The sequence below is a fragment of the Dipteris shenzhenensis genome, chromosome 18, assembly GCF_047967505.1.
Source record: "Dipteris shenzhenensis isolate YYH24624 ecotype China chromosome 18, Dip_SZ_1.0, whole genome shotgun sequence".
Lineage (NCBI taxonomy): Eukaryota > Viridiplantae > Streptophyta > Polypodiopsida > Gleicheniales > Dipteridaceae > Dipteris > Dipteris shenzhenensis.
Genome location: NC_141613.1, coordinates 27,715,857 through 28,004,214, shown reverse-complemented (window position 1 = coordinate 28,004,214; position 288,358 = coordinate 27,715,857). Strand labels below are relative to the sequence as shown.

The following is a 288,358-nucleotide window of genomic DNA, read 5'->3' as shown; positions in this document are numbered from 1 at the left end:
AGCATAATGGAGCAATAGAGTTAGTTGTAGATGTTTCAGGCATGTGTTGGTCATCCTTAGAGGGATAGTCCTTAAGGAAGTGAGGCCTCAGGCACTAATAATGAGCTATGGGTTGATTGGCAGCCACCTTGTAAGGACACTCACTCACTTGATGTGGACCTTGGAAAGTGTAGCATTGGATAGCCAATCTACAATTCATGGTGTTCATATCCCCAACTTGTTGCATAGTGGGAGTAGTCTGATACACCGAAATATATTGTTCATCTTTCATGATGTAATGGCAGATTTGACATGTCTGAGACATAGGACTTTCATAAGACGAGGGATCAGGTGCCGTTCTGGCATAGTCGGGGTCCTCCCACTCATTCGGTGGCTCTTCAATAATAAACTTGATTTATAGGTGTAATTTGTTGTGGCAAGGATTGTGGTCATAAATAGGTGGGGGAAATGGCAAGTTTTAAGCCCTAAGTGGCCCCTAGTTGGCCAAGGGGGCTCCTTGTATGGCTAACTAGCCCTAATTATACTGATTTGGTGCAGTGGGCAAGGACAATAGTTGCCTCTATTGGTACATGGGTGGGGGCATGGGCTTGGGGTACTGACATTGAGCTATCTTACACAGTGAGCACAATAGAGCGTGGGCCTAGCCCAAAGGTGAGGGCACTCATTTGTAGGGTGATTGCCCATGGATATCCCACACCACACATTGTCTTGTCTTGGAAATAAGTGCATATCTGCCTAACCCCCCCTTGAGTTGTTGAGCCACTCGATTCTATAAATCTATGGCTACCTCTTCTATATTTATGCCCTTAGCTAGTGGAGTTTCCTCCTTGTCCTCTCCTGTGCTAATTGTCTTGCCAATGTGAGACACCTTAGAAGGAGCTATAGGTGACTTTTTTGGTTGTGCTTTATCCTTCATAGTATCCAAGACCACACCAGTCTTGTTGCACAACTTGAACAATGTGGGATTTAGGGTGAACAAATGATCATGGAATTTGGCATCCCTTAATGCAATGAGGAAGCGTGGTAATAGCCATTCGTTGCTCATCCTCTCATGAGGCTCACATTGGGGATTTATATGTTTATCCTCGCAATGTATTCCCATAGGGTTTTGTGCTCTTTTTTCTTGACATCATGCAATTGGTTAAGCGCACTCATTTCGAGCCAGTGGGAGAAAATCCCACTATGAAGGCCTTCCTTAGCATCTCCAAGTTGATTTTGTCTTTTGCTCCTAAGGCCCTATACCATTGGCCTACTTTTCCATCTAGGCGTTCACTTTGTCTAAGTCACCGATATCTCTGAATGTCTCACAAATTTGCTCAAACCTTTCAACATGAGATGCGGATCTTCTGCTCTCCTAAGGACTTAGTTATGAGCTTGAAGATGTGATCGAGTGACTCCGTGAAGCATTAGTATCTCTCCCCCTAACTGCTTGCGATGTGGCCCCCCTTCCTAGTGCTTGCACTAGGATCCTCATAGCCTAATCGGTAAGCATTGTCGGCGGTGCAGGCATAGGCGCTAGAAGGGCTAGCATGGTACCATAGTTGGGTGGTCCTTAGGGTGGATTATAGAATTTTATTAACCAAATAGGGATTGTGTTCGCTAGTCCTATGCCTCATAAGAAATGGAGCCGGCACATATGGTGGGCTTGGGCTTAGTGGCCTCACTTGTATGGGCCTTGGCATAGGTATGTTTATGTTAGGCACTGGCCTATGAGGTGTGGCCATGGGGAGGGGAAGGGAGTACCTTCTAGAGCTCCTCCCGAGGTTTTGAATAGATTAGGATGAGGGTCCATTGGGTGTGGTAAAGTGTTCTCCCCAAATTCCATTTGATCATTCCCCTGCCCTTTGAGACTTGGTGGCTAGAACCTAGGTACCTAGGGCTTAGAAATTCTTATGAAGGATGGTTCATCCTCATAAAACTGAACACGAGGCCCTGTAGGCTCTTCAACTAAGATGAGCAAGGGATTTCTTTGAGAATTATGTGATGCAAAAGTTGGTGGAGGATCTTGCTGCACTTCAATCACTCTAGTTTGCCTGGAAAAGGGATTGATTAAACAAGCAGAACCGTCCCATAAAATTGAAGAACGACTCCCTCATATGAGAGGCTGTAGTGGAAGGTGTGGGGGATTGGGGCTTTATAGAGTTGGAATTACGAGCCATGGTGGCCCCAAGATTTGGGTTCTCCCCCATTTCAGTGTTGAATCTCATGGCATCCTCCAAACTTGAGGACTCCATGTGTGTGGGACCGTGTATCAAATAGAGCTTAAGGTCGAGATCCGAGATGAGATAGGAGGTTGCATTTGCATTCCTTCAAGATTCCCATGACAGGTGGGACTACACACTAAGGAGGTAGTCCTCTATAGTCCCTTCGAACATCGATTATGGCCTCTCTGTCTGCTCCTCCTTTCAACTCAAAGATCCTGTTGGTACTACTCACAGCAGCCTATCCAGTCCATAGTGGATTATTAATTATTATTATAGAGATAATGGGAATAAAAAAGAGAGATTCTAAATCTACATTAGTGCACATCAAAAAGGGGCTCGCAAGAGTCCCTTTTTTAGACCAATTGGAATGGAGGGGAACGCAAATTGTTCCCATAGGGCCTTGAACATAGGGGTTACACGACTCTAAAGGGTCCCATTTGGAGATCATTTCAACCCACAAGGAACCTGCATTGTTCTCACTTGGTCCCCAAACATAGGGGCTATAGGGATCGAACCGAGTGGGAAAAGGGGCTCTGCGCATCAAAAAGGGGCTCCCACAAGTCCCATTTTGAGGCTAATTCAAGTCAACGGGACCCCATTTTGAGGCAAATTTGAGCCCTAAATGCAAGGGCTATAGCTCGGCTATAGGGATCAAAAGGGGGATCTCTAAAAGAGAATTTTGGATATGCTCTAGCACCCATCAAAGAGGGGTTTCCAAGAGTCCCATTTTGAGGCCAAAGGGAACCTCATTTTGAGGCCACTTTGAGCCCTAAACATAGGGGCTATAGGGATTAAAGGGGTTGGAAAAAGAAAGCTCTCCAAGGCTTGTTTTAGATGTGTGGGTTTTCCCATGAGTCCTATTTTGAGGCCAGTTTGACCTGTTTAGGACCTCGAATCATTCCCGCTTCGGCCTCAAACACAAGGGCCATAGAGATCAAATGGCATGGAAAATGAGGGGTCTCAAAAGCCTGCTTTTGATATGTGCTAGAGCACATAAAAAAGGGACTCCCACCAAGAGTCCCATTTTGAAGCCAATTTGAGCCAAGAGAACCCCATTTTGTGGCCAATTTGAGCCCCCTTTGAGCCCCACATAGGGGCTAAAGGATCAAAGGGGTCAAAAAGGAGCTCTCTGAAGCCCATTTTTTATGTGCACATCGAAAATGGCTTGTACAAGTCCCATTTTAAGGCTAATGTGAGCCTAGGGAACCCCACTTTGAGGCCACTTTGAGCCCCGAACATACAAACTACAAGGATTGTAGGGGGTGGAAAAAGGGGGCTTTCCCAAGCTCATTTTGTATGTGCACTAGCGCACATCAAAAAGGGGCTTCCATGAGTCCCATTTCAACATCAGATACCGCTTGGGACCCACAATTGTTCTCACTTGAGCCTTGAACACAAGGGCTACATGGATCTGTTTTGATGCATGCTAATGCACATCAAAAAGGGGCTCCCAAGAGTCACATTTTGAGGCCAATTTGAGCCAAGCAAACCCCGTTTTGAGGCCACTTCAAACCCCAAACATAGAGGCTATATGGATCAAAGGGGTCGGAAAAGGAGGCTTTTCAAAGCCCATTGGGAATGTGCACTAGAACACATAAATAAAGTGCTCCCATGAGTCCCATTTGTGAGGCCAATTCTAGCCAATTGGCACCTTGTATTTCTCCCACTTGGGCCTTGAGCATAGGGCCTATAGGGATCAAAGGTGTGGAAAAAAGGGGGTCTCCGAAGCCCTAAGTTTGGAAGCCCCTTTTTGGCATCTGCTAGTGCACATCAAAAATGGCTCCCACGAGTTTTGTTTTGAGGCCAATTTGAACCCTATTTTACGTCCACTTTGAGCCCCAAACCTAGGGGCTACATGAATGAAAGGGGATGGATAAGGGGGCTCTTTGTTGAAACCTATTTTGAATGTGCACTAGCATATGTCAAAAAGGGGCTTCCACGAGTCCTGTTTAGAGGCCACTTTGACCCATTTGGGGCCCTCAACTATTCTCGCTTATTCCTCAAACATAGGGACTATAGGGATCAAAGGGGTGGAAAAAGGGGCCTCTCGAAGGCTCATTTTGGAGCTCCCAAGAGTCTTATTTTGAAGCCAATTCAAGTTGAGGGACGGTCCCCATTTTGAGGCCACGTCAAGTGCCAAATGTAGAAGCTATAGGGATCAAAGGGTGTGGAAAAGGGGCTCTCTTAACATCAAAAAGGGGCTCTCATGTGTCCCGTTTCAAGGTCAATTTGACCTACTAGGGACCCCAAAATGTTCCCACTAAGGCCTCAAACACAAGGGCTATAGGGATCAAAGGCGCTAAAAAAATGGGACTCTCAAAAGACCATTTTGAATGTGCACTATTGCATATAAAAAGGGGCTCCCAAGAGTCCTATTTTGAGTTTAATTCAAGTTGAGAAACTCCATTTTAAGGCCACTTCGATCCCAAACACAAGGGCTACAAGGATCAAAGGGGTCGAAAAAGGGCACTCTCAGAATCCCATTTTGAATGTTCGCTAGTGCACATCAAAAAGGGCTTCCACAAGTCTTGCTTTGAGGCCATTTTGACCCACTTGGGACCTCAAATCCTTCCCACTCAAGCCTCAAACATAGGCTCTATAGAGATCAAAGGGGGTGGGGTCTCTCGCGAAAGCCTGTTTTGGATGGCACTAGTGCACATCAAAAAGGGACTCCTAAGAATTCCCATTTTGAGGCCAACTTGAGCCTAGAGGATCCCATTTTGAGGTCACTTTGAGCCCCAAATATAGGGGCTATAGGGATTTACAAAGGGGCTCTCAAAAGCCCGTTTTGGATGTGCTCTAATGAACATCAAAAAGACTCTCCCAAGAGTGCCATTTTGAGGCCAATTTGAGCCTAGGGAACCCCGTTTTGAGGCCACTTTGAACCCCAAACATCGGGGCTACAAGGATCATAGGGCGTGGGAAAAGGGGACTCTCCAAAGAGCATTTGGATTTGTGCTAGTGCACATCAAAAAGGGGCTTCCAAGAGTCTCATTTTGAGGCCAATTTGAGCCCTAAGAATGGGCTACAGGGAGCCTCATTTTGAGGCCACTTTGAGCCTCGAAGCCAGTTTGACCTGGTCCCATGAGTCATGTTCTGGATGTGTACTAGTGCCATGAATACAAGGGATCAAAGGACCATAGTCAACGTAGTGCTACAAACTAAAATGGCATTTGGAAACCAAGAACACACTGGATACAATGCTAGCAAACTGAAATGAAATTTGATAGGCCAATAATACACTAGATGCACCACTACCAATTGAAATGACACTAGTGGATGCACTGTTGTAGCTCTGGCAACTGGACGACATAGTAGATGTAGTGTTGCTATACTAAAATGACTCATTGGAAGGATTTTAGTGCTAGGGTAATAAGGGAGAGGAGAAGTCTAGACTCAAAGAGCTCTCTACTAATTTAAGTTGTAGGGAAGAACCCATTCTCGAATCTAGAAATTCCTTTTGCTTGTTGAAAAGGCTCAAGTTCACACATGCAAAGATGTATAATATCCCAATGCTTGTTTTTGTGATTTTGTGCTTGTGGCATCACCCTTGAGAGATGTATTCAAACAAGGGTGGTGCACGAGGCACAGAAGCCAAAGAACAAGTGATAGGCTATTATAGGAAAATGGAGAGGAAAATGTAGGATGCATCTACAATTGGGATGCATCTGCATTCTAGATCAGTATTTAGTCATGTAGAGTAACTTTCCATCTCTCACAACCCAAGTCAGGTGTAGTCATGCCGACAAGGTCAAGGGTGTTGTTCCTAAGATTGCATGAAACTAGTCCCACCTTAGTGCCATTGGCATTTGCATTAGCCCAAGAGGAATCGTTGTTGTTGAGCCATCTAGCATGGTGGGAAACACTCAAATGGGGAAAATCTTAACGATAGCCTTCCACTTTGTGTCCAATGTGATGACATTGCCTTGGGCCTCATTTTCTCTTACTTGCTTTGCGGGGTTGCCCAATAAACAGGTACCCGTTTTGTCTCCCTGAGCATCTAAGGCACCCCGTGGAATTAGTTGGCTCACTTCATGTGTTTGTGTCTCCACATGTTCTTGAGAACAGAATGCTCATTGGCATGCCTATGTTCATTTACCTTGTGCTATGTCTCTACATTGTCAATACATTGGGTCATCGAAGTGTCCACCTCTATGTTATGCTCCCTCGGGTGATTTTGATCTGAGGGATCAAATGGACATGGGAGTCATCTGTACATCCCTTTTCATTTGTACTTTGCCTATTGCAAGATGTGCTAGCTAGCTTCTTTGTCCATAAACAAACAGAGCCCCCCCTAATACTGTCGTGTAGACTTCTCTTGAATGAAGTGATTCGCATGGCTTCAAGTGGGATTTTTGCACTAAGGGAGAGCTTCAAAGCAAGGCGATATATCTCTTCCAATGCACCTTTTTTTGTATCCATGCATATGCCAAGAAGCGATGTAGCCTTACTAGTTCCCCCCCTAGATTTGGTTGATTGGAGGCTCACATCGGTTGGTGTAAATGACCACTTTGAGAATGAGCTAGTGGGAGAGTGGCAATACTTGAAGGACCTCAAGCTCCTCATGTGGGGGCCTCAAGTTTCTCGTGTGGGATGGCAATCATAGCTTGAAATCTTAGCGTGTTCATATTTAGGAATTTAAGGTCTTTATGCGATTTGTCCCCTTTTTATATCCTAAGATTAGTATGGATCTTTTATAGCCTACAAGCATTATCTATCTCAACATGCTCACATGCAATATCAATTTAAATGTCAATTTATTGTCATTGAAAAAGGGAGAAAGTGAGAACTCCTACTAGCCTTGAAGTTCACAAATGTGTAAGTCTTTTCTTGTTCATGAATATCATTATGTTACACTAAAGTTATTGATGTTTCTTCATTCATTTTAGTGAATAGAGTGGTCAGAGCACGTCACATCAACACTCTCACAAGAGATCTTTCTATTTCAAAAGTTTGGGATGGCTGAAAAGTCCTTGTTAATGGATTTCTTGACCAAGAAGGACAAGGTATGGGTGGAGATTGAGATGTTGATTGAGGAAGATAGTTTCCTCAACTTGGTACATGGCTCCAACATCTGTCTTGTCTCAATTAGTGTGGAAGGTATGTCATTGCTCGTCAAATGATCATTGATTCACAATATTTATGCAAGAGGAATTCTCAAAAGCCGTGAAGAAAGCAATGGGAACCCTAGCAAAATCCAATCTCTCTAACATAGAGTACTCTAAAAAGTACAACAAAGCACTTAGAGGCATGGAAACCACCTTCTAGCATAGAGCTTTCAAGATGTTGCACTTTATAAATTCTTGCAATGGAGACGGATTCTTCTAGAAGCTATACAACTTTGGCTAGAATCGAACGGGACTTGTTCCCATAACAAAGGAAAATTTATACACATTGTATCAGTCATCGATTGGGGCAAAGAGGTATGTAGGGAATGTATGTATGAATTTGATTTATGGTTTTCCGCATTGAGATTGATTACTAATGGACATAGTTGTAACACTTTGAAGGAAGAAGGGAATATTACACTTGATGTTAAAGGCCAAGGTTAAAGACTCATCTAGTCTCATCTTCAGGGACAACAAGAAGGTGCATACATTTGTTAAAAAGGAGACTTTCTGGGAGCACATGTTCCATTGGAGGACAAGATCTAGTGGAGGAGTTACAGGGCAAAGGGTTAGGGCTTCATGGTGGGTTCAATGTTATTTGGTAAGAGCAAAGATCCTTGCATCTGGATTTGGCCTTCCATGAGCTTTGGACTAGCATGAAGAGTTCAGCAAAACCATAGAAATAGCCAAAGATTGATTTCTACTCCAAGGGACTGGTTTGTAAGTGTCCATCTTTTATGACCATGAATTTATGTATGCAATTTTTTCTAGAAGTATAGCCTAACAACAATGATGGTCCTTCATAGATGAATTGAACTGCTAGTTCATTAAAACATCTTCCCAATGAGTTCCCAACCACCCCAGCCAATGTTGTGCCATGGACAAGTGGAGGGGAGCAGAGTATGAATTCAAATGCTAGTTCAATCAAATGTCTTCCCAGCCACCCTAGCCAATGTTGTGCCATGGGCAAGTGAAGGGGAGTAAAGTATGTACCCCCCTGTTGGAGAGAGAAACCTATCTCTCAATGGTAGGAGTGTAACATGTGTCCATGGTGGTTGGACTACCCATAATGAGTTCGAGCAAGCATGCCCTATGGACAGGTATGTGTAAGTGGCTCACGGAACATAATATCCAAATCCGTTGATGTCTCATAGAGCTTGGAAAATTTAAATTGTGTTTTGTAGTTTTTGAGCAAAACTTATAGAAATTTGAGTGCAGTAAACAATAGGAATCTGAGAGCAATTATGATGAACCCTTGTAATCACCTCTCATGAATGTATCTCTACATTCACAAATTGTGCCACCGCAAAACTATTGTGCAAGTACAAGAATGAATCTTCCAACCCATGTCATGAAATCAAGACTAAAAAGGGAGCTTGACTTCCACCACAATAAACAATTCCAAACATCTCCCACAAGGACCATGAATGGTATCTTCTTCTCTCTCACCACTCAATCAATATAGCTCTATAATATTACATGTGCATTTCTGAAACCATAAATCCGTACAATAGGTATGAATGTGGAAATCATGCTAGAGGATGTGCAACCTACTGTCGATAAGACAAATTTGTAAGTTAGTCAAAGTCAAATGTGGGCAAGGGTGGGAGGGGCCAAATATTTGGATTGGCTTTTGTTGCTTTTTTGATTGCATGTTGATAGGATAACGTCCTTCTTGAGGAAAGTTAATGCATTGGGCCTCTCACATGATAATGTCCCATATTGGCTTGCCAGTTGAACTTATTCCATAAAGAAGCACTCCCGGTAGGCATGTCTTCTCCAAAGAGTTGTCATACACAATTACAAATTACAAAAGTTACCATACACAATTACAAATGTTGCCTTCAACTTCACTATGGATGAGGATCGTACATCACTCTAGGCTTGCCAGACCAAATGCAAACCATTGGCCTTCATGCAAAAAAGGCAGGGTTTATCGTGCATAGAACGTACACACGTCTTCTTGTAGAGGCTTGTTACCTCTACGTTGATAGTGGTGAGAAGGTAAGTAGTTATAATGTTTAGCCCAAGGATTCTCTCTGGCACAAAATGTGCTAGTCTTGCATTTTGCAGGTCCAGATCCTATTCATGGGTTTCTTTTGGCGAAAATCTATGGGTGAGGCACTGATTATGGGCAGAGAGAACATAGAAGCTAGGTCCCCTCTCTTATTCAAAGCAAGTAATACACGCTTGTCATGGGAGTGTCACGGGCTTGCCTTTGAACGTAAGAGGTTGGTAATGCACTTGTTTGCAGGGGTGCATAGTGATCATGATATCTTTACAAGTTAGGTGATAACTTTAAACATTGCTATTACTATGATTTGGGACAAATTCATCATCAATCTACCTATTGCCCAGATGGTTGCTACGAATTTCACAAACCTTGGGGATGCATTCATTGACATATTTTATAGTACTCATGAATATCTTGGCATCGAGAAGGACAAGAAGTCAAGACCCATCTTACAGGATTTATTGACTATGGACTAGGATTTGTAACCGATTTACAAGATCTACCCATCTGATTTGCTCAGTAATGTCCCATCCATCTGGCTGCATTACCCATGAAGTGTGGGTCCCCCTTGATTGAGCATCTAAAATTCTTGGATGCTTTTAGTAAATGGAATTGCTGATAGAATTTACATGCTTTCGTTACAAACCTTGATTTTTTGGATTATAAAAATTCAGTTGTGGTTAAATCTTTCAATTTCAAAAAATGGTCTTGTATCAAATCCCTAACCGTTTGTGCCAACACATGGCAGGCATGAAAGTTTGATCTTTTTGACAAGGCCCAATGTTTCCCATAGTGCATAGTGCTCATGTGCTATTAATAGTCACTGACTAAGTTCTAAATACATAGTAGTCATTGGAGTGAGTTTGATCAGAGTAGCCTTCACCCTCATCTTAATAGATTGCCTTTTCACCGCCCTTGCTACTCCCAACCCACTGATCCCACATACATCACCTCTCACCTAATGTCCCACACCAAGTAAGAGCAAGTTGATCCCACCCAGCTCATCACTCACATAGTCGCTCATCACACCAATGAAGAGTTGGCTATGCTGTTGTAGGAACTCCATTGCAAGTTCTTTAACATCTATGGGGTAAGGACATAGACCCTTGTGATCTCCTTGGGGCATATCTTACTCCTTGCCTCAGAGGAGAGATTGACAGTGATATAGAGGACGAAGGCAAGACTAAGAGAGAGGCATTGGAGGATGCAATTGGGGATACAAAGTGCATGATAAGACGAAGGGGTCACACACCATTGCAGCTACCAAAGGCCAAAGCAATTGTTGGCTGAGCCACACCAAGGGAGATACAGGCCCGCTGAAGCAAAGGGTAGCGTAAGAAAGAGCAACATTCCAAAGGCAGAAGCAGAGTGTAGCTGGGCAAAGTAGGCCTAATGTGCAGACTTTGTTATTGCATGGATAGTTTCTGACTTTGTTATTGCATGGATAGTTTCTATATCTATGGTCTCTTTTGGGGCTGACCTCCCGTTTAATAAAACAATATTTGATAATTTTTCCATTTGTGCATTGCCATCTTTTATGTCATACGAGCAATCCTATAGGTTTCTAACATTTATACTTGTCCTATCCAATTTAGCATTTGAAACCGCATGAATGCAAAGTCATTAGTATGAATTACTATACTTACACATAGAAACAATGTTTCAATATTTTGTTATAGAAAAAGATCAATACACAACAATATTTACAATTAATGACTTTACATGAAGTTACATCATTGAATGTGGTGTACCACATGAATTTCTCAAGTGTTTCCATTTTACTTGATCATTGAAAGTGTAAGATAAATGTATTGCAACCATATGACCATACTGATACCAACTTATAAATCATCCTTGCTATAGATTTCTAACATTTATACTTCCTCAATCAAGTTTAGCATTTGCTACAATGTGATATAAAATTCATTAGTATCATACTATGCCTGTGTGTATTCAGCATCTCTAATGGCTCTCAGTAATTTGATCCACGGTTCTTTGGAGTCACAATTATGCCTCTCGAAATTTGCCAATGCCTATTTCATCTTGGCATTTTCTTCAATAACTACTTTTTGCTCCTCCTCTAGCACAACAAGTCTCTAGCCTTGAATTATCCCTTCCTGATCCATTGTCTGGAACTGTAACTTTGTCTCTCGATAGAGACGCTCAAAATTGTGTGCTCAAACCACCGTCGTTTTCAATTTCTCTTATGATGAGCATGATCTCTTGACATCGTGAAAACATGACTAGTGGCCTTTTATATAAGCTTCACAGCCTTCTGCGTTGCTTTCTATTGGCTAAGGTACCCTCGTAAGCTCCCCTCGAATGCCTTCACCTCGAAATATATGAAAATAGAACACAACAAAGATTTCATCCCAATGGACTTCAACTTGCCATTCCCGATTGAATGAGGTTTTGTGCAACACTTAGCTGCCATTAGTGCATGGACTTCAATCCTATGTCGACAATTCTCCACAATAAACATAGCTTGTACTACCTTTGAGCTCATGTACGGTGATGGAAACCATCCCAAAACTCTGTGGCTAATAAAAGCAATTAGCTCTCTTTGAAATGGATTTGTAATAGTGAGCTTGTTGAGCTTCCAACCTCCTTGTTGTTAGACCATTCTGCCATGAGCACCGATGCTTAGACTGGTTGCATATAGTCAATAAGAAACTCATCCGACACCTTGAATGTAGCCTTGTCAAAAACATTCAATGGTACCCGTTCACATGCTAGAAAAGTACATTGAATCCTTTAAAAGGAATGTTCAATGGTACCCATTCACATGCTAGAAGCAATCATAACAAGGGGTATGTTGAATCATGCTAAAAACAATCATGATAGGGGGTACGTTGAATCCTTCAAAAGGATTTCCTTTATGGTGTCATCCTAAGAAGGGCCATTTTCTTGATGTGATACTTTTATTTCAGGAGCATGTCGATATTTGATCAAGATTTGATCCCAGTAGAATACCATCAACCTACTCGATCCTCGCTCGACCAATCTAGTAAAGGCTTTGTTAGGTAGATCCTTGGAGACAATTTGGGCCATGATGCCATGCTATTGTGAAATGCAAAAAGGAGAAATGAGGAGGGATGGCAAGCTTCCATCAAAATGCTAGTATCAAGTGAATGATGGATGTAGTGTGGATTAAGCTTATCAATGTGTGGAATGTTAATCATCACGATTAGAGTAAGTCGAGCATACATGATGAAACCATCACCACTCTCCACTCACTCTTGTAAACACATCATACATGAGCATACTCCCTCATGAGCCTAACTCATGAATGCAATTCTTTTGGTACTATAACCCAAATTAAAGCGCATTTTGCAGGCCTTTTTGTTATGTGTACTAGAGCATATCAAAAATGGGCTTTGGAAAGTGGGCCCTCCTAAGTTCAAATTAACATAGCTCTAGATCCTAAGAAATTCTGCAATGTTGTGAATAACCAAAATGCTCAACAATCATACTCTATGAAGTGGTCTAATTGATGAGGAAGTGTGGTCAAATCAATGAGGAAGTGGAAATTAACATTAATGTCAGCAACAAAACAAACCACCTTTGAGCTTTTGTATGAGGTACTATGGCCAAATCAATTAAGGGGAACAATATTTTAGAGAGGATTTAAGGTTGTTCCTAAAAACTTTGGTGAGTTTTTAGGGCTCTCGCTAAAAATTTTGGTGATCTTTTAGGGCTAACATCGCACCAAAATTTTTGTTGAACCCTGAAAGCTCACCAAAATTTTTGTTGAATCCCGAAAGCTCACCATAGAAATCTCACAAAAAAATCACCCTCACAGTAGTACACAAAATTAAGGATCTTATTCTACACTTTATTTCATTTATAGGACCTTGAAAATATGAGAAGGAAAGAAGTCAACAAATTGTAATAGATGTGTCCTTGTAAGCAATATAGATGATTCTTACAAATTATAGAACTGTCCTTACAAGCAACATTACTATATCAACTACATTCAAAAAATAGACTCCCTTAAAAAACCCAACTACATGAATTTACAAAAAGTGGATTAGGTGGACTTGTAAAGGGAGGGAAGCGGTCCCCTCTAACCTCCAGAGAATCATAAGTATGGATGGAAATTGTTAGCATGAAAATTTCTTACTGCAGTGTGGATAGGTGTTCCCATTTCCATCAAGAATCCACACAAGAGACCTTGGAAGAGCCTTAGAATTTCCATGAATATGGAAGAATTTGACATGGTGCACAAGAAGGAAAAGTTGTTTTATATTATTTCCTATGCCCCAAATTGTATTTTTCACTACTACATAAAATGAGCCATCCCAATAATGTTGGATCCATGGCTCAATATGTACCATAGTGGGAAGGTGTAATTTTTGGCTCTGATATCATGTTAAGAACATGGGTGTGAGAGAGAAGCATGCGCACACCACAAGAACTATTCAAATGAAGAAAAGAGAAATATGCAGATTTTATAGAATAAGGGTTGCTCCCTTCCATCCACATGTCATGGTATGATTGCATCTTCTATTGCAATTTTCATATGCTCTAATAGATAGCTTGGCACATGAGTATCAAAGATGGAGAACTACAAGATTTGATGTCTTCAAAGAGGATTGGTGTAGGAGACTAGTCCATATGGATACTTGATTGTTATATTGTTATTATGACATGGCATGCATGTTACAATGGATACACACCTACCCTTGCACAAAAAGGGCACATCACATATATGTTCAAGTTATAATGCTCTGTATAAAGAACTTGCACCCTTCATGTTTTTCTCATGAACATCATTATCTCCTCATGGTGCTAAAGACTCTTGATGCCTGCTGGATGCAAAGTGCCCCTAAAGATGGATGAGTGTGTTGGATATAGGCATGTGAACCATAGGGCATTCATCATAGGATAATCGATGGAATGGAGGAGCTCATAGTGAGCTTTGATTTTCAAGAATTAAGGATTATGTTACAATGCTGAGGGTTGTACTGAAGGTAGATTTCAAAGATTAAGAAGCCTGGATATTATTTGATATCAATATCTATATGTGGAGACGTGCCCCTAAGAAGTAGGATTTCATAGCCATTGGTCATTGCGATTTGATACTAAAAAATTCCACCTTCCTCTATTGTGGTAGGCCCACAACTTGCTTGACTAGTTCCACCTACTTAACAGTCACTCACTGTCTAAGGTGAACTCGTGGGTTTCTTTTTGGACTAGCTTATAGGCAAGCCTCATTTATTAGCTTGTTTATGTCTCATTCAATATGTGACTTTGACCCTTCACGCTTTGTTGTAGAAACATAACCGTCTCCTCATGGTGTTAAAGTCTCTTGATGCAAAGTTCCCCTGTAAAGCAAGCTTGAAAGAAGCATTATATTATAGTTTTCATGCAAACATACTAGATGTAGCAAATAGGTCACTGTTCCTAAGAAAGATTGGAGGGGCTTATAACAAGATTGAGTTTAAAGAAACAAGGATTTTGTTCCAATGGAAAGGGTCATGACTCACATAAAGGTAGATCTCAAAGATTGAGGAGGCTGGATATCATTGTCTAGCTTAAGGAAGGAGGCAGCTTTTCATGTATGTGGAGACACTAGGCCTAATAAGTAGGACCTTATAGTGACTTGGTTGTGGATGAGATGATTCTAGAATAGCCACCTTCCTTGTTAGATGGATTAAGTAGGCTATTGGTTTGGCCTATTCCAATTTCCACCTTTTTTACTATTGATTTGACTGGGTCAACCTCTTCTAGAGTGATTTGTTGAGGAATTGTTGAAACTAGAGTAATATATTTAGTGAGACTTCACGTCACCATCATGAGTCCAAGTTCAACTTATGCTTTTCTTTTGGGGCCTAGCTTGTAGGCAAGCCTCATTGATATGTCTCAATCAATATATGACTTTGATTGACCCTTTTCCAATGAGCCCTCTCTCTCTCTCTCTCTCTCTCTCTCTCTCTCTCTCTCTCTCTCTCTCTCTCTCTTTTCCACACTTCCTTGGTGCATGTGCAGCACACATGATAGGTGTACCTCCCCTTGTCTCCTTTCCAATGCTCCTCTTATGACTCTCAATTTCACAATACAAGCATTTAAGCATCAACATGTGTCAATGTCTTACTTATTGGACTCCATGCATAAGTTGTAGGGTAGATGGGTTAGTACTCTTTTTAGGAGTTGTAGGTTGTGATCTACCAAATTGATTTTGGGAGTTGTAGGTTGTGATCTACCAAATTGAGAGGTTTCAAATAACGTGTGGGATCGTGATATCCAAGAGACATTGAATCCCAAAGGACATAGCAAGATAATTTGAGGAGATTCTCCAACTTGAAAGTGCTAGTGACATTGACGCAGTGGGGAAGAATAAGAACAAAGGATCTTAGGCCTCTTCTCAAAGAATGTGATGCAGTCACCTCTTCAGTGATCACTGATGACAAGGTTACTCGCACTTGAAGATCATAAAATGGGGGGGAGGCGTGAATTATGTGTATTGGGACCACCTTGCTAAGTGGCCTGACGACCCTAAACATCAAAGAGGGATTGGAACTTTCTTTTTCCCCCACTCACATCCAACTACCAAGGGGCATATTTGCCCCTGGCTTACAAGAGGGGCAGCCAGCTCGTTGGCAAATGCCCAAACCACCTAAGCTGTGGCTGCTCCACGGGATTGGAACTTTGTGGGTATTGGAAGTGTGAATTATAGATTTACATTTGTGTTTGAGGTGAAATTATAATAGGATGTGCATCATTCAATCGATGCAGAGTTTGCACGTGAAGGAAATGAATGCTAAAGTTTGTAGTTTGGAGGTGAAGCAAGATAAATGCAGAGTTCGCATACGAAGAAGATGAATGCTAAAGTTTGCAGCTGAATTTGCATGTGAAGAAGATGAATGCCAAAGTTTGCAGTTTGCATGTGAAATAAGACGAATGCGGAGTTGAGGCGGAGTTTGCATGCGAAGAAGATGTCTGATGAATGCTAAAGTTTGCAGCTGAATTTGCGGGGAAGGAGTAATGATTCAATAGCTAGGGGAGGACGCCAAGCGCCTACACTCCTCCAGTCAGATTGTACTGAGCGCCCAATCACATGGGCTCCTTGCAAAAACGTTGCGGATCCTCGAAGAATTGTAGTGATGGATGCTTGAATAACTTCAGGTGTACTGGCGACTGAAATGGATGGTTTGCAAAGCGCAAACGTGCGACGTGATGCTCGGAAGAATGGGAATCGATCGATGCCCACGGACTCATGGAGGGTATACCACTGACGAGTCTAGTGGGCGGGTGGAAGATCACATCAGGATTTGGCGCTTTGGAGCGTATCTTTTGATGGATCATGGATGGTTGAAATACATCGGCGGGGCAGTTGAAGAATCAAATCAATCTTTGATGAATTCGGTGGCTTGAGACGTTGGGCTGGCTTGCTTTATAACGGCAGCGTATCGAAAACGTATGAGTGAATGTCTCGGAAGTAGGTTGCCAAAATGACTCTGCACAGTGCAAAGTGCATCGCCCCGCTCTGTGTCATGGCTGTGCCAATACTTCCAAGATTCACGCTATCGCAAAATCAAGGATGAATTGACATCAGTCGCTCGGAACGTGGACTCTGATGACGAGAGCACGAGTCGGGACAAACAATTATGTCCACCACACAGATCCCTGCAAACTGAAAATGCTACGCTGGAGGTAATGTTGTCGGTGAAGCGAATGCAGAATGGGGTTGTCCGAAAGCAAGGGTGGTCACTGGGACTCATTACTCGTACCGCAGCTTTTTTGCGATTGTAGCGAACCGAGAAAAGGACCGAGCTGGTCACATTTGCATGACGGGCTGTGCAACTATGTAGGGTAAGTCCCGCGTGACGTGCATGAATGATGAAGAGGGGAGGACGCATCGTGCAACGCACGGGGATCTCAACAAGATACTCGACACTGGCGACCACTTTTTCGGGGGGAAAAAAGATACAACATACACCGACCAGTGACCACTATCTGAGAGCTATGAGCATGATGAAGTATAGGGAGGAAGCGGTGAGGCAGGGCAATGAGCGTTGGGCATGCAGTCGAAAACCGTGGATTGTTCTCGGAGACTGGGCAGTGGGAGCTCTCTCTCTGCGAGGCAGACGAGGCTCTCGAGACTTGAGGGTAAAACATATGGATAGTGACTCGTGATCACTGAGCTGCAGGTATTGGATGGTGACAAATCGAGATGGATGTCAAGGTCAGGGATGGATGTCAAGTCACAGGTGAGAGGCTGAGAGCTCTGGGTCACTCCAGAGCGGGACTCTGGGAAAAGGTGATGGATGATGGAGGTGGGGATTCATCTCCTACGAGCATTGCAACGTGCACGCTACTGAAAGTCCTGATGCAGCAGATATTCTGACTCGGAGACTGCATTGGAGACCGTGGGGGGCTATCTAATCCGTAGGCAAAAGCTATATAGAAGAGCTCGGTCGATCTGAGTCATCTGACTAAGCGATCCTGACACGGAGATCTTGTTGGCGATGAGTAGTAGTAGGGGGGGGGGGGGGGGAGGTGGAAGCAATATTCTACGAGGAGGGCGAGATGGTGGAGACTGCAAAGATGGTGTGATACGACATGTGGAATGATGCAAGGATGAGCTTAGGCAAGCGTGAGGAAGGAGATCAAGGGATGCTGCAGGCGCAGCCATAGCTAATTGACTGAGAGTAGCTGCCCGAGTACTGATGATCACAAGAGAGTGAGCGACTCTCATATGTTGAGAGGATCGGGTGGCCAAATCCGATCACCACCTTCATACGGCAGATGATCTAGCGCACCCATCAACTTAGCCAGCTTCTCCTCCTCCTCCTCGTCATCTTTTGCCACGCTCAGCTCATCTCCTCCTGATTAGTGATCACCCACTAATTCCTTCATCACCATGTCCGCATGCCGCGATGGCGACCCTCGCGCTCGACGCATCGCTTCAGCCATTCGTGTCGTCCCAGATTTTCCCAAGCCAGGTGCCTCCCTCTTCCCTGCCTCAAGGTGAGAGAGATAACACAGCAATAGCAGCGGCGGTCAAACTTGTACAAAGCAGACTCAGGGGAACTTAGCCTTGTTACGTAATTTTTTTGTGATTCAACTGCTTTGATGCATTCGAGCTTTGCCGCATAAACCTTCGTCCAACCCGTTACTTGTTTCCATGCCCGTTCTTCGCATGCCGCTCTGTGCGGTTACATACCATTGCTTAGCCTCACCTCTCGACGTATATGGAGCTTGTCGCTCGCTTGTACACACGACGAGGAAGATTTATTCACCTCATCTCTGTAGAGTTCTAGGTTCATATATGCCTTCTTAATTTTCAAATTAAAAGAATTATGAACTAGTTTTGCAATTGTTCCCACTTTTGGAGCATGAGAGCAAGTCTCTGGTCTGCCTAAATTTTTTGTTTGATAATGAGAGCAAGTCTCTGGTCTGCCAAAATTTTTTGCTTGATAAACCTGATGTCTTGTACAGGAATCATGTTTCAGGACATAACAACGTTACTGCTGGATCACAAGGCCTTTCAGGACTGCATTGACATTTTTGTAGAGAGATTCAAAGACAAAAATATAAGTGTAGTGGCAGGTAACATGACTTACGACCTTTTATGTATACAAATAGTAGAAGTTTACAATCGAGTGTTGGAACAAGCTGATGTAACATTACCTAAAAATGTCACGCAATCATTTGACCCGGAGTTGTGTCTGTGTAAGCTATAAGTTGAAGTGATATTTACATATTCACGAGTCTGTACCACAAGAGAAATGTTGAATGTCAAAAGTTCAGATTGTAGACCTCCATTTGGCTCTAGGCTTGTATCGCGTTGGACCTTTATAAGGTAGGCATACACATTCATAATCTGTGTGCATCAGAGTTTTTGCAGGCCTTTCCTGAGAACATGAAAAGCGTCAGTGTGGACCCTTCTCAAAAGGAATAAAGACCTTTTTGGGCTCGTAAAAAATAATAAAAATTAAACAAACGCTGGTTTTTTTGCATGTTCTAGAATGTAATGGCTTGCCAGGGTCAGCATTTTGCAGGTTCTTCTCCTTACATTCAGGATAGGTGCAACGCCTCAAAGATATGAAATTACAACGTGGTTTTCTTACATGCATGAAATATGCAGCTTAAAGTTGTGAAACTGCAGCATGGATCAATTGCAGAGAAATTAGAGATAGGACGTGTATGAACTTCAGAAAATCATGGGTTTTCTGGAAGCATAGTTCCAACCTTTTGTAAGATACGAGTACGGTAAGGATCAAACTTCTAGGCCAGAAAAAAGAAGAAATAGTGATGTTTCTTCTCTTTATCATTTTGCATGTTCTGTGCAGACCTCGCTGCAGTGTGCTATTTGACCTTTTTGAGCAACCCACCTGCAATAGGAAACAATGTTTGCGAACCCAACATCACTACATCGCTACCCACATTTGTCCACACGAATTCTTCATGAATGTAGATTCTAGAAAGCAGTTTTCACTTTTAAACCATCAATCTGAAATTTGTTGTTTGAGTTTCTTCTAAGTGTTTCTGTTTCCTAAGGAGGGCTACCAGGGGTTAGGATCCGGTGAAATACGTTTTGCGGTATGTTATTTTGTCCAGTAAAATAAAATATTGAACGATGTTATTTTGTCCAGTAAAATATTAAACGTTTTTTAGCGTATTATACTTCAAACGTTTGGTTGGAACTACGCTTGGAAGCCATAAATATGGAGGATGAACTTTGCCAATGCTGGTAGTTGATGCCATTCTGCTTTTTGTGTGAGTTTTTATAATAGCTTAGGTTTTTGTAGGAGCATTCAAAGCCAAGTATACATGCACAAGTAGTTACTATGAAAATTCCATCATTAGCTTAACTAAAGGAATGGAATCTACAACAAAGCTGTTTTCTATCTCTTACTACTGTTCCCTATGTGTAGGTTTTTAGTTAGGTTTAGTTAGTACATTAGATTTAAATAATTTAGTCTTGCAAAGCATATATGATGGGCACCATACTTTGCACGCTCCTTAAGATAGGTAAGATTGATGCATGTGCAAAGTATGGTGCCCATTGGATACTCGCACATTTCCAGGAGTCAAAACACTGTCAACTCACGTTGTGGATCCCTCATGCTAGCATGGTGTCTCTTACAAAGATTCATTTGTATACAAGTCATTCGGCTGGTCCAATCCTTCTACTTCTCGGTTAGCCACTCGATGTTGACTAAGTGATCTCAATTGACTGCTTGATGTGTCTCTTTGTGGTCAACCGAAGTAGATCGACTGTCAGCTTTGCTCGGGATATCAACTTTGATAGTTTCCTCCACCTATGCGTGCTACTTTTTCCCTCAAAGCTCTTTGCGGGGGGGAGGAATGTGAAACAGTCCTTTTGGATGGATGGTTTAGGTCAATGGACCACCTTTTTTTCATTTACATGAGTTCATTGAGAGTAGTGGGATCAGCCCGTTGCGAATTGGTGGAGAAACCTACTTGGCTAGGTCACCTTGTGAGATGTGTTCAAGGCAGCTTTTGCCTCCATCATTCTAATAAGCTCCACAAATTAGATCTGGTGTCTTTTTAATTCCATTAAGTTTTCCTGGGGAGTTCACTAAGCAAAATGTAAGATAGCACATGAGTTCATAAGGGCTGCTTAAACTTTCTGTTGAATGCACGTGATGTAGGGGGGGTTTTACATAGTGAATGCCTTGGAATTATGCTGCTTTGACCTTCTGATGATGTGCAATTTCTAGTTCGGCAAAAATTACCAATAGAACAAGAATTTTGAGAATTTTGAAAATCTTCAACACAGTTATACTCAAGGAAATGAGAACTTTTGCATACAATGATAGGCTCATGTTTCGACAGTGAGCTTTTCTTTGAGCACCTTCAATTTGGAACATGGAAAAGGATTTCCTTAAGAAAGCATTCACGAGTGATAGATAACCCTTGGTCATGGTGACGGAAGTGAATGTTCATCTTGTCAATGTAGTGGGGTTAGAAAGTACAAATACTATTTGACAATGGCTTTATTAACAATTCTGTGAATTGGTACGAAATTCCGACTTCTAATAGCAACAGGTGATTATAAGTATGTGGTTAAGTTGTCAACAGGAGTAGATACAAAGATTTGGGATAGGAATGTTCCCAATCGGTAGTTTCAAATCCAATATTCTTTGGAAAAATAATTCTCCATGTTATTAACGTAGATCTAGTAGATACCATTTTTTATCTGTATTAACTCAGATCCAACATATATCATCCTTAAGCTATCCTAGATTCAAGAAAAGGTTGAGGCTTTACTATTACAAACACCATTTATGTTTTGTACATGATCATTAGCCCATCATTCTAAGGTTGACAAGGAAACCTTGACGTCTATTTGTGTAGGACTTGACTCGGAGATTTATATGATACGCAGACATCTCGAGCACAGTGTACTGTTGAGTTTTATGACCTTTTCAAGTGATTCGAGTCGTGTTTTAATTCAATGCTCAAAATTATATAATTTTAATTTTGACGAGTCATAAGAAATCTTAAATTTTTTTTTGCAAAAAGAGACTTCTATTAAGTATTAAAGAAAACCTTTAGAGCAAGCTCCATACGGGATACATCATGCAATGCATGACAAGCTCAAGAGCCAAAAAGAAAGGATTGAGGCTGATAGTGCCATCTCAATCCGGTAGAAACCTCAGAAAAAGGGAGAACCCCTCCAAACTCGAAGAAATATAGTCCTTCTAGAAGAGGCTGCCCATGAAGGGCCCTGCATGCTAGCCCATATGGCTATCAAAGTGTGAACCGTGTCAGTCTAAATACCCGTGAACACCTGTGATGGGTGTATCTGGGTGGCATCCAAGGCCTCTGTACATCTCGCTCTCCAAATGTGCCAAGAGGAAATGCTAGCCAAAATCTCCCAAGAGGTGTCCACTGAAGCATGAGAAGCTCTGAAGGGAGTAAGTGGTACATCCTAAAGAGAGCAGGGCTCTATCACCTGCCGGCGGACCGAGAGTGCCCAAGAAGAAGGCTCACCCTCATAAAACACCTGGGGCCCAGTAAGGGATAACCATGTGACCGAGCCCCAAGTCATGAAGAAAGGGGAAGTATGAAAGATGCTGAGTATCCGAGCAACCCCTTTCCAAACAGTCCTCGCCTGACTGCAGTCCCAAAGGCAATGTCGCACTGACTCCTCTACAGAATGACAACGAGGACAAGTGGGATCAGCCCCAAATCGTGATCTCCACAGGTTCACTGCAATCCCTCCATGAATAGAAAGCCAAAAGAAAAGAGTGATCTTTCTATTTCTGAGGGATTTCCAGATCCTCCTCCAGAAATTTCTACGCAAATCTGCGGTGATGAAGAAGCTTTCCCAATTGGGGGGTCTGGAGGGAATCCAACCCCTACTGTTCAGCTGAAATCTCCTAGCATTACCAACCGTGAAACGAAAGAAGGGAATCCCCCTCTCTCGGTGCCCATGATCTATCCACTCCCACTCTCCTGGGTCCCACTGCAAGCACCTGATAGGTGCACCTCCATATAACCACAACCTCCAGGATCCCAAGGCCAAAAGCAGAGGGTCGGGGTCTAAGTACCACTACAAGCCCGCTCCATGGTCCACAAAACCAACAATCCTGACAGGCTGAAAGACAACCTCTAGAAGAATATCATCCTTGGAAGAAATCTTAATTTTGATAGTGAATCCCAATAACAAGAGATGTTGATGTGTTTTCCTTTAGCATTGCATCATGATTGTTCTCTTGAGAGAGGACAATAGCTTACAAGATTAAGTTACTCACAACGAGTGGTTCCTTGTCTTTTATCGGTTTAATCACAAAGTGGAAGAGGAGACAATTCCTTTGGTTTTGTTATTTGACTATTGATCAATGTGGAGGCTAGATTTTTCATTTTTACCTTGTGACACTAGGCAACAATTGATACGCTTATGTGTGGAGACCCTAAAGCTCTAGCTTGAGGGTGACTTCACTTAATTTGGGTGATATGCTTCATGCCTAGTCTCTTATTGGCATCTAACGGTGTGTGATTTCTTAGCAAGGTCTTTGTTTTATGAAAGGTAGCCAAAACAATGGGGACTAAGCATTAATATCCAAGCCAAATGCCTTATTACGATGGTTGGTTCACTAAATTGAAAAACTTTCAAGGGTAACTCTTGATAAGTCTACCAAATATCTTGCCTCACTCCGACCTAATATAAGATATGAGGCAGAAGTCAATGGCCCTAGTACCCTGCATGGAATCAACGAGATGGCAGGGATAAGTTAAAGAAAGCTGGATTGATTATTTGAACGAAGCATCCATTTCCAGTGGAAGCAAAAGATTTCAAAGACTGGTCAGGTCATGCCCATAAAAGCTGGACTGATTATTTGAACGAAGCATCCATTTCCAGTGGAAGCAAAGGATTTCAAAGACTACTCAGGTCATGCCCATAAAATCAATCGACCATGAGATCACACGTGAGATCTACATCCTACTCAATATGTGCACACACGATATGGTTGGCCAACTCAGTCTGTAGACCGACCAACTAATGGGGCCTACAAAGCTCCCTCCTAGAATCACCATTTGTGCCCACACCCAACAGCAGATCCTTGTGCCCTCTGTACCGATTATAGAGCTCTCAATAATATAACCATTAAAACCATTATCCAATACCTAAAGGTGGCTCGAGGACTCAGGACACAACCTTGCCATTACATATTCCTAGAATTCTGCTATGCTGTAAATCTTCAAGTGCGACAATTGTGGTCCTAAATCCCTTTGATTGCAAAAAATAGAACAAAAGAGTGGCAATTATGACAGATAAATGCAGTTAGTCTAGAATTGTGGATTGGGTGAAGTGGGGAACAATCGGCTGTACATAAGTACAAGAATAGAATCTGAAATAAGGCATAATCACTCACAGGTACTGCAAGTACATAAATTTCCAGATCCTGAAACTACAACTCAAACCATGCTCTCACCTGCAATCATAATTCTAGGTCATGCGTGTCACATGAGCAAAAATCATCAGCAAGCTTCTAAACTTGTATTTGCTCAAGAGCAGCTTTTCAGATCTAAGCCAACAATCAAGATCTTTAAAAAATCCCTGATTGTGTTGATAGGACCTATGGTTCTGTGAATCTAGTTGGCACCGAAGAAAACCAAGAGACAAAAAAGTAAAGTCTATCTTGTGTCTGCCTCCAACAATATGTCCTTCAAATGAGAGAAACATCTCTCTCTTTTCCCATTCTAGAATAAGCACTCCAAATGCATCTTCTATCAAAAACAAAACTCTGTTTCAAAGGCAATTTCTTCTTCAAGGAATGAGATATAGCACAAGTTGGGATAATTTGTCATGAACTAACATGGTAGGTGTGACGTATTGGCTTCAATAAGCATAGGTGTTTGGATAGACTCAGTTGGAGAGTTTGGAATGGATCTATAGAAGGTGGAGGTGCAGGCTAAAGAGGTAATTGCGGTGGACTAGGTGGAGACTCCAGAGGAAATGGAGACCTGTTGACCTTCATTATCATTATTTCCACCTACCTCATTAAGTGATGCCATTGCTTGAAAAGAAATGCTAAAATAAAACAAGGAGTTTCCTATTTCAGCAAATTTGAAATGTTTAGTAGGTGAGAGGTGCTTTCTGTTTCTCCCATTCGATGAAGATTCCCCTCCAATAGTAGGGCAGCAAACGTTGACTTGTGCTGCCCTCAAATTGCCTCAATGGGGTATGTTATCTTCACGAGGAAGGAGCAGCAATGGCTGCCCCTGCTGAAGCTGAACCATTTCTTGAATCTGTACCTTTAACTGTACTTGAATCAGTGCGAGAATCTAGGGGTTCTTGGGAAACCTTCTTTTATGTGTTGTAAACCAGGCCTTTAATTTGGACTTTGGAAATAGGTTTTTGTGGGTTTGAAGGTTTACAGTAGATACATATGTTGTCAAACGCCTCCTTATTTATTTCATTAAAGATCATTTTTCTATAACGGCGAATGAGCTTGATAAGTTTTTCTTCTTTTTTTTCCTTGAAAAAGACTTCTATTAAGTATGAAAAATACCTAAGTGAGCAAGCTCATAGTGGAAATACACCATGCTGTACATGAGGAAACCCCCCTAAAATAGGGAACAAAAAACTCAAAATGAGCTGGAAAGAAACCGAGGTTGAGGCTGAAAGTGCCACCTCAACCCTGTTGTAGTCTCTAAGAAAAAGGGGGAACCCCTCCATTCCCTAAGGAATATATAATTTGAGATCCGTCTAAGGCCTCTGTGCACCTGGCCCTTCAAATTTGCCAAGCAGTGATACTAGCCAGTATCTCCCAAGTGGTATCACCATCAGCTTGTACTAGTCTATAGCGGGAGATAGGCACATCCTCCAAAGAGCAAGTTTCGACTAGGTGACGTTGAATCGAAATGGCCCAAGAAGCATCCTGCTACTCAAAGAAGATCTGAGGCCCTGACAAGGGGAGCCAAGCCACTGATCCCCACATCATGAAGAAACGAGAAGGAGCAAAAGTAGTGAGGACCCTGGCAATTCCCATCCAAATGGCTCTTGCATGCCTGCAGTCCCATAGACAATGATGAATCGACTCAGTAGCAGACGAGCACCTAGGACAAGTGGGGTCTGGCCCCAAATTAGACCTCCATCTGTTCACTGCAATCCCAACATGAATAGAAAACCAAAAAAATAGAGTGACCTTTCTATTTCTTCGGGATCTCCAAAGCCTCTGCCAGAAGACCCTTTGCAAATCAGCGGAAACCTGATAAGTCTCCCAATTGGGGCCTTGGAAGGTCTCCAACCTCTACAGCTGATCTGAAACTTCCTAACATTACTGACCGTGTAGCCAAAAAAAGGAAGGCTCTTCTCTTGGTTCCCTACAACAATCCATTCCCACTGTCCAAGGTCCCACTGAAGAAACTTTATGGGGACTCCTCCAAAGAGCCACAACCTCCAAGAACCCGAAAGAGAGACGAGGGCTCGGATCAATATGCCATGCAAAGTCCTTGCCCTGATCCAAAAAGCCTATGATCTTGATAGGCTGAAAAGGCATGCCCAAAAAATATCTTCTGAAGAAATAACCAGCCTACCACTTGCTTGTGCATCAAAAACCAAGGCATCCTCGTGTGCTCCCAAAAAAACTATACCTAGAGAGGAATGCCCATCCTCAAATAGGCCCCCATCCACACAGAATAAACAACGGGCCTATCATCTGTATCCACCCAATCAAGGGAAAGGGCTGCATCAATCTGAAGTATCCTCCCTGCACATCCTCTGACGTGACTAACCATTTGTTGCTAACGAACTTCTGGAAGTCTCTTGAAGTCTTTCCAAGAACCTACATAGGCGGCAGGGGTGACCTAAGGCTGAGAGACTGACTTACGTAGCTTGGCCTGACTATCCCTGGACAAGGGCTCGCAAAGGGGTCACGGCATACGACAAAAACTCCTATTAGGGAACTGTTACGCACTTGTTGATGTAGCTAGTATGTCACTTTGCACCCAAGTGCAGGGGTGCATGTGACAACCACTATGCTTGTAACATATGTATCCCTCAAATCTACACCATCTATGCAATCCAATGTGCATGACCAGCCCATACGTGCTAAATATATCTAATAAATGTATGTGATCATCATCGCACACGTGTTCACCTTAGAGCTTTTTTGTGGTAGCATGAAATTGCAGTTGTAAAATGTCTCGTTGCTACCCTTCCTCTTGTAGCTTTGGCAAATCAGAGGCATTTGGAGGGAAATAGCAGGCTGCAATGTAAACATCCATGGTCTAAGGTCTCTTGAGGCAGATCCACCCTCTCCCTATTATCGTAATGTTCTATCAGTAGTGCTTATAAAAAGGCATGATTTCCAATGAGTTAATTAATTAAATACGCAAGTTTAAATAATCTTTCAAACTGGAATATAATTCGCCACATAGATCATCTAGAATTTCCACAAGGGATAGGTTTAGAGAAAAGCAAAAGAAGAGAGAGAACGGGGCCTAATGGGGTGCAAATGAGGTCCACCCCCTACCAAGGGTAAGTCTTTATATCCCTCTTTATTAAAGATGATGCTTCACTTGATTTCAGATGGGATGAAGAAGAGCTAGAAGTCCTATCACATAACGTGATGAAGAACAATTATTTATTTTGAAAAAGGAGCTCAATAGCTATAGAATAATGAAACATGCCTTTGCCACAACTCTAGTGGTGACCAGAAAGATCAATTACTACAAAATTCTGATCTCAAATTAGAAACTCAACAATATCTTGTTTGAGATGAAGAATCCTCAAAAAGTAGGTATGAATCTATCTCATAAGCTCCAAAAATTCTGCTTGTTCTATTAACATTTTAATTTGTAAGATTGGATATATTCTAGTCTTGAAGGTATATCATAAGCTCTGAAACATTAATTCATCATTACTAACAACAAATCGAACAATTTGAGAATAGAATCACCTAGAGAACATAGCTAAATAATCAAATACAAATTAGAAATCATAGACTTTAGAATAGAATCTAAATGGATTAGAGTCAAAATGCTAACAAGAAGTGAAGGCCAAGCTTGGAACCTAGCAGCAAGGTGAAGATTTGGAGCAAATTTCAAACCTATTCCAGAACAACAATGATGATTGGAAAAGTAGGCATTTACTGAATTTTCTTGGCATTACTTACTGCGAAGTAAAGATGCTTTGCATGGTTGGCTACTACAAGCTACTCTTCCTCACCTAGATCCCACAGAACAAACTTTATTGGGATGCTCCCACAAGCCAAAGCCTCCAAGTACTATGAGAATATCCTTCTCGATGAGGGCCTACATATCAGCCAAAAGAAAAATAACACAACTCAACAAAACCCACAACTTTGACTGCCTCTAGGCACACATAAAAAAGCACGTTTGAATCAAGGACCTAATCAACCTACCAACTGAAGACATAGTGTTTCCTACACTATCCCACGAGACACGTATGACTTGAAGCGGGACTTAAAGCACACATCCACCTAATAAGTCTATTTTGTCTCCCATCTATAGAGACCTACTCCAATGGGATAGTTGCATCTATCTGAGAAATCCTCCCACCATTCCCGCTGAGGTGGCTAATCAATTGTGGTCTATGTTCTTCAAGAAGATCCTTGAAAACCTTCGAAGTTCCCAAAGAAGAAGCAGGGACTCTCTCCCTCCTAGACCACTGCATACATCTTGAGGCACCAAAGAGGTCTATCACCCTCATCCAACATAATCATTCCACATAATTCAATTTCATCCTACAAAAGGGGGAAAACCCTCGGTAATGTGTCTGAGAATCTCCGCCAAGCTCTAACAATAGCAGCCATAACGGAAGGAGGCCCTTGATGTTTATAGAAGATAAAAGTATTGTCCATCCAATCATCACTTGAAGAGGGAGTAACAGACCCCATGCACCCTCTTGGGTCAAAAAATTCAAGTTCTTCCAAGTCACTTCAGCTCTCACTTTAGACATTAAATCAAACCTGCTCCAAACAAAGCTCTTGATATGCCTCTTAAGCTAGAATGGCACCAACATGAACAAACAAACCAAGCATTAACCAGCAAAACCTAGCTAGCAACTACCACTCTAAAGGTGAGACCCAGCTTGGCTGAACTCCAAAAGAGGAGTTTCCTCTTGATTCTCTCCACTATTGAGATGAAGAAACGTCTATGCCAACTTGACAACCCAAATATCTAACTTAAAGACTTCTCTTTGGATCCAGATGAACCAAAATCCAGCCCTCATCACTGATCCAAAAGTGATTGGATTTATGCCCATTAACATGTGCCCCTATTCATGGCAAAACAAATCTGGAGCTGTCCTGAAAGTTATAAGGCTCTGAGGATAGGCATCCAAGTAAACTGCTGAAACATAGCTTCTATTAATGGCTATTAACAGTGACTAGTTTTAAGGAACCTTTGAGACTGTTTAGTAGTAGCAGAAAATGAAGTAGAGGGGAAACGTTATATCACTTCTACTCAAAGAGGGCACCAATCTCACGTGTGAGAATATCTCGTCTCCTGGTACAAGCAACTGAGAGGTCGAAGTCGCTAATACCAGAAAGGGCAGCAACTACATGCGATGGAAATGGCTGCCCACCTTGGACATGAGAAACCCATATCTGCAGGGCTGCCTTTGTAAGGTCTTCCTTTGTGTACAAGGCATCTAGAATCCTGATGCTGGTAGACCGGCCTCTCAAGTGAGGCTCTGAGATAGCCAGCATAACAGGAAAGTGGTCTAAAGTGGAAACCCCAACGGCAATGCATATCGATCCACCTCTGTCTAGTGCCCAATCATCTACATAGAATCTGTCAATGCGTGCATGAATAGGCATCTACTGGCTCCTGTTCGACCAAGAGAACAGGAGGGACTATGGCTGAATAAGAAAGGCATTGTCCAACCAAGTATCTATGCCACAGTAGTGAAAAAGGAAGGCATCCCAAGCTGCTCTGTCCAAAGAGTGAAGTCCTCCTCCTCTACCCCCTTTTTGTCTGACAGTAACTCAACCATGTTAAAGTCACCTCCAATCACCCATGAATCCGCAATGGGGGCCCAGGAGAGCAAATCCTTCCACATAATGACATGTTCCCCTCTAATGTTGAAGGCATACAGGTTAAGGAAACCAACCTTATGCCCTCCAATCAAGAGAATAATCCACTAAGCCCTAGAGGGAATAATGACTCCGTGTCCAATAACTAAGGGGAGAACCAACTGCGAAACTGAAATAGAAGTGCCTCCATTGGTGCCCAAGGTAGGCGACCAAAAAGTATGGCCAGAAAGCAACTTGCCTAACTTGGCACATTCTCTAGAATCCAGTTTGTGCTCCTGAATAAATAAGATATCAATGGAATCCCCAGTAACACCTGGATGAAGCTGGATCCCAGATCAGCTGTCTACGGCGGCGATGTGGGACGCCACCTAAGCCTTGTATGTTCCAACTAATAATCTTCATCGATGGGAGGATGTAGAGTGGAACACCTTACTCAACCTAGTGGCGGAAACAAACCCCTCAACAGGGGAAGACCTCCTACTCGAGGAGCAAGGAATGGAACCAAGTGGCGGAAAATCAACAGGGGAAAGAAGCCTGCTACAAGCCCTGTCAATAGGAAACCCAATCACTAGCTCACCAAAAGTAGAGGGCACAAACTCCTCCTCTGGGAAATCTGAAGCATCTGCCAGGGCTGAAAATGAGTTCCTGTGAATCAAGCCAGACACCGGATGTTGGGGTAAAGGGCAGTGTGCCCGCCCACTTGTACAGTGCCCGTGTATACTCATATATATATGATAGAGGAATAAGCTAGAGTAGCTTTTGCTCCACCACTTCTAGTGTCTCTTTATCCCTTTGTGAGTGCTCCCTCTTCTCCCACAACTGGTATCAAAGCCCACGGCGTTCGATCTGCGAGGAGCTCGGTGAGAGGAGCATGAGCACTGCTTCGAGAGATCTACCGAGAGCTTTGGAGAGCTCGATTCTCTCATTCACGGGGAGATTTTGGATAGACATCATCCAGATCTGTTTGCTCTACAACGCAGCTGCAAGAATCACATTGGGTTGTCTTCCAGCGCTCCAGTGCTCCAGCAACCTGCAAAACCCATCCACGGGCATTGCTGGCTGGATGATAAAGCTTCGGAGCTCAGAGGAAACTTGGCTCGCGAGCACTATCTTTGTTGGTGTGCTGCTACTGCGCAGGAGCTCGAAGATGCGGTCGTTGGTCGCTAAGTAGTTTTTGTTGTAAGCTGTTGCCTTTGCTGTAGAGAGGAGGCCTTGCAAGGTTTGTGGCCTTGCTATGCTCTGGAGTCATCAGTTGGCCAGAGAGGTGGCTATGGAGCTATTTGTGAAGGCATAGGCTGGCGTAGCAGACTGTTGTTGTGTGAAGGCTGGAGCATGCATTGTCATAGAGCTGTATGATGACGTCGAGACGGACGTGGAAACTGGCCGGCTGAACGTGAGAAGCTTGCAGTTGTAGGGGGAGCGGTAGAGAAGGTTCATCAGCTGGCTAGATATGTTGAAGCTGCCTGAAATAGAGACGCTTGGGAGGTTTGTCGGCTTTACATGCCTTATCGAAGCGGTGGCTTAGCCTCGAGGTAGTACTAGGAGCCTGTGAAGCTTCTGGTTGATGCAGTTGGATGCCTAGGGGATTGCCAGTGATTGCATTTGTACTCTTGGAGCTGAGGATAGGCTGATCTTGAGGCGTTTGCAGGATATTTTACGTGTTTTTACGGGTTTTGCACAGTGGAGTTTTGGCATTTTTGTGCTTGTGCACTGAGCAGTTGGTTGCAACTACTACTGAGCTGTGTGTGCCATTTATTCAATGCATTTGGGTCTTTGTACAGACATACTCTGGTGCATCTTAGTCCTTGTGGACATTCCATTACAGCTGGTCTAATTTTGACAGTTTGGCTTGGCTTGGGGGTACGGTTAGGCACCCTAAGCGATAGTAGGCTGACATTGAGACTCACGGTTTAGGAGTTCTCTTGTCAGAGGCCATTGCAGATACTTTTGTTGACTGTGGACACATGCTTTGAGGTCATTTTGACAGTGATTCAATGGACATTTTGACGGTTTTACACCTACATGTATGGTGGTGTTTATGTCAGTTCATTGATCAGCTGAGGAGGATGTATTGTCAGTGATTTGCCGTTGTTTGAAGCACATTTCGGGGCTGTTTTGCCAGTGCTTTTGGGCTATTTTATCGCTGATCTGTGAGCATTCTCGGGGCTGATTTGGTTGGGCATTGTACTTGCCATTTTGCTGGTGTTGCAGTTGACATACGAGGTGATCTGCTGGATGTATTTTGACCATTTTTGGGGCTGTTTTGCCGGAGCAGATGAGTGTTGTAAAGGGAAGCAAGCATACAAGGAAGCTGCTGTTGCTGTTTTTATGACTAAACAGTCATTTTCAGAACTGAATAACTCTTTTCTGGTGCAGAATTGCACTTTGTGCTGAGCTGGAAAGTTGTAGCTCGCAGAACAGACTACAACTTTGCTTTTGAAAGCAAGTTGATCCGGTATACGCTGCAGGAGTTACAGCCTCTGCAAAACTGCAAAACCACAAAAAGTTACAGTCTACTGTCTATTTGTGACCAATGTGCAGGAAGCTATTTTCAGGTGAAAATATCTGAGAATCCACAAGGATTTGGCTCTTGAGGTCAACTGACAAGTTGTAGATCTTTCTACAAGCTACAACTTTGTTGTTTACAGCTTTGGCATCCAGTCTTTTGGTGAAAAGATATCGCTGTTCAAAGACAGGGACAGCGTGTTATCTTGCCCAAAGTGGATGTGAGGTATTGTTGTAGGAATCTCTCTTGCACAACAGTGATTGGGAACTCATAGTAAATTACAGAAAGTGATTGGGATCTCACTTTAGTCCAACGGCATTATTGGCATTTGGCAAGTCACTTTGGCACATTTGGCAAGTGGTGAATGCTTGATTTTGATGCCAAAGGGTTGCACACTTGAGGTGATGCATTTGTGATGTAGTAAATGCCATTTTGATGCATTATGGATTTGCATTGGTGGATGCCGCACTGATGTTTATGGATAGTTGAGCTGGGCTCCTACTGCCATTGGTTGAGCAAGCATTGCTCATTTGGTTCAGTGCGTTGCTTACTTGGATTGCCAAGCATTGGCAGGTTACTGGGCTGCATATATTCCTGTTTATGCCTCTTTATGGCTAAGTGCTTTTGAGCATTGGATCAACCAGTTTATTTAGAGACCTGATTGGTCTGGACAACACTATATTTTTTTGGTCATTTGGGTTGCCTATTGCACTATACTGCTCTTTGGTTGTGAGCTATTGTGCCATAGATATGGCATCTACAGCTGGTAGTGCCCTCTTTGATATTGAGAGGTTGGATGGATCAAACTTTCAATATTGGAAAGAGCAGATTTATGATGTGTTAGTGCAGAAGAGGCAGCATAATCCCATTCAATGCAAAGGTGTCAAGCCTAATAGCATTAAACAGAGTGATTGGGATGACATGGATGAGCAAGCATGCTCTATCATTCAATCATCACTCTTGAAGTCAATCTACTTGCAGGTACAAGATGGTGTACAGGGTATAGACTGCCATGCATATGAGTTCTATACTCATATATGCCGGATGTATGACCATGATAGTGTTATGTTACAGCATGATGGGTTGAAATGCCCTGATGGGCTGAAATAAAGCCCTGAGATGCACTTCAGAGGTAGATCAATTGGTAGAAACAGGTCATGTTCAAGGGGAATTCCAAGAGCAAGTCTAGCTCTTGGACTTGTGTTAGATGTTTCTATTGTGGAAAGTATGGCCACATGAAAAAGTATTGCTAGAAATGGCTAAGAAAATGCAAGAAGAAGAGCAAGGTTAAGAATGACAGGAAGAAGGAGAAGAAGCATGTTGAGCTTTAAGGCGTGGATGCCAGGGTTTCCATTGAAAGTAGCAGTGATGAATGCACCTTTAACACCTCCTTCTTGGTTACTGATGTACCCATTCTCGGTGATTGGATGTTAGATCCATGTGCTTCCCCTCATAGGTCACGGTTCAGTGCATATCAAGAATGCATTGTGGGGGACAGTTTAATGGGCAGTGATCATTCTATGGATGTCTATGGTTACGGGGATATCCACCTTGTTATGCCTAGTGGCTCTATTCTTGTTCTGCAGAGGGTTAGACATATACCAAGGCTTGCTATGGGCAAGATCAGTATTGGACAGTTGGTTGAGGCAGGTTATCATGTCTCTCTGGGTGATCATGCATGGAAGATTGCTAGAGGCGATTTGGTTATGGCTAGGGGATCACGGGTTGGATTCTCTTATGCATTGCATGTATCAAGTGTCCAGGATCATATGCTTATGATTCGTAAGCAACCATCAGTTAGTTTATGGTATGCCAGACTTGGACATATGTCTGCTGCAGGTATGGAAGCCCTTACAACATTGAGATACATTCCTATTATGGATGTCTCTCAGATTTTATGTCATGATTGTCACGATGGTCAGCAGTCAGGATCCTCTTTTGTGAGGAAGACAGTTAGTGAGAGGTATGTTGAGCCATTGCAGTTGGTTCATAGTGCAGTTTGTGGGCCTATGCCTACTGTTTCACTGGGTGGCACCTCTTACTTTGTGACATTTATTGATGCTGCTACAAAGTATATATGGGTATATCTGATTCATAAAAAGCATGATGTATATGATACATTTTAGCGCTTCTTGGGTAATGCTGAAAATTAGTCAGGAAAGAAGCTATTGAGCTTGATGATTGATGGTGATGCAGAGTTTACCTCTCTTAGATTTCAGCATCTATGTGGTACACTTGGTATCAGGAGGGTGTTGATCACTCCTCATCTTTCTGCTCATGATGCCTTGGCAGAAGGCATAAATCGGATTCTATTGGAGAGGATTGGTAGCATGCTACGATATGCAAGTCTTACCGAATGCTATTGGGCTGAGGCATGTAAGATAACTGCATACTTGCTTAACAGGTCACCCAGGAGATCTCTGGATGGTAGAGTGCCATTTGACTTCTTGAAAGGCAGGGCACCATGTTATGAGCATTTACGTGTGTTTGGCTATGAGGCTTATGCCCATGGTTCCCGATCGAGGAGGTGTATCTTCCTTGGATATAGTTAGTCCAGTAGCGACTACAGGTTATGGGATTCTTCAGTTAGAGAGCTAATATGCAGCCATAATGTCTATTTCAGAGAGAATGCTATGTTTAGAAAGCCCAGGACTGTGGATAGTAGGAGAGTGGTGTTCCAGGAGGGTGTAAGTGCACTGATACCTCCGAATTCTTTGCAGGGGCAGCCCATATCCCTTGGAGTGGGAGGTTTTTCCCACGGTGAGCAGGTTATAAAGTTGGAACAGCCACGATTACTTCCTGATTTTGGTCAGAGACGCTCAGATGTCTCGAGTATTCCACATGTTTATACTCCTATGGAGATTGTTGATGCATCTTCTATGGACAGTTACAGTTTGCTCCCATGGGCAGGAATCATTGATATGTTTGCTTTGTAAGTGCCTCCATGGCCAGAAGCAATCCCCTCGAGCTTGGCTTCATAGGTTTGATATGCTTTGCAGTGGGAGCTTCATGGCCTTGATGATGTTTGTCTTCAAATAGTTGGTTGTTATAGTATGGAGACGGGGAAGTTACTGAGTACTCCATTGCCTGTATTGGCTCCATACTTGAAACGCAGCAGGTTTGACGATCACAAATCAGTTGAGCAGCAAGTTATGGTTGATATGGAAGCCATCCATGACTGGGTTGAGACTTGGTTCTCACATGTTTGCCATTGGGGTTACACTCCCGGTTCTTGCTTCCATTGCAGTGGAAGTTGGTAGCATGATTATGGCAAATTTTGGCAGTAGGAAAGCGGTTGTGGACATTATGTCCTTATGCTTCCAGGAGCAGTATGTAGGTGATGCAGGTTGGGTAGACCAGCAGAGGTCTATTGTAGGGCATGTGCTTATGGTCACAGGTGGTACAAAGACATTTTCTTTGCACAGTGACAGTTCGGGTGCTATGGACTTAGCATAGAAGCACGTGGTGGTGAGAGTTCACTCTCCCAATGAGATCTGGCATGAGATCTTGGTTGATAGGCATCTACAGCTTGTCATTTTCTATCCTACAGACTTGATGTCTACAAGCAGCTTATCCTCTATGCACTTTGCACATTGTAAAGTGCCGATGGGCATAGGATGACGGTCTGGTCATCTTAATTTTCAGCTGATGGCTGATTGTATTATGTGTGTACTATACTCCCTTAAAGGCACACTACCTTTAAGTGGGAGGTTGTTGGGGTAAAGGGCAGTGTGCCCGCCCACTTGTACAATGCCCGTGTATACTCATATATATATGATAGAGGTATAAGTTGGAGTAGCTTTTGCTCCACCACTTCTGGTGTCTCTTTATCCCTTTGTGAGCGCTCCCTCTTCTCCCACACCGGAGTGTGAAGGATCCCTTCTGAGGGAAGAGGATCAATAGTGTAAACCATCCCTTTCCCCCTATCCAAGGGAGGGAATGAGGACTCCTCTCGATCCTGTGTCTGCCCAGCCGCGGAGACCTCTACTGCCTCAAGGAGAGTGTCTAGCACCGCTGGTTCTAGGGGAGAAGCTGCAACCGGGGAGGAGGTCGAAGCTGAAGCGTCTCGGACTGTGCGAGGTGAGACTGGAGGGACAACACGAGGTGAAGCAGAGTCCACTAGTGTATCCTCATGAACTGAAGGAGGGATCTGCACACGAACCGGAACCCACTAGTATGTGTTGGGTGCCCTTGAGGTAGAAGGTCGTGAGGCACCTGAGGTAGAAGGTGGTGGTATTAAAGGAGCGCTCAATGGAGGAGCACTTTGGCGAGTAGGAGCTATACCACCATCCTGAGGAGGGCCGCCATGTGGAGGTCGAGGAGCAGGTGCTGGACCTATATCACCCCCTTGTCGAGGCCGAGGAATAGGTGCTGGATGTGTACCACCACCATCCTGAGGAGGACCGCCATGTGGAGGTCGATGAGTAGGTGCTGAACCTGTACCACCCCCTTGTAGAGGCCGTGGGGCGGTAGCTGTACCAGAGGGCTTCTTGGGCATTTTCTCCTTCCTGGGGCAATCCCTAGCAAAGTGTCTAATGGTCCTACATATCCTGCACTGGTCCTGTCTGCCTGTAATCTCTACTCTCTAGCGAAAAAAGGAACCATGCGAGCACTTAATCATAACATGGTCCATCGTGAGGTTAGGATCCTTACAGAGGACCCTAACTCTAGGTACCCCATCAGCCTTGGTTGCCTCTGCTGTAGTCAATGGCAACCCAGGGAGGGGTTGGATCTTAGCAACAGCGCCGAAATGCTCCCCAATAATAGAAAGAAGTCGATGGTAAACCTGGGGAAGCTCGAGAAATCTGATGAAGAGCGAAAAGATTTCCTTATCTGCCTCCACTGGGTCGAAACCAATATCAAAGGCATCAAAGAATATCTTCCTGTGTCCCAGGTGTAAAAACTCAACTTTGAGCACAGTGCTCGCAGCCTCTGGAGTGTCAAAAACAACCTAGAAAAAACCTCGTCCCAAAAGACAAACATCTAACAATCGTGGAGTGAGGTCTGGGGGGAGAGCCGCAAGCATCCAATCTCTGGCTTGGGATCTGGAAGGGTGAGACCCGAAGATGCGTGTGAGCAACGTGGTAGAGCATTCAATCTCTACGTCCTTCTTGAGCTGCTGCAACTCGTCTTTAGAAAAAGTAATAGTTTTTGCGGCCGGTGGAAGTGGAGTAGGATTGGCTGACGGAATATCCATCGCCAATCGAGGTGAGGAGGCCGACCCGGACATTTTTGGGGCTCCTTCCGCTCCAAAAAACGCTGCAGGAGAAGGAAGAGGGGGGAGATAGGAAGAAAGAAGAAAAATACCGAGGGTGGGGAGCGGGGTAGAAGGAGGGCTGAGGCAGAAGCGGGGGGAGGGAGCAGGGTAGAGTGAGTGGGGGAGCGAGGATGGGAAAGCGGGCTGAGAGGGGAGGGGGCAGCTAAGCCGGAGAGGGTAGAAGGAGGAAGAGAAGAGGGAAGTAGAGGCGGGGGGGTAGAGGCGGGGGTAGGGAGTAGGTAGAGGGGAGGGGTGTAGAGGCGGGGGGAAGGGTAGAGGCGGGAGAAGGGTAGGGGGAGGGTAGAGGCGGGGGGAAGGGGTAGAGGCAGAAGAAGGGTAGGGGGAGGGAAGAGGTGGGGGAGAGGGGAGCGGGGTAGAGGGAGCGGGGGAGAGGTAGAGGCAAGGGCAAGGGTAGAGGTGAGGGTGAGGGGAGTGTGGGAGTAGGGAAGAGGAAGCGGGGGAGCAGGGTAGAGGGAGCGGGGGAGCAGGGCAGGGAGGAGCGGGCTGAGAGGGGAGGGGGCGGGCTGAGAGGGAGAGGAGGGGAGGGGGCAGCGGGCTGAGAGGTGAGGGGGCGGGCTGAGAGGGAGAGAAGTGGGAGGAAGGGAAGGGAGAGGCTGAGGACAGGGGAGGGGGAGCAGCTGAGGCAGAGGGAGGGGGTTGAGGGAGGGGCTGAAGGAGAGGGGGCAGCAAGGGAGGGGGGAGGAGCAGCAGCTCTACTTAGGATTTTTGAAAAGCGGGGAGGAACAGCAGCTCTACTCAGGGACAAGCTAGTTTTTTTTTTGCAGAAAAGAGACTTCTATTAAGTAAGAAAGAAACTCTCTAGAGCAAGCTCTATGCAGAAATACAACATGCTAAGCATGTAATAAAAACACCTCGAGGAATGAGGTAGAAAGAAACCAAGGCTGAGGCTGAAAATGCCAACTCAACCCTGTAGAAGTCTCAGCAAAGAAGGGAGAGTCTCTCCAATCTCTGAGAAAAGTAACTCTCCTAGAGGAGGCTGCTCGAGATGATCCCTGCATGGTCGCCCAAATGGCCATAAGAGTATGTACTGTATTGTCCAAGTACAGGCCAAGATCTAAGAAGGGTGAACCTGAGAACCCTCCAAAGCCTCAGTGCATCTGGCTCTCCAAATGTGCCATGCTGCAATGCTAGCTAAGACCTCCCATGGAGAGTCAACCGAGGAATGAGCAGCCTTGAAGAGAGTGGCTGGAAGATCCTCTAGAGAGCAAGACTCCACAAGGTGTCATCGGATGTGAAGAGCCCAAGAGGAGTCAAGTCTCTCAAAGAAGACTTGGGGCCCTGAAAGAGTGAGCCAAGCAACTGATCCATCGTATAGAAAGGTAGGCGAATAAAAGTGCTGAGAAGTCTTGCCATTCCCTTCTATATGATTCTCGCCTGTCTGCAATTCCAAAGGCAGTGCTGTATTGTCTCCAAATTAGAAAGGCAACAAGCTAGTTTGTATGCGGGCAGCTCCGAAATTTCAAAAAACATCGAAATCGGACCTCAAAAGGTCAAAAAACAGCCGCTGGACTGTTGGAGCTACCTCAAGCAAAAGCTGGAGAGCTCTATGCTCGCTAGAATCTCCCAAGAAGTATCCACAGAGGCATGTACAGTTGTAAAAGGAAGGTGTGGTACCACATCCGACGAACAGGATTCAGTCCGATGACGTCGAACCGAATAGGCCCGAGAGGAGAAAACTCTCTCATAGAAAACCTGAGGTCCTGTAAGAGAAAGCCAAGCCACTGAGCCCCATGTCATAAAAAATGGGGAGTGGGCAAAGTGACTGAAAATCCTGGCTACCCCCATCCAAATCATCCTCGCCTGTCTGCAATCCCATAAGCAATGCTGAATAGTCTCCGAAGCAGAAAGGCATCGAAGGCTCCGAACCTGGACCTCCAAAGGTTCACTGCAATCCCACCATGGATAGAAAGCAAAAAGAAGATAGTGATCTTTCTATTCCTGTGGGATTTCCAGAGATTCCTCCAGAAGCACCTCTGCAGATCCGCAGTGATATCAAAAGTCTCCCAATGAGGAACTCTGAAAGGTCTCCAACCTCTACTACTGAGCTGATATCTCATGGCATTACTGACTGTGTAACAAAAGAAGGGGATGCTCTTCTCTCGATGCCCTGCGTCAATCCACTCCCACTCTCCGAGGTCCCACTGCAAATACCTGATGGGAACTCCCCCATAGAGCCAGAGCCTCCAAGACCCGGTGGAGAGTAGCCGGGGGTCTGCGTCTAGGAACCACTCTAAATCTGATCCCTACACCAACAGACCTACAACCCTGATAGGCTGAAAAGCAGACTCAAGCAAGATGTCCTCTATGGACCTGAGCAATCTGCCACCATCCTGGACACTAAAAACCAAAGCATCCTCCTGTGCACCTCGAAAGGCCAAAACCTGAAGTGGAACACCGCCTCTTAAAAAAGTACCTGCCCAAGTGGAGCAAGTGAGTGGCATATCATCTGTGTCTAACCAAACCTCTGGAAGGGCTGCCTCAATCTGCAAGATCCTCCCTGCACTCCCTCTGAGATGTCCTGTCAACCTTGATTTGGTCTCCTCTGGAAGCTTGCGGAAAGCTTTCCAAGACCCCATAGAAGATGCAGGTCCCCTCTCCCACTTGGATCACTGCATGTAGAGTGAGGCACCCAGTGGTCTGTCATGATCATCTAAAATACTATCATTCCACATAATGGGTTGCCTATCAATCTCTTCCCGAGAGGAAGGATGAATCCTCCGAAGAGTGCTTCTGAAACTGGCCCAAGCTTTCAGAATGGCAACCATGAGAGGGGACGAAGGTGATTAGAGGTGTGCTATGGTGAAGATCCACCTAACACTGCTCATCCAGTCTCCTCCTGAAGGTGTGCACCTCTGTATGCTACTGATAAGAAAGTCCTTCCACGGTTCCTACCCTGGCATAAGTCCCTGCACCACCATCTTGCAAAGTAAAGCTCTGCACTGTAAATCTGGATCAATAATATTGAGACCCCCTTCCTGTGTAGGGAGGATGAGGGTCTCCCAAGCCACCCTGGCTAAGGCATTTGCTGTGCCATCAAGCCCACTCCAGAGAAAGTTTCTGATCGGTCTTCTGAGCTGAATGATGCAGTCCCTAGAATGGCACCAGCATGAACAAACAAACCAGGCTGTGGCCAAGAGGACCTGGTTGACCACCACAACTCTTGAGGCAAGATCCAGCTTGGCTGAACTCCAAAAAAGAAGCTTCCTTCTGATGCTCTCCAAAACGGGAGCAAACTGTTGCATGGTAGAAATATCCAAGCCAACCTGGGAGCCCAAATACCTGATAGGCTCACCCCTCTGAACCCAAGTGAATCCTATGTCAAGCCCCCAACCTGGAGTGTCCTCATCACTGATCCAAAAGCCATTGGATTTATGCCAATTTATCTGCGTCCCTGCCGCCAAGCAAAATAAATCCAATGCTATCCTGAAAGAAGTGAGCATCTGTGGAGTGGCATCCAAGTAAACTTCTGTGTCATCTGCCAACTCACTGTCAAGAAGCTCCTCTTCCCTTCTGATGGGAAGTCTCAGCCCAAAGATGTCAGCTTGAGATCTAACATAGATACTCATAGCTTTGGTTACGAACAAAAAAAGGAAAGGAGCAAGGGGGTTCCCTGACGGATTGATCTCGAAATCTGAAATCTCTCACCCCTTACCCCACCAATAAGTACCTGGCTATGGGCTGATCTGTACAAAGACGAAACACCTCTCATCCAAACATCAGTAAAACCAAAGCGTAGAAGGGTGCCCTCCAAAAAACCCCAATCTACTCTGTCATAAGCTTTCTCAAAATCCAAAAGTAGAATGGCAAGATTTTGGCCACTCTGCATGGCCCACTCTGAAGCTTCCCAGAAAGAAAAAATGTTATCAAAAATGCTTCTGCCATGCACAAATCCCGTCTGAGTGTCATGAATAAGATCAGGGAGAAGTGGCTGCAATCGGAGGCTGATAGCCTTGGCCAGAATCTTGTAGCAAGTCCCCAGAAATGTGATAGGCCTCCACTGGGACACTAAATTTCTGCAACCTCCTTTTGGGATAAGGTGGATGAGACCCTCTGTAAGCGACCGAGGCATCTCGCCAGAGTCCCAAATGGCCTGCAGGGCTGAAGTAATATAGTCTCCAATCATATCCCAAAATGCAAGGAAAAAAGATGGGGTGAGGCCATCCGAACCTGGGCACTTGCCCTTGTGAAGGGCTGAAAGTGCAGTCCTGAACTCTGTGTTGGTGAAAGGTGCATCGAGTAGAACATGCATACCCGGATTCACCAACACAGGGATGCTCTGCCAAATAGCCTGTCTAGCATCCTCTCTATCATGTGTCTCAGAATCAGCAGTAAGAAGAGTGGCATAGAAATTTGAAGCTATGCGTAAGACATCATCAGGCTCTGTCTGTAAAACCCCATGTGAGTCAATAACCTGGGATACACTCTCTCTACTATGTCAAGGGCCAAGAGTAGAGAAAAAGTGTTTATTGACTCTACCACCCATTTGAATCCAGAAGGACTCCTGTGCATGAAAGGCATACTCTCCTCTCTCATCAAGCAATAACTGCTGATGAGCCCTTGCTGCAGCAAGGCGCTCCTAAATCCAAGCATCTGAAGGCCGTTTCTGCTCTTCCCTCTGCAAAGCTGCCAACTGCTGGCGAACACCAATCTCACGTCTGAGAATATCTCGTCTCCTGGTACAAGCAACTGAGCGGTAGAAGTCACTAATACCAGAAAGGGCAGCGGCTACATGTGATGGATATGGCTGCCCACCCTGGACATGAGAAACCCATATCTGCAGGGCTGCCTCTGTAAGGTCCTCCTCTGTGTAAAAGGCATCTGGAATCCTGATGCTGGCAGACCGGCCTCTCAGTGAGGCTCTGAGATAGCCAGCACAACAGGAAAGTGGTCTGAAGTGGAAACCCCAGCAGCAATGCATACCGATCCACCTCTGTCTAGTGCCCAGTCATCTACATAGAATTTGTCAATGCGTGCATGAATAGGCATCTGCTACCTCCTGTTCGACCAAGAGAACAGGAGGGACTGTGGCTGAATAAGAAAGGCATCATCACACCAAGTATCTCTGCCACAGAAGTGAAAAAGGAAGGCATCCCAAGCTGCTCTCTCCAAAGAGTGAAGTCCGCCTTCTCTACCCCCTTTTTTGTCTGACGGTAACTCGATCATGTTAAAGTCACCTACAATCACCCATGAATCCACAATGGGGGCCCAGGAGAGCAAAGTCTTCCACGTAAGGACACGTTCCCCTCTAACATTGGAGGCATACAGGTTAAGGAAACCAACCTTACGCCCTCCAATCAAAAGAATAATCCACTGAGCTCTGGAGGGAACAATGACTCCGTGTCCAACAACTAAGGGGAGAACCGCCTGCGAAATTGAAATAGAAGTGCCCCCCCTGGTGCCCAAGGCAGGTGACCAAAAAGTATGGCCAAAAAGCAACTTGCCTGACTTGGCACAATCTCTAGAATCCAACTTATGCTCTTGAATAAATAAGATATCAATGGAACCCCCAGTAACACCTGGATGAAGCTGATCTCGAATCTGCTGTCTACGGTAGCGATGTGGGACGCCACCTAGGCCCTGTATGTTCCAACTAATAATCCTCATCGACGGGAGGATGTAGAGTGGAACACCTTACCCGACCTAGTGGCGGAAACAAACCCCTCAACAGGGGAAGACCTCCTGCTCGAGGAGGGAGGGATGGAACCAAGTGGCAGAAAATCAACGGGGGAAAGAACCCTGGCACCTGAAGAAGAAGCCCTGTCAATAGGAAACCCAATCACTGGCTCCCAAAAGTAGCGGGCACAAACTCCTCCTCTGGGAAATCTGAACCATCTGCCAGGGCTGAAAACGAGTTCCTGTGAAGCAAGCCAGACACCGGAGTGCGAAGGATTCCTTCTGAGGGAAGAGGATCAATAGTGTAAACCATCCCCTTCCCCCTATCCAAGGGAGGAAGTGAGGACTGCTCTCTATCCTATGTCTGCCCAGCCGCGGAGACCTCTACTGCCTCAAGAAGAGTGTCTGGCACCGCTGGATGTAGGGAAGAAGCTGCAACCGTGGAGGAGGTCGAAGCTTCAGTGTCTCGGACTGTGCAAGGTGAGACTGGAGAGACAGCTCGAAGTGAAGCAGAGTCCACTAATGTACCCTCGTGAACTGAAGGAGGGATCTGCACACGTGTCGGAACCCACTGGAGAGCGTCGCCTGTCCCTGAGGTAGGTGGGGGTCGAGGAGCAGGTGATGGACCTATACCACCACCCTGTCGAGGCCGAGGAGCAGGTGTTGGACCTGTACCACCACCATCCTGAGGAGGACCACCATGCGAAGGTCGAGGAGCAGGTGTTGGACCTGTACCACCCCTCTGCCGAGGCCCAGGAGCAAGTGCTGGACCTATACCACCCCCTGTCCCCCCTATCGAGGCCATGGGGCGGTAGCTGTACCAGAGGGCTTCTTGGGCCTTTTCTTCTTCCGGGGGCAATCCCTGGCAAAGTGTCCAATGGTCCTGCATATCCTACACTGATCCTGTCTGCCTGTAATCTCTACTCTCTGGCGAAAAAAGGAACCATCCGGGCGCTGGATCATAACATGATCCATCTTGAGGTTAGGATCCTTACAGAGGACCCTAACTCTAGGTACCCCATCAGCCTTGGTTGCCTCTGCTGCAGTCAATGGTAACCCAGGGAGGGGTGGGATCTCAACAACTGCGCTAAAATGCTCCCCAATAACAGAAAGAAGTCGATGGTAAACCTGGGGAAGCCCGGGGAATCTGATGAAGAGCGAAAAGATTTCCTTATCTGTCTCCACTGGGTCGAAACTAATATGAAAGGCTTCAAAGAAGATCTTCCTGTGTCCCAGGTGTAAAAACTCAGCCTTGAGCACAGTGCTTGCAGCCTCTGGAGTGTCAAAAACAACCTGGAAAAAACCTCGTCCCAGAAGACGAACATCTAACAATCGTGGAGTGAGGTCTGGGGGGAGAGCCGCAAGCATCCAATCTCTGGCTTGGGATTTGGAGGGGTGAGACCCGAAGATGCGTGCTAGCAACGTGGTAGAGCATTCAATCTCTGCATCCTTCTTGAGCTGCTGTAGCTCGTCTTTAGAAAAGGTAATAGTTTTCGAGGCCAGTGGAGATGGAGTAGGATTGGCTGACGGAGTATCCATCGCCAATGGAGGTGAGGAGGCCGACACTAACAATTTGGAGGCTCCTTCCGCTCCAAAAAAAGTTGCGGGAGAAAGGGGGGTAGAAAATAGGGAAAGGAGGTGAGGAGGGAGCGGGGGGAAGGGGCGAGGAGGGGAGGGGTAAAGGGGAGAGGCTGAGAGGCTGAAGGGGAGAGGGGCAGGCTGAGAGGGAGGGAGGGGGCAGGCTAGGAAGAGGAAAGGGAGAGGAAGGAAAGGCAGGAAGGGGGCAGGCTGAGGGGCAGGGAGGGGGCGGCGGGCTAGGAAGAGGAAAGGGAGAGGAAGGAAAGGCAGGAAGGGGGCAGGCTAGGAAGAGGAAAGGGAGAGGAAGGAAAGGCAGGAAGGGGGCGGGCTGAGGGGCAGGGAGGGGGTACCTAGGGAATGGGAGTGGATAGATGAAGGGCACCGAGAGAAAGGCATCCCCTTCTTTTGTTACACGGTCAGTAATGCCAGGAAATTCTAGCTCAGCTGTAGGGGTTGGAGGCCCACCAGAGCTCCTAATTGGGAGAATTATCAGATTTCTGCAGACTTGCAGAGGTAGAGGCTCTAGAAATCCCACCGGAATAGAAAAATCACTCTCTTCTTTTGGCTTTCTATTCATGGTGGGATAGCAGTGAATCATTGGAGATCTAGGTTTGGGGATGACCCTACTTGCCCTCGTTGCCTTTTTGCTTCGGAGACAGTACAGCACTGCCTTTGGGATTGCAGACAGCAAGTGAGAATCATATGGAAGGGGATTGCAAGACTTTTCAGCACTTTTGTTCGCCTCCCCTTCTATATGACCTAGGGATCAGTGGCTTGGCTCACTTTTTCAGGGCCCTAGGTTTTCTTCGAGAGACATGACTCGTCTTGGGCTCTACACGTCAGACGACACCTTGTGGAGTCGTGCTCTTTAGAGGATGTTCCGGCCACTCTCTTTAGGGCTGCTTATTCCTCGGTTGACTATCCATGGGAGGTTTTAGCTAGCATTGCAGCATGGCACATTTGGAGAGCCAGATGCACTGAGGCTATGGAGGGTTCTCAGGTTCACCCTTATCAGATCTTGGCCAATACTTGGACAGATACGGTACACACTTTGATGGCCATATGGGCGACCATGCGGGGATCCTCTCGAGTAGCCTCCTTCAGGAGAGTTACTTTTCTCAGGGATTGGAGAGACTCTCCCTTCCTTGTTGAGACTTCTACAGGGTTGAGTTGGCATTTTCAGCCTCAGCCTTGGTTTCTTTCTAGCTCATTTTTTTGAGGTGTTTTTATTTCATGCTTAGCATGATGTATTTCCGCTAAGAGCTTGCTCTAGCGAGTTTCTTTCTTACTTAATAGAAGTCTCTTTTTTGAAAAAAAAAGATCACCCTCAACTATCATCATGCAGTGTGAGACTTAGATGCTTTGCAAAACCACAAGGGTTTACTATGTCCTCGGGACTCATTCAGTTACGATTTGGCATCGTGGGTGCGATTTGGTGTGTTAGCTTCACCTAGCATGAGGCTGATGTAACCTTTTGGATCGAACAAACCTTCGAGTGTACCTCAATTGAATGAGTAGCGCCCTGATCACTCACATGCACGATAGATAGAGCACATCAAGCCTTCATCGTTGGTTTTGGTTTGGGTTAAATCTGAGTGATCTAGCAACTTGTGGGCCTAGCATGCTTAGGATAACCCTTTTTTCGAGAACAAATAATTAATTAACTAATATGATTTTACCCTGATATAGGTTATAATAGTTGTTTATTTCTATTTACTCATAGGATAAAAGCCAGCTTTCTTGCTTTGTTTAGCGTTTTACCTTTTTCATATTTGTGTTTCCTTGCAATTAATTTATTCTCTCTCTCCCCCCCCTTCCCCCCCGCCCCCGCAATTTAGCTAGCCAGGCTGACTTGTAATTTCCTCCTTACTTGCATTCTTCTCACACCTACCTACTACCACCTTCCAACCATACACTACTCCGCGTCCAATTGTCAGCACTTGCCATGGATGCCCGAATGCCCATTCCAAGCTTTGGGATGCAGACAAGTCAGATGGCACCAACTACACCCTTTGGAAGATGAAGATCCAAAGTCAGTTGGAAAAAATGATATGGGAGATAACAATAGGAGTGGAGCTGGAGCTTGAAGATTGAAAGGACGCTTCACGAAAGGTCATGATGCTTGTGAATCCCAATGCAATTAGGGATTGGGGGCTTTGAGATGTGGAGGCCCTCACCATTATTATTGGTACAAACTATCTTGCCACATATTCAGCTTGCCTATATAGGATCAACAAAGATGCGAGAATCATTGATCTCAAATAGAGTTGTTCGATATGAAGATGAAGCGAGGGGATTCATATCATGACTACATCCTAGGGAATAGCTTTCAATGGTTGGTCTCGTCTTGGATCGTTAGGCTTGTGCTTAGCATGCTTTCCCATAGCTGTAAGGGGTTAATCACAACCATTACTGTAGGACAATGCACGAAGCTTGTAACTTCTAAGGATTTGGAGATAAGGCCTCGCTTGATAAAAGGAGAGGCAAGGGCAACCTGTAAAAGTGTAGTCCTAGGGCGATGAGGATTGAAAAGGGGCAAGTCGGCAGATGTAGATAAGAAAAGAAATGCCTGTATTGAGACAAGTAGAGACACTTTGCAAAGGACGGCTAAAAGCAAAAGGTGGGAAAAAAAAGAACGATGAAAGTCAATTGAAAGAAAAATCCAAGTCAAAGGCAGCCAACGTTACTACATATCAGCTCTTCACGGTCATGGTCACGGAGAGGTGCTTAGCACATGCTGTGATAGATGGAGGAGGTGATTGGTATACTGACAATGGAGCCTCAAAACACATGTCAAGGACAAAAGAATGATTCAAGAACATGGCACGTGTAAGTTTCAGACCATCTAGCACAGTCAATGATAGTCACATCCTGTGATAAGATGGAGGAGATGATTGATACATTGACAGTGTAGCCTCAAAACACAAGTCAAGGACGAAAGAATGGTTCAAGAACATGGCAAGTGTCAGTTTCGTACCATTCGACACAACCAATGATAGCCGCATGCTATGATGGATGGAGGAGATGATTGGTACATTGAAAGTGGAGCCTCAAAGGACAAAAGATTAGTTCAAAAACATGGCCAAGGCAAGTTTTTGGGTCATCCAGCATGGTCAATGATGGCCACAAGTTCAATGAAAGGGTGTTGGCACCACATCATTCCAACCAACATGATTGAGGACAAGGTATTGGCACCATACCATTCACTACAAACAATTGTCTCGTTCCTTTGCTCCACTATTCCATTTTGATGGTAGGTCTGTGCTATTGTCAATTGATGTTCGATCTCATTTTCGCAATATGCATCAAATTCTTTTGGAGTAAACTCTTTTTTTCAATTTGTTTTAAAAGTCTCTCATTTTTTTCCTAATTCATTTTTAGCTTTTGCCTTCCATTTTCTAAACTTGTCAAAAGCTTGAGGCTTCTTTAAATTCAATAAATCCAAGTCATTTAGTTGAAATCATATATGAAGGTAAGGAAGAACCCTGACCCAAATAGTGATCTTTGCAGCCACAGGCCCATAGATGTATGAGTGAACCGACTCTAGTAGCTTTGTCACGCCTCCTTTAAGAATGAATCTTAGTGGTGCATGCCCTTCATGCAAGCTTGTGCACTTCTTGCATCCTTGATAGATGTCCATACCTACCAGAGTAGCTTGCTTGACATCATGCGGATTCTTGTGGCTCAAATGGATCTTGGAACACATCTATATTTTTAGAGACGATGCAGTGGGAATCTATTGTAACAAGGATAGTTGCACTGCCATCGCCAAGAATCCAATATTTCATGCTCAAATGAAGCACATTAAGGATCAATATCATTCAGCAAGGAGCTCATACAAGATCAATATTTATTATGCTGATTTATTGCCCCAACAAAGGAGAATGCCTTTTATTATTTTTAAATTTTTTCAATGAGAATACTTCTATGAAGTATGAAAAATACTCCAACACCAAATGGTCATGGCAGAAATATATCGTGCATAGCATGGAAAACAAAATCATTAACCTATTAACCATGGACAAAGGGGGGGAAAAGCTAGGACACATGGCAACTTGGAGTAGAAGAGCCTACCATGTGTTACGAAGAAGGAGCTCTTGGATGCAGGCTTGGAGAGAGGAAGGAGGTGGAAAGAAAGGAGGCTGTGGGGAGGAGGTGGAAAGACAAGAGGCAGCTTTGGGAGGAAGGAGGAGATGGAAGGTCAATGGAATGGAGGAGATGGTAGTTCAACTTTGGGAGGAAGGGGGAGATGGAAGCTCAATGGAATGAAAGGAGGACATAAAGCCATGGGTTAAGACTTAGCCAAAATTTTAAAACCCAATCCAAGTATGCAAGATTCATTGATTAGCAATTTAAGAACTGATCAATCGATGTGCCAAAAGGAGCCTCTCTCTCTCTCTCTCTCTCTCTCTCTCTCTCTCTCTCTCTCTATCTCTCTATCTATCTATCTATATATATACCGCAGCAACGCGTGGGTTGCATACTAGTACCTTGAATGGGCAAACAATGTGCTTATCAAAAAGAGCTACAAAAGCACCAAGGTTGTGGTTGAAAGTGTCATCTCAACCCTGACTCCAAGAAAAAAGGGAAGCCACTCCACTCCTTGAGGAAAATATCCTCCTAGCAACCACACCCTAGAAGACCCCTACATGCTCACCCAAATGGCCATCAAAGTGTATATACTTTTATCCAAAAACTAGCCAATGTGCGTGAAGGATCAATCTAGGAGTCATCCAAAGCTTCTATGCATCTGGATCTCCAAATATGCCATGCTGAAATATTTGCTAGAGTCTCCCAAAACGTGTACATCGAGGCATTGTAGCTCTATAAGGAAAGTGTGAAACATCATCCAGAGAGCATGACTAAACTAAATGTCATCACCGAAAGAGCTCAAGAAGATTCATGCCTCTCATAAAAGACCCGAGGCCCGAAAGAGAGAGCCAAGCCCCAGGTCATAAAGGAGGGGGACTCAAATGAGTAGCAATTCCCTTCCAGAGCTGTAACTACGAGTGACGAACTGGAGATAGGACCTGCTTCTACTAATGACCTGATCCTGCTACACGACCTCTACCTGACCTGCTATACGATCTGAGATTCTTCTTGCCCTGCGTGATCTGGATCTTTGTTGGTGGCAGCGCAACCTGTAAACAGTGTCAAGGTGTCTTTTGCTGGTAGGCGACGACCTGGTTTCCTTGATTGGAACTGGTTGTTTTCCCTTGGTAGTGACATAATTCTTCTACAACCACTTTTGAGCTAAGCAAACTAGGCAGGAAGGGTTGAGGGGGGGGGAGAGAGAGAGAGAGAGAGAGAGAGAGAGAGAGAGAGAGAAAGGCCGTCTAGTACCATGTGAGCACCAACGTCTCCCATCCCCATCAATTGTGAGCTATGTAGATGATGAGAGGGCTTTCATGGTGGTCGCTTCCTACCCTTCCCTATCATATGGTTTAAAATGTTTTTGGTGCATTGGAGAGAGAGAGATGATATGATTGTATTAACATCCTCGTGAGACCCTTCAGGATCTATGGGACAGTGATCACTATCAAAAAGTAGTGATTGTTTACATCCATTGAAGTATTGATTGTTACTATTTTTAGTACCTGGTAGGAATCAAGCACATGGATTTATTGCCTTTGTGATTGGTGTTAAATTGGCACCCATGGATGACCATCTTGATAATATTTTTTCCAGAGGAGGGGAGGGGGGGGGATCGGGGAGGGTTTGGAGAGAGAGAGAGAGAGTGTGTGTGTGTGCTGTTTGTTAATGTTTTTGGTGCTTTTTAGGAATCGAAGCACGTGGCTTTATTTTTGGACCACCTATTGCCTTGGCGATTGGTGCTAAATTTGTACCCATGAGAAAGCCTAAGAAGCTACCGGGTATGTTATAATTTATTTATTTTGAGCGCTTGTTGTTGCTTTCTACAAGTTTGTGCACAGCCTAATTATAAGCTTACATAATTTTTCTTTAACAAGAATTAATTACTTTACATTTTTTGCTAGTCTTAGCTTTATGACGTTATCTTTTATTATGTTATACATATCTAGTGTCTTGTTCTTTCATTTGCTCTCATAAACGGACTAGTTTTTAAATGAGATTGTAGGTCTTGGCTTCTTCATTCTAACACGAGGTCAATGATATAGGGGAAGTAATCTTTGAAGAGTACATTCTTGAGTATGGAAGAGACCGTATCGAGATGCACATAGGTGCTGTAGAATCAGGTGATCGGGCTCTTGTAGTTGATGACCTTATTGCGACAGGTGGTACCATGTGTGCTGCCATTAAATTGCTTGGTAAGTGCATGCATTTTGGTTGTTAATATCTGCAAAGTTGAAAAGAATAAACCTAAGTGAAGACTATATGGAAGATGCCTGCCTTTTACCTTCATAGAAATGGAACCAAACAATCCAAACATGTAATTGATAACTTTGCATCTATGAATTTGGGGCTAGAGGGTGTAGTTATAACGTATATTCCATCATATTATCATGCACCTATCCCTTCACATGTGCTTGCACACTTGCTTGCATGGATGCACGTGCACACACATTGGACACATGCTCACTTGTGCTAGATGCTTGTTCATTTGGATCTTGGTTTGTACAGGCACATGCACAAGTGGGGTATGAAATGGGTCCAAGACTCAAAGCACCACTCACAACTTTAGTATTGTAGATCTAATGGACTTAACAATGCAAAGATAGTAAATGAGGCATTATGGCCTAAAAGCTAAGACATGTAGTTTTTTGTGGATGATCAGGATCATAATGTTGAAAAAATGTAATGTATTGAATCTCCACATAAAGTGGAGAACCCGACAAGTTCACTCGGAATAGAACGCTGTTTCATCTCCCTGCCGATCTCTTGAATCCCTAGATTCGAGTAACATTTCATCACAAAAGTCCAATATTACGTGAATGAAAGCAATTCTTAATGTTGTTGTTTGTAGCCAAGTAAGCCTTTGCTTGTCATGGAATTTCCGCAGAAAGGTGAATATGCATGTGAGTGAAAAATATGAAAAGATTACATTCATCCTAGCCACCATTCATGCATGCTGACATGGCTACTTAGTAGGATTATGTTTTTATAATGATACGCAGTTTGAAGTCAACCTTGCTTCACTTGCTGTTTCATATTTTGTACATATCTCAATTATACACTTGTCAAAGGTTGATGGTGTTGCGCATGTCCTATGTTCTTACAAAATCATCTTAGAATTAAAAGAAACCAATTTTCCACACGTACATAAAAGGAAATACCTTGACCTTACATCAAATAAACTGGAACCATAATGAGTAGGGTTGAGAAGGATAGAAAGTGCCCAATGGGGTGTGAGAAAGGTCGCACGTCCCCCACTAGGGATGAATCCTTGGTGTAGCTCATGGTTTACAATATATCAGATTTATAAAGGGATTCCTAGGTTGAATCAACATACAATATGTAGAAACTCCAAAGCCGAATGTAGATTTAGTGCTTGAATGGCACCTGTCTTTGCTGTGACTTTTTTGAAATAGACTTTAGAAAAGCTAAAACGATTTGATTATCCAACGTTAGAACTCTTCAACATCTTCTATATAACCCATGTCTAGGCATCAATTTCCAAGATTGGTAAGAAAAATGCGACTCAATATATCTTGACAGCTCAAACTAACAAAGAATCTATAGAAAGCATCTCTAGGAGAGGCTTGGGCTGATGGAATAGGTGAAGGGAGGATGCATGGAGCTTAGAAGATGGCAAGATGTCAATTGAATATGCACTCCACCAAAAATCGCTACTTCTAGAAAGAGGGACAGGCTGGCTGGAATTTTGCAGATGTGCAGCAGGGGCAGCATTGAAGATAGGTGATGATTTTAGAAACAGACCCAAAATTAACAATGATTTGCATATGGTATAGTCGAGCTTTGGTGAGGGAGATGTGAGAAAAAAAGTACAGCAGGGTTAGGCTGTCTTGAACACGCTAGGGAGAACATGGAGCATGCATGTTACATCCCTAGCTAACACAAGTTGGCCAGTGACTCGCCTGATCCTAAATAGAGAGTTATATTTGGATGGAGATCTGGAAGGGATGGAGCCTATTTGCTTATTATTGCAGTAAACTGTGACTATATATTGGCACATGAGGCTTATTGATAGGATATTGATCAAACTGGATAGCTAAGGCCATTGTAGTGGGTGGTGAGCTAGAATGATACATCCCTAGTGGATGGGGCTTTTGTGGTATATATAGGTCACAAGTCAAGCCATATGTCTTTCCCTATGACCTTGAATGCTCGAGGGTGAGCTAATAGCGCTTTAGTTAGGTGGTGAGTTTTAGATAGCACACTTATTGGTGAAGAGATCTTGGAAGTTGACTTGAAGGAGTAGTCTTGTCAATGATATCAAAGTAGGTCTTCACTTGAGAATTGTGGTGGGATGCTAACACCTTCAACTCGTGCATAGTTGTGTCTTCTTGACAATAATGCTAGCTTATTGCTTGCTTATGTCCATAGCATAAATTTAATGGACTGATGTACGCGCTTTGGAAAAATGAAATTTCTATCTTATTTGTGGTTTTTCTTCCAAATTCAGCTAAAGGTAGGAAAGTATTTCGAATTGTGAGGTCAATAAGATGTAGAAGAAAAGAGTGAGCTTTGGAGAAGAAGTGAAAAGCTAGGAGAGCTTTCTAAGCCATGAGGCTTGGAAAGCAATGGAAAGTGAGGTATTTTTGTGGGGACAAAAGAGCTCTACTGTTGGAGAAGAAGTGAAAAGCTAGGAGAGCTTTCTAAGCCATGAGGCTTGGAAAGCAATGGAAAGTGAGGTATTTTTGGGGGGACAAAAGAGCTCTACTTTTTTTAAATCTTCAAGATCCTTTGAAGAGGTGATTGTACGATTGGATGTCGCGAACAAGCATAAGTCATCAAATTGTGTGGTAAGTGAATCCTGAGGCAATGCAGATAGAAGTACTATGTGACAGTGCAAACAAACGTGAGAAGTAGTTGCTCTAGAGCTATGATGGCGCAGATAGAAGATGGAATGGGAGCCAGGCATCTTGGATGCACGGTGCACGGATTGTGCTACTGTGTGATGTTAACAGAGGTAGCATATGTATAAGGTGGCTATGGGGATGTACGTCCCTCAAAGTTCTTGCAGACTACACTACTATAGCATAGATAGAGACAATGCAGGCAAAAGGCAACTGTGGAGGCACGTGACATTCAGTTTCTTAACTCTAGACCTTGAGAGCTTTTAACACAGCTCTAATTCACTTATGCATGGACTGCATGCGGCAAGGGGCAGAGAGACATAATCTCAAACTTGATGAATATGTCAAACAAATAGGAACCTTCTCCTAACAATTTAGAGATGGAAGACAAAGAGGAAGGAGATATTGTAGTGCGCTCAAGGAGGAAACCCAACAATTGTAGGATATGATTAATCTTGCAAATGTAATTGTCAATGCCAAGAAGTTCTTAAGAATCTCTCTTTTTTCCGAGATGTTTGTTAGGAAAAGAGAAGCATGCTGATCAGACTACCATGCAAGGTTATCTAAAAGAATAGGTGTCACATGGTAGCATGATTTGAAGACAAGCCTCTCACGTCGGATTGATCCTTTGCAAGGGATTCATATAAGAAGATTAGTTTGACCACTTATACTAAATTACTTGCGAATGAATTTTGAGGGATAGATATTTACATCCAACAGTTTTATGATTTGAGTGCTAAGGTTTTAAACTCAGATTCTCTTATGATTCGTAATATGTTTGTAAGAGGAATTCAATGGGATTATCAGAATGGAGTTCATAGAAACAAAATCTCATCTTTGTAAGATGTAATATGGTTTGCTAATATCTATAATGATCCTATTGTAGCCATTGGTTTCAAGAAGAGAATAAATTTTTTATCTAATTTAAACCCAACATAGCGAGTGACTTCCTTAGTCGGTCATTTTGTGATTGAGGTCTTCTCAATCTTCTTGCCCCAAATAAGAGAGGGGATTGTGTCCTTTTATGAAAAGAGCTTCTCTCGGGTTGCAAACTTATGGACCATTGGAGGTGACTTCAACATAGTGGAGTTCCTCCAATTAAAAAGGGTGGAAAAGGAGGCATTCATTCATGAGCTTGGGATGCCTTCATTTTTTAGTTTAGTGGTAGAGATGCTTGGAGAAAAGACGTCTTTCCCACATTCACTCTTGTTCTCATGGTCAAAAGATTGTATACTGATGATTGGGCGCTGGGCCAAGGAGGCTCGTTATGCATTGCACCACGAGTTTTCACCTCAGACCATTTTCCCCTGGTCATGGGGATTTCAGAGCCTCAGTTGAGACACTGCATTGCTAGTATCAGGATTTCAGATGCCTTGTATGTAGAGGAGGGGCTCACGAAGGATGTTTTACAAATTTAGGTGTCTCATAAGCAAGGAGAGATAGCCATCTCCTTCACATGTGGTACTAGTCTTCTCTGGTATTTGTGATTTTTACCATACTGTCACTAGTACTAGAAGGAGCTGAGATTATCATATGGGAATTGGCCTTAGGCAGCAGTTAGCGCCTTGCAAGGATGGGAAGGGCAAAAATGGCCTATTTATGCTTGGATTCTTGAGTGCCTTGGATTCTTGAGTGCCTTGTTGCATCAAGGGATTAGGAGCAGGTTTTGCTAGATCGGAGCGCAGAGTAATCCTTTCATGCAAACGTATCCTTTTGGATACAGATGGGAGAAAGCATCAATAAGTATTTTTTCTCTATGCATGGATTGAGGCATGGTAAATAAAGTGCTTCTCATCTTATCAACTCAAATGGGGTTCTTCAATCAAATTTTGATGCCGTCTTTTACACATAGCTATAGAATTTATGCATCCCTTCTTTTGGCAGATCTTGACACACCTGCCAAAGAGGATGCTACATGTCGAGTTTTGCAGGATATTCCAGCTTTTGTGAATTCTAATACGAGAGCTTCACTTGATGCACCCTTCATCAATCTGGAATATAGGACTGCACTTCTTGCCCTCCCCAAAGGCAAATGCTGGGGCTAAGATGGGTTGACACCCACTTTTTTTGGGCTGTTTGGAATTTGATTGGGGACCACATTACCTCAGCCTTGCAAGGCATTTGGGAATTCTGCTATTATGGCTGATTCATTTATGGAGGGTCTCATTCACCTTATCTTAGAGGAGAGTTGCATAAAGTTAATTTCAAAATGGAGGCTAATTTCTCTCTTAGCCATCAGTCTACGCTTGCAACCCATCGTTCCAAACCTAATTCATGATCTGCAGGCCGGCTTCATTCATGGCCAAAGCATCTTTGATAATATATTCTTATTTTGGGAAGCTTCACATTGGGCTATTGGAGCTTTATTATGCAAGATTGTGGTCAAAGGGCTCTTGCCAAGATAGGAACCTTGGAAGGATTTTTTCATTACATGCATAAAATCCTAGTCTAAGAGGATAGTACCAAGAGGATATTTACCCCAGCCTATCTCAGGGCTTCCTCCTCCCCTATTATGGTTGTAATCCTAAAAGCTTAGGTAAACGTCAGGAGTACTCTTCAGAGAGTTCCCTCTTCCTCTCTAAAAGAGATCAATAGATAACTGTAGTGTGGTCTCAGCGGTGACTCACATGTTGTGGGGTAGTTGAAGATATGCCGACGGAGCTTTCACTCCCGGCTACTCCTTGTGGGAGCAATGCATAGCACGAGCTGTCTGCAAGGAACCTTGGAAGGATTTTTTCATTACATGCATAAAATCCTAGTCTAAGAGGATAGTACCAAGAGGATACTTACCCCAGCCTATCTCAGGGCTTCCTCCTCCCCTATTATGGTTGTAATCCTAAAAGCTTAGGTAAACTTCAGGAGTACTCTTCAGAGAGTTCCCTCTTCCTCTCTAAAAGAGATCAATAGATAACTGTAGTGTGGTCTCAGCGGTGACTCACATGTTGTGGGGTAGTTGAAGATATGCCGACGGAGCTTTCACTCCCGGCTACTCCTTGTGGGAGCAATGCATAGCACGAGCTGTCCGCAAGTGTCACTCAAGCGGCCTCTAGATTGTTGCAATGTGGTTTCATGCGAGGAAGAGGGAAGACGAAGAGGGAGAAGGATTCAAACACTGAAAAAGCTTCGTCCGTGAAACTGTTGCCCAGGACGCCTTGAACACGGACGCAAGAAGAAGGAGAACAGGAGAGGGAAGGAGGAGAGAAGCCAGGGGGGGAGAAGTTAGGAAGGGAGGGGGCGGGGAGGGAGAGGGAGGGCGGGGGAGAAGAAGGGAAAGGAGGGGGCGGGAAAGGAAGGGAGGGAGGGGGCTGGCGGGGAAGGGGAAGGAGGGCGGGGTAGAGGAAGGAAGGGGGCTGGTTAGGAAGGGTGGGGTGAAGGAGGGGGCGGGGGGGGGGGGACGAGGGGGGCGGGGAGAGTAGGGGCAGCAAGCGGGGGGGGGGGAGAGGGGAGCGGGTGAGGGGAAAGGAGGGGGCGGGGGAGGGGGAGGGCAGGGGCGGGGAGGGCAGGGGCAGCAGGAGGGGGGGGAGAGGGGAGCGGGTGAGGGGAAAGGAGGGGGCGAGGGAGGGGGAGGGAGGGGGTGGGAGGGGAGGAGAGGGGCGGGGAGGGCAGGGGCGCGGGTAAAGAAGGGGGCGGGGGAGAGGGAGGGAGGGGGGCGGGGGAGAAGGAGAGGGCGGGGAAGGCAGGGGCAGCAGGCGGGGGAGGGAGAGGGCAGTGAGGCGATGGGGCAGGGAGGGCAGCGAGGGGAGGGGGCAGCGAGGGGAGGGAAGGGAGAGGGCAGCAAGGGAGAGGAGGAGGGTGAGGGAGGGGCTGACGGAGGGGGCAGGAGGCTTCACGGGGAGGAGCAGCAGCTCCTGTTGATTGGGGCGAGGGGGAGGGGGAGGGCAGCGGCAGCAGGCCGGGGGGGAGAGGGGAGCGGGTGAGGGGAAAGGAGGGGGCGGGGGAGGGGGAGGGAGGGGGCGGGAGGGGAGGAGAGGGGCGGTGAGGGCAGGGGCGCGGGTAAAGAAGGGGGCGGGGGAGAGGGAGGGAGGGGGGCGGGGGAGAAGGAGAGGGCGGGGAAGGCAGGGGCAGCAGGCGGGGGAGGGAGAGGGCAGCAACGGGGGGGAGGGAGAGGGCAGTGAGGCGATGGGGCAGGGAGGGCAGCGAGGGGAGGGGGCAGCGAGAGGGAGGGGAGAGGGCAGCAAGGGAGAGGAGGAGGGTGAGGGAGGGGCTGACGGAGGGGGCAGGAGGCTTCACGGGGAGGAGCAGCGGCTCCTGTTGATTGGGGCGAGGATGATTTTTTTTTTGCAAAAAAGAGACTTCTATTAAGTAAGAAAGAAACTCGCTAGAGCAAGCTCTGAGCGGAAATACAACAGCATGAAATCATGAGGATAAATAAAACCCCCTCAAAGTGAGGTGGAAAACAACCAAGGCTGAGGCTGAAAGTGCCACCTCAACCCTGTAGGAGTCTCAGAGAAAAAAGGAGAATCCTTCCATCCCCTGAAGAAAGAAGCCCTCCTAGCTGAGGCTGCACGGGAGTCTCCCTGTATACTCATCCATACGGACATCAAAGTATGTACGATGTTTGTCCAGACACTAGCCAAAGTGTGCGAGGGATGAACCTGAGTACCCTTCATAGCCTCTGTGCATCTGGCTCTCCAGATATGCCAGGATGCTATGCTCGCTAAAATCTCCCAAGAAGTATCCACAGAGGCATGTACATCTGTAAAAGGAAGGTGTGATACCACATCCAACGAACAGGACTCAATTTGATGACGTCGAACCAAAATGGCCCGAGAGGAGTCAAGTCTCTCATAGAATACATGAGGCCCTGTAAGAGAAAGCCAAGCCACTGAGCCCCATGTCATAAAGAATGGGGAGTGGGCAAAGTGACTGAAAATCCTGGCTACCCCCATCCAAATCATCCTCGCCTGTCTGCAATCTCATAAACAATGCTGAATAGTCTCCGAAGCAGAGAGGCAACGAGGGCAATGTTGTACTCAAAGTTTATGGCGACCCACCAAGAGTCACACTTGGGTCACGTCATGGTCACCTCAGCAACATGCCAAGTTGTTAGACCTTGGTCAGACCTTGGTCATACCTAGTCGCAGCGTGTTCACATGTGTTCACATCTTGGACTTGACATGGACATGACTTGGACATGACATGACTTGACATGGACATGACTTGGACATGACATGGACTTGACATGGACATGACGGAAGCAATACATGACTAAAGGGTGCCAAACCTCAACCTCGACTCACCATGGTCAAAGTCAATCATAGGGAAGTATTGGCGCAATGGTACGCGGGATACACCTGTTGGTGCACATGGGAAGCAGTCCATCAGTTAAGAGGCATAGGTGGTGCACCAACCCTCTCAACCAACTAGTGTCAGGAGCGCAGGAGAACACATGGAGCACGGGATTCACTGACCCAGGACAGGCTGGAGTGTTGCGGAAGCCATCAAGGACAGAGCGGCCCACAAACGGTGGAATGGCTAAGGATGGCTAAGGGTGCAAGAAGGCAACCAATAGGAAGAAGGTGTGGAGATTGGTAGCGCGGGGGTGGAGCAGAGGAAGAGAAGGTGAAGAGGGGGAAAGGAAAGAGGGGAGGGACATTCTCGCGGGGACGAGAGGCGGGAGTGAAGGAGTGAGAGGCTAGAGTCAAGAGCTCGCCTCGTGTGTATCTTCGGGGAGTGTATCAGTCATCTTGCTCTCTAATGAGTTATGCTACTTCCCATCTCTGCTCGCTACTCTAAAATCTCTTTTCGTTGTGTTCTCCTCCCCTCCTCTCCCTTCACCTGGTACAACGGACCTGTGTCATGTGGTTGAAGTTCCTTGCTGTTCATGTCGAGGGATGGCTTTCATGATGTTGTTCCGCTTTGGGTCTTCTTCTTGCTCACATCACTTCAGCACTTGTACCGCTTGTACATAGTTGACACCATCTACCGCTTGCACATAGTTGACACCATCGACAAGCACTCACCTACGTTCCATCAGTGACACTTATGGCACGTCTTACTCGCTTCTCGCACGAGTGGCCCTAGGCCTCCGGTAATACTTCCGGAAGTAAGTGTTAAGAAACCCCCCCCCTCAGACAGTTTATGGCGATCACGGTGGGACACTGCTGGTGTTGAGTAGCACGAGTGAAGTGGTGATCTAGGGTCCTAGAGAGAGGTCTTATGCCGAGTAGTTCTGAAACATTTGAAGGAGCTAGTGAGAGAACTAGGAGGTACTTGAGGAGAGTGGAGAAAAGACTTCCGGCAGACCAAACTAGGTACAAGAAGCATTACGTGCGACGAAAGTTTGCGAAGTCCTCAACTCGAGCACAAAGTGAGCCCATTGGAGCAGTAGCCAGAGCAAGTAACTTCATCGACACTCTCATTGACTTGGACCAACAAGAACCCTGGTGGTCAGATCCGGACTCCGGAGAAGAAGAAGTGCAAAGCGGAGAACAGGTGAAAGAAGAGGGTACTAAGGACGAGGACTCCTCAGGGACTCATCAAGGTCAAGGCAGCCCCTCTCCTCCTCCTGCAACGATGTCTTCATCAACCACCTCTTCTACCGGAGTGGTGACTCCATCTGCTCCCGCCTCAACCTCTTGTGGACAAGCTGCTACCTCATCTGTTACGCATAGCTCCGGGCTCCTAGCTAATCCCTCTTCTATATCTATTCCATTGGGGGGTACTTTTGCTCCGGCCATGCCTTTACCTGCCATGATGGTTTCATCTCCCTTTCCATCCACACCGGTGTTGCCTTTTCCACCACCTTCTTCCTTCCCTTCTGCTTACTCATCCATGACTTCAAGTCCGTCCCTCTCTTTCCCAAATGCTCTCCCATCCTCTTTCACCCCCACATCTTCCATGTTCTCACCCTTTCCCTCTGCAACACCGAGACCCCCCACTTACGCCCTACCATCTGGGTACACTTCCTCTATGACTACATCAGTAGTGACTTCTCCATTGTGGTCCTCCACAGGAGGGGTTGTCGGGGTGGTCTCCTCTTCGGGAGCACCAACACTCATTACAGCCCCATCGGGACTCCCTCCAACTCTTGCATCCTCTCCAACCTCTCGGGTGGGGATGGCCCCCTCTCCAACCTCTCGGGTGGGGACGGCCGTTCTCAGTCCTCCAGACAGAGCGAGACTTCTCGAGCTACTCAACAAGGTCCACGTGAAGACTCAAAAGTTCAAAGGCCACCTCCATGAAGATGCGGAAGCTCATGTGAGGAAGTTCCTCACAGCATGTAGAGCTAAAGGTGTGGAGAATGAGCATGCGTTCCTTCACATCTTTCCCTCGTCATTAGAGGATGCTGCGGATGTATGGTACAATCAATTTCCTCCGGACCACTTCCAGACGTGGACAGACCTAAGGGAGGAATTCTTACGCACTTTCAAGTTGGAAAAATTCGAACACATGATTGTCCAAGAGTTATCCACTGACACCATGAAGCCTGGAGAGAGCATCTCTGAGATGTACACAAGGATGAGGGTCTTGGCGGCAAAGATGTCGGTGCCACCCAATGACGCCGTCATGAAGGGGTGGTTTTTGAAGGCTTTACCCTCCACCATTGCTATAAGGCTGGTTGACAAACTTCCTGAACATGCCTCGCTACAAGAATTTCTGAGGGAAGCGGTGAAGATGGAACGGTCCCAGTTAAGTTTCGCCTCAACACCCGCTCAGACCGCCCAACTTCCGAGAGAAGAGGGCTCACAGGCATGGCAGCAACTCAAGAAGGAATTAGAAGAAATCAAAGAAGGTCTGAAAGACAGAACAAAAGTGGATGGACCGTCACCCTTTGAAGCTCAGATAAGAAGTGGTCTCTGGTGCACGGACTGCAAGGGTTCTGGCCATGGCTACTGGGAATGTCCATCGAAGCGTAAGGTACCTACCCCAACCTCCTTTTGCACATTTTGTGAAATTCATGGACATGATGCCTCTGAGTGTAGGTATCTTAAGGGGTTGAGGAAGCTTCTGCCGGAGTATCCAATTGGGGAGCCACTGGTGGCTACAATCAACAAAGCTGCACCGACCACTTCAGGGCCAGTACCCCTAGCTTCAGCCCCTGTGAAGGCACCTGAACCACCCACCCACCCTATCATTCCACCTCCACTACTTCCTAATCCTCCTAATCCTCCTTTGCTCCAAGCTCCTACTCCTAGTGAATTTGGGGCTCCATACTTCTACCCTCCGCCCTACTATGCACAGTATCAACCACCTATGTCAGGGGGTGGATATGGACCCCCTTATGTTCGCGGTCGACGGGGTGGGTTCCGAGGTGGACGTGGAGGCAGAGGTACCAACTTTCGCAGGCCCATCATGTGCTATAGATGTGGCGAGTATGGCCACTACCAAGATGATTGTACACAACCATTTGGGGGACCCTCTTGTACACAGTGCAACACAAATGACCACTACACCAGAGATTGTCCCAATGGCAGAAGGGAATTAACATCGCAAGTCAACATGGTTGATGTAGTAGTGGCGGGGGAGGGTGACAAACCCCATTTGATTGGTGCAGTGTTGGGAGCTGTGACTAGGTCACAAATGAAGGGTGACAGTAGTAAGGATGATTCAACATCAATATCGGAGGCCTCATCACCAACTAACACCAGCTCAGTCACTAGAAGAGCATCCCCACCTCCTTCCCCCAAGGTGGACAGTGGGCACAAGACTACATCGCCCTTGTCCTCTCCTGTAACTGGATTAGAAAGGACCCGAGGGGCCCCACAGCCATCAAGACCTATCAATAGCTCTAAAACTACCTCAGCTCCAAGTGAGCAATCTATGCCTTCAAGGTATCAGGAGGTGATCAGGAGTGTCACCAAAGATCTTCAATCTAGTTCTGAAGATGAAGGAGTCACACCTCAGTTTCCTTCCCGCAAGTCCAAAATAGTGAGGTTTGCAACAGAAGTGACAACTTCAGGGCAAAAACGTGAAGAGTCGCAGGCAGGCCCATCCACCTTCCACTCAGGAAGCACAATGAAGCAAGAGAAGGAAAAAGGGGTGAAGCCTAGTAGTGCCAAAGAAAAGGGGAAATGGGTGATGGGAGAGTCACCACAGGAAATATTGACTGAGAATCCAGAGGCACCTCCTCTCCCTCGCGTAAGCTTCGACCCTCGGCCAGAAGCTCGGCGGATGAAGGCACAAAAGATTGCTGCTACTGTCCAGCCCTATTCTTTGATGGATGACTTGATGGATTTTAGGCCCAATATCACCTTACGACAACTCTGTCAATTGTCTCCACATATCAAGCATCAGACTATTGCATTTGTGAATCGCATGCCAGGAGGGCGCCAAAGGGGATCTGTTCAGGGCGGACCCACGCCAGAGACAGTAACAGTTCAAGATGGAGTAACACTAGACAATTGCTCAGCCTATGCTGCCCTCACATGTGAACAAAGTCCCAAGCTCGCAGTGGAGATCAATGGGGTGGAGCTGAAAGATGTTTTCTTGGATGGTGGGGCAGCAGTAAACATCATGCCGAGAGGTACTCTTCAACAACTGGGTTTGAAATTGACAACTGACGTACATTTCCAAGTACGCATGGCGGATCAACGCAAGGTGAAGCCTATGGGGGCTGTAAAAGGTGTTCACATGAAGATTGGGGGAGTTACATTCCTGTCCAATTTTGTTGTACTTAATATGACAGAGGGTGAGCAGACTTATCCTCTACTTCTTGGTAGACCATGGTTACGCTCAGCAAAGGCCATTCAAGATTGGTCAAGTGATGAAGTTCGACTACCTTTGGGATCCACATCCTTAGAAATAGACATGGTTACTGGAAGGGCTCGCCACCGACCTGTGGAACTTGGGGAAGAGGATTTTGAAGAAGAAGAAGGGGTGGAAGAGGAGCGATGGGCACTTGGGGATTGGCCCCTACAGGAAGAAGAGTTGGGCTATGTGGAGGACTCACCCTTCAAAGGTGAAACCGATGTAACAGCGGCACGAGACGTTGGTGAGAGCTTGACGTACTTGTTGGAACATGCTAGACCAGATGAGGAAGAAGCTGTCATCTTGGATTGGATGGGGGCCCTGGGATCCTTAGCCATCAACATGGTGGAGTTGTGTCCAGAAGAGGATCCTGAAGCCCATTTTGGTACTTCACGGAATGCGCAAGAGGTGAGCCAGGAAGCCTCTTCCCCACCTGGGTTGGCTGATCTCATGTATGAACGGATGCCTTTTGGCCTTCTTAATAATCCCCACATGTATCAGCGAATGATGTCCGCAAGTACCAGACCAAGTGGTGGGGAGGCCACCAGGGTGACTCAAAGACAAGACCATGAAGCAGCAATGGAAGCAATGGATGCACACGACATGGATGCCTCACACCAAGAAAATGACCATGGGGTCACAACAGAGGAGGAAGAGGATCCTATGCAAGAAGATGATGAGCGAGCGGAGCATAATGATGGACCTGAAGAGAACACTTATGAATCTATGGAAGAAGAAGATGACCACATAGATCATAGGCTGGCTGAGCACAATGATGGTATTGGAGAATACACTCATGGATCTGCAGAAGAAGAGGATGATCCCCTACTTACTGATGTCACTCAAAGGCAGGAGGTACCGGAAATGACTCTTGGAAGGGTTATTGAATCCATTATGCAATCTGACCAACCTAGGAGGGGTCAAGAGGCCAGTCAATTTGAAGGAGCCGTCCACATTCACACTGGAGTCTGGAACTTCAGACCTTCAAGGCAAGCCCACAGCATACAGGGAGAAGAAGATGTCGCGGACCTTGTTCTACTCGACTTATATATGTCAGAAGCTGACTCCCCAACGACACAGGAGGTTCATGACACTACATACGAGGTGGTTGGACTACCATATAGAGGAATGCTCAAGCAAGCACAAAAAGGAAAGAAGAGAATGGGCCCAACTGTTGCCTCTACATTTCAACCATTTCCAGAACACACCCAACCGTCCTATCCGAGCTCTTGGATGGAAGAAGTAGTGGGGAATTTTTCTCTAGATGATTCTCCTGCGCACCCAGCAGTGGGAGTAGAAGAACCGAACAACTCCGCATCAGGAAGCATACCTCAGGTTGACCATGCCAGGGATTGGAGGTATCTGAACATAGGGACAGAAGACCAACCGCGACATCTTAAGGTAGCCAGTTGGGTCTGGGAACATGACTATCTCCTTGCTGCATTGTCTGATTTTTTTCAAGAGTATGTTGATGTCTTTGCCTGGTCATATAAGGATTTAAAGGGAGTACCCACTGAGTTTATGGAACATCGCATCGATCTATATCCGGAAGCCGAGCCGGTGATCAGGGGACCATATCGCATGAATCCTAACTATGGCAAGGCTGTCCATGCTGATATTCAAAAGATGGAGCAAGCAGGGTTGATCTACCCTGTTGACTACTCCGAATGGCTTAGTGGCATCGTAGTGGTACCCAAAAGAGAGACTGGAAAACTCCGAGTTTGTGTCGACTATAGGAGTTTGAATACCGCCACACGTCGGGATAGGTTTCCTCTCCCCTTCACTGACAGGGTGCTTGAAACCGTAGCTGGTCATGCTCTTTTCTCCTTCATGGATGGATACAGTGGGTATAACCAGGTTCGGGTGCGAGAGCAAGATCAGTTAAAGACTACCTTCGTCACCCAATGGGGAACTTATGCTTACCGGATGATGCCTTTTGGTCTATGCAATGCACCGGCCACGTTTCAACGTCTTGTCACCAAACTTTTCCAAGAGAACATCGGAAAGTTCCTTGAGGTATTCTTGGATGACTTCTCTGTGTTCAATGGTAAGAATGCTTCTCACCTCGAACCTGCTATTCAGACTGATCATATGAGTAAGTTGAGGTGGGTTTTTGATAAGTGCAGAGAAGCTAGGTTGTGCTTGAATCCGGACAAATGCTTCTTCCTCGCCTTGCGAGGGGTCCTCCTTGGCCACATCGTCTCAACTAAGGGAATGACCACGGACCCAGCAAAGGTGGAAGTGATATTGACCTTGCCTATTCCTCGCACACCCAGAGAAGTCAAGTCTTTTTTGGGACATGTGGGTTATTATAGAAGATTCATCAGGTCCTATGCCGACATAGCGGTGGCGTTGACGGAACTCCTTCGGCAGGAGCAGTCCTTCAACTGGTCGGCACCTCAACAACTGGCGTTTGACAACCTCAAGGATCGTCTAGTAAAGGCACCCATCTTGCGGCAACCTCAATGGGATATCATTTTTCATGTGCATGTAGATGCAAGTGGGCTGGCCATTGGGGCGATATTGGCCCAACCAGATGAAGAGCACAAACTCGACCTGCCTGTGTACTTTGCAAGCAGACAACTCAATGGAGCAGAAAGAAACTATAGCACCACTGAACGCGAAGGCTTGGGCATGGTCTATGCCATGACAAAGTATCGGCACTATCTCTTGGGCAGTAAGTTTATCATCATTACTGATCATCAAGCTCTCAAGTATTTACTGAACAAACCAACGCTTGGGGGGAGAGTGAGTAGGTGGATTCTTCTATTTCAAGAGTTTGACTTTGACATCCTAGTGAGAGCAGGCCGATTACATCAACCAGCAGACCACTTGTCAAGGATCTCTTCAGGTGAAGCAGCCATAGGAGTTGATGATGACCTTCCAGATGCGGGCCTCTTCCGTGTCGATGCCACAGTACCAAAAGATGACTGCCTGTTTGCGGTGGATAGCTGTCCCCCATGGTATGCAAACATTGTACAATTGTTGTCTACAGGGGAGTTCTCCAAAGGGTTAACTCCAGCACAAAAGCGGAGGCAGATTCTTCAGGCTACTCCTTTCAAACTGATCGCGGGTCAGCTGTACAAGTTGGGGAAGGACCACATATTGAGGAGGTGTGTGCTTCCTCATGAAACACAAGACATCCTTCAGGAGGCTCACTCAGGCATGGGGGGAGGTCATATGGCACCAGAGGCCACTGCTAGAAAGATAATGCGCTCTGGGTTGTGGTGGCCAAAGCTATTCCAAGACTGCTATGCTTATGTGCGCCGCTGTGACTCATGTCAAAGAGGGGGGCCGAAGCCTACCCGACGGGAGTACCTTCCCCTTCAGCCATCCAGCCCTGTACCCCCCTTCTATAGATGGGGATTGGATTTTGTTGGACCCATCTCTCCTGCAACTCGAAGAGGGAACAAGTATGCTCTGATTGCTACTGATTATGGCACTAAATGGGTGGAGGCTAGGGCCGCGAAGACCTGCACTGCTCAAGTTGTGGCCTCATTCTTGTATGATCAAATCATTTCTAGGTTTGGATGTCCTGTGGAATTGATGAGTGACAGAGGTACCCACTTTCTCAATGATGTCATCGCTGACCTCATCACCCAACTGCAAATTGTTCACAAGACCTCTAGTTCATACTACCCTCGAGCCAATGGTTTGGCCGAGAGCTCCAATCGGACCATGTCTCATATTGTGGCTCGGTTATGCCTTCATTCCTTGGCAGATTGGGATATTCTACTACCAGCTGCTCTTTTTGCTTACAGAACCGCATACAAGGCTAGCACTGGATATTCACCTTTCCAGCTAGTTTACGGCTTGGAGGCGGTTATGCCCTATGAGTTCCACATGAAGACCACTAGGGTCATGGCAGAGATGGATGATGACTTGGAGGCATGCACACTTGAGAGATTATGGGATCTTGAAGCCTTGGATGAACATCGTCGTGAAGCGATCCTGGCTCAGGAAGTCTGGCAAAGAAGGCAGAAGGCATGGCATGACAGAAATCTCAGGAAGAGGGAATTCCAAGTTGGCAGCTTAGTCTTGTTATATTCCAGTAAGTTCCTGAAGCATAAACCCAAATTTGTCAGTGGTTGGACAGGGCCCTTCTTTATCACAAGGATTATTCCCAGTGGAGGGGTTTATTTGGCCACCTTGGAGGGCAAGAAGTTACCAGCACCTGTAAATGGCTCACGGGTAAAGAAGTATCATCCACATTGACTCTCTCTTTGGATAAGGATTTCCATTCCTATTAGTTGAATTTCTATTTATTCAAACCACAACAATGTATTCCCTTTCCTAACCCTGTCAAGCTTCTACTCTCAACCCCGTTGCACTCTTTGGTGAGAGACCAAAAAAAAAACTGAGTTTTCCTTCTCTGGCAAGGCGGAGATAGCCCTTGCCTTCCCTGACACACCCTCCTCCTTAATCCTTCTTCACCTCTCTGTCACTCAGGTTCACCTCTCTGTCACCCAGGTTCACCTCCAGGTCACCCCTGTTCACTCCTATGTCAATTCCCCATGTTCACCTCTCTGTCACCCATGTTCACCCCTAGGTCACCCCTGTTCACCTCTAGGTCACCCCTGTTCACTCCTATGTCAATTCCCCATGTTCACCTCTCTGTCACCCATGTTCACCCCTAGGTCACCCCTGTTCACCTCTAGGTCACCCCTGTTCACTCCTATGTCAATTCCCCATGTTCACCTCTCTGTCACCCATGTTCACTCCTAGGTCACCCATGTTCACCTCCAGGTCACCCCTGTTCACTCCTATGTCAATTCCCCATGTTCACCTCTCTGTCACCCATGTTCACTCCTAGGTCACCCCTGTTCACCTCCAGGTCACCCCTGTTCACTCCTATGTCAATTCCCCATGTTCACCTCTCTGTCACCCATGTTCACCTCTAGGTCACCCCTGTTCACCTCTAGGTCACCCCTTGTTCATCCTTGGTTCACCCTTGGTTCATCCCTCCTTCAGCTTCATTCAGCCTCATTCACCTCTATAACACCCTGATCCAATATCCTATACAAGAGAGAGAGTAAAATTCAAACTCCAATTTTCCCACGTTTATTCAAATATTTCCTCTTGCCCACACCGCTTTTTCTCTCACCTACCCCCTCCCACCAAGGCTATATTTAGCCACCAAATTCAGCGTCTGTCCTTTATCTCCTAATTCCAACCACTGCTATATTTAGCATCTGGCTAAAACTCTCCTAATTCCAACCACTGCTATATTTAGCATCAGGCTAAACTCAGCGTGGATCCTTGGGATCAGCTCATCCACCTCCCCCACCGCATCTTGCAGCCCACACATGCTAATTTTAGCTTACTTTTCTAAAGATGGATCTCTTCGTTATATATTTATGGCTGTTTCTCCCCCCTCCAGACAACGAAATCATACGCAGCCTCCCCTCCCTCCTCCTCCTGCAGCCTACGAAATCATACGCAGCCTCCTCTCCCTCCTTCTCCTGCCGCCTCCCTCCTTCTCCTGCAGCCTCCCTCCTTCTCCCTCCAGCGCAGTCTCTGCAGCCTCCCTCCAACGCTTCTCCTGCAGCCCCCTCCTTCCCCCTCCATCGCACATCTCCTACAGCCACCCTCTGCTGCAGCTCCTCCTTCTCTGCAGCCTCCCTCCAACGCTTCTCCTGCAGCCCCCTCCTTCCCCCTCCATCGCACATCTCCTACAGCATCGACCCTCTGCTGCAGCTCCTCCTTCTCTGCAGCCTCCCTCCAGCGCAGTCTCTGCAGCCTCCCTCCTTCTCCCTCCAACGCTTCTCCTACAGCCCCCCCTCCTTCCCCCTCCATCGCACATCTCCTACAGCATCGACCCTCTGCTGCAGCTCCTCCTTCTCTGCAGCCTCCCTCCAGCGCAGTCTCTGCAGCCTCCCTCCTTCTCCCTCCAACGCTTCTCCTGCAGCCCCCCTCCTTCTCCCTCCATCGCACATCTCCTACAGCATCGACCCTCTGCTGCAGCTCCTCCTTCTCTGCAGCCTCCCTCCAGCGCAGTCTCTGCAGCCTCCCTCCTTCTCCCTCCAACGCTTCTCCTGCAGCCCCCCTCCTTCTCCCTCCATCGCACATCTCCTACAGCATCGACCCTCTGCTGCAGCTCCTCCTTCTCTGCAGCCTCCCTCCAGCGCAGTCTCTGCAGCCTCCCTCCTTCTCCCTCCAACGCTTCTCCTGCAGCCCCCCTCCTTCCCCCTCCATCGCACATCTCCTACAGCATCGACCCTCTGCTGCAGCTCCTCCTTCTCTGCAGCCACCCTCTGCTGCAGCTCCTCCTTCTCTGCAGCCTCCCTCCAACGCTTCTCCTGCAGCCTCCCTCCTTCCCCCTCCATCGCATATCTCCTACAGCATCGTCCCTCCTGCTGCAGCCTCCCTCCTTCTCCTGCAAGCCTCCCTCCAACGCTTTCTCCTGCAGCCTCCCTCCTTCTCCCTCCATCGCATATTTCCTGCAGTCTCCTGCAGCCTCCCTCCTTCTCCCTCCCTCGCATATTTCCTGCAGACTATCATCCTCCCTCCTTCTCCCTTCAGCGCAGTCTCCTGCAGCCTCCCCTCCATCACCTTCTCCTGCACCCCTCCTTCTCCTGCAGGTTCTCCCTCCATCGCCACCCTACAACTCTTCCTCCATCGCCACCCTACAACTCTCCCTCCATCGCCACCTTACAGCTCTCCCTCCCTCGCCATCTTGCAAAACCCTGCAGCCTTCCCTCCAACACCTTCTCTGCAGCCCTACCTTCATCGCAATTCTCCTTCCCCCTTCTTGTTATCACCTGGCCAGCTCCCCTCTCATTAGCACCTCGCAAGCTTCCTCTCTAGACCTCCTCATCGACTCCCCTTCTCGATTATCAACTGGCCAGCTTCCTTCTTGCCTCGTCATTCACGCCCCTTCCTTTCCTGCTTCCTTTCTAACTTTCGTGCTTCTCCATCAGCTTCCCTTCTTATCACCATCAGCTCCCCTTCTTGTCACCACCTACCCCACTCTCTCGTTCTATCTCTGTGGGCTTGCCAAAGCCCTCGACAGCAGCTCCCCTACCTCGTCACCAGCTCCCCTTCCCTTCCTGCTTCAAGCCCTCGACAGCAGCTCCCCTACCTCGTCACCAGCTCCCCTTCCCTTCCTGCTTCAAGCCCTTGACAGCAGCTCCCCTACCTCGCCACCAGCTCCCCTTCCCTTCCGGCTTCCTTTCTTGCCTTGTCATCACTCACCTTCCTGCTTCGTCATCAGCTTCGTCTCCTGCTTCGTCATTAGCTTACACTTTACCTCTTGTTCTTCTTCATGCTCGAGAAGAAGTCTAAGTATAAGCCGAGGTTGCCCAGAGATAAGCTCTTCATTCCTTTCTATACCCCCATGACGTCTCAGGCAGCCTCTGCAGTGCACATGACCTCACCCCTGCCTACAGCCTCAGCAGGGCTGTCTCAAGCAGCCTCTGCAGTGCACATGACCTCACCCCTGCCTACAGCCTCCGCAGGGCTGACTACATCAGCTAGGCCGACTTCATCAGCAGAGCCACTTCCATCAGCAAGGCCAACTTCATCGGTAGGGCCGACTTCATTAGCAGGACCGACTTCATCAGCGATACATTCCCATCTTGGTCCGGAGATCACTATCATCTCGGATGGTGAGCCACCGCAATCAAGACAGCAGCGGGGGGTTCTTTTCCACTCCCAGAGCTCCAGTGCCTCCTCTTCTGACCATGGGGGCTCAGATTACACCCCCTCTGCACGGAGACCACATTCAGAAGGGTCGGGTGGGCCAACGGAGATACAGAGCCCTTCGGTAACCACCCCTCCCCTCTCCCACGTTCGGGTTATGTTTAAACCTCTTCTGGATCCGAACCTCAAACTATCCTCCGTATTGTCATCTTCCGAGATCCAGACCCTCAGTCTAACTGAGTTCGACAAGGTCATCTTCCCTCCGGTGGATGTGGAACTGTGTACAGGATTCATCAGATCTTACGACTATGTCACAGACACTTTTGAGTTCATGGGCTCCAGGCAGCTTCTCACACCCAATTTGGTCTCACAGTACATGGGGCTCCCTGCTCTCCCTATTCAGCCTCCTTCCGACGATTCACCACATCTCCTGTCATTCCTTTCACAGTGCAAACCCAACAGGAGGGGATATGATTGCAAAAAGGTTTTGGAAGGTGGAAGCAGAGAAGCAGTGATCACACGCTACTTCTTCACTCGCTTCTATTCAGCACCCGGGCATTACTACATCACGAAAGGTATCCGTCCTGCTCTTAATGCTCTCTTCACCATCACTCAGTATGATTTTGCATCTCTCTTTTATTCAACATTCCGGGCCACTGTTCGAAATCGCACACGCCGAGGCACACACACATGTACTTGTGGACCTCACCTCACCTACCTCTTGCACCAGTGGCGGGCTGCAACGCCTGCACTTTTTCCTCCACCTTCACATACTTCATCCTCTCCTCACCGCCCACCCTCCGCTCCTATGATCCCCCTCTTGAGATCATCTCCACTGGCCCTTCGTGCGGCCCCAGCATCCTCGGCCTCTGCTGCACCAGTCTTTGTCCTCTCTTCCTCTCCAGTCCCCGTTGCCACTCTTGCTCCCCCCACATCTGCATCTCCAGTCTCCATTCCCACTCTTGCTTCACCCACATCTGTAGCACAGGTTTCTGAGCCATTCCCTCTTGGGCCAGCCTCTGGAGCTTTGCCATCAGTTGCTCATGCAGGAGTCGCCTCTCCATCCATCCCCTTCGAGGCAGATTGTGATTTCCCTGATGATGTTCTTCCGGTCACTCCCCTGCCCTCCTCAGGTCTCACCCACCATGGCAGAACATTACCACTTACCTCACCCGCAGTCATGACCATTTCCCCTCCGATCATCTCATCAGGGTCAGTAGGGTGCAAAGATATGCACCTTAATCCCCCGACTCAGGGGGATACCTCCACAGAAGGTACGGCAGGAGGCACCGTTACAGCAGCTGGCACCTCTGCCCTGGAATCTCTTGATGGAGAGGCATCAGAACGCCACAGGTTACTGAACTTGAATCTTACTTTGGGAGCCACTGGTGATGCGAAGACCCCACCCCGGGTGTCTCGACGACTGACCCCTGAACCAAGTATGGAGGCTGCTGAACAGGACTTACTGGAAACTCGACCTGGCGAGGTTATTTTTGCTGGGGGTAAGATACCTTTTCCAGCGGATTGTCCTCCACTTCCTCAAAATGATATGTTGGATACCTACTTCGCAACCTCCTCGGGAGATCTATTCACCCATGAGGCCCAGATAGAGGAACAGAGCCAGGAACACAAACGGTTGCTGTATGCATTAAAGCGGAAGCGGTCTCCTGTTTGCATGGAGGAGGAGGACTTGGACCAAATTTTCACACTTCCCTTGCAAGAGACAATCGCTTCCAACAAGAAGGTATCCCAAGCTCCAAGCTGTTACCTAGACATCGACACACTGGCTCCAGTGGCAGCTCTAGAGGACCTAGAGCAAGAGGGGATGAAAGCGGCCTTCGAGGAATATGGCGAACTTATTGACATGGCTGACCGAATGACCTATCGGGACAGGTATGCATGGGTTAAAAGGTCCCTTCATATGGCTCAACGCATTATAGATGACAGCTTCATTCAGATGGGTGCCTCCCTCTTTAATACTACGGGTCAGGTTTGCAAGCTTCTGTCACAGAAGCAACACCTCCGCTTGGAACATGAGAAGCAGGTAGCCAGCATGCATAAAGAATGGGATACAACATTGCAAATGAAAACAGCGGAGTGGGGAGCAATTCTACAGGCAAGGGAAGCTGGCTGGAAAACTCAGCAAGACGAGTTTCAGCAAAGTCTTGTAGCAAAGGAGGCAGAGTGGACAGCCACCACGAAAGTTTTGGAGGACCACCATTCAGCCCAACAGGCTCAAAGCCAGCGGGAGCTTGCCGCCCTACAGGACAGATACACCTCACTGGCTGCGGATAAGCTTACTGTGGATCAACAAATGGAGGAGGTGCGGAGTCAAATGAAGCAGATTCGCGAGGCGGAAGACCATCTCCAAGTTTCACATTCCAAGTTGCAGGACAACTTCCATGGGCTGCAAGATGAAAATGCTGCTCTCAAATCTCGATGTGAACAGTACAGGTCTGGCTACCACAGGTATAAATCCAAATACGAGGACATCCGCAACCTCATGGACACAGTCGAGGAAGAGGCACGGACCAGCCCCGGAACCTCAGCACACCCACCACACCCACCCCCTCCCCCTCCCTGACTTTCATCCAGCAAGCAGTAGCTCCTGGATCTTTTAGTTCGGCATATCTTTTTGGAACTTTGTACATTTGGATTCTCATGTAAATAAGGAGTTTGGAGTTGTATGGCCATGAGCCAGTTTCTTTTTTCAGTTTTACAGTTGTATGGCCATGAGCCAGTTTCTTTTTCAGTTTTACAGTTGTATGGCCATGAGCCCTTTCTTTTCAGTTTTGGGATGTCAACCCCAAGGTCACTTTCTTATTTGTACTTAACACTTAACTTTCTCTCACAAGATCCTGGGTCATTCACCGGGACGGTGAATGATAGTGGCGGGGGACCTGTTGTACTCAAAGTTTATGGCGACCCACCAAGAGTCACACTTGGGTCATGTCATGGTCACCTCAGCAACATGCCAAGTTGTTAGACCTTGGTCAGACCTTGGTCATACCTAGTCGCAGCGTGTTCACATGTGTTCACATCTTGGACTTGACATGGACATGACTTGGACATGACATGACTTGACATGGACATGACTTGGACATGACATGGACTTGACATGGACATGACGGAAGCAATACATGACTGAAGGGTGCCAAACCTCAACCTCGACTCACCATGGTCAAAGTCAATCATAGGGAAGTATTGGCGCAATGGTACGCGGGATACACCTGTTGGTGCACATGGGAAGCAGTCCATCAGTTAAGAGGCATAGGTGGTGCACCAACCCTCTCAACCAACTAGTGTCAGGAGCGCAGGAGAACACATGGAGCACGGGATTCACTGACCCAGGACAGGCTGGAGTGTTGCGGAAGCCATCAAGGACAGAGCGGCCCACAAACGGTGGAATGGCTAAGGATGGCTAAGGGTGCAAGAAGGCAACCAATAGGAAGAAGGTGTGGAGATTGGTAGCGCGGGGGTGGAGCAGAGGAAGAGAAGGTGAAGAGGGGGAAAGGAAAGAGGGGAGGGACATTCTCGCGGGGACGAGAGGCGGGAGTGAAGGAGTGAGAGGCTAGAGTCAAGAGCTCGCCTCGTGTGTATCTTCGGGGAGTGTATCAGTCATCTTGCTCTCTAATGAGTTATGCTACTTCCCATCTCTGCTCGCTACTCTAAAATCTCTTTTCGTTGTGTTCTCCTCCCCTCCTCTCCCTTCACCTGGTACAACGGACCTGTGTCATGTGGTTGAAGTTCCTTGCTGTTCATGTCGAGGGATGGCTTTCATGATGTTGTTCCGCTTTGGGTCTTCTTCTTGCTCACATCACTTCAGCACTTGTACCGCTTGTACATAGTTGACACCATCTACCGCTTGCACATAGTTGACACCATCGACAAGCACTCACCTACGTTCCATCAGTGACACTTATGGCACGTCTTACTCGCTTCTCGCACCAGTGGCCCTAGGCCTCCGGTAATACTTCCGGAAGTAAGTGTTAAGAAACCCCCCCCCTCAGACAGGCAAGTAGGGTCGGCTCTGAACCTGGATCTCCAAAGGTTCACTGCAATGCCACCATGGATAGAAAGCCAAAAGAAGAGAGTGATCTTTCTATTCCTGTGGGATTTCCAGAGTCTCCTCCAGAAGCACCTCTGCAGATCTGCAGTGATATCAAATGTCTCCCAGTGAGGAACTCTGGAAGGTCTCCAACCTCTACTACTGAGCTGAAATCTCATGGCATTACTGACCGTGTAACGAAAGAAGGGGATGCTCTTCTCTCGATGCCCTGCATCAATCCACTCCCACTCTCCAGGGTCTCACTGCAAATACCTAATGGAAACTCCCCCGTAGAGCCAAAGCCTCCAAGACCCGGTGGAGAGTAGCCGGGGGTCTGGGTCGAGGAACCACTCTGAATCTGATCCCTGCACCAAAAGACCTACAACCCTGATAGGCTGAAAAGAAGACTCAAGCAAGATGTCCTCTGTGGATCTGAGCAATCTACCACCATCCTGCACAGTAAAAACTAAAGCATCCTCCTTTGAGATGTCCTGTCAACCTTGATTTGGTCTCCTCTGGAAGCTTGCGGAAAGCTTTCCAAGACCCCATAGAAGATGCAGGTCCCCTCTCCCACCTGGATCACTGCATGTAGAGTGAGGCACCAAGTGGTCTGCCATGATCATCTAAAATACTGTCATTCCACATGATGGATTGCCTATCAATCTCTTCCTGAGAGGAAGGAGGAATCCTCCAAAGAGTGCTTCTGAAACTGGCCCAAGATTTCAGAATGGCAACCGTGAGAGGGAACGAAGGTGATCTGAGGTGTGCTGTGGTGAAGATCCACCTAACACTGCTCATCCAGTCTCCTCTTGAAGAAGGTGTGCACCTCTGTATGCAGCTGATAAGAAAGTCCTTCCACGGTTCCTGCCCTGGCATAAGTTCCCCAACCACCATCTTGCAAAATAAAGCTCTGCACTGTAAATCTGGATCAATAATATTGAGACCCCCTTCCTGTGTAGGGAGGATGAGGGTCTCCCAAGCCACCCTGGCTAAGGCATTTGCTGTGCCATCAAGCCCACTCCAGAGAAAGTTTTTGATCGGTCTTCTGAGCTGAATGATGGAGTCCCTAGAATGGCACCAGCATGAACAAACAAACCAGGCCGTGGCCAAGAGGACCTGGTTGACCACCACAACTCTTGAGGCAAGATCCAGCTTGGCTGAACTCCAAAAAAGAAGCTTCCTTCTGATGCTCTCCAAAACGGGAGCAAACTGCTGCATGGTAGAAATATCCAAGCCCACCTGGCAGCCCAAATACCTGATAGACTCACCCCTCTGAACCCAAGTGAATCCTATGTCAAGCCCCCAACCTGGAGTGTCCTCATCACTGATCCAAAAGCCATTGGATTTATGCCAATTTATCTGCGCCCCTGCCGCCGAGCAAAATAAATCCAATGCTGTCCTGAAAGAAGTGAGCGTCTGTGGAGTGGCATCCAAGTAAACTGCTGTGTCATCTGCCAACTCACTGTCAAGTAGCTCCTCTTCCCTTCTGATGGGAAGTCTCAGCCCAAAGATGTCAGCTTGAGATCTAACATAGATACTCATAGCTTCGGCCACGAACAAAAAAAGGAAAGGAGCAAGGGGGTATCCCTGACAGACTGATCTCGAAATCTGAAATCTCTCACCCCTTACCCCACCAATAAGTACCTGGCTGTGGGCTGATCTGTACAAGGAGGAAACACCTCTGATCCAAGCATTAGTAAAGCCAAAACGTAGAAGGGCGCCCTCCAAAAAACCCCAATCTACTCTGTCAAGCTTTCTCAAAATCCAAAAGTAGAATGGCTAGATTCTGGCCGCTCTGCATGGCCCACTCTGAGGCTTCGTAGAAAAAGAAAATGTTATCAAAAATGCTTCTGCCATGCACAAATCCCATCTGAGTGTCATGAATAAGATCTGGGAGAAGGGGCTGCAATCAGAGGCTGATTGCCTTGGCCAGAATTTTGTAAGAAGTCCCTAGAAGTGTGATAGGCCTCCACTGGGACACTAGATTTCTAGGTGGATGAGACCTTCTGTAAGTGACCCGGGCATCTCACCAGAGTCCCAAATACCCTGCAGGGCTGAAGTAATGTAATCTCCAATCATGTCCTAGAATGCAATGAAAAAAGAGGGGGTAAGGCCATCCGAACCTGGGACTTGCCCTTGTGAAGGGCTGAAAGTACAGTCGTGAACTCTATGTTGGTGAAAGGTGCATCAAGCAAAACATGCATATCCGGTTTCACCAACAAAGGGATGCTCTGCCAAATAACCTGTCTAGCATCCTCTCTATCCCGTGTCTTAGGATCAGCAGTAAGAAGGGCGGCATAAAAATCTGAAGCTATGCGCAAGACATCATCAGGATCTATCTATAAAAGCCCATGTGAGTCAATAAGTTGGGATACACTCTCTCTACTATGTCTAGACACTCTCTCTACTATGTCTAGGGCCAAGAGTAGAGAAAAAGTGTTTATTGACTCTGCCAGCCATCTGAATCCAGAAGAACTCCCGTGCATCAAAGGCATACTCTGCTCTCTGATCAAGCAATACCTGTTGATGAGCCCTTGCCGCAGCAAGGCGCTCCTGAATCCAAGCATCTGAAGGCCGTTTTTGCTCTTCCTCTGCAAAGCTGCCAATTGCTGGCGAACACCAATCTCACGTCTGAGAATATCTCGTCTGGTACGAGCAACTGAGAGGTAGAAGTCGCTAATACCAGAAAGGGCAGCAGCTACCTGTGATGGCAATGGCTGCCCACCCTGGACATGAGAAACCCATATCTGCAGGGCTGCCTCTGTAAGGTCCTCCTCTGTGTACAAGGCATCTAGAATCCTGATGCTGGCAGATGGGCCTCTCAAGTGAGGCTCTGAGATAGCCAGCACAACAGGAAAGTGGTCTGAAGTGGAAATCCCAGCAGCAATGCATACCGATCCACCTCTGTCAAGTGCCCAATCATGTACATAGAATCTGTCAATGCGTGCATGAATAGGCATCTGCTGCCTCCTGTTCGACCAAGAGAACAGGAGGGACTGTGGCTGAATAAGAAAGGCATCGTCCAACCAAGTATCTTTGCCACAGTAGTGAAAAAGGAAGGCATCCCAAGCTGCTCTCTCCAAAGAGTGAAGTCTTCCTTCTCTACCCCCTTTTTTTTCTGACGGTAACTCAACCATGTTAAAGTCACCTCCAATCACCCATGAATCCGCCCGCAATGGGGGCCCAGGAGAGCAGATCCTTCCTCATAAAGACCCGTTCCCCTCTAATGTTGGAGGCATACAGGTTAAGGAAACCAACCTTACACCCTCCAATCAAGAGAATAATCCACTTAGCTCTAGAGGGAATAATGACTCTGCGTCCAACAATCAAGGGGAGAACCGACTGCGAAACTAAAATAGAAGTGCCCCCCCTGGTGCCCAAGGCAGGCGACCAAAAAGTATGACCAGACAACAGTTTGCCAGACTTAGAGCAATCACTAGCATCCAACTTGTGTTCCTGGATAAAAAGGATATCAATAGCACCTCCAGTGACACCTGGATGAAGCTGATTTTGGATCAGCTGCCTACGACGACGGTGTGGAACTCCGCCTAGGCCCTATATGGCGAGGATGATTTGGATGGGGGTAGCCAGGATTTTCAGTCACTTTGCCCACTCCCCATTCTTTATGACATGGGGCTCAGTGGCTTGGCTTTCTTTTACAGGGCCTTAGGTATTCTATGAGAGACTTGACTCCTCTCGGGCCATTTCGGTTCGACATCATCAGATTGAGTCCTGTTCATTGGATGTGATACCACACCTTCCTTTTACCGCTGTACATGCCTCTGTGGATACTTCTTGGGAGATTCTCGCGAACATAGCATCCTGGCATATCTAGAGAGCCAAATGCACAGAGGCTTTGGAGGGTACTCAAGTTCATCCCTCGCACACATTGGCTAGTATCTGGACAGACACCGTACATACTTTGATGGCCGTATGGATGAGTATGCAGGGAGACTCCCGTGCAACCTCAGCTAGGAGGGCTTCTTTCTTCAGGGAATGGAAGGATTCTCCTTTCTTCTCTGAGACTCCTACAGGGTTGAGGTGGCACTTTCAGCCTCAGCCTTGGTTGTTTTCCACCTTACTTTGAGGGGGTTTTGTTTATCCTCATGATTTCATGATGTATTCCGCTTTGAGTCTGCTCTCGCGGGTTTTTTCCCTTACTTAGTAGAAGTCTCTTTCTTGAAAAAAAAAGAAGAAGAAAGGATATAAGTGCTATGATTTCACCACGAGGCAGGTGTATGTGAGTCGAGATGTGTGGTTCAGCGAGCATGAATTATGGTGTAAGCGTAAGCAAGTGACAGTGGTTGGTTGGTTCAGTACTTTATTGTGAGACCGCTATTGAACAGAGTGTCGTGAATTACGAGTGAGCTGCTGAGCTCCCCGTCCTGCTGCTCCCTACTACCCTCCGTCCTGCACCCCTCTTCCCTCCCTCCCAGCCCTTCCCTTCCCCTCCCTCCTCTCCTTGCCAGGCCCTCCTCCCGGGCTGCTTCCCCCTCACCCGTTGCCTCTCCCGCTCCCTCCCCTCCCTCTCCCGCTGCCGTCCCCCCCGCTGCCTCTCCCGCTCCCCTCCCTCCCTCTCCTGCTGCCTACCTCTCCCTCCCTACCCCCGCTACCTCTCCCTCCCTATCCCACTACCTCTCCCTCCCTACCCCCGCTGCTTTCCCTGCCTCTCCCTACCCCCCCGCTGCCCCTACCTCTTTACCCCTTGCTCCCCCTACCCCACTCCTCCTATCCGCCCCTCCCTCCCTACCCCGCTGCCCTCTCCCCTCCTCTCCCTACCCCCCCACTGCCCCTCCTTCCTATCCCCCTACTCCTCCTACCCCCCGCTCCCCCTACCCTGCCTCCCTTCCCCTCCCCCGCCCCTACCTTCTGCCCTCCCTCCCTCCCTTTGCCCCTTTCTCAGCCTTTGCCTCACCACCTCTTTCGTTCCCTCCCCCTCCCCTCCTTCCCTCCCCCTCTCCTCCTTCCCTACACTGCCCCCCCTTGCCTGCCCCCCCCCCCCCCCCTCTTCAACCCTTCTAGGAACAAGAGAGAGATTTGCTCTCTCTGGCAGCAGGTTGTTGGACGGACAGAGCATCTTCGTGTTCGTGTCGGCCATTCCACCTTGATTGATGAATGGGTTCCCATTCAGCCAATCCTCGACCGATTCGACCGGTCGTAAAAACAGTTACCTTTTCCAAAGACGAGCTTCAATAGCTCAAGACAGATTCAGAGCATGAGTATGCCACCTCACTCTTTGCTCACATCCACGGTTCCCACCCCTTTAGGCTACAGACACAGTACGATCAATATCCCGTTGGATGCCTGTGAGGGTTGCTGACACTCCGCCACCTCTACGAGGCACCTCGGACCATTCTCAGTTACAAGCATGTGATATTCCTGTAGGTGTAGATGTGGTTGCCCCAATCCCCCACCTGCTCATCAGGAGGGGCAACCCATTTCTTTAGGTCCTGTCACTGATGTTCCTGATCAATCCCCTCCCTCTGTTAGTCACACTTCACCTTTTGATAGAGGTGAGGGAGTTTTTTCTCCTTCTCCCTCGAGTGCAAGGATTCTTCGCACTCGTATGCCAATTCCCTCCTACAAGAACTCTTTTGTAGTACTTGCAGATTTGGCAGAGATTGAGACAGCGGAGGAGTTTGTACCCTCTACCCTAGGGGAGTCGATTATTGGGATTCCGTTGGACAGGGTTTCCCCCTGTGCTGGAGTGGGTTTTCTTTCACTAGTTGATTTCCCTCCGCTTGACAGGAGGACTCTTTCACAGGAGAGGATTTTCTCCACCACCAAGTCGGGTAGGGCCTTTCACCCGGCCTCCTCCCATTGATGAGGATCGTTAGTTGGAACATTCAGGGCCTCGGTGGTATACCTCATCGCCGCCATAGGTAGCTCATTCGTAACCAACTCCATCCAGATGTTTCAGGTGGCCCCATTGTGCCAAGTCAAGTTAGCTTCTTTCTAGCCATACTTTTTGGTCACCTGCCTTGGGCACCAGGGGAGGCATTTGCATTTCTCTCTCTTCTTCGATACCCCCCTTGGTCATTGGACATGGAGTCATAGTCCCCTCTAGAGCACAGTGGGTTATTTTGATGATTGGTGGGTGTAAGGTTGGCTTTCTTAATTTTTATTCACCCAACTTGAGAGGGGATCGTGTCCTCCTTTGGAAGGAGTTGCTCTTGAGGTGGGACAGTATGCATCAGCGCTGGGGTGTCCACTTCAGATCATTTTTTGGTTGTTTTGGTGGTTTCAAAGCCTCGGGGGAGAGGTCGCTTTGCTAGCATCAGGATTCCATATGCCTTCTATGCAGAGGAGGGTTTCTCACATGCAAGGTGGGCAGTCGTCCCCATCAAATGTGGCTGCAGCCCTCACTGACATTAGCGACTTTTATCATTCTGTTGCTAGTATCAGGAGAGACGAGAGCAAGGTGTTTGGGACTCAGGTGAGATACCGGACTCACTCTCTGAGGGTCTCATTCATCTTATCCCAAAAGGAGGTTGCAGAAATTTAGTGTCTCAGTGGAGACCGATCACCTTACTGGGCACTTTGTATAAGATCTTGGCAAAAGCCATGAGCCTGCAATTGCAGCCCATCCTGCCAGATCTTATACATGACACACAGACAGGCTTTGTCCATGGCAGAAGCATTTTTTATAACATATTCTCATTTTGGGAGGCTTCTGAGTGGGCTATGCATGAGGGCCATAGATTGGCAATTCTACTCCTGGATTTTGAAAAAGCATATGACAGGGTAGATTGGGGTTTTCTAGAGGGAACCCTTCTTCGCTTTGGATTTTCAGATTTGTGGATTAGAGGGGTTTTCGCTCTTTACAGGTCAGCCCATAGCCAAGTATTCATTGGTGGAGTCAGCGGAGACAGGTTTCAGATATCCAGATCAGTCCGACAGGGGTGCCCTCTAGCCCCCTTTCTATTCTTATTTGTGACTGAAGCTATGAGCCTCTATATTAGAGCTCAACCTGATATTTTTGGGACGGAGACTTCCGTTGAGACAGGAAGCGGAATTGTTGGACAGTGAGCTGGGAGATGACATGGCTATTTTTTTGGATGCAACTCCACAGACACTCACCTCTTTCAAGACAGCCTTGGATTTATTTTGCATTGCACCAGGGGCTCACATTAGATGGATTAAATCCAATGGTTTCTGGATTAGTGATGAGGACAGTCCAAATTGAGGTGCTAATATTGGCTTTACTTGGATTCAAAGGAGTGTCTCCATCAAGTATCTTGGATGCCAGGTTGGGGTGGGCATTTCTCCAGCACAGCAGTTCGCTCCCGTGTTGGAGAGCATCAGGAGGAAACTCCTATTTTGGAGCTCGACCAAACTTGACATTGCATCGAGAATGGTGGTTGAAAACCAAGTACTGGTGGCTATAGCCTGGTTTGTTTGCTCTTGTTGGTACCGATCTAGAAGCAGTATCACTCAGCTCAAGAGACCTATCAGGAACTCTTTGTGGAGTGGATTAGACAGCACTTCAAATGTGATAGTTAGGGTAGCTTGGGAGACTCTTATTCTACCCACTGAGGAAGGGGGCCTCAATATTATCGATCCAGACTTGCAGTGTAGAGCTGCAAGATGGTGGTCAGAGGTTTGATGCTTGGTCAGGAACCATGGAAGGATTTTTTCTTACGCAGTATACAGACATGCACACCTTCTCAGGGAGGAGATTGGATGGACAGCCTTAGATGGATCTTTACGTCAGCCCATCTCAGATCTCCTACCTCCCCTCTCATGGCTGCCACTCTGAAAGCTTGGGATAGCTTCAAAAGTACTCTTCGGAGAGTTCCACCCTCCTCTCTTGAAGAAATTGACAGGAAGCCCGTCATGTGGAATGATTGCATACCAGATGAGCATGGCAGATCACTGTGCATGTCACATTATATGCAGTGGTCTAGATGGGAGTTGGGACTTGCATCCACGGTGGGTGCTTGGAAAGCGTTTAGGATGCTTCAAGAGGATGAGAGAGCTCGTTCAGTTAGTCACCTCAGAGGAAGTGCAGCCAAGATGCAACAGATAGATGCAGCCATACCAGTGGAGTGAATGGATACAGACCATTTCCCGATTTCGGAGTCCACCTGGTTGGGGGCTTTTTCGAGGACAGGTATCCCTCTGCAGGTTATAGCCTTGCGGGATGCACATTAGGATACCCTTGTCTTTCAAGTTCATGCAGAAGGCAGACTCCACAGATCTTCAGAGGACATTCTTTTGGAGGCTCCTTTTCAGCTTGTCAGGATTGCAGGATACATGGAGATGGGTAGAGACTCACAGTTGTATCTTTATCGAGACCCCGTTCTCCTGGCTATTGGATCTTGGAGGCTTTGGTTGTATGGAGGTTCCCCTATTAGATCCTTGAAGCGGGATCCAGGGGAATGGGAGTGGATAGATGCATGGCACCGAGAGAAGAGCATCCCCTTCTTTCGTTACATGGTCAGAAATGCCAGGAGATTCCAGCTCAATTGTAGAGGCTGGAGGCCCTCTACAGCTTCTCATTGTGATACTTTCAAGATTTATGCAGAGATGCAGAAAGACTTTTGGAGGAGACTTTGGAAATCCCTGAGGAATAGGAAAATCACGTTATTCATCTGGCTTACTATTCATGGAGGGGTTGCAGTGAACCTGTGGAGATCTAGGTTCGGGGCTAATCCTACATATCCTCGATGCCACTCAGCAGTTGAGTCAGTGCAGCATTGCCTTTGGGAGTGCACTCAGGCGAGGACGATTTGGAAGGGTGTTGCTAGGATACTTTGCATTTTTCATAGAGAACCCTTCTTCATGACCTAGGGATCAGTTGCTTGGTTGTCACTCACTAGTCCACAGGATTTCTTCGAGGGACATGACACGAACACAGCTTTTTTTGTTCGACGATACCTTGTGGAGTCATGCTCCCTCCGGGATGTTCCGTTTACTCCCCATTCAGAGCTCCCCACGCTTCTATAGACTCATCTTGGGAGATTCTAGCTAGTATTACAGCATGGCATATTTGGAGAGCCAGATGTACAAAGGCCTTGGAGGACTCCCAGGTTCACCCTTCTTAGACTAAGGCCAGTATCTGGGCAGATACTATACACACTTTGATGGCCATTTGGGCGAACATACAGGGAACCTCTAGGACTGCTACTACTAGGAGGGTTGCTTTTCTCAGAGTCTGGAAGGATTGTCCTTTCTTCTCCGACTCTCCTTCAGGGATGAGGTGGCATTTTCAGCCGCCACCTGGGATTTTTGTTTGCTCATTCTGAGCTGTTTTTTCTCATGCTTGACATGATGTACTCCCGCACTTGAGCTTGCTCTCCAGTTTTTATTCATACTTAATGAAGTACTTTTCTTGGGGGGAAAAAAAAGTGACAGTGGTTGATGTATATGAGGAGTAGCATGATGCACGAATTGATGCACAACATGCAGGATTATCGAGCATGACTACTAGAGAGTGAAAAAAGCACACAGGCAGTGTTGGAGTGGTAGGCTTATGGATAGTAGGCATGTGGATAAGGGCAAAAAAAAGATTGATGTGGAAGAAATCTCAGGAGAGGAAACCATGTGGGATGACAATGTGCAAGCCCATAGGCACATGGCTTTATCAGAATGTGAAGATGTTGGATGATTGCAAATACATACAGGATGTCATGATGTATCGGAAAATGGTTGGGAGTCTCATATAGCTAACCATTACATACCCAGACTTGAGCTATGCAGTTGGAAAGATCAGCCGGTTTATGCAACGACCATGTAAGAGTCACGGTCAGATGAATTCTACGCTATTCTACGTCATCTATGGCATGTTTTATGTAAAAGGTGGAGACTTATGCTTGTATGGATACACGGACTAGGCTGGTGGCATCATGGGCAGGAGTTCTACTAGTGGATATGCTTTCTCATTGGGTAGTGCTATGTCAACTAGAGTAGTAAGAAGCAGCCACCATATCCTCGATACTCTTCAGGTTGTGCATAATTGTGTGTTCCAATCCTACATTAGAAGGGCTCCTTTGCTTCAGTAAGCTTCCACAAGTTCCATGATATTAGTTTACATCTTGCCCTCCCCTTCCACAACCAATAGTTTTCTCTGTTCACTTCCCACCCAGGGAAAATTCCCACCTTCCTTCTGCATAGACCTCTTCCACAACCTTGGGCTAATATGACAGCAAAATGCTATCTGAGAAAAAAATAACCTGTATGCACACTGATGTTTAATATGAACCAGTATCAAATGCTGCTCAAAGCCACACCAAACAAGGGCTTCACAACCTCCACTAAAATTTCGTGAAGAAAATTGCCCCATTGTGGCCGCAATTTGTGTCCAAAGAGGAAGGGACCTACAGTTTGTCAAATGAGCTCTCTTGACTGATTTTGAGTAAACGTAGCAATGTTTTGATGGATGGTAGAAATGTGTGCCAGGGCAAGCATTTTGAGTAACCATCTATACTGTCGACCTTTGTTATGGAAGATTGTGCCTTTTAGCATAACACCAATAAGTCTCTTTAGTGTTCACGGCTGCCAGGTGGTGCACAATAAATCGATGAAATGATTTTGATTAGTTTCACATTCCAAAAGATTGAGGATCCATGCACTCCCTCTGCGATTAAGAACCATCTGGGCCTGTTGGTCTGCAGGAAGCTTCCTGAAGGCTTTCCATGCTCCCACTGTAGATGCAGGGCCCCTCTCCCATCTTGGCCACTGCATGTAAGGAGAAGCTCCAAGTGGTCTGCCAAGCTCATCCAAAATCCTATCATTCCACATGATAGGCTGCCTTTCAATCTCTTCACGGGTGGATGGGGGAATCCTGCGAAGAGTACTTCTGAAGCTGGCCCATGCTTTAAGGATAGCAACCATAAGAGGGGAAGAGGGAGACTTAAGGTGGGCTGTGGTGAAAACCCATCTAGTACTGTGTGTCCAATCCTCTCCTGAAGTGGGCGTGCGAGACTGTATGCATCTGATTATAAAATCCTTCCAAGGCTCTTGCCCTGGCATAAGCCCTCTCACAACGAACTTGCAGAGTAAAGCTCTGCACTGTAGATCTGGGTCGATGATATTCAAACCCCCTTCTCTTGTAGGAAGAATCAAGGTCTCCCAAGCCACCCTGGCTGTAACATCAGTTGTGCCATCTAGACCACTCCATAAAAAGTTTCGTACAGGCCTCTTAAGCTGAGTGATACAATCCCTAGAGTGGCACCAACAAGAGCATACAAACCATGCTGTGGCTAGAAGAACCTGGTTAACCACCACCACCCTGGAGGCCAAGTCAAGTTTGGCTGAGCTCCAAAAAAGGAGCTTTCTTCTTATGCTTTCCAACACCGGAGCAAACTGATGTGAGGGAGAGATGCCCACCCCAACCTTGCAGCCCAAATATCTGACGGAGACGCCCCTCTGTACCCAAGTGAAGCCAAAATCATTACCCCAATCCGGGGTGTCATTCTCGCAAATCCAAAAACCACTGGATTTATGCCAATTAATGTGTGCACCAACAGCCGTGCAAAACAAATCCACGGCTGTCCAGAAGGAAGTGAGTGTCTTGGGGGAGGCATCCAAAAAAACAGCTGTGTCATCTGCCAACTCACTATCCAGGAGCTCTTCTTCCCGGCGGATAGGAAGCCTCAGCCCATAAATATCAGCTTGAGATCTAATGTAGATACTCATAGCTTCCGCCACAAACAGAAAAAGAAACGGGGCAAGAGGACATCCCTGGCGGATGTATCTGGAAATCTGAAACCTATCCCCTCTTACCCCCCCCAATGAGCAATTGGCTATGGGCTGATCTGTAGAGAGAGGATACTCCTCTAATCCATGCATCTAAAAAACAAAAGCGAGATAAAGTACCCTCTAAAAAATCCCAGTCTACTCTGTCGTAAGCTTTCTCAAAGTCCAAGAGTAGAATGGCCAATCTCTGGCGGCTCTGCATGGCCCATTCTGAGGCCTCCCAAATTGAGAAAATATTATCAAAAATACTTTTGCCATGCACAAACCCTGTCTGCATGTCATGAATTAAATCTGGAAGAAAAATCTATAGCCGCAGACTGATGGCTTTCGCCAGAATCTTGTAAAAAGTGCCCAATAGAGTGATGGGTCTCCATTGAGACACAAGATTCCTATTACCCCCCTTTGGGATGAGATGAATGAGACCATCTGTAAGTGAGTCCGGCATCTCACCAGAGTCCCACACGCCCTGCAAGGCTGATGTAATGTGATCACCAATCTGCTCCCAAAAAGTAATAAAAAAGGAGGGGTTAAGTCCATCTGAACCTGGGCACTTGCCGTTGTGAAGGGCAAGTAATGCAGTCTTGAATTCTGCATTGGTGAAAGGTGCATCTAGAGAAACATACATCTCATCCTTCACCAATACAGGGATACACTGCCAAATAACCTCTCTAGCATCATCAATGGCTTGTGTGCCTGGATCTGCAGTAAGAAGGGATGCAAAAAAATCTGAAGCTACACGCATGACAGCATCAGGATTTTACTAGAACACCCCGTCTGAGTCAACAAGGTGCGAAACACTATCTCTACTATGTTTGGGCCCATGAGTAGAGAAAAAGTGTTTGTTGACCCTACCACCCGACTAAATCCAAAAGGATTCCCGTGCATGAAAGGCATATTCTGCTCTTTGATCCAACAATGTCTGCAAAGGAGCCCTTGCTGCAACAAGGCGCTCCGGAATCCAAGCATCTGTGGGCCTCTTCTGCTCTTCCCTCTGAAGGGACGCTAAGGGCTGGCGTATACCAATCTCACATCTGAGAATCTCACATCTCCTAGAATCAGCGATTGTATGATAATAGTCACTAATTTCGGATAAGGCTGCAGCTACCTGAGATGGGTGGACAGCTCCACCTTGTATGTGAGAAACCCAAATCTGTAAAATATCCTCTGTGAGGCTCTCCTCTACATAAAAAGCATCCGGAATCCTGACACTGGCAGAGCGTCCTCTCCGATGAGGCTCAATAATCAGCAACACCACTGGAAAATGATCTGAGGTGGAAACCCCAATAGAAATGCATACAGATCCTCCTCTGTCAAGTGCCCAATCATCTACATAAAATCTGTCAATCCGTGCATGAATTGGCATGTGTATTCTCCTGTTCGACCAAGAGTATAGGAGTGACTGTGGCATAATATGAAAGGCATCATCCAACCAAGTGTCCGTGCCACTGAACTGAAAGAGGAAGACATCCCAGGCTGCCCTCTCCAAAGAATGAATTCAACCGTATCTGCCTCCCTTTTTGTCTGAAGGCAACTCGACCATGTTGAAGTCGCCACCAATGATCCAAGAATCTGCAATGGGGGCCCAAGAGAGTAACTCCTTCCAAAAGGAGATCCACTCCCCTCTGTTGTTGGGAGCATAAAGATTGAGAAGACCAATCTTACGCCCTCCAATCAAAATAATGATCCATTGAGCTCTAGAAGGGGAGATAATACCATGACCAGCAACCAAGGGGAGAATAGAAAGAGAGACCGAAATGCAAGTACCTCCCCTTGTATAGCAGGCGACTAGAAGGTATGTCCTGAAAGCAGTTTGCCAGACTTAGAGCAATCATTGGCATCCAGCTTGTGTTCCTAGATAAAAAGGATATCAATAGCATCCCCAGTGATGCCTGAATGAAGCTGGTTCCAGATCAGCTGCCTACGGCGACGGTGTGGAACTCCACCTAGGCCCTGTATGTTCCAGTTGACTATCCTCATCGACAGGAGGATGCTGGATGGAAAGGCTTACCTGACCTAGTAGAGGAGACCAGCTTCCCCTGGGCCGAAACACTCCTGCTGAGGGCAGGAAACTCAACAGGTGAAAGGATCCCTACACTTGCTGAAAGGGAGGCTCTGTCAGAAGGAATCCCAATGACCGGGACCCCTAAGGTGGAGGGCACAAACTCCTCATCATCCATGAAAGTCGCCGAATCTGCCAGTGCCAAAAAAGAATTCTTGATAAGCAAGTCTGGCCGAGGAGTGCGAAGAAGACCTGCACTCATGGAAGATGGAGGAGAAGGACCTGCCAGGCCTCTATCAGTAGAATTGGAGCTGGGGGTTGAGGAGGCCTGTGGCTGGGGTGAAGAGGAATCAAGAGCCCTCATCTGCGCCTGCACTTTCTCGGTTGTCCTGACTGTGGCAAGAATAGTCTGCGGGGAAGAAGTACATGTAGCCTCCTCGTGGTCAAAAACCAAGGGGTCAGAAACCAAAGTGACTGGGGCTGGTGGATCTAAAGGCCCCTCCTGATGTGGAACTGTAGTGTCTGGTGCTGCAGCAACATCCACCTCTGGAGTCTGGAAGGCGTCTGTCTGAACATGTTCAAAAGTCTCCTCCTTAGGTAAGGGAGCCACTCTGATAGCTCTCCATCGTGGTACTGAGTGTGCTGTGGACATTGGGCGCCCTGCTATCCCTGGTGGTCTTGGGGTGCACGAAGCAGGGCGCCCTGTTGCTCTTGGTGTCCTGGAGTGCGTGGTACAGGGTGCTGGGGAGGTGCAGTCATGGTAGTACGTGAAGGAGCCGCACCAGAAGACCTCTTGGGTTTTTTTCTCTTCCTGGGGCAGTCTCGAGCAAAGTGCCCAAGGGTCCTGCAAATCCTGCTCTAGTTCTGTCTACCTGAAATCTTGACTCTCTGTCAAAAGAGAGAGCCGTCTGGACGCCGAAGCATAATGTGGTCATCTGAGATGTTAGGGTCAGAGACAATGACCCTAACACAAGGCACTCCGTCTGCACTGAGTGCCTCTGCCGAGGAAGAAGGCACGCCAAGAAGGGAGGGAATCTCAATGACCACTCCGAATGTAGCTCTGATAGTGGCAAGCAGTCGATGGTAGACCTGAGGAAGACCAGGAAATCTAATGATTAGTGATGTGACCTGCCTGTCCTCCTCGACCGGTGTGTGGATAAAAATGCAAAATGTTTTTTACTTGTTGCATGTTGATGGGTGAGTGCATAGCTATGTATATAGCTAGTTGGTTGTGGAAATGAGCTATGGCGAATTGCAAATGGGGAACTTGGTGAGGAGGATGGAAAGGAGGCCGCGCACATGAGAAGGCTAGGGAGTCCGCACAAGCTGCTCAAGAGATGGAGGAGACTAAGCAATATGGTCAGTAGGAAGCTGAGGAGACGACAGGAGACTACCAATAGTGCTCTGGAAAGGGCCGCTGAAGCAACTTGGGTTGCTAGGAGAAGGATAGAGAGACAACAGAGGCTGCAGCTCTACTGACGGGGAGATCAGCTTGATCGAAAATGGTGTCTTTACTAGGTGGTCAATGAGTTTGTGGGAGCTCCTTGATATGGTTGTTGGCTTGAAAGCCGGTGCCTTGGATTAGGAGGTGCGTCGGTTAGTTGGATATGATCACATGAAGGAGAAAGGCATCGTGGATGCTCTGTGAGCAGCTACTATCGTGAAGGAGAGGCCATGGCGGATGCAACTGTTCGGTGAACTCGCAAAGGAACTGAAAGTTGGAGACATGAATTGAAAGCACCAAAAAGCAGTTGTGCATGAGCTCGAGAATGAGCAGGCACGTAGAGATCATCACGTGAAGGAGAAATTAACGTTGCATGCTTACTGAAAGAGGGAGTTTTGTTGATGATGAAGGGCAGATTGAACTGAGAAGTGAGGAGGAGATCGATATCTTGGTGGCTGGCTAGACGTCCATAGTTGATTATAGAAGAGGCCTTGCTTGTGATGACGAGGCTATGGGCAGCATGTAAATGATGGAAACAGAGCTTCATTGAGTCCAAGGTGCTATTACAAAGCATGCTAGTCTAGCTCACAATGTAGGTTCCCTTACAGGGTCTTGTTTGAGCATAGGCTACTTGAAGTCAAAGAGGTCCGGGGTTGTTCTTCATGGATTTTGTCAAGTGCTTATGAGCATGGTAGTGTGAGTTGTCTCAGAAGGTCTGTAAAGAGACGAGGATGTTGAATGGACGCCTTTTGCCTTGTGATTGTGTTGTTTGGGTGTTTTAAACGTGGATGAGGGTGGCTGTGAAGGCAGATTGGGCTCTACTGCTTTTGTCCATCTACGTTTTGGTGCCTCCACGGAGGAAGTTCACTTCAGTTTACAAGATTGGAGGAGCAGGTGTTCTGAGACGTGTTGCAAGCCATGGGGAGAAATCCACACATGAGAGTGATACAGTGTGAGTGGTGTTGAGAATGTGGTCACAGGAAGGACAGATGTATTGAAGTCCAGCTACGTGTGATCCGACTCCGAGCCAGAGTGCAGAGAGCTTTGAAAGTGCTTGCCCGCAGGAAAAAGAATGCACTTCGGATGCAGAGTGAGCTTCTTCAGTAGTGTGTTTGTTTTGTTGCCTTCGAGTTTTGTTGTGGTTGAGAAAGCCAGGGTGTGTGACAGTTGAAAGATTGTGAGGATGGCAGAAGACTTTCCAGAGTTTTGGGGGATGCCATATGAGAATGCAGTGAGATTCTTGGAAAAGATGGAATTTACAGCACTGATGAAGGATAGGGCAACCCCTGAGATTTTGTTTCAGATCATGAATTATTGTTTGCAGGGAGATGCAAAAGCATGGTTGCAGACTCAAGTGGCTGCCTTCAGGACTGCTCATCCTCAGCAGCAAAATCCGGAGTATACAGTGGTGAGAGCAGCTTTTCTTGCACGGTTTGCACAATCCAGGAGCCCTAATGAAGTATGGAAGGAGTTGTGCAAAATTCAGCAAAAGGATAATCAGGATGTGGATCAGTATTTGATAGAGTTTGATAGACTATGGAGTCTATGGTGTGAGGCTTTGATTCCTGAAGTACCCCCGCAAATGATAAAGAGAGACCGGTTTGTGGCTGGTCTGGAGCCTACCCTCCATCTGAAGGTGGAGCTGAAGAATATTGAAAGTTTTGAGGATGCAGTCAGAGTGGCCAGGGAGAAGGAATGGAAAGTCAAGAGACTGAGGCAGCTTGGCATGCAAGAGGAGTCTAAAACGCTGGTCAGCAGGCCAGAAATGATCAAGGCATATGTAGAGAGAGAGCCGGTGTCTGTTCCTGTGCAGGATGATTCCCTGAGAAAGGATTTGCATGAAGTTGTGGAGCTGATGAAAACATTCAGCCTAAATTGGATGGAGACTGCAGGAAGAAGCAGAGGTCAAAATAACAGGAGAGAGGCTATGGATGGAGGAGAAGGGAGTTCAGTTGGTGCAAGGAGAGTACCAGATTATGTGATGAGCTGTAGGCTGGAATTGGAAGAGGAACCTGAGGAGACAGTCACAGATGAAGAGATAGATTTTTTGAGTGAGACAGAGGAAGAGAGCATCTCATCAGAGGAAGAGAGTCAGTTGTCTTCACTATTGAAGAAGCCAGATGTTGATGATGTAAAGGAGCTGGAAATCATTACACTTATGAAAGGAGGCTTGTCAGTTGCTATGGAGGAGGGTGTTGCTCAGCTAGATCTGTGTGAGGTGGCAGAAGAGAGCCCGAGAGAAGGGGTTGCTGCCATAGATGGCAGAAAGGTTGAGAGCTCATTAAAGGCAGCTAAGGATAAGTCTGTGTGTGTAGATGATGATCATGCTCCAGTGTTGAGTGGTGATGATGTGCCTATGATGGCTGAATGCAATCAGTTTGTGGTTGACACTGTGATTGTGCATGCCAAAAAGGCTGAGATTTTAAGTTCAACAAATGAGGAAGAGAGGTGTGAAATTAGTAGTGAAGATGGGAGCTCAATCATGTCTGAGAGAGATGAAGCTGATGTGGCTATTACTGATAAAGTAAAAGACTTGCAGTTAAAACACTTAGTTTGGGTGGGACCAGCAAGTGTTGATTGTGTGCATGCAAACTTTGATGTGGATGATGAGGTTAAGATTCAGTGTTTACAGGATGATGATGATTCAGAGGATGAGCTGGATTGCTTTCTTGATGATGCACTGGATGATATGTTAGCATTGATCTCTGCGAAAGAGAATGAAAACACCAGTATGCATGTTGAGCAGGATGGTAGTGATAGTGTGGTTGATGATCAACTGGATGCTTTACTTGATGATACCCTTGTGGATTTTGCATGTGTGGTTGGCAATGACAAGAAAGAGTGTGCTGATATGTTTGAGCATTCTTCAGGTGGGAAGGATGTTTGTTTGCTCCTGGGTGATCTTGATAATTCATGTGATGGGTTAAGACTTGCAGCTTTCAAGGTTAAGCCAATCGGGTATGCTGAGAAGTCCCTAATCACAGATTATGAGCTGGTTGTGCCCGTGAGATCTGTGTGTGAAGTAGTGACCTCAAAAGATGTAGCTCATGTGAAGATGAGCAAGACTCATGATATAAGTATGATGGCTAATAGCCAGTGGAGTGGTGTAATGTCTTGGCAGGATAAGTTATGGGATCTTGGAGGCTTAGTGAGGATGTGGGTACATGAAAAGAGCTGGTGGCTACATCAAATTGGTGTATTGTTGATTCCATTTGATCCAGGAGGATGGTGGATTATGCATATCTGGCAATGGAGAATTCAAAGTTATCCTTTTGATCCGGGAGGAGAAAAGCAGAGGCATAGAGTATAAGGTTGCTTTGTTTTTGATCCAGGTGGTTTGCTGATGTTTTTCTTTAGCTGCTGGACATGAATGTCACAGCAGAAGAGTAGGGGTTGCTAGAGATGTGTGGATAAAAATGAAAAAATGTTTTTTACTTGTTGCATGTTGATGGGTGAGTGCATAGCTATGTATATAGCTAGTTGGTTGTAGAAATGAGCTATGGATACTCTCATAAAAGACTCCACATTGATGATATACTTTCTTGAGATGGCAGATGCTTCTCCAGGGACTTCTGGGAGATAATGAAGTGCAGTGTGGGTGCATCAGACACTCCAGAGCAATTGGTGTGGAATGACATGCTTTTCATTTCCGTCCTGTGTCCTATGTTTGTCTTACCATGATTGCTCCTGATTTCTAAGTCATGTGAGCAATTATATCATGGGTTGTGAGCTTCATGGACACGCGGTTATATGTGGCAATCAAGCAATAAAATGTGCTAGAAGATTATGTGCAAATGTGTTGTGCCTAAGGTTGGAATATAGGCACCTTGGTCTAAGGTTGAAAGAGTGGGAGAGTGGTAAAAAGCATGGGATGACGTGGCTGATTTTTGGAGAAGAGAAGCATGCATGCACGTGGCTACGTGATAGGAAGGGAAGCTTCTGGTCGTGAGCTGGGGATACGCGAGGATGGTAACTATGAAGGTGGCACAGGGATCCTGGATGGAGGGGGATCTGGTTTAGAAGCTTCACATGAAGGAGAGGCTCGGAAGGATGAAGGCGACGGCTAGAAGGAGCGAAGGGAGAGCTACATGAGGGGGGAGGTGCTTGGAGCTTCCGAGAGTGCGTCGCTAATATACGAGTTGGAGAACACGAAACTGGGGGACACTATTGTGCAATCGGGAGCGCCTTGGAGATGGAGGGCGTGCTCCATGAGCAAGGGAGAAGCTGCGGTACTGGCTATGATCACTTGACGGACGACGGGGCTGTTGCTTTGCTGGGAGCTGCAGGATCTGGTTGGGCATGGTTACTGTGCAGAAGGCAGGATCTCAGATGACAGGAGAGTGAGCTCCAGGATCAGGAGTAGCTGTGAAGCTGCTATGCTTACATGAAGGAAAAAGGCAACGGGGGAGCTTCGTGAGCACTGTGAAGGCAGCAAAAAGGGAGCTGCTGTGAAGAAGACGACAAAGGTGGGAGCTCCGTGGTAACGAGCTCTGTGGTACAGTCAGCGCTTACTGAAGTCTTGTGAAGACTTGGCTGTAGTAGATGATGCGGGCTGGGGAAGAGATTTTGGGCGACGGATAATCGCAAAGCACGGTGGGTTCTCAGCTCTGTGAGGAAGGGAGGACCAAGAAGAGAATGGCGAATAGCAAATGGGGAACTTGGTGAGGACGACGGGAAGGAGGCCGCGCACATGAGAAGGCTAGGGAGTCCGCACAAGCTGCTAGGGAGATGGAGGAGACTAAGCAATATGGTCAACAGGAAGCTGAGGAGACGATAGGAGACTGCCAATAGTGCTCTGGAAAGGGCCTCTGAAGCAACTTGGGTTGCTGAGGAGAAGGATAGAGAGACAACAGAGGCTGCAGCTCTACTGACGGGGAGATCAGCTTGATCGAAAATGGTGTCTTCACTAGGTGGTCAATGAGTTTGTGGGAGCTCCTTGATATGGTTGTTGGCTTGAAAGCCGGTGCCTTGGATTAGGAGGTGCGTCGGTTAGTTGGATATGATCACATGAAGGAGAAAGGCATCGTGGATGCTCTGTGAGCAGCTACTATCGTGAAGGAGAGGCCATGGCGGATGCAACTGTTCGGCGAACTCGCAAAGGAACCGAAAGTTGGAGACATGAATTGAAAGCACCAAAAAGCAGCTGTGCATGAGCTCGAGGATGAGCAGGCACGTAGAGATCATCACGTGAAGGAGAAATTAACGTTGCATGCTTACTGAAAGAGGGAGTTTTGCTGATGATGAAGGGCAGACTGAACTGAGAAGCGAGGAGGAGATCGATATCTTGGTGGCTGGCTAGACGTCCATAGTTGATTATAGAAGAGGCCTTGCTTGTGATGACGAGGCTATGGGCAGCATGTAAATGATGGAAACAGAGCTTCATTGAGTCCAAGGTGCTATTACAAAGCATGCTAGTCTAGCTCACAATGTAGGTTCCCTTACAGGGTCTTGTTTGAGCATAGGCTACTTGAAGTCAAAGAGGTCCGGGGTTGTTCTTCATGGATTTTGTCAAGTGCTTATGAGCATGGTAGTGTGAGTTGTCTCAGAAGGTCTGTAAAGAGACGAGGATGTTGAATGGATGCCTTTTGCCTTGTGATTGTGTTGTTTGGGTGTTTTAAACGTGGATGAGGGTGGCTGTGAAGGCGGATTGGGCTCTACTGCTTTTGTCCATCCACCGGATCGAAGCCCAAGGTGTAGGGTAAAAGAAAGATCCTCCTCGAACCCAAAGCCAGGGGATTAGCTCTGAGAACAAGGGCTGTGGACTCGTGGGAGTCGAAAACCACTTGGAAGAATCCACGTCCCAAAAGTCGAATATCCCTGAGATGTGGGGCGAGGTCTCCTGGTAACGCCGCCAGCATCCAGAGTCTCTAGCCTATTACTTGCTCCACCTGGATGGGGGCATTTTCCAGATTGGGAGTTCCTTTACAGGTGATTGCTTTTCTTGACCCACATGAGGATGCCTTAGTATTTGATGTTTCTTTGGGGGGCAGGCTGTCCAGATCCACAGACAATATCTTGTTGGAGGTACCGTTTCAGCCAGTCGGGATAGTGGGCTTCATGGAGCATGGCTCTCTTTCACTGTGAGCGGTGCACATGGAGTAGTTACAATGCACCGGCTCAGCACAAGCTGGCCATTGCAAAAGACATGAAGAGACTCAATGCGGCGGGATTGCTAAGGATGAGGGGACAGCCAATAGGAGAGAGTGAGGGGATTTCCCACCCGGAAGGCGAGGGTGAAGAGAGGGGAAGAGGGGGGATGGGGATTCATTCAGCATTGTACGGGGATTGAGAGTGAGAAGGAGAGAGGCTAGAGCTATGAGCTTGCCTGTTGCATTGTTATGGTGTATTGCTACTGTGGATGAGTGGTCTTTGATCACTACTACAAAGAGACTAGTGTATGAGGATCCCTTCATTCTATGGGGATGGGGATTCATTCAGCATTGTACGGGGATTGAGAGTGAGAAGGAGAGAGGCTAGATCTACGAGCTCACCTGTTGCATTGTTATGGTGTATTGCTACCGTGGATGAGTGGTCTTTGATCACTACTCCAAAGAGACTAGTGTATGAGGATTGTCTACTGCTTTCTCCGTTATCTGTCATTTCTGGGTTTGTCCTTCCTGTTCCAGTACTGAGCACTCAGCACTCAACACTCTTCTTGTTCTAGCACTCAACACTCCGTAGCATCTTCAGCACTCAGCACTCTTCCTGTTCTAGCACTCAGCACTCCATAGCATCTTCGACTAGTGTTGTGTCATAGGTTCACGCATCACGCACTGTAGTGCAGACGAGGTAGAGTTGTGTCATAGGTCTACGCATCACCCACTTCACGCTTCTCACGTCAGTGGCCTTAGGCCTCCGGTAACACCTCCGGAAGTGAACAGACCTCCCCCTCAAACAATACCTATGATTATTTGCTGTACATATGAATGAAAATCCTCCTGTGATTAAAATTAGGCTTGAATGACAGTTTTGTATATATCAAAACTTTTTTTACTCCTTAAAAGGCTGCAAATTGTATCAACCTCAGTCAAGATAGTATTAAAGTATCATGCCTTTCTCTTGTTCAAGGGTTTGGTTGAACATTTTAAGAAGTTTCCCGAGCAAACCATTAAGGATGTGAGGTTATCATTTTTTATTTTTCTGTCCACACATGAGACTGTTCAAAGTTGTGATAGCTCGAACTGCAACATTGTGATTATATATATCATATACCATTCTTGTGATAGCTCGAACTGCAACATTGTGATTATATATGTCATATATCATTCTCTCTCCCTATCCAATACTAACTCCCTAGATTTATCTGCAATAAACCGAGCAAGGTATTGTTTACTGATGTAAGCAAGAAAAACAATCTTAGTTCAGTTTCTGGAATTGCATTTTCAAGAAAAATGAAGGGTTTTATTAAGCGTTTAGTGTTAGTGGGGATGCTGGCTCTGTTCTGGGCTGTAGGGTTGAGATGAACGCACTTTTTGTGTATAAAGTGGCCCCTTCCCAAAGTGTTTCTCTGGACACCCTCTTGTCATCCTACGTGCATGTCTGATCGTTTTAGACAAATTTCAAATAAAATACTCTTCCAAGTTGTAAAGCATTCTTACCCTGCACCGTGTCATATTTAGATAATTGTCTGGTTGCAAGTTAGTTACAGTATGTGATCAATTTGATTTTACAGTGCTCAGTTGTCTACGTCACTACACTGTCTTACTGAGTATGATCATCTGCACGGCTAAGTCTACTTGATCATCTGCACGGCTAAGTCAACCCAATTCCAACATACAATCTTCAATGTAAATGGTTGTTTTATTCAAGCATCTCTTTGCAACAAAAAGCAGCATGAAATTGTAGTTTTGTGATGGAGAATAGGATGATGAAATGAAACGTGTAGACATTTGTTGAGAGGTATGTCTTTTCTTCAGAAGAGTTAGTATTTTATTGTCAAGGTCCAATATCGAATGTAACTATATTACACTTTTTTTTTTGCAGAGAGGGTTGGAGCTGCAGTCGTGGAGTGCGCATGCATCATTGAAATACCTGAACTCAAGGTAACTTACAAAGAAATCAATAGTTTCCAGAAATAGAATTTTTAAGGAGTTTTGGACTCTAGTTTTATTGGCAAAACGAGAGTTCCCATGCAAACTGATCATAAAACTCTTGCAGGGACGGGAGAAGCTAGGAGACAAACCTCTTTACATTTTGGTCGAAGCAAAATGAAGAAAGTTATTGTAACTTAGATAATCTTGGGTAAAGCGTAAAGTTCCAACGGAAATTGTCAACTCACAAAAGCGATTCGATTCTACAAATAACTACTTAAAATCACTAGAGCAAAAACTGGAGGTAAATATTCTGAAAGGAATCGCACTAGCTGCTTGTTTTCAGCACATAAATTTCGAGATGTAAGAAGGGTGAGGGGGTGGGTCACTCTCCCCCATGAAATACATATTCTAGGAGAGAAAAAGTATTATGGAGCTTGTACACATACATGCTATGACGTGCATCAAAACCAGTAGGGCTTATAAGAGAATTCTGCACACTCATGGTCACTTTGCATGAGCATACGAGAGAGAGAGAGAGAGAAAGAGAGAGAGAGAGAGAGAGAGAGAGAGAGAGAGTAGTAGACATTTGGATATAATGAGCCTCCAAATAAGTACAAATTATAATAGACTTAATGTTGCACCTTGTATGTGAACTTTTCTTATAGAGGATGTACGCAATGTGGTATTGTCCATGAATTTCTTTCGTTAAGCTTTTTTTTTTTTGGGGTGGCGGGGGGGGGGGGGGGGGGGGGTTGTTCTTGTTGTCTTTGGATGGAATGTGCCAATCGTAAATACCAGACTTGACATATCATAAGAGATTCTATTTGGTAAATAGCATGCAGATTGATTAAGAAGAAAGTGTATATTTGCAACAAGTTATGTGTTGAATAACTTGGGTCTCAATAGAACCTTTGTCTTATTAAATCAAAGTTGTCGTATCAAATCAAAGAAGGAAAAAGCTAAACATTTCAAAGGTGCCATTTGTTAATTATACCATCTTTAAGTAAAGAATAACGCCCTCGAAAGAATACAAAGCTAGTTTTGGTTAAAGAACTATAACATAATGTCTTGAATATGCTTTTAGTGTTGTGCCTTAAGAGTCTTTATTCCTTTATTACCTACATAAAGGGTTTTGTGTAATAGGATATGGTGGTTTCATCCTCACAATGGCATTTGTTGTATCAGTGGTTGTGCACTTATTTTCCCCTCTCAAGTTGCTTGGATAGGACTAATATAGAGCATCTTTGCATATGCAAGAATCTCTTACTTACAAGGCCCTTTCTTAGGATCACTTTTGCTTTGTGAAGTATTGGTGAATAAAAACAAATATTGCCAGTCAACATAGTAAACTTTGATGTTACCTAAATCCAAATTTGTAATCCTGATACTTCAAAAAATTCATCCATGAAGTACTACCAAGCTACGGAAGGCATTATGCACATAAATTATTGTGAAGAGATGGAAAGGTAGGCTCTACATTCTCTAGAATCTCTAAGAACAAATCCATTCTTTAATGTCCAAGGATGCTTAGGTTGTTTGGTGATGCAGAGAAGAGAGGTCAAAATGTGGATTTTGCTACAAATGTTGGCTCTACATCCTCTAGTCCTCCTAATTTCATCGAACAAGGAAGGGGAGAGTTAGGCACATCATGTTCTCCTTGAAATCTATCGTCTTTTTCAAACAAAATGGAGTTATTTAAATATTCCATTATAAGCTATGTCTAAGACTATACAACCATTCGCGACCAAGTACATCTGTTCGATCTAGATGCATAATTTGGAAATCCAAGGCATCCTAATAACCTTGAATATCCACCTCTACACCATGAATCAAGATGTCCCAAACCTTTTCATCACTGCACTTTGCTATAGAGGCCCCTTTGCTAATGAGTAGTTTAAGAAATTGTATATTACGCTATCGTCAACCACAACTTTTGCACCTTAATTTTTTCATGCATCCTCATTAAATAATGAGGACTGGAGCAGGTTGGCACATTGCCGATGATAGACAACATATGTGAGTGCTATCCTCATGATAAACCTCTACCTCCACATACTTTTCAGTACCAAAGTAGCAACACTTGCACCATGTGTACTTGTTTTTGTGGAGGCTTATTTGGGGCTTTAGCTCCCGATTGTTTGTTTCTAGGGCAGTTCCAGGCAGCATGATCTTTGCCCAAACATCTGAAGCAAAGATTTTCTTGCTTGGCCTTTTCATAATTCTCCTTTTCAGGAGAGAATATCTTTGTGTTTGATGTTTCTTAGGTGGTGCCTGAGAAGCCTCCATCTTAAAGTGTCCCTTTCTTTTTAAGATTTGAAATTTGTTGAACGTAGGAGCAAAACCAATTTGTTCCGAAGTTTTATCTTTAGATTTCCCCGTCATGGTTATATTTAATTGCTTCTTCAAGGTCTTTCTTCTCACCTCAACCTTATAGGTGTTTTTCAGGCCTCTCACAAAACCCCTCAAGAAGGGGTGAAATAGGATCTTAAAGCTTTGGAAAGAGAGGCGGGACTTAATACTTTAGAGCGAGATGAAAAAGACAAAGGTGACCTGGCCTTTCCCCAAGCTCTAAAGACCTTAGATGATTTGTCTATCTTCTTTCTCTGTGTTCTGTGAGTAGGTCGAATCATTGGTGGTGTCGTCGTGAGCCTCCATTCCTTCACATGTGGTTGAGGCAGTTTGTTGGGTGACAACGCCGCTCTCTCCATGCTTTTGTAACTCTACAGTTTGCCCTCTATGTGCAGATTAATGTCACAGGAGGTCCTCAGTGCTTTGTGTATTCCTCGATTTTAGCCTCTATTCGGCCCGAACCCGTTGACCTTTTCAATCCTTAGCCTCCTCAATGGAGCTTGGCTATGGCAAAGCCTATGACATATTAATTCAAGCCACTATGTGGGTGCCTCAAACTTGGTCTAACGTGACTTCTTTTCACAAACTAATCTACTCCATGCACAGTGTTGTGAGTCCCTCCTCCTTTTCAATGTGCTGCTCCTCTCCAAACTCTGTGATATGAATGAGTCACTCTTACATAGCCCTTGTGTGCACGGCCATCCGAGATTCTACAAGCACCTTTGTCTTCTACAGGTCTCAACTATTGGTAGCAAATCTATGCAATAGCAAACAAAGACTAAATTCTATCACTGAACAAGTCTATGTCATTTTCTCTCTCGAATCCTCCTGTCTTGCCCAATGCCCACCATGTCGAGTCTTCTCTAGTGTGACATTCATCTAGAAGTGGCGTTACTTTAAACCACTGCAATTGCACCTTCTAATAAACGCCTAGGCTTATGAACTCTCGTAGACCATAATCCTTTACTCCACGTATGCAGGCATTGTCTAGGGCAAAGGGGCTAGTAAAAAGGCGGGTGCCTTGAAAATGTCAACATCCCCCCTTTTTGCTCCATGCAAAGACCCAATAAAGAGGCATGAAAAAGGGAAAATATGCTTAGGTGTCAAGCTCTTACGAAAAGTTAAGTTAGTCTACATGTGGCATAGTACTGGCCCACCAATGCCTTTAGTATTGGCTATTTAAGTTTTCCACCAAGCTCAAAAAAATTTCATATTTTTTTTGGAAAAATTATATCCTCCCTCTATTGCGATTCATGGATGCCCTTACATTTTGGAAAAGATTAAAAAATCCATAGGCGCAACCCCTTATATTATAAAAAGCATAGGGGTGCACAAGACTGGCCCTTTACCCTAGCCCTCTTGTTTTCCCGCCTCATATCACAACCTTGGTATTATAGTTGACATTACACCCTTGAAATAATGAGGCTAGAACATCTTTCACTTGGGTCCCTACAAGCATTGGTTCCAAGCCACCTCAATAGCGACACTTGTAAGCAAAATTCCAACACTACCCCTAACAACACTTGTAACCAGAATGAAAACACTACCCCTACGACAAGACCAACCTAAATTTCAAACAAAAACCAATCTTAAATGAAAAAAACTGCGCACAAATTTTTTTCTTTTTTGGGGGGGGGCACAAGTGAGTAGTGGGAGGGATTGGGGGGAGTATAGGAAAGTGAGAGATGTGTCAATGGAGAGAAGAAACCTTGCTAGAGCCTCAAGAAGATCCATTCATGTGAAAGATGAACATCCTTGGTTGCAAAGCCATACTTTAAACAACATCACTATTTTGGATTGGTGTTTGTGTCGAAAGTTCCATTACGATGATTTAGAAAGTTTGTAGAGATAAAATGTTTTTTGATTGAGATTTGTAACTTCTCACCATCTGCCCCATCCATCCACTCTCACTCTTTCTGCCCCTTTCCATCGCCTCCTCATTGTGCCACCCCCCGCTTTCCTCTCCTCTCTTTCGTGTAGCCACCCCCCTTTTATTCTCTCCTCTAATGACTTCTAGATTTTTGTGATTACCCAGCTCTTCCTAGAGCTGCGAGGCATTTGGCCGCTTTCCTCTAGCCTACCCTTCTAGTTGCAGGCCTTTAGCAAGGGTCTTTTACCTTGCTATTTGCTAAGGTGTCATGCTATTAGCCCTAAGCTCTTAGCCTTTCCCTTTTCTTGTTTTCTGCCATCTTTTTGACAACTCGGGCAACCTTCAAAAGAAGAAGGTGCTATTCCAAGAAGTGAATAGCAAAAAAGACGGACAAGTTAGTGATGATCTTGAGGTGAAGATGGGAATAGAGTGACTTAGAAAAGGGTGAAGTATGGTGCCACAAGTGTAAGTGGATGGCCATACAATGAATGAGTGTAGTATTGCAACATTTGTGATAAATCAGGCCACACAACTGAGTGTATGTTCAATAAGAACAAAAGGGTTGCTGGTGTGCACCAACTGAAAGAGAACACAAAGGCCCTACCGAGGAGATAGGTCAAAAAGCACAAACACAACATGCTACTTTCTACAATAAAGAATGCCAGTAAAGAGCGAATATTGTTTGTGGAAGTAACAACTCAACATGCTACAAAAAGCATGCGAGCAAGATGATTGTGCACTAATGATAGGAGTAGTGTTATGGTGGAGATACATATAAAAACTCTTCACAAGATCACAAGGGTTAGCCCAGCCAAGTCCCAAGAAGCCGAACGAGCTTTGTATTTGCTAAAAGGAAGAGAAAAATGCCATGGTAATCAACCATAACCTCAAAAAAGAACACCTCATCACGACAGTCGTTAAGTCTTAAAGGGTTGGTTACACAAAACCTTAGCTCTCTAGTGCTAGTTGGCTAGTTTTCTAAGATAAGGCTATCCTTGAGGATATAGAATATGCACTGATCTCTTAGCTCCTTCTGCTCCATGTATTATAGAGTGTGGGGTTGGGAGTCAGAGATAGAGGGAGAACCAAAGCTAGATGGGACCTTGGAGTTGGTTGATGGCAGCAGATTAGCCTAGTGGGTCATTTGGGCAACGACTTGACCGTTGACCTAGCACTAGTCACTTTTGGGATAGTGTATGTTGCATTAGTAGCTTTGGTTGTGGGAGGTCCACCCCCTTCCACAGGTGTAGTGGGATCCAGGCGAGTGTTCTTGCCCTTCTAGAATAGGACACTCAAAGAGAATTATGTAGGTGCCCTGATTTTTTAATACAGAATGCATTATTTATCTTCAATCTGGGGTGGTAGTTTGGAGTCCTTTGAGAGAGTGGCAATGGAGGATCAAGCCATAGGTGTCCCAAGAGGTTGCAATTGTGGACGAACCTTCGACCACAAAAGATTAAATATTTTGGATAGTGGCCCATAAGGGATCACCCGTCATCTTGGTAGATGTGTGTTCATGGGAGTTACCACTGATGTTTAAATAGTGACCTCGAGATGATTTCACATTGTTTGTGGAGTGTAAGGGATTTGAAGGTTGCAAAGAAATATTAAGGGAGCTATTTGAGTTCATAGGTCAAGTCTTGGCTATTGGAATTACTAGGTATTATTACATGTATTGGAAGCTGTATGGAGGTCACATTACCTCCATCAAAGGTCTATGTCAATGGGGTAGACTACGTATTAAATATTTTGGATGGTAGCCCTTAAGGGATCACCCATCATCTTCATAGATGTGTGTTGATAGGAGATACCACTGATGTGCAAATAGTGACCTCGAGATGATTTCACATTGTTTGTGGAGTGTAAGGGATTTGAAGGTTGCAAAGAAATATTAAGGGAGTTGTTTGAGTTCATAGGTAAAGTCTTGGCTATTGGAATTACTAGGTATTAATACATGTATTGAAAGTTGTATGGAGGTCCTATGGAGGTCTATGTCAATGGGGTAGACTATGTTGCTAAGAGGTTTCTCAACATAGCTCTCAAGAACAAAATGTATGGAGAGATCTAGCATCATGCAAAGTTTGTAAATTGGAGATAAGGCTTGAATAGCCTCAAGCTAGAGTGCAAAAATGCTTGAAGCTAGATAAAATAGACAGTTGTGTTTACCTTCATCTTCCAATGCCACTGGCTATATCTTTAGTAAAGAGTGAGGGAAGGGTCTATTCAGTGGGGCAGACTACATTGCTGAGACATTTCTCAACATAGCTCTCAAGAAGGAAATGTATGAGCGAAGATCGAGCATCATGCAAACTTTGTAAATTGGAAATAAGGATTTAATAGCCTCAAGCTAGAGTGCAACAATACTTGAAGCTAGATACAACAGAAAAATGTGTTTGCCTTCATCTTCAATGCCACTGGTGAGGACTTCAGTAAAGAGTGAGGGATTTCACTTGGGTTAATCATGAGCTTTCCTTTAGTGCCACCTTAGGCTTGCCACTTGATTTCAAGGGCTTGAGAAGATTTGCAACTGGAAGATAGCTACATTGTGATTGATGTCTTCACAACAACCAAGGAAGTTTATGTGGTGAAAAGGTTAAGGGTATGTTGGAATGATATGAATGGTGAAGATGAACAATTTGGGCCATCGCCTTTCTTTTTCTTCTCTTGTTTTTAGTGTTGTCTTTTACACTTGTACCAATAGCTATACTGGCTATGAAAAATTTAACAATGTATTTTAATGCTTTTGTTGATGCTTTTTTTTAGTTTACCTTATTCTAATGCCTATACATATAATTTTTTGGGGAAAATGCTCAATTTGTTCCTATTGTTGACACCAATGTGGTTTTGAATGGTTTAAGGATTAGAAAGGTATGTTGGAGTTAAGTTTCTCTTGAAATCATTTACATGTCAAAATCTTCCTTAGAGTTAAGTTCCTACCAAACTGTCATTTAAATGTCAACATCATCCGTGGGTTTTGAAAGGTCAACCACCATTGCGATCAAGAGAATATTATCTCAAAATAGGAATACCATATCATGCATGCATCACAAGGGCCAAGCCAAGCAACAATGCATTATGAGGATAGATTGTATTTAGAAGAATGGTATATTTGAGCCACTTCCAAAATTTCAAAGCCTTAAAGTTCAGTGCAAGAGTGCCAACTTGGATTACATTCCCTCATATGCATTGATTATGAATTTCAATTGTATATTTTGGGATGAAGAAAGGGCCACTAGTGATAGGGTAGGGCTAATTATAAAGAGTAACATTGTACAATCATCCTCATGATTCTTTAATGCCTCTTAGCTATATATGAGCAATTGATAGAGGACTGAACTGATAAAAAAGGGTGTGCACGAGATGAGAAGGGCATGCATTAACATGAAAAGAGTGATTTTAATTAGCATGATCATGATTGGGCAACCGATGACTCAATATATGCATCCTATGAAGGATGGGGAAGCCTTTGAAAAATGCCCCAACAAACACCATGAGATGCGTGTAGAGTTCCGCAAAGAGAAAAAGGACATATATGATGAAAGGCTTATATTTAAAGAGTTAATGACCATGATAGATGAGGAGAGACTTAGAGAAGAGAAAATTCCATGTATTATGAAGGGTCCCAAACATCCACCTAGTGTTTATCCTCTTGATCTTAAATTTTTAAGTAAGTGAAAATTTTCAAACATGAGTTTGATCTTTGTTTATATTGATGTCATGGATAGGAGTGTGATGTCCCTATTTAGTGGGAGATGCTACACATTCTTGTGCATTTTATTGTTTTGTTGTGGAGCTATTCTACATAGAAACCAACAACCCACCCCCTCCTTGAATGCTAGATTTCTTTGCAAAATGTTTTAGATGACAATGTCAAAATGAACAACAAACTCTACATAGAAACCCCCCCAAAAAAAACCTCTACATAGAAACAACAAATCCTCCCATGCTAGACTATTTTACAAGATAACAATGACTAAATGAAGAAAATAAAAGTTGGCCTTCTCTCCTTAGGAATGTACAACTCAATTCATGTTTGTCCAAATGATTGTATCCTCCATATAAGAGTACAAGCATGAAATGCTTTTTCCTAACTGTGAGGAGTTGTCATATAGGTGAGACAAATAAGATAAGAAAATACCAAGGAAGGTATTATGATTCATTCTCACTATACCTAGGATAAAACACATGTTTTTTTCTTGTCTCTTGTTGGCCCAACCTATGAATTTGTATGCTTAGAAGTGCTTACTAAATGAAACATTTGGAATTCCCATGTGGAGGCATGTAGACAGATGCTAGCAATGTTTTAAAAAAGAGTCGTGATATTTGCATCTCGGGTTGAAAATGAATAGTGTGACTCCCTTTTTGGTTGATAGCTTCGGCCCATGGCCAACATGGCTAGTGGTTGTAGTGAACTATATCACTGACCATGGCGCACCCCATTAAAAACACATCATGTTGAAATGAAAGTATCAAGTAAGAATAACTGATCCTATCACAATGGTAGAGGAGATGGAACTATTGTGGGCTAACCAATGTGTTTATGCCATTTTTATTCCCATTGGGCAAAGAGTGTTCAATATGAAGGACATTTTAGTGTGGATCATGCATGAATGTCCAATCTTAGATGACTTCAAAGGTTCTATTTGCTTTGCATATGCATGAAGTGAGTGAGCTCAATTGATATATTTGTCTCTCTAAGGATTGCTTGTTTTTTATTGTTGATTGATGTATTTACCTTTTTTGCAACTCGTGGTTTTGTAACATGACACTTGCACCACATGTAGCCCCATATTAAAGTCTTAGTGATTAACGGACCTCATCAAAACTATGTAAAGAGACCTCAAAGTCTTAGTGATTAAAGGACCTCAAAAAAAATGTGTAGAGAGACCATTGAAAACACCTTCGTGTCTATCACCCCTAAGGAACCAATTTGAAAGCTTTAGCAAACGTGAGATGAGAGACATGCCTTTAATGGTGAGACCACTTGATTAGTTTTAGACATAAAATGATTTTGATATGCCCATGTCCTAGCTAGGCAAGGAAAGGCTTTCCACCTTGATTAAGCTCCCTTATTGGAAGCATTTAAAGTGGCCTTGTCTATTGTATCTAATATACATGCTAGAGAATGCCGATAAGAGAATTTTGAAGTATCTCATTAGTGCAAAGAGAGCAATGTGTTAAAAATTGTCTTGAAGTTGAAGGGAGTAAAAAGCAACATGTGGCCAAGGACAAAGTAGGTACAAGGAAGTTATTAGTAAGACCACCATGGGTATAGACAAAGATTGGGGAAAATATTCATGAAGACCTCAATGGGACATATGAATTCTTTGTAGGATGATTTTACGAATGAAGGAAACAAAGTAGGCTAAAATCTCATGATTAGCACAACACATTGCAAGTAAAATTTGCCCTTTTTCCACTTTACAAGGAAAATATCATTTGAGAAAATCAATTTATGGATGTGTATGTTTTGCATTCAAGATTCATGCTATGTTTTGTATTCAAGAGTACATGCTATTGAGCCTTATGGAGATCCTTGATGGAAGAGGTCGGGGAGGCAAGTAACAAGTTGTGCTCTTTTGCAAAATACATTCCTTTTTAACCTTACGCTAAACTAGTTTTAAATTTTGCAAAAATCATTGTGCTTCCATTTTTTGTATCTATTTTAGGTGCATATTATCGAACGAGATTTGAAAACCATTATGTTGATGAGAATCCATGCCATTGAGTTCTTTATTCTAGATTGAGAAAGCCTTTATGATAGTACTATAGACATCCAATTGCATTTTGTGATCCATCTAGTAAATTAAAGTAAAGCTAGCAAGGGGGGTTGGACTAGTTAAGGGTGTTTTGTCTAGAATGTTTCAAAAATGTATTGGGATTAAACTAGTCAAGGGTTGTTTTTTCTAGGACATTTCATAAAGATATAGAAAGGATTTGTAAAGAAAATGGTGCACCCATAGGAAGCATGGCCAAGGGAGTGCAAGTGTCAATCTTATGTGCATTAGAGCAAGTGCATTATAGCTAATGGGTAGGTGCCTCATTTTCAACATGATATCGTAGCATTGATCTATATATGGCTATGTGAATCCACTTAGATTTGGGAGTGATAGTTCAAGCATTGAGTGAGTTGAGATATCTATCAGCTCGCCTCCCCCCACTTCAATTTTAGCAATTGTCAACTTCAACAAAAGTGTGATTGTTTTGTTAGAACGTTTCATAAAGGTGTAGAAAGAATTTGTAAGCAAAATAGATCACTCATAGGGATGCATGGCCAAGGGGGTGCAAGGGTCAATATTATGCATAATAGAGCAAGTGTACAGTTTATAAAGTTGATGGGTGGTTGTCTCATTTCAATACGGTACCATGTCTAGGGCTAAGTGAATGAACTTAGATTTGGGACTAATAGTTAGCATTGAGTGCGCTAGGATATCTATGACTCCCTTCTTCCTCTTAATTTATTGAAACTGTCAGCTTCAGTATAATTGTTTTGTTAGATTTTTCTAGTTTCCCTCTTATTTGCATTATGTGTCGGTCCTTATGTGGATTCTCTCCTCTATGGGATTCTTTCGATTCCTCCCTTCTTAAATTTTGAGAGAGCTTAAAATCTCACGAGGACAAGTATAAAATTGGGATTCTGTGTCTAGTTCTTTAAATGTTAGAGGAGAGACCATGGTGGTTTCATAAAAGCTTTCTTCTATAGTGAGAAGTGAGACCTTGGAGATCTTCTAAGGCCTTGAAGAAGGATGAAAATTGTAGCCCCTCCCTTTCTTACTATCTTTAATTTAAATGCCCAAGGTATTGTTGGCAGCAATTAGCTTGCAAGGCTAGTGAGAGTCAACAATGAGGCAATTAAGGGGACCTTGCATATAAGTCAAGCAAATCCCTATCAATGCTCAATGATGACAACAATTTCTTAAAAGCAACATTAAGCCTCATTAGAGGTTCAATACAACAAGAGTGTACATATTGGCTTGATGAGTAGAGGCTAGCAAGGCATTGAGGAGAGTTCTTAGAGTGCCACAATATCATCACTTTGTTAAGCTCCAAGGCCTATTGACACCTAAGCAAAGAATTAGCATAAGCAACAATGCTATGAATAGGGACTTGTAGTGTATATGAAGCCGAATCTTGTAGCAAGCATGCTTACGTGCATGTAGCACAAACACATGTAGCAACATACAAGTCTACTGTAGGCCTATGAGGGCCATCATCGGATCTATAAGAATGAGTTGAGCATGAGCTCAAAAAAACATAAGTGCCAACATTAACCTAGCAGGCACAAAGGGGAAGGCAAATACTTGCTTACTAAGGCAAAGCTCACAAGCGTAAGTATGAGCACTAAATCACTTTAATGCAATTGAAGATCAAGCAAGCCCCAATGTGATCCTTAAAGCGACACAAACTGACATATCACAACAAAAGAATTTGTAGACAAATCTTTAGCACAATATTGTTATGCCCGAATGTTAGTCAACAACAACTAATTCATTTGTTCATCTGGAGCTGCTATTGTGTTTGCATTTGTTCTAGGTATGTAGGGCAAATTATTGTTTCCAGAGACCAAGCGAAGAGTGAGTTACTTGGAATGAGTGCTATGCATATTGCAAGGAATGAATGAAGCATTAGATACAAGGCTAGTGAACAAAGCATCAAAAACAAAGCCAGTGAAGGGCAAGTTTATTTGAATGAGTGCTATGCATACCTCTAGGAATGAATGAAGCATCAGACACAAAGCTAGTGAAAAAGTTGCTTGGAAATGAGAAGGCAAGAATGAAAGTACTCAAGGAGAATGAAAGAAATATCTTTGTATTACCATGGCACCTTGGCAATGAGAGTATAATCGGGATAGAGCTCTACTCACCCACTACTTACATTAGCAACAAGAACAACCCTAACTATCTCATGCCACTCCCTTATATGAGCATTTATATTTGTACATGAGAAGGGTAGGCACCATCAATCCTAGTGCCAAAATGCTATAAAAAGTTCTAACATAGGTAGCAAATCCTTCTAATACAAGAATCCCCCCTACCACTCGACTCGACATGCTCCAGTAATAGTCATCTTGGGTTAGTAATACAATGTTGACTTGGGTAAATGGATCAATCCCTACTTCTTTGGCTGATCCTTGTATTCATTCTTGTCCTTGTTGTTGCTAGTGGGGCCTTTGTTTCTTGGACTTGGTTCTTTGTTTGACCTCATCCTTTGTTGAAACCCTGTCTCCTCTATTAGGAGGCTCAACATTACCCCCAACTAAAGCTATAGCCATGTCCTAACAATTTGAATCTCTCACTCCTATGCCATGTATCATTGCTTTGTGTTGGCATTCCATTTGGGCATCAAGGCTTCTCCACAATCACAAAGCAAGTCATAAATATGTGGTGCTCTGACCTCCAAGATGCAATGTGTCTTGTAATATTTATCCTTTGAAATCTTTAAATAGAACATGACATTGTGTTGGGTCTCGAGACTTGGTATTTCTCAATGGTGTCTAGTAGTGTGTTTTGGTGGCTTGATACCACCTTCTGAATCTTTTGGCTTTTGCAATTTGCAACGAAATGGCCCACTCTTAAGCTTTCTTCATATTCATAGGTATATTGAGGGAGATTGGTGAGACCAACTTCCCATCTACACTTTGCCATGTCCTAGTAGATGGGCTATGAGAGTAACATTTGCTATTGGGTCCTTGATGCAATAGGAAATTCTTTGAGCTCGACCTTGGTGAAGTCAACTACCCATCTCTACTCGTACTCCATTAGTTCCTTGATTCTTTACTCCTCCAATAGTATATTTTGCTCCTGCTCAGTCTCATTCATCAGCTCTTTTTCTCCACCTTGGTTATGCTAAGTGCTTGTGGATGTATTATTGGTGGGGGTGGCCTTAAATGTAGATATCACTGAGTCTCATTGTGAGGGACACCCCCTCCTATCTCTAATTTGAGATCATTATCTTTTCAATCCTTTAGTCTAGGAGATCCATTAGCTTTGTTAGAAGTTGAAGAATTTCTCCAATCTCTCCCTATAATTCATCTTTGTCGACTAATCCCCACAAAGATCAATGACCTTTCACTACTGGATTTTTCCTTGACCTTTGTGAACTTTGCTTTGGATAAGTCTGGGACTATCTATGCTTCCAAAATCTAGACGTGACCCTAAAGTTTGACAGTCTCTTCCTTGATGGAGTCCAAGTTAGCCATTGCAGATTTTGCCCTGTGCTTCCTATGCTTGTTGATGCGCAGTTTCTTGTGCTCTTCTTTTAGTGCCTTTACTCAAGAACCTCTTCTTTGCTTTTTGGCCACTTCTAGGGGATTCTAGGTCTCGATCCCCTTTGGCTTATTGGAATTTTGTATATGCCCTTTCTTTTTTGTGGGTTTCTCACCATTCCTTCCACTTGTTCAAGTTTCTAGGAGACGTTTATGGGGCAAGGAGTGTTATGGAAGCAAGAGAGATTTTAGGCCTTAAGAGTGCTTGAATGATAAAATTGAACCCAAATCAGGTTTCCTTATCACCTTCTTTTCAATCAAATTTCCCTTGTGAAGCCATTTGTTATACATCTTCATCAACGAGGCTATCTCCATGTTGTTGAGCTCTATGCTATCGGTGAGACTATTCAACAACTAGGATTGCAATGCCATTTCATTTTGTGCATTGTTTATTTGATTGGTCAACACCCTTATTCACACTACAAAGTCATACACTAATTTATCTAGCTTCTATTTGATTCTATTGAGCCTCAACATGATGTCCTCTTTGCTAAACTCATGTTGAACCAAATTATTCAACTACTACCGCCTTTTATTTTTAGGAGGATCTTGTGGTCTTATTCTCAAAAATAAATATGATGATGTGGCAATGTGTGCTCAAATGATGCTTACAAAGTGTGTGTACTCAGATGGTACTAGATTTGATTGCCATTGGCTATTGCCATGTGGCTCAGTTAACCTTGCTATTGACTCACTCATAACTGGAACAACCTCCCACATGGCCATATCCATCCATCTTAAAGGTCTACAGATGCTAGGCATTTGGAGCTAACAATTTGCCTTGTAGGTATATTGAAGGTGAATTTTTTGTTCCGTTCTTTCTCTTGCATAAATTTTGTGTAGATTGTTGTCATTGTTGTTTGTGTTTGATATTTGTGTGTTTTGTTACTTTTGCTATTTGTGTTTGTTGTTTTCGTTGCCTTGCCTTTCTTTTATTAGTGTTATTGTAGGTATCCGGACTATCTATCACGTCTGTCTACTTTGCATATGTAGCTTGCCTTCCATAAAGTCTACTTGCTTGCTAGTTTAGTTGGTGCTTGTGTCTAATGTTGTGCATCACCCATCATCAACTCTATTGAAAGCATTTGGTCATGTGTGGTTGCTATTGCATCTTGTCATGTAGGATTATTGCTTGTGTGTTTACAATCTGACTATTGCATAGTCAACTCTTGTTTGGAAGTCTTTCCTTGCATAGTCAAATCTTTCTTGGAAGTCTTGGGGTACTTGTTGCTTAGCCCAGTGTCTCTCTTGAAGGAGCCCATGCCATTGCTTCCTATTGAAGGCACATCCTATACAAATGTGAGAGAAAAAGGACACCCCCTCTATGCACTCTGAGTGGCCTCCTCTAGAAGAAAAAAACCACTATCTTAAATCCCTCTGGACCTCACAAAGGGAAGGCCATTGCAAAGCTAAATGCACCACCAAGGTGCATCTTGGACCAAAATGAATGATGGGTTGATGGGCCACTCCTTGCCCAACTAGCCACTACTCAAATCACTTCTCCCACTGAAGCAAATCCAAGCTCCCATCCATCTCTAGGTCTTGCTTATACACTAGTTAAAGGAACCCTCCGAGTACCACTCTAAGAGATAGGAGTGTTCCTTGTGCCTAAACAAAATTCTCAAAGGTAGCCCTATCCTAGAGAAGTGACCCGCACACTAATTGTCTACTAGTATATGGAGTCCTACCTACCATGACTCAGTAATGGCTATGTCAATCTCCCTCATCCATGAGCTTCCCCCTTAGAGATGAGAGATAGCCCCAAGCTACATCTTTGCCTTCATGAGGAGCCTACTCCAACTCCCAAAAGTGTTGGCTTGGCCATTGTCCCACTGTGCCTAGCCTATGTGAGTCTGTTGTCCTAGAATGAGACCATCCTAATCCCAAACCTCCGGGTGCCAAATAAGAGGCTGATGTTCAAATTTCTCCCTATAGCAAGGGCAAGCTCATATGAGCCCTCTTGCTAGCCACTACCAGACCCCATGAAGACTCCTCATCAATGGGGAGCCCTTCCATATAATGGGGGCCTTAGAGAAGATCCATCAATGGGACTACTACCACAAGCCACCAATGCGTAGGGTGTTCTTGAGAAGACAATGCTAAATTAAGAGCTTCTACGGCTCTACATTTGGTGTAAGACCTTAGAAAACTAACATGTCCAAAAGGGCTCTGCTTGCATATATGGATCTATGATGCCCAAATCTCTTAGTGGCTAGGGCATGATCCCTATCTACCATGAAACTTTGACTCTAGTGTTCCTCATGCTGTCTAATCCTTCCCATGAAAAGTTGCACACCAAGTACTTGAGCTACCCCATGTATGCCATGTCAAAGGACCAACAAGAGCCTACGTACTTGGCCATTATGAGGAGGACCTAGTTGGCATGCAAGGCCCACCTACTAGGGAGAAAGGGAGAGTTTGGCTGAGCTCCAATAGAGAAGCTTGTACCACACACACTATAGTACTAAGGTAATCTCCTCCTCTATTGATATGTCTATGCCCATAGACACAGACTCCTTTGATCCATCTGTTTAGTAAGCCTAATCCTTGCATGGTCCCATCCAAGAAGGACCTCACCACTCTCTTGTAAGCCTTCACAAAGTCCAAGAGAAGGATCACAAGAGGTTGGGTCTCCTCCCTGGTCCAATTTGGTACCTCCCAAAAGGTGAAGCTGTTGTTTAGGATGCTATGTTCTTGAACAAAATGTGTATGCATGTTGTGAGTGATATTTACTAGATGGGGCTAAAATTGCAAGCTTAAGAGCTTGGCCAAGATCATGTATGCAGTGTCTAATAGAGTAATCAGTCTCCCACTAATGAAGATGAGACCTATCCCCCCCTTTGAGATCAAACAAATCCAACCATGACTTAGAGATTATAGAAGAGAAACTAACTCAAAAATCTCCTAAAAGGCAAAAAAAGGGAGGATGTGGATGTGCTCCCATAAGCACCTAAAAAGGACATTGTTATCCCATATTTCCTAGGGCACTTCTATGGAGGGAGGGCCTTGACGGCCTCCCAGAACTCTTGATCAATGAAAGGCTCCTCCACTTGCATGCTCATACTTGGAGAGATGACTGTCAAGATATGGGTCCAAACTCCTGCCAAGCTGCATGAACCTAGGGAGGTTCCTCCTTGAACTAGAGCAATGATAGAAGGTTGTGGTCATCTTTAGGATCTCCTGGGGGTTAGAGTGTATCTTTTTGCTCTCATTTCTCAATCTCTATAGTTGCATCCCCAATTACTAGGGTCTAATAGTTTGGGAAAATTGTATGTTCATCTTGTCATGCATTGTACCCATCGTGCTTGGGAAGAGTGATAAGAGAACTTGGTAGATCTTTGTTTCTTACAAAACTAGTTATGTTTCTTACAAAACCCATGTTTTGTCCTTCAAGATTAGAAATGGATGTAGAGGTTAAGCCATGTGCATTGATACCGATTTGCAAGCTAGTGAGAACTTGAGTCTTACTCCCTGAGATGCAAAATCCAAGTCCCATCTCAATGCTTTCTTGCAATCCTATAGGAGGTGCCATCGGTGAAGCACCTAAGACTGAAGATCCTTCTCATTTGAATTGTGTCCATTACGCACAAGGCCCAACCTCCCTTACATAGAGTCTCGAGCTATTGCAAAATCTCTATAATAGCTTGATGTACCTCCTCTTCTTGGAATAAGGCATATGGAATGCATATCCCTTTGTGGGGGAGTTCATGACAAGGATGATCTAAGTGTTGCAAGATTGAGGAATGATTAGACATTGTGGTACTTGCCAAATTGGGTGGCTCCCCCACTATGCATCACCCAATCACCTACATAGAACCTATCCAGCCTCTCTAAAAGTCCATCATGCGGCCCTTGCCCAAGGAGAAGCAGAGGTTATCGGGAAGCCTAGAGAGCTTTGCCTCCTGCTAAGGGTCCATACCATAGAACACAAAGATTAACCTCCCGCGTGCTTCGCTTGGTTGCAGGCATCTCTGAAAAAGAGGCTCTTTGTCCTACTTGTCCTCGTCAAACTCTAGATTGTTGAAGTCACCTCCAATAATCCAAGTTTCCACATTACGAATTCTCTTGGTTGGCCTCCTTCAAATGTGAGGTCTTCAACCATAAACACATTCATAGTACCCTCCTTATGAGAGGATTACTTTGATCATATACATCTGCAACCAGTGCACGTGAGACAGAGATGCAAAACCCCTCCACTCCTACCTACTATGGGGGGCCACACCTCCAGGCCCTTATCTAAGGGGAGATGACACTTGTGTCTAACATCTAGTGCTAAAAACATATGCTGTTAGATTTAAAAAAAGTCTATTGCCCATCCTACCACATTCGTCTTTAACTTTTAGGAAGGTATCAGATGTTTTGTTGCCGCATACAATCGTGAAGCTCGTGCCTGTTACCACTCACCAAGGTTCTCTACATCCATGAAATGGCATTCAAGAGGCATAACAGGCTCTATGCCTACTTCAAGGCCCATTGCATCATGATCAAGACCTCTATCCCAAGTTTGGTAGTGCATTATTGGAGCTTTTATTTTGTAGCTTGCTTGAGCTTCTCCTCTAGCCTAAATTGAATCACACAATGGAAAATGCTTGCCCAAGATGAAATTGAGCTTGAAGGAAGCTGGATCACCATGGGTGATTCAAATATCCCTCCCCTGGGGACCACTCCTCCATCACGTGAAACAACTATTGTAACATCATAAAGTGGAACAATCTAGCGATCTGCCACTCTTCTCACATGTCGTGCAAAGTGGAAGCCCAACTGTAGGAAACAACCACTTCAATGGATCCCCATTTTTGGGGCTGTGAAATCAACACCATCATCTCTAAAGTCCGAGGATACTCATCCAATATATCTAGCTAGTTTCATGCTAAAAAGCCTCTAGAATTCCCTTGACAAGGGGGGCTTTGGGCTTGGAAGTTGTGTGAACATACCACCTGACCCTAGTTGCTCTAAGAAGGATGCATCCTCCAAATGGGGGGGATAGGTGTGACTAAGAGGAGGAAGCCATATCATGGCAAGGAGACTCAACCTCACCTGTGCCCAAGGGCTAGGAGTCTAGATGAGGTTGAGGGGGCGGGTGGGAGAGAAAAGAAGCAGTTGGAGCTTCTACAAAGGAATGAGGAGAGGAGGGGAGTGGAGAAGTGGAGCGTAGGGGGTATGTAGTGAGAGTGATTTGCGGCAAGGCGAGCAGGCTATTGGGGGGGGAGTAGAAGAAGGCAAGGGGGAGGAAGGGGGGTGGGTGCGGAGGAGGGGAAGGGTAGGCTAAAGGGGCAATAGAAGCTGAAGTGGCGGGAACTCTGTGTCCTGTTGCTACTCTGCAAAAGCTTGGGTCTATCAAAAAATCATAAAAGGGGCTCATCCTTTGAAGTCTGGGGATGGCCTACTAGGACACACTTCGACTCTTCGCCTTAGATTAAGAAGCTATCTCGTGCTTTGCCCTCTCACACTCTTGAAGTTTGGCATGCTACCTATGGTTCTTCAAGTTTTTCTTGCTAGGTTTCTTACAATACACCTTGGTCCAAGCCCCCTCAAATGTCTTTACCTAGGGTGCTTGGGACTTGGTTGTTGTTTGGCTAGGTGTTGTGCTCTATCCAACAAGCACACTGCCCTAATGCCCCATTTTTCTACACCAAACACACTCACCTAGTAGTCCCAATTGCTTGACTTGCTGTCTAAACTCTCCTCGATAATTCTCTAGAAGAATCACTTCTTGTATCTTCGAGTACTCACTTATCACCCTTACATGAGGAGCTCCATCATTTGCTACCACTATTGTTGTTGACTGAGGCAGAGACCCAAGAATTATACCAAAGCATCTCCCAATGGAGTGAAGGATAGGATGGTCCTCTCTCATGAGGAGCCCTAGAAAGTGGAGCATCACCAAGAAATGAGGCACATGATGGGTCATGTCCATGCTGTCTATGTAAACCCACTAAGGAAAGAGGTAGACCAAGTGCCAGGCCGGGGAAGATAGGGCTCTTCTCCATAAAGGCTAGGGTGGTGTGTCCACCAAGGAGCTCTACCCAAGTAAAGAAGATAATGCCAAACCAAAAAACGAGGTCACATCGAGATGACTCTATATGGGGCAAGTTGCAAGGCGAATGTACTTTGTAGGGTGGCGCACGATGAGGATGCACTTTAATATTTGAATATTTGTTGGGTAGGTGGTGAAAAAAATTGAATGTGCATTAGGATAGCAAAATTTTTAGCCGTCATGGTTTCCCCCCTCTGGTGATACACGTTAGAAAAATTGGATATAACGGTTGCCCTCAAGCAAGTGCAAAGTGGGCCAAATCGCTTCCAAATACAAATAGGCCAAAGGGCATGATATCAGGTTTAATGCTACACATTATGAAATGCAATGACCTTTGACATGCTTATGAGCCATATAGCAAGTAAGTGCATGGAAAAAGAACCTAATAGTGTTGGATTTATTAAAATATCTTTGCAGATAAAAAAATTGTGCATTATCAAATTGTTCCATTCTAGGGTGAATCTAGATATCAACATCACCAACTGTTAATGTTTTAAGACCATCATGTAGCAGTCCCACTAGTTTAGATTCTAAATTTTCAAGCTATGTTGGTTTCAACAAATCAAGAAAAAGTTATGGAGCGTGCCCTCGAATGGGTGTGGAAAAACTCAGCACAACATTGGAGGGCCCTTAAACTATACCTAAGGTTTCGAATTAGGTGTGTCCTTGGGTTGAGAAAAACCCCCTTTTGAGATTTAAAGTGGAAAAAAATCCAATATGAAAATATGTTTTCTGGAGAAAAAATTTTTAAAAATTCAAACTCTAGAAAGTTTTTTTTAAAACCCTATTTTTTTGCTATTATCTTGGGAAAAAATTCAAAATGGTATATTTCTTGAAAACTCTCATTTTTTGGTATCGATTTGATTAGAAATTAGAAATGTGAAAAAAATATTAGAATGAGAGAGGAGGGGAGGGCAAAGGGCTCAAAGAGGGATAGGGTCTAGGGTTTAGGGCACATGACACATGTGGGTATAATAAGGGGAAGGGATGGGAGTGAGGGGGGAGTAGGGAGAGGGAGAGGGGGAGTAATAAGGTTTAGGGTTTAGGGGACACAACACATTTGGGTATAATAAGGGGAAGAGGGAGGGAGTAAGTGGGCAGTAGGGAGAGGGAGAGAGGGAGTAATAAGGAGCAAGAGTGGGAGAGGGGGGAGCAGAGAGGAGGGGAGAGGGAGGGGGGAGTAGGGAGAGGGAGAGGGAGAGCAAGAGTGCCCCCCCAACACACACACAACATGTGGTGCACGCCACATGTTCAAGGAGCGGGGGGAGGGGAGGGCTTGAAGTGGCGTGCGCCACATATGCCCCCCCTAACAAAAAAACATGTGGCATACATGTCCCCTCCCCCCCCCCACCCCACATGTGGTGTGCACCACATGTGAAGTGGTTGTTGCGGGGAGAAGAGTAGGGAGAGGGAGAGGGAGGGAGTGAGGGGGAGAGGGAGAGGAGCGGAGGGGGACTAGGGAAAGAGAGAAGGGGGGGTGGAGAGGGAAGGTGTAGGAACGGAAGTAGGCAAGGAGGGGAAGCTGAGCAGGGGGCTTGGAATTTTGCGAGTAAGTTTTTACGAGTTTTGTGAGTTTTTATTGAAATTTTTCTATAGCTCATGGCATGCCATTAAAGATCGTATGGTGTAGAAGTCTTACAACCACCTTGATCTCGAGCTATAAGGATTGATTTGACTCAACCATAATGCTTTTTTTAAATGGGAAAATTTAAGCAAAACTATGCATTTAGCATTGGGAGAAATTTAAAATAATGTTATATGCAAACTTGTATTCGTCCATGTAGAGGACCCAATACAAATAGACACATCTTCCATAAAACTAGAAATTACTGATGTTCAAATATTTGACCTATGGATGACCATCATTACTCTACTCCATTGGTACAAATTCCTTGGAACAAAACAAAACTTAAACTATGTTGCCAGAGGGGTATAAATTCCTTGGAACAAAACAAAAATTTTGATACATGCACAATTTGACCTCTTTGACACCAGAAAATGAGCTTAGAAGGCCCAAAAACCTTAAAAACGGCAGTAAACATGGGTACCTTTAGATGAAACCCCAAAATGCCATTTGGGAAAAGAGTTTTTTGCACTCAGTCTTTATAGCTCGCCGATGAGCTATTGTTTCAAGATATTTATGCTTGGCTCAACGAATGCACAAATGCAACGATGCTTGGCTAATGCTTGCTTGCTTGCCTTTGTAGCTTAACAATGAGCTATTGATTCAAGGTATTTATGATGAGATCTTGTCCTCTAATCAAACTAGCTCCATGGTTTCCATTGAGTGTTTCCTATGTTTAAGAAATATATTGCCTAGTTTTATTATGATTTATACTTGCATGGTGATATGTAAGAATTATGACTAGCCACTAGCTATAAAATTCACACATAAAAGTACTTGGAAAACTTGCAAACTCACAATAAAATTTACTCGCAAAATGTCAAAACCCACTAAGCAGAGAGGAGGGGAGGGTGAGGGTGACTTGAGAGGGGTGGGGAGGGATGACATGAGAGAGCGGAGGGCGACTTGAGAGAAGGAAGGGGAGACGTAACGTGAGAGAGGGGAAGGGCAATGTGAGAAACGGGAGGGAAGGGAAGATATAGCTTTCAAAAATATATATATAACATTTCCCATCATCCATCTCTCCCCTCTCCATCACTCCCCTTCCCTCTCTCCTCTGTCCCCCCTCCCCTCCTCTCTCTCACATTGCCCTTCCCCTCTACCCCTCCCTCCTCTCCTCCCCTCCTCTCTCTGATGTCGCTCACCTCTCCCCTCCTCTCTCTCACGTCACTCACCTCTCCCCTCCTCTCTCTCCCTCTCTCTCTCTCTCTCTCTCTCTCTCTCTCTCTCTCTCTCTCTCTCTCATGTCACCTCTCCGCTTCGCTATCTCTCTCATTGCCTCTCATCTCCCCTCGCTCTCTCTCTCTTTCTCTCTCTCACACACACACACACACAGACCCCTCCTCTCTCTCACGTCGCTCATCTCTCCCCTCCCCTGCTTTCCCTTTCCCTCCTCCTCCTCCTCTCACCACATGTGGTCTGGGTGAGAGGGAGAGGGAGGGAGTGAGGGCAGAGTAGGGGGAGGGGGAGGGAGAGTGGGGAGTGGAGAGGAGAGGAGAGGGAAGGTGAGGGAGGGGGGAGTTGGGAGAGGGAGAGGGAGAGGGAGAGGGAGAGAGAGAGAGAGAGAGAGAGAGAGAGAGAGAGAGAGAGAGAGAGTGTGTGTGTGTGTGTGTGTCTCTCTCTCTCTCTCTCTCTCTCTCTCTCTCTCTCTCTCTCTACTCCCCCCTCACTCCCCCATCCCCCCCTCTCTCCGCTCTCTCCCTCCCTCTCCCCCTCACCCACACCACATGTCCCTACTCCCCCCCTCCCTCTCCCCACATGTGGCATGCACCACGTGGGGGTCTCCCTGCACATGTGGTGCATGCCACATGTGGGTGTTTTCTTTTGGGTAAATTGTTTAATTTTCAAAACTTTTGTTGATTTTTCAAACAAACATTTTTAAAAAAATATAGTTTTTTTGGGGATTTTTTTTATTTTAAAATTCAAAATTTAGGAGAGTTTTTAAAAAAAGTAAAATTTAGGAATTTTTATTTAAATTTTCAAAATTTAGGAGAGTTTTTTTTTGGGCTGTATCCTGGGAAATTTTATAATATATATGAAATTGAAGCTCTTTTTTGGACAAATTTTTTAACTTGCAAAACTTATGTTGGTTTTTAAAAAAACATTTTGGGTTGTTTTTGGGAAATTTCTAGAATACATATCAAAATACATAATATTTATATATAATAAAAACTTATCTCCTCTATGTGCATCTGTCGCTTCCCCTTGGATCCCCTCGATGACAGTAGTAGGAGGCAAGCCCCCCCTTCATCATAAAGTTGGTTGAAGTAAGCGAGCATCCAATTGCAAGTGAAAAAGGTCTACACTTAAACGGAGTATTTTTACACCAAGAATGTGTATATGTACAAAATTTGTCCAAGAGAACAAGTCATCTTGATATTCTAAGGACTTTAGTTCAAAACTATGTGGTGTGGACCAATGTGTAATTATTTGGTTAATCATAGAAGGTATTTTTTAAAGCTTATCTAGTATTTGGTTATTTCACTAAATTTTGGTTTTCAAAGTTTGCTTTAAAACTTGCATTATGACAATATTCATCATTTTTGGACTTTTTAAAGTCTAGTTTTGAAATTGGACTTTACTAAAGTCCAAATTTTTTGAATGTGCATTTCCATTCTTACAAAATAGCTTTAACTTTTTTTTCTAAAGTGTTTCACACAATATTCTTAGGGTGGCATGGTTGACCCAAGCAAGGATATAGGTGAGGGAGGGGATGAGACTAGAGGCAGGGGAGGAGTCGAGGGAGAAGGAGATGATGAAGGAGACAAAGGAGGAAAAGCATGCACTTGCGCACGTGCGTGCGCACACACACACACACACATGCACACAACACTCAATAGACCAAAATCAAGCAACACAATAAAGTTGGATACTCAGCAATATTCAAGTTGTATTCTCACTTGCAATGGGAAGGAAGGAGAAGCTTTAACACCATCTCACTGTGCAAGTGTCTCTTGCTTCAATGTTCACCTTTACAATGTTGGAGTATGAATGAATTGCATGAATGAGTGAGGATTTTGAAGAAGAAGAGGGATCCTACCCATCTCTTAAAATTGATTTGTTGCTACATGAATTACTTGCACATTTTTTGATATTTAGTACACTCGTTGTACTTTTATAATAGGTATTGTCATATATCACATGCCTCTGACTTTATAACAACATCCATATGCTTCTATATGAGCAATGGATGCTTCTTGCATCCAATTCTCATAGTTTAAAAGATCCCAATCTATTATAAGTTAAGAGAATTCATTTAGATTACCTTTCATTTTTTACATTATTTAGGCAATTAAGTCTAGCTAGTTCTTATAAATTGGTTTGTTCTTTCCTTTCTCGATGCTTTCTTACAAGAGAATTACTCTTTTCTTCTCATCTTCACAATGTCTACTTATCTGAGATATTAAGCTAGCTAGTTCTTATAAATTGGTTTATTCTTTCCTTTTTCGATGCTTTCCCATAAGAAAATTACTCTTTTCTTCTCATCTTCACAATGTCTACTTGTTTGAGATATGACCTTCTTTATCTCCAAGCGCATAGGATGCTTTTCCTACAAGACAATAACTCTTTTCCTCTCATCTTCATAGCTCTTTTATTCTCATCTTGGATGTTTATCATTGAGCATATACTCTAGATTTGTGTTATCTACTAGATTTATTTTTTCCATAGTAGTCATAGAAGTCTACAAGATTAAGTATTGGGCTAATATTCTAGCTTCTTGGTAACTTTACAGTGTATGGATTTGGGCCAATCTTCTTCATAACACTACAAGGTCCAATCTTCATCTTCACCTTATCATGCTTCCCTTTAGGATGCTTGATTGGCTTATGTATATTCATACAAGGTCATCCTCTTCAACTTTCTTTTAGCTCTTCTTCCTTTGTCCACATGGTTCATGTAACTAAGATTTTACACCTCAAGCTTTTGTTGCACTTCTTCAAGTTTTCTTGCATTCCTTCAACAATCAATTTTGCTAGTATACTTTGCTTTTCTTCACCAAACTCTTTTTTCAATACATATATTCGATATCTCGAGTTTGTTCCATGCATAATGTATAAAGCGGATAACCTTGCAGTGGAGTGATTATGGCTATTTATGTAGGCAGATTGTATTTGTGCCTACTAAGTATCTCAAAACTTGGGACTTTTTCTTGCAATGTAACTTTGCATAATTTCTTGTAATACATCTTTTAGCATACTGACAAGACTTCTATTCACCACTCATATTTTTTCTTTTTCCTATGGATTTCAACTTGCGCTAGAAAGATGTTTAGTGCCAGTCTTCTTTCACAATGTTTTCTATAAATAAGCTAGTTTTGCTATCTAAGGCAATACCCAATGGTAATACATAAGATGCCACCACTCCTTTGAAAATATAGGTCAACATCATTTGTAGCAATCGATGTCACATTACAACAAGAAAAATGTGGCATCATTGCCCTTTGTTATTATCAGCAATACCTCTTTGGCATTGGTAGGGGGTTGGAATAGTCTTGCATTGGACTTCTTTCCTTTTCCTTATTGGCATTGAGCACATACCTCCACAAATTTGTTGATTTGGGAAAAAGTATTTGCTTTTAATAAGCTACAAAATCTTAACCCTTCTTTCCATTCCACTTGAGTAATCATCCACTCATATGTGATCCTCTTGGAATGCTAATTGCTTTTTATTAAGCAAAAATCCATCTTAAACCAAGTAATATCAGTATGGTTACACATCTTGCATGCTTGGTTCACACAAGCTCAGTAAGCTTCACCAAATTTTCATCTTGAGCATACAATTCCTACATCTATATGGAGCTTGCTGGCTCATTCTTCATTGTAGTTAGCAATGCTCTTCTTCTACCCAAAGCATTAGCCACTTTGTTTGTGACTCATAGTTTATGGTTAATAATAGATGAATATTGTACCCATTTGTCATGCATTGGTTGTAGATTCTGTTGGCTTTGCAATTGCTTTTGCGTTTGGTAGTCCATATGCATGGTAAACTCTTTAGGAGCAAGTAGTGTCTCCATTACTTCAATGCTTGCATAAGAGCACACAACCTTTGATTCATAAGTGCAACTTTGATTCCTTCATTGATGTTCTTGTTGAAATATGCCATTCCTTCTTGAATAAATACTCTAAGTATTTGGCAATTTTGATGCAAAAACCATGGTATACAAGCTTTTGGTTAAAAAACTTACTTTTTTCAAAGGGATCATCCAAGTAAACAATGAAAAAATTACCCACGGTCTCAACACATGATTGATTAGCCAATTGATAATAGTAGGTGCATTGGAGTGACCAATCGTCCTATTATCCATTCGTACATACCATCCTTTGTCATGAAAGAATGACTTACATGATTCTTCATCTCTTATCCTTATTTGCTAGTAACTTCATCTCATATCCACCTTTGAGAAGGATCTTACACCTTGCAATTATCAATTATGCCTTCCATCCAACATAATGGAAATGCAAACCTCATTGTGATGCTTAGAACTTTGCTATCCACACATTCCTTACATTTCTCCTTCCTCATAGTACATAACATGGGACATGAACAATTCTCTTATTAACCCGTTTTCTTGTAACTCTTGACTTGCCTTCTTATCTCAACATGCTTGAACAAAGATGTTCTACCGGCTACTTCTTTGGCAAAGTACTTGTGGGGATGAGATTAATCTCATGCTCAATCTCCCACTACGAATTGATGTTGTTCTCTCTCTATACACGTTACCTTCACAAAGCTCCCAAAAATGAGGTTAAAAAAAAAGAAGAAGCAACTTAAGAAGTGGCGCTAAGGGCTTGCCACGTGGTACAACCTTGCCCAACCATCCCCTGCCCACCACTCCATTTTTGAATCCTGGAGAAGCTTTTGATAAATTTTGGAAAAGAACGTGTACTGCACACGGGTTTGTTGCTGCTTCTAGGAACTAGGTAGAATCATATTGTGCCGTAGAAATGCGCGGGTCCCCTAATTGTCTCCCATAGAAACCTTGCAAACTATATACAATGAACCTAGAACATTTTCATTTTTCATTAGTAAAAAATATTTTATCAATTTCGTAAAACCTGCAAAACGTTAGGAGATTTAATTATATTGTAGCTGAAAAATTTGCAAATTCTAAGGAAACTGCTCAAAGATTTGAAACCTGAAGTTTTGAGAAAATTGATGTTCTGTGAACACTCTTAAAAAAAAAAAACACACCAATTTGAGGGTATCTAGATGGAATGAATAGAAATAATAGTAATATCCCGCTATAATCTTATGCTCCAATCTTGGGTTGTGGGGATTGTTTGAAACACCCTTCTAGGATTACAGAGAATGGGAATGGAAGATATCCTCATTCCGAGTAGCGAAGCGCTTGTAGTCCCGTGGGAATCGAAAACAAGGGCCGCCGCGGTAGGTAGGTAGGTAGGCCTACCACGGGCGGGCCGTGGCTGCTTCAGTTCTAGTTCTGTGAAGACTCTTTTAAAAGGGGGGAAAAATACAAGTGGAAAATCACCTGTAATTTTTTTTTTCTTTTAACACCCACCTTTTTGAAAAACCCCGAGAAAAACCACAAGGGCTCGGGAGACAGAAGAGCAGCTCGAAAAGAACGACAACAATGTCTACCGATTTCATTCCAGGAATACCCAACATCAGTTTGGACGCTCTCATGGAGCCTGACCCCGACCATGGCGGCCTACGGGAGTTGTATCGTCGATATCGGTAACCTTCTTTTACTCGCAGATTCGATGCCCGTACTTTATCTCTCCTGGATGAGGGATTTCTGCATCATCACTTGGAATTACAAGCATGACAAGATCATACCTTTAGTGTCATTCATACTGATTAAGCCAATGCAGACTAGATCATGACATTTGCTTGTGAATGTGCTTGCTACCTCTGAAACAGTCCTCTGCAGTGTTTGGGAGGTGACAACCTTTTGCTCTTCCGTGTTAGATCATTAAAAATATATACACGTGTTTGATTCAATTTCATAATGTATAAAATGTCTCCATGTCTTCAAAGCATGGATTTAACCAGCTCTTGCAGGCTAGTTATACTTGCATTCAACCACACATACCGAGCAACTTAACTAGATGAGGTTGCTGTCTTCTTTATTGTTCCAAGATGCAATCCCCTAAGGCGCATCTTTGTGAAAAGATGCATCATCTTAGTCTCTTAGCTCCGGTATCCCATTGTTATGCTGACTGCTGCAGTTCCTGGATCTCAAATCTGTCCCAGAGTTACAAAGTAACCCTAGTATGCGACTACATGCTCTAGGCTAAGGCCTTTTTTATCTTTCAAGAGATACATAGGGCCATAATGCCTACAATACATGCACAAGCAGAGATTTGCGCTTTTCCTAAGAATGTCCATGTGACACTCATCGTCAGCTCAAAGATAACAAAGTAGTATACATTGCTGCCTGTTGGATGTTTCTTTTGCCTTTTCAGTGCTATGCTCAAACAAGAAGAGAGAGTCATAGTCTTGCTTTGACCTTTGAAGCATCAAGTACGTGAGTTGTTTGGAGAAGGCAGCCACTCTTGCAAAATTAACACGTAGCCCAAGTCCATGCCTTTGGCTACCTCAGTATAGCTGAAGAAATAATTAGTTGGTTACGAACTTTGCGATATAATTTCCAATGTCTTCTTTTGAGCACCATGGCTTTTTGAGCATGGAGCATGATCTCCATTTAGGATTTGAGAGGTGATCTAGTACCTTGGGAGCAAGACCCTTGGTCCATTCATAGCAACCATTCCTTTTGTCATTCTTGGAAAAGTGAGCAAGTGCAGTTAGTTTGACAATAGATTCAACGGCATGGAGTGGTTTACAAGGACATACTCCAAGGAGCTTGACAAGTGGTGGTATTGTTGAAAGAACTTGGGCTGAAGGGAAGGCTTAGGAGTCTCCTAAGAGTTTGAGGAACATGAGGCTGACCAATAGAGAACAATGCCTTTTCTTCCCATTCACAAGACAACTCCACAAAAGCAGAACATTGCAGACTCAATTTTGGATATGACAACACAAGACTAGATGTTACAAAGGTGCTCTTGTAGACCTTTTCCAAACAAGGTCCAACTTAAGCTCATAGGGGATACAGAACACAAAAAGGGCATCGGGTAGTTCAAGTTCAACCAGTTGATTGTTGCTAGACTGCCAACAAAAAGGAGCATTCAGCATCAATCAAGCCCTTAAAATGAGCCTCTGTTAGAGCAAGGAAAGGAAGAGACCATTAGCAGCATTGCTATTGGAAACTTCTTAGATTTAGTTGTGGCTAGTCCCCCAGCCTGCCCGAAGGGGACATAAGGGCCAAATATATTGGCCCTGCCAAGATATCCTTGGCTAGCTTTGTTGGCTTGGTTGGTTAGGCTGCAAATGAGGGCTATTGGTGAGGCCTTCTATAAGTTGGCAAAGGTAGGCAGGGTTTTAGGCAGTCACGACTGTTCCCCTCATTGTAAAAGACGGGCCATGCGGCCCCCATTTCACACACAATTCCCGTCCTTAGTCCCTACAACCATACTTGACCTTCGTAAAGAAACTGATTGGATGTGATGCCACATTCTTGTTCATCCCTATTTTGTCACTGTGCTACCATCGCAAAGCTCTTAGAACCGTGTTCACCTAGGCTACCTTATCACTATTTTTCTTGTAGTTGTGCTTTCAATCTCACTCTTTCTCTCCCTCACAATCACTCTCATTATCTTCTTTTGATGGGAAAGTATGCCCTCATGATTAGAAATTTCATCATCGTCTAAGCATCACCAATGATCTATAAACACTGTTTACCATAAAGGGTTTGCCTCCACATTCCTTGGGGCCTTTATAGGAGGCCTAAAGAATTGGTTCATAATTGAGAAGACTTTGATCACAAGGCTTATACACTTTGACCTATAAAGTGTTCTTACTTCATGCCCTTTGTGGGCTTCATATGAGGCCTGAAGAATTGGTTGAGAGATGAGCATCCTCCGAAAGGAACACAAAAGGTTTTTTGCACAAATTCTAACTAGTATTGAGAAGATCCATGAATTTTAGGAGTCCTTCCTATCTTGCAAGGATAGTGCAAGTCCTCGGCTATTTTTCAGCCGGTTGCTAGTTCTTTAGGTCATGTTTCGAGAGTTGTATTAGTTGAGCACTTTAATGCAAAGCTATTCCACGCATGGAAAATTCATGTGGGTTACTACATGCAAGTCTTGCTTGAGTTGCCACTTATGGGTGAGGGCCACATCCTTGATTTTTAGAGTAAATCATGGACTTGAGAGTTTAATGTCCTTTGAAACAAGGTTTACCTAGATTATCTCATCAAATGGTGGGGCATACGAGAAGATGAGAAATCATAGCTACATTTGTGTAGAGCACCCTACCTATTGGTAGATTGATGGGTGGCTTATGTGTCCAAAGACTCTCCTTATGGGACATATAATTTTGAGGGCCAATTCCTATGGAAGGATGGTTTTATGGAGGAGAAACATAAGCTAAGTTCATGGGGTTGGCACTGTCTCTCATTGTAGGCAAGACATAATTTGACAAATCATTGGCTTCTAATCTACTGGAATGCTTGGCACTCCCCTTGTAGCATCTACTTGTCCTCCCCATGCCTCTATCTTCCTTCCCCTCGACATGGCCCATGGGATACAGAGATCATGGAGACCATGCCCCTCGCCACAGAGAGAGATGACCCGATAGACACAGATACGAGACATTTTCGCGAGAGCCACCATGGTGCCTAGCTATGTCTTTTGATTCTGAGATTGAGTACTAGTTTTGTCTCTTGAGCTTTGAGTTTAGTTTAGCATAGTACTCAGCAAAGTGCCGCCTAAGCGAGCCCTCTGCTTCAGCCCACAGTGGCTTGTATGAGTTATTTTGTGATTGTACTTTGTCTCATAGGCCCGCAAGGCCTACCGAAGACAGTAATGCATCTTTCTTCTACATAGAAGAATGCAAGTTGCCAAGGAAAAGAAAATGGATTTAGGTATGGTTGTCACAGATTCAGCTCTTCATGCACATGATGGTGGTGATGCTTCAGCTAACTTAGTGGAAGAAGTGTATGTCTTTTTGACTTGCAGTCTTGATTTTCAAGTGGTTGCTCCAGATATTACAGCCACATTTGAGGATGACTCTTATGCTTTTCTGACTTGCAGTTATGATCCTTCTAAGGATTCATCAATGAGACATTGAATAATTGGTACTTTGATAGTGGTGTCACCAAACATATCACTTTCAGGAAGTGTTTGTTTGATTCTCTGCATCCATCACCCGTTGGAAAAAGGGTGTCTTGTGCAAATGATTCTTCTTATTCCGTTCGTGGTATTTGTGAGATTGTACTTACAGCCACAAATGGCACAAATTTCAGAATTCATGATGTTCTTTATGTACCCGGAATCAAGAAGAATTTGCTTTTTGTGTCCTCTCTCAGTAAAAGAGGATTTCAGGTTGTCTTTGAAGATGACAAGTGTGCGGTCTGAGTCAAGGAAGATGATTATGCCTTGAGACTATCTGGCACTCTGTTTCGTGGTCTTTTTCAGCTTGATGTTTTTGAGAAAAGATTAGATGATGCACTTGCAGTTTCTACTCCCACTATTGCTATGCAAAATGCCGGAGGTATGGCATGCTAGATATGGGCATATGAGTTATGGCAGCTTGATGACCCTTCAAAAACATTCTCCTCATGCCTGTGAAGGGTGCATACTTGGGAAGATGCACAGGTTTCCCTTCAAGAAGGATGGTGCAGTACGAGCTATTCGGAAATTACAGCTCATTCATAGTGATGTTTGTGGTCCCATGAGGACTCTTGCATTGGGTGGTTATCTCTATTGTGTCACATTTATTGATGACTACTCTAATTACACTTGGGTCTATGGTTTAAAGAAAAATCCAGATGTGTTTAAGCATTTTTGACACTTTGTGGCAAAGGTTGAGAATGAAACAGGCCTCACGGTTCAGTTTCTACGCACAAATACAAGCTGAATTTAATGTGCCCGCTTCTTCTACATCAGATGATGTTGTTGAGGGATTAATACCCATTGCTTTGGGTTCATCCTTGCTGAAAATCAGAATTTACAGCAACCTCCTCATGTTCCACATGCCCCAATTCAGCCACCGGCTGATTTAGTTCCTCCACAGGCAGTGGAAGATGCTGTCAGGCAAGAGATTACAGAAATACACGCAGCCAAATCGGTTCCCAATTTGGTGCTCCAAACTTTGAGGGAGAGTAAGCTTGATGCTCCTTTGCCTGGCAGAACTCGTAGTGCAGCAAGGCACGAAAGGGGGGCTCTTTCTGTTGAATCAGCTTATGCAGGTACTCTTCTTGATGAGGAAGAGCCTGATACTTTTGAAGAGGCCAAGGACAATGTGCCTTGGATGAATGCCATGCAAGATGAGTTGCAGTCGATTGAGAAAAATCAGACTTGGAATCTTGTGGATTTGCCACCAGGAAGGAATGCCATAGGTACCAAATGGGTTTTCAAAGTAAAAAGAAAGCCAGATGGATCCATTGATAGGTACAAGGCACGGCTGTTGGCTATGGCAAGCAATGGAAGCTCAAAAATGGAGGTGAGAAGGAGAAAAACGAGCTGCTGTAATAGATTGCTTGAAAACTGAGAGTGGAGGCTCAAGAGGGAGCCAACCTAACAAAACCCTAGGGCAAACTGTCCTAATTGGACTAAGTGTCCTAATTGACCTAGGTGGTACATGTACTAACTGTATCAATAGTCCTAACTGACTATAACTAGGCCTACAAGGCACATACCAAGGAATAAGTGGCACTTATGGATAGCCCATAGAATGGCCTACAAACCCCCCTCCATGGTATGGGCTGAAGTATCTTGGACATGGCTCAGGATACTTGAATATCTAATGTCATGGTTGCACATGTTCATCGTGTAGGGATATTACAATCTATGACTGTATAGAGTACAATAGATCAAGTTACAAAAGGTACTAAGTTTAAAGCTTGCCGAAAAGCCTCAAACTTAGGTCGAGGTAGAGCCTTCGTAAATAGATATGCCAAGTTGTCTTTAGTGGGAACATAGGACAACTGAATATCACCTACTGATAATCGCTCTTTGACATAGTGATAGTGAACCTCAATATGCTTTGTGCAAGCATGGAAAACAGGATTCCGTGCAACAGCCAAAGCACTCTGACTATCAGTGAAGATGAACGGTAGGAGCAGTACAGACGCCCTCCTTTCCTTTGTTCTTTTGCTTGTTCTATAAAAATTTTAATTTGTAAGATTGGATATATTCTAGTCTCATGAAGGTATATATATCTTTTCTATGACCAAATGGTATGGAGGTTGCACAGTCAGGGCCATGGAGTGCAGATAGTGGCTTCTCATGCTGAGAGCTTCATCACCTTACTATCCCAGATATTTACTAGACCCCTTTTAGTTCCATACTGCATACTGATTTCTAGAGCTTATGCTGATTAATTTATTGCCCCTCAGGGATCTCTAAACAATTAATTCATGTTTGTCCTAGCATCCTGCCTTTAAATATTGTGGCTTTAATCAATGTTTCTTTCTAGTTAGTCACTAACTGATGACGACATAAGTGTTGCTTTGCTTGCTAAGTATGTCTTCCTTTTGTTTTTCATAAAAGTTTTTGTTTACCTCTTTTTTCTTCTCTTTTATTTTCTGTGTAGATTTTGGTCTTTAGAACAACAAAAAATCTAAACTTGTATGATTGGACATATTCTAGTCTTACAAAGGTATATTTCATTGCAGTCATTCTGGGCTTGATTGTTTTTTTAGGGTTTCGCTCTAGGAAAATAGGATCCTTCTTTATTGATACAAGGGAAAAAGTTTAAATGTACCTTGGCTGCATAATTTACAATGACAGCCCAAGGGCTCATGTGTGCCTAAATCTTAGATTATTTTAAAAACATCTAAGAAGTCGTCTGGTATGAATGATATCTTCACTCGTGTGGATAAGTGGCTAGTATAGTTTAAAGATGGGGACTAGTCCCAGCACACCAGGAAAGTTTCCCCTTTCTTTGTCTTATTGTCTCTGTATTACTGGCTCGTTCAAAATTTTTATGTGAGGTTTCTCGCCAATTGAAGCACCAAGTCATGTTTTCAATTTTGAAGTCTTCAACATTGCATGTGCATATGTATTCAGAGACGATGATACATATTGCAGAAAATAGCTTGACTTTGAACTTTGAAACCTACTATGCATGCTAAATGTCCTAATGCATCTTTAAAACCTGACAAGTTGCAGGAAAAGGAGGTCATCTGCTGGGGTATTCCCCCCTGAAGATATGGGCAGCCCTGATGTGCTCGACAATGAGTATTCTGAGCAAGCAGATGTTGTCAAAGAAGAATTGAGCCTTGATGATGAATTTAAGCGCATCAGAGGTTCAAGAGATAGTCCTAAATGGAGCAGGAAACCTCCAAGTAAAATGGTTTTGCCAAGTAGTCAGATCCCAGTGAAGAGTCTTTATGAAGGTCAAGAATTCACGCCATTAGCACCAATGCCACCTCTTAAAGTTGTTAAACAGGTTAAGTGTTGGACTGAAAACCTACTTTACTGAGTCCATGACTATATTTATACTAAACATTGTCTCAGAATTAGATCCATCTTGTATCAAAATTAGTCCCAGAATTAGATGCCATTACGAGTTTTCTATTTCCTATTTGTTGTTGATTGTGCTTATTGTTGTGAATTATAGGAACCAGAGGAGGTCTCTGACAGTGGAGAATCTTCTTTCTCTCGCTTTGCCGCTGTGCTACAGTCTGCTTTACAAGGTAGTTTTTGGCTTGTATAGAATTTGTTGCACGAGTTTTTGTTTGTAGTTCTCCTTGATCAAGACGAGGGTTTTTGCCATACTGCAAAATTGTCTCGAATGTATTCATATTGACTTCCCTCATTTCAAACTTCATCTAGAAGTTCTTTATATTGAAATTCGTTGCTCTTGATGGGTTAGAGTCCTCCCCTAGTGTTTGATTGTTCAATTGGTTGTGGTATGTGATTTACTGACATCAAGAGTTTACTCAAGAAAAGTATTTGTCCTCATATCACCATTGTGTTCAGTTGAGGCATACTCTTCACCTCTATAACCTTTGTGGTATTGATTGCTAAACACTTCCTATACTGCAAAATGTCCCGGATGTATCCATATTCGCCTCCCTCATTTCATGGTTTATCTAGGGGTCCTTATATTACATTCATTGCTTCTGATGGGTTCAAGTACTCCCATAACATTCGATTGTTCAATGAGTGGTCGTATGTCATTTGCTGGTATCAAAAGTTTGGTTAAGAATAGTGTTCGTCCTCACATCACCCTTATCCTTCAGCTGAGACGTATTCTATCAATAATCTTCACACCTTTTGATTAAATCGCGAAACTTTTGATTGAGGAAGTTGGATGAATACTAAATAAGATGGTGCTGAATTCTAAACAAGAAAGCTTTGAATCTGGTCATGTGTTTCTTTAGTTCCTAGCTAGCTTTTGGTTTGGGAGTCTGTCAATTTTTTGAAACTCGATCCTAGTGTGATGTATATTAGTACTAAGAAACAATTGATACCAAGCTTGCTATCTCCTTCACTTTCTTTCTTTCTCCTGCCATGAATTTGTCTTCTTTGTGAAGTTTTTGTCCAAGTTGCGGCCTGCTGGTATTGCGATAATTCTTTCTATCTTAAATGGTGCGTTGCCCTATCAGCTAGATTTAGATGCTCGTTTGGGAGAGACTAAAATGAAATTGTTTAGACTTCACAAGCAGTTGTAGCTTGAATGAAGAGATATTGGACTACTTTTTGATTAGCCTTCTCCTTTAGTGCTAGCCTTCGTCATGGCTGAGTCTGCCCTTCACCTCCGGAGTGCCGACAGAAACTCAGTACGAAGACTTTGTATAAATGGATGCTCAAGTATGTGTGTGTGTGGATTTGTATGTGTGAGAGAATATTTTTATACGATGGTCTACACACACTGTTGGGCGCTGATGATGTCAGTGGGGATGTCATAGTAGCTAGTCCCTGCTATGCATGATGGAGTTTATGGTTTTCAATCTTATGAGTGACTATCGTGAGATTGAAACTGCACTATGTTGTGTTTTTAGAGGATGAGTTTGGGAATGTTCCTGGATTCATCTAGGTATATGAATCTGTCTTTGGCTTTGTCCTCATTAAGACATTCATGTATTTCACTATAATGTTCACTTTTCTATATCTTATTGTTCCATATACTTCTGTGTGCATCCATATGTGGGACCTCTGTCAAGATGTGCTTCTTTGGTATTCAATCTTGTTGCTAGAATGGATCTGTCACACATGCATTCCCTAAAGAATATTGTGTGCGTATTTTCTCCTGCATTTTGCATTGTCATAAAAGAAAGTATACTTCCTTTGCAGGGCTGTTACCGTTTCCTGACTTAATACTGCAATTTGAGGCCTGCTGTGGAGACCTTGCTGAACATGTCAGGTAGATGTAATCCAGTCTCTGCATTCTTCACGAAAAGGTTCTGTGTTTTCTGTGGCAGGTTCCATAAATGCATTTATACTGAATAGCTTATTATACAGAACATCCAAGCTGAGGTGGAATTCTGCTCTAAAGTGTTCAGTGCTCTGTAACATTCATTATGGTGACAATTTTTTGGCAAGGAAGGAAACCATACATGTATATAGTGGAGTGAGAAAGGGCTTGTCTTGCAGCTGATGCAGTACAGCTGTCCAACCAGGTATATAAAAGGAAGAGAGTCCTTAAGGCAGGTCTAGTCAAATTTTATACACTCAAACACTAAGAGTTGGAGGGTAGAATGCGCTAGGACTTGGAGGGTAGAATCACTGAGCAAGGAGGTAAGCAAGGACCGCCTTTGCATAAATCGCCAGAGAATGAATTGATGAGGAGCTTTACTTTGTGATCTTCTTAGCTAGTTGCATCAGTAAAAGAGGTAGACCTGAAAACACAAACCCTATCAGTTTCTCAAATTCTAAATTGTTTCCAGCTCCACACTTTTTTGGTTGAAAACATAAGGCCAAGGTCCTCAATTTTGAGAATTAAAAGATGACATCATGATATGGATATCAAATGAAAATTTCCGATTACTCTTGATCCAAAGCATTGCTTTTGTATAGCAAGCATGCGATCTGTGATGCTATGCAGTACAAGTTGCAGAGATGCAACCGAACTTCAACTGAAACCAAGCACATAGGTTTCAAGATTCTAGACAGGCTGCAAAGACATAGCATGTTGCGTGTAACACACATTGTGTCCAACTGGCCCCCTCCCCGTAGTGAATTCTTGGGAAACAGATGTACAATACTGTGTGGTAGAGGTGCCCTGGTTGCTATAAAATTGCTGCCTTGCTGGTGCTAGGTGCTAGTTGTAGGTGCTGTGAGAAGTGCAGTGGAAACTGAACAGGAAAGGAGAGAGAGAGAGAGAGAGAGAGAGAGAGAGAGAGAGAGAGAGAAAACCACACACAAACTGAACTGAAAGGAGAGAAGAGACAAGAGACACTGCAAGGGATCTCAGGCAAAACCCCCTGAACTGCTGGGGAAAACCTCTACAAAATGAGATGCTCAAATAAGTGAGGGAGGGGGCCTATAAATAGGCACTCTACCCCCCCGCCCAGTCAGCTGGTCAAACAGGCCGACCAGCAGGCCTATGTGGGCCGACCCACTTGCAGCATATGGGGGGCTGCCATGCAGCCCTATAAGGGGCTGGCCCCTGCCTCTAGGGCCGACTGAGCAGCTCCATGGGGCCGAACCCCTCCTGCCCTAATATGGGCTGCCATGCAGCCATATAGCGGCTGATCCCCTGCCTCAACTGGGCCGACCAGCAGCCTAGGTTGCTGACCAACAGATTGGCCCACCTCTGCTCATATATAGCCTGCTAGGAGTGGGGCTGCAGCATTAAAGGGTGGCCAGACAGGCCCCCATACTTAACCTGACCAAGGCCCCTCAAGAGGGGCTGCCACATGGCAGCAAGCAGGCCACAAAGGGCCCTAAACCAGTGCCGCAGCAGACCGGTACCCTCTTGGGAACACCTCGCAGACAGCGTGCCATCATGGCAGCCTGCCCACTTGTGCATTGCACCCTGAGCCATTCTGTGATCTGGCCCATAGGGGTATGGACCCCTACTAGCATAGGCACCTCCCCAATCCTACACTAGACAGCCTCATAGGGGGCGGGCACACCCACTTCAAAGGCCCTCACTCATGACCTAACTTAACTATGGTACATTAAGAGATGCTGGGTGCCTCTTAGCTCCTGGATGTAACATGATCTCGATGGAGCTGGGTGCTCGTACAACAATACAACTGATATTGCCATCGGTGCAAGTTCTGCTTCCCGGCAAGGGCACTTGCATCACTGGGCTATATAGCCCCCTTTGAAGCCCCTTTGAAGCCCCCTCTGGTATGCTACGCCCAGATCAATGACCTTTGTGCTCCCGAAACAAAGGGCATCCCACTGCTCACAAGGATCAATTTGCGGTGTTTGGATTCCCGCACTGGCAATCATTAGACCCATCCAAATCTCTGGTAGCTCATCAGAGAGTAGCTGCATAAGAACAAAAGGAAACCCCCTCTGGATCAGCCAGGTCAATACGTCCAAACAAATACACATTGGTAAACAGTTGACCACCTGAGTTAGGGGCAAGAACAACTCCTCGTGGCTCGAAATCTTGCTTGAAAGCCTGCCTCGATCAAAGTCTCCTTTACCATTGCACTTGTTCGGCAGGCCCGCTGCCACAAATAAGCAAGCAATCCTCCATTTGGAACGAGAAGGCATGTGGTAGTGCATCTTGCCTCATGCTATTAGAAGGCCAGACCAATCGATGTGAGGGACGCAGAACCTTCTTCTCACTAGTCCCCTCACGGATCCTTTCAAGACATTGTCGCTAATAGTGACCTTTTTGGCCACAACGGTTACATGTACGTGAAGCCTTTAATGCTTACCTTTTCTCAGCTGTCATCTTCTTCCTCCCCTTTTGCTCAGCTGACAAAGCCTCTGAGTGAATGTCATAAGAAGGATTTAGAAATCTTTCCTCTTGGTTGAGCACCATCAGTACCAATTCCTTCTAGGTCAACCTATTCATCCTTCCACTGGTTATCAAGGAAAAATAGAATGCAGAGTACTGAGAAGATAGGTGGGACAACAAGGTTATGGCCATGCCATTGGATGATATTTGCTTCCCTACCTAGAGCATCTCTTGCTGAACTTCATGGTCTGAATTAGATTCACCCATTAGGGCATATCTTTTTTCCTTGTGGTGTAACAAGCCATCCTTTGGGCCACACATGGGTCTGTTAGAATTATAGATATAATTCAGCAGTGACCAATGTAATTTAATAAGCTAGTTAGGGGCACTTTTCCCTCTTTAAGAGGTTTTTCCCCCTAACCGCAGTTAGTTCACTAACTATGATTAGTGACTACTAAGGTTTTGTCACTAGGACAAAACCTTATCTCTCACTCTTTGAGTTGTACTCTTTACACTCTTCTATTGCAACTCAGCTCTCAAGCTTTCAGCTCTCAAGCTCTCACTCTTTTGCTCTCTCTCTCTCTTCCCAATCTCTCACATTTGGTATTAGAGCAATTGATCCTGCTCCCTGCTCTTTCCCCGTTCAGCTCCAGCCTACAGCCCACGCTCCTGCTGCTACCTTCCGTACCGTACCTAATGTGTCCGTACCTTCAGTACCTGGGTGGTCGTCGTACAGCTCGTCGTCCGTACAAGTGAAGCGTCGTACAGTCTGCATTTTTATTTCGTACAGCAAATCTTCAGCCGTACAGTTCGTCGCCAGACTGTACGGTTCGACGTACAGTTCCGTACGGTTCGTTGCCACCATTCGCACTTGCGCGTACCTGCTTCTGTACTTGCAGTATGGTTCGCCGTACAGTTCTGTACGGTTCGCTGTCACCATGCGCACTTGCGCGTACCTGCTTTCGTACTTGCCGTACAGTTCCGTACGGTTCGCTGTCACCATTCGCATATGTCATGTACCTGCTTTAGTACAGCTCCTGCATCGTACATGCTTCCGTACCACACGTGTGGCACCAACCTGCTTCGACCGCACAGTACGGCCATCCGTACCTCTGTCGTACAGTCATCGTACAGGCTGTACAGTTGCTTTTGGCCTTTTGAGCAGGTTTCATCCCTGCAGGCATTCTTGCAGTTGGTCGTCTGGCAGACATTTCTTTGTAGGAAGCCATTGTTTGGCAGAGCAGTTTTTTGAGCAGATTTGAGCATATTATTTGAATTGGGCATTTTGCAAAATTTGGGACTTTGCAAATAATTTCAAGCTCGAAATTTGGGGCTTTCAATTCTGCAGTACAATTTCTTGAAGAAATTTGGGGATTTTGTAATTACACTGCAATTTCGCAGTGAAATTTGGGGCTTTTGCAGACAGAGCGCAATTCTTGCAACATTTGGGGCTTTTGATCAATTTGCCCCTTTTCGGTTGCAATTTCGGGCCTATTTTGGGGCTTTTGTGTTGGGAGAGCAATTTCTGGAGATTTCAATTCATACTGCCTTTCTTGAAGTGTTTTGCAACACTTTTGGCAGATTCTGGAGAGTTTTTGATGCTTGGACAGATTTTTGACAGTGCAAGTGCAGAAATATGAGTTGCATTTACAGCTAGTGCTTGGCTGTGTTTTTTGGGAGTTGTGCATTTCATTTCTAGTAAGGGAATTCAGTTTTGTATCTGCTTAAATCTCTTTCTCAGATATGGCCCAACAAAATCAGAATGACTTCCAGTTCGGTGGTCTTTCACAGGAAGACAAGTTGGATGGTACCAACTACTCCCTCTGGAGTTTTATGGTACGCAATATTCTGATTTCTCGCAATTTATGGGATTATGTGAATGGGGGTGAGATCCGACCAACAGGTATGGCACCTAATACCCCTCCTCAGCAAGGAGATGGAAGAGGTCGTGCACAGGGTGCAGCTGCAGAACAAGTTGTTGGTGCAGCTATAGCCACTACTCCAGAGCAGAAGAGATGGGATTCACGGGATGCCTTAGCTTTGTCATGCATCTCTCTTTCAGTGAAAGGATTTATCATTCCGCATATCCGGTCGTGTAAGACCTTGAAGGCAGCGTGGGATATTGTAGAAAGCATGTATGCAGCCCGGAATGATGCAAGGGTATCTTTCTTGAAAAGAGAGTTAAGTAATACACATATGGAAGAGGGTGACTCCATGTCAGTCCACCTCACAAAGCTACAGGATCTTAGAGAGCAATTATTGAACATAGATGAGATTATTCATGATTCAGAGATGATTACTACCACTCTGAATTCTCTTCCTGAGTCTTATCTCAGCTTTCATACCTCGCTGAACTTATCATTGAGGGGGGGTGCAAATCCTCTCACTTTTCATGAGTTGATAGGACTTCTGCTTCAGGAAGAGCAGACCAGGAAAAACTTGGCTTCACGTGCAGGTGAACAAGCTATGCTCTCAAAGTTTAAGTCAAAAACAAAAGGACAGGCAAAGTCATCAGTAAATCAGCCTTCCAGTGGGTCAGGACAGCCTTCACAAAAGGCTAAAAATGATGCAAGTAAACCCAAGAAGAAGGGTTTTTGTCATTACTGCAAAAAGCCAGGTCATCACATTGCAGAATGCAGGAAAAGGCTTGCAAAAGAGAAGAAAAACAGCTCCGGTATGGCTGTTTCAGATTCAGCTCCTCATGCATCTGACAGTGGGGATGCTGCAGCCAACCTTGTTGGACAGGATTATGCCTTTTTATCTTGCATTTCAGATTCTAGGCTAGCTGCTTAAGATGCTCGGGATAGTACAACCACTTGTAATGATGATACATATGCATTTTTGACTTGCAGTTATGACTCTTCTACGGATGCATCTGCTTTCAGTGTCAATGAAACACTGAACACTTGGTATTTTGACAGCGGTGCATCCAAGCATATCACTTCTAGGAAGTGTCTTTTTACTTCCTTGCATCCACCTCCCGTTGGTAAGAAAGTCACTTGTGCCAATAACTCATCATATTCAGTACGTGGCACAGGAGATGTTGAGCTTACTGCCATTGATGGCTCAGTTTTCAGAGTTTCAGATGTCTTATATGTGCCTGGTATCACCAAAAATCTTCTTTCAGTGTCCACTCTTAACAGAGCTGGATTTCAGGTCATCTTTGAGGATGACAAATGTGCTGTCCGAGACAGGGAAGATGATTATGCCTTAAGATTATCTGGTACTCTGCTGCGTGGGCTTTTTCAGCTTGATCTTTTTGAGAAAAGAGCAGCCCATGCTCTTGCAGTTTCTACCCCTACTGCTGCCATGCAGAATGCAGAATTATGGCATGCCCGATATGGCCACATGCATTACAACAGCTTGATGACACTTCAGAAGCACTCTATGGTTGATGCATTGCCACCTCTTGAGATACCTCCTCCACATGCCTGTGAAGGGTGCATTTTAGGCAAGATGCATAGATTCCCCTTCAAAAAGGATGGTTCAGTTAAAGCTGTCCGCAAATTACAGCTTATACACGGTGATGTCTGTGGTCCCATGAGGACTCCATTGGGTGGTCATCTCTACTTTGTTACGTTTATTGATGATTACTCCAATTTCACTTGGGTCTTTGGGCTGAAGCGCAAATCAGAAGTGTTCATGGTGTTTAAACACTTTTCTTCAGCCATGGTTGAAAATGAAACCGGACTCAAGATACAGACATTGCGCACAGATAGAGGTGGGGAATACTTGTCTGCAGATTTTGATGCTTTTCTGAAAGGCAAGGGTATTGTGCATCAGCTCACAGTGAGGTTGACCCCTCAGCAAAATGGCAAAGCTGAGAGGAAAAGTAGAACTCTCATGGAGATGGACAGATGTATGCTGAAAAGCAAACACATGCCTCACAAATTCTGGCTTGAAGGTCTGATGTGTGCCAATTACATTTTAAATCGGGCTCCCACTAAGGCTTTAAAAACAAAAACTCCCTATGAGGTCTGGAATGGGAGAAAGCCTTCAGTGGATCATTTCCGAGTCTTTGGATGCCTTGCTTATGCTCATGTGCCAGTTGAATTTAGGCACAAGTTGTCAGATAAGGCCATTAAGTGCATATTTGTTGGGTACAGTGCAGAAAGCAAGGGGTACCGTCTCTACAATCCTGCTACACGCAAGATCATTGTCAGTAGAGATGTGATATTTGCAGAAAATTCAGCTCACACTCACGCTGAATTTCAAATGCCTTCTTCTTCACCTTGGGTTCCCCTGCTGATATTTCTGATGCAAATCAGAATTTACAGCCACCTCCCGATGCTTTAGTTCCGCCACAGGATGTCTTGCCACCTCCACAGGCAGTGAAACAGGTGGTGCAGCAAGAAATTGCAGACATACATGCAGCAAAAATAGTCCCAAACTGGCTGTTACAGACTCTCAGGGAGAGTAAAATTGATGCTCCGTTACTTGGCAGGACTCGCAGTGCAGCAAGGCACATGGAAGGTGCTAATTCAGTGGAATCAAAATATGCAGGTACTCTTCTTGATGAGGACGAGCCTGCCACATTCGAAGAGGCAAAGGACAATGTGCATTGGATGAATGCCATGCACGATGAGTTGCAGTCCATTGAAAAAAATCAGACTTGGGATGTTGTAAACTTGCCACCAGGTAAACATGCCATTGGCACACGATGGGTTTTCAAGGTCAAACGGAAGCCAGATGGCTCCATTGACAGATACAAGGCAAGGCTGGTTGCTAAAGGCTATGCTCAGAAAAAGGTCACAGGGTCCAATGAAGACAAAATTGCAGATTTCAAAGCTGATTTGCAGACCAACTTTGACATGTCAGATTTGGGGCTGCTTCACTTTAATTTGGGGATCCAGTTCTCTCATGAAAGACGTGGCACTGTTATGTCTCAGTCCAAGTATGTGCAGAAACTCTTGGACAGATTTAACATGCATGATTGTAAGCCCATAGCCACTCCCATGGAGCCGGGGCTGAAACTCACAATGCATGATGCAGGAGAATTAGTTGATGCCACACTTTACAGTCAGGCTGTTGGATGCCTCATATATCTCTGCAACACTAGACCTGATATTCAGTTTGCAGTATCTCAGGTGAGCAGGTACATGCACAGCCCAAAAACTATGCATTGGCAGGCAGTTAAGCGCATCTTCCGTTATTTGCAGGGCATGAAGTCTTTTGGCTTGCTATTTCCCAGGGGGGGTGACTTGCAGATGCATGCCTACAGTAATTCAGATTGGGCTGGTGATTATGACACTAGGCAGTCCACTAGTGGCAATTGTTTCTTTTTGCGTAAATCTTGCATTTCCTGGCTGAGCAAGAAACAATCTACAGTGGCTACCTCATCATGTGAAGCTGAGTATAAGGCATCTTCCACAGCAACAGTTGAATGTGTCTGGCTGCGACGGATCTTCGTCTGTGTTACGCTCTAGCCGAGGTAGCATGACCTCGGAAGAATCAGTCGACATTTCCCTTATAGGATCTATCTTTGTAATATATGTGTTTGCGCTTTATGTAAATGATCGGGAGGGATCAATGTCAAGGTCCTAGGTGAGGGCTGATAGCACCGGACTAGATAGATCTGAGACCAGGGGCCTAGTGCAAAGAATGTGCCTAGGGGCAAGGAATTAAATGCATCCCAAGAGAGGGGTGAAATGTTGCATTAGAAAGGCCCTATATGGATGACATGTGGCATCTAGATCTATCTAGGGAATTGGGGTCTGTCAAGGCTTATGAGAGAATGAAGAATTGTGGAATTACGTGATTTCGTAACGGTTCTCTCTCTTGCTTTGAGTTTTGGCAGTTTGGCTGGGTGGACAAGAGAGGTGCTACTCCCGTGATCTGCAGTAGCGACTGGGAAGAGAAATCGTGTTACACTTGGTATCAGAGCTGTAGGGAAGGAAAGATTTGTCAAGGATCGTTGGCTGCCCGTGAAGCGACGGCTTACACCGCATGGGGACAGGTGTGGAGCGTAAGACCGTGGACAGGCTAGGCGATACGTAATAGGTGAGATGTAGCGCAGGAACGTGCGGACCTGACGGAGCTTCTTTGGAAAGGAAGCGACGAAGGATAAGCAGATGGTCGACGTGCAGCGACGGTTAATGGCGTTGACCGTTGCGTGAGCAGGTATCCACCCGAAGAGTCCGTGATGGACCTGGGATGCACAGTCTCAAAGTCGTGCTGGGCCACGGGTGGTGTCTAAGGAGGTTACATAAATCGTTCGACGAAGTTAGTGGTAGGTGGCGCAGAACGACGGAGCGCAGGAGTGTGGTGGTTTTCGGTCAGACTTGTGGAAGGGCGACGCGCAGGCTGGAGGACGGGGGATCTGAGCACCTGTGATGATTGAATTTGGCTGACAGCACGCTGCCAGCACGCTGCCATCCGTTCCACCGTAGCCTTGGCCCTCCAAGCTCACGTAGACAGTTCGTAGTTGGGATTTTCTTTTGGCCACCAGTTCCGCGTATATGCTGTAGCTAGCTGATTGCAAATTGCTCGGGCTGCAAGCTGTGGGATTCGAAGTCCAGGGAGCACTCTATCTATTTTCCTTTTGGGTTTTCGTTATTCCTGTTTTGTTGGAAGCAATTAGATTTTCTTGGTCATCAGAGGTCGCAGTTGATGATGCTATGGCAAGAATAAATTATGCTTGAACAGATTATGCCTGTGTGTTTCAGTCGGAGTCAGAATGCAGGAATTTCCCTAGTATAGGGAAAAGCGCCATCTGTGAGATATGCTTGTATTAAATGCTTGATCAGTGTGCATGTGGGATTGCAGGAATTCCCTAGTATAGGGAATTGTGTTCAGAGTGTCAGTACCCTGAATTGTGTGAGCTTGTGATTACAGTGTTCTAGGGGAGTTTTTAAAAAAAAAAAAAAAGCCCCAAAACAAAACACCTACTGAACTAAATGGAAGCAGAAGAAGGAGCTTCCAGGAGGGACCCTGGTGAATCAGGAGTCCGGCCGACCCAGCAGGGATCGCGCCCAGTAGCTCATACGTTATCTGGCAGGATTGCATTGCTGGAAGATGCCTTGCAACAGTTGTTAGCACAGCAGTTACAAGCCAATGCAGGGCAGTCCGAACTTAGGAGAGCACTCCAGAGTATGTCTGCCAGACCTTCTCGAGAGGAGAAGGGAAAGGCTCCGATGGAACCGGAGTCTAGTGTCCATACGGTCGAGCCTAGGAAGGCTAAAGTGCCAATTATTGCTAATTACAGGCCGGAAAAGTATTCTGGTCGGATGAACGACCGTAGCTCCGATGTCATTGAGACCTGGCTACACAAATGGGACGAGGCGTTCGCCATTTGTGAGATCAGAAATGACATCAAAAAGATCCGCGAAGCCACCCATATGTTTAGTGAGGCAGCGGATCGGTGGTGGATTAAGCAACAAAAAGATGGCATAGCATCCACTACCTGGGAGGGGTTTAAAAGAGAGTTCAGGAAACACTTCTTACCTCCTGACGAGGCATCCCGAGCTTGGGATCAATATAGGAACCTGCGTCAGAGAAATTTATCAGTGGCAGAATACACTGATAAGTTTCGAGAGAGTGTAATGAAGGTTGACGAACCCCTGCCTCAATCAATCCAAGTGAAAGATTTCATATTGGATTGAATGACCGAATAAAAATGGAAGTTCGGGCTAAGTACGCGAACACGCTAGATGATGCAATAGCTATAGCCCTGAACTACGAAGATGCCAAGGGCAGCAAGCCAAGTGGGTTTGCACAGGTCGGAACCCAGTATGGGTATCCGAAGAAATCTGGGTTTAAGAAGAAGTGGACTAGTAAAGGGAGTGGTTCACAGCCGAGTGGTCAAGCCAAGCAGGCGAGACCGGCTGAAACTCCTAAACCAAGTACCACCATTGGAGTGAAGAGAAAAGTAACTCCAATGGCAGCCCGGGCTTGGTCTAAGTCTCCCTTGAACCCGGAACAAAGGGAAAAAGCGAGGAGAGAAGGCTTATGCTTTGGTTGCCTTCAACCTCATCAGTGGAGAGATTGTCCACGTAATAAAGATCGTCGGATGGCTGAGATGGTGATCTCAGAGTGCGACGTGGAGATGCAGGGAAGTCCCAGAGCAGAAGAGATGCAGATTCAGCTAGCGGGATCTTCTCAGAGGTTAGTACCTTGTTTGTTCTGTGTGTCTGTTACACTTGGTATAGATGGCCAAGCTGGCTAATCTTATAACAGAGGAGTTCTCTGAATGCTTTAGGGATGAACTACCTTATGGGTTACCTCCAGAGCGGAAAGTTCAGCATAAGATTGAACTCATCCCGGGGGCAGAGCCTGTAAATAGACCTCCCTATAGAATGAGTTTTACTGAAGAAGCGGAGGTGCGTAGGCAATTGGAAGAATACCTCAAGTTGGGGCAGATTCAACCAAGTTTCTCACCTTTTGCTTCACCAGTGATATTAAAGAGGAAAAAGGATGATACGTTTCGCCTCTGTATAGATTACAGAGCATTGAATAATATCACTGTTAAGCACAGGTATCCGATGGCTCGGATTGATGATTTGCTAGATGCATTACATGGAGCCGTGGTTTTCAGCAAGATAGATCTTAAGTGCGGCTATCATCAAATCCGGATTAGAGCCGAGGATGTGCATAAAACCGCTTTTAGAAGCAGGTTTGGTCATTATGAGTTTTTGGTAATGCCCTTCGGACTTACCAATGCTCCAGCGACCTTCGTCATGCTTATGAACGACTTACTACGACCGTATATCGGAAAGTTCGTAGTACATTTTATTGACGACATTTTGATATTCAGTAAAAGTCTTACTGAACATCATGAACACTTAAGAATAGTGTTCAGTACTTTGAGGAAAGCCAGTCTTTACGTGAATAAAAAGAAAACTATACTGTGTATGGTTAGGCTTGAGTACTTAGGATTCATAATTACTCCACAGGGGGTAGAAATGGATCCGAAGAAAGTGGCTGCGATACTGACTTGGCCAATCCCTCAGAGTCTGACCGCGTTGCGATCATTCTTGGGATTTGTCCAGTTTTATAGAAGGCATATCAAAGGATATTCCGGAATAGTATCGCCATTGACTGATCTGACCTCAGATAGAGTACCTTTTATTTGGGGACAGAATCAACAAGAAAGTTTTAACACCATAAAACAAGCTGTGGTCTCAGGACCGGTGTTAAAAATAGTTGATCCCCAGAAACCGTTGTTCCTAGAAACCGATGCAAGTAGCATTGCGGTAGGAGCAGTCCTCCTTCAAGAGGGAAGGCCAGTAGCCTTTGAAAGCAAGAAGCTTTCTCCCTCTCAAAGGAATTGGCCAACTCATGAATTGGAGCTGTATGCTGTTATCCATGCTTTGAAAACATGGAGGCATTATTTGTATGGTTCAGAGTTTTATGTGGATGTAGATCATGATACTCTGAAACATTTTTGTAAACAACCTGACTTGAGGGGCCGCCAAGCTAGGTGGGCAGAGCTCATGCAGGAGTTTAATTTAACGATTCGGTACCGAAGAGGAAAAGACAATAAGGTTGCTGATGCGTTGTCTCGCATTATGCACAATCTGAGTTTCACGGTATTAGAGAGTGCTCTAATGGCCGAGATTAGAGAAACTCAGAAGGTGGACGAGTTTGTCCAGAGCTTATGGTCTAAAGCTCATGTATTAAAACCCGGGGAAAGTGAAAAGGATGACCTGGCATCCAGAAAAGGCCAAACTTATGCAAGATATACCATAAGGGATGGTATGCTAGTTAGAAATGGCAAGGTTGTAGTACCTGGTCAGAATGATCTCAGGCAGAGAGTCATTCGACAATGCCATGATAGCCCGTGTGCGGGACATCCAGGAGTCGAGAAGACATATGATCTCGTGAAGCGAGATTTCTTTTGGCCAAAGATGAAAAAGCATATTCATGAATATGTGACACGGTGTTTCTCGTGTCAAGTAAGTAAGGCCGAGCGGGTGAAGCCACCCGGACTTTTACAGCCCTTGGAAATACCACTAAGCAAGTGGGAGAGCATTTCCATGGACTTTATTGTAGGGTTACCTGCAACACAAGGAGGATATAATTCTATCCTTGTGGTGGTTGATCGTCTAACCAAGATGGCTCACTTCATTCCGACTAGAGAGTCTGTTAGTGCCCCGCAAGTAGCGGAATTGTTTATTAAACATATATTTCGTCTGCATGGATTGCCTAGATCCATAGTGTCAGACAGAGATGTCAGGTTTACCGGTCACTTTTGGACAGCAGTATTTGAGACACTAAGGACTGAGTTGGGAATGAGTAGTGGGGATCATCCTGAGACGGATGGTCAGACGGAGAGAGTCAACCAGACTTTAGAGGATATGCTGAGGGCATATGTGTCATTGAGGCAACATACATGGGACAAGTGGTTGCCATTGTTGGAGTTTGCCTACAATGATAGGAAACATTCATCTACTGGGTTCAGTCCGTTTGAGCTGAACTATGGTTATAGGCCAGCCAATCGAACTATAGTTGGAGTACCTCAGAAAGTGCCTAGTGCCGCGAACTTTGTAGTTCAGATGCGGGAGATGCTAGCACTTGCGAGAGCTAATATCCGTCAGGCTATGGATAGAGCCAAGGTGTATGCGGATGAAAATCGGTCTATAAGAGTATTTGAAGAAGGAGAAAAAGTTTTTCTCAGAATTCCTTCGCACTCGAAGTCATTGACTTCAGGAGAGTGTGCTAAGTTATCACCTCGATACTGTGGGCCGTGGTTAATTCTAAAGAGAATAGGCAGTGTAGCCTATAAATTAGAATTGCCACAGGGGTGTAAGGTGCACCCGGTTTTTCATGTTTCACGTTTAAAGAAATTTTTACATACTGGTGACTCACTAATCGAAGGTGTGGTTTTGTTTCAGGAGATAGAGGATATTGCAAGGCGCAAACCAACAAGAATCCTGGACCGAGGAACAATGCAAATACGAAATCGGAAGATACCCACGGTGTTGGTTGCATGGCATGGTCAGCCTCTATCTGAAGCTACCTGGGAGTCCGTATATCAGTTGCGGAGAGTGTTCCCAGACTTTATCATCGAGGACGCTGATGTCTGAAGAGGGAAGGAATGTTACGCTCTAGCCGAGGTAGCATGACCTCGGAAGAATCAGTCGACATTTCCCTTATAGGATCTATCTTTGTAATATATGTGTTTGCGCTTTATGTAAATGATCGGGAGGGATCAATGTCAAGGTCCTAGGTGAGGGCTGATAGCACCGGACTAGATAGATCTGAGACCAGGGGCCTAGTGCAAAGAATGTGCCTAGGGGCAAGGAATTAAATGCATCCCAAGAGAGGGGTGAAATGTTGCATTAGAAAGGCCCTATATGGATGACATGTGGCATCTAGATCTATCTAGGGAATTGGGGTCTGTCAAGGCTTATGAGAGAATGAAGAATTGTGGAATTACGTGATTTCGTAACGGTTCTCTCTCTTGCTTTGAGTTTTGGCAGTTTGGCTGGGTGGACAAGAGAGGTGCTACTCCCGTGATCTGCAGTAGCGACTGGGAAGAGAAATCGTGTTACAGTCTGTCTTTGGAGGGTCCTTCTCCAATTCTCACTGATAGTCAGAGTGCCATTGCAGTGGCAAAGAATCCAGTGTTTCATGCTCGCACGAAGCACATTGAGGTTCACTATCACTACGTCAGAGAGAAGTTGCATGCAGGAGAGATCAGTATGATCTTTGTGTCCACACATGACAACGTTGCATATATTTTCACCAAAGCACTACCACGTGAAGTTTGAGGCATTTCGCAGTGCCCTGAACTTATATCCGTTTGGTGATTGATCAGCCTTGTACAAGACATTGGCACTGCAGGGGGGTGTTAGAATTATAGATATAATTCAGCAGTGACCAATGTAATTTAATAAGCTAGTTAGGGGCACTTTTTCCTCTTTAAGAGGTTTTTTCCCCTAACCGCAGTTAGTTCACTAACTATGGTTAGTGACTACTTAGGTTTTGTCACTAGAACAAAACCTTATCTCTCACTCTTTGAGTTGTACTCTTTACACTCTTCTATTGCAACTCAGCTCTCAAGGTTTCAGCTCTCAAGCTCTCACTCTCTTGCTCTCTCTCTCTCCCTAATCTCTCAGGGGGTCTTGGTATTGGGGTGGAGAGCAGCCATGCACTCTAGTTCGTTCGAAATACTTTTTTTGGTTGTGTCTGAGATGACGGCATAAAGCCTTACACTCATCATTATACCAACTATAGTAGGGTACGGTCCCAGGTGGTGGTGGGCGGGTGGAGCGAGTGGTGTGAGGGAAAGCGTGAAGGCAGCTTCGTGTAGTGAGCGGGTGATCGGGGCAGCTTGGTCCTCTAAAAGGCGTATGAAGTCAATATAAGCGAGGAGTATGTATAGACGGCCTGAGTAAATAGGTGAGTGGTCGCGGTCGAAGCATATATAATGATAGGTGGAGTAAGAACTCGGTGGGGTGGAGGGAACGATGCGACGGGGGGTGAAAATGCTAAAGAATAGGTAGGTATGATCAACCCCTGGAGGAAGTGGTGCTACAGTGAAATCAGTGATGCGAGATGTGAAGGTAGGGAATCCCATGATGTAATCAACAACGCTAGAACCTCCCCCATGTGGAAAGCATGTGAGACCACCTGAGGCGGGCCCTTTGTCAAGACCATTATAAATAATGAGATCATGCATCCTACCGAGGTCCAATAGGGCTTGCCCATAAGATGTGACCGGACCTCGTCTGTCAACCGAAACCCGTAGTATACCTGCATCCTCAAGGTCAATATCTAGCAATAGAATGGAATCATCTCTGAAGTCGAGAAGTGATACCTAGTGGGCCCCTGTCCTCGCATTGAAGTCCCCAACTAGGAGGTCTTCTCCGCGGCTTGAGAAGTCAACAATGGACTGATAAAGGGCTGCAAATGGGGATGTCTCAGCCTCATCTCGAATATCTCTAGCAAAGTGGGATGTCTTGGAAGGGAAGTAGCAGACTGTGACAAACAGACCCTGGTTCTCCCCATGTCGGATCTGGGTCCAAAGGACCGTGGAGTGCGTATCCCTCTGCTCTACTGAAATGGTTCCGAGAAGGGTGGATCTGTAAAGAACTGCTATTCCTCCTGATCCTCGTAGCCCCCTGTGTCTCTAGTCTCATCTCTATAAGCAGACTCCCAAGTGTACCCGCTGACAACTGGTAGTGGACGCTCTGGACTCTGATGTGTCTCTGTGTAAAAGACTATGTCTCGACCTGTGTAGGATTTCGAGAAGTTCCCTGGCTCTGACCATAAGGTACCATTACAGTTCCAAATGGTGCAAGATAGGGTCTCGAAGATCTAAGTCTCATAGACCCCGCCTCCCTATGTGGGAGGGGAGGTGGGTGCCTGACGGGGGCTTGTAAGGAGTCGTCCATCTCTTACTACTATCCACTTCTCCTCCTTGCGGGCCCGATCCCACTGTTGCAACATGAAGCGCCTCTCCTCAACCTGTAGTGGAGTGAGGTCCTCATCCATGGAGATCGCTGGGTTGGTCTTGTAGGGCTGACCTGCGCTGTAAAGCCGAATGTCGTGGAACTGTATGATCAGGGGCTGCTCTCGGTTGGGGTCTCTCCCCACCCGCCATGTTCTCTCAATCATGTGCTCAGTCACCCCCAGAGTAGTGGCCACGAAGGCCGTCGCAGCTCCAAGAGGGTAGCCGAAACGGTTACCCTTGTAAGTTCCCGTTTGGCTACGTCGACCCATCTGGCCATCTCCTCAATTGCAGATTGCATGCTCGCAATCTATGCCTCCACAACTGTAGTGCTCCTTGGGACTGTGCGTATAGCGGTGACGACTCGGAGTTGTGAGATGTCCTGTCTGAGTCCCTGAATGAGATCAGCCTGGTCTTGAATAGCACAAGCCTGCTCTTGTATGAGACGCGCCTGCTCTTGGGTGAAGTGGGCCTGCTCCTGTGCGAAGCGTGACAGCTCCATCTCGCGCTCTCGAATACTATGTACCTCCATCAATAAGTTCTCCCAAGCCTTCGATGGGTCAGCTCGTCCGTGTCCTAGTGGAAACTGGAAGGACTGTGGCATTATAGTGAGGGTGAGACTGGAGGCTGGGTGACGACTTCATCAACAAGTTCTCTAGCGGAAATTGGAAGGACTGTGGCATGAAAGTGTGAGGGTGAGGCTGGAGGCTGGGTGATGACTGGGCAAGCTGGGTACGATATGGAGATGATAGTGTCTTGGATAAAGTGATCCCAGTAGGGTGTGGGAACGTAGGCTGACTGAGTAGAGGGGAGAAAAAGATCGAGGTGTAATGCGGAGCAGTGTATGACCCCTCCGAAGTAGGTGTCATAATCGATGAGGAACCTAGATCCTATAATCTAGGGGAGGAATCACACCTACCACATGAGTTGGCACAAGTGGCCTCAAGACTCTTCACACTCACACAACTATAGGACACTCCTAGGACTCTAGGACCACGCACACGAGGACCACACACACTAGGACTCCGATTCCAACAAACCCCCCTTCGGAGCTAGGGTGAGAAACTATGACATCATCCAGACTGTGCATCCCAGGCAATCTCAGAGGCTAACAGCTGAGCATAATTCAGAGGTTGAACCAAGCACTCTCATGGCTTAGGTGTCAACGTGATCAGAGACTCAAATCTGAGCATGGATGCATGACCAACTCATAGGTCTAGGGAGTACACCAACATCCTGAAACTCGGCCAGGCTTGATAAAGGAAAGACATAACAACCCCCCTGTCTCCTAACTGGGTACATGGAAATAAGTGGAGTCTTTTATAGGACAAGGCACACAAAAATGACAAATTATTACATCATTTTAGGGGGACTACCCAAGGTAGAGTACCTAACACACATGACTCTAGAAAGCCCACTCTTCATCTATCACCTCATGGAGGGATAGACCAGAAATAGCAGCAGTGCAGGCTTGTTCCTCAGGTCCAGAAGGTGTAGCTTCATCGTCTTCGTCCTCGCTCTGCTCCGCAACCAGATTGGCATGTTCTTTGGCTTGTACCTTTGCCATTTTCTTGAAGCAACGATCCTCTGGATGGCCAAGTTTCTGACAGTAATTACATTTAAGAGGTTTTCCGTTCTTCTTGGGCTTATTCTTGAGAAAGAATGCTTTGCCAGATTCGAAGGAAGATTCCGCTTTCTCTGTAAGCCTACGGTCCTCATCAATGAGATGAGCTACCATATCCTTAAAGCTCATATTGCGGCTGACTCTTAGGACAGCAAGGATCTCATTGTACTTGGAAATGTCTTCAATACTGGAGAGAAGTACAGCAACTTGATCATCATCTTCAACAATGGCTTGGATGGCAGATAATTGTTGGAGAATTGACCCAAGATTGCTCAAGTGTTCATTGAGGGTTTCAGTTTCCTTCATCTTGAGCTTGAAGAGTTTTTGTTTGAGAAATACTTTGAAATTATTGATCTTATTTCCAAACAAATTCTCTAACTTTTCCCTAATGTCGTTTGCTGTCTTATCAAAATCCACATGGTGGATAAGGTTGTCAGCTAAAGCTAGGCCAATGATAGCCATTGCTTTATCATTTTGGTTCTCCCACCAACTGATTCTAGCATCATCACCTTGGGGTTTTGGCTCCTTGCCATTGGTGATATTCCATATGCTTTCTTGCATAAGAAGTGTTGGGGTAAAGGCACATTGCCAACCCTTCATTAAAAGATAGGACACCTATGACTGTCTTAAGACAGTCATAGGGTAAACCTAATCCTAATAAAACACAAGTGAGTTTGTGGTGTGGCTCATCATTTTTTTCACACCCGCACTTGAATGTCTCTCTCTCTCACTCTCACTCTCTTGCTCTTCTTCCCCCTTCACTCCCTTTCAACTGGTATCAGAGCCATTCCCCTCCACTCCCTATCAAAGCCATTCCCTTCACTCCCTAGCCTACCGACCCCCTTCCGTACGGACGTACGGACAGCACCGTACGACCGTACGTCATCCGTACAGTCGTACGGACGGACTTCGAGCGGGCGCGGGCTGTGGCGTGGGCACGGGAGCAGCGCGGACGCGAGCGCGGGTACGGCGGCGCAGCAGATCTTGGCGCAGGGCGGCGGTGCATTTCGCACGCAGGGCGGCGGCGCATTTCCAAGCTAGGGCGCGAGCATCGTTTTGGCGCGGGCCCTTGCCTTGTCCAGCAGCTACTAGCTGCTCTTCTGTGCAAGAGCAGCCTGTGCACAGCATCAGGCTGCGCGAAACCAGAGCGTGCAGCGCGCGCTCAGGTACGGTTATCCGTACCTGTTGTACGGATTCCGTACAGAAGTCGTACTGCCGTACGGATCTCCACAGCGCAGGTACAGGGAGCTGTTTTTCGATTTTTGTGCAGCAGGGAGGTACATTATTTCGGTTTTTCGGGATCTGTGTCCGAAGAATTTTTTTTTGGGATCTGGCTGTTGTACAAGTACAGCAAGTACGAAAGTACAAAAGGCATTTTTTTGTTTGGGGAAGAAAGAGAGTTGAAACAGCATTCTGCTCTTCATTCCTCTTGATTCAGGGTCATTTTTCAATTCACAAAACTGTCTTATTTTGAAAGTACAGCACGTACTTTCATTCATCTCGTGCTTGAGGTGAAGGAACCACAGTGTGTGGTTGATTGCACAGTTATTCTGTTCTGGGAATGTAATGCCTTGATTTTGCAAGAGGACATATGCTTTTACTGGGTTTGAATCTCAGTTTACAGGTGAGCAGATCATAGGGCTTTTGCCCGGAAGGTGATGCATTGTATGCCTTGAGGCAGTGTGGTGCCAAAGAGCACACATTTGTCTTGATTTCCGCAGTGTCGAGGTGACATTTTCTTGCAGGTCACATTTCTTGTGCCACACTCAGAGAACCTCAATTGAGCCACGCTTGGCCAGGGCGCATCGAGTTTACTCGGTCCCTAACTGTCCATCGTTGACAGTGCTCAAAAGGTTCCTCATTGAGTGTTTGTACGTTGGGATCTGTGTATGTCATTTCTACACAGGGCAGTATATGCATTACATTGGTGGATGATTTTGTCAGAGAGATTTTCATATTGCTTGCTACCTCAGTGTTGAGGTGTTCTCCACTTGATTCAGGTGTCAGATCAAGGGGCTTTTGCCCAGACTTTGTTTGACAGCACTTGGGTTACCGACAGAGATCTTCAGATGCATTTTCTCCCCTTGGTATAAGGGTGATTGCTTGGGATTTATCCCATTTACTGTTGCAGGTTATGTGACAGGCTGAAGTGTCATTTTTTTTTGGGTGATTGCCAAGTGGTTTATGCATATTAACTCAGTGCAATACCTCATCTGAGGTGGGAGAAGTGATCAGTACAGACAGTACAGCAGATTTTTCAGACAGTACAGCAGGGTTTACGGCAGTGTTTGTGCTTTGTCAGATGATTATGCACTGTTAAGCACTTGTTGAGCAGCTGCAGCAGTCTGAAATTACTGTTTTTATGCCTCTTTTTGAGCACGGTACAGTGTGTCAGAAGGTACAGTATTTGCAGTGTCATTTACTGTTTTGCTGCAGATTTTCCTGACAGTAAAAAACAGCACCATTGAGAGTGCTTCTGGCTCTTGAATAGAGCAGGTTTTTCTGAGAAATCAGAATTTTTATTCAGTTCTTGTTTACTTCCAGGGAGTCAGGTACTTTCCTCATCTGATATGGCATCAGGGGGAAGTGATTCTTCAATTCTGAACATAAAGAAACTGGAAGGAGCACACAACTATGCATTATGGGCAGAACAGTGCTTGAATGTACTTCTGTTAAAGAAGATTGCTAAGCCCATAAGGGTGAAGGGTGTCAAGCCATCTGACATGGCAGCTGATGACTGGGAAGAGCTTGATTTGTCTGCGAGGGCAGCTATCATGCTCACTATTTCAGACACTCTTGTGTTCAATGTACAGGCTGAAAAGACCTCTTATGGTCTATGGCAAAGACTAGAAGAATTGTATGCCCAAAAGAGCTCAGCCAGTAAGGTTTATTGGCTGAAGAAGCTGGTCGATCTTCGCATGAAGGAAGGTACAGCTATGACCTCACACTTGAGTGAGTTCAATGCCATCTTTACACAGCTGATTGCACAGGGGTTGAACCTTGATGAGGAGTTCAAGGCTACTTTCTTGCTGTGTACCCTCCCCGAGAGTTGGGACACTTTCAAGACCACCCTGTCAAACTCGAATGTCACTCTTATTTATGCTGATGTAGAGAGCTCTCTCCTTATGGAGGAGATGAGCAGGAAGAATAATGTGGGCAGCAAGTCTTCAAATGCTTTGCAGGTACAGGATAGAGGCAGGACTCAGCAGAAGGGGAGATCTGCTAGTAAGTCCAAATCCCGCAGTCAGTCCCGTGGCAAAAAGGACATTGAATGCTTTTATTGTGGCAAGAAGGGACATGTGAAGTCTAAGTGCTTCAAGTTCATACGGGATCAAAAAGCCAAGAAGGCTGAATCAAAGGATGCAGGAAATGCAAGCAAAGGCAAAGGCAAAGGCAAGGCCAAGGCAGATGACTTGGATGCAGTGAATGTTGCAGCAGAGGACAGTGACAGTGACATACATGATGTTTTATGCTCTTCTGCTGTAATAGCACATGCTTTGGTTATTGATGGCCATGACATGCACACCTGGCTCTTGGATTCAGGTGCTTCTTTTCATGTTACTCCTCATAGGGAGTGGTTTACTTCCTACACAGGTACTCATGGAGTTGTTCATCTTGGGAACAACTATGCATGTCAGATTGCAGGGATTGGCAGTATACAGATAGTATTTCCTGATGGACGGTCATTTATGCTTGATGGTGTTCGCCATGTGCCGCAAATCAAGAAAAATCTGATTAGCACTGGCTTATTGGATGACAGTGGTTACCACACCACATTTGGGGATTCCAAATGGGTGATTACTGATGGCCAGACTGTATTGGCTGAGGGTTTTAAGAGTGATACCTTGTACCCTCTTTATGTTTCCAGTGTGGGTAATCATGTTGCTGCCATAACCGAGCTGCCAAAGGTTTCATTGTGGCATAGCCGGTTGACACATGTCTGTTAAAGGAATGCAAGAACTGTCACGTTTGGGTTATCTGCCACCTCTTTCTTTTTCAGATTTGCCTACTTGTGATCATTGTATATTTGGCAAGCATTCTGTGACTCCTCATAAGAGGAGAACTCCCCAGAATAGAGCACCGCTTGATCTAGTGCACACTGATCTGTGTGAGATGCCAGAGTTATCACTAGGGGGTGCAAAATATTTTATTACTTTCATTGATGATGCCACACGCAAAGTGTGGGTCTATTTCTTGAAGCATAAGGGAGATGCCTTAGATGCTTTCAAGAAGTTTGTCGCTCAGGTAGAGAATCGGACAGGTTGTAGGCTGAAATGCCTAAGATCCGATAATGGGGGTGAGTATGTGTCACATGCTTTTGTGCAGTTTTGCCAAGCTAAGGGCATCAAACAGGAACTCACAGCCCCTCATAATGCATCTCAAAATGGTGCAAGTGAGCGGATGAATCGAACTATTCAGGAAAAGGTTCGATGTATGTTGTCTTATGCTGCATTACCCCATGGCTTTTGGGCAGAAGCCGTGGAAACAGCAGTTCACATTATTAACAGGTCGCCAAACAAGGCTTTGGAGTTGAAAGTGCCAGAGGAGGTGTGGTCTGGCAAGCCACCCTCATATAAGCACTTACGTGTATTTGGCTGCGAGTGCTTTGCTCATGTACGCAAAGAACTACGCACCAAACTGGATCCAAAGTCTATCAGATGCATCTTTATGGGTTATGGTGACGAAGGTGAAATGGGGTACAGGTTATGGGATCCCGTTAAACGGAAGATTATACGCAGCAATGATGTCATCTTTAAAGAGGATAGTGTACACAAGGAACCCGTGCAACCTGTGGAATACAGGAGGGTTATTTATGATGATGTTGGACAGCAAAGAATGCCCATTTATATGCAGCAGCAGCCTGCTGCAGATAACCCTGTTCAAGACGGTATACAGGCTGAAAATCAGCCAGATAATTTTGCCAATGATGCACCACTGGATATGCCAGCAGATGGAGCTGTAGCACAGCCAGATATGGTGGTACAGCCACCCGTCATGCATGAAGAACAGGCTGGACAGCAGCCTAATCCGGAACATTTTGTTAGGAGGAGCACCCGTGTACAACGGCCTCCTGCCAGGTTTGTTCCAGGAGCCAATAATGTGGCTGATTTTATCATGCTGACAGATTGTGGTGAGCCTTCCAGCTTCAAGGAAGCTATGGGAAGAACAGAGAAAAAGAAGTGGGAGAAAGCCATGCAATCAGAAATGGACTCCCTGTAGGCAGAAAAGTTTTGCCATGCAAGTGGGTTTACAAAGTCAAAGTGGATTCAAATGCTTTACCGAGGTATAAGGCCAGATTGGTTGCCAAGGGATTTAAGCAGGAGAAGGGCATTGACTTTGATGATATTTTTTCCCCTGTAGTCAAGATGACTACTTTGAGAACAGTGTTAGCTCTTGTTGCTCATGACGACATGGATTTATGTCAGATGGATGTGAAGACAGCTTTTCTTCACGGAGATCTCCATGATGAGATCTATATGAGTCAGCCAGAGGGATATGCTGTTAAAGGGAAAGAGCAGCTTGTGTGTAAGCTCAAAAGGAGCTTGTATGGACTCAAGCAGGCACCAAGAGAATGGTACAAGAAGTTTGATGCCTTCATGCAGTCCCAAGGGTATCATAGGTGTGAGACCGATCACTGCTTGTACACCAAACGGGCAAAGGATGGCAGTTTGATGCTACTCATTCTATATGTGGATGACATGCTTATCGCCAGTAAATCTCAGCATGAGATTAGTGCTTTGAAGAAACAACTGCATAAGTCTTTTGACATGAAAGACTTGGGTGATGCAAATCATATTCTTGGCATGCGTATTACTCGTGACAGGTCCAAGGGACTTTTGTTTCTGTCACAGAAAGAGTACATTGACAAAGTACTGCAGAGGTTTAAAATGGAGGGGGGGAAGTCCATTAGTACCCCGTTGCCTCCACATTTAAAACTCAGCAGTAAGGACAGCCCCAGATCAGATGATAATAAGGCTGAAATGGCCAAGGTTCCGTATGCATCTGCAGTTGGATCTTTGATGTATGCCATGGTTGCCACTCGTCCGGATATTGCTTTTGCGGTGGGAGTCATCAGCAGGTATATGGCAAATCTAGGCAAGCGGCATTGGGAAGCAGTGAAAGGTGTCTTGAGGTATCTCAAGGGTACCAAAGACTTGTGCATATGCTATGGTAGGCAAGATGCATTGGTGCATGGTTTTACAGATTCAGACTATGCAGGGAATGTAGATAACCGGAAGTCTACTACCGGTTATATTTTCACATTTGCAGGAGGTGCTATATCATGGGTGTCTCGGTTGCAGAAATGCGTTGCACTGTCAACCACAGAAGCTGAATATGTTGCAGCCACTGAGGCCTGCAAGGAAGCAATATGGCTTACTCGGCTGGTGGGAGATTTGGGCATTACAGGAGATATGCCAGTTTTGCATTGTGATAGTCAGAGTGCTATCATGTTGGCAAAGAATCCGGTCTTTCATCAGAAGACCAAGCACATAGAAGTGAAATATCATTTCATCAGGGAGGTACTGGAAGACAAGCGACTTGAGCTTGTGAAAGTGCATACTGATGATAATCCTGCAGATTTGCTCACTAAGAGCTTGCCTACAGAGCGGTTTGCACATTGCCGCCACATCATGGGATTAGGATGAGACCATTCTTACTTTATGGTCTTGTATACAGTAACTGTATATTGCTGTAATTTTTATTCTTTTCTCCCCTTTAGGCACATTGGCCTTTAGGTGGGAGGTTGTTGGGGTAAAGGCACATTGCCAACCCTTCATTAAAAGATAGGACACCTATGACTGTCTTAAGACAGTCATAGGGTAAACCTAATCCTAATAAAACACAAGTGAGTTTGTGGTGTGGCTCATCATTTTTTTCACACCCGCACTTGAGTGTCTCTCTCTCTCACTCTCACTCTCTTGCTCTTCTTCCCCCTTCACTCCCTTTCAAGAAGAAGCTGGAGTTTTGTCTGCCAAGTTGGGAAATTGCTCCCTGAGAATTTCTTGATGAACGAGGAGTTTTTTATGCTATCCATTGGTGGGAAGGTCTTAGTTGTTATTACAGCCAGTGTCTAAATCCCTTACAATGTTTACTCAGATTTCAAAAAAGGCCCAAATTTTACATGGTAGAAGCTTCAATTATGCCAAAGGAAGACACAGAACAGAAAAGCCCTAAATTTTAGGGTTAGGGTTGCTGCAAAATTAGGGTTTGCAGAAAATTGGGGCTTTTCAAAATTTCCTAGAGCATAGTGTTCTAGCAATACTAGGGAAGCTTCAGACCATAAAAGCCCCAACAAATTCACCCAAAATGGGGCAAAAATCTTCAAAATCGCAATTTAGGGTTTTGGGCTCAGAAAGGGGCTGGAAAAGTGTGAGCATGAGAGTAGGCAGAATATAGCGCATATTTCAAGGCCGGCTGTACGGACAGTAGGCCTGTTTGTACGGCGCAACGGTCCGTACAGTCCGTACGGCTGTACGGCTTGTTTGCTGGTCAATGGAGAGGCATAGGTCTGGGCTGATACGGGCTCTTGTACACTAATGCTGAGGCTAAAGAGCAGTCGATGATGAGGCTTGGGTAGGAGCTCATGTGGAGAGGCGAACGAAGAAGATCAACAGCGTAGCTCTAAATAGAGAAAGAGGAACGTCATTAGATCAGAATCTAGACTCCAGCTTGCAAATTTTTACTCAGGAGATCAGCCCAAGAGATACGCAATGAACAGCTGCAGATAAGCGATGCAACTTCAAAGGATATGTTGGGCAGGAACTAGAGATAAAGGGGCGCAACATCCAGCGTGAGTATCAGTAGCACATGTCGATATAGATCAGCTCCTTCATGCAGCAGTTGTGACAGTATGGCCCATCAGTACGAACGGCAGGCAAGCAGGAGGTGTACGGGCAGCAGCATCAGAGGCTATATGGCACGCGTAGGAGCAACAAATCAGGCCTGTTGTGCGAGCAGATGACGAGCAAAAAGAGAAGGAAGGTGGTGAGCAGAATGAGGAGGAAATGGCGGGCAGAATGGTGCAGCATCAGGGAAGATATAGGGCAGAAAGAGGAGAGAGTGAGCGCACTTCAACAAGGGAGAGTCAGGAAGGAACATGGCTGGCTCTTTCTTTAGTTCATGTCGTCACGCCGTCCTCTTTGTGTATGGCGCAGGTCTTTGACAGCAGCTCCACGAATATGATGAGCAGGTCTCCATAGGAGAGGCTCGGGAAGGAGGAGTAGGAAACGAGGCTCTGATACCATTTGTTGAAAATGGGGAGAGGGTGAGAGACACTCATCACATGATTGGAGACAAAAGCTGAGGCACAATAGCTGATGTTGATAGTTGGTAGAATCGTAGCAAGTACATGGCCTCATTTATAGGCTGGGCAAGCCTTATCTTCCCACACAGACACCTCATAGATGAGGTCACACACAAGAGAATCTAGATCCTATAATCTAGGGGAGGAATCACACCTACCACATGAGGTGGCACAAGTGGCCTCAAGACTCTTCACACTCACACAACTATAGGACACTCCTAGGACTCTAGGACCACGCACACTAGGACCACACACACTAGGACTCCGATTCCAACAAAGTAGTGTGCAAGCAATCCATTCTGTCTTTTTAATTTGTTATGTTATCAAGGTTTCTACTTCCATGGTGTATTCTTTCAAGAAGTTAAGGAAATGCTGTTCACTGTATGTAAGTTTTTATTTTGTGAGCATTACTGTTTAATTATAAACTAGATTATTTTCCTTTTACACAATTGTCCCTTAAAATGAATCTCATTGCTCACTATGTACTTTTTTGTTTGATGTCTTATCTGGGTCTACCTTTGTTAATTGTACTGAAGTTATTCTTGCCTTAATTAAGATTCTTGTGGGTTTCAAGCTTCTTTTGATTGCCTTCTTGACCCTTCTTAGGCAAGAAATGCATGCAGATGCTCACTTTTTGTAATCTTATTTATGTCTATCTTTTGTAATTTCAACGATTGAGTTACGAAAATACATTGTAGATAATGTTAGCTTAAAAGCATACTGATGCCATTGCTAATTTTATTCTTCCTCGAGTCTGAATTCAGCTCTATTATTTGATCCAAAAGATAATGTTGCCTGGCTTCTCATGCTGGTGGGTTTAATGCTTCCTTGAATTGCCTACGTGGCAATATGAGCATATTGTCATCCTTCTTATTTCTTTGAGCTCGAAGGTTTGTCATGTTTCTATGATGCAGAGAAGAAGCCACTGAAAGGCATAGGGCAATAGAGGACCGTTTAATGAGGCAAAAAGCTCAAATGTTGCATGGAGAATCTGCGACATGGGCACTTATGTGGCATCTCTTTGGACAAGGTACATGAACCTTTTATTGAAGTAAAAATAACAATAGCTATACTAAGTCAGTGCAATAGACATGTTGGAGTGTACACAATCATCTCATGTCTTTTATGCGAGTAGATAGATGCGAAGTCAAATTTACTCATCATCTTCACAGGTTTGGAAACGTCACTTCAATGAAATATTATTATTTACAGATTGTGATTAAATAGTTAAAAGATGATATGTAAGATGAATCCATATGGATGCTTATTAGCATTATAATGTCTTGGCAGTCCCAAATATCAGTATGAAGGCTTATCTTAGATTGCTTTGTAGGAGGTAAGCACAATACTCTATGCAAAGTAGCATTATAATGTCTTGGAAGTCCCAAATATCAGTATGAAGGCTTAGTGTAGGGAAATGTTATTAGTAAAAGTAAGTGTGTGTTTATGTGGCACTAGTAGTATAGAATATTGTGTGCTAAGGGCACAAGGTTGAGGTGGCAGGGCATGTCCATGTGCCACCCTTCCAAGTGAGAGGACCAATGGGCGTGTTATATAAGACCTAAGGTATGGGGCTGGGTTTTCCTTTTTAGCCCCTCTAGGTACCCTTTTATATAAGGTGCTTGGTGCCAAAAGGTGTGCCTATTCTAAGGGGTGTGACCCTTGGAATAGGTGTACCTTTTCATGAAGGGGTGTGACCCTGTTTTTAAAAGGGGTGTCCCCACACGAAGAGGTGTGTCCTTTTTTCCATGATGGGGTGTGTCCCTTGGGTGAGGAGTCAAAACTCTTCATCAAAAGGTGTGTCCGATGGTGGAAAAGGTGCGTCCCTTGGTTTTGGGATAGCCCAAGCACATGAAAAGTCGTGTCCATTTACATCAACTCGTGATGTGTGGGAGATGGAGAGGCCATTGATGACTTTAGGCAGGGTTGGCGCTAAAAATTTTTACGCTGATTCTCTCCATCTCTTCCATGCACAATGTGCACGGATATCCTTCTAGCGGAAAGAAATGTATCAGATAGGCGCTAGAAGGTGGGGGGCATTTCCTACAGGGCAGGAGCGAAATTTGCTGTGATACCACTGTAAGAAATCCTAGATTTACTATATTTAGAAATGTGCTAAGGAACAGAAAGGAGACTGAAATAGCAGAGAACAAGGAATAATTGTATTGCTTGAGTGTCTGTAGTGTATCTGTAGTGTGTCATCCATACAATTGGGTCTCTCTTATATAGAGAGTGAAGAGTCACACATGAAAAGGTGTGTACTCCAAAGTGTATGTGCATGAAGAGGTGTGTACCCCTTGTGAAGGGTGTAACCCTTGATGAGAGGGTATATTACAATAGGAGTGTCTCTTGAATAGAATGTCTCTTGTGAAGGGTTGTGCCTTATAGAAAGTGTCTTGTCAAAAGGGCATACCCTTCCACAAGTGTCCATTCATCAAACCATCCATAAGTCTAGATATAGAGAAAGGAATACGTCACAGATCCGGAATGTTTAAGAAATCTAGGATTTCCATACGTATAGTAAATCTAGGATTATGTTCAAGATCTCGCCAAAGAACAAGGAATTCCGTGATAAGTCGATGTCGAGTCTCTCGTTGTCGATGGTCCCGAATACGCTTAGGAATAAGGAGAACATAATCGTCTTGGATTTCTGGGACATAATCACCTGATCTAGAGAGAATTTGCGTGGAGAACTTCAAAAACTTAGTGAAGATGTTGTTTGTGCTCATGTAGGGATCTGCTGAAAACGAGGATGTCATCGAGTTAAACGATGACAAACTTATCGAGGAAAGGCCTGAAGATGTCGTTCATTAGTGTCATGAATGTGGCCGGGCATTGTTTAATCCAAAAGGCATGACCAAACATTCATAGTGTCCATACTTTGTTCGAAAAGCTGTCTTGTACTCATCACTTTCTCGTATGCGAATTTGATGATAACCTGAACGAAGATCAATCTTTGAGAATTGTGTTGCCTGTAGAAGTTGATCGAAGAGGTCATCGATGCGAGGCAATGGATACTTGTTTTTTATAGTGAGCTTGTTGAGGGCTCGGTAGTCGATGCAGAGACGCATTGACTTATTCTTTTTGCCCACAAGTAGTACAGGAGATCCGAAAGGGCTGCGACTGGGCCGAATGTGACCTTTGTCGAGGAGTTCGGTCACGTGTCTTTGGATGTCTTCATTTTGAGTGTAAGAAACCCGATAAGGAGGTTTCGACAGTGGATTGCTGCCCTCTACCGTTTACTCCAAGCTTCCAAAACTAAAAGACTTGACATTAAACTTCGGAAGCCTACACTGGTCAACGAAATCGCCGAATAGTTAACCAATGGCTCGCAAAATTGTGCATGTACTTTGATACTGTTGACCTCACTGAAGGCAAAAAGATTGCCTTGGCAGCCTCCCTCCTTAAGGATACAGCTTTCCTATGGTGGTAAAGACGCTTAAAGGACGGCAAAAGTGTATTAACCTGGGAACGTTTTGAACACGTGCTCCGTAAGCAGTTCATACCTGCCAATGCGGACTTCCAAGCACGTTCAAAACTCCGACAGTTGTACATCTCTCAGTTCACCACATTGGTGCTGGAGATTGATGGTTTAACTGAGGATGATCGCCTTCATGCTTTCATCTCAGGCCTAAATCCCTCGTTACGCATTGATGTCCTCAAAGCAAACATCACCACCACAGCTGGCGCTATTGCTTACGCACAGCGCATTACAGATTTCCAAAACACAGGGAAGCAGAGTGCTAATCGAACACAGAACTCTACTATGGCTAAAGGTGCTCGCCCTCAAGATAACCCCAGGTTTAGAAAAAACTCGGGCAATCAAGGTCAGCGATAGTCTCCAGATCACCACAAGTCTCAGAAATCGTATGCTGGATTCCAACAGAAGCACCCCTCCAAGGATCGAGCCTCTTCTTCTTCACAAAGTCATCACCGTCATCCCCAACATAAAGGTGTGGCCACTGATAAAAAGAACAACTCCAGCACAAAATGACTTTGTACCATCTGTATAGGCGACCATAGATGGTTCGATTGTGTCACGATCTGTGACGTATTCCTTTCTCTTTCTAGACTTATGGATGGTTTAATGAATGGACACTTGTGGAAGGGTATGACCTTTCGACGGGACACTTGCCTTTTCGACGGGACACTTCCTAATGAGGCACAACCCTTCACAAGAGACATTCTAATGAAGAGACATTCCTATTGTAATGTACCCTCTCATCAAGGGTCACACCCTTCACAAGGGGTACACACCTCTTCATGCACATACCCTTTGGAGTACACACCTTTTCATGTGTGACTCTTCACTCTCTATATAAGAGAGGCCAAATTGTATGGATGACAATCACATCCACCCTACAGACATTCAAGCAATATCATTATTCCTTTGCTCTCTGCTATCTCAATCTCTTTTCTGTTCCTTAGCACAGTTCTAAATATAGTAAATCTAGGATTTCTTACAGTGGTATCAGAGCAAAATTCGCTCCTGCCTGTAGGAAATGCCCCTCACCTTCTAGTGCTGATCTGATACATTTTTGCCGCTAGAAGGACATCCGTGCACATAGTGCATGGAAGAGATGGAGAGGATGAGCGTAAAATTTTTAAACGCCTAAAGTCATCCTGGCCTCTCCATCTCCCTCACATCACAAGTTGATGTGAATGGACACGACCAAAATCGTGTCCTTTAAGGTGCTTGGGCTGTCCCAAAATCAAGGGACGCGCCTTTTCCACCATGGGACACACCTTTTGGTGACGAGTCTCGACTCCTCACTCATGGGACATACCCCATCGTGGACAAAGGGACATACCTATTCATGCAGGGTCGCACCCCTTTTAACAATAGGGACATATCCCCTCATGAACAGGTGCACCTATTTCAAGGGTCACACCCCTTCGAATAGGCACACCTCCTAGGCCCAAGTACCTACAAAAGGGAACCTAGAGGGGTAAAAAGGGATAAAAAATTAAACCCATCCCCTAACCCTAGGTTACCCTAACTACCCTAGGGTTAACTTAACCCCCAAATTAATTTGGGGCAAATAACCTTTAGGCAGCCCAACGAAAGGGCGTACCTTCCAGCCAAAACAAAACACAAAACAACGGCCGTATGAACCTCCCGCAGCCTGCGCAAGCCATGGCAGCCCTTCCGCACAATCCGTACAGCCCTGCGCAACAGTCCGTACCACTGCCCTGCGCTGTCCGTACAGCCTGACGAACTCACCGCAGCCTGCGCCATCGTTCCGTACTTTCCTGCGTGGCCAGCCCTGCACAGTACGGATCTTCCTGCGCACCCCTGCACCAGCCCTGCGCCGTACCACCCGCAGCCCTGTGCCGTACTGCCGCAGCCCTGCGCCATTACTCGCCACCAGCCTGCGAAATTTCGACCGTACAGTCTGTACGGTACTTCCGTACAGCCTGTACCGTACAGCCGTACGGTCAGCACTGCTTTCATCAGCCTGCACTGCCAAGTCCCGGTTCCCGGCGCTGCCAGTCCCTGATTCCTGACAGCCCCCCTCGCTACTTGCAGCCCTGGCCTTGCCATTGCAGCCCTGGATACCCGATTTCCTGACAGGCTGCTGCCTCTCCTTGTTTCGCCATTAATACCCTGCCAATTCAGCACCAGTTGCCAATTCTCGCAATGAAGAAAGCCCGTTGACAGCCCGGACCAGACCAGCCTCGAGCACTCCTCGTAAAACACTGCGACATGGACCTCCGGACAACGATTTGCAGCCTTCTTCTACGCAATCATTTGGCAGATTAAAGTATTGCCAGGTGGAGTCTTTCCAATCTGCTTTTAAGGATTCTTTTTAACAAATTACAGCAAATGAAAGAATCCACATTAAAGCATGGAAACCCCTGGTAATTCACCCGGCCATTCAAGGACATCAGCTACTACACAATATCGTGTTCAAATTGCACAGCCAGCCCATTTTGGAGCCTTTGCATCTTGGGTCTTCTGTGTCACGTGCCCTCCGAGTGACTTGGATCACATCCTCTACCTTCTGCGTGAGGCACCTCAATTACATTATTTCCTCAGCACAGTACAGGTTGTGTTCCACGAGACACGAAGATATCCGGAACACGATATTCCTCAGGAGTTTGCTGTTCATTTTTGGAGAGAGTTCTACCCTTCACCTTCGGCATCCCCAGGGTACTCTCCACCTCCTTCAGCTCCCCGATATCCTCCTCTACAGGGTGTACCTTCTCCCAGTCAGTATTTACATCCTGAAGGCACTCCCTCTCCTGGATATCCTCCTCTTCCGACAGCAGCTCCTTACCCTTTTTCAGATCCGTGGACTCTGCTACCTACCCCTGTCTTATCACGAGCAGTAACACCTTTTTCAGAATCTCCAGTGTTACCTCCGACAGGACCTCCCTTACCAGATTTCCACGGGTGGTTCCATCCTGCCTCGCCTGCCCCCTCCAATATGAGCAACCTCAGGGAACAGCCCGAATCCTCTTTGAGGGATGGTACAAACTAGAGCGCAAGTTCGCGCCTCTCTCACAGGGATTTCCGACATGTCGCACCGCTCGCGTGAAGCCTCTCCCGAGATTAAAGAATCAAGTCCCAAAAAGACCCCTGAAGGCAACACCCAAAGTGAATCTCTATTGCAACTTCAAATATCTCAGCTTCAGGACAGCATCTCCGACCTGGTTCAAAAAGTTCAACAACTCCAAGATTCTCGAAGTCCAGCACATACAGAGGACAACGTGACGCAACCCGACGACGATGCGGATTCTTTCCCCCCCGAGGTAGAAAATACTGAACTGCGTACTCTCTACCGATTACTTCAAGCTTCCAAAACAAAGCGACTTGACGTCAAACTTCCGGAAGCCTACACTGGTCAACGTAATCGCCGAACTGTTGACCAATGGCTCGCTAAAATGCGCATGTATTTTGACACTGTTGACCTCACGGAAGGCAAAAAGATCGCCTTGGCAGCCTCCCTCCTAAAGGATACAGCATTTCTATGGTGGCAAAGACGCTTAAAGGATGGAAAAAGTGTGTTAACTTGGGAACGTTTTGAACACGTGCTCCGTAAGCAGTTTGTACCTGCCAATGCGGACTTCCAAGCACGATCAAAACTTCGACAGTTGGAGCAAACGGGTTCCCTGTCTTCTTATATCTCTCAGTTCACCACATTGGTGCTAGAGATTGATGGTTTAACTGAGGATGATCGCCTTCATGCTTTCATCTCAGGCCTACAACCCTCGTTACGCATTGATGTTCTTAAAGCCAATATCACCACCACAGATGGCGCTATTGCTTACGCGGAGCGCATTACAGATTTCCTCAACATAGGGAAGCAGAGTGCTACTCGCACACAGAACTCTCCTATGGCCAAAGGTGCTCGCCCTCAAGATAATACCAGGTTTCGCAAAAACTTCGGTAATCAAGGTCAGCGACAGTCTCAAGATCCCCAGGAGCCTCAGAAATCATTTGCTGGATTCCAACAGAAGCAGTCCCCCAAGGATCGTGTTTCTTCTTCTTCACAAAGTCATTACCGACAGCCCCAACATAAAGGTGCGGCCACTGACAAGAAGAATAACTCCAGCTCAAAAGGACTTTGTACCATCTGTACAGGCGACCATAGATGGTTTGATTGTCCCAAGCGACCAAAGCAAAATTCTAATATGGAACCTAGCACTTCCCCAAAAGAAGATGCTACCTCAGCACAAGACAAGAAAGGCAAAGCTGTTCGAATGGCGAATACCATCCACCTGAGCCTGGCCAGCAACCCCGAACCTTCCCTGGCCACTCAAGTACTTTGTGTTCAAGGATCGATTCGTGGAACAACGGTCACCATCCTCATCGATAGTGGCTGTTCTCATAATTTCCTAGCCAGTTCTGTGGTCGATAAACTTCGGTTGACCACCAGTCCTAGCCTCATGGACTATCAGATTGAACTCGCAAATGGAACAACTTTCTTGTGCAACACCAGGATTAAAAACTTGTCTTTTCGCATCCAACATTATACGGACAAGTTAAACTTCGACATTATGCCTCTTTCTCGGTACGATGTCATACTCGGACAACAATGGCTCTACGACTATGATCCATCAATCAGTTTTCGCAGCCATACTATCCAGTTTGTCCACCAGGGAAAACTTATTGAGCTAACTGGTTCTAGGGATTCTCCTTCAACCCCAGTTGCCTCTGCCCTACAAGTAAAGAAGTGGGTTCGTAAACGCCAAGCAAAGACTTCACTTCTGTTGGTTACGGCAGTAGAGGAGACACCAACAAAGGATCCTCCTGAATACCTCAACCAACCTTTTTTCCAGCCTTACCTGGATCTTTTTCCACAGGAATTGCCAAAGCAGTTACCACCTCGACGACCAGTGGATCACCCAATCGAACTTATTCCCGGCAGTAATCCACCGTCGAAGCCTCCTTATGGGGTTTCTCACACTCAAAATGCAGAAATCCAAAGACAGGTCACCGAGCTACTCGACAAAGGTCACATTCGGCCCAGTCGCAGCCCTTTCGGATCTCCTGTATTACTTGTGGAAAAAAAGAACAAGTCTATGCGCCTCTGCATCGACTACCGAGCCCTCAACAAGCTCACTATCAAAAACAAGTATCCATTGCCTCGCATTGATGACCTTTTCGATCAACTTCTACATGCAACACACTTCTCCAAGATTGATCTTCGTTCAGGTTATCATCAAATTCGTATACGAGAAGGCGATGAATACAAGACAGCTTTTCGAACAAAGTATGGACACTATGAATGTTTGGTCATGCCTTTTGGGTTAAACAATGCCCCGGCCACATTCATGACATTAATGAACGACATCTTCAGGCCTTTCCTCGATAAGTTCGTCATCGTTTACCTCGATGACATCCTCATTTTCAGCAGATCCCTACATGAGCACAAACAACATCTTCACCAAGTTTTTGAAGTCCTCCGCGCAAATTCTCTCTACATCAACATTGAGAAGAGTGAGTTCTTCAAGACCCAACTCGAATATTTGGGACATGTTATTTCAGCTCAAGGTATCTCTGTGGATCCCAAGAAGGTCGAGGTAATCCGAAACTGGCCTACTCCTAAGAATGTTCATGATGTCCGCTCTTTTCTCGGATTGGCAAACTTCTACCATACAAAGGTCTATCAGTTTTCCGAAATCGCAGCTCCTATGTCCGAATTATTGAAAAGCACAGCAATTTTTCAGTGGCTTCCCGAAACAGAGTATAGTTTCCAACAACTCAAGCAAGCACTCACTACCACACCAGTTATGGCTATTGCTGACCCAAATCTCCCATTTGAGGTCATGACCGACGCTTCCGACATCGCTACAGGAGCAGTCTTGATGCAAGAAGGCAGAGTGATTGCTTTTGACAGCCATAAACATTTTGATATCCAAACCCGATATCCGGTCTATGATAAGGAGTTTCTTGCTGTTGTACATGCTTATCGCTCTTGGAAACATTATCTCATGGGTGCCGACTCTGTGGTCAAGACAGACCATCACTCTCTCAAGTACATCTTTACTCAGCCAGTCATGAACGCTCGACAAGCACGCTGGGTTGAGTTTTTGGCCAACTTTCACATGACCATTGAGTACATACCAGGACTACGCAATGTAGTTGCAGATGCTCTCAGCAGGTTACCTCTAGCATCAGCCATGGTAATCTCTACATTATCTGTGGATGTTCCGAATTCATTCAAAGGAAAGTATTTCAATGATAAAGACTTCGGCACCGCAGTACAGGTTCTTTCCAAAGATCAACCTTCGACTTCCGAAGAAAAGATTTTCTCATCCTATTCTTATACGGACGACCTTCTGTATTATCAAGATCGCGTCTATGTACCACATGACAAGGATGTTCGACGTCTTTTGTTAAAAGAGCATCATGTAGTTCCTTATGCTGCCCATCCAGGCATCAATAAGACTTATCGGTTACTCAGTGCAACATACTACTGGCCTCAGATGAAAAGAGATGTCATCAACATGGTTACATCTTGTCTATCATGTCAACAAATGAAAGCAAGTCGACGACTTCCAACAGGACTTCTTCAGCCTCTTCCAGTTCCAACTGAAAGGTGGGAAAGTATTTCCATGGATTTCATTACAACACTACCACGATCCTCTAGAGGTAACACTCAGATTATGGTAATTGTTGATCGCTTGTCCAAAATGGCACACTTTGTTGCTTGCAAAAGCAGTGCACAGGCCCCGGACATAGCCAAACTCTTTATACAACACATCTTCCGACACCATGGATTACCCAAGAATATCATATCCGACAGAGATCCTAAGTTTACCAGTCACTTTTGGATTTCCCTGTTCAAATCTTTGGGTACAACTCTACTGTTCAGTTCAGCCTACCACCCAGAATCAGATGGACAGACTGAAAGAGTCAACCAAGTTCTGGAAGAAATGCTTCGACATTATGTTCAGTCACGCCTCGCAGCCTGGGAAGAGTATCTACCACTCCTCGAGTTTGCTTATAATAACTCTTTCCATAGTGCCATCAGCATGACTCCATTCCAAGCAGCTTATGGACACACTCCGATTGTACCAACAAATTCTGTACTTCAACATCGCGTGGCCCTAGCTGATCAATTGGTTCAAGAAATGCAAGACATTCTACTGCAAGTCAGGGATCATATGCGAAAAGCGCAAGAGCGGTATCAACGGTCTGCCAACAAACATAGACGTCACCTGGAATTTAACACTGGTGACATGGTGCTATTATTTGTAGCCCCACATCGCTATAAGACGGTTAAGTCTGTGTTTCCTAAGTTGCGACCAAGATACTATGGACCTTTCCGGATCGTCAAGAAAAATTCACCTTTAAGTTATAAATTGGAATTACCACCATCCTGGGGTAAAATCCATCCAACATTTCATATTTCTTGGCTAAAGACGTACATTCCAGGCGATGAAGCAGTTCCTCTTGCAGGTGATTATGTCCCAGAAATCGAAGACGATTATGTTCTCCTTATTCCTGAGCGTATTCTGGACCATCGACAGCGAGAGACTCGACATCGACTTATCACAGAATTCCTTGTTCTTTGGCGAGATCTGGACGACTCCGACGCTACTTGGCAGTCTGATGAAGATTTACAGCAGTATCCTGATCTATTACAGCAGTATTTTCAGAATCTACCATGATATTTTCTACATCGGTTCATTATCTCCACCAGGGTCTTCTTTTGAGTGGGAGGGGATGTCACGATCTGTGACGTATTCCTTTCTCTTTCTAGACTTATGGATGGTTTAATGAATGGACACTTGTGGAAGGGTATGACCTTTCGACGGGACACTTGCCTTTTCGACGGGACACTTCCTAATGAGGCACAACCCTTCACAAGAGACATTCTAATGAAGAGACATTCCTATTGTAATGTACCCTCTCATCAAGGGTCACACCCTTCACAAGGGGTACACACCTCTTCATGCACATACCCTTTGGAGTACACACCTTTTCATGTGTGACTCTTCACTCTCTATATAAGAGAGGCCAAATTGTATGGATGACAATCACATCCACCCTACAGACATTCAAGCAATATCATTATTCCTTTGCTCTCTGCTATCTCAATCTCTTTTCTGTTCCTTAGCACAGTTCTAAATATAGTAAATCTAGGATTTCTTACAGATTGTCCCTAGCGACCAAAGCAAAATTCAAATATGGAACCTAGCACTTCCCAAACAGAAGATGCTACCCCAGCACAAGACAAGAAAGGCAAAGCTGTTCGAATGGCAAATACCATCCACCTGAGCCTTGCCAGCAACCCCGAACCTTCCCTGGCCACTCAAGTACTTTGTGTTCAAGGATCGATTCGTGGAACAACGGTCACTATCCTCATCGGTAGTGGCTGCTCTCATAACTTCCTAGCTAGTTCTATGGTCGATAAACTTCGGTTGACCACCAGTCCTAGTTTCATGGACTATCAGATTGAACTCGCAAATGGAACCACCTTCGTGTGCAACACCAAGATAAAAAACTGGTCTTTTCGCATCCAACATTATACGGACAAGTTGAACTTCGACATCATGCCTCTTTCCCGGTATGATGTCATACTTGGACAACAGTGGCTCTACGACTATGATTCATCAATCAGTTTTCGCAGCCATACTATCCAGTTTGTCCACCAGGGAAAACTTATTGAGCTAATTGGTTCTAGGGACTCTCCCTCAACCCCAGTTGTCTCTGCCCTACAAGTAAAGAAGTGGGTTCGTAAACGCCAAGTAAAGACTTCACTTCTGTTGGTTACGACAGTAGAGGAGACACCAATAAAGGATCCTCCTGAATACCTCAACCAACCTTTGTTCCAGCCCTACCTGGATATTTTTCCACATGAATTGCCAAAGCAGTTACCACCTCGACGACTGGTGGATCACCCAATCGAACTTATTCCCGGCAGTAATCCACCGTCGAAACCTCCTTATCGGGTTTCTTACACTCAAAATGAAGAAATTCAAAGACAGGTGACCGAACTCCTCGACAAAGGTCACATTCGGCCCAGTCGCAGCCCTTTCGGATCTCCTGTACTACTTGTGGAAAAAAAGAATAAGTCAATGCGCCTCTGCATCGACTACCAAGCCCTCAACAAGCTCACTATAAAAAACAAGTATCCATTGCCTCGCATCGATGACCTCTTCGATCAACTTCTAGACGCAACACAATTCTCAAAGATTGATCTTTGTTCAGGTTATCATCAAAGTCGTATACGAGAAGGTGATGAGTACAAGATAACTTTTCGAACAAAGTATGGACACTATGAATGTTTGGTCATGCCTTTTGGCTTAAACAATGCCCCGGCCACATTCATGACACTAATGAACGACATCTTCAGGCCTTTCCTCGATAAGTTCGTCATCGTTTACCTTGATGACATCCTCGTTTTCAGCAGATTCCTACATGAGCACAAACAACATCTTCACCAAGTTTTTGAAGTTCTCCGCGCAAATTCTCTCTACATCTACATTGAGAAGAGTGAGTTCTTCAAGACCCAACTCGAATATTTGGGACATGTTATTTCAGCTCAAGGCATCTCTGTGGATCCCAAGAAGGTCGAGGTAATCCGAAACTGACCTACTCCTAAGAATGTTCATGATGTCCACTCTTTTCTCGGATTGGCAAACTTCTACCATACAAAGGTCTATCAATTTTCCGAAATCGCAGCTCCTATGTCCAAATTATTGAAAAGCACAGCAGTTTTTCAGTGGTTTCCCGAAACAGAGTATAGTTTCCAACAACTCAAGCAAGCACTCACTACCACACCAGTTATGGCTATTGCTGACTCAAACCTTCCATTTGAGGTCATGACCGACGCTTCCAACATCACAACAGGAGCAGTCTTGATGCAAGAAGGCAGAGTGATTGCTTTTGACAGCCATAAACATTCCGATATCCAAACCCGAAACCCGGTTTATGATAAGGAGTTTCTTGCCGTTGTACATGCTTATCGCTCTTGGAAACATTATCTCATGGGAGCCGACTCGGTGGTCAAGACAGACCATCACTCTTTAAAGTATATCTTTACTCAGCCAGTCATGAACGCTCGACAAGCACGTTGGGTTGAGTTTCTGGCCAACTTTCACATGACCATTGAGTACATTCCAGGACTACGCAATGTAGTTGCAGATGCTCTCAGCAAGTTAACTCTAGCATCAGCTATGGTAATCTCTACATTATCTGTGGATGTTCCGAATTCATTCAAAGGGAAGTATTTCAATGATAAAGACTTCGGCACAGCAGTACAAGTTCTTTCGAAAGATCAACCTTCGACTTCCGAACAGAAGATTTTCTCATCCTATTCTTATATGGACGACCTTCTGTATTATCAAGATCGCGTCTGTGTACCACATGACAAGGATGTTTGACGTCTTTTGTTAAAAGAGCATCATGTAGTTCCTTATGCTGCCCATCGAGGCATCAACAAGACTTATAGATTACTCAGTGCAACATACTACTGGCCTCAGATGAAAAGCGACGTCATCAAAATGATTACAACACTACCACGATCCTCCCGAGGTAATACTCAGATTATGGTAATTGTTGATCGATTGTTCAAAATGGCACACTTTGTTGCTTGCAAAAGCAGTGCACAGGCTCCGGACATAGCCAAACTCTTCATACAACACATCTTCTGACACCATGGATTGCCTAAGAATATCATATCCGACAGAGATCCTAAGTTTACCAGTCACTTTTGGATTTCACTGTTCGAATCTTTGGGTACAATTCTACTGTTCAGTTCAGCCTACCACCCAGAATCAGATGGCCAGACTGAAAGAGTCAACCAAGTTCTGGAAGAAATGCTTCGGCATTATATTCAGTCACGCCTTGCAGCTTGGGAAGAGTATCTACCACTCCTTGAGTTTGCTTGTAATAACTCTTTCCATAGTGCCATCAGCATGACTCCATTCCAAGCAGCTTATGGACACACTCCGATTGTACCAACGAATTTTGTACTTCAATATCGAGTGGCCCTAGCTGATCAACTGTTTCAAGAAATGCACGACATTCTCCTCCAGGTCAGGGATCATATGCGAAAAGCGCAAGAGCGGTATCAACGGTCTGCCAACAAACATAGACGTCACTTGGAATTTGACACTGGTGACATGGTGCTATTATTTGTAGCCCCACATCGCTATAAGACGGTTAAGTCTGTGTTTCCTAAGTTGCGAGCAAGATACTATGGACCTTTCTGGATCGTCAAGAAAAATTCACCTTTAAGTTACAAATTGGAATTACCACCATCATGGGGTAAAATCCATCCGACATTTCATATTTCTTGGCTAAAGACATACATTCCAGGCGATGAAGGAGTTCCTCCTGCAGGTGATTATGTCCCAGAAATCGAAGACGATTATGTTCTCCTTATTCCTGAGCGTATTCTGGACCATCGACAGCGAGAGACTCGACATCGACTTATCACGGAATTCCTTGTTCTTTGGCGAGATCTGGACGACTCCGACGCTACTTGGCAATCTGATGAAGACTTACAGCAGTACCCTGAGATTTTACAGCAGTATTTTCAGAATTTACCATGATATTTTCTACATCAGTTCATTATCTCCACCAGGGTCTTATTTTGAGTGGGAAGGGATGTCACGATCTGTGACGTATTCCTTTCTCTATATAGACTTATGGATGGTTTGATGAATGGACACTTGTGGAAGGGTATGCCCTTTCGACGGGACACTTCCTATAAGGCATAACCCTTCACAAGAGACATTCTATTCAAGAGACACTCCTATTGTAATATACCCTCTCATCAAGGGTTACACTCTTCACAAGGGGTACGGACCTCTTCATGCACATACACTTTGGAGTACACACCTTTTCATGTGTGACTCTTCACTCTCTATATAAGGGAGGCCCAATTGTATGGATGACACTACAGATACACTACAGATGCAATACAATTATTCCTTGTTCTCTGCTATTTCAGTCTCCTTTCTGTTCCTTAGCACATTTCTAAATATAGTAAATCTAGGATTTCTTACATCAGACTGCTCCTACCGTCATCTTCACTGATAGTCAGAGTGCTTTGGCTGTTGCACGGAATCCAGTTTTCCATGCTCGCACAAAGCACATTGAGGTTCACTATCACTATGTCAGAGAGCGATTATCAGCAGGTGATATTGAGTTGTCTTATGTTCCCACTGACGACAACTTGGCATATCTTTTTACGAAGGCTCTACCTCGACCTAAGTTTGGGGCTTTTCGGCAAGCTTTAAACTTAGTATCTTTTGTAACTTGGTCTGTTGTACTCTGTACAGTCATAGGTTGCTATATCCCTACGAGACAAACATGTGCAACCATGACACTAGATATTTAGGTATCCTGAGCCATGTCCAGGATACTTCAGCCCATACCATGGAGGGGGGTTTGTAGGCCATCTCATGGGCTATCTATAGATGGCACTTATACCTTGGTATGTGCCTTGTAGGCCTAGTTATAGACAGTTAGGACTATTAGTACAGTTAATGTACCATCTATTTCAGTTAGGACAATCAGGGCGCTGGGGTGCCCTTCAGGTCCAAAGGGTGTCTTATCTTGCAGTACAAAATGTCATGCAACTGATACCAAGGTATCCAAGCTTGGAAAGGAATAGCAAATGCTAAAGAGAGAGTGTTTTGAAGGGATGCAAACTACCAGTTCTGCATGCTCATGTGTGCATGAGGAGGAAAGACAATGTATGCTTTGAAGAGTGTGTTTGGGCACATGGCAAGTCATTTAGGGGAACCTTCAATATTCCAACTACAGAAGCTGACATGCAGGATAGCATGCTTAAATGCACGAGTGTTTGAATGTGATATTGGTTATATGAACTATGCTTTGCATGGGACGTTTTGATAAGTCAAGCTTTATTTCTGATTATAAATTCTGAAAGCTAAGCTTTCGAACAATTTTGCTGACTGCTTGGAATTATCATTGTTGTTTTTCCTTTCCAACTGCTACGAGAGATTCTGGAGGGGGTTTCTAATGTGCACTGTACTGCACAGGGTCTGCTGATATGGATCTTGAAAATGAATATATGGTATGCATTCTTTCCGTGCTCAAATGCAAGACTGATTTCATGACTGCACCCTCTTTCCTGTGACGTAAGAAACTTGCAATGTGACAGCCTACATCTCAACATGAAGCATGTGAATTTATCACGACGGATGAGACTGCTCAGATATGCTTTAGAATAGTCCAATGGCTGGAAGGCTTGGCATCTAAAACGCTTGACCTTGAGAAGAAGGTACATTATAACGTGGGACCTTATACATGTTTGTATGTGTTCAATGGCAGTTTTCATTTGCTACTTGTGGCATTTAGATATAAGCCTTTCACAAAGTAGCCTCTCCTCATTCTTGTATTGATATGCTGTCTCATCTTCATTGTAATGACCTTGTCCTTGTGCTCAGCACAAAGGGTGGTATGCAGGTTCTTATCTACAAAGACTAGGTGTCTGGCATCAAACGCAACGTGCTATTAAGAAATTGACTGGCAAAGCTGTACTTGTTAAACATCTGGATCCTGATGCGCCTACGAGGGAGCAGGCTTCACTTCAGGCGGAAGATAAGGTTTTTTGTCCTTACATTGGCTATTGCAAAATTACATGTGCGGCGCACACACACACGAACTGCAATTTTGAAATATTTGGTGATGGACGGTTGCATTCAATGTCTATAGCATATGAGCATTGGCAAGAATGGGCTTGGATCTTATTTGTACAAAGCTGTCAAAAAGCTTCTCATATGAGCACCAGGGTCACCGGACAACAAGTTTTGGGACTTTGAAAGATTTTGAATGTTGTCCTAAAATGTTTCTACAAAACAGCCAAAGTGTGCAGTTTATGGTGAAATTCAAAAATTACGTAGGACAAGAAATTCTGTGCCTGCTGCTCGTTGCTCCCCGCCTGCTCGTCGCCAACATGTGTATGAGAGGCTGAAGCACCAGACGTGACATGTGGCATGGCACTTTTGGCACAAAGGAGATATTTTGCAACAAGTATTGCACGGAGGTATTGAGTGGATAGGCCCCTCGAGTTCGAGCTGACTTTTGTTGGAAGGGAGGCCATGGTACAAGAAGTTGCCATGCAATTCCAGATGGGGTATTCATAGCCTATCGAAGGACATCGGAGAGATATGTAGAGACTAGATCCCTCTTCTTCGTGAAGTTACTGAGGAGGTCCTCTAGGCCAAATTGTTGCTTGAAGCAAGAGTTAGAGAATGCAAAGTCTTAGTTTTCTTTTCTCACAATCTGTATCAAAGACCTTATTAATTTTCCAACGGAAACACTGGATATAGCAGGAATAGATTCTCCTTCCCCTTAGCAACAATACGATGTTCTCCTCCTCTATGATTGAAAACTAGTGTTTTTTTAGGCATCTTGAGAGTGCACTTCTTTCTAATAGAACCGAGGCATCCCCAAAACTACATCGTATTGTTCCAGGGGTAAAACCATAAAATCCTCGTGATCTACATATTTCTGAATATGGATCCTAAGTTTTCTAATAAAAGCTGTCACAGGTACTGACTGTCTCTAGAAAATCTACTGGGCATCAAGGGCCTTCGATAACTCTTCCATCTTGATTTCTAACCGCATGGCTAGGTCATGAGAAATAAAGTTATTTGTTGCTCCAAGATCGAACAAAGTCAAAACAGTTTGATCTCTTACTTTGCCCCATGAAGGACAAAGTTCTCTGGCCTATGGATCAGCCACTGTCCCTACTACGTCAGGGACTTCTCCCATTGAAGTCTTTGGTTGTTCTTTTGGCTTTTGAGTTCTAGGGTCTTTCGGGGACAGTCAGCTGCCAAGTGTTCTTTTGTCTCGCATCCAAAACACTTGCCCTCCTTTTCGAAGTTTCGATTTGTTCTAGAGTCACTTTAGACCTTCCTTTATAGGTCTTTGGTTCACCCCTCCACTTCTGTGGCTGAGACGACTCCTTTTCAAAACGTGGTGGCATAGAAGACTTCTTTACTTCTTCTCCTGGAATTGTGTTTTTCTTTTCTGATCTTCCTTCTTTGCTTTCTCAAAGGAAGGATGATCTTTGATATGCAAGAGAACTCTGAGTGCAGCTGAATGCATGACATCTTGAATCTCTGTATGGGACACATGTTGGAGGTTAGCATCTCCTGATGTACCATGGTTAGGTTAGGCCATGAGTGAGGGCCTTTGTTGTGGGTGTGCCCACCACCCATGAGGTTAGCATAGTGTGGAGTAGGGAGGATCTGCCTATGTGGAGGACCTGAAAGGTGCATCAAGAGAGACTCTCATCTCTGGTTTCACCAACCTAGGGATACACTACCATATGACATGTCTAGCATCATCTATGGCCTCACTACCAGGATCTGCTAAGAGAAGGGAGGCATAAAAGTCTGTAGCTATGCGCACGATGGCATTTGGACCTGACTGCAAAACTCCGCCTAAGTCAATGAGCTAAGAAACACTCTCTCTACTATGCCTGGGGCCATGCGTAGAGAAGAAATGCTTATTGACTCTACCTCCCATCTGTATCCAGAAGGACTCTCGTGCATGAAAGGCATACTCTGCTCTCTGATCTAACAAAATCTACTGATGAGCCCTTGCTGCAGCAAGGCGCTCTTGAATCCAAGCATCATGGGGCCTCTTCTGCTCTTCCCTCTGCAAGGTTGCCAACTGCTGGTGGTGAACACCAATCTCTCGTCTAAGAATCTCACGTCTCCTGGTACTAGCAACCAGATGGTAAAAGTCACTAATATCCAAGATCCTCCTCTGCATTAAAGGCATCAAGAATTCTAATATAGCATATTGTCCTCTCAAGTGCGGCTCAAAAACCATCAACACCACCCAAAGTGGAAACCCCAGGGGCAATGCATATTGATCCTCCTCTATCCAAGACCTAATCATCAACATAAAACCGGTTAATCTATGCATTGGATAGGCATTTGCGGCCTCTTGTTCAATCAAGGAAACAGAAGTGCCTGTGATTGAGTGTGAAAGGCATCATCAAACCAAACATCTCTGCCACTGAAACGAAAAAGGAAGGCATCCAAAGCTACCCTCTCCAAAGAATGGATGCCACCCCTTCTGGCCCTTTTTTATCCGAGGATAACTCCACCATGTTGACATCCCCTCCAATGACCCAAGAATCTGCTATGGGAGCCCAAGAGAGAAACTCCTTCCAAAATAGGACACAATCCCCTCTATTATTGGGGGTGTAGAGGTTGAGGAACCCAACCTTACGTCCCCCAATCAAAAGAAGAATCCACCGGGCTCTAGAGTGACATGTCAGTCATCGGAAGATCCATTGTGCCTCAGGTGATGTTAGATGACCTAGGGCTCGCTCACGTGTGAGGTAAGCTCTCATCTCTTTGCACTCATCATCATACCAAGGGTTTTGGGGCATCTTCCCAGTTGGGGCATGTGCGGATCGAGTCGTGGGAAAAGATCTAATGTCGGCGTCCTATACCACTGAGGCAAGGATGTCTGAGGCATGAGCGAGATCTCCATCATTTCCAAGTAAGGAGACTGGAAGCTCCTCAGCTAAATTGCTCACATAGATGAGATCAAGGGCGTGTCCAAAGTGTATCTGGACCTGAGTGGATGTGACATGGGCCCTCCCTATGACTGGCATAATAGTAGATAAACGAAATGCTAGGTATAAGTGATAAGCCATGATTGGGGGGGAGGCACAATAAAGTCATGTATCCGTGAGGTGATGGCTAAGGGACCCACTAGGTAGTCCACTGTGCTCGTTCCTCCACCATGTGTGAAACAAGTGAGCCCGCCAGATGATGGCCATCTTTGAAGACCATTATATATGACCAGATCATGAATTGCCCTCAACTCATGTAGGTGTCGCCCATACCTTGTCACCTGTGCTACGTCTGCTGAGTGTCTCACTATCCCAAGCTCTACTGCATCCAGCTCCAGCACTAGAGAATCAAATGCAAAGTCCAGTAGGTCATCATGTATCGTCTTATATGGGTTGTGTGTTACCTTGTGTGCATACGCTGATGTGTCTAGGGGAAATAGCATACCGCAATGAAGATTGATCGTGTATCTGGTGGCTGGATTCATATCCACATGTGTCGAGCATGCTCCTCTCTCCATACCACAGATATGAGTGATCTCATGTGTGATCTGAAAAGGACAGCAACCCCCCCAGACCTATGTACCCCGTTGTCTCTCCTCATCTCCTTCCTATGGGCTGACTCCCAAGCATATCCTGTCATTGTGGGCAATCCTCTCTCTGAGCTCTCATGCGTCTTGGTGTAAATGATCATGTCTCTGCCGGTGAATGTTTTTGAGAAACCTCCCAAGTCAGACCAGAGGGTACCATTGCAATTCCATACTGCCAATTTAGAGTTCTAGTCTGCACTTCTTACCCTTCATAAGGGGAAGTGCTTAGGTTCAAACCGGCTTTCACCCTCTTTTTTCATGACCTTTTAGCATATGATTGGGGATCACATCAAGGTGTTTGGAACTCCGGTGAGATGCCCGACTCACTACAAAGAGTCTCATACATCTAATCCCAAAAGGGGGTTTCAGAAATTTAGTGTCACAGTGAAGGCATCTACTTTATTGGGCATTTGCTATAAAATCTTGGCGAAAGTAATCAGCTTGTGTTATGCAATGTGGTAGAGAGAATGCTACGTGAGATTCACAATGAAAGGGTGATACCCTTTCATTAATGTCCCTTGAGATCACTCAAGTTCCATCTTCCCATTTACACCTACCCTTATCCTATGACCCATGCACCTACCATTCAATGCACTCTAATGTATCCTTTCCCTTTCCTATTGTCCCTAGGACCTAGACACGTGCGTGCACATCTTTATTATTAATCATTGGCCAATGTTACATAGTTTTGGCGGTACTATTTACAGCTTGATCGATCATAAATACAAACATATAACCGCACCATCAAATTGGCGCCTAACAATAATAAGGTTCTAATGACTATTAATAAACTAAATAATCATTTCTCTTGTCATGACACTCCCTTCTGCTTGAATGAGCAGAGGTCCTCTTTTGGATTATTGCTTGTCTCTTCCTCTTACGTGCACTTTCTCTTGTTACTTATGCAATTGCATTGCCTCTTTATAATCTGCGAGTATATGTGGAAAATCTGTAAAGAACTCTTCTTCCATCCATTGTGCATCACTAGCTGGCTGGTTTTTAAACTTCAGTAAATACATCTCTCTCTTCTTTCCACGAGTACTCTTCTCTTTATGGTACACGATCTGTTCCGGAGTAAGAACTTCAGTCCCATCTTCAAGTTCAGGTTCTTCTCGATGCTGAGTATCCAAAAACGCAGAAGTATCACCATGGTATCTCTTCAAATTGCTCACATGAAAGATATTCTTCATACGCCAGTGGGCTGGTAATTTCTGCTCATACTCTTTGGATCCTTCTTTTGGATATAAAGCTGCTGAAATCTGAAATGGACCATAAAACTTCGGTGCTAACTTCACATGTTTTGTACTTCCTCTCACTGACTTGATTCTTCTTTTATCAATCTTCAGTAAAACCCAATCATCCTTCTTGTAATAAACTTCTTTTCTTTTTTTATTGGCTACCTTGGATTGTTGAACCTGGGCCTTCTTAATATGTTCTTTTACCTGCTCAATCACCTATGACATATCCTCAGCAAACTGGTCAGCAGCAAAAATTCGCTTCCCCAAGTGTGTTATTGGAGTGGGTAAACATTGCCCATAGATGATTTCAAATGGGGCTTTCTTGGTGGAAGTATGTACAGTGTTATTATAAGCAAACTCTAACATGGGTAAGAACTCTGGCCACCTTCTAGGTTGGTCATGGACATAAGCTCGAAGTAAAGTAATTATGGTTTGATTGGCATTCTCACTTTGTCCATCTCCTTGAGGATGGAAGGCTGTAGTAAATTTCAGTTTGGTTCCAAGATTCTCTAATAGGGCTGTCCAAAAGTTGCTAATGAAATGGCCATCATTATCGGATACAATAGATTTTGGTAACCCACGTAACCTAAAGATTTCCCTAATGAATAACTTTACTGTTTTAGGAGCAGACAACTCCTTTTTACAAGGAATAAAATGAGCTTGTTTACTCAGCCTATCTATAACAGTGAAGATATGCTCAAACTGACCAACCTTGGGGAAACTGTTAGAATTATTATTATAATTCAGCAGTGACCAATGTAATGTAATAAGTAGGTTAGGGGCACTTTTCTCTCATTTAGAGGTTTTTCCCCCTAACCACAGTTAGTTCAGTAACTACGGTTAGTGAAGGATAAGGTTTTGTCACTTAGACAAAACCCATCCCACTTCTTGTATTAGTCACTTCTTCTATTGCAAGCACAACGTTCAGCTCTCTTGCTTCCTGCTCTCTCTCTCTCTCTCTCGTTTCTAACATTTGGTATCAGAGCATCTGCTTCTCTCCCCGGACTTCTGCCATTGTCCGTGTGTGAGAGTGCTCTTAGATCGTGAGCTCCTGCTTTCTGGACTAGCTCCCACAAGCTTCAGCTCAAGCATGAGAAGCTACCTACCTGCGAATCATTCCGTACAGCCATAGTTGGCTGTTCCGTACAGCTCTCGTACCAACTTCTTCCGTACCAGTGCAATCATTCGTACACCCAGCGTCGCTTCAGTCATACTGTTTGCCGCCGTACATAACGTACAGGTCATGAGCCACTCGTCCGTACAACAGGCGACACATTCTTTCCGTATAGCAGGAGTTACCCGTCCGTACACGTACGCTCAATCAGCTTTACAACGTCCGTATGCTGTACGGATTTTGAAGCTGCCATCAGTACAACACCTACGCTGACTGTCCGTACGGTCCTGCGTCAGCCAGCCGTATAGAGCCGTACAGTCTTCCGTTAGCCAGCCGTAGGTCGTCCGTACACCACCACCAGCATGTGCCTCCGTACAACAGCAGTAGCAGCAACCGTACACCCTTACATCAAGAGCCGTACATCTGTACAACAGCAGCCTGTACAATTGTACGGACTGTCAGAGTGTCGTTGCTGTTCGTACAGGATACATCTGTTTTTGTTGATTCCTACAGTTCTGTTCTAGGAGTTTTTGTTTCGGAGCAGATTTTCTTTGTCAGGCATTTGTGCAGTGAGCCATTGTTTGGCTGTGGATTCAAGCAGGTGCATTTTGGGATTGAGGGTGTGCTCAATTGCGCACATAGGCCGTAGAATTTGGTTCTTTTTGCAGATAAATTGCAAATTGGGACTTTCAGTCAATTTGCCTGTTTTTGAGTTGCAATTTCTTGCAAAAATTTGGGGCTTTTTGCTTTACACAGCAATTTCTTGCGTTTTTGGGGCTTTCAGGCAATTTGCCCTCTTTTGGATGCAATTTTCATGCTTTTAGCATTCTGATGCAATTTGGCAGTGTACAAGCATTTTGGGACTGTTGCAGGTAATTTTGGACTCATTTTGAGTGACATTGCAGACATTGGAAAATTCTGCAGTGTTTTTTGGAAGTTTTTGAGAGCATTTGCAGGACAAATTGAAGTGCATTTTGAGCCTTTGATAGGCTGTGACAATATTTGTCACTGAGGGCAGATTTTCTTTGGCAGATTTTATTTGTGCATCTTACATCCCAGGAAGGGATTTTACTTGTTCAGTTTGCTGTATTTCTGAGTTTATCTGGCAAAAATGGCACAGAACAACTCAAATGAGGTGTTCGGGGTTCTCACACAAGAGGATAAGTTGGATGGCACCAACTCCTCCTTGTGGAGTTTCATGGTTCGCAATATCTTAGTTGGCAGACATCTTTGGGATTATGTCAATGGAGATGAAGAAAGACCAGATACAACACCTATACCTGTCACTCCTACAGCTGGAGGCAGGGGTAGAGGTACAAATACAGCACAGGTAATTGGAGCAGCCGCTTCAGGAGCTCCCACAGTAGAGCAGAAAAGATGGGACTCTAGAGATGCACAAGCTCTGTCAGTAATTTCTCTTTCTGTCAAGAGGTTCATTATACCTCATATTCGGTCATGCAAGACATCTATGGCAGCTTGGGTAATACTGGAGAGTATGTTGACGATGCTAGAGTTTCCTTTCTGAAGCGAGAACTTTCCCATACACATATGGAGGAGGGAGATTCCATGAATTCTCACCTCACAAAGCTTCAGGATCTCAGGGAACAATTGCTGAACATTGATGAAGTCATTCCGGATTCAGAGACGATCTCCACCACTCTGAACTCTCTTCCTGAGTCCTATCTCGGTTTCCACACCTCGCTGAATTTGTCATTGAGGGGGGGCAGCAATCCTCTCTCCTTTCACGAGTTGGTACTTCTGTTGCAGGAGGAACAAACACGCAAAAATATGGCAACTCGGGCTGGCGAGCATGCTATGCTCTCTAAGTTCAAGCCCAAGGGTAAAGGGCAGCATAAGCCACATGCCCATCAGCCCACACATCAGCATAAAGCTGATTCTGGACAGCCTTCTTATAAGGCACGGGGTGATACAAACAAGCAGAAAAAGAAGGGCATCTGTCATTACTGCAAGAAGCCAGGTCACTATATTGGAGAGTGCAAGAAGCGCATAGTCAGAGAAAAGAAAAGGGATTCCGGTATGGTTGTATCAGATGCATCAGGTCCACATTTCCATGATGGAGGAGATGTTGGAGCCAACTTGGTTGAAGAGCACTATGCCTTTCTGACTTGCACTTCAGGTTTTTTAGTGGGTAGTTCAGATACTACAGCCACTAATGATGATGACCCATATGCTTTTTTGACTTGCAGTTACGATCCTTCAAAGGATGAATGCTCTTTCAGTGTTGATGAGACACTACATACTTGGTATTTTGATAGTGGTGCTTCAAAGCACATCACTTCCAAGAAAAATCTGTTTGTAACTTTGCATTCTTCACCCACCAAGAAGAAGGTAACTTGTGCAAATAATTCTTCTCATTCAGTGTGTGGAGTGGGAGACATTATTCTCACATCCACTGATGGCACAGTCAGAATATCAGATGTACTCTATGTGCCAGGTAGGAGGAGCTTGAGACATTTGAAGAAGCAAAAGATAATGTGCATTGGATGAATGCCATGCACGATGAGTTGCAGTCCATTCATAAAAATCAGACTTGGGATGTTGTGGATTTGCCACCTGGTTAGAATGCCATAGGCACACGGTGGGTTTTCAAAGTCAAAAGAAAGCCAGATGGGTCCATTGATCGGTACAAGGCAAGGCTGGTTGCAAAAGGATATGCTCAAAAAAAGGGCATAGATTATGATGAGACTTTTGCTCCTACATCCAGGATGACAACCATCAGGTCAGTTATAGCCATGACTGCAAATTTTGAATGGAATGTTCATCAGTTGGACATTAAAACAGCTTACCTTAATGGAGACTTGTTGGAAGAGGTTTATGTCAAACAACCTCCGGGCTTTGAAATTTCAGGAAATGCACTTCAGGTATGCAAGCTGAATAAAGCTTTGTATGGGCTGAAACAAGCCCCACGTGCATGGTATGCCAAAAGTGATGCCTTTCTGACTAACAAGGGGCTACACAATAGTCCAACTGAGAGCACCCTCTACATCAAGAAGGATGGGGGGGATATTCTGGTCATCATTCTTTATGTAGATGACATGCTGCTCACCGAATCAAATGAGGAAGTAATTGCAGATTTCAAGGTCCAATTGAAAGCTACATTTGATATGTCAGACTTGGGCTTGTTACATTTCTTTTTGGGGATCCAGTTTATTCAAGAAAACGTGGCATTGTTATGTCTCAATCCAAGTATGTTCAAAAGCTCTTGGACAGATTCAACATGCATGATTGCAAGCCTATGTCCACTCCCATGGAGCCGGGGCTGAAGCTTACAATGCATGATGCGGGTGAATCAATTGATGTCACACTCTATAGTCAGGCTGTTCCACCAGTGGGAATTGTTTCTTTCTAGGACATGCTTGCATTTCTTGGTTGAGCAAGAAATAGTCTATAGTGGCTACCTCCTCATGCGAAGCTGAGTACAGGGCAGCTTTCACAACGACAGTTGAATGTGTTTGGCTGCGTCGTTTATTTGCTGATCTTCATCTTTCATTGGAGGGTCCTTCTCCGATTCTCACTGATAGTCAGATCAACACATGACAATGTTGCAGACATCTTCACCAAAGCACTTCCACGTGAAAAGTTTGAGGCATTTCGCAATGCCGTGAACTTATCTCCTTTTGGTGATTGATCATTTCCTTGTACATGACATTGGCACTGCAGGGGGGTGTTAGAATTATTATTATAATTCAGCAGTGACCAATGTAATGAAATAAGTAGGTTAGGGGCACTTTTTCCTCATTTAGAGGTTTTTTCCCCTAACCACAGTTAGTTCACTAACTACGGTTAGTGAAGGATAAGGTTTTGTCACTTAGACAAAACCCATCCCACTTCTTGTGTTAGTCACTTCTTCTATTGCAAGCACAACGTTCAGCTCTCTTGCTTCCTGCTCTCTCACTCTCTCGTTTCTAACAGAAACTTGACACAAAATCCATTGTAATGTGTTCCCACCTTTTCGAGGGAATAGGCAAAGGCTGCAAAAGACCAGCAGTCTTACTTGTGTCAGATTTAATGCGCTGACATACGTCACATCGTTGAACAAAGGTCGAAACTTCTTTGCAAAGTTTGGGCCAATGGAAGTATCTCTCAATATTGTCAATGGTCCCTCTTGTAGGCCATCTCTTGGTGGTTCTAGTGATGCCCTATAGGCCATGGTATGTGCCTTGTAGGCATAAATATATGATGAGAGGTGTTTAGATAGGCCACGAGCTCGCAACTACTTTGTTGATGATGAATGTCAAGAGGAGTAGAATTTGGTCTTAAAAACCATTTTGGTCATAGTTTGTGAATAGTTGTGATAAGAAGACTCATTTTTTTATGTAGTGATATTGTTCTATGTATGATGCAATTCCATTTTTGATGCAAACCCATGCTTTTAATTCAACAAACACTTGTGTTTCTTCGCCTATGCATGAAGTGATATTTATGCTGTTATAAAGTAGAAATTTTTTAGCAATGCAATTATTTTAATTGTTGTAGTAGTTGTGATAATAAGACCCATTTTGGATGCAAAAGAATTATTGTATCAGCATTAGAATCCTATGTTTTGAAGTGGTAATTTGTTCTCTTTCAATTACAAACCCACATATTACCATTGCAGAATGTGAGTATGGCTTTAATTTTAACTTAAGGGAGAGTATAAGTTTCAATGTTGGTATAGTTATTGTGCCCATATTTTGACAAAGTATGTTAAGTTTCATTTTTGGAGATTCTACCCAAATATTGGACTACACAAAGCTATGTTTAGTACCTTTACGAGGGGATTGTGGAAAACCCGCTTGCTTCTTTGGGCCCACTTACTTTTTCTTGCTTGCAGTCACCTTGTTCATCACTCACCACAACTCTGTGTTAAGTTGTGTCCTCACGGATTTGGTTGGTGGGAGTTTTTATCATAGCTACTTGATAGTTTTTTCCCTGTAAAAATCTATCAAGTATGAACAGAAACCATGAGAGCAAGCTCAAGGTGGAAATCCATAATGCAAGGATGAAAATGGACATGTTAGAAGGGGCCAATGACAAGCCTCCTCATAGCAAACAAGAAATAAACCAAGGCTGAGGCTGATAGCCCATCTCAACCCTACTAAGGACTCTGAGAAAAAAGGGGAGCCTCTCCATTCCCTAAGGAAAAACAGCTCTCCTGGTAGCAACAGCTTCGTGAAGTGCCATGCATGCTCCTTCAAATGACCATCAATGTATGAACAATATCTATTCAAAATAATGGCAAAAGCATGAGAAGGATGGACTTGGGATCCATTTAAGGCCTCTATGAATTTGGCTCTCTAGATATGCATCGCTGAAATACTTACCTGTATCTCCCAAGAAAATCCACAAAAGCATGCTTAGGCTAGAAGGGTGAAAAGTGAACATCATCTAGAGAGCATGACAAGTCGTCGTATCGAGAAAGCCCAAGAAGAGTCATGCCTCTTATAAAAGACGTGAGGCCTTGAAAGAGAGAGCCATGCCATCGAGCCCCACATCACAGTTTATTGTTGGCAATGAGGACAAGTGAAGCTTGCCACAGACTTGGACCTCCATAGGTTCACTACAATCCCTCCATGAACATAAAGCCAAAAGAAGAGAGTGGTTTTTCTATTCCTGAAGGATTTCCAGAGTCTCCTCCAAATTACTTTTTGTAAATCAACAAAAATCTAAAAGTACTCCTAGTGAGGAGCGTTGGAGGGCCTCCAACCTCTAGAATTGAGCTCTTGACATTATTGATTATGTAACAAAAGAATGGAATGCTCTTCTCTTAGTGCCTTGCATCATCCTACTCCCACTCTTGGGAGTCCCATTGTAGAAGCTTTATGAGGACTCCTCCATAGAGCCAAGTGCCCAATGAGCTGAAAGAGAGAAGTAGCAGCAGCTCCAAGTCTAGGTGCCATTGTGAATCTGAGCCATGCTCCACGTACCCTATAATCTTGACAAGCTGAAAAGGAGCTTCCAATAGAATATCATGTGTAGATCTAGACAACCTACCCCCTGTCTGAATATCCTATTTGCCCTCATTAAATTCGGGGCTTTTGCCAGATTTGCTGTTTTTGCAGTGAACATTGCTTGCCACAGTCACATTTGGGTTAGATTTGCATTTGCCCTTTGATTTGGGTTGAAAATTTGCAGATATTTGCTGTCATTTTTGGACAGCCAGCTTTTGCAGTGATAGCCTTGAGGATTTTGGGTTTTCAGGTTTTTTTCAGGGTATCACATTTGCTATGGCTGGGAACAATCAAGATCTATTTGGCTTTCTTCGTGAAGATGATAAGTTGGATGGCACCAACTATCCGATGTGGTCTTATCTCACGAAACAAGAAACCCAAATCTGTAAAATATCCTCCGTGAGGCTCTCCTCTGCATGAAAAGCATCCGGAATCCTGACACTGGCAGAGCGTCCTCTCTGATGAGGCTCAAGAATCTGCAACACCACTGGAAAATGATCTGAGGTGGAAACCCTAGTAGAAATGCATACAGATCCTCCTCTGTCAAGTGCCCAATCGTCTACATAAAATCTGTCGATCCGTGCATGAATGGCATGTGTATTCTCCTGTTCGACCAAGAGTACAGGAGTGACTGTGGCATAATATGAAAGGCATCATCCAACCAAGTGTCTCTGCCACTGAACTGAAAGAGAAAGGCATCCCAGGCTGCCCTCTCCAAAGAATGAATTCCACCCTGTCTGCCTCCCTTTTTGTCTGAAGGCAACTCAAGCATGTTCAAGTCGCCACCAATGATCCAAGAATCTGCAATGGGGGCCCAAGAGAGTAACTCCTTCCAAAAGGAGATCCGCTCCTCTTTGTTGTTGGGAGCATAAAGATTGAGAAGACCAAGCTTTTGCCCTCCAATCAAAATAATGATCCATTGAGCTCTAGAAGGGGAGATAATACCATGACCAGCAACCAAGGGGAGAATAGAAAGAGAGACCGAAATGCAAGTATCTCCCCTTGTGCCCATAGCAGGCGACCAAAAGGTATGTCGTGAAAGCAGTTTGCCAGACTTAGAGCAATCACTGGCATCCAACTTGTGTTCCTGGATAAAAAGGATATCAATAGCACCTCCAGTGATGCCTGGATGAAGCTGGTTCCGGATCAGTTGCCTACGGCGACGGTGTGGAACTCCGCCTAGGCCCTGTATGTTCCAGCTAACTATCCTCATCGATAGGAGGATGCTGGATGGAAAGGCTTACCCGACCTAGTAGAGGAGACCAGCTTTCCCTAGGCCGAAACACTCCTGCTGAGGGTAGGAAACTCAACAGGTGAAAGGATCCCCACACCTGTTGAAAGGGAGGCCTTGTCAGAAGGAATCCCAATGACCGGGACCCCTAAGGTAGAGGGCACAAACTCCTCATCATCCATGAAAGTCGCCGAATCTGCCAGTGCCAAAAAGGAATTCCTGATAAGCAAGTCTGGCCGAGGAGTGCGAAGAAGGCCTGCACTCGTGGAAGATGGAGGAGAAGGACCTGCCAGGCCTCTATCAGTAGAACTGGAGCTGGGGGTTGAGGAGGCTTGTGGCTGGGGTGAAGAGGAATCAGGAGCCCTCATCTGCGCCTGCACTTTCTCGGTTGTCTTGACTGTGGCAGGAACAGTCTGCGAGGAAGAAGTACCTGTAGTCCCCTCGTGGTCAGAAACCAAGGGGTCAGAGACCAAAGTGACTGGGGCTGGTGGATCTAAAGGCCCCTCTTGATGTGGAACTGTAGTGTCTGGGGCTGCAGCAACATCCACCTCTGGAGTCTGGAAGGCATCTGTCTGAACAGGATCAAAAGTCTCCTCCTGAGGTAAGGGAGCCACTGTGATAGCTCTCCATCGTGGTACTGGGTGTGCTGCGGGAATTGGGCGCCCTGCCACCCCTGGTGGTCCTGGGGTGTGCGAAACAGGGCGCGCTGTTGCTCTTGGTGGTCCTGGAGTGCGTGGTACAGGGTGCTGGGGAGGTGCAGTTGTGGTAGTACGTGAAGGCGACGCACCAGAAGACCTCTTGGGTCTTTTTCTCTTCTTTGGGCAGTCTCTAGCAAAGTGCCCAAGGGTCCTGCAAATCCTGCACTGGTCGTGTCTACCAGAAATCTCGACTCTCTGTCGAAAGAGAGAGCCGTTTGGACGCTGAAGCATAATGTGGTCATCTGAGATGTTAGGGTCAGATACAATGACCCTAACATGAGGCACCCCGTCTGCACTGACTGCCTCTGCCAAGGAAGAGTCATGCCAGGAAGGGAGGGGATCTTTGTGACCACTCGAATGTGGCTCCGATAGTGGCAAGCAGTCGATGGTAGACCTGAGGAAGACCAGGAAACCTAATGAATAGTGATGTGACGTGCCTATCCTCCTCGACGGGATCGAAGCCCAAGGTGTAGGGCAAAAGAAAGATCCTCCTCGAACCCAAAGCCAGGGGATTAGCTTTGAGAAATAGGGCTGTGGACTCGTGGGAGTCGAAAACCACTTGGAAGAATCTACGTCCCAAAAGTCGAATATCCCTGAGATGAGGGGCGAGGTCTCCTGGTAACGTCGCCAGCATCCAGTCTCTAGCCTGTGATCTGGAAGGGTGTGACCCAAAGATGCGGGCGAAAAGTGATGTGGAGCCCTCTAATTCCACATCTTTCTTGAGCTGCTGCAGCTCGTCTTCTGAAAAAATGACGGTTCTCACGGCCGGTGGAGGTGGACAGAGATTGGCCCGGGGGGGTCACCTTGGGGGGGGAGAGCGTGGGGGAGGGAGGGGGGCGGGGGGGCTGGCGGGGGAGAGGGAGGGCGGAGGAGAAGGGGGCAGCGGGGAGGGGGAGAGCTGCGGGGAGGGCGGGGGAGGAGAAGGGGGCGGGGGGGCTGGCGGAGGAGAGGGAGGGCGGAGGAGAAGGGGCCAGCGGGGGAGGGGAGAGGAGAAGGGGGCAGCGGGGGGGGGCTGGCGCGGGAGAGGGATGACGGGGGAGGAGAAGCGGGGCGGGGGGGCTGACGGGTGGGGGAGAGGTTGGGCGGGGAGGGAGAGGTAGGGGGTAGCGGGGGGGGGGAGAGGGAGGGCGGGGAGGAGGAAGGGGAGAGGGAGGGTGAGGGAGGAGGGAGAGGGGGCTGGCGAGAGGGGAGGGAGAGGAGGAGCAGCGAGGGGGGGGCAGTGAGGGAGAGGGAGAGGGAGAGGGGGCTGGCTGAGAGAGGGAGAGGGGGGGACAGTAGCTCATGGGGAGGAGCAGCAGCTCAACTTGTGTTGCATATTTGAGAAGGCAATTACAGGAAGTCAGTATGAATGAAGGTGACTCTATGGATGCATACCCGACAAAGGTCAAGGACCTCATGGAACAACTTGCCAACATTGATGAGGTGGTGCCAAATTCTCAGCTTGTGAGTACCACATTGAATGGATTGCCATATACATATCAAGGGTTCGCTACAACCCTTCGATTAGTGGCCATGGGTAATCCAGACCACTATTCTTTTGATCAACTAGTTACTTTGCTTTTGCAGGAAGAGCAAAGTCGAGCTAATAGACAAGCCATTATTCCTGATCATGCATTTGCTTCACAACAGACAGGAAGAGGCAAGGCTTCCAAGCCTATGGGCAAGCCTAAATCTGCGCATAGCAGCTGTAATTCCTCCCATGCATCTAAAAATACAGCAGATAAGTCAAAGAAGAAAAGATGCCACTATTTTCGCAAGCCTGGACATGACATTTCAGAATGCAGGAAGCGCATTGCTTCGGAGAAAAAGAAAGCAGGATTGACAGTTAATGCCTCACATGCTATTGAATCCCATGAGTCAGCAGATGCTTCACATGCACATGCTCTTCAGGATGATTGGGCATGGGCTGTCCATTGCTCATTTGATCCATCTAAAGCTGATGCACTCTTTACTGCTAATGATGCTCAGTCTTGGTACTTTGATAGTGGTGCTTCTAAGCATGTCACATCTTGCAGACAGTTGCTTCAATCTTTAGCTGATGCACCTCGAGGGGGGACTGTCACATGTGCTAATAATGCTTCATATGCTGTAAAAGGAATTGGAGATGTGCAGCTCACATCTATTTCAAGTCATCGTGTCACTTTGACAAATGTTCTCTTTGTGCCTGGAATTGAAGTCAACTTGATCTCAATTTCAGCAATTGCTACTTCAGGTTTCAAAGTGATTTTTGATGGCTACAGATGCCTAGTTTATGATCTTCATGATGACAATGCCATAGTTCTCACTGGCACTTTGCAAAAGGGGCTTTATCACCTTGATCATCACTTAGCTGCACTTTCTATTGAAGCATTTGCTATTTCAGATTCACAGCTTGCTGAAACTCATCTTTGGCATGAGAGAATGGGTCATCTCAATTATAGAGCTCTTGCAAAGCTACATTCACAGCAGATGGCAAATGATGTACCTCAAACTCACACAGTTTCCAAACATGTGTGTGAGGGTTGTCTTTTGGGTAAGATGCATCGGTTTCCTTTTCAAAAGAACTGTCCAAAACTCTCACAAAGGAAATTGCAGCTAGTGCACAGTGATGTCTGTGCCATGTGGCCCAATGAGGACAAATGCCATTGGGGGGTAACAAATATTTCATGATTTTCATTGATGATTTCACAAGATATTGTTGGGTATATTCTTTAAAAGCCAAATCTAAAGTTTTCTCATGCTTTCAAAGGTGGCTGAATATGGTCAAGAATGAATCAGGATGCAAGCTTGTCACCCTCAACACAGATAGGGGGGGAGAGTATATGTCAAAGGAGTTTGATGCATTTCTGTCTTCACGGGGTATTATTCACTCATGCGCTACTCCTTACACTCCTCAGCAGAATCCTGTTTCTAAAAGTAAAAACAGGTCCACAATGGAGATGGCTAGATGCATGCTTAAGGCCAAGTCTTTGCCCAATAAATTTTGGCTTAATGCAGTGATGTGTGCCAACTATGTGCTGAATAGATCACCTACACGGGCATTGAAGACTGTTACACCTTATGAAGCATGGAAAGGCAGGAAGCCTTCACTTTCACACATGAGAGTTTTTGGGTCTCTTGCATATGTTCATGTACCATCTCAGCTGAGACATAAGCTTGATGACAAGGCAATCAAATGCATATTTATTGGTTACAGCCAGGAGAGCAGAGGGTATCGGTTATATCAACCAAATACTGGGAAGATTATTGTTAGTAGAGATGTAATCTTTGCCGAACATTCAGCTTCTCCTCTTGTGGACTGCAAAGCTAAGCCAGATGTTGACATGTTTGATGCCTTTGAATCTTGGTTACCTCTGCCATCCTCAGAAGAGGACTTTGACCAGCAACATGAGCCTCTTGCAGGCCCTCCACCAAGCAATAATCAGCCACTACCCCATGCTGATTTGCAGGTTTCTCTTCCAGCACAAAATGATCCCACTATTCATGATGCAGCCATTGAAGAAAGAGTTGTCAATAGACAGCAAAGGCAAGTTCCCAGATGGCTTCTTGATACATTGAGGGACAGCAAACAAGATCAGCCTTTTGCTGCCCGGACAAGATCAGGGAATAGATAGATGCATGGTCACTTTCTTGAGTTTGCACTCCTTGCTACAGCTTGCAATGAAGAGCCTTTGTGCCGTAAAGATGCTTTTGACGGCAAAGAGTGGATGGATGCAATGAGAGCTGAGTTACAATCCATTGCCAAAAATGACACATGGGAATTAGTAGATTTGCCTCCCGGCAAGCATGCCATTGGTACCCGGTGGGTCTACAAATTAAAAAGGAAATCTGATGGCAGCATAGATCTTTACAAAGCCCGTCTTGTTGCAAAAGGGTATGCCCAACAACAAGGCATTGACTTTGAGGAGACATTTGCTCCCACATCTTGGATTACTACCATTAGATGTGTCATTGCCATTGCAGCCCATCATCATTGGCAAGTGCACCAACTTGACATCAAGACTGCTTTTCTTCATGGGGATCCATAGGAAGAAGTATATGTCACACAACCTCCTGGCTTTGAGGTTGTTAATTCTGAAAATAAGGTATGCCGGCTTAGAAAAGCCCTTTATGGTTTGAAGCAGGCACCCAAGGCATGGTATGCCAAAATTCATGCACACTTACTATCCCTTGGTTTTCAAAATAGTCCCACAGAACCCACTCTTTATGTCCGTGGGAGTGGATCTGATTTTTTAGTGCTGATTTTATATGTGGATGATATGCTCATCACGGGCCCAGATACTCAGCAAATTGCAGCTTTCAAGGCTGATTTGCAGCAGATTTTTGACATGTTAGACATAGGACAGCTCTATTATTATTTGGGCATTCAGTTTGCTCATGTTGAGGGGGGTATCATGATGTCTCAGTCCAAGTATATTGGACAGCTCCTTGATCGTTTTCAGTTTGAGGATTGCAAGCCAATCTCTACTCCAGTGGACCTTGGCTTCAAATTCTCAGCTCATGATGGGAGCCCACCATGTGATATCACTCTTTATCAGCAGGCTGTTCGATGCCTTATTTATTTATGTCACACCAGACCTGACCTATAGTATGCAGTATCTCAGCTCAGTAGATTCATGCACATGCCCAGTTCACAACATTGGCAGGCAGTGAAGAGAGTCTTCAGATATCTCAGAGGCACTCAGGATTTAGCCCTCTTCTATGGTGATCAGGGTTCACTTACCATGCATGCTTACACGGATAGTGACTGGGCAGGATGTTCTGACACCAGAGTGTCACACACCGGCAATTGTTTTTTGCTTGGCAATTCATGTATCTCTTGGCTCAACAAGAAGCAACCAACAGTTGCCACATCTAGTTGTGAGGTTGAGTACAGGGCTGCTTTCACTGCTACAGTAGAGTGTGTTTGGCTTCGACAGTTACTTACAAATCTTGGTATTCGCTAGACATCCTCCACTATTGTCTACACTGACAGCGAGAGTGCTTTGGCCATTGCGCATAACCCAGTGTTTCATGCACGTACCAAGCATATTGAAGCTCACTATCATTATGTTTGGGAGCGGTTGTTTGCGGGAGACAGAGAGTTGTCCTATCTTCCCACAGAGGACAACATAGCAGATATGTTTACAAAGGCACTTCCTCGTCCCAAGTTCGAAGTCTTCCGACAGGCTTTACACTTGGTTCCCTTTGTTAGATGATCTGACATCCCTTGTACATTCATAGGTAGCTATATCCTTTTGGATGAACATGTGCCACCATGACCAGAAAATACCAGGTATTCTGAGACATTTCCAAAGTACTTCAGCCCATCCCATGGAGGGGGGTTTGTAGGCCATCTCCTGGTGGTTCTAGTGAGGCCCTATAGGCCATTGTATGTGCCTTGTAGGCATAAATATAGGCACTTATAGTGTTAGTGCCTTTTAGGCCACATAGGACACTTAGTCCTATGTGACACCTAGGACACTTAGTCCTAGGTCTAGGTACAAGTACCTTGTACTCCTTTTTTCATTAATCCTAGCTGACGTGATGGCGTTTCTCATCGACCCTTGTACCTTGTACGTGTTCCCTTTTGTCTACGCGACTCTTCATCTCTAATGCCTCTATGTCTAGAATATGGACTTGCATGTAACTCACTTATGACTAGATACGGAAGTGTTTTGGGTACACATATGGCACGTCCCAAAAATAAGTATCCATCCATGATGGAATAAGCCTCTAAACCTCCGACCTCATTATGTTGAATCTTCCCATAAATGTCAGCGAAGTCCTCATCTAAAGGATAAGCTTCAACCATTGCTCCTAATGATTTCTTCTTAATCACAAAAATGTGAGTAACTTGGGGCTGTCTACTCAAAGCATCAGCTACTAAATTCTCCTTTCCTGGCTGATATTCAATATTTGGTTGCCCAAAGGATTGAATATATTCAGCGCATTTGATTTGCCTTGAAGAAACAATGGGTTGAGAAAACAAGTGCTTGATACTTTGATGATTAGTCTTAATCTTGAAAGCAGAACCATATAAATAATGCTTGCATAACTTTAAAGCATGAATGACTGCCAGTAACTTTTTCTCATACGTGATATATTTAAATTCAGCCCCTTGAAGTTTTCTACTCTCATAAGCAATGGGATGCTCTCCTTGCATCAACACTGCCCCAATCGAGGTACCACTCGCATCTGTACATACAACAAAGAACTCTTTGTCCATGTCCAGAAGTGTTAACACTGGTGCAGTGACCAATGTTCTCTTAAGCTCCTCAAAAGCTACTTGGTGAACCTCTCCTCACTCATATAAGGAATGCTTCTTCAACAAATCTGTTAGTGGAGAAGTAAGACGTGCAAAATTCTTAATGAATCTGCGATAATAACTACACATCCTTAGGAAGGATCTTAGCTCATGTATATTTTTGGGTATTGGCCATTCAATTATGGCCTTGACCTTTTTAGGGTCAACCCGAATTCCCTCAGCAGACACAATGTGTCCCAAATACTCTATTTCTGTCTTGAAGAACTCACTCTTCTTGGTATTTAGGAACAATCGATCCTTCCTTAGGAGCTCCATCACCTTAGCAAGGTGATCCTTATGCTCTTCCTCATTCTAGCTGAAAACTAAATTGTCGTCAAAGAAGACTATGACAAATTTCCCAAGTAGGGTCGTAAAACCCTTCTCATCAGCCTACTAAAAGTGGCTGGAGCATTAGTTAGGCCAAAAGGCATGACCAAAAACTCATAATGTCTAGTGAGAGTGCGAAAATCAGTCTTATGTTCATCCCTAGATTTCAGACGAAGTTGATGATAACCAGATTTCAAATCCAATTTGCTGAAAACTTTAGCACCTTTAAGCATATCCTATAAATCATCCACTCTTGGAATAGGATACCGGTTCTTAATTGTAAGTTTATTCAAAGCACGGTAATCTATACACATATGATATGATCCATCCTTCTTCTTGACCAATAATACAGGTGCTCCAAATGGAGAACTGCTTGGTCGAATGAGGCCTTTTTGCAATAGATCTTCAATTTGTTTTTCTACCTCCTCCATTTCTATCCTGTTCATCCTGTATGGGGCTCTACATGGAGGAGAAGCTCCTGGCTCTAAGTCTATGGCATGATCATCTTCTCTCTCCATAGGCAATTCGAATGAGTCATCTCTTGAAAATTGATCCTCATAAGCTCTAAGGAACTCATTTCTCTTCCGATCTTCTTTTGAGATATGAAGATCTCGTGAATCCCGTATATACACAAGATTACAATCTACTCCTCTTTTTACCGTAGGAGTAATTAATGGAATTGTATACACGTCCCGATCGCCTACGATCTTTATGTACAAAGCAACAATGATGAGTATGAGGATTAATAGCAGGGTTAAAATCATACCGCCATGGTTTACCTAGAATCATGTCAACGTCTTGTAAAGGAGCTACTAGAAAATCCCTTCGATCTTTATATTTTTGTATACGAAAAGGAATATTCCGTACTATGGATGTGTCTTCTTCATTGTGTCCCCTAAAAGCTCCTGAGAGCAACATGTTTTTTATAGGTTCTGGTTTAAGATGGAGTAACTTTACCAATCTATCACTCACTAAGTCATAATTACATCCATCGTCGAGGAGAACCATTCTCTGTCCATTCATGAATCCATACACCTTAAAAAGATCATGAGGCCCAAAGGTATTGGTTGAATGGACAGCATTCACTATTGGCTCTCAATAGTCACGGTGGATTTCAAGGTAGAAGCCTCACCCTCCTGCTTGGATGCCTTGGCTTTCCCTTTTACTGAATTCGTCTTGGTGATCTTAGCCAAGAGAACGGGACACTTATGCTATACGTGCCCTAGCTTATGTTTCTTACACCCGAAACATTTTCCTTTCTTAATCAACTTCCTCTTCTCTTCGTCCATCATAGAAGGAAATGGCACCCATCCAAGACGTGATTGGCTGTTCAAATTCCTTACAAGAGCTTTACCCTTCCCTTTATTATTCTTAAACCGGTTTGGTTTCCTAAAAGTGGGTATATTATTGGTCTTGATGATGACCGGTGCACCCTCCGAGGATTCAATTTCCTCTCGGCTATTTCAGCTAGCTTAGTGAGGCCCTTAAGCGTGATCGGGTTAAACATTTCAACCTCGTACCTTACTTTTGGGCTTAAGGCTGCTAAATACTTCTTTCTCCTATCTTCCTCACTCTTTTCGGGTAACTCTAGAGAGAGTTTCCAAAATCTGTCTGTAAAATCTGCATTACTCTCATTATCGAACTGCCTAAACCTCTCCCAACGAAAGGTTAGGTTCTCTTCATGCCTCGGTGAAATGAAAGTGGCTTGCCCATTCATGAATAGGCTCTTTTCCTGCTTGTGACAAAGACCACCACATTAGAGCATCCTTCTACAGATGCAATGTGGCAAGAGCAAGCTTCTCTTGCTCGGTCTTATCTTGATGGGCAAAGTATAGCTCAAAATGGCGAATCAAATTGAGTATTTTGTCAGCCTCCCTTGCCCCATCATATTTGGGGAACTCAATTCTCTCTCGCGGTTGGAATTTGGACCTCTTAGAAGGGGTACTCAACTCTTCATCCCCAAAGTTTAAAGTCCTCTTAGTCCCTAATCTTGTCATAATGGACTGCTCAATCATATTGCTAAGCTGGAAAATCAGCTTATCAATAGGAGTCTCCTCTCTTCCTCTTGCACTTAGATTATAATCCATGTGTGCTGGTTTTGAGTTGAAGGCGTAAACTCATCACCTTGTTCTTGAATGATCTCATTTCTTCTTTCATTACGAAAGGAGGACTCCCTATCAAGAGGTTCTTGAAGGAGAGACTGCTGTAAATCTATTTGTGGGTTATCATACTCAAGATGTGTGTAACTCTCACCTAATCCATCCTCTTCAGGAGGGGGTGAAGGTGTTCTTTCTCTCTCTCCTTGGGGTAATGGAGGAAAAGGAATAAGTTCATTGTTATATCTTCCTTCCCCTTCCATTCTTTCCTTTTAGTAATACAAGAGAGAAAATGACTTGTTGTAATTTCAAAAAAGGGGTTTATTTTACAGCAAAAGTCAAGTGTTGTAGAGTTGGTGGTACTTATTCGACTCCCGCTTCGTTTGTGTTGAGAAGACACTTAAAATGACCTCCTCTTCCTTCTCTTTTAAGCTTTTCTTCTTGTATTTCTGCTGTAAACTGGTACGCTCCGTTTGGGCTACTTGTTTTCAGCGTATTGGAGCTCTAGATACCGTTATAGGGGGTACTTGATGGGTGGATCACCCCTTTTAAATCTTGTTCCGATCCGGCTTTCCGTTGGGGAGAACGGGGGGGTCCCTTTTCCTCACGGTTTAAGGATTTTAAGGGTACATTCACACGGGGGGGGCGTCACCCCGTTAGGACACCCCGTTCACCATTCAAGACAAAAAATTCCCAAAAAAATCCGTTGTTTCAGAACCTCAAGAATTCGGGGTTGATCGAGAAGGTGTTGCTCCCGGGGGAGGAGATGTTTGCAGTCCGGATGTTTGTTGCGCCATCCGTTGGACATGCGTGTTGTCGGGATTTTGTCGTCAGATTTTTGTTGTCTCGCGTTCCCATCCGCGGCTTCCGTGCCTTGTTCCTTCGTCCTTTGCGCCTGTCACATGCCGTGTCTTTCCCACACAGGTGCTTCCGCCACGATTCTGCACGTTGCTCTCTCACCCTCTTCTTGTCCCGCTCGTGGACCGTCGCCGCTCTGAACGTTGCTCTCTCACCCTCTTCTTGTTCCGCTCGTGGACCGTCGCCGCTTTGATACTAGCATGCAGAATTTGAATGCCAATTGGCCCTCCAATGGGAAAGAGCGCCCTCGTGAGAGTACTTGTTTCTATTTCGACCTACATGCAAGGTGGGAGAGAGATGGCGGATGAATGCAATGTGGTAGAGAGAATGCTACGTGAGATTCACAATGAAAGGGCGATACCCTTTCATTAATGTCCCTTGAGATCACTCGAGTTCCATCTTTCCATTTACACCTATCCTTATCCTATGACCCATGCACCTGCCATTCAATGCATACTTCAGTTAGATGCAACCTTACCCCATGATTGGGTGGATATAGATGACATGCCAGTAGTTTGTTCACAGTGGATGGTAGCTTTTTCGAGGATAGGTATTTCTCTTCAGGTCATTGCTTTTTTGTGAGCACAGGAGGATGCCTTGGTCTTTGATGTACAGGCAAGTGGTAGGCTGTCTATTTCTTCAGATGATATCCTTTTCGGCATGCCTTTCTATGTGGAACAGGGCAAGGACTCTGCATGGCATATAGATACGAGCCCTCGTCTTTCTTTCTCGGGTTCATGGAGGTTGTGTCTCTATGGAGGAGTCCCAATAAAGTATCTTCAGTGGGACCCTTGAGAGTGGGAATGGATTGTTGTAGGGAATCAAGAGAAGAGTCTCCCTTTTTTTGGTTACACGGTCAGTAATGCCAGGAGATTCCAGATCAATTGTAGAGGTTGGAGACCTTCCAGAGCCCCTAATTGGAAGTGTTACCAGGTTTCTGTTGATTTGTAGAGAGTCTTTGAGGAGGCTCTAGAAATCTCGAAGAAATAGGAAGATTACTTTTTTTTTTTGGCTTTCTATTCATGGAGGGATTGCAGTGAACATGTGGAGGTCAAGGTTTGGGAGACTCCTAGGTGCTCGTCTACGGAGGAGTTGGTTCATCAGTGCTTATGGGACTGCAGACATGCGAGAGTCATATGGATAGGGGCTGCCAAGATTCTCATTACTTTTGTTTCCTCTTGTTTCTTCATGACTTGGGGATCAATGGCCTTGGCTCTCTTTGTCGGGACCTCATATCTTCTATGAGTTCAAGATGCTTCCTGGGCCATCTCCATTCGACAACACCTAGTCGAGCCTTGATCTCTGGAGGACGTGCCTATCTCCCGCTATAGACCAGTACACACTGCTGTGGATTCTGCTAGGGAGATACTAGCTAGTATTTTTGCTTGGCAGATTTGGAGAGCCAGATGCACAAAGGCCATAGATGGATCATATGTCCACCCTTCGCACACCTTGGCTAGTATTTGGGCTGATACTATTCACACTCTGATGGCCATTTGGGCAAGCATGCAGGGGTCCTCTCGGGCAGCAGCCTCTGCCAAGATGGTTATATTCCTTACGGAATGGAGTGGCTTCCCCTTTTTCTTAGAGACTTCAGCATGGTTGAGGTGGCATTTTCAGCCTCAACCTTGGTTTCTTTCCAGCTCATTGTGAGTTTTTATTTACTCCTCTAGAGTGTTTTCTCCCCTCATGTCTAGCATGATGTATTTCCACTTCGAGCTTGCTCACACGGGTTTCTTTCTAATAGAAGTCTTTTTCATGGAAAAAAAAGGCAACTTAATAAGAAGGAAAATCATAAATTCATTTGGCATACGATCATCGTTTTGCAGATGATGCTACTTTGTTATGCCGATTAGTTAGCAAAGGATCAAACTAGAACCTGTTCTACGCCTCCATGTAGAGGTCCCTATCTAATGAATTGCATTGAGATGAAGGAAGTGGAGCTTATGTTTCTTTCCTTCTTTTTCATTTTTTTCAGGTCGGGAGGAGGGGTATGTGCAAGAAAGTGAACCTCTATCAAGTATGACCAAAATAAAAAAATCATGTGAAAGCCTTGTACAAAATCATCCAAAAGAAAAGTGAGGCTGCTGTACCAATCTAGAGAGTGAAACTGCCATGAAGAAACTGCGGCACTTGATGAACCTTGAATCCTGTCCCAATAACCATGAGAGTGTGAATGATGTCTTGTCAGATAACTGGGATGACTGAGAGGCAAACAGCTATGGCCTCTATGCGTTTGGATCTTTTCAAAGCTTGGCTGCCCACGCTTTTACTACTCAGAGTTTCCTCTACTGCTTCTTGTCCCTTTATTCCTGAAGCATTAAAACATCCAGTTGCAAGCTCCATCTACAGCTAGCTATAGCCAGTCGCAAGCTCCATTTCCAGCCAGTTACAAGCTTCAGGATGAACTCTATGCATTATCCTAGATTGGCACATTCCAGGAATATATATGGAGGCTTTTCCTCTTTCTACAGTACATGCAGGTGATGCTTCCCCTGTGATTTATTCAAGGATTGCATCCTTTCATGGCATTCGACGTGAGGGACCATGCACCCCAAACCATCAAGCAAGTCGCCAAGCTCGCTTGATGGTCACCACTGGGAACATAGGTATCGTGTGTGGTCAAGGAGAGTTGTGTTTATGTGACCTGTTGGTATTCTCTGTGGCTCCCATGTCTCTCTCTACCAACAAAATTCCTTGACCTACCCCATTGTTCCATGGGTACGTATCATAGTTCTAGAAGCATTTTACGTGCATGCTGGGTCCCATAGGCTGCACCTCCCTGTGCAAGGACCTTACTTGTAAGTTGTGCACCTCAATCATTTTCTCTGTTCAGATTGCCTTTTGAGGGTGAGATCCTCCCCATTATATAGCTGCCTATCTGTGCTCCTTTCGCCAAGGATGACCCGCTGTTTGGAGCTATTTAGGGGTGTGAAAACCCCTGATGCACTGCTAGGTGTCTTCTAATTGCTAGGGAGAGACACCTAACATTTCTTTTTTTTTTTCAAAGAAAGGAACCTTCTATTAATGCTTGAAAAACTTTATATAAAACCGCAGCCCCGAAGGTGCTGAGTATGGAGAAAAACCAGGAAAAGGCTGAAAAAAAGACCAGCCTGTTCTAGAGAAACCCAGCTCACTGCCTAGGAAATCTCTGGTACTGGGGCTAATAGCCAAGTGGGGTGACTATACAACCAGCGAATCCCTCGCGGAGTGAAGATGTAGAAGACTCCTGCAGGCCAAACCTTGCAGAAACGAGCTCTCGCTCAATAGTTGCTCTAGAGCTTGGAGTCCCACGCTCCCAGGTGGAGCGTTGAGTATAGATGATATCCTGCGAGATTCCATAGGTGTTCTCCAGTGTTTTGTAGCCGTTACAGAAGTTTAACGTTCCATAACCATTTCTGAAGGGAACGCCGTTTCAGGGTTCCACAGCTATGAAACATGGTTCCCTAGTAACTATGCTCCCAGTGCCTGTGGCATGATCACCGTCTGCAAAGCGACCTGGGCTCTAGTATTCCACGTGCCGTCCGATCCTGCCCAAAGGAAGTTCCGAACTAGTCGGCGGAGCTGCCTAATGCATCCTCTGTGAAAGCACCAGCATGAGGCGATATACCAAGCCGTGGCGAGAAGGACCTGGTTTGCCACTAAGGCACGGCCTGCTAGGGAGAGCTTGGCTGAGCTCCAGTAGAGAAGCTTGTGCCGAACACTCTCTAGGACCGGGGCAATCTGTTGCTCTGCTGTGATATCGGCAACCGAGGTATCTCGATGTCTGACCCCTCGGTATCTGAAGCCAAAATCACTCCCCCACTCGCGGATCTCCTGTGTCTCCTCCTGGCCCATGAAGAAACCGATAGACTTTGTCCATTTGATCCGCGCACCCGAGGCCTCGCAGTAGATAGCCAAGGCTCCCCTGACTCTCCAAGCTCGCTGTGGTGCCCTCAACATATAAGGCCGTGCCATATGCAAACTCAGAGTCAAGCAGCTCCTCCTCGTGACGGATTGGGAGCCTCAACCTTGTGAGGCCCGCCACCCGTGATCTCAAATAGTAGCCCAAGGCTTCCGCCACGAAAACGAAGAGGAAAGGGGCAAGTGGGCAGCCCTGGCAGACCGCGTGCAAGAGAGAAAGACCTCGCCCGTATGTCCTCCGATAAGTATCCGGAAAGAGCTCCCCGCATAGAGCGATGAAACTCCTCTGACCCATTTGTCTGAGAAACCCAATCTCTGCAAAGTGTCCTCCAAGAAGGACCACTCCACCCTGTCATAGGCCTTCTCAAAATTCAAGAGAAGGACGGCCAGCGGCTGTGACTCCTCCCTGGACCAATCCACTGCCTCCCAAAAAGTAAAGATGTTGTCCAGGATGTTGCGTCCTAGACAAACCCCGTCTGTGTGTCGTGGATGATGTCCGTAAGATGGGGCCATAACCTCAAGCTCAAGACCTTGGTGAGGATCTTGTAAGCGGTATCAAGCAGAGTGATCGGTCTCCACTGCGGGATGTTGGACCTATCTCCCCCTTTCGGGATCAAACAAATCCAACCCTTGCTCAAGGACTGCGGGAGGGAGCCCGTGTCAAAATCCTCCTAGCATGCTAGTCGGAAAGGGGTGGAGATGAACTTCGAGAATTTTCGGAAGAAGGCTGGAGTCAAGCCATGTTCGCCAGGCCACTTTTCGGTCGGGAGAGCCTTGAAGGCTTTCCGGAGCTCCTCATCGGTGAAAGGCACCTCTAGCCTGCTGCATAAATCCTGCGAGACCACTGTCGGAACGTGATTCCAAACTACCTCTTGGGCCACTAAACCAGCTGGAGTCATCCTCTCCGTTTGAAAAAGATGGCTGTAGAAATCTGTGGTCAGGTCTAGTATCTCCTGTGGGTCAGTGTGCATGATGCCCTGCGGATCTCGGAGACGCTATAGCTATGTGCTTGCCGAGCGAGGCCCAGTGGTTTGAAAGAACTGCTTCGTCATCCTGTCCCCTTGCTGTACCCACTGGGCCTGGGAAGAGTGAGAGAGAACTCAACCCGCCTAATCTCCGTGTCCTGCAGCTCAAGGCGAGTGCTCTCGAGCCTGTCTCTAAGCCCTAGGAACCTGGGTCCTGCTCCCTGAGCCGCTCTATCGAGGCGAGGTCCCGCTCACGATCCTGAAGCATCTTCCTCCGCCTAAGGGCGTTAGCCTGTAGCTCCTCACTGCTCCTTTGGATCGCATCGGCCACCCACGAAGCCCAACCCTTGCTTGGTATCATCTCTGAGTGCTCCTCAATCTCCGCCATGGTCTATTGGATCTCCTCATCTTGTAGGATGTCCTCTGGGATGCGGACCCCCTTCCGGGGGGGACCTCGGTGGGGCTGCTATAAGTGAAGTACTACGGGAGAGTGATCTGACATCGTGGTACCTGCCAAAATCCCGGTGGAGTTGCCTCTGTGCAGTGCCGGATCCCCAACGTAGAAACGGTCTAGTCTCTCAAGCAGTCCATCATGTCTCCTCTGTCCAAAAGAGAATAGAAGGCTGCCAGGTATTTTGCTGAAATCTGGCTCTCGCCACGGGTCTCTGCCACTGATCATGAAAATGAACTGCTCCCAGGTGCTACGCTCTACTGTAGGCATCTCAATGAATGAGGCGCCGACCTGCTTGTCTTCCCCAAACTCCAGGTTGTTGAAGTCTCCTCCAACAATGCAAGAGTCTACATCCGGAAGACTCTCTGTCAGCCTCCTCAAAAAGGCAGGGCGGTGCTGTCTGCACGCTGGGGCATACATGTTTAGGATCCCAATATTGGACTCTCCCGACCTGACTCCCATCCAAACTGCCCGTGCAGGGATAAGCTCACCCTGGTCGTAGATCTCTGGAGCCAAAGTTTGTCAAGCCGAGATGCAAACCCCTCCGCTCTGTGCGACTGTAGGGGACCACTCCTCCAGACCTCTCCCTGGGAGGAGGTGGTGACACCGTCTGATGTTTGTTGCTGAAAACATATGCTCCTGAATCAAAAGGATATCCACTGACCATCCTACAACGGCCCTCTGCAACTCCTGCCAGAGTATCAGGTACTGCGGCTGACTACGAGCACGGTCGTGGAGCCCGTGCACATTCCAACTCACTATGGTCCAGCTCACGAGGACAAGCGTGCAGCGAACAAGGCTCTCTTGTGAGTGGGTTCCTGTTCCAGAAAGACTGCCTTAAGTGACTTTGTCCGGGATTTTGAGGGCGAATAGTCCGTGTTTGTGCGACGACGTGAGGGGCTAGCAATATGCATGGTCCACCATGGTCTCAAGCAGCAATCTGATAACTCCTGCCACCAAACCACATAACGGCTTCTCTCGCGTGAAGCTCAGCAGTAAATTCACTCCATCCCATGGGCGTACCAAAGGTCCAGTACCTATGCTCCCATCCACTCATCCATCATGCGTTCTATCTGGTTTCCCATAATAGCATCAAACACCTCTGGGGTCCACTTCTCCAACCCTGTGGAGGCAAATTGGAAGCTCCAAACGGGGTGTGTCTGAGAGCCCACTGCACTAATCAAACCTCCGTGCCGTGGCTGCAGGATCATAAGCGTTACCTCTAGCGATAGAGGATAGGAGTCTGGGATCTCCAGGTAGTAGTTCCAGGGTCCCAGCCTCCAGAAGTCCCGCGGTAATGGGCACCGAAGCTGGAGGTGGGGGGTAGCTGGCCTAGAGGACGAGCCCCGTCCCTCTGCCTCCCTCCCTGGATGGGCTTGATGCTGCGGTGAGGGAGTAAAAGGGGACGTCTTACCCTTGCCTGTTGGCAAGGGTGTCGAAGCCTGGGAGGAGGGGGAGGTTGAGGAACCTGCTGCGGAGGTGGAGAGGAGGGTTGCGGGGGCAGGAGGAGGTGGGGGGGCGGAGGGAAGGGGGCGGGTGGTGTGAGTGATCACAGTGGGGGGGGAGGAGGGAGCCCAGGTGGGAGTGGAGGGGAAAGGGGCAAGGGATCTGGAGGGGGAGGGGGAGGGGAGGGGAAGGGGGCAATCCCAAGCTTCCTCTGCTGCTCAGGCTCGTCGGGGCTTTGGATCCGCTCCTCCTTAACTGCAGCCTCACAATCGTCCACCAACGCCACATCAGGAACTCCTGGGGTTCGGTGATGGTGCGAGGGTGGATGCGGACTCTTAACCTCTGCTACGTGAGGAACATCTGGTTGGGTGGTGGCCCCTTCTGCTGAGGGGTTTTGTTAGATGATTTCATGGATATATTCCTTGCTCAATTGCCGGAAGGTTTACCTCCAGAACGGGCAGTAGACCATCGCATAGATTTAGTACCTGGGGCTCAACCTATTGGTGTTCCACCTTATAGGATGAGCCAGCTTAAGTTTTTGCCAGTGCTAAAAAAAAAGAGGCATCCATTTATTTATAGTAGTTTTCTTCTTTTCAAAAAATACTACTTTCGAGACCGTGCAGGATGGCAATTGAGAGTATGTATTTTAACGGTCGAGTGGCAGTGTTTCTATTAATGTAATACTATTCTAGTGTGCGAGCTTTGTCTACATTATCAAAAGTTTCCACAATTTTCACAAATCTCATTGAACGGTTGATGAGTAGCAAAATCGATTGCCATCGTTGTTGGTGGGTTCCTCCTATGCTGGGTGATCCTCCTAGAGAGGTTTGTCGTGTGTCCTATATATGGACCAACTTGTCTCTCTCTCTGCGTTTGGCCCTCTGCCTGCAGCGCTTGCGAGCTTGCTTGCTTGGTTTCTTTTTCTTTTTAACGGGCGTTGGACTTTGGTCTGTTGGCTCTGCCTGCTCTGCGGGTGAGGGGGAGGAGGCACTCGGGGGTGGCCTCGGGGGAAATCTTTGGCGATGCGACCCATCTGTTTGCACTGAAGACACTGGCGTGGCAGCCCTGAAATCTCCACACGTTGGCGAGTGTGCCCCCCTTGAGAGTCTCAAGGAGGATCAACTCTGGGATGGACTCTGGTGGGCTCTCAACCACCAGTCAGATCCTGGGGACTCCATCTGCTGCTACAACTGAGGCGGCCAACTCTGTGGACTTGAGCACAGTGCCAAATGCCTGACCAATGGAGGGGAGAACGGCTCAATACTCCTTGGGGAGCCCTGGGAAGCGGAGCGTAACCGAAAAACGGGGAACATGATGTGTTGTGTCCATGTCGTCCACTGCTCCTTCTCCCCTTCACCACCATTGCCAATCCTCCTCCTCTTCCTCCCCCCTCCTCCTGCTGAGATTTCCCTAGCTCGTACATGGCTCTCTCTCCTTCTGCTTCTTCTTCCTCTGTTGTTGCTATTCGCCCTTTGCCCACAACATGATAGAGGCCAACATTGATCTGGGGCTGCGGCTAGGATATCTGCTTTCCATGCGAATCTATATGAAACTTGGGAGTCAAAGATTGGGATGCAATTCTTGTTGAGATATCGAGCTCCACTCGCGATATGCCAGGGTGACTGTTGTGCATTTATGTCACCGACTTGTTAGCTGGAGATGCGGTTGGTACACCGCCCACGAATAATAGCTGGATGACAGCTATCCTTAAAGAAGAACCTTAACGGCTGTGGGAGTCGAGGGTGCTACCATAGAGCCCCTCTGGTTGGACCAAGGGTCACCACCAAGATTTTCTTTCACCTGAACAAGCACAAATGCTCCTGCTGCATGGGGAAGAGGAGAGAAAAGGAAAAGGAAGAAGAGCGTTCGAGGGGGTAGGTGGAGGCGGAGGCGAGGTGAAGAGGCGGAGGAGAGAGGTGGAGGTGGGAGGGGAGGTAGATGGGAGAAGGGGAAGGAGAGAGGAGGGAGAGGAGAAGAGGAGGATGAAGTGGAGGAGTGGAAGGGGGAGCGCCTGCGAGGGGAGGAAGAGGTGGAAGAGGGAGGGGAGAAGCGGAGGAGAAGGATGGAGGGGGGAGGCAGAATGGCGGGGGGAGGTGCTCTGTTATGCTCTAGCCGAGATAGCATGACCTCGGATAGATCGGTGGGCATTTTCTCTTAGATGACCAACTTTTGTAATAGTTAATGTGTGTAATTGAAATGGTCAAGAGAAGTAACTGCCAAGGTCCTACGTGAGGGTGGAATGGCATTGACTAGGTAGTTCTGAGTGCTAAGGCCTAGGTGCACCTAAATGTGCAATAATGCCAAGGGGCAAGTGGTTTTTAATGTGCCCCAAGAGAGGGGTAAAAAAAAGGTGCACCAAGTGGAGAGGCTAAAATGATGACATTTGGCAAGGAGAACTATCTAAGGAATTGAGGGTCTCATGGATAAGCATGAAAATAACGAAGGAACGTATGTATCTAAAGATCTGCGATCCACGAGAGTCAGGCTGGGTGGAACAACTTAATGCCATCGCCCGTGAGCTGAGTTAATGTAGGAATAGTAAATCAGGCTAGAGATAAAGTCGTTGACAGTTGGTATCAGAGCCAGGTTGAGAGAGCAAGGGACAAGAGACGGAAGCTGTGCGTGAAGGTGGATGGCCAATTTTTTGTTGGTGTTCTGCGGTGACGGAGCTGTTGGCCTGGGAGAAGAGATCGACGGGAAGTTGCTAACTGACGTTTTCTCAACTGGTCGGATGAGCGAAGGAGATGGCCGGTGAAATTGTGACGAACCGGTCAAGCTGTCGAGCTCGATGTGAGCTTGGGCTCTGTTGACGAAAAGAAAAGCATCGATGGCGTTCCGGATTGTCAACGTGAAAGGCTAGTGGAGATCCCGTAACGCGCTGAAATGCAATTGGCCTATGAATCGTGGGCGCTGGACTATTGCGATGGAGGTCGTCAAGGTTGACGATGTGTTCTCAATTGGGGCTTGAGCGCATAGGACGCAAAGGTTGGAATAACTTGGGTCGCTGAAAAAAAACGTAGGTGCAGATTTAAGTTTCAGATCGTGCGCGGTCTTACAGGATTAGGCCGTCGCTAGTGAGTTGACGTAAGGTTTGGTTGAACGGCGTATACTTGACTGTAAGCTGTAAAAACAAAAGGGGATACGTGTTGACGCCTTTGAAAAAAAAGCAATTTGGAGAAAAGATTATAGACATCACGACCTGCATATAAACATCAAAATGGAGTACGTTGTGAACGATTGACGCTGAGCAGCCGGGATCTTTGCGAACATCCTTCGAAGACAACCAGGGAGCATCTTTTCTCTTATATATACATATGTTTCAGGTTTTCAGTTTGCAGTAGTTGTTCTTGTACAGAAAGGGATTTTGAAGTGCTGTACTTTTGGAGGTTTCCCGTGAGAAAAGAAGAAAGAAAAATTATAAAGACTTTAATTTAAAAAAAAAAAAAAATCTTTCATTGTGAAACTATGGAGGCAGAAGGGCAGAATTCTAGGGTGAATCCTAGTGAGTCTAGAGTGCAGTCTACACAACAGATGTCACATCATGCAGCACCTACTTTGATCGGTAGGATTTCGATATTAGAAGATGCTTTACAGCAGATTATGAACCAGCAGCTTCAAGTAAATGCTGGTCAGAATGAGATTAGGGAGATGGTACAAGCCTTGTCGGCTAGACCGTCTAGAATTGATAAGGGCAAAGCTCCAGCAGAGCCAGAGCCCAGTATACATTCATTAGAGCGCGCAAGGGTCAAAGTGCCCAATATCGCTAATTATAGACCGGAGAAGTACGCTGGTCGGATGACCGAGCGCAGCTCTGACGTGATCGAGGTTTGGTTACACAAGTGGGAAGAAGCCTTCGCCATTTGTGAAATTAGATCCGATCTAAAGAAAATCCGCGAGGCCACACACCTGTTTATTGAGGCAGCGGACAGATGGTGGATAAAGCAACAGAAGGATCAAGTTGCTCCAACCACTTGGGAAGGGTTTAAAGCTGAATTCAAGAAACACTTTCTCCCACTTGATGAAGAATCCCGAGCTTGGGATGCTTATAGAAATCTTCGTCAGAGGAGTCTGTCAGTGGCAGAGTACACTGACAAATTCAGGGAATGTGTCATGAAAATAACAGACTCTCTCCCTATGTCGGTTCAGTTAAAAGACTATATCTATGGACTGAACGACAAAATCAAAAATGGAAGTTCGGGCTAAGTATGTGACTACATTAGATGAATCTATTGCAGTAGCCCTGAACTATGAGGATGCCAGAGGCAGATCTGGTGGATTTGTGCAGGCAGGGACTCAGTATGAGCACCCGAGAAAAGGGGGATTTCAGAGGAAATGGATTTCAAAGACAAGTGTCTCGCAGCCAAGTGGCCAAACCAAGCAGGTGAAGCCGGTTGAGGGACCAGTAAAAACAAGTACCACCGTTGGGGTGAAAAGGAAAATAACTTTAATGGCAGCCCGGGCTTGGTCAAAGTCCTCGTTGACCCCTGAACAAAAAGAGAAAGCTAGGAAAGAAGGATTGTGCTTCGGCTGCCTTCAGCGACATCAGTGGAAGGATTGTCCACTGAATAAAGACCGTCGCACGGCTAATATGATAATATCTGAATGCGACGTGGAAATGCAGGAGAGTCCCAATGCGGAACATATGCAGATGCAACTGGCGGGACCTTCTCAGAGGTTAGTACCTTGTTTGTTATGTGTATCTGTTGCTAAGTTAGTGACGAGTGCACCTGATAACATCCTATCTAAGCCCGCAGCAACGGGATATACGGCCTTCAATGATACGGAGTTAATTAAAATGAAAGGGCAAGTGGCCAGTCATGATGTCATTGTGTTGTTTGACTCGGCGTCAACTCACAATGTGATTAACTCCAAGCTCGTGAAGAGGCTGAAATTAAAGACAAGTCCATCTAACTATGCGTATACAGTCAGGATGGCGGATGGAAGTTCAACTGAAGTATGGGACCAAAGGGTTACCCAGTTGGAGCTTCGGATTCAGGACTATGCTGAGAAGCTTGATTTTGAAATGACCAAGCTTGCTCATGCAGATATAGCCTTGGGTATGGCGTGGCATTCTAGGAAGAATCCAGTCATTGATTGGAAAAAGCACGTATATCAATTCAAGATGAATGATGTGCTTTATGTCTTGCGAGGTGAAAAAGATATACCTCAGGGACCGTTGGTTTCCGTGATGGAAATCAGAAAAGCTCAAGTAGAGTTTTTATTCCTTTGCACGGCATCAGTAGAGCCGGTGGATGATTCTTCGGCTAGCACTGATGTTACGCAAAGTGGTGAGATGGCCAAGCTGGCTAATCTTATAACAGAGGAGTTCTCTGAATATTTTAGGGATGAACTACCTTATGGGTTACCTCCAGAGCGGAAAGTTCAACATAAGATTGAACTGATCTCGGGGGCAGAACCTGTAAATAGACCTCCCTATAGAATGAGTTTTGCTGAAGAGACGGAGGTGCGTAGACAACTGGAAGAATACCTCAAGTTGGGGCAGATTCAACCAAGTTTCTCACCTTTTGCTTCGCCAGTGATATCAAAGAAGAAAAAGGATGATACGTTTCGCCTCTGTATAGATTACAGAGCATTGAATAATATCACTGTTAAGCACAGGTATCCGATGGCTCGGATTGATGATTTGCTAGATGCATTACATGGAGCCGTGATTTTCAGCAAGATAGATCTTAAGTGCGGCTACCATCAAATCCGGATTAGAGCCGAGGATGTGCATAAAACCGCTTTCAGAAGCAGGTTTGGTCATTATGAGTTTTTGGTAATGCCCTTCGGACTTACCAATGCTCCAGCGACCTTCGTCATGCTTATGAACGATTTACTACGTCCGTATATCGGAAAGTTTGTAGTACATTTTATTGACGATATCTTGATATTCAGTAAGAGTGTTACTGAGCATCGTGAACACTTAAGGATAGTGTTCAGTACTTTGAGGAAAGCCAGTCTTTATGTGAATAAGAAGAAAACTATACTATGTATGGTTAGGCTTGAATATTTAGGGTTCGTAATTACTCCACAGGGGGTAGAAATAGATCTGAAGAAAGTGGCTGCGATACTAACTTGGCCAATCCCTCAGAGTCTGACCGCGTTGCGATCATTCTTGGGATTTGTCCAGTTTTATAGAAGGCATATCAAAGGATATTCCGGAATAGTATCGCCATTGACTGATCTGACCTTAGATAAAGTACCTTTTATTTGGGGACGGAATCAACAAGAAAGTTTTAACACCATAAAACAAACTGTGGTCTCAGGACCGGTGTTAAAAATAGTTGATCCCCAGAAACCGTTGTTCCTAGAAACCGATGCAAGTGGCATTGCGGTAGGAGCAGTTCTCCTTCAAGAGGGAAGGCCAGTAGCCTTTGAAAGCAAGAAGCTTTCTCCCTCTCAAAGGTGGCCAACTCATGAATTGGAGTTGTATGCTGTTATCCATGCTTTGAAAACATGGAGGCATTATTTGTATGGTTCAGAGTTTTATGTGGATGTAGATCATGATACTCTGAAACATTTTTGTAAACAGCCTGACTTGAGGGGCCGCCAAGCTAGGTGGGCAGAGCTCATGCAGGAGTTTAATTTGATGATTCGGTACCGAAGAGGAAAAGATAATAAGGTGGCTGATGCGTTGTCTCGCATTATGCACAACCTGAGTTTCACGGTATTAGAGAGTACTCTAATGACCGAGATCAGAGAAACTCAAAAGGTGGACAAGTTTGTCCAGAGCTTGTGGCCTAAAGCTCATGTGTAAAAACCCGGGGAAAATGAAAAGGATGACCTGGCATCCAGAAAAGGCCAAACTTATGCAAGATATACCATAAGGGATGGTATGCTAGTTAGAAATGGCAAGGTTGTAGTACCTAGTCAGAATGATCTCAGGCAGAGAGTCATTCGACAGTGCCATGATAGCCCATGTGCGGGACATCCAGGTGTTAAGAAGACGTATGATCTCGTGAAGCGAGATTTCTTTTGGCCAAAGATGAAAAAGCATATTCATGAATATGTGACACGGTGTTTCTCGTGTCAGGTAAGCAAGGCCGAGCGGGTGAAACCACCCGGACTTTTACAGCCCTTGGAAGTACCACTAAGTAAGTGGGAGAGCATTTCCATGGACTTTATAGTGGGACTGCCTACGACACAAGAAGGATATAATTCTATCCTTGTGGTGGTTGATCGTCTAACCAAGATGGCTCACTTCATTCCGACTAGAGAGTCTGTTAGTGCCCCGCAAGTGGCGGATTTGTTTATTAGACATATATTTCGTCTGCATGGATTGCCTAGATCCATAGTGTCAGACCGAGATGTCAGATTTACCGGTCATTTCTGGACCGCGGTATTCGAGACACTAAGGACTGAGTTGGGAATGAGTAGTGGGGATCATCCTGAGACGGATGGTCAGACGGAGAGAGTCAACCAGACTTTAGAGGATATGCTGAGGGCATATGTGTCATTGAGGCAACATACATGGGACAAGTGGTTGCCATTGTTGGAGTTTGCCTATAATGATAGGAAACATTCCTCTACCGGGTTCAGTCCGTTTGAACTGAACTATGATTATAGACCAGCCAATCCGACTATAGTTGGAGTACCTCAGAAAGTGCCTAGTGCCGCGAACTTTGTAGTTCAGATGCGAGAGATGCTAGCACTTGCGAGAGCTAATATCCGCCAGGCTATGGATAGAGCCAAGGTGTATGCGGATGAAAATCGGTCTATAAGAGTATTTAAGGAAGGAGAAAAAGTTTTTCTCAGAGTTCCTTCGCACTCGAAGTCGTTGACTTCAGGAGAGTGTGCTAAGTTATCACCTCGATACTGTGGGCCGTGGTTAATTCTAAAGAGAATAGGCAGTGTAGCCTATAAATTAGAATCACCACAGGGGTGTAAGGTGCACCCGGTTTTTCATGTTTCGCGCTTAAAGAAATTTTTGCATACAGGTGACTCACTAATCGAAGGTGTGGTTTTGTTTCAGGAGATAGAGGATATTGCAAGGCACCAGCCAACAAGAATCCTGGACCGAGGAACAATGCAGATACGAAATCGGAAGATACCCACGGTGTTGGTTGCATGGCATGGTCAGCCTCTATCGGAAGCTACCTGGGAATCCGTATACCAGTTACGGAGAGTGTTCCCAGATTTCATCATCGAGGACGCTGATGCTTGAAGAGGGAAGGAATGTTATGCTCTAGCCGAGATAGCATGACCTCGGATGGATTGGTGGGCATTTTCTCTTAGATGACCAACTTTTGTAATAGTTAATGTGCGTAATTGAAATGGTCAAGAGAAGTAACTGCCAAGGTCCTAGGTGAGGGTGGAATGGCATTGACTAGGTAGTTCTAAGTGCTAAGGCCTAGGTGCACCTAAATGTGCAATAATGCCAAGGGGCAAGTGGTTTTTAATGTGCCCCAAGAGAGGGGTAAAAAAAGGTGCACCAAGTGGAGAGGCTAAAATGATGACATTTGGCAAGGAGAACTATCTAGGGAATTGAGGGTCTCATGGATAAGCATGAAAATAACGAAGGAACGTATGTATCTAAAGATCTGCGATCCACGAGAGTCAGGCTGGGTGGAACAACTTAATGCCATCGCCCGTGAGCTGAGTTAATGTAGGAATAGTAAATCAGGCTAGAGATAAAGTTGTTGACATGCTCGGGTGGGAGAGGTAGGGAGCAACGGGAGGTGTGAAGCGGGCGGGGAGGCGGGACGGCGGGAGGGGAGGAGCGGGGGCGGAGGAGCAGCAAGGGGGTGGGAGAGCGAGAAGGCGGAGGAGGCAGGGTGGAGCGGAGGCTGAGGGGAGGGTGAGACGGAAGGGAGGCGAGGAGGAGCGGAGGGCAGCGGGGGGGGGGGAGCTCACCGAGCAGCTCCGAGCTCACACTTTCTGGACGAGACACCTAATATTTCTTTGAAATGCAAACATAGGTTTTCAAAAAGCAGAGTTTTAAGGATACCATTGGGTCTCTACAATCTGATCAGGCTGTTGTGGAGGTCATGTTTTCCGTTTTGGTTGTATACATGACCTCTCTTTGTGTAGGATCCTTGTGGAGTATGTTTGCAGTTTCAAAGGTGCTGATAATAACTAGGAACAACCACACAAGGCTTTCTTTAACTGACTGCCTTAGTATGATTCTTTTTATGTCTTCTTATTCAAGATTTCCAATGTGACTGCACCGCTAACAGCTGCCGGTCAATAATACTCAGAAACTAGAGGAAGGACTGCTGGAAGACCTTTGGAAGCTGCTTCGAGCAGGAAGGCTAGAAGAAGCGAGGCAGCTGTGCCGTTCTGCTGGCCAGGTTACCCTGCTGCTTTTTTTTCTGTCATTGTTTGTTTCTTTGTTCATAAGTCTTTCTCTTTTCCGTTATCAGCTTAGTCATTATGGGATATATATTTACATCACAGCCATGGAGAGCTGCTACCTTGGGTGGCTGTGGTGACTTGGGCCCATCCCCATCTCCTGAGAGGTTGAAAAGTCGGGAGAAGGACATGCCACTACAGGCTGTTGAGCTTGAGAGTGGAATGGGCCATCAGCGACGTCTTTGGAAATGGGCATGTTTTTCTGCATCTGAGGTACTTGTTGAATCTATCTTGATGATGCTTATGTCTTCTTACTAGTTTGGTCATCCTCTACTTCTGCAATCAATAAATGGAACTCCCTGTTTTGTGCAGAGAATAGCTGAAAATACTGATGAAAATAGATATGAAGCTGCTCTTTATGCTGCGCAATGTGGGAACATAAGAAGGATGCTACCAGTCTGTAGAGATTGGGAGGTAAAGCTGCTGGCCATATGAATAGGATCTTAGGGTAATGAGCGATCCTGTGTTACACATGCTGTCCTACCTGGAATGAGAACTTCTTTGAGAGATTCTTATCATCGTCTGTCCTGGATTTTTAGTCGGCGTGCTGGGCAATGGTAAAATCGTGGTTGGAAGTGCAAGTAGACATGGAACTTGCACGTCTTCATCCTGTTAAAGGAGACCAAATGAAATCCAATGGAGATGCTTCCGACATGAATGAAGCCATTGTGGAGGTAAACATGGAGGCAGCACCAGGACCTGAGTCATGGCCTCAACATGTTCTATATCAACAACCACGTGATCTATTCTCCCTTTTCCAAAAGTTGCAGTCAGGGTATGTAATATTCCATTACTCTCTATAACATTTAGGCTGTTGTATATATACCTGCTTAATGTTTGCCCTCTCTTTTGTCTGCCATGTGATTTGTAGTCATTTCTTTAGGGAAAAGTCATTTTTTGTTCTGGTACATTATTTCCACATCACTTTCTTGTCATAGATGAGTCTCTTTAATTTTTCTTTTGGTTTTGTGTGGGATGATACATATGCAGAGATCTGGTGCATGAAAGTGTGAGTCGAAGTTGTAAGGATCAGCAGCGCCAAATTCAGGTTTTGTAGCACACTACTGGCTTCCTTGAGATGGTTGGAGTTAAGATGAGGAGATCTTCCCTCTTTTTTTCCCCCCCCTTTTGTGTCGGGGAGGGGGGAAGATATTTGTTCTGCAGAGAGCAGGTGCATTTAAATGTGAGTCAATGTTAAAGATTGGTGATGCCAAAATATATAATGGCACAGCTCCTGTGGAAGAGTGATTTTAGTTCACAGAAAGGCATCCATTTAGTAAGTTGACAATGCCAGCACAGGCATGAAACGTAATGTTTTGCTTTCATACAATCTCTCTGTTGGTAGGCTACATACAAATTATTTTGGTGCAGAAAAAATCCAGCCATGCTTTGGTGACTCAGAATGGGTTGGGGCCCTTGAGATTGCCATGGTCAGCCTTTGAAATAGTTGTCTTATTTCCTCAGAATGGATTGGGGCCCTTGATATGGCCATGACCAATCTTTAAAATAGTTCTCACTGCAATTACTTCTTCAAGCACTGCTTTTGGGGCAGAGAGAAGGGGAGGATTAGAGAAGGGAGAGTGCCTATCAATATTCCCTAGCGCAATGGTCTGAAGCATCACGAATGTTTCTCTTTGGAAGACTGTTATAGACATTTCAATTGTACATCACTGTATGCATGTATTCAATATGTCATCTGGATACTCTCTCTCTTTGGTCCGTTTGGTCATAAAAGTAAATAGCAGCTAGGATAAGCCCTTGCTGAGAAATCCCAGAGAAAAGTGAACGTTGGTTGACATCGATAGACCCTAAGGATTAAAATCTGATTTGATCAGCTTCTCCTTTTCAGAGCTAGATTTATAATATCTTAAACCCGTACATAGGCTCAGAATCTTTTCAATTTGCATCATAGAAGTTCATGCAGTTCTGTCAATTTTTGACAGTTCAACATAAATGGATTGAAAGGAAAGGATCTACTGTTGTTTTGTTTTGTAGATGTGCATAATGCTTGGAGATGTTGGGCATATTTTGGACTTGTTAAGGGCGTGGGTTGTCCCCCCTGAAGATGGGATTGACTTATCCAGGTTAAATGCATATATTTTTCCAGGGATTGCTTTGTTTCTTTTTTATCGTCAGGTTGCGCTGCTGCTAGAATAATGGTAATCATATGATTTGAAAATTGTATCCCCCTTACAAAAGGGCCGTTGTTGGATCCTGTGCTGTATGTAGAAGGCCCTATGGTCATCCTCAAATGGTTCGATTTGGAGCACATTTGGTCCTTGTTCTGCGTCATATTCTGGCTGATGATGTCAAAGAGCAGTTCAGAGAGAAGCTCTGGCTTGTAGGTGACCTGATCTTGAACACGTGAGTGTAAAAATCGACTTTACTTGTAATTGAACCACTTCAACCATTAAGCAAGCATGGTTTTGACTCTCAATGACCATTGTTTTTTTTGTTCAGTACATTATCTTCTGCATTCTTTGGTGTCGTGCAGCTATGCAATCTTTCTTTTCACTCAGAGAAGGGAGGAGCTAGTGGGTATTTATGCAGCACAGCTGGCACCTTATTTGTGTGAGGAGCTGTATGTGCATATGATGGAGCTCAGACAAAATGACAGGTACTCAGGGGTTTTGTAGGCATTGTTATGGATTCAATTCTTGCACCTGTATATGCTTACTCTTTGTCTAATCACGTTGAGGAATACCTCGTGAACAGTGTTCTTGTAAAGTACAAAATTTTTCAATCAGCATTGGAGAACCTCCCATTCAGTGCAGGGGATCCTGTGAAGGGATGTGTTTCAAGTATTCTTGACAGGTACTCACAAAAAGACTTCCACATATGCCATACGTGCAGTGTATTAGTGTGCAACATTGCTGCACTTGCACTGTGTCTAACTTGCATCTTTCTATTGTGCCGTGTGTTGACGTGGTGTATGGTTGCAGGGTATTAAGCAGATCTAGAGAAGTGAGATGCAAATTCAGGCATGCCAAAGTTGAAGAGGCGGAGGATTCTCATAGACAACAGAGCCTGCACAAGGCAGTTGCTGTTCAATGGCTTTGCTTCATCCCACCTTCCAATTTATCCAATGCAGGGCAATTACGGGCAGAGCTGCTTGCACGAGCGCTTCAGCACAGGTGCGGCCATTCTTAAGTGCGGCAAGTGTCAGTGTGCTCAAATCTCTCCTGAAGAAGAATCTTTTTTGAGAGCTTGACATCTTTCCATGCAAACCTGGTCATTAGTCTCATCCAGATTTTGATTTGCTTTGTTGGATTCAGCAATATTCTCTTTCGGGAGTTTGCTCTCGTCTCCCTGAGGAGAAATAGCAAGATGCCAGTTGGTGCACACATGCTACTTGGCTACTTAGCTGAGCCACTTAAGAAACCTCTTGAGTTTCCACAATTTGATCAGCACAATATGCAGGAGAATCTCTATGAGTTTCAAGAATGGGTAGGTGGCCGAGCACCTTTTCTGCTCTCTAATGTGCTTTTAAGTCTCTGCACATATCTACCTACAGCTTGCACTGTCATGATAATATGTCCATGCACCAAGGCTGGTGTTAAAATATATAATTTAAAGGTCCTTATATCCTTGTAGAGAAACTTTATATTTCGGAGGTGTGATCGGATGTAGTAGGTGTCCAGCTGTAAATGTCCTGATTTGCCGTAGAAAACTTGCAACTACAGACTTCAGCCACTATCCATGTTCCAAACATGTTTGTTTTTCACAGCACCCTGCCAGAAATACAATGCAGCAAGGTCTAGTTCTATACCTCCGACTTGCTATATACAAGCCATGAAATTGCTGCTGTCTAAATGCCTAGTGTGGGGCATACTTTGTATACTATTTTATTCAGTGTCCCAAGTGACAGCTAGATGAAAGCAAGGGTTTGGTGTTCACACCCTGGAAGCATTATAGTAAGCAAGCCAACTGAATTGGGAATTAATAACAGAAAGATTTTGTAGCAGTCTAAGCGGCCAGCCTAAAAATGTCGAGAATTAATAAACCTTGAGAATTAACTTTCTTTGGTTTGTGGTTGTAGAGAGAATATTTTACATGTGATGCTTTGTACCGCAATTGGTTGAAGATGGAAAAATCAAACACAGAAGTTCCAGACCTCTCTTTTGAGGAAAGGGAGATGGCTGTAATAGCAGCTAACCAAGCCATTGATGCTGCAACTTCTTTGTTGCAAAGTATGGGAAAACACTATTTCCGGTAAACTCATTAGACATTTGGTTCGTTGGTTTATATATGTATGCTGATTAATGGCTGGTTTTGATGGAAATGCAGGGAAAGGCTATGCATGGTTGACAGGGCCTGAATTCATGACTGAGGATCCAGTGTCGATTGAATGGATGGAGCTCCATGCAGTTGCTGCACTAAATTCTTCTTCTGGCCATTGTTTGGTTCCAGATGCAACCATATGCACTGCTTTAAGAAGTGCACTTTATTCCTGTGTGGGTGAAGAGATTGTTATGCAGCGGCAGCTCATGGTATGCAGGGGTGCATTATTCTGTTGTTTTTATACATTCCACCACTTGACAATACCTTTTATATAAATGAATAAATGGATGAATGAATGAATGTACGTAATATATGTGTGTGCGTGCGCGTGTGTCCATACACACTTTTTTTAGTGAAAGCCATTTGTATTATATTACAAGAAACTACGAAATTGTCCCCCAAGGAGGGGACAAATAGTTACAACATCAAAAGATTTCATTATAGGACAAAAAGGGAGGATAATCTAGATCTTGTGCGTCCACACACACACTTTTTTTTTTTTTAGTGAAATCTTTTATTTCTGTGTGGGAAACCCCAAAAAGAGGTAAAAACCCACCAATAAGTACAAAGAAAATTTTTACAAGTAAAGCCTCAAAGCAAAAGTCATGAGGCAGCCAAGTAAAAAGTTACAAGATCAAACTGGAGGAGGATCAAACACACATCCTCCAGTTTAAGATTGTTGCTTTGTAAAAATTGATGCAGTGAAGAAACTACACCATCAGTAAAAACCACTTGTCTTTTGCCCTTGTGATTCTTCTTAATGTAAGCTGGAAGCTGGAATTTTTGAATCATAGGGTCAAAAACTTGTTGCAACATAGGATGAAAAGACTCCAGAGAAAAAGAAACATCTGCATCCTGAACGCTAGCACATCCTGTGTGGACTTCAAGATGTGCCAGCGTCCACACACACACACACACACACAAACAATATGTATGTATTTATATATATTTATATGTTTATATATTTATAAGTTACGGTATGCTGGTATCGTGATAATTCTTTCTATCTTAAATGGTGCGTTGCCCTATCAGCTATATGTAGATGCTCGCTTGGGAGAGATTAAATGAAATCGTTTAGACTTCACAAGTAGTTGTAGCTTGAATGAAGAGATTTTGGACTACTTTTTGGTTAGCCTTCTCCTTTAGTGCTAGCCTTCGTCATGGCTGAGTTTGCCCTTCACCTCCGAAGGGTCGACAGAAACTCAGCACGAAGACTTTTTATAAAAGGATGCTCAATTTTGTGTGGGTGTGTGGATTTGTATGTGTGAGAGCATATTTTGATACTACGGTCTACACCCACTATTGGGTGCTGATGACGTCAGTGGGGATGTCATAGTAGCTAGTCCCTACTATGCGTGATGGAGTTTATGGTTTTCAATCTTATGAGTAACTATTGTGAGATACTGCACTATGTCGTGTTTTTAGAGGATGAGTTTGGGAATGTTCCTAGATTCATCTAGGTATATATATTTATGTGTGTAGATAGATAGATAGATAGATAGATAGAGAGAGAGAGAGAGAGAGAGAGAGAGAGAGAGAGATGTATTAACATCCGCAGGAGGCCTCGTGGGCCTATGGGAGAAGGTACAAAGTAAAATCTCATACAAGCCTCAATGGGCTGGAGCGAAAGGCACGCTAGGGCCCTTGTTGAGTGCTAAACTTGTTGGGGTAAAGGCACTGGCCACCCTAACTTTATGTTGTACTTTAGTGTAGGACACTTAAGTATGCTAAGTACACATTTGTACTTAGCTGTACTTAAGGGTTACTACCTTATCCATAATATAAAAGTGTGTACTTGGGGAGGTACCACTCACTCATTGTGATTATCCCCACAAGTGAGTGTCTACAGTGAGTCACTCCCTACTCCCTACTCTCTCCCTCACAATCTATCAACTGGTATCAGAGCCAACGGGCTCTCTCCCCTCCCCTCATCCTCCATCCTCACGGGCTTTCCATCGCGACATCTCCCTCAGCCAAGGGGCTGGGACTGGTTACGTCGCAGGATCTTCTTTGCGAGAAACGCCACGCCATCTCTCAGCTTTCGACGCAGGTCTCGAGGCGACGCGCATCCACGAACAGCACGCAACCAACAGCACGACGCGCATCCACGAACAGCACGCAACCTGCGATTTCGACGCGCATCCACGAACAGCACGCAACCAACAGGTTCCTCGTAGGCAAGCAGCCGGCAGCAGGCTGTCGGCAGCATCTAGCACGCGAGGCAAGGAGGAGGCGGCGTGAGCAAGCTGCCCACGGGCAGTCTCAGACCAGCCGCGCAACGGCGCGCTATCGCGCAGGTCGGCCAAACCGGCCGACACAGGTCGGCCAGACCAGACAGACAACTTGCTCACGGGCAGTCTCAAGCAGCCGCGCAACGGCGCGCTATCGTGCAGGTCGGCCAAACCGGCCGCCACAGGTCGGCCAGACCAGACAGACGACTGGCCCAGCTCCTCCTCTTCGTGGAATCCAGCATCGAAATCACTTCTGTACTTGCACCTGAAAAATGTGCTGAAGATATCTAGCAAGGTGATATCTAGCGTGCACTCCAATCGAAGTAGGAACAAGTTCTCTGTCAACATCGTGCTACGCGCAAGCTCGCGCATTCAGCCCCGAAAATCTCTCTGCAAATACACATTTCGAAGGTACTGTTTTGCACGAAAATCGAGTGCATAGTACAGCAGCAAGTACACCGTACAAGTACAGCCAACAGGCAGGGTACCGTGCAAAGGTGTTCTACTTGGGGCAGGGCTTTCACTCGCACTGAGGCTTATCAAATGCCGTAAACAGTGTCGAGACAGGTCTTATCACTTGGCCAGTGATTGTACACAGTGGTGGCACTGAGAGTATGCATTGGACAGATCTGTACTTGATACTTGCAGTGTATGCTTTGTTGGATGCAACTCAATGGATTTGCAGTCAAACGCCTTGTGTGAGCAGTGGGGCTTTTGTAGCCTGACCGGCAATTTGTCAAGTGGGAGCACTATGCTTTGAAAGTGCAAATTTGACTTACAGTGTTTGGTCAAAGGTCAATCTTTTCAAATTGGAGGTCACATCCCTGATTTTCTTCATGCATTCAAAGGGCTTTTGAGCCACCTTACGGGGGAAGTTTCTGGAGCATATGGAGGTCTAAAATCAGAGATTTTCATCCAAAATCAGAGATTCACTGTTTCTTGACAGTCCTGGACTGTCAAACAGCAAGTTTGACCAAATTTGACTGTCAAAAAGTCACTGTTTCTGCAGCAAGTGGGAGAAAGACTTTCAGTTGGTTTTATGCCACTGAAACAGTACCAAGTTCACTTTTGATCGTACTTCCGCTGCGGGAGAATTTTTTCTTGGAGTGACTAGTGCTTAATTGCACACCTACAGGGAGTCTACTTTCTTTACTATGAGTTCCGGTAGCGACGTGTCGTCCTTGTTTCAGATAAAGAAGCTCGAAGGAGCTAAAAATTACGACATATGGAGGACACAATGCTACAATGTGCTGATGCAGAAGGACCAGTACAAGCCTATAAAGGAGAAGGGTGTTAAGCCCCCCAACGTTACTGATGAGCAGTGGGAGAAGATGGACGGCTTGGCCAGGTCGACCATTATGCTTACAGTTGTTGATTCACTGGTTGTAGGCATCAGGGATGAACCTACTGCGTGGAAGATGTGGCAACGTCTTGAGGATACTTATGCCAAGAAAAGTGCCACGGGAAAAGCTTACTGGCTAAAAAAGCTTGTTGGTCTTCAAATGAAGGAGGGGACAGCTATGTCCACTCATATTATTGAGTTTAACAGCATATTCAGCCAGGTGATCAACCAGGGGTTGAAGCTCGATGATGAGCTGAAAGCTACACTCATCCTATGTTCTCTACCTGAGTCATGGGACACATTCAGGACTTCTACCAGCAACTCAAAAGCCATTCTGTTATTTGCAGATGTGGAGAGTGCTCTTCTACAGGAAGAGATGAACAGAAAGAACAATGCTATTGGGAAGTCAAATGCTTTGAATGCACGCAGCAGGTCCAAAACACGTGGAAAAGACAAAGAAAGAGAGAGGAGCAAGTCCCGCTCTAAGAGTGATCTTGTATGCAACTATTGCGGCAAGAAGGGACATATTGAGAAAAAGTGTTTTCAAAAGAAGAATGACCAGAGAGCCAAAGAAGGCAAGGCTCAAGGCAAGTCTAAGGGCAAAGAAAAAGAGGAGCTGAATGTTACTTATGTTAGTGACAGTGACAGTGGACGTGAGATATGTTTCACCTCTTCACTGGAGGCTCATACACTTCATGCTGGTGATGGATCAGATATGTTTTCCTGGATTATAGATTCAGGTGCTTCCTTTCATGTGACATCCTACAGAGATCTGTTTGTCAGATATGCAGGAGGGCAGAAGGGAGTTGTCTTTCTTGGTGATAACCATGCATGTTCGATCATTGGCATAGGTGATGTAAGGCTTGTTCTTGAAAATGGCCAACAGTTAATGCTCAAAGGAGTCAGGCATGTCCCTCAAGTGAAGAAGAACTTGATTTCCACAGGTTTATTGGATGACGATGGTTATCAGACCACCTTTGGCAGTCAGAAATGGAAAATCAGCAAAGGGGCAATGGCTATTGCCAGGGGTCCTAAGGTTGATACTTTGTACTCACTTCATGCTGGACATTGTCCGCATTCTGATGTAAATGCCACCGAGCTGCCAAAGATTTCATTGTGGCATAGCCGGCTTGGCCATATGAGTATTAAGGGAATGGAGCAATTGGCTCATTTTGGTTACTTGCCGAGTCTAAAATATTCAGATTTAAAGAAATGTGAATTTTGTCTCTACGGTCGTCAAGTACAAATACCTCATAAGAGAAGGTCAGATCAGAAATTACAGCTCTTGGAGCTAGTACATACAGATGTGTGTGAGATGCCTACACTCTCTTTAGGAGGTTCAAAGTACATACTGTCATTCATAGATGACGCCACCCGCAAAGTGTGGGTTTACACTCTCAGAAAGAAGAGTGATATGTTCAAGGCTTTCACTAAGTTTGTTGCACTGGTCGAAAATGAGACAGGCAATAAACTGAAAGCTTTACGATCTGACAATGGTGGAGAGTATTTGTCCAAAGAGTTTCAAGAATTCTGTGAGGCAAAAGGTATTCAAAGGGTGTTGTCTGCACCATATGATCCTCCACAGAATGGTACCGCTGAAAAAATGTTCAGGACCATTCAAGAGAAAGTCAGATCCATGTTGTCACATGCTGCATTGCCCCACACATTTTGGGCTGAAGCTGTAAAGACAGCTGTGCACCTTATTAACAGGTCACCAAACAAGAGACTATGTGGCGGTGTGCCTGAACAGGCATGGACGGGTAAGCCTCCGTCTTACAAACACCTACGGGTCTTTGGTTGTGTCGCATATGTGCATGTACGCAGGGAGGACAGAACTAAACTGGATCCAAAGTCTCTTAAATGCATATTCCTAGGTTACGGTGACAAAGGTGAGATGGGCTACAGGATTTGGGATCCCAAGAACAGAAAACTTATACGCAGCAATGATGTCGTGTTTGATGAAACCATCATGTTCAAGGAACCTGTTGTATAGCAGGGACCTTTAAAAATAACTATTGATGATGAAAGGCATCATGGGCAACACGAACAGGCTGTAAATCAGCCAGAACAGCAGCATAACCAGCAATTAAATGATGCTGCAGCAGGTCCTAATGGACAGCCAGGTATGGCAGAAGACATCCCAATGGATGAAGCACAGTTAGGTGATCTTCCTGACATGCAAATGCAGCCAGGAGACATGGGACAGCCACCTTATCTGGGTGATGAACAGGCTGGACAGCCAGCTCAAGACGATGGTCATTGGGTTAGAAGGTCAACTAGACCGACGCGGCAGCCAGAAAGATTTGTTCCAGGCATTGATTATTTGATGCTCACTGATTGTGGAGAGCCTTCATGCTACAGAGAGGCTAGGCAGAGGGCAGACAAGGTTCAATGGGATCTTGTTATGAAGGCTGAAATGGACAGCCTTCACAAGAATGGCACTTGGGAATTGGTATCCTTGCCTACTGGTAAGAAGGTACTGCCATGCAAATGGGTTTATCGACTTAAGGTCACACCTGGTGAAAAGCCAAGGCATAAAGCCAGACTGGTTGCCAAGGGGTTCAAGCAGGAATATGGTGTTGACTTTGATGAGATATTCTCTCCTGTCGTTAAGATGACAACACTCAGAACTGTATTAGCATTGGTTGCATATGCAGATATGGACTTGGTCCAAATGGATGTCAAGACGGCATTTCTTCATGGTGATTTACATGAAGAGATTTTTATGCAGCAGCCAGAAGGCTTTACAGTAAAGGGAAAAGAGAAGCTTGTGTGCAGGCTGAAGAAAAGTCTTTATGGTCTTAAGCAGGCACCCAGAGAATGGTATCATAAGTTTGATACATTCATGCGAATCCAAGGATATAAAAGAAGTGACACTGATCACTGCTTGTATACCAAGAAAGCTTCAGATGGCAGTTTACTGATCCTCATTTTGTATGTGGATGATATGTTGATTGCTGGAAAATCTCATAAGGAGATCAATGCCTTGAAGAAAAGATTGCACCAAACCTTTGATATGAAGGATCTTGGTGATGCCAACCATATACTGGGCATGCGGATACTTCGGGATAGGGAAAAGCGGTTGCTATACTTGTCTCAGAAAGAATACATTGGCAAGGTCTTGCAGAGATTTCACATGGAAGGGGGGAAGAGTATTGGTACTCCATTGCCTCCTTATGTGAAAATCAGTGCTTTGGACAGCCCTCAGACAGATGCTGAGAGAGCTGAGATGTCAAAGATCCTGTATGCATCAGCGTGTGGCAGTCTCATGTATGCTATGGTTGCAACCAGGCCCGATATTGCGTTTGCAGTGGGAGTGGTTAGTAGATACATGGCAAACCCCGGCAAGAAGCATTGGAATGCAGTGAAAGGTATCATGAGATACCTGAAGGGTACACAAGATTTGTGTATATGTTTCGGCAGTCAAGATGCAAAAGTGCAAGGTTATACAGACTCTGATTATGCCGGTCACCCTGATACCCGGAAGTCTACTACCGGATACGTTTTCACTTTCACTGGAGGTGCAGTGTCGTGGGTATCTAGAATGCAGCAATGCGTTGCATTGTCTACCACAGAAGCTGAATATATTGCAGCCACTGAGGCATGCAAGGAGGCTATATGGCTATCTCGGTTAGTGGCAGATTTGGGTTATCCACATTGGAGATTCCATTGTTGCATTGTGACAGTCAGAGTGCCATACAGTTGGCACGTAATCCTGTCTTTCATGCAAAGACGAAGCACATAGATGTGAAATATCACTTCATCAGGGAGGTGCTTGAAAACAAGCAAATTCAGCTTGTTAAGGTGCATACAGATGACAATCCGGCAGATCTGTTAACCAAAGGGTTAGCTGCAGAGAGGTTTGCACACTGCAGATCTCTTATGGGTATTGGTTGAGGCCAATATTCTTTCTCTCCTTGAGGGCACACTGCCTTTAAGTGGGAGGTTGTTGGGGTAAAGGCACTGGCCACCCTATGTTAATAGTACTTTATGTTGTACTTTAGTGTAGGACACTTAAGTATGCTAAGTACACATTTGTACTTAGCTGTACTTAAGGGTTACTACCTTATCCATAATATAAAAGTGTGTACTTGGGGAGGTACCACTCACTCATTGTGATTATCCCCACAAGTGAGTGTCTACAGTGAGTCACTCCCTACTCCCTACTCTCTCCCTCACAATCTATCAAAACTTATCTACAGAGCTCAATAGCTCCAGCAAAATCAGATATAAATATATAAAAATATATGAATCAGAGTCAGAGAAGCTGAAGTAGGCTAAGAGCTGGGACTCAGAAGCTAAAGCCTGGCACTATGGTGGCTCGTTTGTGGGCAGCAAAAAGTCTTGGATCTTCGTCTGTCGGGTTGTCTCATGGTGTGGTGGCGGGGGAGGGCGTGGTCTCCTTGATCTATGAACCCCCGTTGGGCTATGTTCGGAGTGATCCCCCGTCTCCGGCGGCCTCCTATGAGGAAAGCTGTGATAGGCCGGACCTCAATAGAGTGAACTCTAGTCGTTCTCGGTGCTGCAGGTGGTCTTTGCGTCCCTCTCTCAGTGGTCCAAGCTGCCCGCATGTCAGCTATCTCCTCCTCTATCCTGCTGTGTCCTGGAGCTGACTCAAGTTTGTGACGTGTCATTGTGCTCTGTCAGCCTCTGTATCCTGTGGTCTGGTCGCCTCGTGCTGCTCTCTAATCTGTCGTAGTAGAGTCTCCCTGTGTCAGCGCATCTCGAGTAGGTATAGGCCAATGCAGACTTGGTCGTGGAAGGGGATCAGTCGTGAGAGTGGGCCTAAGCCACTCCCCTCTTGGAAGAGGCAATGGTATCGCCCCCTGAGCTCATAATAGGCTAGGCAAGTACATAGAAAGTGCTCCTTTGTCTCAGGGACTCCTAGTGTGCATAACATACATATCCGCTGCTCTCTGGATATGCTTGTTGCTCTCCCCATTGTGTGGATAAAATTGTAAATAATTTTTTCACTTGTTGCATGCTGGTGGGTAGGCACATAGCTATGCACATAGCTAGTGGGTTGTAGTTTTGAGTTATGGACACTCTCATAAAAGACTCTATACTGATGTAAATATTTTTTGAGATTGCAAATGCTTTTGCAGGGACTCTTGGGAAATGATGATGACAGCAGTGTGGGTGCACCAGACATCCCAGAGCATGGTATCCAATGTGTCACTATGTGTTTGTATGGGATGATAAATGTTTCATCATATGTGGATGGTCGGAGGGCAATTAGATGCTAAGTGCTTGTGGCATGCATTAGTGTGCACTAAGTTTATTGTGTGATGCATTAAAAGCCTTGGTCTAAGTTTTGGAAAACTTGGAGAGTTGTAAAAAGGCAAACATGAAGTGGATAATTAAGGATGACATGGCTCTTGTCAAAAGGCATGCATGCAAGGTGGCTACGTGATTTTGATTTCAAGTTTTTGGAGGGATGTGTTGTCATGTACGTGGAGATGCGGCTTGCAGGAGGATGCTAGAAGGATATCGTGGGTTGGAGTACTTTGCACGAGGGGAGAGGCTCATAGTGGAGGGGAGGATTGTGTGAGAAGAAGGCTGAGACCTGTGCGTGAAGGAGGTGAGTCCTAGGCGGTATTCTGCTCAGATCTGACGCTGCCCATACAGCTCGTACCCGCATTCCGTATAGCTCTGCTGCCATTTTGTACCTGCAGCTTCCTCAAGCATTCTGTACAACGCCGCCATCTGTACAATGTACGGATTCCGTACCAATTGTGTCGTACAGCTCCCGTACTCGCTATTCCGTGCAAGCACCGCTGTTGTCCGTACATTTGTACGGCTTTCGCACAGTCGACCGCATTTCGCCGTACAGCCTACGTCAGTTGTCCGTACTGTACAGACTGTTGCAAGTCTTCAGAGCAAAGTATTTTTGCAAGGTACTCTAGCAGGGTGGTCATTTGCAGAGTTTTCTTTGCAGGTGGACCTTGGAAGGTGTCTTTGTTAGGCATTTGTGCATATAGCCATTGTTTGGCTTGCATCTTGGGAGCAAATTTGGGGCTTTTGCAATTTTGCAGAAATTTAGGGCTTTTAGTTGATTTGCCTCTTTCAGGTATAATTTCTTGCAGAATTTTGGGGCTTTTGCATTTTGGATGCAATTTGGGAGTTGAAAGACCATTTGGGAGATTTGCAAGCAGTTTTGGACTCAATGTGAGTCAAGTTGCAGACTTTTGCCACTTTTTGCAGATTTTCTTTGCAGATTTTTAGGTATTTGCAGAGCATTGTGATGCATTTCAAGCCTTTGATAGGCTGTGACAATAATTGTTACTGTGGGCAGATTTTCTTTGGCAGACCCTGGTTGTGCATTTTACATCCCAGGAAGGGATTTTACTTGTCTAGTTTGCTGTGTTTTTTTTAAAGTTCTCTGCCAGAAATGGCTCAAAACAACCCCGATGAGGTGTTTGGAGTCCTCACACAGGAGGGTAAGTTGGATGGCACCAACTACTCCTTGTGGAGCTTTATGGTTGGCAACATCTTGGTTGGCAAACATCTCTGGGATTATGTCAATGGAGGTGAGGCAAGGTCAGATTTTGTGGCTACACCTGTCACTCCTACAGCTGGAGGCAGTGGAAGAGATCAAAATGCAGCACAAGTAATTGGAGCAGCTGCTGCTACTGCAGTGGCTCCCACAGCAGAGCAAAAAAGATGGGATTCTAGGGATGCACAAGCTCTTTCTGTGGTTTCTCTTTCTGTCAAGAGGTTCATTATTTCTCACATTCGGTCATGCAAGACCTCAAAGGCAGCTTGGGAAATTTTAGAGAGTATGTTTGCAGCAAGAAATGATGCCATAGTTTCCTTCCTGAAGAGAGAGCTATCTCATATGCATTTGGATAAGGGAGATTCCATGAATGCTCACCTCACAAAGCTTCACGAATTCTAAAATTTTCCTTTGACAACACGTTTTTTTGTGGTGAGTTTTGCTGGGGGTTCTTCCGTTCGAGCAGCTTTTGGCACTCAGACATATTGCTCCAACTTTTTGTCGCAGATGTTTGGCTCTGCGGGAGTCCATGCCTCATCTTCTTTGGCATTGCTCCCACACCCGTGATTTCTTGGGTCTCCTTGGGCAGCATTTGACAACTAGATTTCCTAATGCTACCTTTTGGAAGTTTTTCTGGCTTTTTGGGATTCACTCACCCAGATAGGAGTTTGACCTATTTTTCACTTGGGTTAGCCGGCAAAGGAGAGTTTCACTATTGGCTTGTTAGCCTAGTGGTCAATCCTTGAAGGTGCACACAACAATTCAAATTTTGAAGCTTAGGTGGTTTTGGAAGATGCACTTGATTTTTCCTTGTAATTATGGTGAAGGATGTACAAAAATGAACGAATAGTCCTAGATTGTAGTTTAGCCAGCAAAGGAGAGTTTGACTATTGGCTTGTTAGCCTAGTGGTCAATCCTTGAAAGAGCACGCAACAATTCAAATTTTGGTGGGCGGTGCAAAGCCATGTAGCAGGTGCGTGCGGCCCCCTTCTCCATGTGCACAACTAAATTTGCCACATGGCAGCCACACGTTCATTTGCCTCTCCCATTTGCCAAGCAACTCGCAATTTCTTCATTGTTTAAAAACCTTGTTTTTGGGAGCTTTATGAAGGTGACACGTATGGTCTCCTATATTTTTGAGTTAACATGATGTATTGAGTTATCATATAGGAAAAAGTTGTCGTTAAGTTGTAGTTTTGAACTAATTGCTATAGAGTACCAACAGAGTTTTGTGTTACAAATTTCTATTTGAGCTCCATTTTCGAATAGAAGCTTTTGATTGTTGATTTCAAACTCTGTAAAGGTGTCATTCCACTTTTTTAGAGTGGTTTTTTGCATTGGATGTAGCATTTGATGCTTTTGACATAGCAAATACTTTTTTAATACAGGTAGAAACATCCGTGAATGGAGTGGATGAGAACTGTATCGATGTCTATCTGCGATGCTTGCCAGTGAAAGGTGATGGGCTTGGTTCCTCTTCAGGATCAGACGGGGGCCTTCTAGCAGCAATCATGGCAACTGCGGTGAAAGGTAAGAGAGTTTCTTCACATTGTGTCATTCAAATGACGATGGTTTGACAGGTCCTGTTGTATTTAAAGCTTGTAAGAGATACACCTCTGGTATTTGCATTCCTTGGTTCCCCCGTCATAGTCTCTTCGAGTGATATGTAAGAGCCATTGACTATCTTTGGTGTGTGCTTGCTCACTTCTATTTCAGAGGTCTTGAATCTTTCCCATGGCTTGCTTGAAGAACTTTTAAATAGGGAATACTCTGCCTGTTAGCAAGCTGACAACAATTCATGGTATGGGATGTATAATATCCTAATTTGGAGCAAAGGAATATCTTTATAGTTTGCGCAAAAAAAGTGAGGCTTATGTAGGAATGGATTTCAGGTGAGATTGTTGCAAGTGTACCTCTGTTTTGAATCCGAAGCTGCAGTGTTTTGCCTCTTGTCAGAAATCTATGGATCAACCAATATGGCATGAGATACAATAGGGTGTCCTAAGTAAGGAGAATCTTCTGGGAGAGTCTCATGCTCGGGTTTCCTGCCTGGTTTCAGTACTGGTCTTGTACTAATGCAAGCTTTATTGGCAGACGTAAGCATTTCAATGTTTCAATTGCTTGCAGTTTCATCTATCCATTTCTGCTTGAAATCAGGAATGCCTTCTTGTCTATGTCATTAGATGGAATTGGAAGCTGTGATCTTTTGCTCATTTCATTTATTATATGTTCCCTTATGATTTGAACACATTTAAGCTGTAGTCATAGGCAAATGATCACCATCATCATATGCTGTCACCATTGTCTGCTGTTTTCTCATCATAGCTGCTGGAAGACCTGTTTCCCATGCACTGGATTGCCAGAACATATTTCGCCTTTTGTCACCATTTCAGAGAACCAACGTTGTAGCCGGCATTCTCCTCTTTCGAGCACCACCAGTGGGTGCCCGTGCATCTATAGATTGTGTTTTTTGTCCTATGCTTCAATTCCAGAGGTGTTTCCTCTATGGAACCGCTGAACTTGGAAATACATAGATCTTTCTAAAGATTGTTATCTTCTAATTTCCAATGAAATGGGAGGGAAATGTTTCCCCCACTGTTACCCAGGTCTGAGGAAGCACTTCCCCAGACAGCCTGTCTGCCTTGCCACCATTGCTCACATGATGCGCACCTCTGCTCCAAGAGGTCTCACTCTAGTGCATCTGCAAAGAATCATAATAGCTAATGCAACCCTTAGACCCCCTTGTGCAGACTACCTCAACTTCTCCCTTGACCAGCAATACCCTTTTGACTTGCAACATCCTGGCTTCTGCTGGATAACCTTTTCACTGCCTCCCTCTTCCGATACTCTTGCTCATTTTCCATACTTCCAAATGCCTTGGAATCTGAGTTTGTGCCATGTGATTATAGTTTCTCATTTTTTGTGTTCACAATGGCAAATTATTCAAGTAACATATTTAGCAAATCCTGAGCTTATAAATATATGCTGCAGTAATCAATGATATGGTATTTTCCTATTGCCCGTCTTCTTGGCTCCCCAGTTTTTAAAAAACATTTATGAGCATCCATTTTCCAGTTTCCTCTCTATTTTCTATCAATCTTGGGTTGCTTTGATATTTCATGTGATCATGTGTTTACATACTGAGATTTTTTGGATTTCCACGAATTAATCTCCTGGATCCAGTATTTGGTGGTCATTTGCAATGGATAACATTCCTTCCTTTTTATTGATCTCGGATCTTCTTCATTTAGTATATGAAGAAAGAAGGAATATCAGGTTCAAGTCTTCTAAATAACATTGAATCCTTGTTTTGACCAGGGGAATTGCACCATTTTCAACTTGGGCTTGCTCTGGAGGTATCCTGCTTGAATGCTTGGCTTATTGATAAAGATGGCAAACATATGCCTGCAGTCTACATTGTACAGGGTCTCTGTCGCCGTTGTTGTCTTCCTGAGCTTATTTTACGCTGTATGCAGGTGTAGTCCTATACTCTTGCCTTTATTTCAAATCATTGATTGATCCAAGCATCTTGGGAATTCCTTTATACAACACAGTGTAATTGTAAAACCTCATAAAGACTTTTAACTAACAAGGTGACATTTACATTCAGATGAGCGTTTCTTTAGTGAACTGTGAATTCTTAAGTGAAGATGACGATCTGCTGGAGTCCATGGCATCTACGGAAAATGAAATTCATCGACTATTTAGCTGCAACCAACTGCGGGTGAGTCTCTTGATTCCAACTGATCTTTAACAGCCACTCTCTCTCTCTCTCTCTCTCTCTCTCTCTCTCTCTCTCTCTCCCCCTGACCACCTGATGGGACCCCTAGATGTGCTTGATCAATGCTTTTCTCAATTACGACAGGCACATGGCAGATTGCTGAAGAGTGGACACATTTGTGGTGTATCTTTGTCTTTTGTTAGATTTGTAGCCTTGTTTTCCCAATTGTGGAAGGCCTTGGATTGCACGATGTATATATCTTTTGGTCTCATAGGCCTCTTTGGCCTTTCGCAGACATTGATTACACCCCACTCCCCTTTCCGCCTGATTGCAGGAGTTTTTATTGTTTGAACGCGAGTATACATTGCAAATAATGGAGTTGGCAGAAAATCAAGAAGAAGCATCAAGTCCTTGATCAACGTTCTTGGTGGCAGTTGCCCTAGTTAGAAGTTATGTGCTTGGAGTGTATCATGCTTACAGGTACAGATCTAAAATATACACTTCTGTTAGCATACTCGGGCAGTTAGTTCTTCTTGTGCCTAATCAAGGGTATTCTAGTGTAACTATCATTTGCATGTGTGATATATGCATAAGTTTCCGGTCTTATTTCCTTGAGAAAATGCTTGTATGGGTGCCTAGGCAATTTGAGCTGTACCAGTTCAATATGAAGTGTGAGAGATTAGGCTCATTTGTGTTGGCTTCAGCAAGGTAAAGCAGCTTGCTGGTGTATTAACATCTTTGGGGGAACTCTATAAGGCAGCAACACAGACACACAATGCATCATTTTACCATCTATATCCACTCTGAAGATAGAGCTATCAGTCTCTTAGATCTTCATCTGTTTCGAATCCAATTGTGTCATTCTCAAGCTTCATAGTGTCCATTGACTAGCTGTTCGACAAGATGGTTCATGCAGGCCTGATAATGACTGTTCTGTAAAAACAAAAACGATCAGGTGGGATAAAAGGCACGCTGTTTTAGCATCAGATACAGCTGCCTTGCTTTTCTGAATTGCGTATGGAAACAATTTCTTCGAGATGAAGGCAAGAAAATCTGGAAATATCTATTTCTAATGATGCACAACTGTGGTTTAGATGGGATTTAAAAAGCTTCATTTGGAACCTAGGCAGACTGGGCAAGCAAATCTGAAAAGCATAGTAGAGGAGGTGCAGATTGTATAATAGCACAGTTGGATATGTGAATCATATGAAATAGTCAACAATGTGAATGAAATTATACCGTCAACACAAAAGGGGCTTACTCTTATATACACACTTTTTTTGTGAAGTACTACTTTAAGACACCCACATACATTTGTTTGAAAAAAACATTATGATCCCAGGACGACCTTACACAAAGCAACGCGGCCGAAAATATCCTGCCATGGACACATAGGAAACCAAAATAGGGAAATGTTACTGCAGAAGTTTAGTTCACAAACAAACATGCAGGTGTACCAAGTTTAGTACTAAATGATTTGTGTTGCAAGCTGGACCACATTCATCACTCTAAAACTTGCAAGTGAATTTATGTTATGGTTGATCATAATATTGTGTGCAGTTTATTAAGACTCAGCTTAAGCATGCTAATTGAAGGAGTGGAGACCAATAAGGCATTGCTTTTGTATCATGAGTTGAGCATAATATTGTGGTTGAGCATAATATTGTGCAGTTTATTAAGACTTAAGAGGCATTGCTTTTGTATCATGGGTTTTAACTCTCTCTCTCTCTCAGTCTTTAACTGATGTAATGAAGATCTCATTATGATAGTACTAGAACATTTCTTGACTGTACCTTTGTCTCATAGCCTTGTGAGGGCTTTTGTAGACGTTAATGAATCTCTCTCTCTCTCTCTCTCTTGTGAGGACTGCAGCCTTGAGGGGGCGACAGCGTTATATTGTTGACCTCATGTCTCCGCGTCCACAGCCTCATACATCTTGATGTCTTGTTGCTGACGATGATGATGATGATGATGATGATGATGATGATGGTTATGGTGATGCCGACAATGATGCTGAGATGGATATATATATATAGTCGGGATATGACTATGTTATACTTAGGACTTTGTACTTAGTACTGCCATTTTGCATTTTTTTACATTCTGCATTGGTATGGATGCTCGTTTAGTAGCGCTCCACTACCACACCTCATTGTATCAGGTTTTTCAGTCTCATAGATCCATCGGTCTTCCGAAGACTTCAATAAACTTTTTTTCTTTCTCTCTCTCTCTCTCTCTCACACACACACACACACACACACACACACATTATTTTAGTGAAAACTTTTGATTGATTATATTATAAGAGTAGCGACCTCAAAATGAGGCAACCAAAATTACATCAGCTAAAAATCTCAGTGTATGCTAGATATACATCATGATCTATGCAATGTTTCTGCAAGCAATCAAAGAAGGATGGTTGCAGAGAGCGCTTAAAAAAGAAAAAAAAAAAAACAACACCAAAGACTTTACAGTTCCTGTTTGTTCATAAAGTCAAGTATCCAATGGCAAACCCAAACAAAGAAAAGATGAAACGCCGATTTGGGTGGATGAAACACCAAAGAGCTAGAAATACTTTGCAATAGGAATAGTCCGGATCTCGCTTGCAAGCGTTGTCGAAGAAGATCAATGAACTCGTGAGAACATGGTGAAAATCAAAATAAATGAGGCATAGTCTCCTGAGAACTCAAACATCTGTGGTAACGAGTAGGAGCAATGTATCTACGAGTCAACATCTTTCTAGATGAAAAAATGCTAAAAGCTCTTGTCAGAAGGTAAATTGTTTTCGAAGAGTTTTGTAGATCCAAAGCTGTTAGGCGATGCATTCTCCACCACTTGGTTGGGCGATGCATTTTTCAAATAGAATTGCCTTTCTTTGAGACCCAAGGTTGAGGCAAAAGGTTTTAATATAGTGCAGGCATCGTAATTGGAGATAGCCTCAAAGGACGAGAAGAGGGCCTTGGGAAGTCAAAGGAGGATTCAGAACAAAAGACGAAAGTATATAAGCAATTTGTTGCCACTAGGCATGATAATGAGATCCCAAGCCATACCGTGTAGTTGCCAGAGAAAAAGATAGCATAGAGCCATCCTCATGAATAACATCATCAACAGAAGTGATCTCCTTAAAAGAAACAAAGTAGGAACAGCGAGGTTCTTGTAAAGCCCGTGGAGACTTAAACTGTTGACCAGCGAATGCTTTCAGTTCGCAAAGAATTATGTAGCAAAGATTGTCGAACATGTAATTATAGATGAGAGAGGATGTGCTTCCACTCAAGAAGTAGGCTGGAGACCAAAGGACAGCCATGCAAAGTGCCATTGATGTAACTAAATAAGAAGTCCCAGTAATTGATTTGCCAGTGATTAAAAGTAGAAATGCTGATATGTGTGACCAGAGATCTAATCATAAGAGCCCAAGGTTGATCACCTTGCAGAAATTGCAGCAACATTCTTTCCCTGTGAGCAAGGATGTGTCTCCAGATATTCGTGATGTTTAAACCACTATGCATCTTAGGAGAATAAAGTTGATGCACTGAAAGCAGCCTGGGACTTTTTCTGCCATGTTTGAAACGCTAAAAGATTTTCTTAATGGTAGAGATGAAAGAAGTACGATTTGCCTTGGTGAACAAGATCAATGGCAAATCAAATTAAACATAAGCCATAAGAATGGACTGTACTATTTGAAGTCGAACATGCAAAAGCCAGATTGCCAATTTGTAATACTCTAGCTGTTTTCAAGCTTGACCATTACCTAATCAGTTTGTTGACGACGAGTGAGACCCCATCTCAACGAGTTACCAAGATGACGAACTATCTGAGTAGGTGGAGTGATTTCCTCGGGCCACAAAAGACTATGCCATTCTTTAGAATGCAATGGGAGCAGCTTAGACTTTTGAAAATTTATCTGAAGACCAATTGCCAAACCATAAACAGAGAGAGCTTGCATTAAAGCAGAAAGATCATTATGCGTATTCTTCGGGGTAAAGAAAGAATCATCAGCATAGGCTTGAGCAACCATGATGTGATTTGCATCCAATTCCAAATCACAAAAAGAGGAGCATCACCATTCGAAGCAACTGGTGCTTTTCCTTTGTCTTGGATGGCAAAAAAGTGTTTTACCCCCTTAGGCTTCATCAGAGAGGAGGCATTGGAATTCTTGCTCAGAGGCAGTGACAATTCAGCTTGCAATGGCATTTTGGGAGCACGTGAAGGGCATTGTGAAGCCATATGCCCGAACTTCTTGCATTCAAAGCAAGCACTTGCAAAGAGATCCCATTTCAATTTAAAAAGACATTGCCCATTGAAACATTATTCACTATAACTGCATAAGAGTCTGGGGTTGGATTGTCTGTATCCCACAAAATGCAAAATCTATTTGAATTGCCATTAGGCCATGGTGGGCAAACCACTTTGCCGAGAGAGGCTGCAATTTTTGGCAAAAGAGAAGCCAAACATTGAGGGAAATCCACAACTTCTACAAGACAGGGCATCTGTGTCTGATGAATGCTTGATAATCTCTGGTAGGTGACCAGGGCAACACATGAACCATTTGTTGCCCATAGAAGAGAGGAGAGTGCTCTAATAAAATCTATCTATGCTCTTCATCTGCCATGATCACCTCAAAAAAGATGCTTGCTGCATAATGCACTTTTTTTACATAGCAACCACCTAGAGTTCTAGTCAACCAGTTACCAACATCTACATTAGCAGGCATACGTCCTGGAAAAAAGATAATAATGGCATGCTTGGCATATTACTTAATAGGTTCAAAAATATCATCTACCTCCACCATGATGCCCATGGTGGGAGCCAGATCCAGGAGCCAGATCCTTCCAACTGTTTCGAGTGTCTTCAAATCCCTCATGCATCACCTCATGGACAAGCTGAGCCTCTGCAGAGTCATGAAGGGGGTCATTTTGACCCATAACCTGCTTCTGTTTCTTATGTGTGTAAATCTTTGTGGTAGCCATGAAATCCTGTATAAGAAGAGATGACTAAGAAAATCCCACAAGAGGTGCATATAACAAAGAGAAAACAAGACTAAAAGGTGTAGGGATAGAGAAAGATTATAGATAGAGGTTGTTAGGAAAAGAGTCGAGGAGCAAAAAAGTACAAAACTCAAGAGAAGAAGAAAAGAGCGACAAAAGCCCCAAAAAACACCCACAAAACTCACACACAACATAGTTACGATGAGGGATGACGCAAACAGTAGAAAAAGAGGAGGCAAAAATTTGTTTCACCCCCTTAGTCTTCATAAAAGAGGAGGCAGTAGAAGTCTTGCTCGGAAGCAGTGATAAATCAGCTTGCAATGGCATTTTGGGAGTATGTGAAAGGCATTGCGAAGCCATATGCCTGAACTTCTTGCATTCAAAGAAAGCACCTACAAAGAGACCCCATTTCAGTTTATAGAAGGCAATGCCCATTGAAACATTATTCACTGTAACCAAATAAGAGTCTGGGGTTGGATTATGTGTGTCCCACAAAATTCAAAATCTATTTGAAATACCATTAGGCAGTGGTGGACAAACCACTTTGCCAAGAGAGGTTGCAATTTTTGGCAAAAGAGAAGCCAGACATTGAGGGAAATCCACAACTTCCACCCAAACAGGGCATCTGCGTTGGATCAACGCCTGATCTTTGGTAGGAGACCGAGGCAACACATGAACCATGTGTTGCCCATAGAAAAGAGGAGAGTGCTCCAATAAAATCTGCCTGTGCTCTTCATCTGCCATGATCACTTCAAAAAAGCCCCTTGCTGCATAGTGAACTTTTTTGACATAGGAAAACCACCCAGGGTTCTAGTCAACCAGTTACCAACATCTGCAGCAGCAGCAGACATACGTCCTGGAAAAAAGATAATGATGGCATGCTTGGCATATTCTTTGACTGGATCAAAAATATCATCCACTTCCACCATGATGCTTGTGGTGGGAACTGGATCTTTCCAACTTTTTCGAGCATCTTCACCTCTGCAACCCCCCCGCCCCCCCCCCCTCCCTCCACCTTCACCTCCTTCCCCCCCACACCCACCCTCTCCAACCCCCTCACCCGCCCCCCACCCCCCTCACCCCTCCCCCCCACCTCCACCCCCTCCATCTCCACCCTCCTCAACCCCCCCACCCCTCCACCCTCCTCACCCCCCGCACCCCTCCACCTTTACTCCCCCCCCCCCCTCTCTCTCTCTCTCTCTCTTTCTCTCTCTCACACACACACCCCTCTCACACCTATCCCTCTCCCCTCTCAAGCCTTGACTCATGCACCCGACTGCGCGCTACTGGTACACCTAAGGCAGCGCGTGCCACATAGGCAGCACCTACCCTGTCTTGTGCCACGTGCCACTCGTCCACCATAAGCAGTGGCGCCTGCCAACCCCATCCATGCTCCTCCCCTGCATTCTCCGGCCCGCTCCTTCAAATGGCGCTTGCTCTATATACCCACCACCTCTACACGCCTGGTGCCTCCTCTAGCTAGTGCTTTCGCACCCCACCGCCTCCCCACTCGCGGCACTGAGCCATCGATCTTTCGCCCACTCTACCACCGCGCCTCCCCTCTGTGCACTCGCCCTCCGTGCCCCTACCTCCTCCGTCCCCTATCACTCCCTATTGCCCTCCGTGCCCCTACTACCCCCTTCCTACATACCTCCACCTCCCTCTCCCTCTCCCCTGGCTGACGGCGACGGCCATTGCCCCCTGTCAAATTTATTTATTAAAACCATAACCCTAACCATATCCCCGTCCACTAACTACAATCAAGTTAGTTAGGTTAGGTTAGCTGGGCTAGGTTAGGCTAACTATAGTTAGCATTAGGTTAGATTAATTAGAGGTTAGGTTAATTAGTTGGTTACTTGGACTAACTATAGTTAGACTAACTAGATAATTAGATTAATTGGGTCAATTAGGTTAACTAATAATCAGGTTAGTTGAAGTAACTGGCCAATTAGAGTAATTGGATAGTTAGGTTAGTTAGATTAATCGAGTCATTAGGTTAATTGGCTAGTTAAACTAACTAAGTTAGGTTTAGTTTCTTTAAGTTTAAGTGTGTTCGCACAAATCCTTACAGCCCAAAGACCCCCCAAAAGGCAATATTTCCCCCCTAATTTAACCCTCCATAACTCACCCATGTGGGACCCAATTTGGACCTAGTTTGAATCCAAATTTCACACATGAAAACACCACGCTATAAGATTCACTTGGGCATCCCTAGAACTTGTCAATTTGTGCTCTCATGTGGGTTAATTGTTTCACTAATTTGCTTATAACTTTCACTTGTGACCTCCGATTTTGATGATCCGTTTGCATCAGCACATTCCTGTCTCAAGGGGGGAATACTAGGTACATTTTCTAGCACGACGTTTCCCAAATTACTAACACATCTCTAACCCCCATAATGCACACAACTCTAACTTTCGGACCAAAGGATGTCGCACTCAATCAAACACTCGGCAAGTGTGCATGCATTTATGATCCAACTGATATGACAACCCTCTTGACTGACTCCATCTCCTCCAATTAATCAAAACCCTCATCCTCCTCCAATCTACAACATGGGAGATCGTCATCATGATGATGATGACCTTGACTTAGACAACGATGGCAACTTCTTCAACTGCCCAAACTTCAACCTTGGAAGAAGACCCCTGGGAAATCTTAAACTTCTGTAGTACAATGGCTAGGATGATCCAGAGTGGTTCCTTCAACACTTTGATGCCGCTTATAGAACAAGAGGATCAATCTCACGAGGCCAAAGTCGCTTGGTTCCATATGGAATTGGTCGACGAAGCCTATGAATGGTACTTAGATCTTCTGGTCGAGGAATGCACCAGATAGGCACTCCTTTCAAAGTCAATTCGAAACTAAAAGCTTTCAAGATGATCCGTCTCTCCAACTGGGCAAGATCGACAAAGGCCGTCGAAGAGATGTCTACACATATCTAGTCTGAATGAAGCGCATGATTGCCAAATGTGAGCCATACCCCAAATGACAAATACCTGACAACCTGGGTCATTACGGGTCTAAAAAAGAAGATTCACAAAGAAATGAAGAAGATAAGCAATTACAAGACGTTTAGTACTGCTTATGCGGTAGCGATGGACATTGAAGATGGCATGACAGATTCTGACTCTAACCGCGATGACGACAAGGACATATGTTCTAAAGCAACTGCAGCAACATCTAATGAAGGTCGCTTCCCGGCCATGACCATGAAGCTAAGGTACGAAATGATGCAAGCAATGGAGCAAAAGATTCATGTATCTCAACCGCAACCTCCAAGCATAAAAATGTCTGGTGTCTGCTTTGCATGGCAAACCATATGCCTTGTCTTGAGGTCTAGGATCAATGCACAATCAAATCCACATCCAAGGCTATTGTGCAATGTTTGTACAATCGGTGGATATGATGAGAGCAATTGCATGTTCAACATGTGAAACAACCCACCTAAACCTCAACAATATCGAAATTCATTCCAACATACATGCAACCAACATTTGCCCAAGCACCGCCAACACCAAGACTCTATTCCAAAACCAAGCTTTGTAGCTACTCCGAAAACCATAGCAATACGCAAGAGCACCAGATCCCCTCCTCCAGTAGTTCCATTACAATAACTTCAAGCTGAGGATGTGGATTCATGACTTATTTGCATTACATCATTGTGATTGACGTGTAATAAACTAAGGATGGCATATTTTTTAGTTAGACATGCACATACATTTACTCCATGCTTGAGTAGTTGAAAATGTTAATGCCGTAGCACCCTAGTGTATCCATTGAGACTAAACCAAGTGAAAAAGTTGGAGAGTTATCCATTTAATGATCCTTCCCTCCTATATAGGGCAAAGCCATGTGTCACCACCATCAAAATGCAATGAGTGAAAAATTTGATACATCAATGGGATAATAGAATTTATGTCAAGGAGAATGATTCCACAAACCCAATCCCCATTGAGTTTTGTGATGCATATTTAAGAGGATGACTTACAAAATTTCAATTTCAAGATCCATAGTCATGCTCAACTCACATTATGTGCATCTTGATTCAAAGAAGGCCACTAAGGCACTTTCTACAATAAAGGCTAAGTATATCATTTCACCAAGTGTGCTTATAAAGCCAAAGGCTCTTAGGACTTTAGTATGGCTCAAGAGGGAGTAACATTGACATTACACGTTGCCATAGCCCTAACAAAGAATACAAAAGGGCATGAAAAATTAAAAAATATTGATATTCCTTATCACACCATTTTATATCAAGTAAATCTTTGATACTTCACTATATTTGATACCTCAAGAGAAAAGTGTGAATATAGGTCGTAAACATTGTAGACTTTTCATTTACTACTCTCTTGTATTCCTACATTGAGTGTTGCATACATTCGTACATTGTGTAGACTTTGTATTCCTACATTGAGTGTTGCATACATACCTGAGAGAGTGAGAAAGTTGCTAAAATCAAGGTATTGAACATGGTATATATATATTTGTGTATATAAGGACAATGGAGTAAATATGTATCCATATGGTCATTAGGATCACTAGATATGAAAAGTCTGACAATTACCCTATTAGGGTTCCATTATGAATGATAGTATACATTGTACAAAAATGTGTGCTCTCTCTCTCTTCTAATGACCATTTCTAGACTTGGTTATCTTTTCCACATTCATCATAGTAATGTTGCTTTATTGGCAAAAGAATTTGCTACATGAATTGATGGGTAGAATTCCTCTTGTATGTGCAAAGGAGACCAATTCATGCACTTAAAGCAAACTCACTTATGCTAAAAGAAGCCCCATTTCTAGGCATATTTTAGGATCATACTTGCCAATTAGATTATGCATACCCCTATAAGGATAGGGGAGAAGGGGCCACCTTGTTTCGCATTAGTATCATTGGTGGACATATTTGAGAATCCTCCTTCATCTAACACGCTTGTAGATCTTGGCTACAATTTTGTGGCACTCCTAGTTTTTCCATTTGCGTCCACAAGCTACATCTAGGCACTATGTCCAAGTACACCCCTTAGAACTGGCTCTCCTCCATAAGCACCAATAATGATCAACTATGTTGTCTCCCTTACAAAATTGTGCGGTGCCTTTGTTGATGGCCTTTTGCATGATGGCAACCTTTTGGCAACCTTCCATAAGTGAGAATCACCTTGTAGACCTGAGTATAAGGACTATGCTATCTTTTTTAAGCATGCCTTTTGGTGGAAGCTTAAAGTTGTTCCCTTGCTTCCCTATAATCTTTTTTGGACCATCATTTTCAAGGAAAGGTCCCTTATTAGGATCTACTATCTTGATATACTCTATCAATGAAACATTGTGTTGCGAGTACCTTGATCCATAATATTTCTTTATAGACACCACCATTACAATAACTTTGTACTTCCATGTCATACAACGATGTTTCACAACCCAAGGAACTTGGCATTGGTGCAAACCATCTTGCTAATGCAAAAGGCCAATACACATTAGGCCCTCTTCATTTGTTAGAGGATGGGTAGCATTGCAAAACTATTGGCAGTCACCCAACACATTATGGTTTGGGGGGCCAACTAGGGCTACAGCCTTAGAACTTAATTATTACAAAAGGTGGGCAGCAGTAGCCTATGCTTGATTATCGGTTATATTAGCCTATGCTAGTGAGCAAGGCCCTTTTGGTATTGGGGTTAGGCTTCCATGAGGTCATGATGACTCCAATTTGGGTGAATTATGCGCACGAATGAACATCGTGTGAACAGTCACTAAAACATTTGTGACCTTAACCATCTACCTTCCAATCATTTGCACTATCTGACTACTATCAACTAATCATGGGAGGGTGACTTGGACCATAGCCCCTAGGCAATCAGCACCCCTTGCCTCTTCTCATGTCTTGCTACTACAATGTTAGAGTCTAGCAAACAATTCTTGTGAGCTCATTGTAGTTTGGCAAAGTACACCCAGCTCTCATGAATCCTTACCCAATGTTGCTCCACTAAATACATCTCATGTCCACGACTAATGCATCTCGTTTGTTGAAAACATTCCAACACTCATGCACATCCCCATCAAAGTTTGACCATTTGTATCCCCTCAACATTGTGCTCTTACATGCCACCATCACCTATTTTGGGCCCACCAATTTGCTTCATTTTGTCCTCCCTGCATTGCAATCTTTGATTGATAATGACCTCTCCATCATATTGGCTCTAGGTGAGCAAAGAGATGATCAAGGCTAGTGATTTATATCAATCATAATGCATTGGATCATAATGTAGGACATGACAACTTCAAAGAAAATACTCTCCTCCTTTATAGTATTCTAACTATAAATTACTTTTTTCGAGACATTCATCTTCACCATTTGTACATTGACCATCAAATGAGAAGAACGAGCATGATATTACCAAGTTTCATCCAAAATATTGATGTATACATTTGCTATAACCGGTCAACGTCTGGGGAAATCCTTACCAAGAAAGTACAAACTTCGTTCGAAGTGAATGCAAAACTCAAGACATGAAAATGGTTATTTTTATGAAACAAACTCGTGTAAATGTTGTATCTTCAACTTTGACAAGAATAATCACAATCTCAAAGCCCATCTATGAGTGTGTCTATGTTACTTCATTAAATTTAAACACTCATATACATAGAAATTCGATAAGGAACTTGTAGCCAAATACTACAAGATGCATCAAAGGTGGGGCAACTAAACATGCAATAGTACATCTAGCAAAAAGAATGGACTTTGTATCAAGAACTTCAAGCTGTACATGATGAACTATTTGTCAAACTTTCCTTGTTTAATGTCCAAAGCGATCATGTTTATGCTCAAATGCTAGAATACATCATTTAAACACGTGCAAAGATTAAACCATGGCACCTTACCTATCTTGATTAAAAAATACTGAGGTATATTGTCTCTTGAACTATTCTTTATAATGTAATTAACTTGTGCTCCAATTGTTGTCCTTGCAGAATATCAACCACCCCCTAGTCCAATTGTTGTCCTTGCACGGTATCAACTCCAATTGTTGTCCTTGCACAAAATCAACCAACCCCAAATCTAGCCCTTTTACTCCATGGATTGGCATGGTAATTCCATAGCATATTTTCAAAAGATCTTGCTTTTGATTCCATTGGTAGGCTGCAAGATGAGTTACCTTGTTCAAAGGATGGGTCGTTACGTAGGCACTTGTGAACCTTTGAGGTTCTTGTGGGTGATGCTTTGCTTCACAACTCTATCATTGGCAAGAGTATCTCATCTTCAAGTCATTAATTCTTGTGGATGATGCTCTACTTTACAACTCTACCATTGGCAAGAGTCTCTAACCTCTTTTGAGCATCCATAATTGTACATATCACAACTCTCCTATTCGATCCAAGATTGAGATGTAAATTGGCCCAGTCCTCTCTTGCCTAGATAGACCTCAATTGTCTTGTCCAAGATAACCAAATTCATTGTGGAGATGATGCTCTAAAATCTATATTATCCAAGTGAGATCATCAACTTGCTAATAGCGATGCTATCCTTTAGTCAACTCATCTTGCCCCCTAGGGTCTTACTCATAAATGCTATAGCCTAGCAATGAGGGTGTGTCCCTTGGTTGGTTGATGTATCCTAGCCAACTCCTTCAAGAAGGAGCTAGGCCTTGAAAATTATATCCCCAAGTACAAGTATGACAAGGCCTTTCTCGATTGGATTTTTGCAATATATGAATCTCTCCTTGTGCATACTCCATCAAATGTTAGCAACCATGCAAAACTCATTATGTGCAGAACAAAGAAAGTTGTCTACGAAAGGAAACCTTCTTTCATGGATCTCAGGCTCTCGTAGAATATCTCTTATTCCAAACAGTGTCCACTTTTTTTATGGATCTCCATGGTGCTAATAATCACTTCTATTCACCCTCCTAAACGAGCTGCGGTCAAGACACTCTCATAGAGTTTCACCACACTCCAAATAGTCTCCACCCATATCTATAATTCCTGTATCATGCAAGCACGAGGTGCAATGACAAATCCTCAACTCCACAAAGCAACGCTGCATCCCATGAAGTCATGCCTTGCCCTCCTCGATGAGCACTCCAGCAAAAATAGGGTCTAGTGTAGAGTACCTGTGATAAAAACATACCTACCCATACCTTCATAAGACTAGAATATATCAAATCTTACAACATCTGCTCTCTACTCGTCTATCATATGTGAACACAACCTGGCCAAAATTGTTAAACAACAATATAATGTATTTACTTTCATAGGACTGTAACATATGAATAAAATTGAGTTGACCGTAAGGATACAATAAGTCAATTCTCTACTGATACGGCACCACACGTCTAAAGAAGACACACAAACAAGCAATTGAAATGACCATTTGATATGAGCCTTTCATACAAGATTTTTGTATACATTGTAGTATTCCACTAGGAATGGCAACTCAGGGCTGAAATTTTCCCTGGAAATCAGGTTACTATGTTGTACAATCACAGAATAGAATCAGCAGGGTTGGCTTTGACACAGCAGAGACCCAAGTAATACAAATACAAAAAGAATTGTGTACCTGTAACTATCACTTATAATACATGTTTTAAAGAATGAAGCCAGAAAAGTTGAGCTGGCTTTGAAATCTTACGAGGGAAGGTCCCTCCTCCAAGTACATACTGGACAATCAGAATATGATCAGGCATCTATTCGACCCTGGCTACACAAAATACTGCAACCTGTATACCTGCAGAAACATTGACATAAGAGAAGGCAGCGAAAAAAAGCTCATAAAATAACTGATAAAAGGGTTCTAAACCAAGGGAGTCGTACCTTCTATACACAACAAAATCATATTGTTGTCTGGGTCCATCTATGCGCCACAAGCAATGCCTGCATCCTTGAAAATGCACACGCAGCGAGGCAACAAGCAATCAACCATCTCGTGACACTAGCATGATTTGATGCATGCACTATATTTCAGTACAAAGGTATAGCGAACGTGTTTAATCCCGTCATTCAGGAGGTGGACCAGAGTGCTTCTCCTCAGACTCTCTCCTGTGCTCTGGATCAAGACTGAAACAAACACAAACCTGTTACAACTCCAGCCAATAGTAAAAGCTGTGTGTGTGAAGATAATTCAATTGCAAGGAGTCAGGAAATCAGCATCCATTCCACATACCTGTTGCGCACCCCAAGAAGAGCACGATGCACAGCTCCAGCAGCAGCCGAAGCTGGTGCTAATGCAGCTGCAGGTGCTGCTCGCAGAGCACTTGCAACTGCAACAGTTGTACCTGCTCCTCTCTGATAGACCTTCAATGGGTTGCTGATAAGAGAGGATGCTGTCCTTTCCAGTCCTCGGGTAAGGCTTTCACATGCCTGGAATGTCCAAAAGGTCTCCAGAATGATTATCATTTACAAGACAAATGAATATAAGAGCTGACACTCAAAAAAAGGAGCATTAATTTGTAAGCACTGCCTCGCTAGAGTACTGTAGCGCAAGCTGTGGACTTATGGGAGGCCTTTGACAGAGTCCCACGAGCCCGCATGATTAGGAGACTCTAGTAGATGCACATCCCAGGAGACATGATATGGGGAGTGATGAGCCTATGGGAGTCAGCCTATGTGAGTCAGTCAGAGGGAAAGTACGGGCCCCTAGAGGCTTGTCAGAGCATGATCCGAGTGAAGCAAGGATACAGATACAAGACATCTTCACACTGTATTTTGAGTAGTTTTGAGTTCTAGCTTTAAGTACTAGTCTTTCTGCCTTGAGTTTTGATAGCATAGCACTCAGCGAGCCCTTTGCTTACGCCCATAGTGGCTTGTAGAATTACCCTTGGATTGTACTTTATCTTGTAGGCCCGTGAGGCCTTTCAAAGACGGTAATACATCTTTCTTTCTTTCTTTCTTTCTCTCAGCTGCTCTTGGTTGGTTCAATCACGCACAAAGAGTAGATAGGTGGGTTTACTAGAATTTGGATAAAACACCCTCAGAGTACCCCAATAGTGCTTGGGATAACGAGGCACTCAAAAGATGAGTGACAGGATATGGGTGACATTTATTGGAGATGGGAGCAGTACACGACCTGATCATATATAGCGGCATTTAAAGATGGATGCTATCCAAAGGGCTTACTTGTCTCCCAGTACACGACCTGATCATATATAGCGGCATTTAAAGATGGATGCTATCCAAAGGGCTTACTTGTTTCCCACATGGTGGAGGGACAATACAGCAGACTTCTTGATGGATTCCCTAGTCTTTGTGTCAGGAGTGCATGACTTTGTAGTCCCTCCACCACCACTCAACGTTGACCATTCCTACCTCGTTTTCGCACCCAGGTGACTCACTAATCGAGGCCGTAGTTTTGTTAAAGAGAGAATAATGCAAGGCACACACCAACAAAAATCCTGAACAATGCAAGATACGGAGAGCGTTTCCAGAAGGATGCTAATGCCTAAAGAGAGAAGGAATGTTATGCTCAAGTTGAGGTAGTTGGATTTTCCCTTTAGAGGATCGACGATTGTAAATAATGTGCTTTGTGCTTCATGCTTCACGGACCAATTTTCAGGATGATTCGTGCAACCAAGGCATGGCTTACACAAGGTCAAGGAGCTCTCGCCCAACTAGAGCAATTGTGCTTCTAGGCACACTTCTAAGACTCCCCAACGAGAATGATTGTTTGATACACTAGTGAGACCCACAACCATGTATGCAACACCCTTTTGGGGGAGTGATCTCTCGACGAATGATTCGACGAGATATGAGAGGCTACATGTGATTATGGGATCTCGGATGATTGGAGTAAGCCCTCAGCTCCTCATTACATAATTTACGTAGAGTTCGCCATGATACCACTCTAGATTAATGCTATCTTTCAGACAATGACATACCTTCACAGCGTTTGGACTGGAGACTACCGAGGTTGCACTAGAATCATCTAGACGACTAGTAGATAGAGGGGTTAGCACACCCGAGACGAGGGGTAACTCTGAACATAGCTCAGCGGGTTCAGAGATCTAGGAGACCACGTCCCCCTCCGCCACCACAGCATAAGACAGCCAGACAGACGCAGATCCGAGACATTTTCGCCGCCCATAGACGAGCCACCGCAGTGCTAGGTTTCAGATTCTGAATTCCAATTCCACTTGCATATCTCATCCTACTTCAGATAGTACATGATATGAAATGACATCTTCTGTACTTAATTTTGCTTGAACTATTTAGCTTTTTATTTCAGCATACTACTCAGCAAGGGCCTTAGTGCGCCCTTTGCTCCAGCCCTTTGTGGCTTGTATGAGGTTTTCCCTTCTGGTGTATTCCTCACTCTTACCCATAGGCCCGTGAGGCCTCTTGCGAATGTTAATCTCTCTCTCTTTTGTAGAAATGAAAGAAAGAATTTACAGAATGAACAAATTATTTAAAACATAAAAAACTAAATGAACCTCTTACACTTATCTACCGCTTCCTACAAAGATGCAAAATTACATTCCTAACTTAGAAAGAGCATACATACTCAATCAAACTCTCTTTTGAAAACGGGCTGTTCAGCTCCCCGCTTTTTGTTTTCAGCTTATGTTCAATCATTCTAAACATGCCCAAGGCCAATACACCATATATAAAAGACTTCATATCTAAGATTGTGCATACTTTTTTCATTGTTTTTATTGGATTATACCTCTTGTGTATTAGTAAAAAGATCAAATTACTCCATTGAGTGATAAAAGACTCCTTAGATGTACAAAGGCAGGAAAATCTATGGAATTGGGAAGAAATGACTACATATTTTGCCAAATCAGAAATGTTTTGAGTCAATGTGAGGCATTTCTAAAATGTGTGAACCACTATATTCAAGTTGTTCACGTTTATCATATATATAAACCTCTAATCCTACGAGCTCAACAAAGGGTCTTAGTGAGCCCTTTGCCTCAGCCCATAGATGCTTGTATGAGCATATGCTACTTTGATATTGTACTTTGTCTCATAGGCCCACGAGGCCTCTAGAAGACGATAATCCTGAGGATTGAGACAGGGAAAGCAGCACGTATACCATTTGCATGCTATGCACACTAGGAGTGTTTGAGATAGAGAAGCACTTTCTCTGCGCCTGCCCAGCCTACTACTATGAGATCCGTGGGCGATACCACTGTCTCTATCAGGATGGGACACTGTCACAATTGATCCACTTCCATGACCAGGTTTGCATTGGGCTCTATTTGCTTGAGATGAGCCGACATAGGGAGACCTTGCTACGACAGATCAGGGAGCAGCAAGAGGTGACCACGCCACAAGATACAGAGGCTGACCAGAGACAATGACATGTCGCACATTTCTATGCATTTGAGTCAGCTCCAAGACACAGTGGGGTGGAGGAGGAGGAGCTAGCTGATATGCGGGCAACATGGATTGCTGAGAGAGGATTGCAAAGGCCACCTGCAACACGGAGAGCGACCAGAGCACACTCAATTGAGGTCCGACCTATCACAGCTTTCGTCAAAGGAGACCGCCCAAGACAAGGGTGCACTCTGAACATAGCTCGGAGATCAAGGAGACCACGTCCCCTCCGCCACCACAGCATGAGACAGCCAGACAAACGCAGATCCGAGACATTTTCGCCACTCATAGACAAGCCACCACAATGCCGGCTTTCGGATTTTGAGTTCCAATTCCAATTCCAACTCTCATCCTACTTCAGATAGTACATGATATGATATGATATGATATCATATGACATGTTTTGTACTTGATTTTGCTTGAGCGATTGAGCTCTCTATTTCAGCATAGTACTCAGCAAGGGCCTTAGCATGCCCTTTGCTCCAGCCCTTTGTGGATTGTATGAGTTTTTCCCTTTTGGTGTATTCCACACTTTGTCCCATAGGCCCGCGAGGCCTCCCAAGGCCGTTAATCTCTCTCTCTCTCTCTCTCCCCCCCCTTGCCACTCTCAATCCCACAAAATTCGTAATTCTAATAAACCATGAGGAAATGCCCACTACTTCTCATATTATCTTGTATTGTAAAGCTCTCTGTCCACAGCTAGATGAAGTAGCCCAGCATACAAGCTTATTTTATTCATTCAGGAAATGCTAAATCTTCTTGCTCTTTTCAAAAGTTCTTCGCACACAAAGTCATGAAGACTACCTTGCAAGGAGAGCAGCTAATTTTCTACCAGTTGTACAGCTGAATGTATGATAAAAGGAAACAAATGACCCTTTACGTTTCAAGATTCCTGTGACCCTCTGAAACATTTTATATCTTAACCAACAGTGGTGCAGATGAAAATTCTTGAACAAAAAGAGGCCTAGCACAAGCTTAAGTCTAAATTTACCTGCTGCAGACCTTCTCGTGTGTCTCCTGGCTGACTAACTTTGGTGGGCATCTCTATTTTTTCAGAAGCAAGAGAGCTTGATAGAGCCACAGCACCAAGAGCTGATTCAGTGTGCCGTAAAATTTCATGGGCCCCTGCTGCCAACTGCACTCCAAGTCCTACAGCTTCAAGAGAGATGCTCCGGAGAAAAGCAATAGCACCTGTATTAAAAACTTTCTTTTTTACTTCCACATCCTTGCTTTCTAAAAACCAAAAAGAGGGAGAGCAAAGGGGGAATATAATCATGATCATGATGATGAATGATCTATGGGACCAAGACCCAAAATGATGCAAATTCAGACTTGGGGCCTCCCCATTTGCATAACTTCTTGTTATCATTTGTAAAAGTATGATGCACACACGCACACACATTTATTAATGCCTCCAAGAGACCAAAGGAAGATTTATGAGACTACCATAATACAAGTGCAGATGAACCTAAAGTGGGAAAGCCTTAGTGCTTCTCCAACACAAAGTACATTAAAAAACGTGCAAAACTGGAAATATAGTAAGTATGCATAAAGTGGTAGCTATGTGGTTATAAGTGAATAGATTGAGATCATGGATTTCAGCTCATCCCATAATTTGAGATGATAAAAAAATGATTGAGGATCCAACGATCTACTTTAGTGTTGAGGCCTTGCTATTCCTTCAATATGCAAAATTGGAGACAGATCGAGCACAGAGACAGGTCACCGACTTCTATGCCTTCGAGTCAGCCCCAGGAGACATCGGGGCAGATGAGGAGTTGATAGCAGATATGAGGGCAGCATAGACCAGCGTGAAGAGACAGCTGTTGGAGGTCAATGCCACCCACCTGTGAGCCCCCAATTGTGGGGACAAGGGGGCATGGGCATGTACCATGAGGGGGGGGTGATGTTTTGGCGCTGCAGGACTTGCAGCAACCAGCACCAAAAGGCAGCCAGGGAAGGCCCTATTTATAGGCCAACCCCTGGGGCTGGTCGGCCACCTAAAGCTGAACCGACCTATCGTACCATCTTCATGCTGCTGCGCGGGTTGCCTGACAAGTAGGTCTTCTGCCCTTTTCATCTTCCCTACCCCCTATGGTCTCCTGCCCCCTTGTCCCCTCAAATTGGGGGCTCACAGGGGGGCAGTGACCTTCTAACACCCCCTCTCAATGTCACAACTGTGGGCCCATCCCCATGCGTCGAATGAGGTGCTCCAACTGTTCCCTGGGAAGCGCCTTCGTGAACACATCTGAGATGTTGTCGTTGGTTGGGTAGTATATCAACTCTATATGTGTGTGTGTGTGTGTGTGTGTGTGTGTGTGGGTGGGTGGGTAGGGTGGGGGGGGGGTTGTGTGTGTGTGTGTGTGTGTGTGTTTTTCATGAAAGTCCTTCTATTGCATTGGTCTCTCCAAGTCTAGTGCATATGGGCTCCACTTTCGCACACCCCTTTTTTAGTTGCTATCTCAGACTTCCTTATCCTTTGCCGAGGTGGCATGTAACGATCAAAGCTACCAAGACACCTTTCACTTAGACTTAAGGGGGACCTAGCCCTTCCACCTCTACCTCATTCTTTATCTTAAGTAGGTTCTAATTAAGGCCAACAATCTCATCTTTAATTAGTTAGCCTCCACAAGGTAGCGTGGAGCAGGAAGGATAGAGGGTGATCTCAGGATTTAGGTTCCAGACCTTTGCTGGTCTTTTGTGCTCAACTTGAGCTTGTGCCTTGCCCACTAATTGGTGGAGTAAATTTGAGTGAGTCTCTCATTTCTCTCTCTTCCGCGACGGATTCGGCTCCCTCCCACACATGCTGCAGTTCCCGAATCAACGATGCCTAGCTGCTTTCTTACATGAGATGACTTGCCACCGAGATACCTCTCTCCGAGCACGGCGACACGAGCAGCACACACAGCGTGAGGACACCTAGCGGCCTATCACTAACTTCTTCCAGTCACAGGATACCTCTTCTCAGACTAGCCGACGACGCGGACGTGAGCGAGAGCCAGAGCCACGACAGCTGCGCCAACGGACAGACTCACACATCCAGGTCCATGACATCTCGTCTCTGCTCTCTGCCCGCCCCACCGGGGTTACCGTTGCCCTCATCCACAGGGCCACCCGCCGCCCCCGACGACCGAGCTCGACTAGGCCGCGTGACGTCAGAGGCCAATCATCTATCACAGGGTTTTTTTCGACCTCCCATTTGATGGCCCCTCTATGATTGGTCTCTGACGATTACCACCTGCACATGTATACTGTATCTCCCCCCTCTGCCCCATTTTTGGTGCCCCCCCCTTCTTTTTTGTATCATCTGGAGGTAGACACATATTTTTTGCATCAGGACTAGACACACAGTCCTTCATAACCTCTTTTTTGTAGAAACGGTTGGCTGGCCCGTTTTGAGACCGCCACCGTTATGCTCATTGTATCAGTTATCTTTAGTCGCATAGACCTTCACGGTCTCCCGAAGACTTTAATAAACTTTCTTTCTTGTATGCATTGTCTATACTCTATCATCTATGTGAGTTGCCTCTATGGTCCAATATCGTTTCTAGAACATAGTCAATTTCACCTGATTCATCCATAGGAGGAAGCTTTGTTGCAACTGGAATGGAGACTCAGCTGTTCCTATTCCGCATAGAGGTTGAGAGGTTAGAGTGATTCTATGCCTCATTTCCAACATGGTTTCAGAGCATGGTTCGGATCAGCTGCCCCTTTCCCTTCATCTAGCCTTGCCGTTTTTTCACCTTCTCCTATTTCTGTGGCAGCCTCTAGTTTGCTGCTCACTCTTAGCTTCGAACCTACCTGTTGCTCCTCTTTCCTAGACTGTTCTCTTCCCCGAATTCAGTTCCAAAGCTCTCTTCCTTTGCCACGATCTATTCATGCAGTGGAACCCAGGCTTTCGAAAGAGATCATGATATGGATTTCCAAGGGGGGACGATCAGGGACTTTATGACGATCTGATTACAAAGACTGCCTTCAGTGAATTCACCTTAGCTCTCGACGCAAAGTTTGAACTGGTTAATTCGAATCATATGGGGTTGACACAGCAACTCCAAAGAATTTAGGCGTCTATCACGCTCTTGACCAGCACTGTGGATGGTTTGCCCGATTCGTATAAACTTCAAATTTTGCATTGGTCTCTCCAAGTCAAGTGCATATGGGCTCCACTTTCGCACACCCCTTTTTTAGTGGTATCTCAGTCTTCCTTATCCTTTGCCGAGGTGGCATGTAACGATCAAAGCTACCAAGATACCTTTCAATTACACTTAAGGGGGACCTTGCCCTTCCACCTCTACCTCATCCTTTATCTTAAGTAGGTTCTAATTAAGGCCAACAATCTCATCTTTAATTAGTTAGCCTACACAAGGCAGCGTGGAGTAGGAAGGATAGAGGGTGATCTCCGGATTTAGTTTCCAGCCCTTTGCTGGTCTTTTGTGCTCAACTTGAGCTTGTGCCTTGCGCACTAATTGGTGGAGGAGTAAATTTGAGCGAGTCTCTCATTTCTCTCTCTTGTATGCATTGTCTATACTCTATCATCTGAGTGAGTTGCCTCTATGGTCCAATATCGTTTCTAGAACATAGTCAATTTGACCTGATTCATCCATAGGAGGAAGCTTTGTTGCAACTGGAATGGAGACTGAGCTGTTCCTATTCTGCATAGAGGTTGAGAGGTTAGAGTGATTCTATGCCTCATTTCCAACATAGTTTCAGAGCATGGTTCGGATCAGCCGCCCTTTTCCCTCCATCTAGCCTTGCCGTTTTTTCACCTTCTCTTATTTCCGTGGCAACCTCTAGTTTGCTGCTCACTCCTAGCTTCGAACCGCATATCTATGATGACACTATGGCCAGGGCAAAGGGAACCACTCCTGCCGACACGAGTGGTAAGAACAAGAGGAAGTTCTTCCAGTCACCAACTGGTACAAGGGAGTCGAAGTCAGTTGACAATGCCTCCAAGAAGAATTCGACTCAGACAAAGAATGGTAGAGCCCGTTTCTTATGCACCCTTAAGCTCAAGAAAGAAGGACGTTGTTTTATTTGTGAGAAGCAGGCCCACACGCGGAGCGATTGTCCTAAGGGCAAGAACCAAATGCAAGCGCCAGGACCAAAGCTCCATGCAGGCCAAGGAATCAAAGCTAAAGAAGCTAATCAAGCATCAATGACGGGTATTTCTGTACATGTCGTTACCTGCCCACTTTCATGTAATTGCATTTTTAATAATTTGTTATTTGGCACCTGTGACCTTTTTCGAGCTTATGGAGAAGTAAGGAACTAGAGAGTTCACATTCTCTTTGACCCGAGCAGCTCTCACAATTTTGTGAACTACAAATTTGTGCAAAAGATGGGACTGTCCACGACACCTAGCGCTCACACCTACGAGGTTACAGCTTCCAGCTAGGAAGCAGTTTTGGGATCGTAAGGTCAACGAACTTTCTATCTAGATTCAAGATTACATAGCTACTCTTACGTGCTATGTTATGCACTTGGAACATGTGGACTTGTGGATCGGAATAGAGTGGTTTAAAACCCACGATATTCGATTGGATGGAAAGATCATATACTCTCTTTTTTGGATAAGCACACCCAATTTTGTATTCACAATGATGATATCCCCTCTTCTCAGGGAGCTATTGTATCTGCAATGCAGCTTTGGAATATATTAAATACTTCTCATTATGATGTGTATCAGTGTGTTCTGATTCCACTTTCCTTATTTGTTGTCTCAATTGATAACAAAAATTATTTAAGCGTGTTTGAAACACTGAGAATTGAGAACGTTGTTAGATGATTTCATTGATGAATTCCCTGCACAACTGCCGGAAGGTTTACCTCCAGAACGGATAGTAGATCATCGCATAGATTTAGTACCTGGGGTTCAACTTATTAGTATTCCACCTTATAGGATGAGTCGACTCGAGGAGGACGAGTTAGCTTCACAGCTTCAAGGCTATCTAAACATGGGTTATATTTGCCCAAGCAAAATAACCCTAGGGCGCACCTATCCTTTTAAGAAAGAAGGATAGTTCGTGGAAAATGTGCGTAGATTACAAACGGTTAAATAAAGTGACAATTAAGACTAAATACCCTCTTCCTCATTCAAATGACTTCATCGACCGGTTGGCCGGAGCGGAGTATTTCACTAAGATTGACTTGCGTACGGGTTACCATCAAATCCGTATCTATGCTAAACGCATAGATAGAACCACTTTTCGTATTCGGTATGGCCACTACAAGTTTCTCGTATTGCCTTTTGGTTTGACCAATGCTCCCGCTACCTTCCAGCATGTGACGAACGATTTGTTTCAAGATTATTTGGACAAATTCGTTGTCGTGTTCTTAGATGACATCTTGATATATAGCCGATCACTAGAGGATCACATTGGACTCCTCCAGATTGTCTTAGTTCTTTTAAGACACCATAAGCTATATGCCAAGATGAGTAAATGTGACTTCTTTATGAAGAAGATCATTTACTTAGTAGACAAGATTTCTTCTGAAGGTATCAGCATTGATCTAGATCGTATCCAGAAGGTTTTGAATTGGTCCATCCCTCAGACAGTGAAACAACTTCGTTCTTTCCTAGGATTTACAGTCTTTCTACGGAAGTCAGTGCGTGATTATTCAAAAATCACGGTACCTTGACCAACGAGTTGAAAGGACACGCATGCAGGTCTACCTAGTGGCCAACCGATATCTTGGAATGATGAAATGAACAAGGCTTTTGAGACCTTGAAGCAAACTATCAAGGAAGCCCCTATTCTTGCGCTGCCCGATCCCACCTAGCTAGAGGCCGATGCGAGTGACATTGCGATTAGGACAGCTTTATTCCAAGAGGGCAGACCTGTACCTTTTGGATAAGCACACCCAATTTTGTATTCACAATGATGATATCCCCTCTTCTCAGGGAGCTATTGTATCTGCAATGCAGCTTTGGAATATATTAAACACTTCTCATTATGATGTGTATCAGTGTGTTCTGATTCCACTTTCCTTATTTGTTGTCTCAATTGATAACAAAAATTATTTAAGCGTGTTTGAACACTGAGAATTGAGAACGTTGTTAGATGATTTCATTGATGAATTCCCTGCACAACTGCCGGAAGGTTTACCTCCAAAACGGATAGTAGATCATCGCATAGATTTAGTACCTGGGGTTCAACTTATTAGTATTCCACCTTATAGGATGAGTCGACTCGAGGAGGACGAGTTAGCTTCACAGCTTCAAGGCTATCTAAACATGGGTTATATTTGCCCAAGCAAAATAACCCTAGGGCGCACCTATCCTTTTAAGAAAGAAGAAGGATAGTTCGTGGAAAATGTGCGTAGATTACAAACGGTTAAATAAAGTGACAATTAAGAATAAATACCCTCTTCCTCATTCAAATGACTTCATCGACCGGTTGGCCGGAGCGGAGTATTTCACTAAGATTGACTTGCGTACGGGTTACCATCAAATCCGTATCTATGCTAAACGCATAGATAGAACCACTTTTCGTATTCGGTATGGCCACTACAAGTTTCTCGTATTGCCTTTTGGTTTGACCAATGCTCCCGCTACCTTCCAGCATGTGACGAACGATTTGTTTCAAGATTATTTGGACAAATTCGTTGTCGTGTTCTTAGATGACATCTTGATATATAGCCGATCACTAGAGGATCACATTGGACTCCTCCAGATTGTCTTAGTTCTTTTAAGACACCATAAGCTATATGCCAAGATGAGTAAATGTGACTTCTTTATGAAGAAGATCATTTACTTAGTAGACAAGATTTCTTCCGAAGGTATCAGCATTGATCTAGATCGTATCCAGAAGGTTTTGAATTGGTCCATCCCTCAGACAGTGAAACAACTTCGTTCTTTCCTAGGATTTACAGTCTTTCTACGGAAGTCAGTGCGTGATTATTCAAAAATCACGGTACCTTGACCAACGAGTTGAAAGGACACGCATGCAGGTCTACCTAGTGGCCAACCGATATCTTGGAATGATGAAATGAACAAGGCTTTTGAGACCTTGAAGCAAACTATCAAGGAAGCCCCTATTCTTGCGCTGCCCGATCCCACCTAGCTAGAGGCCGATGCGAGTGACATTGCGATTAAAACAGCTTTATTCCAAGAGGGCAGACCTGTACCTTTTGAAAGTAAAAAGCTAGATGATACTCAACACCATTGGCCCACATTAAAAAAGGAACTGTATGCAGTAGTATATGCTCTAAAGGTCTGGAGACACTACTTGTGGTTTCTTGTATTGACGGATCATCAATAAATAAAGTATGTGTGTGACGGGTCGGAATTGAGGGGAAGAAATATACCTTTGTAAGACTAGAAAAAGCCCAATCATACAAATTTAGATTTTTTGTTGTTCTAAAGATCAAAAATCTATATTTTCGAGTCAAGTTTGTAAATGCTAGGTCATTTACGAAAATATCCTCAGACCTATTTCAATCCTTGAGAGGACTTTGTGCAACTGATAGTCATTTTAGTTCTTATTGGCAGAAGGTCCAAGTTGGGAGCTCCATGGTTGACCAAGACTTAGGGATTGTACCACCTACGGTACAGGCGGCGGGAGGTCAGTGAATGATTCAGAACGGCTTGCTATTTCGAAATGGAAAGATATGTGTGCTAGATGTTTTGGATCTTCGATCCAGGATTCTCTGGGAGTGTCATGATGCTCCTAGTATTGGACATCCAAGCATACATCGGACTCTGTCTCTTGTGAAACATACCTTTTATTGAAATAAGATGCATGCATTTATTGAAAGTTATGCGGTAGGTTGTCGGGTTTGTCAGGTTACTAAGGTAGAATGCCTTAGAAGTGCGGGTTTATTACAGCCATTGCAAATCCCTGGTAATAAATGGGAAAGTATTTCCATGGACTTTATTACCAATTTGCCTAGAACGTGCAAAGGTCATGACTCCATCTGGGTCATGGTTGATCGTTTGACAAAAACGGCTAGATTTTTCCCTACTCGATCGACCATGTCAACTGTTCAATTGGCTCACGAGTTTGTGGACCAATTGTTTAAGCTATATGGTTTGCCTTCAGACATAGTTAGTGACCAGGACTCTAAGTTTACAAGGAACTTTTGGACACTTGTTTTTGAGAAGTTGGAAACTACTCTAAGTATGAATTCCTCAGATCATGCACAATCCGATGGCAGCACAGAGAAGGTTAACCAACTGGTTGAAGACATGCTTCGTGCATATGTTTCTAAGAGACAATCTTCATGGGAAGATTATCTCCCCATGATAGAATTTGCTTATAACAGTGCAAAGCATTCAAGTATAGGTTAAAGTCCTTTTATGCTTATGTACGGGTTTCAACCTAAGTCACCAGTTCAAGGGAATAAACAATAATGTTGCAAGGACATTCTTGCAAGACATGCAAGAAATGTTGCAGTTTGCCAAGGAGTCTATTAGAAGTGCCCAAGATCAGGATAGATTTTATGCTAATAGGCATCGTTCAGAGAGCACTCTGACGGAACGATGGTATAATTACGTATTCCCAAGGAATCCAAGAGCCTCAGTACTGGTTTGGTTTCCAAATTATCCCCCAAATACAGTGGTCCGTTCAAGATTATTAAAAGAATTAGACCAGTTGCATATAAACTAGAATTTCCTCCTGATGTTAAAGTACATCCAGTTTTTCATATAAGTAGACTGAAAGAGTTACTAGGTGCGGATGATCAGCTTGTTTCTCCTCAAGAAATAATATAAGATACTGATTTGACTTTTATTCCACACAAGCCTAAGAGTATTCTTGAATTTCGTGAAAGACAGATCAAGAATAGAACTATCACGGAATACAAGATCAAGTGGAAGGATCGTGTTGAGAAGGATGCAACATGGGAGACGTTACCTAACCTCCAGCGGACATTCCCAGGTTTTCTTGCGAACTCAGGAGTAAGTTCTTAGAGGAGGGGAAGTATGTCATGTGCATAGATTGACATCTGACATGTACTGGGGTACACAAGACTAGCTCAGATAGCCTGGGGAGGCTTAGGGCTAGGCAAGCTTGATTCTCGGGTTAAGTGGCAAGGGTATAAATCAGATTTAGGTCTTCGCTATTTTTGGCGCATTGGGCTCGAGCCTATAAAGGGGGCCCAGAGATTCAGTCTTCAGAGAGCAGAGGGGAGCAAGTCTAGTTCATTGTTCCCTAGTGCTAGGTCTAATCCTCGATCAAGTCACAGACGCACACTTGCATCCTAGCATAGCCCAAGGCCCAGCAGCAAATCCAAGGCCTTCAGGCGCCACCTGGTGGTATGGGACACCAGGCTAGTCAGGATCTGGTTGGGAATTCGTGCCAATAGCTCAGCTCATGGCTCGGAGGGGACATCTCACGATTCGGGATCTTATCCCGTAGATGTCATGGTTGGGTGGTGAGCAGCCTGCTCAGATTCCTCATGTTTCATGTGTTCTTGTGTTTGCTTGCAGGTCAGAGGTTTCAGGAGTGCTGGGGTCGTTTCATATAGATTGGCAGCGGCTATCATCTATGTCAACTACAAACCCTTCAGCAAACCTTCCTTCAAAAGTCTCTCGCCTTTTAACTTGCACACCCTTTCATGACATCTAGCTATTTTGTCAAGAGGTCTCTCTTTTACTGTCCCTTTTGTTACTTGATAAGTTTATCTTATGTATTACTTTTCTGAACTTGCTTGCATAATGTTTTAGATCCAAATGTTGGAAACAATAAGAATAAGCAAGGAACATTTTATACCTTTTCGCATCCCGCGAAGTAGCTGACGCCGATCTTTTCTATAATGTTCTGCCGGAAGAACTATCAGTTTAGCTGCTCCAGACCCTACTGCGAACAAAGGACGGATAGGGCCTAGTCCTCTAATGAGTTTATGAATCTGTGAAACAAAATCTTCACGTCAAAACAAATAATAGAAGGACAAAGTACAAAGTACAAACCAATGGAATTTCTCCTTCCTACAGTCTGTATGGCCATATGATTGGCTGTAACCTTATTGAAATGTATGAGTCCTGTATGATCCTCTAACCAAACCCAACACGACTAACCTTCTTAAACGAAATTGTCCAATGCCAATTTGTGAACAAAAATCTAGAAATCTAATAGCTACCTGATTGTGCGAGATGTCTTCAAGCCACTCACCCACCACAATGCCAGATAGAGCCCCCCATCCATGCACTTCTGCAGCATGAACATGCTTCAACTCAAGTTCAATGCCCTGTTTGAATAAAGACAGTCATATTTCAGCATGCAACATCGAACAACAGCAATCTCAAGTTGACAACAAAAAGCTTAGTCTTTTATCCGCTTCATTGAGGATGAAATGAACAATTAATTCGGTTAAAAGGACAAACCTTCCATGAGACCAAATTAAATAGTTCTGCATAGTTCCCCCCCCCAAGTGCCGCAATGTCTATTCGTCGAGGGACATAATCAACTCTTATAGTAAAGGGTTGCAGCTCACAAGTCTATGTGTAAAAATCCCCATGACAATATCTGAGATACAATTTTTTATAGCCTAGCAACCACGCACGTTGAGAAAAACCAGAACTCTCTCATACTGATCAGAAGTTGCATGTCAAATGACAACACAAATGCAAAGATGCAATCTAAAATAGAACTTCCTCCACGATATAGAATAAAAATAAAACATGAGAACCATTGATACGCTTAAAAACCTCACCTGGAAAAAGGGTAACAATGCCTCTTCCCTAGCATCTGCTGCCTTGGTACCAAGTTTGGACTCTTTCAGGCCGGACGCATTCAGATCACAAATTTCCTCATAACCTGAATACAGTTCTGAAGACGCGGATTGCGCAGGGGAAGGGAAAAAATTAACTACAAAATCAAGATGACGCTGATCAAGGTGCAAAAGGATTGGCAGTAAGTGAACTGACAACCTGCATCAAAGAAGGCCTGCTATCAGAAAGGACTTACTATATGAGACGTTTTCAACACCAAAATGATGAAAATCCCACAGAGATTCAAATCCAAAAGCAAAAAAACGCACATTTCTTATATTTTTATTTATTTATGTGTGTTTGCATGGGTATGTGCAACACACACGTTTATTCCTCTCTTTCTTGAGTTTGTGTGTGTCTCTGCACGCGCACATGCCATATGTGTGCATGTGCATGTGTGTAACAGAGGCTCTTTCTTGTAGGGTGAGTCCTAAATGTAGAGCTGCCATGGGCTGCCAACAGTACAGCTTTTCTTGACATGTCCCATATTTCAATACTCCATTGCTAATTGGGAATTTTTTGCAAGTTTTCATACTTGTTTCCAAGCCCAGGGCTTATGGATTCCTAGAAGCCGTGCTAGTGCTTGTTAGGTATGCGGCTTACACTCCCTCTGTTTGCAGACGAATTTTAGATTTCCATTTCACATTTGGAAGTTCTATTCGTTTCTTCATGACTTCATCTTGGTTGTGCTATTGCTGTTAGTAGTCTCTTAAGTTGGCAGTTATTCTACTTTTGGCCTGCCCTGTGAGGGTAGGCTTTGGTATAGGGTTCCCCTTTTGGGAAAGGCAATTTCCATGCAAAATAAAAATGCCTTTTTGCTATTAGTCGGTTTTATCTCTTCATATCCAATCTCTGCCGAACTTCAAGCTGCTTTAATGTTCACATTTTTGTCAATATTTTTTGTGGTTTAGACGCATTTTCCGTCCTTGAAGCCAAGAATCCTGCCCTGATTTCTGCATTTCTCATTTGTTTTGGTTCTTGCAGCCAAGAATTCCGCCCTGATTTCTCCAATTTTTCATTTGTGCATTCATGCCTCACAGCCACCACAACCCTCCCCTTCCTCTTGTTCCAGCTACAACTACAATCTCTATGAAGGAGTGTCACCAAGTTGTAAATACTCCAAAGTCAAAGTTCCAGTTGACCATTTATTTGATCATAATTAAAGAGTTATTCATTTATTAGCACTGCCCTGCAGGCAGCGCTCTCCTTACACTTTTCTTAAAAGATGTCCCTCCAGTTATTTTAGGCCACCTCTTACACTTCCTATTCCAAGTGACATTTCTCAGTAGTCACACAGAGGCACATGGGCAGCGTGCCCTAGGACAGGCAGGATTTCAGAGACAACATTCCACCCTAGACCACATCTTCACACTGAGGGCTACCATTGAGGAGGCAAGGTCGAAGCGTCAGAAAGTCTATGCCTACTTCGTAGACTTTCGGAAGGCTTTCGATACTGTCCCACGATCCCGCATGATCAAGAGACTCCAAGAAATGCAGATCCCAAAGGTTCTGATTTGGGGGGTGATGAGCCTATATGAGTCTGTCAGAGGATAGAGTTCGCACCCCAGGAGGCCTATCAGGCTGGGTGGAGAGCACGATTGGGGTGAAACAGGAATGCCCCCTCTCACTGACTCTCTTCGGCCTCTACATTGATGAGATCACATCCTTCATAGACCGCCTAAGAGGCGAGGGGTCACCACTGGCTGATTTGTTTGTACCGATACTACTATATGCGGATGACACAGTCCTCTTGTCGTCCTCAGCAGAGGGTTTACAGAGACATTTGGAGGCCCTCGAGGAGTTTTGCACAGAGAGAGATCTGACAGTTAACCTTGGGAAGACCAAGGTTATGATCTTCAACACCTCATACCTTGTGCTCCATCGACATAACTTCACTTACCAAGGTCAACCAGTAGATATTGTGCAGTCCTACACATACTTGGGTGCAGTTTTCACTGGGTCAGCTTTCACGATGATCCATGCAGCCCGAGCACGCCTCACACGAGGATATGGTGCTCTGGCCCGGCTAGAGCGACAGTGTTTCCAGGCGCACTTTTAGGACCCACCGACAAAGTGCTGGCTTTTCGACACCCTAGTGAGACCAACTGCCATGTATGCAGCACCGTTCTAAGGGTGTGATATTTCAGCGGCAGAGAGGAAGAGATTTGAGCAGCTACTAATAACCATGGGATCCAAGATGATTCATAGTAAGCCCTCACTCCCCCATCAGATAGTACAGGCAAAGTTTGCTATGACCCCTCTTCAGATCAATGCCACCTTTCAAACAGTGACCTTCCTCCATAGAGTCTGGGATCTACCTTGTGAGAGGCTACCGAGACCGGCATTGGAATCCTCTATCCGACTGGCAGAGAGTGGGTTTGATACAGCATGGTATGCACGCGTCTCTACTTGGTTCGCCAGTCATGGCATTCAGATGGACAAGCTCCCTCCTTTTCAGTATAGCATGGATGCAACCCCCGAGCTGATTCCGCGAGATGAGATTAACCGCATCATACGGTTAGACCTCCTCCAGCTTCACATACTTCGGAGTGGGGGGGGGACCAGGATTTCCCCACCAAGACCCAACTCTACTATGACCACTTCTTGAGAGTATTAGAGGATAGCCTCATCATCAGACCCCAGTATCTTGAGGACAGAGGAGTCTCACATGCACTGAGGATTGCCATTGGACAAATGCGAGTCTCCTCCCATCAACTGAGGATTGAGGCAAGAGAGCTGCAGGCATACCCAGAGAGCAGCGGACTTGTATGCTATGCACGATGGGTCATGTCAAGACCGAGGAGCATTTTCTTTGTAATGTCCTGCCTACTACGAGATCTGAGGGCGCTACCATTGCCTTTTTCAAGAGGGACACGGGTTTGGCCCACTCTCACAACTGATCCACTTCCATGATCAGGTTTGTATTGGGCTCTACCTGATGGAGATGCGGAGACACAAAGAGACACTACTGCGACGGATCAGAGAGCAGCAGGATGTGACCACCACGTCACAGGACACTGAGGTTGACCAAGCACAGAGGTAGGTCACCGACTTCTATGCATTTGAGTCATCTCCAAGGCACTCGGGAGTAGAGGAGGAGGAGCTAGCTGACATGAGAGATAGATGGGTCAGTAGAGGGAGTCGACACGACACCACTACTGGACGAGGGTCATGGGGGTCTCACATGCGACAAGAGACCAGAGCACACATAATTGAGGTTCGACATATCTCATATTAGACACTAACTTCTAACTACAGACAAATCACGGGAGAAGCACCACTCTTGTTCCACCCAGCCAACCTTGCTGAAACGTGGGAGCCAACAGAGAATTCGAATTCCAAAAGCATACGTGAACAATTCATTCTCTCTCTCACTAGCTTCAACAAGCCCCATCTCCCTAGATGGATCTAGATGCCACATGTCATCATCATAGGGCCTTCCTAATGCAACATTTCACCCCTCTCTTGGGATGCTTTAATATCCTTTGCCCCTAGGCACATTCCTTGCATTAGGCCCTTAGCCTTAGATCCACCTAGTCTGGTGCTATCAACCCTCACCTAGGACCTTGACATTAATTCCCTCCCGATCATTTACATGAAGCGCAAACAAATAATTACAAACATAGATCCTTTAAGGCAAATGTCGACTGATTCTTCCGAGGTCATGCTACCTCGGCTAGAGCATAACATTCCTTCCCTCTTCAGACATCAGCGTCCTCGATGATAAAATCTGGGAACACTCTCCGCAACTGGTATACGGATTCCCAGGTCGCTTCGGATAGAGGCTGACCATGCCATGCAACCAACACCGTGGGTATCTTCCGATTTCGTATTTGCATTGTTCCTCGGTCCAGGATTCTTGTTGGTTTGCGCCTTGCATTATCCTCTATCTCCTGAAACAAAACCACACCTTCGATTAGTGAGTCACCTGTATGTGAAAATTTCTTTAAGCGCGAAACATGAAAAACCGGGTGCACCTTACACCCCTGTGGCAATTCTAATTTATAGGCTACCTTGCCTATTCTCTTTAGAATTAACCACGGCCCACAGTATCGAGGTGATAACTTAGCACACTCTCCTGAAGTCAACGACTTCGAGTGCGAATGAACTCTGAGAAAAACTTTTTCTCTTTCCTTAAATACTCTTATAGACCGGTTTTCATCCGCATACACCTTGGCTCTATCCATAGCCTGGCGGATATTAGCTCTCGCAAGTGCTAGCATCTCCCGCATCTAAACCACAAAGTTCGTGGCACTAGGCACTTTCTGAGGTACTCCAACTATAGTTAGATTTGCTGGTCTATAACCATAGTTCAGCTCAAACGGACTGAACCCTGTAGAGGAATGTTTTCTATCATTGTAGGCAAACTCTAACAATGGCAACCACTTGTCCCATGTATGTTGCCTCAATGACACATATGCCCTCAGCATATCCTCTAAAGTCTAGTTGACTCTTTCCGTCTGACCATCCGTCTCAGGATGATCCCCACTACTCATTCCCAACTCAGTCCTTAGTGTCTCAAATACCGCGGTCCAAAAATGACCGGTAAATCTAACATCTCTGTCTGACACTATGGATCTAGGCAATCCATGCAGACGAAATATATGTTTGATAAACAAATCTGCCACTTGCGGGGCACTAACAGACTCTCTAGTCGGAATGAAGTGAGTCATCTTGGTTAGACGATCAACCACCACAAGGATAGAATCATACCCTCCTTGTGTTGTAGGCAGCCTTACAATAAAGTCCATGGAAATGCTCTCCCACTTACTTAGTGGTATTTCCAAGGGCTGTAAAAGTCCGGGTGGCTTCACCCGCTCGGCCTTACTTACCTGACACGAGAAACACCGTGTCACATATTCATAAATATGCTTTTTCATCTTTGGCCAAAAGAAATCTCACTTCACGAGATCATAGGTCTTCTCGACTCCTGGATGTCCCGCACATGGTCTATCATGGCACTGTCGAATGACTCTCTACCTGAGATCATTCTGACTAGGTACTACAACCTTGCCATTTCTGTTCAGCATACCATCCTTTATGGTATATCTTGCATATGTTTGGCCTTTTCTGGATGCCAAGTCATCCTTTTCGTTTTCCCCGGGTTTTAACACATGAGCTTTAGGCCTAAGCTCTGGACAAACTCGTCCACCTTTTGAGTTTCTCTGATCTCGATCATTAGAGCACTCTCTAATACCGTGAAACTCATATTGTGCATAATGCGAGACAATGCATCAGCAACCTTATTATCTTTTCCTCTTCGGTACCGAATCGTTAAATTAAACTCCTGCAAGAGCTCTGTCCACCTAGCTTGACGGCCCCTCAAGTCAGGCTGTTTACAAAAATGTTTCAGAGTATCATGATCCACATCCACATAAAACTCTGAACCATACAAATAATGCCTCCATGTTTTCAAAGCATGGATAACAGCATACAACTCCAATTCATGAGTTGGCCAATTCCTTTGAGAGGGAGAAAGCTTCTTGCTCTCAAAGGCTACTGGCCTTTCCTCTTGAAGGAGGACTGCTCCTACCGCAATGCCACTTGCGTCGGTTTCCAAGAACAACAGTTTCTGGGGATTAACTATTTTTAACACCGGTCCTGTGACCACAACTTGTTTTATGGTGTTAAAACTTTCTTGTTGATTCTGTCCCCATATAAAAGGTACTTTATCTGAGGTCAGATCAGGCAATGGCGATACTATTTCGGAATATCCTTTGATATGCCTTCTATAAAATTGGACAAACCCCAAGAATGATTGCAACGTGGTCAGACTCTGAGGAATTGGCCAAGGCAGTATCGCAGCCACTTTCTTCGATCCATTTCTACCCCCTTTGGAGTAATTATGAATCCTAAATATTCAAGCCTGACCATATACAGTATAGTTTTCTTTTTATTTACATAAAGACTGGCTTTCCTCAAAGTACTGAACACTATTCTCAAGTGTTCACGATGCTCGGTAATACTTTTACTGCACACTCGAATATCGTCAATAAAATGTACTACAAACTTTCCGATATACGGCCGTAGTAAATCGTTCATAAGCATGACGAATGTCGCTGGAGCATTGGTAGTCCAAATGGCATTACCAAAAACTCATAATGACCAAACCTGCTTCTGAAAGCGGTTTTATGCACATCCTCGGCTCTAATCCGGATCTGATGGTAGCCACACTTAAGATCTATCTTGCTAAAAATCACGGCTCCATGTAATGAGTCTAGCAAATCATCAATCCGAGCCATCGGATACCTGTGCTTAACAGTGATATTATTCAATGCTCTGTAATCTATACAAAGGCAAAACGTATCATCCTTTTTCTTTTTTAATATCACTGGCGAAGCAAAAGATGAGAAACTTGGTTGAATCTGCCCCAACTTGAGGTATTCTTCCAGTTGTCTACGCACCTCCGCCTCTTCAGTAAAACTCATTCTATAGGGAGGTCTATTTACAGGTTCTGCCCCCGGAATCAGTTCAATCTTATGCTGAACATTCCGCTCTGGAGGTAACCCATAAGGTAGTTCATCCCTAAAACATTCAAAGAACTCCTCTGTTATAAGATTAGCCAGCTTCGCCATCTCACCACTTTGCGTAACATCAGTGCTAGCCGAAGAATCATCAACCGGCTCTACCGATGCTGTGCAAAGGAATAAAAACTCTTCTTGAGCTTTTCGGATTTTCATCATGGAAACCAACGGTCCCTGACGTATATCTTTCTCACCTCACAAGACATAAAGCACATTATTTATCTTGAATTGATATACGTGCTTTTTACAATCAATGGCTGGATTCTTCCTAGAATGCCACGCCATACTCAGGGCTATATTTGCATGAGTAAGCTTGGTTATTTCAAAATCAAGCTTCTCAGCATAGTCCTGAATACGAAGCTCCAACTAGGTAACCCTTTGGTCCCATACTTCAATTGAACTTCCATCTGCCATCCTGACTGTATACGCATAGTCAAATGGGTTAGTCTTTGACTTCAGCCTCTTCACGAGCTTGGAGTTAATCACATTGTGAGTTGACGCCGAGTCAAACAACACAATGACATCATGATTGGCCACTTGCCCTTTCATTTTAATTAACTCCGTATCATTAAAGGCTGTATACCGCGTTGCTGCGGGCTTAGATAGCATGTTATCAGGTGCACTCGTTACAAGCTTAGCAACAGACACACATAACAAACAAGGTACTAACCTCTGAGAAGATCCCGCTAGCTGAATCTGCATCTCTTCCGCTCTGGGACTTCCCTCCATTCCACGTCGCAGCCATCCGACGATCTTTATTCCGTGGACAATCCTTCCACTGATGAGGTTGAAGGCATCCAAAACACAAGCCTTCTCTCCTCGCTTTTTCTCTTTATTCTGGGTTTAAGGGAGACTTAGACCAAGCCCGGGCTGCCATTGGGGTTACTTTCCTCTTCACTCCAATGGTGGTACTTGGTTTAGGAGTTTCAGCTGGTTTCGCTTGCTTGGCTTGACCACTCGGTTGAGAACCACTCCCTTTACTAATCCAGCACCACTCTATCTCCTAGCCTTTATTTAGCTCTGATACCAATTATTAGACACTAACTTCTAACTACAGACAAATCACGGGAGAAGCACCACTCTTGTTCCACCCAGCCAACCTTGCTGAAACGTGAGAGCCAACAGAGAATTCGAATTCCAAAAGCATACGTGAACAGTTCATTCTCTCTCTCACTAGCTTCAACAAGCCCCATCTCCCTAGATGGATCTAGATGCCACATGTCATCATCATAGGGCCTTCCTAATGCAACATCTCACCCCTCTCTTGGGATGCTTTAATATCCTTTGCCCCTAGGCACATTCCTTGCATTAGGCCCTTAGCCTTAGATCCACCTAGTCTGGTGCTATCAACCCTCACCTAGGACCTTGACATTAATTCCCTCCCGATCATTTACATGAAGCGCAAACAAATAATTACAAACATAGATCCTTTAAGGCAAACGTCGACTGATTCTTCCGAGGTCATGCTACCTCGGCTAGAGCGTAACATCTCAGCTCTTCTCAAAGGCGATCGACAGAGACGTGGCATTACACTTGACATAGCCCATCGGATCCAGAGATCGAGAAGACCACGCCCCCCACCACAGCGCCAGACAGCTCGACAGATGCAGATATGTGAGCTCTTTGTGTCACACCAGAGAGCTATCACGGAGCCTGGATACATGGAGCCAGATCATGTTCCTGGAGCATTAGCCCTGAGCGCCTGACATGCCCCACTCATGTTACACACTATTTGGCTTTTCTGGCCTGACTTGATATAATGTACTACATTAGTATTTCAGTTTATGTGTTTTCTAGTACTCAGCGAGTCCTTCACTCCAGCCCACTGTGGCTTGTATGAGTTTACTTTGTTTTCGCACTTTTGTCCCATAGGCCCGCGGACATCAATACATCTTTATTTCTTTCTTTCTCTCTCTCTTTCTCTCTCTATTTTTCTCTCTCTCTCCGTCCCTCTTTCCTCCCCCCTTCCCAAATCAACTCTCTCTCTCTCTCTCTCTCTTCCCAAATCAGCTCGTCCCTCTAAGGGCATTGCTCACGAGTACTTGTACTCAATTGTTTAATTACGTTCAAAGAGTTATCTTTTATGGTCAAAGTATTGACTACATTCAAAGATACTTAACTGTAGAAAAGTGGGTAGGGCAGATTTAGAGAAAGGGGGATAGACTAGCAAAAGGGGAGAGAGGTAGGAGAGAGAGAGAATGAGGTAGGAAAGAGGGGGATAGAATGAGAGGGAGTAGGGAAGAGAGAGAGTGTGTGAGTGAGCGTAGGCAAGGAGGAGGAAGGGAGAGTAGATGTCACATCAAAAAGTCCGTACAAAGGTGTGGAGGTGGACTTATATAGTCTCCCTCTACTATATCTCCTTTTTGCCCCCCCTCTAGGCCTAAAAATCCCCTAAGCCAAATCAGGCCTAACCCTCACTAACTTGGCCTGATCTTGGCCTTCATTACAACCATCCCCGCTCAATATAATTTTGCCCGCAAAATTGCAAGTGGTGGCTGGAAACAAAGGCTCCTTGCTGCTGCAAAACGGTGAAACATATGCCACCCTGGTCAAAAGGAAAAATAAGATAGTCCTTGTCCCTATAAGTTGTGGAACCACCGGGGTCATGTGAGTGTTGATCCCACCTAGCATACTTGTCATGAAGAAGCTCAAAAGCACATACAGATTGGCTCTCCCCAAGACAGCTATTTTGGGGACCTCTCCGTACCTTGCTGCCCACTTTTCCCCACGTCGGAAGCATTCATTGTTTTGCCATATACCTTGTAAGGCAGCTTTGAGGAGTTGTTGCATTGCATTTTTCAACTGCCCATATGCTAGGAACTGAAAATCATTCTCATTATAGCTGCTGTACTCAGGCTCTAACACTTCCAGCAGTGCTTGTGCTTCCTCAGCATTCCAAGGATTTTCAGTCCTCACCTGTAAGGCCTTCAGCTCTGGGCTGTATCGCTGTAATTTACTTCTAACCATGACACCCATGAGGTCTTTGAAATCTGCCCATGTGTAGGGCTTCCAAGATGAAGCCCTCAACTTTAACCAAGTGTGGGCATGGTGCATGCCATCATGACGAACCTTGCCCTCATCATCCATTGGATATAATCTATTCAGATCGAGGCCAAATCCTCTCATAGGCATTGGGCTGAAGCAAAGCTGAGAGATGAGTGCTCGAGGGACAGGCTCTCCCAAAAACATCAACATGAGGTTGGGATGTGCCAAATGGTAGCAATGAAGATGGGCCTATATCTCCTGTACATAACTCAAGGATATCACCCCTTGGAAGAGTCGCTGGTGGAAGTCTCTAGCTGAAATTTCCCATGGGTGAGATCATAGTGGGCTGCTCACTAATACACTTCCCAAAGATGGAAGGATTGGCTGGTTGTGTAGTATATACTCTACCGCCTGCTTGTGTGGGGATGCGACAGAATCCACATGCATGAGTGTAACTTCGTGCTCTACAGACAAGGATGTAGCACCATCGTGTCGTATAAGATCACCCTTCTCAGAAAGAAGCTGATTGCCTTTGTCCTGTACGATACCCAACTTGTGTTGTGGCAGATTTGCCTCACCCCTAACTGTAGCTCTACCTTGGTCTCCTTCCATCGCACTTCCATGTCCATCATGTGGCAAATCTGCATTATCATGCTGCTGTGCACCCATGTACTGTTGGAAACAGTAGCTGTTTAGACCAATATGGTTGTGCAAGGGTTGCTTGCCATCATACACCTTCTCAAAAGTGTCATAACAGGCATCTTCCTTCTGCTGTCCATTGCCATAACAGCCATCTTCTTTGTGCTGTCCATTGTCTTCATAATTTGGGCTGTCATTTCGAGGTTGTACCATGTCCTTGCAGCTTTTGTCATTCCTACTAGTCATGAACGTGTGCCATCTGGTAGTATCCCAGAAATCTTTATGCTTGGCCTGGTTTCCATTCCTACCATTAAGTTCAGTCCCATTCCTACTAGTCATGAACGTATGCCATCTGGTATTATCCCAGAAATCTGCATGCTTGGCCTGGTTTCCATTCCTACCATTAAGTTCAGTCCCAGATGAATGCATCTCTATTGTGTGCTTCATATACATGTCATTTAAGTTGAGCAGCTCAAGTTTTGATTGCCCTTTGAAAACTTTGTTCTCAAATTTTGAAAGTGCAATATTTATGACAGCTGCCCTTGCATTTACAGCACTCTTGCGAAATGCCTTCATTCCCATTATGGCTGCTAAGTATCGGATGCAAAACTCCCAGGTATACTCATTTAGTGAGCAATAGTGAAGGGCATTATTCATGTGGCCATCTTTCCCACTGTACTGCTCCTGAATGTGTGGTGATGCAGCTTCAGGGATTACACTGTCATGCATACCTTGCTCTTGCTGCACAATCTGCTTCTTAGTAGATTTGCTTTGGCATCCTTTGTTATCATCACAGTGGTCTTCAATATTTTCTTCCTTACTGGAGACCATACAACGCTGGAAACTCACCTCAAAGCTTGCATGCCTAGACATGCCAAGTGCAAGTGCATCCACATCGTTACCTTGCTGGTCAACATCCGCATCTTGATTTCTATCACAGATTTGCTCAACATTGCTTTTCTCATCATCTGTCTTTTCAACCATTCGGCTTGCTTCATTGTCACTGTTATGTAGGCTTCTGCCATCACCATGCATACATGTATTTCCATTGGTATGCTGAACTGCTAGGGCATCGTCTGGAGCAATGTATCGGTCCTGCAAACTGATCCTTGCTGTCCATATTCGTTTCCATCATGTGGGATGCTGCTTTTATTTGAGCAGCTATCCCAACATAACCCTTGTATATTTGCAGCAGTAATAGCCTGGAAACAACCAGATTTTTGTCCTAGATATTGAGGCATCTTCCACGGCTTTGAAGCATGATTTAGCTGCGTACTAGGGAGACGCATAGCATGGCTGGGCTGCATGACAAACATTGGCCTGGCTGCATTCTCCTCAGATGTTGGGTGTCTGCTCTTATAGGCTTGAATAGCCTTTGGCATCACTCTCCTCAGAATCATAGTTCCAACAACTTGCTCTATGGCATTGTATCTCGACATTTAGCATAGGACATCGCTGTCAAATCTAACGGCTGAATATGTAAGGTACAACCATCATCATATATATCCCAACGTTGCAAGTTGCTTCGTGCTTGCAATGCACTAGCCTGAGGCATAGTGTAGTTCAGCTTGCAGACCACCTGAAATCGGATGCATGACAATCTTATCAATACACCCAAAAGGAGAAAATACTTGATACAACACATCCAATGTAATGGGGTACACCAGATTGTAGATGGTAATCAGAAGGATTCCATTGGGTTGTGAATTTTCCCCACATTGAGGCTGCCCTAAGCTTTTTGCATGCTGCATAGAGCCTTGCATAACCTGTCCAAAACTAGAGGCATGTCATACATATGGGTAAAACGCAACGTGTTGTTGCTAGGAATAGAGGGAAAACCGTCCCCATTGTATCGATGTTTCAGTTGGAAAAGCAATAAGGTCTGCAGTTTCAGCATACATGGTTTTCATTAAAGAAAGAGATATTGAAATGCATGCTGAAATAAATGAAGCAGATAAAGAAAACTTTCAGTTTCTTGTAAATTTTACGGATTGTTTTTCAGATGCTTTGCCAGGGGAGTTACCCCTAGAGAGACCTGAAGACCATTGCATAGACTAATTCCTGGTAGTGAGCCACCTAATAGGCCCCCATACAAAGTCAGTGCAACTCAGAGGGAGGAAATCATGGCCCAAGTGCAGGACTTGTTGTCCAAAGGGCTGATTCCGCCCATTTCCTCTCCATTCTGCTCCCCCGTACTTCTACAGAAGAAGGATGGTTGTGCATTGACTATCACACACTAAACAAAATGGCCATCAAGAACAGATCCCCAATTCCGCGCATCGATGATGTACTGGACCATGCTCAATGGAACTTCAGTTTTCAGTAGGATAGATGTGAAGAGCGGTTACCATCAAGTCAGAATACAGCCCACAGGACAGCGTTTTGCACTACATTTGGGCTGTATGAGTATCCGCTGATGCCTTTTGGATTAACAAATGCCCTGTCTACCTTTAACAAAATGATGGATCATATCTTCTGCCCTTACAGACAATTCACAAGTACCTTCTTTGATGACATAATCGTATTTTCTAAGTCCGAAGAAGAGCATAAGGGGCATCTTTTTTCGAAGAGCTGCGAAATCTTCAGCTCTATGCAAACAGCAAGAAAAGTGAATTTTTCTTGGAAGAGATCCACTACTTGAAGCATATAATTTCCAAGGATGGAATACGGACGGATGCGGCAAAGATCCACGCCATCCAATAATGGCCAGAGCTGAAAACTGTGCATGAAGTTCGTAGTTTCCTAGGCCTGTGTTCATATTACAGAAGATTTATCAAGCATTTTGCAGATATTGCTACTCCACTTCATGACTTGACCAAGAAAATGCAGCTTTCAGATGGGGTACTCCACAAAAGAAAGCATTCGCTACACTCAAAGAGAAGCTTACTATAAAGCCAATTCTAATAGTTCCTGATCTGTATCAACCTTTTGATGTAGATTGGGATGCTCGTGGAGAGTGTGTCGGGGCTCATTGCAACAAAATGGTCATGTAGTGGCTTATAAAAGCCGGAGACTACACGATGCCGAGAGATATTTGAGAATCTATGAAAAAGAATTGCTAGCTGTGATTCATGCCCTCCATACAGGGAAACACTATCTTTTGGGTGCAGACTTACTGTAAAGACTAATCACCAAAGTTCGAGATACTTCTTGACTAAGACTAAGCTCTCAAAGAAGCATATGAAATGGGCAAATATGATGCCAACGTATCATTTCCAGATTGTCCATACGCCGGGAGCACAGAATAGAGTGGTTGACGCCTTGTATTGAAGACCCCATGAGGGAGCACTATGCCACTCAAAAGAAGTCCAAACACCATCAAGCCTACAAGCCCAACAAATATTTGTAGTTGTCTCTTGTAGTGTTTGTCAAAGAAAGCCCTCTGTCGTGCTCTTGTCTCCCATTTAGGCTTTGCAAGCAATGTCTAGCCTTACATAAAGATGTGCTTTCTTCAAAAGACAAAGGCCCAAAATAACTGAGCTCAATCAAAGATTGACAAGTGTTTTTGGCCTGAGCAACAGTAAGTCTCAATGTCTTCATGTATTCTTTACCATAATCCCGAATAACTGATTGCATTCGAGCAATAAAGGCATCCCAGGCATAATCCATATCAATAGTGTTTTGATGTGAGAGAGGCTGACAGGCATCATAAATATTGCAGCAAATGCAGGAGGGGCAGCTGAAAGATGGGTATTTACTGAAGGATGACTGCTTATGCATCACCCAAGATATAAGTCAAAAGATTTTGGAAGAATGCTATGCACCTCCATATGCTAGGCATAAAGGAATTGCAGCTACCACTCGGGCTTTAGAGATGTATTTTTATTGGCCAACTATGCGAAAAGATATACATCGGTTTGTTACAGAATGCCTCATTTGTCGAAAGGTCAAATATGACAGGCGGAAGGCACCCGGCCTACTTATGCCTCTTTCCATGCCTCAGGCACCATGGGTAAGTATAGCAATGGATTTTATCTTTGATTTGCCACGATCAAAGATAGGCAATGATGGGACTTGGACTATCATTGACCAGGTTCAGCAAGCAGGCCCCTTATATTCCAGTACGCAAAACCATAAAGGCTGATCACATGGCCAAAGTTTTTATGGCCCAGATCTTTAAGCACCATGGTATGCCGAACCAAAATGACAAGCTCAACCAAACAAAAGCTAAGGGGATGTCACCAAGGTGCAAATATTCCAAAGTCAAAGTTTTAGTTGACCATTTATTTGAACAAAATTAAAGAGTTCTTCATTTTTTAATTATGTTCAAAGAGTTATCTTCTATTGGTCAAAGTATTGACTACGATCAAAGATACTTAACTCCGATTAAGTAAGCCTAACTACAATTAGGGAGACTTGGCTCAAGCCAAGAGGGTTAACTACAGTTTACCAGAACATTACAAAGCTGACTTCGGCCAAAGGGTGTTGACTTCAGTCAACGAGACTTGGCGTACGCCAAGAGGGTTAACTCCGGTTAACCAAGATGTGCCAACTTCGGTTGAAGAGACTGCCACGTGGTGTGCAAAGAGGTGGTGGGAGCGCCACGTATCGTGCAAAGGAAGAGACTCTTAGTTATGATAAAGAGGGTTGACCTTCATCGACTAGAGAAATTGTTCTATGTTATGTGCACATGTTTTGCTTGGTGGGGATGCCCATAGTGACTAAAATTAGCCCACATTATATTATTTGCATGCAAAGAACTAACCATTATTAGGTGCCAAGATTGTGCGCTTTAGTTACTTGTTCCGGATACCAAGAGGCGTTAAAGACCCAAGCGATCAGTGGTGGGCCTCAATGGCAGACTATGCACCTCTATTTGTGTCTTACTAGCCTTAAAGGTCTTTCATCAAGCAAAGTTGATTGGTGCAAGAGGAGTTTTGATTGGCTTGAAAGTTGAAATCTTAGGATTGGTATCCTAGCATGCTATTGAAAGCAAAGCCACTTTTCTCGACACTGCTGACATGTATGGCCCTTTTACCAACGAGGTTCTTGTCGGCAAGGTGTGCATCGCACCTCATCCACTCTAATTCATACATGCCTTTACCTGATGTGAGAGCAGTGAAGAATTTCTTTGGTAACAACGTTTTCCTTTTAGCAAGACATCAAACATTTCCCCCACGAGAAGATCCAGCTCACCAATAAGTTTGGAAACGTCTTCCATAACGGCATTTCTTGTGTGAAAAGGTCACAGGAGTATGTGAGCAAGGCCTGCGAGGCTAGCCAATAGAGGCTGCATGTCGATTATATGTCTTTATTATCGGCACCGTGTTGACACGCGTTCACATACGAGACAAACTTCACATATTGGTTCGACAGTTCCCTTCTATATACTACGCACAACAAACTTCTAACACAAAATATGACAATCCCATAAATTCGACTTCCTTTTCAAGATTTAGCCTCTCCTTAGGCAGGCCCAATGAATATAATTCATCTTGTTGTATTGTATGTATAGATAGGCAAAGAGAGAGAGAGAGAGAGAGAGAGAGAGAGAGACATACACATACATATACACACCTTGAATACCTTAAGGAGAGCTCTCCTGCCTAAAGCCAGCTCTCCTACCATCATCGCTTCAGCCCCTCAGGCCACCCCCCTTTAGTAGCTTCCACTACTCTTCCCTGCATTGCTCTTCCCTATCTGTGTGCATCGGCTCTCTGTTGCATGAGTTGCAACCCCTGAAGCTCCAAGGCTCTAGCCCCTCCTCAGGATTCCCACCCTCCTTTTGGATTTTGTACTCTATTGACACCAATTGTGATGCAGCCCCTCGGAGAGCAACGGCCAAGCAAGAGGCGATACCTTCTCGAACCGGTGACAAGCCCTAGTCTGCACTTTTTTCTCCCGTCCTCATTTGCCTTTGCACCCTTTCCCGGCACCCTTTCACCCCTCATAGCCCTCGTCTAGATACGTTGGCCCTCCAGGGCTGCCCTCGGGCTCCAATTCACCCGTAGCTTTCCCTCTATTATCCCTTAATTTCCCCTCTTCTCCCCATTTTTGAATAGGCCACCTCGTTGTCCTTCCCCTTTCCTTCATCCACCACCTTTCTTTTGAGGCATCTTACACAAGCACATGTACATCAATAGTGTGGTGTGGCATTAGCCCTCGGGAGGGGAAGAGGTCAGTTCAGGAAATTAGTAAAGACGTGGTCATGGTTTAGTTAGGTGCAAGTGGCCTAAGGGGGGGCTAGCAGTGCTGAAATACCCTAAGCCACGTCTAACCCAGGTGAGGTATGAGCTCTAAGCCAGAGTCTCAAGAATATAAAAAACCAATCTCAAAATTTCGGCCATGAAATATTGAACAATTTCTGAGACTAATTAAAGGAAACAGTTCTGACTGAACTAAGAGCAGAACTCAAACAGAACTAGAAGACAAAGGAAGGGAAAGGAAACCGAATCTTTCCCTGCTAGAATATATGGGTGATATTCCTCTCTAGCTCTCTGAAGGATCCTCTCAATTTGTCTCTGTGCAGTCAACAATGTAGAGGGGTCATACGCATATGCGAGAGAGAGAGAGAGAGAGTATATGTATATATTTCGAAAAACCAAAAAAACATGTACACACATGCACATATATCTATCTATCTATCTCACCTATCAGTCTATCTATCTATCTATACTTATTTACTGATTATTTATTTAAATACACAAATATATATAATGTGTAAACACGTTTATTTATTTACTTTTGCTATCTGGCAAACTACTGTGCATGCGAGTGGGCGTGCATGTGTCCGCATGCGTGCATGCATGGGTGTGTACATGCACGTGCATGCGTGTGCATGTGCGTGTGGATAGATTTAGATGGATATATATAATGTACACTTATTTATATATAGTACATACATAAATTTATTTATTCCTTTATTCATAAAAGAAGTCCGGCAAAATACACAAAAAGTAGCACTTGTAGAACAATATGATAATGAATAATCTCACCTATATTCTTCCAAAGGGACCAAAGGATCAGGCCGCACAGATTCAAGTTCCAATTTCAAGGCTTTTGCAGAAGATTCTCGTGGACGAGATTTTGATCTATGGTAACCGAGCACCTTCATCCAATTCATTCCAGTATGTCGGGGCATATTAGACCATATACCCCAAAAAAAAACATAAAAGGTCAAAGCAAGCTCACAAGTGAAGTACCTTTCTCCAAGGTGCATCCTTGCTGCAATCGTAAACTCGCACGTCCCGAATGCTTACAGCCAACCTTGATGCATAAAGCTCGGATTCGGGAAACGTGTCATATTGAAGTTCCACACCATTGAGCATTACTTCCAAACACACTCCCAACTGTCTTCCAGCTCGCCCTTGTTGTGGATGAGAAAGACCCCTAGCATCTCGTGCTCTAGAAACTGGCCAGTCAGAGCCCCCATACAACCTCCACCGGAGATTTAAATCTTGAAGGACCACCCGTCCCAGAGACACTGGATATTTAGTTGCCAGAGCTAATCTCTTATTAGAGTAATGGGACAGACTTCCCCTTTGTTTTTTGCACCCTAGCCTGCTCTTTACCTCTGGAACATGATTTTCCACAACACTGAATGTTTGACCCTCATACCAGCCTCCACTGCCTTCAACAATGTTTGACATGTTAATTTCATCAGCTGAACCTTGAACATGCTGTAGAAACTCACCGCTATCATTGAGGCTAGAGCTTCGAGAAGAATGTGGAGATGCATTTTTTGTGAAATAATAATCCTCTATGAAGGATGGCAGGCCATCATTCTGTGAAAGTGGGGTCCAAAAATCTTTGGTTTGTCCATCTGGAGATCCATGATTGCTGTAAAGAATTTCCTCTGCTGCATCATCACTGCTCAAGTCAGATCTTCCAAGCATCTCATATCTACCAAGCAGCTCCCCTCTTCTTGTCTCCAACTCGGCGTTGTCACATGAGAATGAAGAGGTATTTACATTAATATTGAGATTTGAAGAGCTATCTCTGACAAAAGTAAAGGCATCTTCTAGCATGCCTTCAATATCAATTCTCCTTTCCCCATGTACAAGATCAGAGAGCAACATAGTGTCAGTGTCTGAATCCTCTTGCATATCAGTGACGATCTCCCCAGCAGAGGAAGCTTCAATATCCTGGACAATTTTCCTGGCGTGCACTGGAATGGTGGAATGCTCAATATCAGGCGCAAATAGTTGTTGGAACTGGGCGACAAGTCTACCCAGTGCAGCAGTTGTATCATGGCAAGTGTCTAGTCGTAACTGATTATTTGCACATTCAACCTCCCATTGCAGACCTTCCTCACCATTGATTCGGACAACAGCTTCCATTACTGCTTCACCTGCCACTTTGACATATCCTGCCTGATGCAGAGCATCTGGAGTGTAATCCGGAATCGCATGCCTTCCCAACGTCGTATCCACCAACAAGAGTGCTACATCTCTGAGCCAAATCCCATATTCTTTACTTGGCGTGCTTGAAATTGCATTACTTGAAACTCGTACAGCAGCTGCAGCTAAGATGCAAGCTACAGGGGCAAATGACTCCACGGAATCCCCTTCTGCATCAGCCATACCCCTTGCTCTAATATTCCCTGCAAGTACAGCCTCCTCACCAGGTTCATAGCACAAAGCTACATCATGCAAATCAAGTGAAAAAAAAGTGCAGTTGTCACAAGGAGCATTTGCTGTATTATTTATACCAACTTCCAGCCTAACTAGGCTAATTTCAGCTGTGGGGCCGCAACCCTTCTCAAAAATAGCTTGTCCCTTATCCACAGGTTGACCAAAAAATGTTATCAACGTTGGCAACCAATCCAGACGGCCTCCATGAGCAATAAATGTACCACCTCGTATTGTAGCAGTTATTAGCATGTCTTCTAGATGATGCCCATCAGGCCACACAATGACTGTTAACTCTATGCCGGCAGAGCTTGTAGCCAACGCATTCCCCCCTCCTCCATCACCACGCCCGAGAGCATCATTTCTGCAAGTAAGAAGTGGCAATTCTCTAAGATTTCCATCATCTAGTAAACCCCCGATATGACCATTTTCATGCCGTAACCACAGATAGCTTGCACCTTTGATCATCCCCAGGTTTAAAACATAAAGAATTTGAAAATTTCTGACCGCAATCCTCAAGCATCCCCAAGGATTGTTCCCCTTCCTCTCCCCTTTAAGACTGTCTTGTGCCTTTTTTCCTGGATGAAAAACAATCTCTACCTCGGCAACATCAATCACTACTGATGCTTGAGCATTGTCTTCTGAGAGACTTGAATTGGACCTCTCATAACCCAAAGTATGTTTTGTACTCTGAGGGCCTGGCTGACCATGTTGATGTGAAAACATATCCACGAATGAGCTAATAAGGGCTAGCACGATTGCATGTTCTGAGCTGAAAAGCTCAAGTCTTACGCAAGGAACAGTAGCACGAAGACAGAAAGATGAAGATGATACGATATCTTCTCGTATACGACAGTTGTTCTCATCCACTACTTCCGTAGCAGTTGCCGCAGCAAACTCGGAGTTCATTTTCCCATTATCACTGCCCCCCATTCCTCCTCTTTGTTTCTCCATGACTCCACTCCATGCCTGTTCAGCAAGCCATATTCCTGTTGATTTGCCTCTCAGTCTTACCTCCAAGGAAACTGGTCTATGATTAAATTCTGATACACTAAGAACTTTCCAGGAAATGAAAGATAGAGCCACAAATGGACACCTTTGCTTTGTTGGGTTGTCAGCATTTATGCGGGGGGAAACCAGGTAAAGTGAACCATCTTCAAAGGCAAGTGTAATCGAATCACCAGAAGGAGGGTTTCCGTTGTGCGAGGTATTATACAGTTTTGCAGCAAGCAATGGCCTCTGTAGTTTTGTTGCTGATGTACTAAGATCCAGACATAATAGACTATCCTTCCATAAGCTTGACCCTGGGGCATGGGGCAAGCAAGCCAAGACACGTAAACACGGAATAAAAAAATCAACATGTAAAATATTTTTACTGGATACACAAGCTCCACTAGAGAAGCCTATGGAACTATCACAATCTAATTTGTTTTTCTCAAAGCATGCTCCTGTCTTAGAATCACCACTTGAAACCAAAAAAATGTCCACTAATGTTTGTACTTTGCGAACTATAGAGGCATCAAACCACACAATCAAAGGTTGAAGATGGATTTCAACGTTTGTGTGGCCCTGATTCTTAGTATCTTTGCTGTCAACACTGGAAGCAATAAAATCCTGCTTTACAATCATCCGCCCGCCTGGAAGCTGGCCTAAAGCTGACAACCTCAGAAAACATTTTTTCCAATAATCCCTTGAAGCACCATTTCTTGCAGCCTTTGAGCTGTCAAAGGGGAAATCCTCTGTCTGCTGTGACTGAATGTCTCTCTGACATTCCTGCCTTTGGCATGCTTCATCAGCATTAAAAGATACAGAGAATCTGGGTAATGCATTCTCTACAAGAGCCTGGAGGGATTGAGTGGCTGAGCTAATTTTTTCTCTAATCTTGTCAGTGCCCGGCATATGAGAAAACCCAACATCGTGCATCAGTCCAACTTGAGATTCAGACATTTCAACCTGATTTACCACCAGTTGCCACACTGAGTGCCTCTGAGATACCTGCAGGTAATGTGATAATAAAAACAAGACACCTTTTATAGTCAATCAGAACTAATTCATTTGGATATGTAGCAGCTGAAAAGACCTAAGCTAATAGTACACCAGAACAAAAAGTAAAAGTGGAGAGAAAGAAGCTTTGCCTGTACAGAGACATCGATGTCAGAAAAGCAAGCCTCCAGGTAGCCATCCCGCATAACATTTACGTTTGTAATCGGTGTCTCTTCAACAAACAATATGACAGATATCCCCTGTATCCTGACCTTAAAATCGTATTCTACCTGCTTAGCTGAATCTGTCAAATGACAACATCAAATCTAGTTATAGCAAAAAAAAACCAAACTATTCTCGTATCTCCATTCCTCAGCTCACTGTCTATGGCAAGCAAAGATACATACTTTTTAAATCAAGGTTATTGCGGGAACAAGAGGCCAAAAACACTGCCAACAGGGAACACACTTACCTTGAGATATTAGAACTGAGCCGGAGGCAAGGCTGGATGCTGCCGTGATGGCACTAAAGGCAGAACAAGTCCAGGTCCATAGCCCGCTGCCACTTAAACTTGCCTGGCTGCTTCTTGTGCCATCAAAACACTCGAAAAATTCATCCGTGCTGCAAAAGACAAAGGACTGTCAAGCAAGAACGAAAGCTGCTGCGCTAAAAGGTAGCAGAAGCTTCACTGTAAATAGAGCAATGGACACATTCTTCGTCTTCATGATGATCAGTTTTAGATTGGAATGCATTGCAAGACGTAAAAAGATATAGGCATATACAACATTGGAGATTATGCAGACACAGATGCCTACCTTGCAGCAAAGTCTGCCTCTGACATAGGTACTTCCTCTTTTTCATCATTGCCTCCACCATTCCAATGCACCCAGTCAGATATCAACCTTGTGACAGGAAGAAGAGGGGAGCTGGAGGGTTTACTCTGAGAACCAAGAGCACCCAGTTCAGAAGGTAAGCAAGCAGCTGATCCTGGCCATTCCTTCTTATCATCTGCTGCGTTGACAACAAGCAGACCATTATTGTTCAAAACATTGATTTGGTTTGTGCCACCATTTGCCGCATTATAAGGGCTACAATCCCCAAAAGAACTAGCCACATTTAGCAGTCGTTGAATTTGATATCCGCTGACCCGCAATTTTACAAGTGAGATACTTATATCAGCGTTCAACTTTGGGATATTTAAGCAGCCACTTTTCCAAGGTATGCTCAGCTTTACACAGCCTGACAATCCCTCGTCACCCAGCAAAATTGAAACGGGTTCCCCAAAAGCCTTGCCACCTGATGTCTTTTCACTTGAGGCATTGCGATCATTGCATTTACTGCCACCACTGAGCACGTCAAGGACCTCCAAAGTCATATCCCTGAATGTGACAGCCTTTGTAAGAACGACTGATTCTGTAGCAAGGCTATCATCCCTACTGTACTTGTCTTCATGGCCTGAGAAGGAATCAACACCGTACTCTGCATAGCCAACTCGAATGACTAGCATGCTATGAGAAATTTCGCCTGTACCTTTACCCATGACTGCCCCTTTGCTAGAACCTGGCAGCTCCTCAAAGGCAACAATGGCACGCCTAATTTTGACATGCATACCCAGAAGTAAGCTTTCAACCAAATTAGCAACCACCCTGACTCCCTCCTGAACGGGCAAGTACGTGCAACCCCCGCTGCTCGCCAAGCCATTGAACTCAGACTCAAATCCAGTATGATGTCCTTCCGCACCATCAAATAGAGCTGTATTAGGTCTTGATGAAAGATTCTCAGCTGCTTTCCGAGGAGCAAGTACCAATTCAACTTCGTCCACCTCAATCTCTATTGCTGGCAGCACATTCCACTGCAATTTCAGAGTCACTCTCCCCAGCGAACCTTCTTTTAATACCACCGGTAAATCACCTAGCTGCAAACGTACATTCAATGAGAATTAAGGGCTCCAGCACACAGACTAAACTCCTAGGGAAAAGGGCAATAAGCTCTGCGCGAAGAGCAGGCACAACTTCCAGGAAATAGCGTGAACAGTAGGGTTAGGGCTTGCCGATCGCACGCGAGACAAACACGCAAAATTCTCTGGAAAAGTAAACGAGCAGTATTTGGCGAATCGACATGGATTGAAACACTCATGTTGCGGTCTTCACAGATAGATGAAGAACGGCAAGAGCGGTGCCAAGGTGTGAAACGTCCGCACAGGAAAAAAAACTGCGTGGGCGGGTTTTGGCTATAGCCAATCACAAGACTTGTTAAAGTGATATGGTAATGTGCATGAGACCGCAATAATGAAGCAGTGGAAGGAAAGGAGTCTACAGCCAAACCTGTTCATTGACATGATCGATGTCGAGGGCAACATCGTTGAGTTGGACGAAGCCGGAGCCAAGCTGGATCTCAAGCTGCTCCAAATCAAGGTCACCACGGATGTAGCGGCCGAGGCGTTTTTTGAGGAGGAATTTGCAAAGGCGTCTGGTAGCCCACTGCGTAAACATCCCGGCGTGGTCAAGGCCGAAAAAGGGGGAGGAGGAGACGGGGGAGCATAATTGCAGAGGAAGAGCTCAGCAGGAGGTCGGGGAGGAGCAAAGAAAAGCAGCAGGACTATCGATCAATCGATCGGCAAACCACAATTTTGGAGTAGCATCAACAACAAGCGCAAGATCGAGCAAGAAGCCGACCATGATGATGATGATGATGATCAATGATGATTGTGACCAGCATCCACAACATACAGAAACCTTGATGATGATGATTATGATGATGATGATGAGCGGCGAATCGATCGGGAAGCCAACCTTTGGAGTAGAATCAAAAACTAGATTCGCGGCGCACACAGTCTTTCCATCGTGGAGCAAGTAACTAGTAACTCGAAATTGAAGCTGAATCCTTCTACTTTATCAATTGTTTCAGGAAAAAAGAGAATGAGTAAAATAGTGGACATGAGACGCGACACAAGGTTCGTTAGGACCCGATCCTCCGTGCAAATGTCACAGGTGGTGATTTATTATTGATTTTGTGATGTCCATGTTTTGGAAGCTGAAGTTTTTACAATATTGTCACATGGACTACAACCATATGAATAAAGGTGTAGTCATCCTTCAATCTTACATCCATCTTGGATTTCCTTGCTCCCTCGCATCAATAACATGCATTAAACAAGAGGAAGAATTCAAATTAAAAACATGAAATTTTGAATGGACCAGTAATTGAAAATATTTATATTATAATATATAATATATAATTATTATAACCATACATAGTGTGGGCGGGGAGGCGGCGCCCTTTCTTCCCCAAAGAGTCTGATGGAACGGGCCCTTCCATGGATGCCAAATATAAACGCCGATAATATTAGCACCGAGGATAAGTCTCACGAATGGATAAGAAACTAGCATATTACCTGAATAT

The 288,358-nt window shown here is 44.8% G+C and overlaps 3 protein-coding genes across 9 annotated transcripts; 2 read left to right on the top strand and 1 right to left on the bottom strand.

Annotated features, from left to right (window-relative positions):
- Nucleotides 1-17,760: 17,760 nt before the first annotated feature.
- Nucleotides 17,761-98,859, top strand: LOC147891046 (adenine phosphoribosyltransferase 3-like). Its single transcript, XM_087389247.1, has 6 exons — nt 17,761-18,274; nt 18,771-18,881; nt 50,568-50,660; nt 50,925-51,074; nt 98,250-98,308; nt 98,424-98,859. Exons 1-6 carry the CDS (start codon nt 18,193-18,195, stop codon nt 98,475-98,477), a joined length of 549 nt encoding a protein of 182 aa, XP_087245373.1. The 5' UTR covers nt 17,761-18,192; the 3' UTR covers nt 98,478-98,859.
- Nucleotides 98,860-125,765: 26,906 nt separating this feature from the next.
- On the top strand, nt 125,766-237,349 carry LOC147891045 (nuclear pore complex protein). Of its 7 annotated transcripts, none has more exons than XR_015542567.1 (26): nt 125,766-126,140; nt 132,632-132,917; nt 133,089-133,164; nt 134,768-134,837; nt 161,573-161,688; nt 177,132-177,166; nt 177,254-177,373; nt 177,540-177,698; nt 217,025-217,117; nt 217,224-217,391; nt 217,491-217,592; nt 217,718-217,953; nt 218,169-218,226; nt 219,174-219,262; nt 219,408-219,542; nt 219,673-219,795; nt 219,894-219,992; nt 220,121-220,312; nt 220,454-220,625; nt 221,218-221,368; nt 221,466-221,668; nt 232,917-233,058; nt 234,847-235,004; nt 235,139-235,252; nt 235,584-235,729; nt 237,175-237,349. XR_015542567.1 is itself a non-coding variant. In XM_087389215.1 (25 exons), the coding sequence occupies exons 1-25, from the start codon at nt 126,037-126,039 to the stop codon at nt 235,662-235,664; spliced, it is 3,273 nt and encodes a 1,090-aa protein (XP_087245341.1). In that variant the 5' UTR covers nt 125,766-126,036; the 3' UTR covers nt 235,665-236,857. The 7 variants fall into 7 exon arrangements, 4 of the variants coding, with proteins under 4 accessions (XP_087245341.1, XP_087245340.1, XP_087245339.1 ...); XR_015542566.1 differs by lacking the exon at nt 237,175-237,349 and adding an exon at nt 236,166-236,857; XR_015542565.1 differs by lacking the exon at nt 237,175-237,349 and adding an exon at nt 235,889-236,857.
- An 11,258-nt stretch (nt 237,350-248,607) lies between these two features.
- Nucleotides 248,608-287,672, bottom strand: LOC147891044 (autophagy-related protein 2-like). The gene is made up of 14 exons (XM_087390095.1): nt 287,281-287,672; nt 285,772-286,871; nt 285,429-285,577; nt 285,109-285,260; nt 281,546-284,968; nt 281,339-281,451; nt 264,198-264,414; nt 263,869-263,982; nt 263,625-263,732; nt 263,258-263,393; nt 253,537-253,736; nt 249,394-249,590; nt 249,045-249,287; nt 248,608-248,958 (listed from the first exon to the last, which is right to left on the bottom strand). Exons 1-13 carry the CDS (start codon nt 287,446-287,448, stop codon nt 249,227-249,229), a joined length of 6,138 nt encoding a protein of 2,045 aa, XP_087246221.1. The 5' UTR covers nt 287,449-287,672; the 3' UTR covers nt 248,608-248,958; nt 249,045-249,226.
- Nucleotides 287,673-288,358: the final 686 nt, after the last annotated feature.

What these genes read in the sequence shown, in the direction of transcription:
- LOC147891044 (XM_087390095.1), bottom strand. Translation starts at nt 287,448, where the DNA reads ATGTTTACGCAGTGGGCTACCAGACGCCTTTGCAAATTCCTCCTCAAA. An exon ending in TCGATCATGTCAATGAACAG is followed by an intron (nt 286,872 to 287,280) that starts GTTTGGCTGTAG and finishes GTACGTTTGCAG; the next exon opens with CTAGGTGATTTACCGGTGGT. An exon ending in AAGACATCTCGCACAATCAG is followed by an intron (nt 263,394 to 263,624) that starts GTAGCTATTAGA and finishes TTTGTTTCACAG; the next exon opens with ATTCATAAACTCATTAGAGG.
- LOC147891045 (XM_087389211.1), top strand. Translation starts at nt 126,037, where the DNA reads ATGTCTACCGATTTCATTCCAGGAATACCCAACATCAGTTTGGACGCT. An exon ending in ATCTTGAAAATGAATATATG is followed by an intron (nt 177,167 to 177,253) that starts GTATGCATTCTT and finishes GCAATGTGACAG; the next exon opens with CCTACATCTCAACATGAAGC. An exon ending in TTATGCAGCGGCAGCTCATG is followed by an intron (nt 221,669 to 232,916) that starts GTATGCAGGGGT and finishes TTTTTAATACAG; the next exon opens with GTAGAAACATCCGTGAATGG.
- LOC147891046 (XM_087389247.1), top strand. Translation starts at nt 18,193, where the DNA reads ATGTCCGCATGCCGCGATGGCGACCCTCGCGCTCGACGCATCGCTTCA. An exon ending in TGCTGCCATTAAATTGCTTG is followed by an intron (nt 51,075 to 98,249) that starts GTAAGTGCATGC and finishes TTTTTTTTGCAG; the next exon opens with AGAGGGTTGGAGCTGCAGTC. An exon ending in TTGAAATACCTGAACTCAAG is followed by an intron (nt 98,309 to 98,423) that starts GTAACTTACAAA and finishes AAACTCTTGCAG; the next exon opens with GGACGGGAGAAGCTAGGAGA.